At 38.5% G+C, this 245,525-nt stretch overlaps 38 protein-coding genes, 1 long non-coding RNA gene and 5 pseudogenes across 47 annotated transcripts; 25 read left to right on the plus strand and 19 right to left on the minus strand.

Moving 5' to 3' along the window:
* Nucleotides 1-2,470: 2,470 nt before the first annotated feature.
* On the plus strand, nt 2,471-4,337 carry LOC121793085 (40S ribosomal protein S5-like). Its single transcript, XM_042191287.1, has 4 exons — nt 2,471-2,653; nt 3,213-3,484; nt 3,725-3,928; nt 4,034-4,337. The coding sequence occupies exons 1-4, from the start codon at nt 2,546-2,548 to the stop codon at nt 4,086-4,088; spliced, it is 639 nt and encodes a 212-aa protein (XP_042047221.1). The 5' UTR covers nt 2,471-2,545; the 3' UTR covers nt 4,089-4,337.
* A 1,629-nt stretch (nt 4,338-5,966) lies between these two features.
* Nucleotides 5,967-16,303, plus strand: LOC121806620 (putative esterase/lipase HI_0193). Its single transcript, XM_042206739.1, has 13 exons — nt 5,967-6,297; nt 11,897-12,007; nt 12,130-12,156; nt 12,905-12,995; nt 13,225-13,268; nt 13,539-13,637; nt 14,082-14,139; nt 14,260-14,312; nt 14,590-14,691; nt 15,039-15,104; nt 15,231-15,352; nt 15,455-15,626; nt 15,922-16,303. The coding sequence occupies exons 1-13, from the start codon at nt 6,172-6,174 to the stop codon at nt 15,982-15,984; spliced, it is 1,134 nt and encodes a 377-aa protein (XP_042062673.1). The 5' UTR covers nt 5,967-6,171; the 3' UTR covers nt 15,985-16,303.
* Nucleotides 16,304-16,523: 220 nt separating this feature from the next.
* LOC121806629 lies at nt 16,524-18,611 on the plus strand. The gene is made up of 3 exons (XM_042206748.1): nt 16,524-16,995; nt 17,696-17,956; nt 18,116-18,611. The coding sequence occupies exons 1-3, from the start codon at nt 16,603-16,605 to the stop codon at nt 18,302-18,304; spliced, it is 843 nt and encodes a 280-aa protein (XP_042062682.1). The 5' UTR covers nt 16,524-16,602; the 3' UTR covers nt 18,305-18,611.
* A 1,581-nt stretch (nt 18,612-20,192) lies between these two features.
* Nucleotides 20,193-20,861, plus strand: LOC121806637 (ethylene-responsive transcription factor ERF020-like). The gene has a single exon (XM_042206758.1). It carries the CDS (start codon nt 20,218-20,220, stop codon nt 20,662-20,664), a length of 447 nt encoding a protein of 148 aa, XP_042062692.1. The 5' UTR covers nt 20,193-20,217; the 3' UTR covers nt 20,665-20,861.
* A 201-nt stretch (nt 20,862-21,062) lies between these two features.
* Nucleotides 21,063-23,207, minus strand: LOC121757274 (11-beta-hydroxysteroid dehydrogenase B-like). Its single transcript, XM_042152811.1, has 6 exons — nt 23,022-23,207; nt 22,215-22,407; nt 22,051-22,136; nt 21,848-21,979; nt 21,509-21,673; nt 21,063-21,407 (listed from the first exon to the last, which is right to left on the minus strand). Exons 1-6 carry the CDS (start codon nt 23,205-23,207, stop codon nt 21,063-21,065), a joined length of 1,107 nt encoding a protein of 368 aa, XP_042008745.1.
* Nucleotides 23,208-23,797: 590 nt separating this feature from the next.
* Nucleotides 23,798-26,847, plus strand: LOC121801816 (probable serine/threonine-protein kinase At1g09600). Its single transcript, XM_042201243.1, has 8 exons — nt 23,798-24,626; nt 24,728-25,012; nt 25,081-25,398; nt 25,470-25,697; nt 25,773-25,873; nt 25,949-26,027; nt 26,114-26,404; nt 26,487-26,847. Exons 1-8 carry the CDS (start codon nt 24,189-24,191, stop codon nt 26,652-26,654), a joined length of 1,908 nt encoding a protein of 635 aa, XP_042057177.1. The 5' UTR covers nt 23,798-24,188; the 3' UTR covers nt 26,655-26,847.
* Nucleotides 26,848-28,477: 1,630 nt separating this feature from the next.
* LOC121757283 lies at nt 28,478-31,104 on the plus strand (annotated as a pseudogene).
* A 672-nt stretch (nt 31,105-31,776) lies between these two features.
* Nucleotides 31,777-35,639, plus strand: LOC121793094. Its single transcript, XM_042191295.1, has 10 exons — nt 31,777-32,126; nt 32,675-32,713; nt 32,901-33,021; nt 33,189-33,250; nt 33,590-33,657; nt 33,771-33,820; nt 33,986-34,055; nt 34,781-34,904; nt 35,021-35,137; nt 35,307-35,639. Exons 1-10 carry the CDS (start codon nt 31,818-31,820, stop codon nt 35,421-35,423), a joined length of 1,077 nt encoding a protein of 358 aa, XP_042047229.1. The 5' UTR covers nt 31,777-31,817; the 3' UTR covers nt 35,424-35,639.
* A 2,124-nt stretch (nt 35,640-37,763) lies between these two features.
* LOC121804399 lies at nt 37,764-46,926 on the plus strand (annotated as a pseudogene).
* Nucleotides 46,927-49,284: 2,358 nt separating this feature from the next.
* Nucleotides 49,285-51,105, plus strand: LOC121803412 (dimethylnonatriene synthase-like). Its single transcript, XM_042203081.1, has 2 exons — nt 49,285-50,168; nt 50,247-51,105. The coding sequence occupies exons 1-2, from the start codon at nt 49,287-49,289 to the stop codon at nt 50,871-50,873; spliced, it is 1,509 nt and encodes a 502-aa protein (XP_042059015.1). The 5' UTR covers nt 49,285-49,286; the 3' UTR covers nt 50,874-51,105.
* A 1,643-nt stretch (nt 51,106-52,748) lies between these two features.
* LOC121806648 (dynamin-2B-like) lies at nt 52,749-60,851 on the plus strand. Of its 2 annotated transcripts, none has more exons than XM_042206768.1 (22): nt 52,749-53,124; nt 54,482-54,532; nt 54,629-54,749; nt 54,897-54,986; nt 55,185-55,246; nt 55,499-55,613; nt 55,738-56,080; nt 56,240-56,387; nt 56,652-56,753; nt 56,840-56,959; nt 57,047-57,130; nt 57,234-57,361; nt 57,446-57,530; nt 57,707-57,869; nt 58,488-58,564; nt 58,657-58,713; nt 58,975-59,125; nt 59,214-59,362; nt 59,539-59,652; nt 59,733-59,800; nt 59,995-60,167; nt 60,264-60,851. In XM_042206768.1, exons 1-22 carry the CDS (start codon nt 52,972-52,974, stop codon nt 60,488-60,490), a joined length of 2,781 nt encoding a protein of 926 aa, XP_042062702.1. In that variant the 5' UTR covers nt 52,749-52,971; the 3' UTR covers nt 60,491-60,851. The 2 variants fall into 2 exon arrangements, with proteins under 2 accessions (XP_042062702.1, XP_042062711.1); XM_042206777.1 differs by having other exon boundaries at nt 52,751-53,124; nt 60,267-60,851.
* An 892-nt stretch (nt 60,852-61,743) lies between these two features.
* LOC121806663 lies at nt 61,744-62,741 on the plus strand (annotated as a pseudogene).
* On the plus strand, nt 62,722-64,358 carry LOC121806682. The gene is made up of 3 exons (XM_042206805.1): nt 62,722-63,092; nt 63,822-63,936; nt 64,105-64,358. The coding sequence occupies exons 1-3, from the start codon at nt 62,862-62,864 to the stop codon at nt 64,176-64,178; spliced, it is 420 nt and encodes a 139-aa protein (XP_042062739.1). The 5' UTR covers nt 62,722-62,861; the 3' UTR covers nt 64,179-64,358.
* Nucleotides 64,359-64,539: 181 nt separating this feature from the next.
* LOC121806673 lies at nt 64,540-67,870 on the minus strand. Its single transcript, XM_042206795.1, has 6 exons — nt 67,733-67,870; nt 67,514-67,593; nt 66,887-67,034; nt 65,729-65,836; nt 65,123-65,335; nt 64,540-64,808 (listed from the first exon to the last, which is right to left on the minus strand). Exons 1-6 carry the CDS (start codon nt 67,820-67,822, stop codon nt 64,668-64,670), a joined length of 780 nt encoding a protein of 259 aa, XP_042062729.1. The 5' UTR covers nt 67,823-67,870; the 3' UTR covers nt 64,540-64,667.
* Nucleotides 67,871-68,523: 653 nt separating this feature from the next.
* On the plus strand, nt 68,524-70,925 carry LOC121796983 (GDSL esterase/lipase At1g33811-like). Its single transcript, XM_042195734.1, has 5 exons — nt 68,524-68,968; nt 69,064-69,188; nt 69,398-69,646; nt 69,859-70,117; nt 70,204-70,925. The coding sequence occupies exons 1-5, from the start codon at nt 68,716-68,718 to the stop codon at nt 70,425-70,427; spliced, it is 1,110 nt and encodes a 369-aa protein (XP_042051668.1). The 5' UTR covers nt 68,524-68,715; the 3' UTR covers nt 70,428-70,925.
* Nucleotides 70,926-71,122: 197 nt separating this feature from the next.
* LOC121757286 (GDSL esterase/lipase At1g71691-like) lies at nt 71,123-84,158 on the minus strand. Its single transcript, XM_042152823.1, has 6 exons — nt 83,894-84,158; nt 83,606-83,727; nt 83,195-83,322; nt 71,827-71,938; nt 71,453-71,702; nt 71,123-71,343 (listed from the first exon to the last, which is right to left on the minus strand). Exons 1-6 carry the CDS (start codon nt 84,156-84,158, stop codon nt 71,123-71,125), a joined length of 1,098 nt encoding a protein of 365 aa, XP_042008757.1.
* A 2,245-nt stretch (nt 84,159-86,403) lies between these two features.
* LOC121793104 (suppressor of mec-8 and unc-52 protein homolog 1-like) lies at nt 86,404-91,724 on the minus strand. Its single transcript, XM_042191299.1, has 16 exons — nt 91,579-91,724; nt 90,721-90,931; nt 90,439-90,591; nt 90,282-90,330; nt 89,693-89,776; nt 89,344-89,447; nt 89,091-89,177; nt 88,958-89,011; nt 88,693-88,788; nt 88,451-88,578; nt 88,196-88,322; nt 88,057-88,116; nt 87,838-87,945; nt 87,506-87,606; nt 87,062-87,113; nt 86,404-86,774 (listed from the first exon to the last, which is right to left on the minus strand). The coding sequence occupies exons 1-16, from the start codon at nt 91,608-91,610 to the stop codon at nt 86,676-86,678; spliced, it is 1,545 nt and encodes a 514-aa protein (XP_042047233.1). The 5' UTR covers nt 91,611-91,724; the 3' UTR covers nt 86,404-86,675.
* Nucleotides 91,725-93,428: 1,704 nt separating this feature from the next.
* LOC121795784 (agamous-like MADS-box protein AGL12) lies at nt 93,429-96,230 on the minus strand. Its single transcript, XM_042194391.1, has 7 exons — nt 95,784-96,230; nt 95,207-95,297; nt 94,517-94,578; nt 94,304-94,406; nt 94,017-94,058; nt 93,846-93,887; nt 93,429-93,733 (listed from the first exon to the last, which is right to left on the minus strand). Exons 1-7 carry the CDS (start codon nt 95,963-95,965, stop codon nt 93,611-93,613), a joined length of 645 nt encoding a protein of 214 aa, XP_042050325.1. The 5' UTR covers nt 95,966-96,230; the 3' UTR covers nt 93,429-93,610.
* A 6,187-nt stretch (nt 96,231-102,417) lies between these two features.
* LOC121793115 (elongation factor 1-gamma-like) lies at nt 102,418-105,253 on the minus strand. Of its 2 annotated transcripts, none has more exons than XM_042191313.1 (8): nt 105,137-105,253; nt 104,977-105,028; nt 104,186-104,332; nt 104,024-104,084; nt 103,889-103,941; nt 103,674-103,775; nt 103,063-103,561; nt 102,418-102,977 (listed from the first exon to the last, which is right to left on the minus strand). In XM_042191313.1, exons 2-8 carry the CDS (start codon nt 104,983-104,985, stop codon nt 102,598-102,600), a joined length of 1,251 nt encoding a protein of 416 aa, XP_042047247.1. In that variant the 5' UTR covers nt 104,986-105,028; nt 105,137-105,253; the 3' UTR covers nt 102,418-102,597. The 2 variants fall into 2 exon arrangements, with proteins under 2 accessions (XP_042047247.1, XP_042047239.1); XM_042191305.1 differs by having other exon boundaries at nt 105,115-105,242.
* Nucleotides 105,254-105,837: 584 nt separating this feature from the next.
* On the plus strand, nt 105,838-107,609 carry LOC121793132. The gene is made up of 2 exons (XM_042191321.1): nt 105,838-106,058; nt 107,233-107,609. The coding sequence occupies exons 1-2, from the start codon at nt 105,992-105,994 to the stop codon at nt 107,475-107,477; spliced, it is 312 nt and encodes a 103-aa protein (XP_042047255.1). The 5' UTR covers nt 105,838-105,991; the 3' UTR covers nt 107,478-107,609.
* An 8,437-nt stretch (nt 107,610-116,046) lies between these two features.
* LOC121793141 (esterase FUS5) lies at nt 116,047-117,368 on the plus strand. Its single transcript, XM_042191329.1, has 3 exons — nt 116,047-116,309; nt 116,750-116,848; nt 116,970-117,368. The coding sequence occupies exons 1-3, from the start codon at nt 116,088-116,090 to the stop codon at nt 117,039-117,041; spliced, it is 393 nt and encodes a 130-aa protein (XP_042047263.1). The 5' UTR covers nt 116,047-116,087; the 3' UTR covers nt 117,042-117,368.
* Nucleotides 117,369-117,642: 274 nt separating this feature from the next.
* On the minus strand, nt 117,643-120,328 carry LOC121793155 (putative methylesterase 12, chloroplastic). The gene is made up of 5 exons (XM_042191330.1): nt 119,828-120,328; nt 118,758-118,997; nt 118,525-118,668; nt 118,130-118,264; nt 117,643-118,044 (listed from the first exon to the last, which is right to left on the minus strand). Exons 1-5 carry the CDS (start codon nt 120,092-120,094, stop codon nt 117,772-117,774), a joined length of 1,059 nt encoding a protein of 352 aa, XP_042047264.1. The 5' UTR covers nt 120,095-120,328; the 3' UTR covers nt 117,643-117,771.
* A 1,350-nt stretch (nt 120,329-121,678) lies between these two features.
* Nucleotides 121,679-124,777, minus strand: LOC121793171 (nuclear cap-binding protein subunit 2-like). Its single transcript, XM_042191331.1, has 8 exons — nt 124,645-124,777; nt 124,172-124,395; nt 123,556-123,694; nt 123,445-123,478; nt 123,049-123,159; nt 122,626-122,676; nt 122,442-122,548; nt 121,679-121,975 (listed from the first exon to the last, which is right to left on the minus strand). The coding sequence occupies exons 1-8, from the start codon at nt 124,660-124,662 to the stop codon at nt 121,904-121,906; spliced, it is 756 nt and encodes a 251-aa protein (XP_042047265.1). The 5' UTR covers nt 124,663-124,777; the 3' UTR covers nt 121,679-121,903.
* A 1,950-nt stretch (nt 124,778-126,727) lies between these two features.
* On the plus strand, nt 126,728-129,830 carry LOC121793187 (polygalacturonase ADPG1-like). Of its 3 annotated transcripts, none has more exons than XM_042191332.1 (9): nt 126,728-127,001; nt 127,218-127,349; nt 127,461-127,631; nt 127,736-127,756; nt 128,317-128,524; nt 128,597-128,678; nt 128,741-128,849; nt 129,043-129,159; nt 129,337-129,830. In XM_042191332.1, exons 1-9 carry the CDS (start codon nt 126,798-126,800, stop codon nt 129,631-129,633), a joined length of 1,341 nt encoding a protein of 446 aa, XP_042047266.1. In that variant the 5' UTR covers nt 126,728-126,797; the 3' UTR covers nt 129,634-129,830. The 3 variants fall into 3 exon arrangements, with proteins under 3 accessions (XP_042047266.1, XP_042047268.1, XP_042047267.1); XM_042191334.1 differs by having other exon boundaries at nt 129,242-129,476; XM_042191333.1 differs by lacking the exons at nt 127,461-127,631; nt 127,736-127,756 and having other exon boundaries at nt 126,729-127,001.
* A 178-nt stretch (nt 129,831-130,008) lies between these two features.
* Nucleotides 130,009-132,384, minus strand: LOC121793223 (E3 ubiquitin-protein ligase RNF170-like). 2 transcript variants are annotated; one of them, XM_042191336.1, is made up of 6 exons: nt 132,189-132,383; nt 131,501-131,688; nt 131,123-131,224; nt 130,483-130,534; nt 130,387-130,395; nt 130,009-130,298 (listed from the first exon to the last, which is right to left on the minus strand). In XM_042191336.1, the coding sequence occupies exons 1-6, from the start codon at nt 132,277-132,279 to the stop codon at nt 130,243-130,245; spliced, it is 498 nt and encodes a 165-aa protein (XP_042047270.1). In that variant the 5' UTR covers nt 132,280-132,383; the 3' UTR covers nt 130,009-130,242. The 2 variants fall into 2 exon arrangements, with proteins under 2 accessions (XP_042047270.1, XP_042047269.1); XM_042191335.1 differs by having other exon boundaries at nt 130,009-130,395; nt 132,189-132,384.
* A 5,046-nt stretch (nt 132,385-137,430) lies between these two features.
* Nucleotides 137,431-142,124, plus strand: LOC121806692 (U3 small nucleolar RNA-associated protein 14 homolog A-like). Its single transcript, XM_042206816.1, has 11 exons — nt 137,431-137,998; nt 138,083-138,197; nt 138,671-139,146; nt 139,248-139,469; nt 139,605-139,931; nt 140,053-140,415; nt 140,552-140,629; nt 140,710-140,808; nt 140,893-141,264; nt 141,598-141,729; nt 141,848-142,124. The coding sequence occupies exons 1-11, from the start codon at nt 137,636-137,638 to the stop codon at nt 141,980-141,982; spliced, it is 2,682 nt and encodes an 893-aa protein (XP_042062750.1). The 5' UTR covers nt 137,431-137,635; the 3' UTR covers nt 141,983-142,124.
* Nucleotides 142,125-142,615: 491 nt separating this feature from the next.
* On the minus strand, nt 142,616-144,418 carry LOC121806728 (60S ribosomal protein L6-like). The gene is made up of 4 exons (XM_042206857.1): nt 144,097-144,418; nt 143,895-144,001; nt 142,997-143,178; nt 142,616-142,907 (listed from the first exon to the last, which is right to left on the minus strand). Exons 1-4 carry the CDS (start codon nt 144,339-144,341, stop codon nt 142,752-142,754), a joined length of 690 nt encoding a protein of 229 aa, XP_042062791.1. The 5' UTR covers nt 144,342-144,418; the 3' UTR covers nt 142,616-142,751.
* A 917-nt stretch (nt 144,419-145,335) lies between these two features.
* On the plus strand, nt 145,336-147,066 carry LOC121806736 (MICOS complex subunit MIC10-like). The gene is made up of 3 exons (XM_042206870.1): nt 145,336-145,633; nt 145,995-146,134; nt 146,816-147,066. Exons 1-3 carry the CDS (start codon nt 145,501-145,503, stop codon nt 146,828-146,830), a joined length of 288 nt encoding a protein of 95 aa, XP_042062804.1. The 5' UTR covers nt 145,336-145,500; the 3' UTR covers nt 146,831-147,066.
* Nucleotides 147,067-147,343: 277 nt separating this feature from the next.
* LOC121806717 lies at nt 147,344-149,816 on the plus strand (annotated as a pseudogene).
* On the minus strand, nt 149,797-152,300 carry LOC121806709 (pheophytinase, chloroplastic). Its single transcript, XM_042206837.1, has 6 exons — nt 151,815-152,300; nt 150,935-151,046; nt 150,767-150,860; nt 150,518-150,695; nt 150,361-150,430; nt 149,797-150,228 (listed from the first exon to the last, which is right to left on the minus strand). Exons 1-6 carry the CDS (start codon nt 152,180-152,182, stop codon nt 149,917-149,919), a joined length of 1,134 nt encoding a protein of 377 aa, XP_042062771.1. The 5' UTR covers nt 152,183-152,300; the 3' UTR covers nt 149,797-149,916.
* Nucleotides 152,301-155,523: 3,223 nt separating this feature from the next.
* Nucleotides 155,524-158,419, plus strand: LOC121806701 (patellin-3-like). Its single transcript, XM_042206827.1, has 4 exons — nt 155,524-156,686; nt 157,559-157,683; nt 157,757-157,907; nt 157,985-158,419. The coding sequence occupies exons 1-4, from the start codon at nt 155,682-155,684 to the stop codon at nt 158,225-158,227; spliced, it is 1,524 nt and encodes a 507-aa protein (XP_042062761.1). The 5' UTR covers nt 155,524-155,681; the 3' UTR covers nt 158,228-158,419.
* A 4,324-nt stretch (nt 158,420-162,743) lies between these two features.
* On the minus strand, nt 162,744-165,191 carry LOC121806744 (patellin-3-like). 2 transcript variants are annotated; one of them, XM_042206889.1, is made up of 5 exons: nt 163,875-165,191; nt 163,592-163,716; nt 163,353-163,494; nt 162,996-163,266; nt 162,744-162,936 (listed from the first exon to the last, which is right to left on the minus strand). In XM_042206889.1, the coding sequence occupies exons 1-4, from the start codon at nt 165,030-165,032 to the stop codon at nt 163,015-163,017; spliced, it is 1,677 nt and encodes a 558-aa protein (XP_042062823.1). In that variant the 5' UTR covers nt 165,033-165,191; the 3' UTR covers nt 162,744-162,936; nt 162,996-163,014. The 2 variants fall into 2 exon arrangements, with proteins under 2 accessions (XP_042062823.1, XP_042062815.1); XM_042206881.1 differs by having other exon boundaries at nt 162,744-163,266; nt 163,875-165,190.
* A 7,146-nt stretch (nt 165,192-172,337) lies between these two features.
* On the plus strand, nt 172,338-173,428 carry LOC121806780 (cytosolic sulfotransferase 12-like). Its single transcript, XM_042206930.1, has one exon. It carries the CDS (start codon nt 172,377-172,379, stop codon nt 173,343-173,345), a length of 969 nt encoding a protein of 322 aa, XP_042062864.1. The 5' UTR covers nt 172,338-172,376; the 3' UTR covers nt 173,346-173,428.
* Nucleotides 173,429-173,599: 171 nt separating this feature from the next.
* Nucleotides 173,600-175,828, minus strand: LOC121806761 (protein NRT1/ PTR FAMILY 5.10-like). The gene is made up of 3 exons (XM_042206896.1): nt 175,616-175,828; nt 175,303-175,520; nt 173,600-175,017 (listed from the first exon to the last, which is right to left on the minus strand). Exons 1-3 carry the CDS (start codon nt 175,746-175,748, stop codon nt 173,701-173,703), a joined length of 1,668 nt encoding a protein of 555 aa, XP_042062830.1. The 5' UTR covers nt 175,749-175,828; the 3' UTR covers nt 173,600-173,700.
* A 6,024-nt stretch (nt 175,829-181,852) lies between these two features.
* On the minus strand, nt 181,853-184,587 carry LOC121806770 (protein NRT1/ PTR FAMILY 5.10-like). 2 transcript variants are annotated; one of them, XM_042206910.1, is made up of 4 exons: nt 184,375-184,587; nt 183,841-184,017; nt 182,867-183,739; nt 181,853-182,791 (listed from the first exon to the last, which is right to left on the minus strand). In XM_042206910.1, exons 3-4 carry the CDS (start codon nt 183,358-183,360, stop codon nt 182,017-182,019), a joined length of 1,269 nt encoding a protein of 422 aa, XP_042062844.1. In that variant the 5' UTR covers nt 183,361-183,739; nt 183,841-184,017; nt 184,375-184,587; the 3' UTR covers nt 181,853-182,016. The 2 variants fall into 2 exon arrangements, with proteins under 2 accessions (XP_042062844.1, XP_042062852.1); XM_042206918.1 differs by having other exon boundaries at nt 182,650-182,791; nt 182,877-183,739.
* Nucleotides 184,588-186,143: 1,556 nt separating this feature from the next.
* Nucleotides 186,144-191,515, minus strand: LOC121806797 (annotated as a pseudogene).
* Nucleotides 191,516-191,620: 105 nt separating this feature from the next.
* On the minus strand, nt 191,621-194,368 carry LOC121806787 (protein NRT1/ PTR FAMILY 5.10-like). Its single transcript, XM_042206942.1, has 4 exons — nt 193,931-194,368; nt 193,591-193,808; nt 192,990-193,489; nt 191,621-192,522 (listed from the first exon to the last, which is right to left on the minus strand). Exons 1-4 carry the CDS (start codon nt 194,076-194,078, stop codon nt 191,718-191,720), a joined length of 1,671 nt encoding a protein of 556 aa, XP_042062876.1. The 5' UTR covers nt 194,079-194,368; the 3' UTR covers nt 191,621-191,717.
* Nucleotides 194,369-200,450: 6,082 nt separating this feature from the next.
* On the minus strand, nt 200,451-202,911 carry LOC121803314 (protein NRT1/ PTR FAMILY 5.10-like). Its single transcript, XM_042202999.1, has 4 exons — nt 202,764-202,911; nt 202,382-202,599; nt 201,669-202,198; nt 200,451-201,356 (listed from the first exon to the last, which is right to left on the minus strand). The coding sequence occupies exons 1-4, from the start codon at nt 202,909-202,911 to the stop codon at nt 200,543-200,545; spliced, it is 1,710 nt and encodes a 569-aa protein (XP_042058933.1). The 3' UTR covers nt 200,451-200,542.
* A 1,886-nt stretch (nt 202,912-204,797) lies between these two features.
* LOC121803869 lies at nt 204,798-205,665 on the plus strand. Its single transcript, XM_042203453.1, has one exon. It carries the CDS (start codon nt 205,048-205,050, stop codon nt 205,501-205,503), a length of 456 nt encoding a protein of 151 aa, XP_042059387.1. The 5' UTR covers nt 204,798-205,047; the 3' UTR covers nt 205,504-205,665.
* A 6,340-nt stretch (nt 205,666-212,005) lies between these two features.
* On the minus strand, nt 212,006-213,252 carry LOC121757293. The gene is made up of 2 exons (XM_042152834.1): nt 212,365-213,252; nt 212,006-212,269 (listed from the first exon to the last, which is right to left on the minus strand). The coding sequence occupies exons 1-2, from the start codon at nt 213,250-213,252 to the stop codon at nt 212,006-212,008; spliced, it is 1,152 nt and encodes a 383-aa protein (XP_042008768.1).
* Nucleotides 213,253-214,063: 811 nt separating this feature from the next.
* LOC121804253 lies at nt 214,064-215,843 on the plus strand. Of its 2 annotated transcripts, none has more exons than XM_042203768.1 (2): nt 214,064-214,157; nt 214,869-215,843. In XM_042203768.1, the coding sequence occupies exon 2, from the start codon at nt 214,971-214,973 to the stop codon at nt 215,673-215,675; it is 705 nt and encodes a 234-aa protein (XP_042059702.1). In that variant the 5' UTR covers nt 214,064-214,157; nt 214,869-214,970; the 3' UTR covers nt 215,676-215,843. The 2 variants fall into 2 exon arrangements, with proteins under 2 accessions (XP_042059702.1, XP_042059699.1); XM_042203765.1 differs by having other exon boundaries at nt 214,123-214,301.
* Nucleotides 215,844-216,915: 1,072 nt separating this feature from the next.
* LOC121804491 lies at nt 216,916-217,448 on the minus strand. Its single transcript, XR_006051163.1, has 3 exons — nt 217,378-217,448; nt 217,203-217,301; nt 216,916-216,948 (listed from the first exon to the last, which is right to left on the minus strand). It is a non-coding gene; the product is annotated as an uncharacterized LOC121804491 (long non-coding RNA).
* Nucleotides 217,449-220,127: 2,679 nt separating this feature from the next.
* LOC121805078 (V-type proton ATPase subunit G-like) lies at nt 220,128-221,245 on the plus strand. Its single transcript, XM_042204839.1, has 4 exons — nt 220,128-220,237; nt 220,546-220,651; nt 220,742-220,842; nt 220,970-221,245. Exons 2-4 carry the CDS (start codon nt 220,564-220,566, stop codon nt 221,111-221,113), a joined length of 333 nt encoding a protein of 110 aa, XP_042060773.1. The 5' UTR covers nt 220,128-220,237; nt 220,546-220,563; the 3' UTR covers nt 221,114-221,245.
* Nucleotides 221,246-236,530: 15,285 nt separating this feature from the next.
* LOC121757319 lies at nt 236,531-236,986 on the plus strand. Its single transcript, XM_042152867.1, has one exon. It carries the CDS (start codon nt 236,531-236,533, stop codon nt 236,984-236,986), a length of 456 nt encoding a protein of 151 aa, XP_042008801.1.
* Nucleotides 236,987-245,525: the final 8,539 nt, after the last annotated feature.

Below are 245,525 nucleotides of genomic sequence, written 5' to 3' on the forward strand. Positions count from 1 at the left end.
TCCTGGAAGACACGGCACTACTGCGGTAGTGACTTTCATGTCTGGATGAGGAGGGAGAATCCACCGTTTTCGTCTCCGGCTTTTGGCCCTTTTGCAGGAAAATTAAGAACTCTTCCTGCTTCTCGGCCAAAAACAACTTGACAGCCTCGTTCAAATCGGGCTGCTGGGAAGACTCGGTGCGATGAGTCTTTGAGCGGTTTGTTCCTTCTCCGTGAGAACTGGAAGTAGATTTCTCCCGAGGCTGTTTTCCAAACCTGCGGGCTGGACTAGCTTCCTCATGGTTATCACGGACGGAAGCACGGGTATTATGTGATCTGGTATGCATTTTTTTGGTAGAAGAGGATCAAAAACTCGCTTTATCACAAATTTGGTTCTCTGTTTCCCACAGACGGCGCCAGTGATGGTTGGGCGAATTTTTGATGGTAGTAAATGCAGGTAAAAGAAAATATAGATCACGACACAAGGAATTACGTGGTTCGATTTACTGAGGTAAATCTACATCCACGGGAAGAAAGGAGGGCAAGATTGTATTGCTTGATCTGGTTTACAGCTTACAAATACAGACTTGCTATATGATATTTGATGTCTAGAGAGCTCTCTTTTCTGCCTCCTAGTCTATCTGATCTAAGTTCTATTTATACATTGAACTAAGATCGTGGCTTGCATCACCACTAACTAGGTCGTGGCTTACATCATCACTAATTAGGTCGTGGCTTACATCATCACTAATTAGATTGTGGATGTCGTGGAGGTCATGAGATCCTGCATGGGTCCACCACTAAATAGATCGTGTAGTGGAGGTCGTGGAGGTTCTGCATGAGTCCACTATCTCCCAGTTCGGTTGAAAACTGAGACCGAACTGCTGAACTATTGCCGAGCAGCTTTTGCCGATCTGAGAGTAGAGCTTGATTGGTCGGCTTTTACCGAGCTGTAGGCTGGGGCCGAACTCTTTAGTAATGCCGAACTGATACTCTTCCTTGGGGACCGAACTGCTGAACTATTGCCGAGCAGCTTTTGCCAATCTGAGAGTAGAGCTTGATTGGTCGGCTTTTACCGAGCTGTAGGCTGGGGCCGAACTCTTTGGTAATGCCGAACTGATACTCTTCCTTGGGCTTTGGGCTGATGGGCCGTCACTGCTATTGGGCTTGTTTAGTACGTACCCCATCACCCACATAATTCTATATTCTCTCTTTTTTTTCAACCGACAAGATCAAACAAAATAAAATCTAAGAGAAATCCCCTCATTCACCGTACCTGTAAAGCTCGCACATTTTTTTTAAGCTCGCTATTATAGAAATCTCAGTTTTAGCTTTCTTCTCTTCATTATTACCAAATACACAAGCTTTTCCATACATTTAAATTTTCTTTTATTTCATTCAAAAGCAAAACTTTTTTCATTATGACATTGTATGCTGTGTTATTTAGTAATGAAGTAGTATGTTAAGTAGAGAATCATTAAATAAAGATGGTGGAGTTTCTATTTTTGAAAAAAATTCACTGTAATTGGAACTTATACAATAAAAATATGTCATTTTGAATGGGACATGAATAATACTCCCTGGATTCCCTTTTAAAAGAGTTTATAATTTTCTTTTCGAAGTGTTGGCGTATCATGAAAGTTGCATCAACCCCACATGTACGGATTATGTTTTCAAAAAAATTGTTCGAAAATGTATATTTTAAGTGATTCGGATCGTTAATGAGATTTTAGCAATTTAAAATATAAGTTTGATGGGGGCTTAAGGCCTTTTGACAATCCATTTGTGTCACTACATCCACATGCATAGTTAAAATGTTTAAGTCTCGTACGAGAGCAATGTTTGTATGGTTTTTCGGGTGGGTTGGATATGTCATACACTAGTTATACTTAGCTCTTTGAATCCATTATTGTTTTGTGTTGCTGGTTGCCTCTAGTTTTATCGTTATCTAATGTTTGATTTGTGGTTTATGTATCGAGTTAGCGTCCTTTTGTTTGTTGTCTGTTGCACATGGTAATTGATTAGTCATCTCTTGTATTTTATTTATCTTCTTATTAAGTCTCTTAGGGTAAGTTTTATTGGTTATGTGATGCAATAATAATTTTTTCTCTACTCACCATTTTTATTGAATATTTTGTGTTCTATCTAAAACAACATTCAAAACGAGACTAGAGTTTTTCTTCACTTATAAATTGACTTATGTCTTGATATTTGGCCTAACTTTGCATAATCACGAAGCAACTAAAAAATTAAAACAATATTATCAAGCCAAATTATTAAGTTCTAACGGTATGGGCTTTTTAACCCAATAAGTTTCCAACCAATTCAAGCCCAATAAGCATTTTCACAACTAGCCCATTTAACGCTATCAGAAAGCGTCCAAAGGGCCCAAGCAACATAATCTGGCCCACAGGGCATAATCGTAAATTCGGATAAAATCTAACAAAATCAGCCCTAGGGTTTTACACGCAGCTCTCATATTTATTTTCGACTTCTTCTTCGTCTCCACACACTCCACATCCACCGCAGATTTGCAGAGCTCCCCCCCCCCGTACAGAAGCTGCACAATGGAGGCCGCCGCCGTTCCCGACGTAGCTGTTGTAGTAGATGAAGTCCAGGATAAGAGCCGCAGCGAGGTCATGCTCTTCAATCGCTGGTCCTACGACGGAGTTGAGGTGACTTTTTCTCTTTTGATTTATATTTGATTCGATCCGGTTTTTTTCTAAATCTTAACCTCGATTTTATTAGTTTTATTTTGCGTTTGATTTTTTGATATTTTCTCCGATTACTTTTGAATCTTAGAATGATTTTGTATTATTTATTTGGTAGTAGTTATGGCCGATCTTTGCATTAATATACCGTATTTATTTCAAAATTGTTTTTATTTACGATGCTGATTGTATTAGGAGTAAATTTCATTGCTGCCTCTTTAGCTATGAACTAGAATTTAGGTATAATGTTTTGAGCTGAATGAGCTAAAGAAGCCTTTGATTGTTGGTGTTTGTGTTCTATAGATGTACGTCAGGTTATTGGCTGAACCTGCTAGCTGTGTGATTAATATTGCAGTGAATCTCTAGCTTACCATTATCCTTTAATTAAGTTTTCAGTTAAAAAATTTTCAGTTTGAATCTTAAGACTTTGGTGAAGATAAATAAGTCTGATGCAAGCTGGTTAGTTTAAATCCAATTAATGGGTTACACATTTATTATTTTAATGAATCTATAATATTTTTAGGTTAGCGACATTTCTGTTGAGGATTACATCACTGCAACTGCCTCAAAGCGCCCTATTTACATGCCCCACACTGCCGGGAGGTACCAAGCCAGGCGATTCAGGAAGGCTCAGTGCCCAATTGTTGAAAGGCTGACCAACTCCCTCATGATGCACGGGAGAAACAACGGCAAGAAGTTGATGGCTGTCCGCATTATCAAGCATGCTATGGAGATCATCCACCTGCTAACTGACCAGAACCCAATCCAAGTCATTGTTGATGCTGTCATTAACAGGTATTAGAAGCGCCGGTTGCTATTTGGATCATTACCGTGCATACCATTACTGTCCAGAGTCCTCCATATTCCTAGAACTATATCCTATCTATATGAATGTTGTTTTGAAGTGTATTCTTGAAACACTTCAACTTACATTGTGTGTTCATTTGACAGTGTGCTTCTGCAGCACTTATTTTTACATGTTTTAGTAACCTGTTTTGGCCTAACTTCTAACATTGAATTGATTTTTCTTTGCAGTGGACCAAGAGAAGATGCCACCAGGATTGGTTCAGCTGGTGTTGTGAGGCGTCAAGCAGTTGATATCTCACCTCTTCGCCGTGTTAACCAGGCTATATACCTCCTGACAACTGGTGCCAGAGAGAGTTCCTTCAGGAACGTCAAGACCATTGCTGAATGCCTTGCTGATGAACTTATCAACGCAGCAAAAGGGTCATCTAACAGGTAAGAAAGGAATCAATCACAGTTATCCCTATCTGTCCATCTATCTATCTATATGTACTTATATAACTTGTGTTGTTATTTATTGACCACCATTTTTTGATGCAGCTATGCCATCAAGAAGAAGGATGAAATCGAGAGGGTGGCCAAGGCCAATCGTTAAGAACAGTGTTGTTTTGGTTTCGGTTGCATCTCTTTTTAGGACGTTTGAACATTATGGGATTTTGAGCTTCGACTTCCCTATTATTGGTACTTCGTACTCTTTTTGTTAAGACCATCCAAAGTTGTTGAAAACCATTGAGTTATTTTGGTTTTGTTTTATATAGAACGTCTCAGTTTTACTATTGGTATGTATCTTGAATCCGTTGATCAGTTGCAGTCGTATTTCAATGTTGATTTGGACTTCTAGTAACATCTTAGTTGCGTTAGTTTTTTCCACGTTATCCATCTTCATATAAAATTTAGTCGTATACTTTCAATAAAATTACAACAAAATCGTGATGTTCTTTACTTGAAATAAAATTACAATATTTGAAGAGAAAATCTACTCCTTTTAGCAGAGGATGCAGCTTTAATCGTTTCGATGTGATAAATTTTCAGAGATAAATAGTGCAAGTGATATATGTGTCTAATTTTAGGCCTTGTTCGGGTGGTTTATTTTAGCCCAGACACGGTTAATTTCATATGTGTCTAATTTTAGGCCTTGTTCGGGTGGTTCATTTTAGCCCAGACACGGTTAATTTCACTTGTGAACATAAAAGCATTCACAATAGAATTCCCCAACAGTATTTTACCCGAGGGAGTCTACTCCCTGCAATGCAAGGGTCCTTCCAATAGGCCTATCCCTTTCCATTTCAGTTTCACGTCATCACTATTTTGTTTTAATTTTTTTGCACTTCTATATTTAATATGTTATCAAATTAAATAAATTTAAATGCAAAAATATTAATATGTAAATCTTTGTTGTATTACAATATTGAAAAAAAGAATGCAACGTGCAAATTTAAATAAAAATATTATGGAGTATTTATAGGGTAGAAATTATGAAATAAAAAAAAATATACATCTAAGGGCCGATGGTCAGCCCTTCTTCCGCAATGGTTGGCCGATGGGCCCGATCGGGAAATCATCTCCATTGGCCAACCATTGTGAATGCTCTAAGGCAGTTTATATTTAAAAAATCATAAGGCAGTTTAAGTTTTTTTAAAACAATACCACTTCCCTCATCAAATTCAGTTAAAAAATTGTTCATCTTTTTACGACTTGTTAAACACAATTAGAATTTAATTAGAATAGGGGCATTTCCGTCAATCAACAAGGTTGCCATTGACCAAGTGGGTTTATTTCCCTCGCGTCTAGGCCTGTAAATTCGGGTACCTGCGGGTACCCAAACTAGAAAATTCGGGTACCCGAATCCGAAATATCAAAAATATCATACCCAATACCCGACCCGAATGTGAATTCGGGTACCCTAATACCCGGTGTGGGTACCTGAACATAACTAATCGGGTACCCATAAACCCGAAATTAGTATATTTCAAATTTATTCTTTTACATAAATTATATTGTGATGAGAATAGAAATTATTAAAAATAACACAATAATACTATTTATTGACTATTATTAAAAATCTAAACTTCAATTCTAATGCTTTAGCTTTAGCTTTCTCTAGATTATGATTCTATTATATAATAGACATTAGACAAATAGACACTACTTAATTTTAAAATAAAGAAATTTTTAGCATAAATCTACATGTGATTAAATATATTTACCCTAGATTTACCCTACGGGCCATAGGCCCTATACTAGAGAAAAATATTTATCACATATACATAATTAATCGGGTTTAACCGGGTATTAGTCGGGTACCCAAATACGGGTTTCAGGTACCCTAAACCCGAAAAATCCTAACATTAACTAACAAACTCGTACCCGAACCCATAATTTTGGGTTTCGGGTACCTAAAACCCGTCGGGTATTGGGTCGAGATCGAGTATACCCGAAACCCGTGGAGTAAATTTGCAGGCCTACTCGCGCCCCTTTCCCCTCTCTCTGGCGGAGACGAATAGAGAGAAAGCGACAAACTCAAAGAGACAGTTGAAGGCAGCGAAAACACAGCTCCACCACACTCCAAGCTTCGGTCTCTCCGCCTAAATTGGGCTTTTGCGCTCCCCAATTTACCCCTCTCCCTCTCTCTCTCTAGATTCAACCGCTGCCTTTCCTGTGTCGTCGTCTCAACCGTAATGTCGGCCGTTCCGAGTTCCACGTGCCGGCATTTCGAAATCAGACCTGCATTCATCGCAGATAATCACCCCGCTTTGACGTCGTCGATCAATCACAGGCAGTTGAATCTCAGGCCTTCGCGCGAGGTAATTTCACCATAAATTCGTGACGGAATTGCGAGTGGTTGGTTGAAACTTGATTTTTTTTCTTTGCTGTAAATTGAGGGCTTTGGATGTCATTCATGCCTTTCTGTTAATTCTTCTCTAATCGTCACCAAGTAATAATGCATGCTCTGTGATGCTATCAGATACGCGACTCAATCTTGTTATCACAACGAGATCGATTCCGGAACGAGAAGAACGAATACTTGATATGAAAATGAATAAGCAAGAAAACAATTCTTGGAGAGTCAATGGAAATCTTGTGTTTTATTTGTGTGGAAGATTACAAAACTCTTGGATGAAAAAATTCTTTTTTTTTTCTTTTTCCACAGCTCGGCTCTATTTAACTAACACTTATCTAACAACTAGTTCAAACCTAACGGCTTTCATTTAAAGCTAACTAACTAGTCGCATCCGACGACGTGCATCAGTTAATAACAACTGTCAACTCCGAACTCGTTTAAGTTCGGCCAACACCGAGCACCAACACCGAGCACTGAGCACCGAGCTCAACACCGAACATTGAGCACCGAGCTCAACACCGAACATTGAGCTCGGTTAATCCCTGAGCACGACTACAAACTCGACCAATCACCGAGCATGATTGCAGTTCGTCAGATCACCGAACAGCATATCGGTCCCTAATCGCCGAACAGTATATTGGTAACCGAACTGAACTGATTGTGCAGTTTTGCCCCAATCCTCATAACAAATCTCCACCTTGGGACATAACTGGACAATCCATAGATTTCATCCATCTTCCACAATCACTCCAGCTGAATCAGATTCACCAAATCCATGCAATACTTCAACTTAAGTCCGGGCAACACCTTTGTTAGCATATCAGCTGCATTGTGCTCAGTAGCTACCTTTTCAATCTTCACTGAGCCCATTTCAACTTCATCCCTCACAAAATGAAGCTTAACATCCACATGCTTGCTCCTCTCATGGAATGTCTGATGTTTTGACAAACATATGGCACTATTTGAATCACATAATACAGTCACAGCTCCTTGATCAACTCCAAAATCCGAGCAGATTCCTTTCAGCCACATGCTCTCCTTTACGGCCTCAGCCATGGAAATATATTCTGCCTCAGTTGTTGAGAGTGCCACCACAGATTGCAAACTCGACTTCCAACTTACAGCAGCTCCATACATGCAGAAAACATAGCCGGATTGGGACTTCCTTGTGTCAATGTTAGTAGCAAAATCAGAATCACAATATCCCAATAGAGGCTGTGCATCAAAATTCTTACTTCCATCAAACAGTATGCCATAATCCTGAGTACCATTCAGATACCTTAGTATCCATTTTAAAGCATGCCAATGCTCCATACCTGGATCTGCCATGTATCTGCTCACAACACTTATGGCTTGGCTGATGTCTGGCCTTGTACACACCATGGTGTACATGATGCTTCCCACTATGTTTGCATATGGGATTTTATCCATCTCTCTTCTCTGACTATCATCTTTAGGGCACTGATTTACACTGAGCTTAAACTGCTGGCTCAGGGGCACACTCACTGGTTTGCTTTTATCCATCTGAAATTTCTTGATCACATTCCTGATGTAATCTTTCTGAGTTAGCCATATCCTTTTCTTGTCTCTATCCCTTATGATCTCCATTCCAAGGATCTTCTTTGCATCTCCAAGATCCTTCATATCAAATTCAGATTTCAGATCACCTTTCACTAACTCCACCTCTTCCTTATGCTCTGCAGAGATCAGCATATCATCTACATACAATAGTAGATATGCCACAGCAACTCCACCTCTTCTCTTGATGAAGACACAATGATCATACAAAGACTTCTCAAAACCGATCTTATGCATGAACTCATTGAACCTGAGATACCACTGTCTTGAACTTTGTTTTAGACCATACAAGCTTCTTTTCAGCAAACACACCTTTCCTTCATTTCCTGGTTGGACAAAACCAGGAGGCTGCTCCATGTAAATTTTCTCTTCGAGCTCTCCATGAAGAAAGGCTGTTTTGACATCGAGTTGCTGCAATTCCCAATTTCTCTGAGCAACAATGGCAAGTAGAATCCTGATGGAGCTATGCTTTACCACAGGGGAGAATATTTCATTATAATCTACTCCCTCCTTTTGTGTAAAGCCTTTGGCCACCAACCTGGCTTTAAATCTGATTTGATTGTTGTTGAAGGCCTCAATTTTCTTCTTAAAAATCCATTTACAACCAACTGTTTTCTGATCAGTTGGCCTCAACACCAAAATCCATGTGTGATTTTTGTACAAGCTATCAATCTCCTCCTGCATGGCTAATAGCCACTGATCCTTCTCCGGACTCCTTATTGCTTCCTTGTAATTTGAAGGCTCATGATAGTCCATCTCCTCAGCTATGGCCAGTGCATAGTGCATCATATCAAAATCCTGAAATCTGGAAGGGAGCTTGATCCTTCTTCTGGTTCTGTCTCTTGCAACCAGTCTCTGTGGAGTCTTGATGTTACTTTCATGTTCAGAGGATCCACCAACACTGGTTTCTTGTGAATTTCTCACAGTATCTGGTGGACTTCTTACAGCATCAGATGAGGATTCCCTCTGACCCTCCACCTCAAACTCAACAGTCTGAACTTGCTTCATGAAGAAAGGCATTTCAGATTCCCTGAAAATAACATCCCTACTGATGACAACCTTCTTATTCCCTTCCTCACAGCACCATAATCTGTAACCTTTAACTCCAACCTGATAGCCTATCATCACACATCTGAGAGCCCTTGGTTCCAGCTTTCCTTGTTTGATGTGAGCATATGCTCTACACCCAAATGGTCTTAATTTTGAATAGTCTCCATAAGATCCATACCATCTACTATCCGGAGTCTGATTTTCAATGGCAGCAGAGGGGCATTTGTTGATTAAAACAACAGCTGTGGAGGCTGCTTCTGCCCAAAATGGTTTTGACATTCCAGATGCTATCAACATGCATCTTACCCTTTCAAGAATGGTTCTATTTATTCTCTCGGCGACCCCATTTTGTTGTGGGTTGTGAGGCACCGTTCTATGCCTTTTAATTCCTTTTCTCTTGCAAAACTCATCAAACTCATGGGACAAAAATTCCAGCCCATTGTCAGTTCTTAGGCATCTCAAAGGCTTCCCCTTTTCTAGCTCAACTGCAGTACACCACTCCTGAAATTTCTTGAAGGTCTCTGACTTTTCTTTCATGATCATTATCCAAACCTTTCTTGAAAAATCATCAACAAATGATAAGAAATACCTGCCTCCTCCAATGCTATTTACTGGTGCAGGGCCCCATATGTCACTGTGAACATATTGGAGAAGTTGTGTTGAGTTATGTTTGCCCACTCCATATGGCAGCTTCTTGTTTTTGCCAAGAATGCATTCTTCACACGATCCAATGGCTCTTTGTATCTCTGAATCAGCCATCTGAATAATGCCTTGCTTTACCAGCTGCATCAGCCCAGTGTCCCCCACATGGCCCAGCCTAGCATGCCAATTGATGGTCTTTTGTGTGTTGTTAGCTGTTCCAGCAACTGCCTCAGCTTTCAGATAATAGAGCACATTGTTTCTGACAGCCTTCATGATCATTTGGCCATCCTTTTTGACAAGCATCTCTCCACCAAAGAGAGTCAATTCGTAGCCATTCTTCTCAAGAAGACCCAAGGATATAAGATTCCTTTTAATGGATGGGATGTATCTCACATCAGTGAGAGTTCTGAAAATTCCATTGTCCATCCTCAAACATATGCTCCCAACACCCCTTACATCACACACATGGTCATCTCCCAGCAACACCGAGCCTTCAGATTCCTTTAAATCTTGGAACCAGTCGAGATTGGAGGACATATGGAAACTGCAGCCTGAGTCCATGATCCATAGCCTTGATAATGGGCTATCCTCCACCACATTGAGAGCTCTTGCCTCTTCAATTTCCTCAGTGATAGCTGCTGTGCCATCTCCTTTGTGATTTTCAGATTGCTTTTTCTTCCAAGCAAAACAATTTTGCTTGATGTGTCCTGGTTTCTTACACCAGAAGCAGCTTCTAGATTCCTTTTGATCTCCTTCCTTAGATGATCTTGGCTTCCACTTGTCAGATGGGGGTTTCTTGAATTTGAATTGTTTCTTTGAAGTTGCCTTCACATTGAGGCTTTCAGCAGCTTGATCGATTGGCTTGCTGACACATTTCTGCATTGCCTTCAGCTTTAATGCAGAAAATACCTCCTCCAAAGTCACTTTCGAATCCCTTCCAAGAAGTATTGAGTCTTTGAATTGCTCAAAACTCTGAGGCAGAGCATTCAATAACATCAAAGCTTTATCCTCATCTTTCATGGGATCATCCACACCCTCAAGATCATCTATATACTTTCGAAAATCTTCCAGCTGATCCGCCAGATTCTTGGAGTCAGAAAATCTAAAGTTGAACAATCTTTGCTTGAGATGCAACCTATTGGAGATTGACTTCTCCATATATATTTTCTCCAATTTCTCCCACACTCCCGCGGCATCATCCTCTTTCTGAACCTCCCTCAAGACTCTATCGCTGAGGCACAAGACAATCGAGCTATACGCCTTGTATTCCAGTTCTTGACATTTCGCCGCATCCATCCCTTGAATCTCTTTCCTGTCCGTCTTGGATTTCACATAATCCCAGACGCCTTGCTGCATCAGAACAGCTCTCATCTTCAATCTCCACAGGCCGAAATCATTTTCGCCGGTGAATTTCTCAACGTCGAACTTTGCGGTAGACATTGTTGAATTCGTCGTCCTTCTTCGATTCCCACAGACGGCGCCAATTTGTGATGCTATCAGATACGCGACTCAATCTTGTTATCACAACGAGATCGATTCCGGAACGAGAAGAACGAATACTTGATATGAAAATGAATAAGCAAGAAAACAATTCTTGGAGAGTCAATGGAAATCTTGTGTTTTATTTGTGTGGAAGATTACAAAACTCTTGGATGAAAAAATTCTTTTTTTTTTTCTTTTTCCACAGCTCGGCTCTATTTAACTAACACTTATCTAACAACTAGTTCAAACCTAACGGCTTTCATTTAAAGCTAACTAACTAGTCGCATCCGACGACGTGCATCAGTTAATAACAACTGTCAACTCCGAACTCGTTTAAGTTCGGCCAACACCGAGCACCAACACCGAGCACTGAGCACCGAGCTCAACACCGAACATTGAGCACCGAGCTCAACACCGAACATTGAGCTCGGTTAATCCCTGAGCACGACTACAAACTCGACCAATCACCGAGCATGATTGCAGTTCGTCAGATCACCGAACAGCATATCGGTCCCTAATCGCCGAACAGTATATTGGTAACCGAACTGAACTGATTGTGCAGTTTTGCCCCAATCCTCATAACATGCTCATCTTCTTTCAATTATTCATTTTGAGGACTTAAATCGCATTTTTTGTCTATCAAATAAATTTAGGCTTTGATTGAACTAGAGATTTATCAGACAGTGTTTGAATTTTGTTACAGGACTTGAAATCTAAGCTTAAAACCTTATGTGTGTGCGTGTGTGTGTGTTGTGTTAATTTTCTAAACTCTTAATAGTTTTTTTCAATGTTTGAATTTACCCTCTCAGGTAGCTTTGAAGCGCTCAAAGAGGGCATCAATATGTCCGAAAATACGCATGACAACGGTAGATGAGAGGCTAGTGGATAGGAGAACTATTGTGAAGCCAGCTGACATTTTGGTAATCAGAAGCATATGAAATATAATTTCTAAACTCAAGGCTATTTTTTTAACTTGCTATTTTATTCTGATCTTTGTGTTTCTAAAGGGTTTTACTGATTAACTAATTTATATTTTGTGCAGGCATATGATCTTGTTCAAGGAGCAGAAGTGAGTCCAGTGTCTCTTTGTTAACTTGTTAGAGACATTGAGGGTCATTTTGAGGCTGTACTTCATATTCCATAGTTTCCATAAGTTCTAAGTGATAATTCATTGTTCAAAGAATATTACTCCCTCCGTCCCTGAAAATTTGTCACTTATTTTTATTTTTGTCTGTCCCCAAAAATTTGTCACATTTCACTTTTACTATTTTTGGTAATGGACCTCACATTCCACTAACTCATTCCACTCACATTTTATTATAAAACTAATATACTCCCTTTGTCCCACTCTAAGTGGAGCATTTCCTTTTCGGCCTAGGATTTTATGTAGTGTTATTATGTGAGTCAAGTGGAGATAACAAAGTAAGCGAGAGGGAAAAGGTAGAGAAAGTGAGGTTTCCATTTTCAGAAATGTGCCATTATTTAGAGTGGGACATCCCAAAATGGAAAATGTGTCACTTAGGGTGGGATGGAGGGAGTATAAAAGTAGGACTCACATTCCACTAACTTTTTCAACCCACTTTCTATTACATTTCTTAAAACCCGTGCCGGGTTAAATGGTGACAAATTATAAGGGACGGAGAGAGGAATATTTTTCTATTTGTATGTTACTTATATAAAGTTTTTATTTTTACTCCCATTTTCAAAATTGTAGGATGTCTAGAAGAATTTATGGGCATCATGCATTCAGAGAAGAGGAACTCTATGTTATAGAATGTGTGTTTGCGTGGTTATGACCGTTTTATATTGGTCCACAGGTGAGGTGGAGTTATATCTTGGACAGAACAGCACCTGAGCCTCCAACTGCTGTTCTTTTGCATGGCATTCTGGGTAGCAGAAAAAATTGGGGTGAGTATTATTGTGTTAATCCTATATTTGGAGTAAATTTGGAAGCAGATTTGTAATGAACATGGATCACTACATAAATATGTAAGAACTCTTTTTTTTTTTCTTGAAATTTTGTCTAAATGTAGACATAGCTAAAGCACAACATGACTTGGCAAACTATGTTAACATTAAGTTGCAAGAAAGTTCATGTGCATTGATCATAACATCTTGGTTTGTTTATTGCCAACAGGAACTTTTGCTAGGAGATTGGCAAAAGAATTTCCCAAATGGCAGGTAAAACCAATAATGCTTTTGGCTTTATTTTTTGTACGAGTGCCAAATGTCATCAACTGCAAGATCCCTTTCTTCATGTTTTGATTCACGTCTTCAGGGATTTTTAACAACTGTTGCTCCCTCTAATTCCATAGCCCCTTTCTTCAGATGTAAAATTATTGCTCTTAACCATAAAATTTGAGTGTGGAAAGTTGAAGATACTCGGTCCCATTAGCTTTTATATATATTCACTCTGAAGCTTACACCTTTTTCCTTCTTTCATCGACTCAGTTTCTGCTCGTAGACTTGCGTTGTCATGGTGATTCAGCATCTCTAAAGAACAGAGGACCTCATAATGTTGCTTCAGCTGCTCGTGATGTTTTAAAGCTAGTATGTAATCCTTCTACTGAACATTATCATATTGTAATTGTTTTTTTCTAGTGTTCTATACAAAGTAATTTGGACAATCATTGTTACTCTTATTACAGCTCCTTTTGTCAGTGCCCGTGTTGATACCAACAATGTCACCATTCCTTTTCTCGTTACTAGTTTCACTTGCTTATTAAAACTGCTAGATTTTATGTGAACTTTAAGCTATTCATTCATTATAATGTTTTCTATTTCCAGCCACTGTAAGTAATAGGATCATAAGGCTGACCTAGTTTCATTAGGGCCCATACTAATTGCAACAGTTTCTACATTGACTCGACAAAGATGATTTGAGTCTAGGTTACCCATGTTGGATCCACCTTCCATCTTCTTAGCATAGAGGCCATGGAATAAAGTTGCAACATTCATTCATCTCACCAGTACTTATTTACTTCTTTTCCCTAGCTTGGTGTGATGAAGCTCACTCCTCGAGTACTCGTTGGTCACAGTTTTGGGGGTAAAGGTAATTATCCATCCATGCCTGCATATATTTAGTTAGTGAATTTTTGTCACTGTGATGCATTTTCACAGTACATCACTCCTGTGATTGGGTGCAATTACTTATTTATTTAATATTGTGCAGTGTCTTTGAGCATGGTAGATCAGGTTCCAAAACCTCTTGCTCGCCCTGTTAGAGTAAGTAATGGATTTCTGTGATCTCCAGGATGTGTTATTTTTTCACATTTTAACTGACCAATACGGAAGCACGAAGTGTATGACTCTTCCATTTGTCAACTTTTCTATCTATATAATTAATTTGAAAGTGCTAAGTTGTCCTACTAGATTTCTTGTTGCTTGGGATGTCACTCTCCCTTCCATGAGCTCTGGGTCTGAAGCCCTTTCATTTTATGTAGTAGCTGTTTATATTCTAGATCGCTTATTCTCTTTGTTTCTATCTTTAATGACATCTTAGGTCTGGGTATTAGATTCTACGCCTGGAAAAGTTCGAGCTGGTGCAGATGGAGATGACCATCCCGCTGAACTTATTTCTTTCCTACGTACCTTGCCAAAAGAGGTAAGCAATGTGTTCATCAGCTGAAACAGTTTAATCTTTTCCTCTTTTCATTTTATTCTCTTGCTTCCCCAGAGCATTCTACAGTGAAATAGATACCGTAATAGACTTAGCAATTTGTGGAACATGGTTGGTTTTACTCTTTGTATTTCCGTCTCAGAACTTGGTCTAAAATCTGACTCGCCTATGCTGCTATATGTTTGATTAGTCAATTTCACCTGTTTGATTCAGTATTCAATTCTGAATGTTATTATATATGTTCAACGCAACCTCTATTCCATGAGTATTGATCAGACTAAGTTTTACTGATACCACGTTGAACTTCTTTTTCGAATTGTTTTTCAAGGAAGGTCTCTTCCAAACAGGATGTTGTGGATGCTCTTCTTAATCATGGGTTCTCAAAAGATGTGGCACAGGTACGCTTAAGACGCAAAATACCTACTGCTAGCACTATATTTCCTTTGGTTTTCTATTCTGTATTCTCAAACAGTGTTTATGCCAAAAACTTTTCTGAATCGTATCTTTTTACCACGCCATCACAGTGGGTGGTCACTAATCTTCGACAAATGAAAATTAATGGAGCATCATCACCAAGCTTGTCATGGGCGTTTGATCTCAATGGTATTTCAGAGATGTATCAATCATACGAAGACACAAATCTTTGGTAATTATACTTTTCTTACATTACAAAAGACAAATCACATTCTCAAAGAGAGAAATCCATGTAACTAGGATTGCATTTGCTGCACCTCCTTTGTGCACACAGGAAGCTCGTGGAAAACGTTCCTCGTGGCGTACACATAAATTTCCTAAAAGCAGAAAGAAGTTTGCACAGATGGGCTCTTGAAGACCTTCACAGGATCCATGTTGCTGAGGAACAAGCTGTCGAAGAGGGAGGTGGAGTTGAAATGCACCTCCTTGAAGATGCCGGCCACTGGGTATGTAGCGAGTAGATTTCTAAATTTTAACAAACATCCGTAATGAAATAGATGATCGACTTTTTAAAACTTACTCCCTCTCCCAAGTTACTTGAGGTATTTCATTTTCTAGCATTCTCTCCTCTATTTTACTCTCTATTCTTCGCTTAACCTTCTAATATCAATTTCTTAAATCTCATGCCCAAACAAATGCCTCAAGGAACTCGGGATGGAGAGAATATTCAATAAAGTTCACTTCATCTTATATTATACTATATGCAAAATCTTAGGATACTAACTGTGATAACAATTTCAGGTGCATGCAGACAACCCAGATGGGCTGTTTAGAATTCTTTCTTTCTCGTTCCAAGGATTTTAAGCAATCAGTCTGACTACTGCAACAAAACTCGATCTAAAATATCAACACTTTTATAGGTGTGAGAAGAATTTTGTTCATAGATTTTGTCGTTGCATTTTCAACCATGAAAGTAAGTAGAAAAAAAGACAGAAAAACAACGCTATAAAAGTGTCATTTGCCTGTATAATATAGGGCATCATTTTTTCACGATTGGACGAAGTATTTAGTTAGAATGATTTGTTCTTGAATTTATTACACCTTAGTATTGAACAACCCTGACTATTAAGTTCATTGTATCATTATTGAACGTGTACTTCTAATCACAACTTTTTTTTCATAATTAAATGTATTATAACCATTTAAAAAAATTATTGGGAGGCGAATTATTCTTGTAAATAATGTGAAGATTAGCCAAATTGGTTTCATTTTTCCAAGCACATTGGCCAACTTCTATCTCCAATACTAATAAATTAGAATAAAATTAACTATTTTTAAGAAAAAACAATAAAGAGAAGATAATTTGAGGAGCATATGCATAGTTGATCTACGTGTCATCATCGAAAATGTGTGGCCATGCAATACTCTACATGTCCATCATCACTCAACGCGCCTCTTCTCCACCTCCCATAACCACTGACTATGGCCACCGCGGCGCCTAAATTCACCACCACCAAAGTCTCCTCCGCCGCCCCTAAATTGTCTCTCCTCCGCCGCAATCCACCACCTCACTGCCAATTTCCGGCGGCGCTGCTCACAAAGCCCTCTCCCTCGTGCTCCTTTAGCAGAATTAGGGTAATCAAATGCAAGGCCACCGAGGTCTCTCCGCCGTCGCCGCTAGCGGCGGAGGACGGGAAGAATTGGGTGCCCGTGGTGCCCCTGGCGGCGCTGCCGAAGGGAGAGCGGCGCGTGATTATACAAGATGGGGAGACGATTTTGCTTCTGTGGTATAAAAATGACGTCTTTGCTATCGAGAATAGGTCCCCTGCTGAAGGCGCCTATTCTGAAGGCTTGCTCAATGCTAAGCTCACTCAGGTAATAGTAATGCCTAGTGTTGATTATTGAATTGTTCTGGTTTAATTAGTTATGTATTTGTGAAAATTGAAACTGATTTATTGAATGGAAATGGCGAGCCATTGATTTGATACTTGGTGATTATGGTTTTGTGTATTTATGGAGATATGTCAATGTGTATTTTAGGACTTGTTAGGCAAATAGGGCATATTTGAGTGATGGTGATGTGAAGCAGAGGAGAAGTTGTTGATAATTTATCCAAGAATGAATTACTACTACCTAGCCTAATTCGATTTCAATAGAATAGTAATGTATTAGTACTTATATGCTCGTTGCCTCGATCTAGTTATGCTCGTTCCAACATTCCATATGCAATACATTGTGTTGCAGGAAGGTTGAATTCTTCTCTGTGAGGGTCATGTATGTATACACCGTTGTATCATTTGAACTACATTCAGTCGTGGATGGATATTTCATGGTGCATTATTTCTAGGATCAAAAGTCGTGAAGCAATTTCGAGCTATGCTGGTGTTGATTAGATAAGAAATTTGAAATTTGAGCTCCCTTGATATCATTTCTTAACCTTTTCAAGAATGAGTATTCAGTGTAGAATGATTTTATGGTTCAAGCCGATCCCTTTGTCGTGGATCATGATCTGATGTTTCGATTTGTGAACGTTCCAGTGTTGATATGGAATGATGAACCATCTGTTTTCTTGCAGGATGGATGTATAATCTGCCCGACAACAGACAGCACGTTTAATCTGCAAACCGGAGAGATCAAAGAGTGGTATCCTAAGAATCCGGTTCTTCGTGCCCTCACTCCACCACTGAGGGGGCTCTTTATCTACCCCGTAAAAACTGATGAAAACAACATTTATATCAACATGGGGGGCAGTGCCCCGTTGGATGCATCAACGGAGATCGTTTTCAGTGGCAAGGCTCAGCCAGGATTCACATCAACAGATGTCAATGTTGACGAGGTAATATATAAAGCAGCATTTGTTGCTATATACATGAACTTCCACCCTATTTTTTTCGCAGACGAACCAAACATTCTGCCTCCAAGTATACGAACTTTAAGTTCTCATTTTTTTTCACACGTTTGTCAGTTTGTATATGATGCGAGATCTATTCTCCAGGTCAGGATGGTTGTAGACGAAAATCTCGAGGGCTTTGGGTTCAATAGGAAGAACGAGCTGATCAACGGGAAAGCAGCCGTGATTGGCTTCCTAGTGCTGCTAGATTTCGAGCTTTTGACCGGTAAAGGCATACTCAAAGGAACTGGTTTCTTGGACTTCATCTACTCTGTTTCGAACGCTCTGCAGTGATTCTTTCCACGAGAAAACGTTACAGATGAAATCCCCGAGTCCACAATCTGTGTTCGACTCCAGTCGACTACCGAGGTAGAAATTTTAAGTAATGGTTATGATCATATGAATGATGAGACTTGCTTTTCTAGTTTGCTTAAAGTTTCAACTCATGTATGAGATGTGCCATAGTTGAATATGGATTATTGACTAGAGGATTTAGGACTGAGATTTACTGATGGTATATAAATATTTACTTCCTTTTATTGCATTATACCTTGTAAACCGAGACACATTATTTATATATTGAAAGTATATATTGACATAATCCAATTTTTCAATAAAAAATATTTATGTTTCTCGTATGTAAATACAAACCCCCAACTAAATATAGTAGTAATTTCTACTGCCATTCATAATTTCGACCCAATTTTATACAGAGTAAAATATTGGAGTACTATTTTTCATATATTTTTAATTATATATAGAACGTATAGTTAGTTTTAATATATTGTTCATGTATTTATTCATAATTCATAATTTCACTTTCACATACTACCTACTTATTCAACGAGTAGTACTTCATATTCATAGGAACTCAATTAATTACTTTCATACATATCTATTATAATTTTCAACTCATTTACATCTTAGGATAAGGTCTTTTGCACTAGCAGCATACTTTTGACTTTTTCTTCTCCCTTTTTAAATATCGAAATTGTTGATTTTGTCAACAAATTAACAACCAAGCAATATGATCATGTCATAATCCTAAGCTAATAGTAGTATAGAATTTTTTTTTTGATTAATAGGGAGTAGTATAGATTTGTTTTGTAAGAAATTAATAGCACGGATGGCTAACATCATGACATAAATATTATGCCAACCAAAAAAAAAACCCACAAGTCCACAATCACTAATTAAAATGTTAAATTCTTTTGTTTAATTTATTGAAAATTTATTTTTCATTTCTATTTTAAAACTTTGGGATGACTATTTTGCCGATATTTATTTGAACACATCTATTGAAGTTTTTGACTCGTAAGTATCTCGATTATTTGTCTACATCTACCTATATAATTTTAGACATAAACTATGGTTATAAATAATGACCACAAATTGGTATAGTAGTAACAGTAATATTAAATCCCTACAGCATGAGACGTCACGCATGATGAAAACTACCACAAAAGAAGTAGAGGCTCCAAATCTGCATTTGACCAAGTTAATTACATCATTTATGCATTGCCAATTTGCACGTGACCCCATTAACTTAACTAAATAGTAGTAGTAATTCTCTTTTCTTTCCTTCTAATATATGTCTCACTTTAATTAGACAATATTATATATAAATAAAAAGCTGATTAAAAAAAGTAAGTGGAATATGAATTCTATATTTATAGACTATTAATTTTATGATAAAATGTGAGTGACAACGAAGTAGTGGAATAAATATGAAATGTACTATCGAAAATTTTAAAATAAAATAAATAAATAAATTAACATAAGACGACTATGAAACACATATATGTTCAATCGAGTAGTTCCATCACATGACATTATTTGATTTTATTATAGTAGTAATAAATATTACAAGTATGTCGACATTACCTATTAAAAAAAACACCGACATGCCAATTCTTATAACTACTACTAGTATATACACAAACCAAATTCTTCAATGCATTTAATTAATGATTTTCCTCAACACCTCAACACCAACTTGACAAGTGGCCTCATGATTTAATTTTAAAAAGTGAAACCATTTTACTTTGACCATTGACAATCTTGACTTCCCACCCCACACAAAATCTCACCCTTTTGAGTCTTTGACTTTACAAATCTTCAACCTATATAAAGGAGACCAACTCCCACAAATCATTATTCAAACACACAAAATCACTTAAATTAGTCCGTACAAACACATACAAAAAATGAGCACTTCATCAGACGACAACAGCCCCCGCCACGGCGGCGGCAAGAAGTACAAGGGCGTCCGCCGCCGCAAGTGGGGGAAATGGGTGTCTGAGATCAGAGTCCCCGGCACCCCAGAGCGCATGTGGCTCGGGTCCTACACCACCGCAGAAGCGGCCGCGGTGGCCCATGACGTGGCATTCTACTGCCTCAGAGGGGACTCGTCGCCGCAGAATCTCAACTTCCACCCCCTGCAGCTGCCCGCGGGGGCCGGCGCCGGAATGTCGCCCCGCTCGGTGCAGAGGGCGGCGTCGGACGCCGGATTAGCGACCGACGCGCGCTTGATCGATTCGACGCCCGCCGGAAATGCGGCGACCCCGCACGAGAGTTCGTGGCAGCAGCAGCAGACACGATCGTCGCTGAAAAGCGACGAATTTTTCGATATTTCTGTCGAAGATTATCTCTAGCTAGTATATGAATTATGATGGCAATGTTTTAAGCTTTAAATTCATACATGCACCAAGAAAATGTTTGGTTGCTGCTCTGTTTTTTCTTGACAAAAATATTGTCAGTTTCAGACAAGCTATGGCCAGAATAGTTCTTCAATCAGAAATTCAGAAGAGCATTTAAATTTATGCAATCAAATAATTTAAAGTTCGTATAATTACACACTTATGAATACTAAAGTTCAATGTGATAAATTTTCAACACATTTAAAATATGGTCTTTTTAAGTCAATTTTAGAAATCAAACCAAACAAAACAGTTCAGCCCACTAACGACTACAGTTCACGCTGCTAAGAAACACATGAAATTAAAACCAAATAAAAAAAGGTAAATAAAGAGTGAAAACATTTACTGATCACTCAATCGGAGAACGACATTCTCCGACTGTTTGATGGCTTGGAAGCCCCCTCGGGGCTTCCAAGAAATCTCCTTGGGGAGGCGGCCTCGAGGAGAGGACTTCCAATCCTCTGGGGAGAGGACGGCTCTAGAAGGGGCCGTCCGGTGCCTATGAAGGAGGTCGTCCGGGCGGCTCCACCGTCGGTCAAGAGGAACCGGAAGGTCCAGTGCAGGACTTTGGGCGCAAACACTCTGTAGAGGAAGAATACGTCGTACCAGCTCGGATACTTCACGTACGGGTCCCCTCTGCACGCTCCCGAGACGATGTGCTTCGCGAACTCCTCCACCGGACCGCCTCGTACATTGGCCTTGAAAACATTGGAATGGATCGAACAATTATACGAGATTCGTATGTTTGGTTGATTGTAGAAAAGATTTAAGCAAGTGTGGGGAAGATCGATTATCTTACTTCTCTTTCTTCCTTCCATTGCATCTCGGCACCGTCCTCCATCACGAACTTGCCCCTCCTCATCTCTGTCCCAATCCAGCCGTGCGTGGCGACGGTTATCCCCACCTCGTCCTTCAGCTCGAACCTCAGTGTCTCGTAGAAGTTCATGAGGGCCGATTTCGCAGCCTAAAAAGAGGAAGAAAATATCATATATATTAATCTTGATTAAAAAACGACTTTCGAGTACATAAATCTTGAAATAAAACAATATTTATAGTAATCACGGATAAAGAGATCCTCTATTTCAAAACGCGATCACGTTTTATATGATCGAACATTTTGAAACAGAGTTCAACTTACAGAATACAAGCTCATCCTAGGCAAAGGCAGCCAGTTCTCGACCGAGGTGTTCACTACTATACGGCCGTTACTCTCACGCAAATACGGCAGTGCCACATACGTCGGATACACATTGCCCCAAAAATTTATATCCTAAAAGAGCAGATTAATATTTTTCTCGAAGTGACAAACGAATATTGATGACATATATAAGTCGATCGTACCATTATAATGGGAAACAGATTCGAATCCGTGGCTTCCTCGAAATAGAAAGTATGTCCTAATGTGACTGTATTCACTAGATGATCCACTGCATCAAGGCTAACGATTAAACAACAGGGCATTCCTCGTAAATGTTGGTTGTGCAATCAATTGTGTCATAGATTACCTCGTCCGAAGCAGTTGATGGTCTCGTTGATGAATCTCCGACATTCGTCTTCCTTCACAACATCAGCAGCTATTGTCAAGACATGTGGTGCTCCGAATCTTCTGGCATTGTCGCTTATTGCTCGTAGCCTGTGGTCTCTTCGTGCGACTAGCACAAGATTTGCGCCTCTCTTCGCATACTCATACGCGATTTGCTGTTGATTCAATGGAAAACATTGTTATATATACTGGTTTTGTGAGTTAGATGAAAACATTGTTATACGAACCATGATCTTGTCATAGAAGAAATTCTTCGAAATTGATGGGTTTTGATGTGAAATTAATCTGAATTATATCACCATTCAATAACACAAACAATAAATCATCCAGAAAATCTAAAGTTCGGATTTGTTCTCAACTATTCCATAGTGAAAAATTCTAGTCGTCTGCTCGTATATTGTTCATATTTTTGAACCAAACAATGTCGTTTTCTATAGGATTGATTAGACAACATGATTTAATTCATCGTCTGTGAGATTCACGTATTATTTTTTCAGTTGTTATATCAGTTACAGCATGACAAAAATCTCTATAGACAAATCCAAACTTCACCCCTTTTTCTAACTGATTTTTAAAGTTGCAGAACATACCAGAATTTAACCAAATTTCATGATTTTTCCGACCATTTCACAAAACCCCAATTCCCCAAATTTTATTGAGAGTTCAAATAAAAGTAATTAGCTCATTTCCTTTATAAAAAAGAGCATCTCACATACATATAACATACTTCAATTTCATGAAAAGTGAAAGGATTGTGATATGAATTAACCTCTCCGATCCCGGAGGAAGCGCCGGTGATGACGACGACCTTATTTTCGACGGTCTGACGGTTGAAATAGGTGGTGTAAATCCACTCGCAGCAGCTGATGAAGTAGAGAGTTGGCCACGCAAATGCCATCATCATCAAACTTGCCGGCGGCACCACCAGATTCAAAGCTCTGTTCAACAACTCCATTTTGTTATGAAAGCAGATTCTTATTTTTTCTTTGTGTTGGAGAATGGAGATGGTGTGTTTTGACATTTAGTAGTGGAAAGATGAACACTATAGCTGCATGCAGAGGAATTGTGAACACGTGTTTTTCTAGGCAGGCAACCTGGTTGATTTTCAGAGATATAATATTTGCATATTTTAATTATTTAAATATGAAATTTTAAGATTTTACATTGAAATTTAGTTTGTACATTTTTTTATGGGGAGATGTTCTTTCGTTTTCGAATAAGTGTTTTCACCAATCAAAGATTATAGAAAAGAAATTTATGTTCTGATAGAAATTAGAAGTGGAAATTTAGATATAAAACTATGTTGCAAAGTATATACATTTTAGGCATGATGTAACATTAGTCTTGGAAACAAATGGTCTCTCGCAATTTTAGATGCTAACATTTCCCGTTATTCTCTCTGTTGCCATTGTTAATAATCAACAGATTTGATTACACTAATTTTTTTTTCTGTAATTAAAAAACAACAAATATAGGAAAAAAAAGAAGTATTGATAGTTTTCCAACAAAGAAAAAAAATTGTTTTCTGGAACCCAAAATCTCCAAGAACCTTGACCAGAACTCTTGCATCAAATCATCTATACATATAGTTCCAATATATATACATTCGTGTATATTTTCATATGCATTTATTCCCTAGAAAAACATATGTAAAACCTTTTTTTGATGTACTGCTAAATTCTGGTCTAGGCTTTTGAAATTCAAACCCTTTTTTCTCATTTTTGATGAAGATCATTCGTCTATTCTCATATTTATTTCCCCATTCTATTATTTTTCCATACATATTCAACAGATTTTGGGATTTATGAAAACAATTTTGGATTTTCAGGAGGTGCAAGAATTTCTTCATATATCATCAAGAATTTTCGAGCTAGGGCATCATGCATTAGGAAATTTGTTTTGTCTCAAATTTTTGGGGGAATAAGGAATATATATTATGGGATGCCTATGTTCAAAAGGAACACATGTTAACAACCATGTTGCCGAATATGAAGCGAAAAAGGAAACGGAGAGAAGCCAACGGCCAACTGAGCTAACTCCACCGGTGGAGGTCACAGTGAGAGGCAACGTCGCCTCCCGGAATTCCCGATCGTCGATGAAATCGAGCTTGCGATTGCATTCGGTTAAGGCCGAGCCAGTTGAACAAAACCCTAAGGATAAGATCATCGATAGGCCGGCAAGCGGACACCGGAGGCATTTCACGTCGGATTCGATGCAAGGAAGAGGGAGGCAAGAGCCGGTCACGAGCATTCCCCACGGCGCCAAAGGCGAGGCTTCCACCGCTGGATGGCCGCCCTGGCTCACTTCCGTTGCCGGGGAGGCCGTCAAGGGATGGGCTCCTCGGAGTGCGGACTCGTACGAGAAGTTAAAGAAAGTAGGGTTTCTCTTTTAACTCTCATCCGAGTTTGCATACCTTCTTCTCTTAGCGACGTTGCTCTGCTAATTAACACGCCTGTACTGTACTGATCTGTGCAGATCGGGCAAGGGACGTACAGTAGCGTCTACAAGGCTCGTGATCTCAAGAACGACAAGATCGTGGCGATGAAGAAAGTGAGATTTGTTCAGATGGAACCGGAGAGTGTTCGTTTCATGGCAAGGGAGATCGGGATCCTTCGCCGGCTAGACCATCCGAACGTGATGAGGCTCGAAGCCATCGTGATCTCGAGTCCGTCGGGGAGTTTGTACCTCGTGTTCGAGTACATGGAGCATGACCTAGCCGGACTTTTATCGTCTTCCAAGGTCAAATTCACCGAACCACAGGTAAAACGGCTAGTGAAATTTAAACCTTTTAGCCACCAACTACGAGGCTAACTACTTTCCGTAAACAGATCAAATGCTATATGCAGCAGATTTTACGCGGGCTCGAGCATTGCCACGGTCGGGATATTCTCCACCGCGATATCAAGGGTGCAAACATCCTTGTCGACACTAACGGATCCCTCAAGATTGCAGACTTCGGCTTGGCTACAATCCTCAACCCCAGCAAGAAGCACCCCTTAACGAGCAGGGTCGTGACTCTCTGGTACCGAGCTCCCGAGCTGTTGCTCGGAGCAACAGATTATGGAGCAGCCATTGATTTGTGGAGTGTTGGTTGCATTCTTGCTGAGCTCTTCACTGGGAAGCCTATCATGCCTGGTAGAACAGAGGTATCTTCAAGTTTCAAATACAAAACTAAATAATCATGAAAAAAAATATCAAAAACTGTTTATTTGTTCAGGTGGAACAAACACACAAGATATTCAAGCTGTGTGGCTCACCAACAGAAGCCTTCTGGAAAAAGACCAAGTTACCACTTGCTAGTAGCTTCAGAACACAGCGCGTCTACAAGCGTAGCGTTTCTCAGACATTCAAGGACTTCCCCTCGTCTACGTTGGCTCTTCTTGAAGTCCTCCTCTCCATAGATCCACAGGAACGGGGCACTGCTTCTTCCGCGCTCAAGACTGGGGTACATACATTACTTTCTCCTTACCTGTATTGAATCATTGGCTCGTGCTACAATTGGGCTGTCTCTTGGTTTCAGTTTTTCACTTCGATGCCTCTGCCCTGCGAGCCGTCTAAACTGGCAAGGTACCCTTCAAGTAAGGAGCTCGAGGCCAGGATTAGAGACGAGGAAGCAAAGAGGTAACATGTACACACAAAAGAAGCACATAAAACACACACTATTCTCTGAGAAAACTATGTTTGGTCCTAAAACAGGCGAAGAGGCGGTAAAGGAGGTAAAGAAGATGATGCAAGCAAGATTTCAAACACACAGAAAGCTATTCCAGAGGGACAGGTTCTCTATATATTTTCACATGCTTTTTATGATCCTGCAATTTCAAAAAAATCGGGATTATATATGAGCGAATTTTTCACAAACAGGGGATTCCAAATTATCAGTATAATCCAGACAGCAGTAATGTATTCCCTATTGTTCCTCCGAGAGTTAGGAATGGATGTACTCACCAGTCGAAGTCCGTGATCCACCCGAATGCAGCAGGATACTCTTGGAACAAGAAGATGAACGATGATCCCGGCCACTCAGGCCACGGCCTGCGCCACAACCATCCTGCACAGCTCATGAGACAGGGAACTGAACTACGTCAGCCTATGGTAGACTCCACCGACTTCCATCCAAAGAATGGCCGGAGGGGATTGAATAATGAGTCGAGGGTATGTTTCTCGAAAGATAGCTATATCTTCAGTGGTTTAAAACACATCTTTTAAACTCAACCCGCCCATCTCATCTATTCAGGGGCCAAGAAAAAACAAGATCAATTACTCGGGGCCGTTGATACCTCCCGGAGGAAACACGGAGGACATGCTTAAAGAGCACGAGAGGCAAATCCAAGTGGCAGTGCGCAAGGCGCTGCTCAACAAAGTCAGGTCAAATTTAAACATCGAGACAAACTGCAATGGTTAAGAATAGATCTCTACTAGGCAATGCAGCAAAAGAGAACAACTTACATAAAATGTATATGGAAGTAAATTGCCTTAAAGATTAATGTCAAAGCAGAATTTGTAGCTGGAGGAGGGAATGCTGGTTATGGTTAGTTCAGTGCTAGTCGAGCAAATTTTAAGTAAAACGTACAAGTCTATGAGGAGATTTATATTTTGGGCAGGATAATTTTCTAACATTGTAGAAAATGTAATCATCTTATTCTTAAATAAATAGCTTCTAACAATCTAACTAGAAAAAATAGACTCAACTAAAAACACATAAAGAGCCGGTTTTCTAGGTGTCTGAATAATTTTTGCCAGCAAAAAGCTCTAGTTTTTGAAAGTTTCTTAATAAGGTTATTACAACAAACGACATCACACAATAGACGTAGAAAAAAGCAACAAGGATCACCAAATTTCTCTACATAAATAACTTCAATGGAGCAACAGCTTATCATCTGCTTAAAATTCAGCTGGTCAATTGATCAAACACCTTCTAGCATCAGCATTTAAAAAATTCTCTCTGATCAAATAAATAATTAAGAATGAAAATTTATTCGAATTAGAAGAGGATGAACTTCAATTACTATTATTACTGGAATTTCCATAGCTCAATTTCGCCATAACTAGAGCTGAAACCGATCGCCGCCTTTGCTCGGGAAATTTTGGCTTCGATCAAACAGATTTTGATCGTCTACACTAGCTATAATTAATTTAATATTTTAATTGGTATACATTAATTATTAAATAATTCGATTGTCCTGTTTACTTCCGACTAGATTGTGTATATTTTTATCTCTTTTGTTTTTTCCTCAAAAATTTAAATTTTGGCAATGTACTTGGTTAGTCTTCTTAGGATTATCCATCTAACATCTACCATTGTTACTAATTTAATTTTAGACTAACTCACATATCACATATTATTATATCCACTATTATCTTACCTAACAAGTACTTATATTAGAAATGGGCCACTCACCCCTTAAAAGGCCTCATAAGGGGGAGGGTTATCCACACTTATATAGATTAGATGGGATCTTCACCAAGTCGATGTGGGACAGAATTTAGAGAATTTATCACGCCCCCTCACGTGTGGGCCGGAAAGGACATCGGTCTTCCATCACGTGGGTAGGCAATGCAAGAGAAACCATCATCGATGTGGGCCGGAAAGGACATCGGTCTTCCACTCGTGAGGTAGATAAGAGATAAAGAGAAAACCATCATCGACTTGGGCCCGCTCTGATACCATATTAGAAATGGATACTCACCCCTTAAACCTAAATTATCATTTATTATGATAGAGAGGTCCGAAAATTGTTCAATGAAGCAATTTACATGAACGTTAAGACTACCCGAAATAATCCGATTCTCAAATGGTGTAATTTTCAACTAACACCTCTAAATTAACAAATTATTTGAGTTAATTTTTGAATTTCAGCCTAAACTGAACTAGTGAAGTAGTGAGTAACATTGAAGATATGATAATAAAAAAAAATTTAAATAAATAATCCACCTTAAATATTGAACATTTGTCGTTTCATCCTATCTCTTTCTATTATAATGCAGATCCAATTTCTCAAAATAATCGGCAGTTATTTGGCCAAGACTGCTACATAACTAAATCCCATATTTTTCTCAAACGAGAACTTTTATTAATTTTGGATATAGATTTTAGGACCGATTCTTATTAGCTTTCACTAAATCGGGATCTAAGATACGACCAAAAACATATGGTTTTCACTCTCATCTTATAAATATGTCTAAAGTAATCATCAATTTCACCTCACTCAACTCCACACCACTGTATTTTTTGACTCTTCTTAATCAAGAATTGGATGGTGCGTTTTGTTCTTTGTTTTTATACATTGTATATCTATGTCGTTTTCCATAAACTATTATGTTATTGAATTTTGTTATAGGCTGAACCGAATTCGAGGCCAAATACGGAGGCGGAGTTGAATAGTTGGTTGCCTATAACCGCGTCCCGTAAAGCGAAATGGCGGTATTCCGCTTTTCATTGCGTCACTGCTATGGTTGGCGCTGGCGTGCTCGGTTTGCCACTAGTCTTGGCTCGGCTGGTAAATTTACGACTTAACATACGTCAAGTATGATGTCATTTTTCAATTTTAGATGAGAAATCATTATTGATCATTTTTTGAAAAGAAAATATAATTTACATCTTAAAATATAATAAAATCAGTTATAGATCCATCAATTTTAAACTGTACTATTGACATTATGTAATGCCCTAATTCTTGGCATAGGATTCCTGGAGTCCTGGCTATACTTGTAGCATGGTTAGTAACATGGTACACAGTTTGGCTATTGATTCAACTCCACAAATCAGAGACGGGTAAACGGTTCGACCGGTTCACTGAGCTCGGGCAACATGCCTTTGGAGAATACCTAGGATTCTGGCTGGTAATGCCGCAACAAATGATAGTCCAAGTTGGATCCGACATCGTATACATGGTCACGGGAGGGAAATCGCTCCAAAAATACTTAGCTCTCATCACACCAAAAGCCGATATTCGAAACACTTATTACATCTTGATGTTTGCTGCCGTTCAATTGGTACTTTCTCAATCTCCCAACTTCAATTCCTGAAGATCGTCTCTCTTCTCGCGGTCGTCATGTCAATAAGGTGAAAGAAAATCTTCTTAGCATTTGGTTTATCGCATACTGTATATATCATTATTGTCTTGTCTAACGAATTGAACTGTCACCTTTAGTGAATAAATTAATGATTATATGAGTATAATGTCTGATTGAATTTATTTTGTGTAGCTACTCTTTCATAGCCACGGGTGCATCTCTATGGAAAGGCTTCACGGGGCACCACGTAGTTAACTATGGTGTCCGATCATTTTTGACATCTTTTTTTTTAAATTAACTTCTATATAAGGGAGGAAATTACAAATAAACTCCTACACTATAGATATGAGGAAATTATAACTGATGTCAAGAGGGCTCGAACTCGGCACCTCATGCAATAATGTCTAAGCTCCTTGCCGTTAGGACAAACGCTCTGGACACATCATTTTTGACATCTTCAGTAGCTTAGGAGTGCTATCATTCGCCTTTGCTGGTCACAGTGTGGCATTGGAAATTCAGGCGACAATCCCTTCAACACACACAAAGCCGTCGAAAAATTCAATGACTAAGGGTGTCACCGTGGCTTATCTTATCGTGGCGTTGTGCTATTTTCCCGTTGCAATATCGGGGTACTGGGCATTCGGAAATGAAGTCGAGGATGATGTGCTTCTTTCTTTGGAGCACCCGAAATGGCTCATTAGTGCTGCTAATTTCATGGTGTTCATTCATGTTATTTGAAGCTATCAGGTAAATTTATTCAAAGATAAAAGGAGTTATCTAACATAAAATGTGTTTTTTTCATATTTTTATCTTATCTCATCTTCCTTCAGTAACAGACGAGGGGACGGAACGCTTGCAATGCGACCCTATCCCGTCTTGTCCACCCGTAACATGACAAAGGGGGTTTGCATTGTGCACGCTCTTAATATAAGAATGTAGAATTGATTAAAATTCATGATTTTATTCTATTTTATTTAGGTATTCGGTATGCCTATTTTTGACAAAATTGAATCCGCGTTAGTCACAAAGTGGCATTTCAACCCGGGAAGACCTCTTCGTCTTGTCGCATGCAGTGCATTTGTTGGTAATTATCTACATTTTTAAAAATTTTATTAGTATGATTTATTAGCCTAATTAATTTGAAATTATTCAAGCTAGATAAAGTAAATATTAATACGCCACTGAATAGAAATTTGGATCTAACAATTGACTTGTATTACAATAAGATATTATTACGTAGAATTATTTGTATATTTAAAAAGGAAGGTAATCAAATGTAGGAAATAGGAAAAACATAAAATATTACTAAGTTTTAAAATTATGGAGTACTATGTTAAACCTTGAAATTATGTTCTTTTTATTTGCTGCAGAGTGTTCACCGCATTTATGGCTATGCTCCTTCCATTTTTTGGAGGATTATTGGGATTTATTGGAGGACTAGCATTTTCAAGCACATCTTATATTGTGAGTAAATTAAACTGAAGAAATTGTGAAACTATTTTTTCAAAAATCTGATCATATTATTTCAATTGATAATTATATATATATGATGCAATTTTGATGTTTAAATTTATACCAGATTCCTTGTGCTGTTTGGCTTAAAACCCAAAAACCTAAAGCATGGAGCATCCACTGGATTTTATGTTGGGTGAGTGCACAAATATTAATTAATTCGTTTTATGCTTTTAAAAATATCAATTTTTTTACAAAATTATAACATTATATTCATTCAATTTCAGACTTCACTGCTAATTGGATTTACTATCATGACGGTGGCACCAATTGGAGGAGCTCACGAGATCATCGTTTCATGGAAGAGTTACAAACTTTTTCAATAATAATAATTTGATCATTTTATTTTTTCTACAAATGATCCATTGGCACATTTCTATTTTTCTTGAAATGCTATCCATTTTATAGCAACTTTTAGTCACTTCGAAGTGTACTTTTGTTGTTATTCGTAGAATGAAATGCTATGAGAATTTTAGTTTGTTGCCTTTCACTCTGTATTTTATGCGTTAGATATACACAAATTCAATAAACTATATCTATTGTAGAAATATGGAGACCTTTTAATATCCAAAATACTTTTTGACCATAAAATGATTATTTCGCAAGTCTAAACAAATAAATGCTTTCACTATTTTCATCTGAAATGCTCATATTCCTACTAATTCTAATAGTCAAATTGCTAAATTAACAAATTATGAAAGATGTTAAATTTTTGCCCGTCTCACACTTTTCAAAAACTAAATTGTAAATTACGAAGTTTGTAATTTTGCAATTATCTCATCCGTCCTTTTTTTCAGCGAAATATTCAGTGACGTGATAAAATAGACCGACACAATTCATCATTCCATATTTCACCAAAAAAGAAAACGGATGAAATACTGTGAAAATTACAAAATTTATAATATACTAGCATTTACAATTTAATTTTAAAAAAAATAAACCCTTCATTATTTATCTGACAATTTATCCTAAAAAAAATACTAATACACTCATTTTTTCAGAACTGAAGAGCAACGGCCATAACCACCACAATCTTCAAATGCATTCCTCACCAATTTCATCCCCAAATCCAACTCCAATCGGTGGAATAGTTCACATAAACTCCAACCCTTTTGCTAGAGCTCAATTCCCACCTTCAATCCTCGTCAAATTCAAGGTCGCAGTTTCTCGCAGAAATTGTCACAAAAATGTCGTTTTTTGCAAAAGAAACAAATTTTGTGTGAGAAATTCCTCCAATCAAGAAGCGGAAGCCCAAATTTCTCAAGAAAAAGGAGCTCGCGATAATGACGGCGGTGGCCCCTCAACTAGCTTGTTGTCTTTTCTTTGCCCCTTGCTTAAGCTCTTCGCTGTAAGTAACTATGATTCAATTGATTGAAATTGTTTGCTTGTTTAGGAAATTTGGGCGTTACATGAATTTTACGGTCTAGGGTTTATGCTGCTGAATGTTGATTACACTATTTCTTGTTTTGATTAATCTATGCTTCTAAACCTGAAAGTAAAACTATTATATTAGTGATTTTAGTCCAAGAGCTTGTTTGAGCTCGAATCCATAAACATATCAGATAGAAGTGGTTGTAATTTGTGTTTGATAAAGAATTAAGCTACACGAAGTTTAGCTAAGTTAAAGCAACCAAACAAATTGTTTTGCATGTAATTTTGTTTGAGCTCGATTCGATAAGAATATCAAATAAATTTGAGCCTAATTTTGTGTTTGATAAATTTCATAGCTCCAGACTAGCATAAAAATGTTAAGCTACACGAAGTTGCTCAATTAAAGCTTGTCCATGCTCGATTCATTGTTATCATCAGACGAACTCAGACGCAAATTCTAGTACATGTTTGAATAGCTGTATGTTTAGTTTGATTCAACTTGCTTACAGCCTGCTTGTCTTGCAGGCAGGGGATCCGTCTGCAGAGCGGAACTATCTACTAGAGGTATCTTGAGCTTTTTGGGAAGCTTATATCTCTGTATAAAGGAATATAATTTGTAGATCCATCTCTTTTGTTTGCATTGATTTCATAAGATGTGTAGTTGAATTATTTCATATGATTGACAGACAAATTCTTGGGAAGTTAGTAAGATGTTATGTATGTGTTTCAATGAATTTTTCATATGTAATAGGAGGCTACATCTTCGTTATCTACTATAGCAAGGTTTCCGTGGGGTTCTAAGTCACTATCCGATGGTTTAAACAACGAACAAAGAGCAGATCCTCCACTGCCTCTCCAACTATATGAATTTGGTATCTTCTCTTTCCCATTTCTTTCTTGTTTCGTCTAGCTTTGGTCATTCATTTCCTTGTTTAAGTCCTTGTATAGTAAAGCATATCTCGTAGACTCTATGATATTTGTACCAATCAATTATCCCTTTAACTTCTGACTAACTGAAGCTTGTAGGAATTGTCAACAGAGGCATGCCCGTTCTGTAGAAGGGTTCGTGAGGCCATGACTGAGCTAGATCTCTCCGTAGAGGTACACAATCCAAACTTTCCATTTAAAATATACTCTTGTCTCTCATGGTCTCTATCAAAGATTGTTCCACTTTGCACATTTAAATTTTCAAGAAAAAAGTAAGAGTTTGAACGGCTGGTGTACTAAACGATCATGTTGGATGTCTACGTCGTCACTTCATCAAGTTATCAATTCACTGTCAATTGAGTGAAAATTCAGAATAACTAAAAGCAAAAATTTGCTCATGAGAAAAATAAGGGTGAAAGTTCTTGTATCTAGATTCAGTAACAGTTATCCCTTTCAAAAATCTTGAGTGATTTTCAGTGGTTGAATTTGCACAGTCGATTGTCATTCATGCAGATCTTTCCATGCCCAAAAGGGTCAGTAAGACATAGGGCAACAGTCAGACGACTTGGTGGCAGGGAACAGTAAGATTGCGTTGCTTTTCACTCACACTTGGTTGATTCGTAAATACTTAGTTCAAGATTATAATGTCTTCATTTCCTTACAACTTACAAGAGCAAATTATATCCCCATTCAGGTTTCCCTTCCTCGTTGACCCGAACACCGGAATTTCTATCTATGAAAGCAGTAAGTAACAGGCTGTTTTTTCAAATATATTTTGGAGGATTTTGTATTTAGGTGCCTTAGAAAATTTTGTTGTCTCATTCCTGGGTTTAAAAGTGGATTTTGGAATCCATTTAACTTGAATGTCGCGTCTATTTACTCCATTAATGATTGTGAATTTATCTGCAGGTGACATTGTTAAATACTTATTTCAGCAATATGGAGGAAATAGGAGTCCGTCATTCGGAATCTTGGAGAGGTATTTTAGTTTAGTACTACAATTATCGTTATTTTGGAACAATGTATTAAAATTTGTCACCTGTCTATTTTTTTTCTTTTAGTACATTTTTATATTCCATTATTTCCCACATATGTGATTTGGCTACAAGAAGTTCTTCATACCTTTTATCCTTTTCCTTTCATGAAGACCTTTTGGCATTTATTCTATGCTAAAAGTATGGTTAATCTCAGTTTGTGTCCCCAACATTCAGCGTTTTTTGAAAAATGTCAGCACCTTGCCATTTCAATCTTTCATTTTTATATGAAATTGGTAAAAATTGTAGACACAAACTAACTATGATTAACTATAAAAGAACAAGTATGTTTCAATCTTTCATTTTTATATGAGGGGTTGGGCCTTTGCTCTTAGGATGTTTGCATACTTTTAGATCTACTGATCTAGTCGAACACAAGAGATTTGAAGTGTTTTATTTGGTTTGTGTATCTATACTTACGTAAAAATAGCGTTGCTTACAAAATTGACTTGTCTATGATATGTATTTAATTTAAGGGTAACAGTGTCATATTTATCTGTTGTATCTCTGTCTATTATATGACTTATAAATTTGTCATTTTAAATGAGGTTACACATGCACTGCACACACTCCTCTAGGTTTTTTGAAGGGTGAATAAGTACAAATTGCACCTTCGCCAAAATTTCAAATATGTATATAACCTTGCAATTGTATCATTTTAAAAATGCAGCACACTGCTCACAGGTTGGGTACCGACACTACTTCGAGCAGGCAGAGGAATGACATTGTGGGAAAATTCAGTAGAACAATCGCCTCCTCAAAAACTGGAGCTCTTCTCATATGAAAACAACCCTGTAAGCATTAATGTTACACGATTCCTTCTCTCTGCGTGTGTGTTTGTGCGTGCTAATCTAGTGCTTACTACCAATCACTTGAAATGGGATCAAACGATATAATACTTATTTGGCAGTATGCTCGAATTGTTCGTGAAGCACTTTGTGAACTGGAACTTCCTTATATTCTTCAGAGCGTGGGTGAAGGGTCTATACGGGAAAGAATGCTCAACGAGATGTCCGGATCAAAAGAGGTCAGCTCATGTAACGTTCATAGCGCCTAGATCCATTTGTTATAGATAAATATTTATATAATGCAAAAATGGCTTGATTCAATCCCCACACTTCTCATGCATTATTGAAGGTTTTGCTAACTTGTGACCAAAAGTTTACGTGTAAGCTCTGAAACGGAATGTAATGCAGGTACCTTACCTTGTTGATCACAACACCGGCATGGAAATCAGAGATTACAAGAAGATCATTTCGTACTTGTTTGAAACGTATAGTTCGAAGAGAGTTCCTGCATATCTCCAGCAGTGAGTTCTGCCATTGAAGGAACTTTGTGCAGCATGATTCCATTATTTATTTAGGTATGTGTCTCTTCCATTAGTAATTTGAGATGTTGTAAAGGTTCACGTTATAAGTGGTTTAGTTGAGGAACACTTCGGTGTTTGTATTCGATTTAAGGGGAGGAACATTGTGGTGTTTGTCCCTAGACCTTCTAGTTAATATATATAAAGTTGAAAGTTGTCCAAATCATGAAGCAATGATAACTACTGATTTTGCAGTTAAAAATGATGTACGGCATTTAAATTAACTACTATCACACCCCGTGATACGCACGGACTAAGGTATTTTCAGATATTGATTTGAGAGTTAATACTCACAAATTATAATGTTTCAATGTGAAATAGTAAGAATGAAATAAGAGTAAAATATATACATTCGAATCCATTTTTTTGAAATTTTTAATAAATAAGTAGAGCATTCATCCACATATAATAGTGCCAATAAACCAGTAATATCTTTTGAGTGTCCATAAAAATAAATTAAGGACAACTAAAACCCATAATCAAAAACAAAAAATAAAAAAAGAAAGAAAAAACATTATATTGAAAAGATATTACTTGTTTATTGGCATGACTTGGAATGTGGCCACAAACCAAGTCACTAGACCGGCCAACCCGTACGCAGGCACACGGTCGACCATAGGTGTACACTAATCCAAGTTGGGTTTGCGGCCCTACAAGGACCCGAATTTGATTTAAATAATAAATGGCATTTCAGATAGGCACGTTAAAACCAAAATACGGCATGATAAACATTTTCACATTTCATTCCCATCGATAAAATAATTATGACATTGTCCTTATTTAAAAGAAAGTCCACCTCGAGTGTTTAATCTGAAATCATAATCTTTCTCTTGTGATCACGATTCACTTGCAAGATATCACCTTTAGAAATTAAAATAACACATAGTTCAACACAAGGAATCAAGCAATTAAATAAGATGCATGCATCATAAGGCTTCGATGTGTGTTGCTTAGTTTAAGATTTTGAATTGGTTGAGATGAAATGACAGCCGTCGGATGGGATCAGCAAGGTGGTGTTTGGAGGTCAGGTTACTGATGAGGAAGTTTAGAGTTTGAATAAGAGGTCAGAGATCTTGCTTCGCATTTCCTTTTATTTGTTATGTACGTTACTCTATTTTTCAATTTTATTTTGCCTAATTATGGTATGTTTCTGAAGTAAGCAATAATTTTTCTATTTGTCAATAATTTGCGTGAAATTCGGAGCTGTGGTGAGTGATAATTAAGTTATGCTGAGTGGATGTCATTGTTAATTGAAGAAAGCAGCTAAAATTTGAGATCTCTGTCTTCATTTCTGGTTCGGTTGTAGTGATCGTCAAGATCGAATGACTTAAAAGGCTGAAAAGGTTGAAAATTTGAATCTTGTGCGTGTTATTAGATCAAATTTATGATGAATTCAATCGTCTCTTGTAGATCTTTTTGTAAATTAGAAATTTTCAAGTGAAAATTTATATTTATGAATTTAAATAAAATTACAATGGCATTCTTGTTAATTTTCTCAAAACTCTCCTTTTACATATGTATAGATGGATAGATACTACAAAATAGTATACTAGTATTATATCAAGATCATTTGAATGTTGGCTTCCAAATGTACTAGAATATTTCGAAAATATTGCCCACATAAATTTATTAAATCTAAATATTTCAAAGCAATTCAAAATCAAATCCACCATGTTGTGAGGAATAGCAGGAAATATAATTAGCAAATGAATTTTAATTGTATTTTGAACCGGAATACAGATTCCTCTCCGAAAGGAAAAATTTCAGAAAAAATTATTAGATTCGCGTACCTTTCAGATTTTAAGATTAAATTTACTAACCTTTCAATAAGAATTTTTCAGAATATATGAATTGACCAAAAGATTTCATTAAATAACTAAAAATGTATTCTTGGATATGAGAAGCTCTATCCTTTACAACTATTATTATTTTTTTATTTGTAATTATTAAATATGATTGCTCATTAGAAAATGAATCATAAAACTGATTAATTAGCAGAAAAACATACGATTGTGATATGTTATTTAAAATAATTAAATAATGAATTGTTTATATGTTATCTGGGAAAAAAGAGAGAGAGAGAGAAGAGAAAAATGCAAAAATCCATATTTTGAAAATATCATATCCTAAATTCTGAAAGGCGAGCCAAATTAATTCCTTCTTTTTCGAAATTGATTCCTTCTTATTTGAATTGTTGACAACAGTTCAGATTCTCATGCGGTTTGAAATATATATCTGCTGAGCCAATTGAAAAATTGTAAAATCAACAGATCTTCCATCACAAAACCTCAAAAAATGCTGTCAGCTCTAATCCTCATAACCGCATTATTAGTCTTTCTCTCACGGCTACTCTTCAACCGCCCCCCGCCGCGGAAGCTTCCACCGGGGCCGAAGCCATGGCCGATAATCGGCAACATCCACCTCCTCGGCCCTTCCCCGCACCGCACCGCTCCCAAAAACACGGCGACCTTATGCTCATCAAGCTAGGAAATTCACCATCTCTGATCGCCTCTGATGGGGTACGGACTAAACAAGCCCAACAGCAGTGACGGCCCATCAGCCCAAAGCCCAAGGAAGAGTATCAGTTCGGCATTACCAAAGAGTTCGGCCCCAGCCTACAGCTCGGTAAAAGCCGACCAGTCAAACTCTACTCTCAGATCGGCTAAAGCTGCTCGGCAATAGTTCAGCAGTTCGGTCTCAGTATTCGACCGAACTGGAAGATAGTCAACTCATGCAGGATCACATGCAGGATAGTGGACCAAGTACAGAGATAGTGGACTCATGCAGGATCTCATGCAAGATAGTGGACCCATGCAGGATCTCCATGACCTCCACGACATCCACAACCATCATTAGTGGTGATGCAAGCCACGATCTTAGTTCAATGTATAAATAGAACTTAGATCAGATAGAAAAGGGTTAAGTTCTAAAGAAGTTCTCTAGAGATCAAATATCAAATAGCAAGTCTGTATTGTAAGCTGTAGAAAACAGATCAAGCAATACAACTCTGCCCTCTTTTCTTCCCGTGGACGTAGATTTACCTCAGTAAATCGAACCACGTAAATCTCTGTGTCGTGATCTGCATTTTCCTGCATTCATCACCATCAAAAATTCGCCAAACCATCACTGGCGCCGTCTGTGGGAAACAGAGAACCAAATTTGTGATAAAGCGAATTTTTGACCCTTTTTCCACCCCAAAAAAATGCATACCAGATCACATACTACCCGTAATACCGTTCGTGAAAACCATGAGGAAGCTAGTCCAGCCCGCAGGTCCGGAAAACAGCCTCGGGAGACATCTACTTCCAGTTTTCACGATGAAGGAACAAGCCGCTCAAAAGGTCCACACACCGAGTCTTCCCAGCAGCCTGATTTGAATGAGGCTGTCAAGCTGTTCTTGGCTGAGAAGCAGGATGAGTTCTTAGCCTTCCTGCAAAAGAGCCAAGAGCCGAAGACGAAAACGGTGGATTCTCCTTCCTCATCCAGACATGAAAGTCACTACCGCAGTAGTGCCGTGTCTTCCAGGAAGAAGAATCCTCAACCCCGACATGTTCCTGTTCCTCCTCGGTACCGGAATCACAGGAGATCTCCATCTCCTCCATACCGAAGAGATGTCGGGTTCGCCATGTACGGAGCATTGAAGACTCCGTTCTCGGACGATATCACCCGAACTCCCTTGCCACAGAACTACCGAACTCCGTCGATGACTTATGACGGGTTAGTGGATCCTCATGATTTCTTGGGACGCTATCAGTATAATATGGCGAACCAGGGTCTCAATGAGGTCCATATGTGCAAGCTGTTCCCCGAGCTGCTTATCGGGAACGCGAGAAGGTGGTTCGATAGCCTCCCCCAAGGCAGCATTAGATCTTACCGAGATCTAATGGATGCTTTCCACAGGAGGTTCTTTCAGAAAGCGGAAGCCCGGATCACTTCGGCTCAGCTGCTTTCTATACGTCAAGGTCGCGACGAAAAGATCAGCGACTTCATGACGAGATTCCACAAGGAATGCCTACAAGTAGATGATCTCAACGATCTACTTGTCATTTCGGCATTCCAAAATGGAATCCTGCCCGGAGCTCTCTACAGAAAGCTCGTGGAATGCAGTCCGCAAACAGCTCAAGAGATGTGGGACATTGCGGACCAGTTCTCCCGTGCCGATGAGGCAGACCGTCGCAAACGGTCTTTAGACAGCTCATCCCGAGGAGACAGGAGGAAGCCCGATCATAGCGATCAGGGACATCCTCGCCGAACTCCTTTTGGCGATCAGGGACATCCTCGCCGAACTCCTTTTGAAAGGATTCAAAGGACTCCGGTGCAAGACCGATTGGGGCCACGTCTCAATCCTGAGAAGCCGCCCGCTCAGTTCGTACCATTGAACAAGTCAAGAGCGGAAATTTTCGAACTGCATTCCGATATGTTCGAAAAGCCAAGGCGGATGACGAAATCGGCCGCGCGCCGACCTCAGGATCAATATTGCTCCTTCCATCAAGACTACGGTCACGATACCGAGGAGTGCCGACATTTGGCTGCAGGTATTGATGCCCTTGTGAAAGCAGGGACGTTAAAAAAATACCAAAGCAAGCAGCCGAAAAAGAACAAAAAGCAGGGAGGTGCGAACTGCGCTCCTCAGGATCCGAAAAGGCAACAGGATCCCGAAGACGATAACGAGCCGCAATATGATGGAGTAATCCTAACTATTGACGCTCTCCCTGCCGGGAAGACTAAATCGTCTCTGAAGTCATAGAGCAGAGGTTTAAAAGCTCGGTCTCCCACCCACAAGCAAACGGACTGAAGCCGTGATTCCGGTTGAGATCGGCATACCCAGTCCCCGAACTCTAAATTTCTCCTCAGAAATGAATGATGACGGACTGAGAGCCGAACTAGATCTGGCCGAAGAAAGAAGAGAATTGGCCTGCATAAAAGCAGCCAAGTACAAGGAGCAAGTAGCCCGGTATTATAACCAAAGGGTGAAAAAGCTGCAATTTCAAGTGGGAGATCTCGTCTTGAGAAACAACGAAGTAAGCCGAGCAGAAAAGCTGGGCGAACTCGAACCCACATGGGAAGGTCCATATCGGGTGTCAGAAGTCCTCGGCAAAGGGTCTTACAAATTGACTCACGTGTCAGGAGCACAAGTACCCCGAACATGGTACGTTTCCAACCTCAAAAAGTTCCATTTGTAAGAGACAGTCCGGTCTGTCAGTCTTGTGTCTAGTTCGGTCCTAAGGCTATGTGCGTTTTTGTCTCTATGTGCTTTTTATTTGTCTAGGTGTGTTTTGTCTATGTGCGTGTCGTCTCTTACAAATGTTGCTGAGGTATCTTGTTCTTCGAAGGCTGATCCCCTTTTTAGAACATATATAAGCCTACGATTGTGAGTCCAAGCTTCTAAAGAGGATACAAGACCACAATTCGGCTTAAGAAACAAGCAGTTCGTCTGAAACGAACTGCAACAATAAGCCAACGATTATGAGTCCAAGCTTCTGAAGAAGATACAAGACCACAATTCGGTTTAAAAAACAAGCAATTCGTCTGAAACGAACTGCAACAAATGGATAGTCCGATCCACGCGATAAAACTCGCCGAATTAGGACAAAGGAAAGTCCGATCCAAGCGATAAAACTCGCCAAATTAAGACACAAGCTTAGTCCGGTCAAAGATGTTTATTTCATCAGACCAAAGACGAGTCCGGTCAAAGATGTTTATTTCATCAGACCAAAGACGAGTCCGGTCAAAGAAGTTTATTTCATAAGACCAAGGACCAAGTCCGGTCAAAGAAGTTTACTTCATAAGACCGAGGACAAGTACGATGAAATTTTTTCGCTAAGCTGTAAATACACAGTGTTAGAAGCGAAAACAAAATTTCATTTTTCAAATCTTGTTCGGCACACAACTCCGCTACCCTACGAGATGGCGTTACGCTATTACAAAGGACTATTCTACTGTCCAGGGTTGCTAAAGTTGAGCCATCTATTCACAAAATCCTCGTGAAGCTGAGTTCGGGCGTTCCGGGCAGCTGCAGAATAAGCAGGTCGACGAGATGCTCTAATCGACCTGCCACCTCTTCTCTGAGCCCAGGAAGCCCTAGCACCTCGGCGGCGAAGAGTCTCTTCACGAAGCATTTGCCGATCTTGCTCACTCATAACCACAGCTCCTCTGCGAACTTCAGTCCGTCCTCGACTTGACGTCTCTGGTTGTCCCTGAGTTCGTTGCTGACTTGGAGTAGGGTTTTGAGCAAGTGAATCAGAGGTTTGAGCTGGAGTACTAGCATCTGTTGGCGGGAAATGCCTGAGGAATCTCTCAATTGAGGGACGCCGGGAAAGAACTATGTCGTACCGAGAAGCCCAGCGCCGCAATGATTTCACGACTTGTTGGCAAGCCGAGCTCTCCAGCGCATTGTTCCTCCGGAGTACATGATATTCCTCCCACAGTTCGTCAACTCGTTCCTGAACTTCAGAGATGGTCATTCCCCCACGCCTGCAGATGAAATCCTCATACGCAGTCCTCTCAGCGACGGCAGTGTTCAGCTCGGCCTCCAGATCCTTCTTTTCGGACTCTAAGTCCTTATTATCGGCCTCCAGCTTCACTGAACGAGCCAAGAGTTCGTCATTCTTCACCTGGTCAGCTATGGCTCTTTTCTCAGCTTCGTCTAAAGCCGAAGAGTACAGCCGCTTCCAGTGAAGTACCTCCAGCTCCTTAAGAGTTCAGAATATAGAGCAGCTATGTCAGTTCGGCATTTCAGATTACTGAGCAGGTAGTAAACCACAACAGGAGTAAAAGAGAGTACGAAAGGCTATACGAAGACACAAGAGCAGAAAGAAGAATTTTTTCATTCATAAGAAAAAATTTTTTCTACACAAGGGCTTCAAGGCCGTTTTACAAGAAGGAAGAAACTAAACTAAGAGAAGGGAGACGAAATCATACTCCGCCAGCTTCGTCTCCGCCTTCTCGGTGAGGTTCAGCTTCCTTCTCCTTGTCTGCTTCAGCTTCAGCCTCGGCCTCCCTGCTCTCCCCAGCCTGCTCGGCGCCACCGTAGCCGATCTGCTGCGCCTCCTGCTCGGCCTGCTCATCGCCGGTCTGCCGCTCATGCTGCTCGGTCTCACCCTCTCCATGGAAAATTGGAGCGGGTGAAACTGACCCTATGGAGGCAAAGATAGCCTCCATGTTCTCATCGCGGTCAGCTCCGCAACTACGAACTTGGTCTGCAGAAAGCAGGACCGAGGACGAAGCAAGCTCCTCAAGCACCGGCAGACTCTGAAGCCGAGCTGCTATCTCTCGGCCGTACAGCGGCAGGATGACTTCGGGACCCTGCTCGGCTTTATCGGTCATCAGTTTCAGAAGATCACCGACAAAGGCCGAGAATTGGTTGCTCAGAAAGAGTTTCTCCACGAAAGCACGGAGAGCCTCTCCTTGGGCAACCACGGCGGCAGCATCCCTCCGTTTCGTCTGCTCTCGCTGGATGACGAGCTGGTTTTTGGCAAATTGAGCTTCATCCTGGGCCGAAATCCTAGCAGCTCTGGCTTTCTCAAAGTTTGCCTCAGCCTGCTCGGCCCGGTGACAAGCAGCCGCCAACTTCCTCTGCATCTCAGCATAGTCGTTGGACGCTTTGGAGAGTTCGACGGCGACGAGCTTGGAGAGCATATCGTTCCTCTGAAAATGGAAAAAGCAAAAAGTCAACAGAGGGGCTACAAAAAATACAGAGGAAAGAAGCAAAGCCAAAGAATCAAGAAGACAATTCACCTCGGCGAAGTCCGTGGGCCATGCAAAAGGCTCACAGACATTTTCCGAAGGGGGCCCCATGACGATGTCTCTCTCCGACGCTCTTGGGGGCTTCTGGGCCTTCCCCTTCCCCTTTGCCGAAGTCGACTCCGGCTTCTTCGGATCCGAAGAGGTTTTTTGCCTCTTCGGAGTCCTCTCGGCATCAGACGCCGAGCTGGTGGTTTTCGGCCTCTCCGGCTCCTTGGACTCCGAAGATTTGCGGCTCAGCTTATTCAATATGTTCACTACCGAAAAACAAGGAAACAAGGTTAGTTTTCGCCGCTAAAGCAGTAAGGCATAAAAAAGAAATCCTCACCCTCAGTCTCTTCGTCCGAAGACGAGATATTGAACACGAGGTCGCCCTTGACGAGCTCAGTTTCCGAGTATTGTTTCCTAATCATAGGAATCTTATTGAGCTCGCCCTCGAGCTCGGCCAACGGTTCTAACCGAGGATGGGGAATCACGGACTTCGGCCCTCTCCAAGGAAAGCCCGGAGCCGAAGTCCTATTATAAAAAAAGAAACGGTTTTGCCATTTCGGCCACTTGGTTTTGCAGAAGGCCCTAAAAGGCTGTAAGGGGATCAAGTAAAACCAAGATCCCTTCCTTTTAAACTGGAAAAAATTAAGGATTGCCCGCAGAGACAGATCCTTATCTAGCCTACGGAGTTCGGCAGCAAAAGCCGACAAGTGCCTCCAAGAATTCGGAGTCACCTGACCTAAAGGGAGTTGAAAAAAATCAAGAAGCTCTACAAAAGGTGGGGGAAGAGGGAAACGAAGCCCGCATTCTAAGCAGGCTTCGTAAACGGTGGCATAACCCTCCGGCGGGTCGTTAGCCCTATGATCATCGTCGGGAACCACCGCCTTCCCCCCGGGAAGAAGATATTTTTCGTGTAGAGATATCACGGTGTCCTTACTCAAGACGCTGTGAAAGTATTCTACAGTCTTCTCCCCGGACTCTTTCCGGCTAGAAGACCCCTTGCCCCCTTTCCTACCGCTACCCAACTCAGAAGAAGAAGAAGAAGACATGGTTCTTACTCTTTGCAAAATCTGAAGAAATTCTGAAGAAATTCTTGAAAGCAGAAGGAAATTTTTACGCAAAAGAGACAGAGTACAGAAGAAGCAATAGCAAAAGTATTCAAAGGATGAAGAAAGGGCGTATTTATCAGATTCGGAGAAGATTTCAAAATCATCGCACCGTTTCGAATCCCACCTTTTTAGGATTCAACGGCCGGATTTTACTGTCGCATTTAATGCAGTCACGCGCAAGGCACGTCCCCTGACGTCAGCCTCCCCCGTACCTTTATCAAAATGCCGAAGTGACTCGCTTCGCCGAAGTGATTCACTTCGTTTTTCGGGGGGGGTAGTGATGGGGTACGGACTAAACAAGCCCAACAGCAGTGACGGCCCATCAGCCCAAAGCCCAAGGAAGAGTATCAGTTCGGCATTACCAAAGAGTTCGGCCCCAGCCTACAGCTCGGTAAAAGCCGACCAGTCAAACTCTACTCTCAGATCGGCTAAAGCTGCTCGGCAATAGTTCAGCAGTTCGGTCTCAGTATTCGACCGAACTGGAAGATAGTCAACTCATGCAGGATCACATGCAGGATAGTGGACCAAGTACAGAGATAGTGGACTCATGCAGGATCTCATGCAAGATAGTGGACCCATGCAGGATCTCCATGACCTCCACGACATCCACAACCATCATTAGTGGTGATGCAAGCCACGATCTTAGTTCAATGTATAAATAGAACTTAGATCAGATAGAAAAGGGTTAAGTTCTAAAGAAGTTCTCTAGAGATCAAATATCAAATAGCAAGTCTGTATTGTAAGCTGTAGAAAACAGATCAAGCAATACAACTCTGCCCTCTTTTCTTCCCGTGGACGTAGATTTACCTCAGTAAATCGAACCACGTAAATCTCTGTGTCGTGATCTGCATTTTCCTGCATTCATCACCATCAAAAATTCGCCAAACCATCAGCCTCATCGCCCGAGATGGCCAAACAGTTCCTCAAGGTGCACGACGCCAACTTCGCCACCAGGCCCGCCCTCGCCGCCGGCAAATACACCGCCTACAACTACTCCGACATGACATGGTCCCCCTACGGCCCTTACTGGCGGCAAGCGCGTAAAATCTTCCTCTCCGAGGTCTTCCACCCAAACCGGCTCGAATTCTTCAAGCCGGTTCGGGATGAGGAAGGCCGGGCCTTCCTCTCGCGCCTGCATGCCCTCTCGGGAAAGCCGGTCCTGCTGAGGGGGCATCTGTCGAGATTTACGCTGTCGAACATAAGCAGGATGGTCGTGAGCAACAAGTATTTTGGTGATGGAGAAGGGTCGGTTTTCGAGCTTGGTGAATTGCAAGGCATGTTGGATGAGTGGTTTTTGCTGAATAGGGCGTTTAACGTTGGAGACTGGATACCGTGGCTTGGCTTCCTCGACTTGCAAGGCTATGTTGGGAGGATGAAGGAGCTGTACAAGAAACTTGATAGGTTTAATGAGCATGTGATTGATGATCATCAAGCTAGGAGATCGGACGAGAAATTCACCCCCAAAGATTTGGTGGATGTGTTGTTGGTGATGGCTGAGAAGCCTGATCTTGAGGTTAAATTTGACAAGAGATAGTGTCAAAGCATTTTTGCAGGTACTATCATTTACAAGATGTTTATTTTAAACTTTTGTGATTTATAGTATAATAGTATTGATTTGCAGTTTTTAGATTTTTATAAGTTAGTAGTATTACTTTTAACTAGTAGTATATGTTTGTGCTATCTGTTGTAATTGGATGCTAATCTGCTGTGATTTGGAATAAATATTGAATAGTTTCAATCTTTTTTGTTTTCTTTTTTAAAGAGTGTTCATATGCCTAAATTATAGTATTGGTATAGTAGTATTTTCATAAATAAATTCCACATGTGTAATTTTTATTAGTGTATTAGGAGATGTATGACTAGATTTAGGAGAGAGAATGAAGAAGAGATGGTGTTTTCATTTTAGGAAACATGCCGCTTTAAGTGAGACGAACGGCGTAGTATTTATCTTTTATTGAGTAGTTTCTTGTCAATTAGTTGTTCACTAATATAGTTTGAGTTGTGGCCTTTTTGGAGAATGGAATCTTAGTCTAGGAGGAGTGCTTATATGTTTCATTATACAACAATTTCTTCATCATTTATCATGCCTATCATATTAACAAATACTTATACTGCTTCCGCCTTCCACTCTGTATTATTGTAGGACTTGCTAACCGGTGGCACGGATACCTCGGCTAAAACAGTCGAATGGGCTATCCACGAAGTAATGAGGCACCCTCGAGTAGCTGAAAAGGTGAGAGAAGAATTAGACCGGGTAATCGGAAGGGAGAGATGGGTGGAAGAGAGCGACTACTCTCGATTACCTTACATTGATATGATGGTAAGTAACTTTTCCTTCTTGCCATTTAGCTCCGGGAGAAGGAGATGCCCCGGACACAAGCTTGGACTTAAGCTTGTTCGGACAACGCTGGCTAATTTGTTGCATGGTTTCGATTTGAGGTTGGTTGAGGGCATGAAGCCTCAAGATGTATGTCTTGAGGAACTATATGGGCTCACTGTGCATCCTAAAGAGCCTCTTCAACTTATCATGGAGCCTAGACTCCCATCCCACCTTTTCTAAGTTGTGTTCCTTGCATTTATTTAGCTATTAAACATGATTTATGTTGTTACATTCTGTTTCTTTGACCAGTACTCCGTTTTTCCCAATTTTCCCAATTGAGTTGAGTTATATATATTCCTTTTGAAATGGCCCAATTGAGTTGAGTTATATTCCTTTTTTTTTAAAAAAACAAATATTTAATCTGTCTTATTTTATAAAGTCAGAAATTTATAGCCTTCTTTCTCGTTTGTGGATAGTAGTTTCCATGAAATTCATGAAAGTGTGATTTTCTTAATTTCTTGGATAGTGATGTTTCCTAACACTTGTGTTTGGTTAATAATCTGAAAATGGATTGATAGGTTTACAAAGTCAAGCTATTTAGACAGGTGAGGAATTTCTACTTGTAATTGTTTAGCAAAGATCAATCCACTTGCCAAAAACACTTCAACCAATCAATTGTTATTAACTACTTGATTACATTTAAACCACGTCTCACACCACACTATTTTTTTATAGCATCTGATTCTCAACCACATACTTCATTTACCACGAGTAAAATGTCATGTAAACATATGAAAACTAATCGAAAAATATTGGGAAAACATTAATTAAATTCCTTCCAAAAACAAGGAAAATGCTAAAATAACAAATATTAAGGTGCTCAAATAGTGAAACAATTTTTGTATTTGCACAAACAAAAACACCAATTAATTTTGGAGATTCAAGTGATACCATAAGCATAAGGCCTAGTTTTTGTAATGAATATTGGACATTAAGTTGTGTAAAAAAAATCTAGCATGAAGTATGGATATTGAATACTAATAGATAGTGAATAGTAGGCGTTTGAACTAAATTTTAAATTAATTTATAGGTCCATAAAAAATAGACTAGTTTTATCTTTATTGGTCGTCCACCTAAATTAGACTAATTCTAAAAATAGAAAGTTTTAAAAACTAATAATGTGAACCCCACAAGCTACTAAGTACTAACACTACTTACATCACTTTTTCTCACGCTCTCTCTTAATTTACCAATTGCGCATTAAAATTCATTTATCTATCCCTTATGGACGATTATAATAATAAATATTTAAAAATACAATTATACCCCTTGCTCTAGCGTGGACAGCCACTGAATACACTACCACATATAGTAGTATTTGAAAAAACAAACTTTCAAAATGAAATAAGTGAAGAGACAAAAATAAATTTAGAATCCAATCAATCATCTAGTACTATAAATTTAGTAATGCAAAAACCATCATTCTTCACTACCAATGGAGATCTCATGGCTTCTTCTAGCCCTAATATACACCGCTGCAACATACTTCATTTCGAAAATAGCCAAAAGTAAACGAGTGCGGGAGCAAAATCTCCCGCCTGGCCCAAAACCATGGCCTATAATAGGCAACTTGAATCTCCTCTTGCCCATCCCCCACCAATCCCTCCACCATTTATCCCAAAAATAAGGAAAAATAATGCTATTTAAATTCGAAAAATTCTCAGTCCTAGATCGTCCTAGATCGCCTCGTCCCCCGAGATGGCCAAAAACACTTCAACCAATCATTTGTTATCACTCAATTCTCAACAACATACTTCACTTACCACGAGGAAAATTTTAAGTAGGCTTATGAAAACTAATTCCTGAAAAAAATCGAAAAATGCCGGGAGAAAATATTAATTAAACCCTTTCAAAAGGCTTCCTTCCAAAGAATTAAAATGCTAAAAAATCCAAATTTTAAGGTGCTGAAAAACTAAAATCTCAATATTTATGAGGCTAATATAAGTGACACAATTTTTGTATTTTTAAACAAAAACATATTAATTTCGAAGATCCAAAAGATACATAGTTATAACCCTAGCTGTAGATAAATTTTGTGTAGAAAAATAGAAATTTCGTCAAGATTTTTATATAGCAAGCCCATATATATTAATTTGGCCACAACAAAGAGATAAACAAAATATTGACATCTAATATTTGGGAATTTTGATTTTAGGTGCAACAAATAATCACATAACATGCAACAGTTAGAGCGATCCGAGTTGCGATAGACAACGCGCGGAGTGTGTAATATAATTGCCTTCCTCTCTCTCCATACTTTTTGTAATGAATATTGGACAATGATGAGTTGTGTAATATAATAGCTTATGAAGTGTAGATATAGATAATAGATCTTGAATAGTACTTCTGAACTAAATTTAGGAGTAATTTATACGAAATAGTAGTAAATAATTATATAATATTAAGGATACATTTATACCCCTTACTCTAGCGTGGATATGCCAGTGACTAACACCACCACCACCACCACCACATATATTTGATAAACAAATGTCCAAAATGAAATAATTGCACACTCAAACAATAAAATTAGAATCCGATCAATCCTCTATAAATTTACTAATGCAACAACCATAATTCTTCACAAACAATGGAGATCTCATGGCTGCATCTAGCCCTAATATACACCGCTGCAGCATACTTCATTTCCAAAATAGCCAAAACTAGACTACGACGGGAGCAGAAGCTGCTCCCGCCGGGCCCAAAACCATGGCCTATAGTAGGCAACTTGAATCTCCTCGGCCCAATCCCCCACCGATCCCTCCACCGTTTATCCCAAAAATACGGCGAAATAATGCTACTGAAATTCGGAAAATTCCCGGTCCTCGTCGCCTCATCCCCCGAGATGGCCAAACAGTTCCTCAAGGTCCACGACGCCGTCTTCGCCTCAAGACCCACTTTCGCGGCCTACAAACACGTCAGCTTCGACTACTCCGACGTCTCCTTCTCTCCCTACGGCCCCTACTGGCGAGAAGCGCGTAAAATATACATGACGAAGGTGTTGAACCCCCAAAAAGTCGAGAGCTTTGAGCCCATCCGTGTCGAGGAGAGGCGCCGGTTGTTCTCCCGTTTAATGTCGTTATCTGGAAAACCGGTTGAGCTGAGAGAGCATTTGTTGGGCTTCACTCTCTCGGTTGTTTCGAAGATGATTTTCAAGGAGAAGTATTTTGGTGATAAAGAAGATAAATCCGTTTTGGACATGGATGAGATGAGGGAGATAGTGAGGGAGTGGTTTGTGCTAAATGGAGCGTTTAATATTGGGGATTGGATTCCGTGGGTTGAGTTTCTTGATTTGCAGGGATATGGGAAGAAGATGAGGGCTTTGCGGAGGAAAATGGATGGATTTTGCGACTATGTGATTGATGATCATTTGGAGAGAAGAGGAGAAGGTGAGAATGATTTTGTGGATGTTTTGCTGCAGATTGAAGATGGAGTTCAATTCACAAGGGATTGTGTCAAGGCATTAATAATGGTACACTATCATTATATTTCAATTCCCATTATATATACTATCCAAAAACTTGTTAATTTGTCTTAAATATTGTTGCAGAATTTGTTGGTTGGCGCGACGGATACCTCAGCTGGAACGATTGAATGGGTCATGCTCGAACTCCTCAGACACCCGCGCGTTATGGAAAAGGCGAAAGCAGAGCTGAACAGCGTGACCGGAAGAAATAGATGGGTAGAAGAGCATGACATGGCTCAATTGCCATACATATATGCCGTCATCATGGAAACGTTGCGCCTACATCCAATTGCTACACTGTTAGCCCCTCATTGCGCCATCGGGGATTGCAACGTTGCAGGCTACAATGTCTCGAAGGGCACACTCGTCCTCGTTAACGCATGGAGCATAGGGAGGGACCCGGACTCGTGGGATGCTCCAGAAGAGTTCTTGCCTGAGAGATTCATAGGAAAGGATATCGAATTTATTACAGGATCTAACTTTGCAGTGTTGCCATTTGGGTCGGGCCGAAGAAGATGCCCGGGAATGAATCTTGCACTTAAGACTGTTCCAACAACGTTGGCTAATTTGTTGCATGGATTTGAGCTTAAATTGGAGGAAGGCATTAGGGTTGAAGATATAAGCATGGAGGAGCAATATGGATTAACTACTATTCCTAAACATCCTCTTTCTCTCATCATGGAGCCTACATTGCCAAGTTATCTTTATTGATTTCTTAATACTTAATCAATGAGGCTGCATTATATTGCTAACTTTTTAACTCATCAACACCTGTATTCAAAATGTCAACAAAATTATGTGTTGACATTTTTAATACACTCTATTGATGAGTTAGCAGAGTTAGCAACTTAAGAAAGTTCGCAATTGATCACACCTCTAATCAATGAATATTTTATCTATATATGAAACGTGACTTATCTTTATTGATTTTCTTAATGCTTAATCGATGAATATTGTTATCTATATATGATACCTATAGAAATAGATTGCGTGGTGAGACAAATATGATATCTTAGCGTAATGGTTGGAGATGCTCTTATATCATTTTATATGTTTACACTAACTATACTCGTATATTGCAGTACATTCTATAACACGATTTCGATGAAGACTTAAAGACCTTATGATCATTGGATATATTAATTGAGTTTCTTGAGTGGACACTGAAATCAAAACTCTATGAATTGCTTGTTTCAAAGTCTTTATTTGATTATTTATCTTATCTTAATTTAGTTGCAAAAATAAGAAAATCATGCACACAATTGATCGTCTTAATAGTTTAAGTAGTACATGTTGATTGATATTACAATACTCAGATTTGATTTACTAATTTTCGTGGATACGATATGCTTCATTGCCGAATCTGTTCTATTGTTACTATTTACTTGCCATTTTGCAACATCCTAAATAGTTTCGTCAACTTATCATGGAATCTAGACCATCACCCAACCTTAATTTACTAAGTTATGTTTCTTGCATTAATATATAAATTAATATTATATATTTCAGTATAATTTATAATCATATGATAAGTTTTCACAAGCTATTCTATCTGTGTGTAATTATAGTTTTAGGCATACTTCAGTCAAAACATATAAAGGTGGCCTACAAATTAATCAATTATTTTAAAATTAATATCAATTCATTTTCAAAACATATAAAGGTGGCCTAGAAATTAATCAATTAATTTAAAATTAATATCAATTCATTTTCAGAAGATCAATTCGATGGCCTAAAAAAATATTTGGGCTCTGACCCAGAAAATTGGCCCATCATGACAAAATGAACCTATTCATATTATAAGTGAGTAATTTATTCTACATAGTCTTTTTTCTTATTATTATAATTGTTTTTGTCACAGCATTGACCCAATAATTTAGTAATAATATTGGGACACAATTGATTACCCACTAAAAACCTTCCTTATTAAGCAAACCATTGCTAAGTAATAGTAATTCATTCTCTCTTTGACTCAATCGACCCATAATTTCCATGCAATAACCATTTACGTCGTAGACTCGTAGTAAAAGAGGAACATTCTCAAATGTCAAAGATTCTAGCAATTGCCCAATTATGAACCCTCTAAAACTTCTTTGATTATTATTTTGACTCGAATTGATAAAATAAACCTACAGGCATCTTTGTAATTTTAGAAAACAATTATTTTATGACTAGATCATTCAAAAATAACATACTCCTTCCGTCCCATTAAATATGCAACATTTGACACATCGATTTTATGTAGTGTTGTTTTGTGAGTTAATGAAGAGAGAGTAAAGTAAGAGAGATGAAAAAGTAGAAATATAGATGTTTTTATTTTAGTAAAAGTTTCATTTTTAATGGGACAAAGGAAAACGTTTCATTTCTAATGGAAAAAAAAAATATTTTGCTTTCTGAACATAATTTGACATCTACCATCAAATACTAGCTAGTATTATTGTAACGATCAATCTTATTATACATAATTTACACAATTAAAACGAATTCCCTTTAAACAAGAGAAATGCAACATTATTTTCAATTTCAACTTTACTTTCTCCATTTCAGTAAAAATGATATAGGGTAAAACATTTGGTATGAAACATAATTACCTCACCAAATTTCAATACTCAAAAACTTTTGAAAACTTCAAACGTCCAAACCCTAAATCTCCGCAATTCACTCATGAACATATAGATACAATCTACATAAACACTCGATCTCCTCCCATTCTATTGGATCTGTGGTTGTCGGCGCTTCTATCCAGTGTTTTGGTGATAATTCATTGTTTGAATTGCATATCGCAAAGTTTGGAGATCGATTTGAATCCATGGAGGCTATCGAGGAACTGGTGCAGCTCTCGGAATCGATGCGGCAGGCGTCGGCACTGCTCGCCGATGAGGATGTTGACGAGACGACGTCTTCGTCTTCTTCATCCAAGCGCTCGTCCACTTTCCTCAATGTCGTTGCTCTTGGAAACACTGTGAGTTAGCTCAATCAGAGGTTTCTTTGCAGTTCGTAGTTGAATTGGTTTATTGTTGTTGTACGGTCTAGATCTCTGGGGTTGGCCATTTTTGGGATCTGGATTTTGATTCAATTAATGGAAATTGCGGTTTATCTGATCTAAGCGGGAACTTTTGTTTGAGTAATTTAGCTGATTGCTGCGAAATTCAGCTTGTAATTCACTGGATTGGGCAAGTGAAGCAGATCATGTGGTTATGTTAATCGATTGGTTGGTGGGATTTATTCATGATTAGTGGGTTTTATTGAGCTGGGGAGTAGTATAGGAAAATGAGCATAAGAAGGGTATTTTGCATCGCTGTTGCGATTTACTTTTGCAGAATGGTGAAAAGCTAGTTGCAAAACTAAATTAATACTAGTTAGCTGGACTTATACTGCCCGATAACAGAAAAGTAAAAAAACAGTACTTTATTCTGAACTATTGATTGATCTATTTGTTTCATTTTCTCTATTTCCACCACTAGCCTATAATTTAAGTATTGCAATGAGATATTTGAGGAAAGAATTAAGATGCCGTGTGCTATTTCTGTTACGAGGTCTAGCTTTCAAGTTATTTGATTGAAGATTTTGTCGATGGACTGCATTTTGATATGCATTAGAGTTGCAGACATGCCCCTTTTTGTTGAGATATGTTCATCTTTTACTTCTCTTATTCTCTGTGGTAGTTATTTTAAACAACACGCACAAAAAAGAATAGAAAGAAAAAAGTTAACTAAACGCAATGAAGTATCCTACCAAAAAGTGTCATGTACTTTGTTTTCACTTTGCACTGAATGGGGGCTGTTGGTTAAGATGTTTGAGTGCATATGTGTGACATACAAATTCTTTATGGAGTAGTATTTATAACTGAATGACTGAAAAAAGGAAGTAAGTATTATTTCTTCAAGATCAGTGCTCATGTCTTGTCCGAGTCAGTTAGAAACTTGAAACGATGAACATGTACTATATGCATGAATTATGGCCTTCCTCTGCCAAGTAATTTACGAGATTTTTTTCAATCTGTTGTAATACTACTAGATATGTGGTAGTATGTAAGTATCTCATACCTAGTGGTCATAATTCTGCATAGCATGTTGAATGTGTGGTAAAATGGCATGTGCGAAGAGCTTTAATTAGGAGCTAACAGGTTGGTCAATGACTGTATATTGGTTCTCCCCTATATAGGTCGAAGAAAATCATCTGTTGTGTCTCTAGCTATTCTTGCATTCTCCAATTTGACATAAGTCACATAACATTTGTGGTAAATGAGATATCTGCATGTTTTACTATTCTTTGTATATAAGATAGAAATTTAATTCCCATGATACTTGTTTTTTCAGGGTGCAGGTAAGTCAGCTGTACTGAATAGTCTAATTGGGCATCCAGCATTGGTAAGTATGCTGTGTCACAAATATTGTATTTTGAGGTTGATTGGCATCTTCACGTGTAAAGTCATTTTTCCTGAAAGCTGCTGTTAATTTTTGTAGCCAACTGGTGAAGGTGGTGCAACCCGTGCTCCAATATGTGTTGACTTAACACGGGATAGTTCATTAAGCAGCAGATCTATCATGTTGCAGATTGATAGTAAATCTCAAGCAGTTTCTGCAAGTAAGTCCTCTAACTGCACACTACTCATAAAACAGATAATATGACTTCAAATCTGGTCTGTTCCTTGTTTTGTAATGAGAAAAATTCTTGTCACTTGATTTTATCATTGCATTAAATCATTCTTATTAATTTAATATTCTGCCTTAGGTGCACTTCGACATTCATTACAAGACAGGTTGAGTAAAGCATCTGGCAAGAGCCGTGATGAAATATATTTGAAGCTCCGAACAAGTACAGGTGAGTCTGCTTTTGGAAACGATATGGATTAATTAGTTTACTCATTTTTATCTTCTATCAGGTGTTCTGGCTGTGCTGCTGATATATTTTTTTCTGTTGTTTAGAAAAGCGAATCTAATAATTTTATTTCATAATAATGTTGGTATTTGCAACAAAATGAGGTTAGTTATCTAACTTTTTATCTTCATGTTATGGCAGCTCCTCCATTGAAATTGATTGATTTGCCTGGAGCAGATAAGGGAAATGTTGATGATTCATTGGTGAGTACCTTCTTAACAAAATTTGATTTCATTGTACAGGTGAAATAAGCATTGGAATTTAAAATGGAATTCAATCTGATGAAGATGGATTGCAGTTACACTTTTCTTGAATTTTTGATCATGTGCCCTACTTTGGCCTTGCTGAGTTTTGACCTTCTGACTCTGACTGAATGATACTAATAATTGTTAATCATACCCTAGGACCCAAAGTATTGATTTTCTGTTGTGTGATTGAATTTCTCTTCATTTCAGAGTCTGTATGCTGAACGCAGTGATGCAATTTTACTGGTTGTAATACCTGCTGCCCAGGCTCCTGAAGTTACATCAGCCAAAGCTATTAGAATTGCAAAGGAACTAGACGGAGAATGTTGGTTTGCTAGATCCATTTTTATCTCGATTAATATATTTAAGATGGGAAGAAAATAGAAACAAAATGTTTTTGTCAAAATCTGTTTATGTTTCTGATTAACTTATGTTCACTTCTTAATTAGGTACTAGAACCGTTGGAGTGATTAGCAAAGTAGATCAAGCATCATCAGACCCAAAAGTTCTTGCTGCAGTGCAGGCTCTTTTGCTAAATCAAGGGCCTAGAAGTACCTCTGACATCCCGTGGGTTGCTTTAATTGGTCAGTCGGTCGCTATAGCATCTGCTCAATCAGGGAGTGTTGGAGCTGATAATTCTTTAGAAAAAGCATGGCAAGCTGAGAGTGAAAGTTTGAAATCTATATTGACTGGAGCCCCTCAAAGCAAGCTCGGGAGGTTAGCATTGGTGGAGACCATTGCTCAACAGATCCGTAGTCGCATGAAAATAAGGCTGCCAAATCTTCTTTCAGGGTATTGCTGTCTTGTCAAGCTGCTTCTATTTTCTTTATGTGCATCATATGCTAGAGTATCATGTTTTCAGTTAGCATTTAGTACTTGACCTGTAAAAGGATATATTACTGGATGTGTTGATTCATTAAGTGAGTGATATTGATTGAGTCACTACTGCAGGCTCCAGGGCAAGTCCCAAGTAGTGCAGGATGAACTTTTTAGACTTGGTGAACAGATGGTTCATAGTTCTGAAGGTACAAGGGCATTGGCACTGGAGCTTTGCCGTGAATTTGAGGACAAGTTCCTCCATCATATCACAACCGGAGAGGTGATGCCCTGAACTCAGGGAAATAACAATATGTGAATCATATATACATATATTATAATATTTCCTTGTGGTGTCATGGAATGTTGTCCTATTGAACTCTTCATTAGTCAAACCTCTGATCTATCTATCTCTGGTCCTATCTTATCAGTGTTCATCTTGATAGTCATTATTCTTATGCATGGTTTATATTAAAGTTGTTTATTCCTATTTGATCTATCTATTGCCGGCATACTGTTGAGAATATGGATTACTTTACCTGTCCAGGGTTCTGGCTGGAAAGTGGTTTCTAGTTTTGAAGGCAATTTTCCAAACAGGATCAAGCAACTGCCTCTGGATCGACATTTTGACATTAATAATGTTAAAAGAGTATGTATTTTGATTACTTATGTCATTTGGAGTATGTGACTTTTGATGCCTTTTGTGTTTATATTGATGCTTCAAAACTGAACCAGATTGTGCTCGAAGCTGATGGTTATCAACCATATCTTATTTCTCCCGAGAAAGGGCTGAGGTCATTAATCAAAGGTGTTTTAGAGCTAGCGAAAGAATCATCACGCCTCTGTGTTGATGAGGTAAATAAATGTTGGTTTTGTTACCTATTTGTGTCTATTTTGCTTGTAGTTGTTTTCCATTAAACAATTTTCTTTTTCCTTTTGTAGGTGCACCGTGTGCTTGTTGATATTGTGTCAGCTTCTGCAAATGCCACACCGGGCCTCGGGAGATATCCTCCTTTTAAGCGCGAGGTTGATGGAATGCTATTATTTCATTTACTGATTTACAGATTACATTTTCCCTTGTTCATTTTGTTTAATCTTCAAGGAACATTCTTTCATGAAACTTATGTAGGTTATAGCAATCGCCACAACTGCTTTGGAAGGGTTCAAGAATGAAGCTAAAACCATGGTAGTTGCACTTGTCGACATGGAACGTGCATATGTTCCACCTCAACATTTCATACGTCTTGTGCAGAGGCGGTGAGCACTGCAACTGATTCAGTTCTACAGTCTCAGTATTCAATTATTTTTCTCTTACACTTGCTGTCTTTGATGGTTTTTCAGGATGGATAGGCAGCGACGTGAAGAGGAGTTGAAAGGCCGATCTTCCAAAAAGGGTTCCGAGGCAGAGCAATCAATATTGAATAGGGTAAACATCTTCGGAACTTTTGTTACTTTATTCAGGAATGGAATTTGTCTTCTTATTTAATGTATGTCAATTGTCAACAACCATACAAGCATTCCATGACAATGAGATGAAAAAGGGTTGATGCTATATGCTCTTCTTAGTCTTCTAAATTCTAATTGTCTTTTTCCTACTTTTAGGCGACTAGCCCACAAACTGGGGGCAGCTCAAAACCGATGAAGGATAGCAAATCTGGTCTACAAGATAAAGATAAAGATAAAGATAAAGATAAAGATAAAGACAAAGACGCCCAAGAAGGATCTGGGCTGAAGATTGCTGGACCAGATGGAGAACTAACAGCAGGTTCTTGCAAAATAGTCTCATAGAAGCTGTATTTCTGTTTGCATATTTCATTTCATGTCTTGGCATAGGTGATTTGTAGAATAATTATGGATCAGTTGTTCCTTGATGTGAGGTTTCTTTAGTATCCAGGTGAGCTTGGTTGTAAGGAAATCACAGGAGCTGTTGTTTTTTCCTTTTAAACACCCACAAGTCAAAACTACTGTCTTTGTTTTCTTTAACATGGATGCTTTTCTTTGGATTGGTTGAAAAAAAAAGGTCCTTGACTCATTGGCAATGAATACATAAACAGTAAATTGGCACTTGACACTTGAGCTGCTTGTCTCCCCTAGACAAAGTTGGACCATTATGGTTGGACTAAATGAAATTGAAAAAGAAAAGCTGATTATATATTTATTGTATGTGTTCTATTGAAGGTCCTGTTATATGTATTTTCTATGTTTAGAATGTTCTTACAGAAGACCTCTTCCATTTTCTTTGCTTTATGGTGCGTGCTGCTTCTTTAATAAGTTAATGTAAGTTTGAAAAATGTATGTCTGGTCTATAGATGATTCAAAGCTTATTTACTTGTATGTGTATACTGTCAGATTACGTATGTATTACTAACCTTTCTTTATACAGGTTTTTTGTTGAAGAAGAGTGCGAAAACTAATGGTTGGAGCCGCAGATGGTTCGTCTTAAATGGAAAAACAGGAAAAGTGAGTTCCTTAACTCCCAACCAACAACTACTGGTAGAGAAGCTAATATCTTTTCAAACTTTCATGAAATATACTTTCCATGACCTCTGCAGCTTGGTTACACGAAGAAGCAGGAAGAGAGGCATTTTCGTGGTGTCATTACATTGGAGGTACTTTATGGCTATATGATAGTACATATCTTACTCAGCCCCCTAGTTTAGTCCTGAAATATGCTTATATGCTAATGCTACAAGTGCTTAGATGCTACTAAAGATGTCGGAAAACATTTATAATTGCAAAAGAATGAGTCACACGGGGGACATGTTAATACTTAACACACAGAACTGAATTTCATTGCTGTATGCTGTGGAGCTATATGAATTTAAACATATTTAATTCAATCTTGTGATTTTTGTTATTGCGATTCCCAGGAATGTAATTTAGAAGAAGTTGCAGAAAATGAGGAAACTCCTCCAGCGAAGAGTTCTAAAGATAAAAAAGCAAACGGTCCAGATTCAGGAAAAGCACCCAGTCTAGTATTTAAGATAACAAGTAGAGTTCCATATAAGACTGTCCTAAAAGGTACTACAAATATTGCTACCTTCTCTTTCTGAAACTTGTTGCAATTTAATTTATAGACAACTAAGTAGAAGCTCCCTGCTACCTGCAGCCAATAGTGCTGTTGTTTTGAAGGCTGAAAGTGCTACTGACAAGGCAGAATGGTTAAATAAACTTAGAGATGTTATCAGTTCAAAAGGAGGTCAAGTGAAGGGTGAATCTGGCCCTCCATTGCGCCAAAGTCTTTCTGATGGTTCTCTTGTGAGTTCATGAACTTCCTAGCATTGCCAAATTTGTCCAACATTTATGTTATTACTACTGTGCATTTAAGTAGTTCGATTTATAAAGGTTCAAGTGTTTGGTTCATTTTAGCGTCTTTCTGTTTGTTAATTGTAACTTGCGTACTTATATGTTCTCACATTTGAAATTTCTTCTAGGAAACAATGACCAGAAGACCTGCCGATCCAGAAGAAGAACTTCGGTGGATGTCTCAGGAAGTGCGTGGTTACGTCGAAGCTGTTCTTAACAGTCTTGCAGCCAATGTCCCAAAGGTCATATACATGACAGTAAAAATTTCCTCTGTACATTTCAAGAGAAATCGCCTTCTCACTTATGATGTATTTGATTACAGGCAGTTGTACTTTGCCAAGTTGAAAAGTCAAAAGAAGATATGCTATTTAAGCTATACAGTTCTATAAGGTTAGTCTCCTTTCATGCATCCAATGTTGGTGATGCTTTCGAGAGCCTGTGGTTCTTAGCCCACTACCCCCGCCTTGCTAAGCTAGTTTATTTATATCTGTGGAAACATTCATCTTATTGTTAAAAAATTTGTGTAAGTGTGCTTTTGTTTTGTGTTCATGACATGACATAACTCGTCTAATTCGGAATGATAGTGCTCAAAGCATGGCAAGAATAGAAGAGCTGCTCCAAGAGGACCAGAATGTCAAGCGGAGGAGAGAGCGTATCCAGAAACAGTCCTCTATTCTTTCTAAGCTCACTAGACAACTCAGTATTCATGATAACCGGGCAGCCGCTGCATCCAGCTATTCAAATGGTGTTGGAGCAGGTGATCTATTTACTACTCCCGAAGTTGCATTTTACTATATCGATTTCATAATTGTAGTATGATGAATCCTTTTGATGTCTTCCTCTTTTACGTTAGTAGAAAGTCCAACCACTGCTGGTTCATCATCCGGGGACGACTGGAGATCTGCATTTGATGCTGCCTCCAACGGTCCAAACCTATCATACGGGGATTCTAGATCAAATGGTCACAGCCGCAGGAATAGTGATCCTTCTCAAAATGGTGATATCAACCCTGGTGGGCGACGCACGCCCACCCGTGTGCCACCAGCTCCTCCATCGTCTGGCTCTGGTTATAGATTCTAAGTTTGATGGAAATTTTGACAGTCGATTCTTGCAATTCTTGTCGGGTCGGGTGTTTGATCAGTTTCTCGAGCTCTCATCGAGCTCGAAATCTTGTTATAGTTTCCCTTGCCCTTGCCCTTGCCCTTTTTGAGGATTGATCAAAATAGACATTTGTGTATATAGATATCCGGTTTATGTTGTGGCTTCTGTCAGTTGTGTTTTGCAGCTGCTGAAGTTCACTTGTATTGGTAGAACTCCTATGGAAAAAATATTATCGTGAATGCTATATATATGTATTCTCTAAATTTTTTTGGGAAGAATTATTTTTTTGAATTGTTATTGTTCTTTTACTAGTGAAAGATGTTTATAATTTTATGGAGTATGACTGGTATATTGATACTTCCCATTTTGAATTTGAGGATGTTATTTGTTGTTTTTCATTATTATATATTGTGGGTCGGATTTATAAAAGTCGTAGGATGTTTTGAGTTTGAGATTTTGAAAGTAATTTTACCAACTTTTAAACACCATGATTTTATAAAAATAAGAGAATATGGTGGGAATTAATAATTCTTTTGATGAAAAATAGTCTCATTTTTTTATTGTTGCTTGTCCTCAAATATTTAGTTCCATTTCTTTTTGTGGAAACCTCCTCATCATTTTTTTCTCTCTTTTATACATTTTTTTTCCTTTTATACTTTAATACTATTGTGTATTAAAAAGCCTACCGTTCACTAACAATACTCCCTTCGTCCCATTTTATGTAACATATTTTTTTTGGGTACATGTTTATGGGAGTGAAAAAAAGTAGAGAGAAAAAATAAGATAGAGGATAAAGTAAGAAATATATAGTGTTACTTTTTGTTAAAAAAAGAAATGTCTCATTTCTAATGAGACGGCCTAAATCTTCACTTATATTGGGACGGATGAAATATTATTTATGTAAAATTATATAATGTGAAGATCCATCCCGTTAGAAGGACGACTATATTAGAAGTCACTTGTTAGATTAAACATAACAACCTCAATGTCATCTAATATCTCACCTAATTAACCTAACATCACCAAATCATCATAGGTTTGTTTCCCTGTCCCAACCAACACTACCACTCATTATTGCTTCAATTCCAAGACTAAATAAATCAAAACCACCATAACAATCATACCATTCTTGTGTCCCTTCTACAAAACCTTCAAATCTCCCCCTCTCCCACACCCTACCCAACATCTCAACACACTCTCAAATTTTCGATTTCGGATCGATTTAACCAGACATGAAAGGTAAACCACACAACTCTTTTAATCTCAAGACAATCTTGATATGTCTCTTCTTCCTTCTCTTCCTCTTCTTGATCCTCCGATCAACTTTCCCCTACCCCCAACACAACTCTCTCCAAACTCCGCCCATCCTCCACCCCTCGAACGCCTCGGAGGGCTGCCCCTCTCTCTCCAACTCCCCACCAACATGCACCAAAATCCCACCTTCCCTATCACACGCATTACTCCACTATGCCACCCTAAACTTCACCCCACAACAAACTTTCAAGGAAATCTCCATTTCCCTCAACATCCTCCAAAAAAAATCCCCATGCAACTTCCTAGTCTTCGGATTGGGCCACGACAGCTTGATGTGGACAGCTCTCAACCACGGAGGCCGGACCGTTTTCCTAGAAGAGGACAAGGAGTGGATCGCACAAATCAAGGCACAGATCCCTTCACTCGAGGCCTACCACGTGGCCTATGACACAAAAGTGGCCTAGGCCGACGAGCTTCTCAAGGTGGCCTCAAGGGAAGAATGCAAGGTCGTGACTGACCCTAGATTCTCCAAGTGCCAGCTGGCGCTTTCTAATTTTCCAAGTGAGATTTACGACGTGGAGTGGGACCTCATCATGGTGGACGCCCCGGCAGGGTACTTTGAGGGGGCGCCCGGGCGGATGAGCGCGATCTACACGGCCGGATTGATGGCGAGGAATAGAGAGAATGGTGAGAGTGATGTGTTTGTGCATGATGTGGATAGGGTTGTGGAGGATAGGTTTTCAAAGGCATTGTTGTGCGAGGGTTACTCGGTTGAGCAAGAAGGGAGAATTAGGCACTTCAATATCCCTAGTCATAGGACTAGTCCTAGTAGACCTTTTTGTCCATAGATGTTTTTAAAAATAATGCATGCTTCCTATATTTCATGTGTTTTTTATTTTATTATTGTAAATTTAAGGATTCATATTGATTGTACACTTTTTCGAATTGAATGAATGTAGCATGAAAATTTTTGGTACATTGCTAAACTATAATACGACGTCGTATCTTCTCCACCAGTACTCTATCTTCTTCTTCTTTCAATTCTCAACGCTGCTGCAAAAACAGAAACCGAATTAGGGACAAATTAATCGCGATTATGGCGCAAAAGAAGAAAGAGCTGCTATCATCAGCGCCATGGAGGGCGGGGCCACAAGAAGACGATAAATTCAAGGACGCGAAGATGAAGGTGACGTCACAGCCTGGTGTGACGCCCACAATGCATGTCCCGGGAAAGAAGAAGTTCGGGTCGAAAAACGACGCCGTTGGAGAGGATTCTCTCACTGAAATAGACCCCGAGCTGCGCTACAGCTTCCAGCGCAATTTCCAGGTGAATTGAATTTGAAAGCTGCCGCTGCTTATCGAATTTTTTCATTTAGTTTTTATGTGCATTTTGCAAATTGAAATCTGTGGTTTTTGGGTGTTAGTTGTTTGTTTTGGCATTAGTTTTTATGCTCTTTCACTTTGTTTCATAGTAGTAAAGTAGTTAATTTAAATACTTCCAAGCAATGCGCACAAAATGTTTGAGAAAATGTCTTTCTTGATCAGTTTTTTGTGGCTCTAAAATGGGCCAATGCTATTCCTTGATCACATTTTACTAAAATATGCTGTAGAGATGCATTGAAAGATGATAATCTAGTTTTTGATGATAATTTGTTGCAGAGATTTTTTATACTATTTAAAATGTTCTTCATTGAAAGATAAAAAGGTTTCATTTGCTTTAGTTTTTGAAGGAGTGAAAGATCAGTTGATTATGTATGCAGTATGCTTGCGATTTGCGAATCACCTAAAAAATTGAATCAAGTTCTAAAATCACTTCAAAACATTCGTAATCTTCTTCCACAAGAGATGTGCTATCTTTCTTTCTTCACTTCTTTCCATAGAGGAATGTTGTGTTGTGCTACTGTGAGTTGTATAGCTTCGCAACGAGCATTTCTTCTTAGCAATCTTTTTCTAGAAGAAATATAGGAACTCCTCCCATTGTTTGTGGATGGATTGGACACTGCCATCTTGTGATGTTCTTGGTGTGATGAAACAAAGTCCTTTCATGTTTCTGCAGTTCCTTCAAAACGTATTCAGCATTGATACGGTTGTGAAGCCCCTTCCTCCGACAATGGCATATAATGTCTCGCGCAATTTGTCCTTCTTCACAAGGATCTTTACACAGTTCTTTGGTGAGTCTGCCTCCTTCACACTTATGATTTTGCGGTGTCCTATTGCATTCGTTTTATGCACCTATCTCAATTGAAATGATTCGTGATTAATCCCATTTGACGCCTCAAACCAGAGGTGAAAATATATATTTTGACTGTTGTTATCTTTGTGTCGTTTGCTGGAGCCAGATCCCGACGGTATAGCAGATGCACAGAAATCGCTCGGACTAGGGCAGGAAGAGAAAGCTCGTAAAGTTCGTTAAGACATCGATATGTTTCTTGGTGGAAAACTCTGTAAATCTTCACCACAGAGAGAGCTTTGGTTTCCTTGTATACATCTGAAGTATTGTAAAATTGCTGCAATTTGAATAAGCTTTCTGCATCTTTATTGATTTCAGGATCATGAGGAATGAGCTTTATGCATTTCAATTTTTTGTTGGTAATATTCTTTTAATTTTTGGTTTTGATTAGGTAATCCTAAGATTTACATTATGTAATTTTACTTTATTTAATTTATGTAATTTTCAGTTTTAATATATTTTGTTACTCAAATTTTTTCAAGAAAAAAAATCCTTATAAAATGATCTTAACACTGTACATTTACCACCTCGTACCTTGTATAAATTATCTTACAAGAGCAACATTTTCCCTATATAATTTAAAGGAACAAACATTGATATAATCAAGAACTAAAATCACAAGTAAATTGAAAGAAGAAAAGTAGAAAACTGAATACAGAATTGATGGAGCCTCTACTGTGGTGAACCTCCACGCCAATAGCCATAACTGCTCATTCCACATTCTGAAAGAAATTTCTCGTAGTCACCTTCAAGCTCGTTGAAATCACGCGACGAGTCTTCGAGGTGAAGCTGCTCTTCGTCATCTAGCAACAACTGCAGCAATGTTTTGAACGAGAAAAGTCTAAGATTAGACATTCAATTTATGGTTCAAGTGAGTCCATGTATAAATAGACACCAACGAAGCATTACGAATTTTCCACCTATAGGATAATGACAAATTCATTTAGCAAGCTAAGTGATGAATCAATCGTAGATCTTCGCAATCTAATGGCTGAAAACGATTCCTATTTTATACGGGATATATCTGGACTCGTTTGAAACACTGTCCCAAGATGCTAACTTGCAGAAGCAGTGAATTTTATGAAAGAGAAAGGTATAATGAATTCACAAACGAGATTTGTACTTACCTCAGAATCTGGTGGAGATTCAGTATGCAATGAGTCTGGATCTCTCAAGTCGCTAAGAGCAGTTCTCCATCGCGCGCTGTGAGTCAATTTATTCGCAGCTTTATGCCTCGAGTTTTTAGCTAGCATGATCTGGAACACGGCCATTATGCATCCAATGCAAAAGGCCACCGCAGCAGCCATAACGGGGAATGAGCCGAAGGCCTTAGCCTTAGCCTGGTCATCAAATTTAGGTTGGAACACAAATATCCACATAAATATAAAGGGCAAATACCACTTTCTTGATCAAAATATGCTAGTGTTTTTAGACATATTAAGGAGTACAATAAATTGTTTCCGAATTTTCAAATACTAGTGACGAACATGAATTTTCTACACTTTGTTGGTGCATTTGTATGTTATACTCCATGTGAATGAAAATCATGTTTTCTAACAAGCTTGAAGCTTCATTTCCTTTTATTTTATTAAATATTATGCTTGTTGGATTGTTTTGGTGCAATATCATCTGTTATCGAAAGCATGAGACATTCTAAGAACTCCATTTGGTTTAACATAAATTCAAATGAAAATTTTGAGGTAAATGAGGAAAATGGCATGGGAAACGCTTACAATGGGAAATTGATGGAATGGCATAGTGGAGATTTGATTCTTCCATTGTCTGATTTGAAATCCCAACCTCAGAAATCCATTTGGCAATGGACGTCCCTCAGAGTTGCACTGATACAAAAGGTCGAACATAAGAAAATCGAACTGAAGAAAGATAGGAGTAAAAACATTCAAGGCTTCACAAATATCTCACACATTTGGTTCATGACATCCATTTTTTCTATGTGATAGGGTAAAAGCTAATAGACAACATCTACAAGCTCAAATTCGGTTGCATTTCTTTATCTAACACAGCAAGCCAGAAAAAGGTCATGAGGCCAAACCACAAAATGAGGGGGATTTATTGTTGAGAATCTAGAGTCGCGTTAGGCAATGTTTCATAGGTCATAAGGAAGATAAGAAAGCAAGAAATTGATGAAATTCAATAAGCATAGTATAAGAACTAAGCAACCAAAGTGATAGCATACAACGGCTACAGGATCTGAAATTCAGCATTCTAAAATTGCATTTCTTTAAGGACTTATCACATCAAGCATAATCAATCCTGAGCAATGTTGAATTCACACAAGAGTCACAAAGAATTACGGAGACGAACCACACAGCAAGAGGCAAGATTCTCAAGAATCCAGAGTCGCGCTAGCCAGTGTTCTTACATCATGATTCATGAGGAAGATAAGCAATAAAGAAATTGTTGGAATACAATAAGAATGGCATGGGAACTATGCTGCTAACGTGATTGCATTTCTTTTCAAAGCCTTAACATAGAAGCATAATTGTGTTTGATGTTAAATTTACTAATTTAAGACCCACAAAAGTTATGAAGTCGAACCACAAAGCAGAGGGTCAAGGTTATATCTAGAGCCGTGCTAGGAAATGTTCTTACATCATGAGGAAGATAAGCAATCGAGAAATTGTTGAACTTGAAATTCTATAACAATAACATAGGAACTATTGTAAGCTGCCAGTAAAGTGACGATATCCACAAGCTCCCAATCATGTTCCGTTTCCAATTTTTATCACCGCAAGCATAATTCTGGCCAACATTTATTCACATCACATATAAAGCCAAACCATACAATTTTAGAAACATTTAGGCAGATAACTATTCAAGAAAAGATGGCAATCGAGCAACTAAACAACAATGAGGATGAAAAGGCTAACCAGTTGAGCACATTCAGAAGCAGCAGAGGGGATTTTGAGATGTTGGCCTTCGAATACGACATTAACATCAACAATCTCCTTATTCGAATCAGCAATTTCAAGAACTGGCACCCCATACAGTTTTGAAATTGAAGTCAGAGTTTCACCTCTACCATGTTCAAAACCCCAAGTAAATATTAAGCATAATCAAAAACCATTAAACAACACCAAAATCCAGCACAAATTTTCAACATAAAACTTAAAAAAGCTAAAATCTTGCTTAATTGCAGCTCCAATGTTCAAACACAATAAAAAAATCCTACAAAATGAAGGCATAATAACAAAAAAAAAGTTCAAGAAAGCTAAAATCTTTATCAATGCAGCTCAAATTTTCAAACACAAAACACAGCAACCTAAGCAAATACAAAATCTAAAACAAAAGCTAAAATCTTGACCAAATGCAGCTACAGGGTGCAAAAACAATAAACAACCTCTTTAAAAAAACATGCATAATCAGGAACCTTAAAGAGAGAGAAAATATTTATGAAGTGCAGCTCATATTAAAGAGCTAAAAAAAACTCCCAAATGCACAAAAAAATACAACAATTTTGAACAAAAATTTAAAAAAATGCTCCTAGAAAATTTTACTCTTTAACTACATGAACCAAGATTTTCTTGCTCATGAAATGGCCCTTCCAAGCAATCCTCTGAATCTTAAGCTTCCATCTCTGTACCATAAAAACCCAACAACAATTAGCTCAGATTTTCACAAAAATAAACAAATTTTAATCCAAATAAAGTTCCCTAAAAAACCGCAAAATGCGTGAAATTTAAAGAAGTGAAAAATTCGTAGAGAGAGAAAAGGACCTGAGAAAGTAGAGCAAATGGCTTGGGAATGAGAGGAGATGGATTGGAGATGGGTGTTGGAAGAGAAGATTGGCTAAGCTTCAGTTCCATTGAACATTATTTCTTGCTTTTTTGGTTATGTCTGATCACAATCACAAGTCACAACACTGTTTTGTTAAAAATATAAATATTTATAGTTATATAAAAAATGAAAATGCTTTGAGGTGAAAGTGACCAAATTATTGGGCCTTTATCTTATTAGGCTGTGGGCTTTGAGCCCAATAAATTCTCAAAGGCCGATTAAAATCCAAAAATCCTAGAAAATTAATTCAGAAAATAAATTTCGTAATTTGGATATTAATTATTTTTAGCCTCTCGTTTCTTTTTCGCATTTTATTTAGTAGATTAAGATTTTTTTATAAAGGTGTATGAATTACATTTAATATAATGTAAAATGATTTTTAAAAAAGAAACAGGTTTAGAAAGTGATTTATTTAGGTGTTCAAACAACCAAGAAATGACAATTGTCATTCAATTATTCACAATTATCAGAGAGTTAACAATTAAAGATGGAGAATTTTGAATCCTTTACCATAATTAATTTGTATTTTCTATTGGTTTGCTAACAAAATTTATGTAATACTCACATCAAATAGAGTAATTAAATAAATTTACCCAATGCTCACAACCACAATGGATAAAGTGTCATTCTATACATATGATTCAACGTCTAACATTTCATGATTCACGGATAAATTAATTAAATTTCACTCACCTTTACCAACAAACAAACACAATTGCTCACGAGATTTGAGCTCTCATCACCGCTCATTTTAGCACAAAAACTATAGTAAAAACACAACCAATTTTTCATTCATGAACTACACCTAAAAGAGAATTTTCCAATCACGGATTCCAACTTCTCTCGAATCCAAGAATCTCAATATAAATAAACACCAAAACACCCCCAAAATCCCCACCACCAAAAAAAAACATTGCAAAAAATGTCTATTTTCCGGCACATATTTTTGTGGACAATTCTCATTTTCTTGCACTTAGCAAATGCTAAGGCTTGCAATAACAATGGGTGTTCACAAGTGCGAGGTTTCTTCATATTTGGAGATTCACTAGTTGACAATGGCAATAACAATGACATGTTGACTCTTGCTAGGGCGGACTATAGTCCTTACGGAATTGATTTTTCGGATGGTGCCACGGGGCGTTTCACCAACGGCCGAACCTTTGTCGACGTGTTAGGTAATTCGGTCGCTTTTTACCCTTCGCACGATCACGAATTTTACGTATTTTGCACTTTGAGATAATATTTTATGTTTATTTTATATATTTTGCAGCTCAATTGTTGGGGTTTCCTGACTATATTCCTCCCTACGCCGAGGCTCGTGGCCGAGCCTTGCTGCAGGGAGCGAATTATGCCTCGGGGGCATCTGGAATACGAGATGAAACAGGAAATAATTTGGTATGTCTTTATTTATATAGGTAATTAAGCCTAATTGAATGGGTTTAGAGTTAAAGGTTTAGGGTCACCCCATAACCAAATAAATCAATCAACTTATATAGTATTACTATATGATTTTGAAATTATTTTAATTTTAGCACCTCTCCTCAACAAAAAAATCAATTTAAATTCCCCGAAAACTAATTTCTGCATCCGCCCTTGACCCGCAGGGTGACCACTCCTCGATGAACCAACAAGTCTCGAGCTTCGCCAAGACAGTGAGGCAGCTAAGGAGATACTTCAATGAAGACAACGGCAGCCTATGCAACTACCTAAGCAAATGCATCTTCTACTCCGGTTTAGGCAGCAACGACTATCTCAACAACTACTTCATGCGCGACTACTACTCAACCGGTGACCAATACACTCCCGCAGCCTACGCAGCTTCCCTCATTCACGACTACACCAAACAATTAACGGTTCGATTTCAAGATTCTCTTCCATGTTTTTAAAAAATTCGATGATTTTACATCGAATTTACAATTTTGTGGGAATTGTGTCAACTAGTCGAAAATGACTAGTACTATTTGTCTCTAATTTATTAATTTAGTTATTTAGGTTCGTACTTTTTAAAATATAACTCTGTTCGATTTTTAAAATCCTAGCTTTGTCACTGCTTGTTGATGATTAGGACTTATACAATTTGGGGGCGAGGAAGGTGGTGGTGGCCGGAGTCGGACAAATAGGCTGCATACCGTATCAGCTAGCGCGACTCGATGGGAACAACAGCCGATGCAACGAGGAAATCAACAGTGCGATCTCCCTCTTCAACGCTGGCCTCAGAAGAGTCGTGGACCGGTTCAATGGAGGCCGGTTTCCCGGCGCTAGATTCGTGTATCTCGACTCGTTCCAGAGCAGCCAAGATTTGATTGAGAATGCAAGAACATATGGTACAAGTCTTGCAACTGCAAAATTGTACTAATGCAAGTAGATTTATAATACTTTTTAAAAAAATTTATTTATGGTTTTGGAATAGGATTTGAAGTGATTGACGAGGGGTGTTGCGGCGTGGGGAAGAACAACGGGCAGATCACGTGCCTCCCGCTTCAAATGCCTTGCGACAAGCGTGGGAAGTACGTGTTCTGGGACGCGTTTCATCCGACTGAGGCTGCGAACGTCATTCTCGCCCGAAAAGCATATGGTTCTAAGACGAGATCGCATGCGTACCCTATGAATATACAACAGTTAGCATCGCTCTAGCAACGGGAGAGCGCTTATGGCCCCAACTTTTAGCGTATTCCAAAAAATATCCTTGACTCGAGTATTCACTTTAAAACTTTAAATTTTGAGCAAATTTTGATTTCTAGTGACAGAATGATGAATCAACTCGTCGGATTATCAGATGTTTAATAGATGGACTTTATTTCCATGTAAGCATAAAAACGAATCTAATAATCCGACATGTAATTCATCATTCCGTCATTGGAATCTGTTATATGAGTTATTAATAAAAAAAAATATTTCAAAAATTGGAAGTATTTAAAGTGAAAACATGAGTTCCGAACTATTTTTGGGAAAACACTTAAGTTGGTGTCACAAACTATGGATTACCATTTTTCACTTTCAAATGTTGTAGTTCTCTGTATTTTGTTGTAACCATTTCTTTTCCTTATTACAACTGTAATTTTGATGATTTGATGAATTGTGAACTAGTGTTTGTTGCAATTGAAATCATATTTGGAATAAAAATCAAATAAATTCAAGAGCAAAAGTAGAAAGAAAAATAATCTCCCTAATTACGTAGACCAAGTTTGTTTATTCGACCACATTTGTTCAAAATTAAGATACGTAACAATCATGATTGAAATAGAAACAACATATGTTTTGTTCTTACAAAAGACACAAAATTAGCATCCACAAATATCACAACAACAACAAAACAAAAACATTAAACTTCAAAGACTAGCAAGTTGTGCTATATTGACAGGATAAACAACATCACTACTGCCATTGAAGGCCTTCCTCCCTAACAAGACATTCACGGCTTCAGTCGGGTGAAATGCGTCCCAGAAAATGAACCGGTTTCTATCAAGGCACGGCCTCTGAAACGGGAGACAAGTTATCTGTCCCCTGTTCCGCCCAATTCCGCAACACCCGCGGTTCACAACACTGAAACCTACACAATCAATCAAATTTATTGCTATAGTAGTACTATTTTACTACACACCGAATTTCGGTATCACTCTTTAAATTTAATGTTGCGACCAATTAAAGGTGTCACGTACCATATGACCTGGCATTAGCCAGGAGATCACTAAACATTTTGTTGATGTCAATGTAGGAGAATCGGATACCGGGAAGATTTCGGATTAGGTTGTTTATCATGACCTTCGTGTTCAAGTTGAACGGGGCAACGAGTTTGTTCACCTCCTCGTTGCACAACCCAGTCCTGCTCTGTGCTAGAATGCTCGGGATGCACCCCATTTGCCCTAATCCGGCTATCACCAACTTCCTAGCTCCAAGATTGTACAATCTCTGCAATCCAGAAGTCATCATTAATTATTGCAAAACAATAAGACAACTGTCTTTTCAAAATCTCAAATTTAAAATTTAATTTTGCAGGATTTTTTTTTTTTTTTTGCGTCTGCCCCTGACTTACAGTGAGTTGTTGGGAATACTGTTTGACTAGGAAATCGGCATATTGTTGACCATTGTATTGATTCTTGGTGTCGTAGTTGGGCAAGAGGTAGTTGTTGAGGTAGTCGTTTGATGGATCCGCGAATTTTTGATGTTAGCAAATGCTGGTAGAGAATGAAAATACAGACACAAAGAATTTACGTGGTTCGATTTACTGAAGTAAATCTACGTCCACGGAAAAAGGGAGGGCAAGATTGTATTGCTTGATCTGTTTTCTACAGCTTACAAATACAAACTTGCTATTTGCTATATGGTGTTTTATCTCTAGAGAGCTTAACCTTCTCATATCAGATCTAAGTTCCATTTATATCTTGGACTAAGATCGTGGCTTGCATCACCACCCTAAGTCGTGGATGTCGTGTAGGTCATGGCCTAAGATCGTGGATGTAGCGTAGGTCACGGCCTACGATCGTGGCCTGAGTTGACACCACGTGGTAGTGGGTGTGTTGGACATCCTGTATGGGTCCACTAACTCCTTGTTCGGTCGAATACCGAGACCGAACTGCTTTGGTTGCCGATCTGAGAGTAGAGCTTGATGCCGACCTGAGAGCAGAGCTAGATTGGTTGGCTTTTACCGAGCTGTAGGCTGAGGCCGAACTCTTTGGTAATGCCGAACTCATACTCCTGCTTTGGTTGCCGATCTGAGAGTAGAGCTTGATGCCGACCTGAGAGCAGAGCTTGATAGGTTGGCTTTTACCGAGCTGTAGGCTGAGGCCGAACTCTTTGGTAATGCCGAACTCATACTCTTCCTTGGGCTTTGGGCTGATGGGCCGTCATTGCTGTTGGGCTTGTTTAGTACGCACCCCATTGCTGTTGGGCTTGTTTAGTACGCACCCCATCACTACCCCCCCCGAAAAGCGAAGTGAATCACTTCGGCGAAGCGAGTCACTTCGGCATTCTGGAATACGGGGGGAGGCTGAAGTCGGGGGACGTGCCCTGCGCGTGACTGCATTAAATGCGGCATTAAATGCGACAGTAAAATCCGGCCGTCGAATCCTGAAAAGGTGGGATATGAAACGGTGCGATGATTTGAAATCTTTTCCAAATCTGATAAATACCGCCTTTCTTCATCATTTGAACACCTTTGCTATTGGCTTCTTCTGCACTCTCTATCTTTTGCGTGAAAAATTTCCTTCCGCTTTCAAAAATTTCCTCAGGATTTCTTCAAACTTTCAAAGAGTAAGAACCATGTCTGCTTCTTCTTCGTCTGAGTCTGGTAGCGGTAGAAAAGGGGGTAAGGGGTCTTCTAGCCGGAAAGAATCCGGGGAGAAGACCGTAGAGTATTTTCACAGTATCTTGAGTAAGGATACTGTGATATCCCTTTACGAAAAATACTCTTTTCCTGGGGGGAAGGCGGTGGTTCCCGACGATGATCATAGGGCTAACGATCCGCCGGAGGGTTATGCCACCGTTTACGAAGCCTGCTTAGAATGCGGGCTTCGTTTCCCTCTTCCCCCACCTTTTGTAGAGTTTCTTGATTTTTTTCAACTCCCTTTAGGTCAGGTGACTCCGAATTCTTGGAGGCACTTGTCGGCTTTTGCTGCCGAACTCCGTAGGTTAGATAAGGATCTGTCTCTGCGGGCAATCCTTAATTTTTTCCAATTTAAAAGGAAGGGATCTTGGTTTTACTTGATCCCCTTACAGCCTTTTAGGGCATTCTGCAAAACCAAGTGGCCGAAATGGCAAAACCGCTTCTTTTTTTATAATAGGACAGCGGCTCCGGGCTTCCCCTGGAGAGGGCCGAAATCCGTGATTCCTCACCCTCGGTTAGAACCATTGGCCGAGCTCGATGACGAGCTCAACAAGATTCCCATAGTTAGGAAACAATACACGGAGTCTGAGCTCGTCAAGGGCGACGTCGTGTTCGACATCTCGTCTTCGGACGAAGAGGCCGAGGGTGAGGATTTCTCTTTACCTTTATGTTCTACTGCTTTAACGAAGAAAACTAACCTTGCTTTCTTGCTTTTTGGCAGTGTACATGCTGAACAAGGCTACCCGAAAATCTTCGGAGTCCAAGGAGCCGGAGAGGCCGAAAACCGCCAGCTCGGCGTCTGATGCCGAGAGGACTCCGAAAAGGCAAAAAACCTCTTCGGATCCGAAGAAGCCGGAGTCAACTTCGGCAAAGGGGAGGGGGAAGGCCCAGAAGCCCCCGAGAGCGCCAGAGAAAGACGTGGTCTTGGCGCCTCCTTCGGAACATATCTGTGAGCCGTTTTTATGGCCCACGGACTTCGCCGAGGTGAATTCTCTTCTTGATTTTTTGGCCTTGCTTTTTTTTTTTTGTATTTTTTGTGGTCCCTTTGTTGACTTTTTTCTTTATTCATTTTCAGAGGAACGATATGCTCTCCAAGCTCGTCGCCGTCGAACTCTCCAAAGCGTCCAATGACTATGCCGAGATGCAGAGGAAGTTGGCAGCTGCTTGTCATCGGGCCGAACAGGCTGAGGCTAACTTTGAGAAGGCCAGAGCTGCTAGGATTTCGGCCCAGGATGAAGCTCAGTTTGCCAAAAACCAGCTCGTCATCCAGCGAGAGCAGGCGAAGCGGAGCGATGCTGCTGCCGTGGTTGCCCAAGGGGAGGCTCTCCGTGTTTACACGGAGAAACTCTTTTTGAGCAGCCAGTTCTCGGCCTTTGTCGGTAGCCTGGTAAGGCTAATTGCCGATAAGGGCGAGCAGGGGGCCGACGTCGTGCTGCCTCTGTACAGCCGAGAGATAGCAGCTCGGCTTCAGAATCTGCCGCTCCTTGAGGAGCTCGCTTCATCTTCGGTCCTGCTTTCTGCAGACCGAGTCCGGAGTTGTCGAGCTGATCGGGACGAGAACCTGGAGGCTATCTTTGCCTCCGTGGGACCCGTTTCACCCGCTTCGACTTACAACGGAGAGGGTGAGGCCGAGCCGCTGGAGCGGGAGGCCGAAGTCGATCAGGCCGGGCATCCGGAGAAGGAGGCCGATCAGGAGGCGGAGGCGAGGCCGGCAGGAGGCGAGGCCGAGGCTGAGGTAGCCCAGGAGAAGGAAGCTGTACCAGACCGAGGAGCCGGAGACGAAGCAGGCGGAGTATGATTTCGTCTCCCTTCTCTTAGTCTAGTTTCTTCCTTGTAAAATGGCCTTGAAGCCCTAGTGTAAAAAATTTTCCTTGTGAATGAAAAATTCTCTACATTTGTCTTCGTATAGCTTTTCGTACTCGCCTTTATTCCTGTTGTATTTTACTATCTGCTCGGTATAGCTGCCGAACTAATATAGCTGCTTTGTACCCAAGGAGATGGAGATACTTCACTGGAAACGGCTGTACTCTTCGGCTTTGGACGAAGCTGAGAGAAGAGCTATAGCCGATCAGACGAAGAATGACGAGCTTCTGGCTCGTTTAGTGAAGCTGGAGGCCGATATCAAGGACTTAGAGTCCGATAAGAAAGATCTGGAGGCCGAGCTGAATACGGCCATTGCTGAGAGGACTGCGTATGAGGATTACATCCGTGTGCGCGGGGGAATGACCATATCAGAAGTTCAGGAACGAGTTGACGAACTGTGGGAGGAGTATAATGTACTCCGGAGGAACAATGCGCTGGAGAGCTCGGCTTGCCAACAAGTCGTGAAATCATTGCGGCGCTGGGCTTCTCGGTATGACATTGTTCTTGCCCGGCGTCCCTCAATTGAGAGATTCCTCCGGCATATCGCGCCAACAGATGCTCGCACTCCAGATCAAACCTCTGGTTCCCTTGTTCAAAATCCTACTCCCAGCCAACAACGAACTCCGGAACAGCCGGAAACGTCAAGACGAGAACGGGCTCAGGAGCAACCGGAATCGTCAAGACGGGGACGGACTGAAATTCGCCGAGGAGTTGTGACTATGAGCGAGCAAGATCAGCAGATGCTTATTGCAGAGACTCTTCATCGCCGAGGTGTTAGGACTTCTCGGGCTCGGGGAAGAGGCGTTGGGTCGAGGATAGCATCTCGTCGACCTGCTTATTCTTCATCTGCTCGGAACAACCGAACTCGGCTTCCAGAGGATTTTGCAGATAGGTGGCTTAACTTCAGCAACCCTGGACAGTAGAATAGTCCTTTGTAATAGCGTAACGCCATTTTGTAGGGTAGCGGAGTTGTATGCTGAACAAGATTTGATAAATGAAATTTTGTTTTCGCTTCTAACACTGTATTTACAGCTTAGCGAAAAAATTTCATCGTACTCGTCCTCGGTCTTATGAAGTAAACTTCTTTGACCGGACTTGGTCCTTGGTCTGATGAAATAAACATCTTTGACCGGACTCGTCTTTGGTCTGATGAAATAAACATCTTTGACCGGTCTCGTCTTTGGTCTGATGAAATAAACATCTTTGACCGGACTCGTCTTTGGTCTGATGAAATAAACATCTTTGACCGGACTCGTCTTTGGTCTGATGAAATAAACATCTTTGACCGGACTCGTCTTGTGTTCTAATTTGGCGATTTTTGTCGCCGGGATTGAACTTTCCCTTGTCCTAATTCGGCGAGTTTTATCGCGTGGATCGGACTTTCCCAGTTAACCGAAGTGGTCTTATGCAGTAAACCTCTTTGACTAGACATGGTCGTCCTCGGTCTTATGAGGTAAACTTCTTTGACCGAACTTGGTCGTCCTAATTCGGCGAGGTTTATCGCGTGGATCGGACTTTCCCTTGTCCTAATTCAGGCAAGTTTTATCGCGAGAATCGGACTTTCGTTGCAGTTCGTTTCAGACGAAGTGCTTGATTTTTAAGCCGAATTGTGGTCTTGTATCCTCTTTAGAAGCTTGGACTTCACAATCGTTGGCTTATTGCAGCTCGTTTCAGACGAACTGCTTGTTTAAGCTGAATTGTGGTCTTGTATCTTCTGTAGAAGCTTTGACTCACAATCGTTGGCTTGTTGCAGCTCGTTTCAGACGAACTGCTTGTTAAGCTGAATTGTGGTCTTATATCCTCCTTAGAAGCTTGGACTCACAATAGTCTTTAATAATCGATCTAAAAAGGGGATCAGTCTTTAAAGAACGATATACCTTGGTACCATTTGTAAGAGACGACAAGCACATAGAGACAAAACACACAGAGAAAAAATGAAAAAGACGAAGGAAAAAAACTTTAAACCTTTTTTTAAAAAACGACAAGTAAAAGGTACAAGTAAAAAACAAACAAATAAAAACACATACCCCTATGACCGAACTAGACACGAGACGGACTGACCGGACTTTGTCTCTTACAAGTGGAACTTCTTGAGGTTGGAGACGTGCCATGTTCGGGGTACTTGTTCTCCTGACATGTGAGTCAATTTATAAGACCCTTTGCCGAGGACTTCGGACACCCGATATGGACCCTCCCATGTGGGTTCGAGTTTGCCCAGCTTTTCTGCTCGGCTTACTTCGTTGTTTCTCAAGACGAGATCTCCCACTTGAAATTGAAGCTTTTTCACCCTTTGGTTATAATACCGGGCTACTTGCTCCTTATACTTGGCTGCTTTTATGCACGCCAATTCTCTTCTTTCTTCGGCGAGATCTAGTTCTGCTCTCAGTCCGTCGTCATTCATTTCTGAGGAGAAATTTAGGGTTCGGGGACTGGGTACGCCGATCTCCACCGGAATTACGGCTTCAGTGCCGTACACCAGGCTATACGGAGTTTCACCGTTGGAGGTTTTGGGTGTAGTTCGGTAGGACCATAGGACTTGAGGGAGATTTTCTACCCATTGTCCTTTGGCTTGTTCTAACCGAGCTTTTAACCCTTTCACCAGAATCCGGTTCGTTACTTCCGTTTGTCCGTTTGCTTGGGGATGGGAGACCGAAGTGAACCGCTGTTGAATGTTCAGCTCTTGGCACCAATTCTTGAACGTCTTGTCGGTGAACTGAGTCCCATTATCCGAGATGAGGATGTGGGGTATGCCAAATCGGCACACTATGTTCTTCCAGACGAAGTCCAATGCCTTTGAGCTCGTTATCGTAGCTAAAGGTTCAGCCTCCACCCACTTCGTGAAGTAGTCCACGGCAACGATAAGGAATTTCATTTGCCGAGGAGCTTGAGGAAGTGGTCCCACTATGTCTATGCCCCATTGCATGAAAGGCCAAGGGCTTTGCATAGTGTATAGATCGGTCTGCGGCATCCTTGGGACATTTGCATGAATTTGGCACTTCGTACACTTCTTGACGAGCTGCACTGCCTCTTGTACCATGGTTGGCCAATAATATCCCCATCTCAGAACTTTTTTAGCTAAAGCTCTGGCTCCGATGTGGCTACCGCACGATCCTTCATGAACTTCTCTGAGGATGTAGTCCGTCTCTTCTGGTCCTACGCACCGCAATAACGGCTGGAGGTAAGACTTTCTAAAGAGGACTCCTTCATGAAGTTCGTACCGAAGAGCTCGGCACGTGATCTTCCGAGCTTCTCTCTTATCCTCGGGCAATTGTCCTTGATCCAGATACTGCAAGATCGGCGTCATCCAGTTCGGCGAGCTGGATACAGACTGTACCTCGGCTTCATCAATGCTTCGATGCATTAATTCTTCCGCCTTTGAGCTCGGATCTGAGGCCAACTTACTTAAGGTATCTGCTCGGCTATTTTCCGCTCTGGGAATGCGGATTATCCGAAAATAGGAGAAACTTCGGCTGATGCTTTGCGCTTTGTCCAAATACTTCTTCATTCTCTCGTCACGGGCTTCACTTGTACCCAACATGTGATTTACTATGACTTGTGAATCACAATGGACTTTGAGAGATTTGACGAGTAGACTTTGCGCTAACTGGAGTCCGGCCAGGAGGGCTTCGTACTCGGCTTCATTATTAGTAGTGGGGAATAGGAAACGAAGTGAGTAGGTTACCTCGTGTCCGTCGTCAGCGACAAGTAAAATACCAGCTCCACTTCCCATCTTGTTTGAAGCTCCATCTACGAATCCGCTCCAGCAGTCCGGCGGCTCTACTTCGGATTCCAAGGGCTGTGCTAGTTCGGCATTGGCAGAATTCTTCTGTTCGGCAATAATAGGAATTGCTTGATCGAACTTCGCTTCTGCAAGAAAATCTGCCAAGGCTTGTCCCTTGATGGCTTTCCGAGGTAGATATTCAATTGTGTGCTCTCCCAACTCTATAGCCCACTTGGCGATTCTGCCTGATGCTTCTGGCTTGGTCAAAACTTGCCGAAGAGGTAGATCGGTTAAGACGCATACCTTGTGAGCATAGAAGTATGGCCGCAGTCTCCTTGCTGCATTTACTAACGCCAGAGCAATTTTTTCCAGAGGTTGATACCTTGTTTCTGGACCTCTTAATGCTCGGCTTGTAAAGTAGATGGGAAACTGCTTTAGGCCTTCTTCTCGTACAAGCACCGCGCTGATGGTTTGATCCGATGCCGCTAAGTATAAGAATAGTACTTCGGCTTCGGCTGGAGCAGAGAGAATAGGAAGCTCGGCTAGATAACTTTTGAGCTCGTCAAAGGCCTTTTTCTGCTCGGCTCCCCACTCGAACTTTGGTGCCTTTTTCAACACCTTGAAGAACGGCAGTTGCTTTTCGGCTGCTTGGGAAAGGAATCGACTCAGTGCGGCTAGACATCCGGTTAGCCTTTGCACGTCATGTATGGACTTCGGCATTGCCATGTTCTGAACGACTTGAACTTTTGAGGGGTTTGCCTTGAGTCCGTCTTTTGAAACCCAACAACCCAGAAACTTTCCCGAATCTACCAAAAAGGTACACTTTTGGGGATTAAGTTTGAGGTTGGCTTTCTTGAGCACGTTGAGAGTGGACTTGAGGTTGTGCTCGTACTCCGAGGTGCTTTTGCTCTTGACGACTATATCGTCAACATATACTTCGACTTCCTTTCCAATCAGGTGCCGAAAAAGCTTGTCTACCATCCTTTGATAAGTGGCTCCGGCATTCTTTAAACCGAATGGCATCTTTTTATAAGCGAAAATGCCGAAATCAGTAATGAAGGCCGTTTTTGAAGCGTCAATCTCATCCATTAAAACCTGATGGTATCCTTTGTATAGATCAAGAAAACAAAAAATTTCAAAGCCTATCAGAGCTTCTACTTTTTTATCTATGTTCGGAAGGGGATAGCAATCTTTGGGACAGTGCTTATTTAGATCGGTGAAATCTATGCACATCCGCCATCCTCCTTCCTTTTTCTTGATCATGACAGGATTGGCCACCCACGAAGGATACTTCACTTCGAATAACACATCCGCCTTCAATAATTGACGGACTTCGTCATGGATGACTTGACTTCGTTCTGCCGCAAAGAGTCTTTGCTTCTGTTTTATCGGCCGGACCGAAGGATCAATATTTAAACGATGAGTGATTACCTCGGGGGGCACTCCGGTCATGTCCAACGGAGACCATGCAAAGACGTCTTTGTACTCCTTGAGGAGCTGGATGGTTTTTTCCCGAAGTAGAGGCGTTCCCGCGAAGCCGATCTTAACCGTTCTGGATGGATCGTCTTCGTACAGCTGAACTGTCATCGAGTTCGGCTCCGGTATGACTTCGGTCATCGCCTCTGACTCCGGCTGCTGTGATTGCTATGCTTGGTGGTGCCGATCTGACTGCTCGGCACTTCTAAGCGCAATTTGCAGGCATTCCTTTGCTCTTTTTTGGTCACCTCGGATGACCGCTATCCCTCCTTTAGTAGGGATCTTGATGGTGAGGTGATAGGTGGAGCAAACGGCCCGAACTGTGTTGAGCCAGTCTCTTCCCAGGATGACGTTGTACGGGGACCGAGCTTTTACCACGAAAAACTCAATCATCGTACTGGAGCTAGTAGGCGCTTTCCCCACCGTGATCGGAAGGCTGATAATACCTTCAGGGCGGGTGTCCTCCTGGGCGAAGCTCTTCAGGGGAAGCGGAGCCGGGCTGAGCCGAGCTGGGTCCACTTCTAGTTTGTCGAAGCACTCTTTAAAAAGAATGCTGACTGACGCTCCTGTATCCACAAACACCCTGTGGATCAGTTTGTTTGCCACTCCGGCTTGGATGACAATGGCGTCTTGGTGAGGAGAGATGGCCGGGACGGGATCAGCATCCGAGAACGTAATCACTTCGTCCTGCTTCAGCCTTTTATGCGTTGGCTCCTCTCGATTGGAGCCCCTGCGCTCCGACTTCAGGGACGACTTGGTCTTCCCGGCAGGGAGAGCGTCAATAGTCAGGATTACTCCATCATATTGCGGCTCGTCATCGTCTTCGGGATCCGGCTGCCTTTTCGGATCCTGAGGAGCGCAGTTCGCACCTCTCTGCTTCTTATTCTTCTTTGACTGCTTGCTTTGGTATTTTTTCAATGTCCCTGCCCTCACAAGAACATCGATACCTGCAGCCAAGTTTCTGCACTCCTCGGTATCGTGACCGTGGTCTTGATGGTAGGAGCAGTAGTTATCCTGGGGTCGGCGCGCGGCAGATTTCGTCATCCGCTTTGGCTTTTCGAACAGGTCGGAGTGTAGTTCGAAAATTTCCGCTCTCGGCTTGTTCAGCGGTACGAACTGAGCGGGCGGCTTCTCGGGATTGAGACGGGGTCCCAATCTGTCTTGCACCGGAGTCCTTTGAATCCTTTCAAACGGAGTTCGGCGAGGATGTCCCTGATCGCCAAAAGGAGTTCGGCGAGGATGTCCCTGATCGCTATGATCGGGCTTCCTCCTGTCTCCTCGGGACGATGAGCTGTCTAACGACCGTTTGCGACGGTCTGCCTCATCGGCCCGGGAGTACTGGTCCGCAATGTCCCACATTTCCTGAGCTGTCTGCGGACCGCACTCAACGAGCTTCCTGTAGAGAGCTCCGGGCAGGATTCCATTTTGGAATGCCGAGATGACAAGCAGATCGTTGAGATCGTCTACTTGCAGGCATTCCTTGTGGAATCTTGTCATAAAGTCGCTGATTTTTTCGTCGCGACCTTGACGAATGGAAAGCAGCTGAGCCGAAGTGATTCGGGCTTCCGCTTTCTGAAAGAACCTCCTGTGGAAGGCATCCATTAGATCTCGGTAAGATCTGATGCTGCCCTGGGGGAGGCTATCGAACCACCTTCTCGCGTTCCCGATGAGCAGCTCGGGAAACAGCTTGCACATGTGGACCTCGTTGAGACCCTGGTTCGCCATGTTATACTGATAGCGCCCCAAGAAATCGTGAGGGTCCACGAGCCCGTCGTAAGTCATCGACGGAGTTCGGTAGTTCTGCGGTAGGGGAGTTCGGGTGATGTCGTCCGAGAACGGAGTCTTCAGTGCTCCGTACACGGCGAATCCGATATCTCGTCGGTATGGAGGAGATTGAGTTCTCCTGTGATTCCGGTACCGAGGAAGAGCAGGAATATGTCGGGGTTGAGGATTCTTCTTCCTGGAAGACACGGTACTACTGCGGTAGTGACTTTCATGTCTGGATGAGGAAGGAGAATCCTCCGCTTTCGTCTTCGGCTCTTGGCTCTTTTGCAGGAAGGCTAAGAACTCATCCTGCTTCTCAGCCAAGAATAGCTTGACAGCCTCATTCAAATCAGGCTGCTGGGAAGACTCAGTGGGACGATTTTTGGAGCGGCCTGTTCCTTCGCCATGAGAACTGGTGGTGGATTTATCCCTAGGCTGTTTTCCTGACCTATGGGATGGATTGGCTTCTTCCTGGTTCTCACGGGCAGGAATACGGGTACTCTGCGATCTGGTATGCATTTTTTGGGTGGAAAAAAATGGATCAAAAATTCGCTTTATCACAAATTTTGTTCTCTGTTTCCCACAGACGGCGCCAGTGATGGATCCGCGAATTTTTGATGTTAGCAAATGCTGGTAGAGAATGAAAATACAGACACAAAGAATTTACGTGGTTCGATTTACTGAAGTAAATCTACGTCCACGGAAAAATGGAGGGCAAGATTGTATTGCTTGATCTGTTTTCTACAGCTTACAAATACAAACTTGCTATTTGCTATATGGTGTTTTATCTCTAGAGAGCTTAACCTTCTCATATCAGATCTAAGTTCCATTTATATCTTGGACTAAGATCGTGGCTTGCATCACCACCCTAAGTCGTGGATGTCGTGTAGGTCATGGCCTAAGATCGTGGATGTAGCGTAGGTCACGGCCTACGATCGTGGCCTGAGTTGACACCACGTGGTAGTGGGTGTGTTGGACATCCTGTATGGGTCCACTAACTCCTTGTTCGGTCGAATACCGAGACCGAACTGCTTTGGTTGCCGATCTGAGAGTAGAGCTTGATGCCGACCTGAGAGCAGAGCTAGATTGGTTGGCTTTTACCGAGCTGTAGGCTGAGGCCGAACTCTTTGGTAATGCCGAACTCATACTCTTCCTTGGGCTTTGGGCTGATGGGCCGTCATTGCTGTTGGGCTTGTTTAGTACGCACCCCATTGCTGTTGGGCTTGTTTAGTACGCACCCCATCATCGTTGCTACCCATTCCGATGAAGAAAATGCACCTCGACAGATGATGGACCACCTCGTTAGCTCCGAGGGTACCCGTGAGTTCGTCGAGAATGTTCTCGAAGTTTCCGATCTGTTGGTTGAATGGGATTCGCCTCATCTGCATGCCCACATCACATTACCAAATAAATTTTGATATGTATAGCATATAATTTAATTGTATTGATTTATTTAAATACTACTTTATTCTAAAAATTGTCAATATTTCATGAATATAAATAAATTAATATCATTGCCATTAAATAAAAATATAAAAGGAACAATTTCATAATAATAGATTGTTTTTTCTTATTCTACCTAATTTCGATCTAAATATTTCCGATGGTGTCACGTTTATTTGCATGGAAGAGAACACTATTTATTAAAAAAAAAAAAAAACTCACAAAATTTCTTCCTGTGATGTCAAGAATTCCAGAAGCAGCAGACGCAAAATTAACTCCATGTTTCATTTGTTTGGCCGAAGCCTCCGAGTGAGGAGGGATCAACGGAAGTCCAAGCAACTCAGCTGCACGTACCACCCATTTATGCACGGTCATACACATACATATCGACTCATTTTGTCATTTTAAGATGGTCACGATATAAAGACCTATTTTCACTAAATTTTCTTTATAAAGCTACTAATTTTAAAATAGATGTTTAAATGGGGGACGAGGAGAGTAGATATATACCGATGGTGTCGACCATGGTGTAGCCGTTGGAGAATCTTCCGGTGGGGCCGTTGTTAAAATCGATACCATAAGGAAAGTAATTGGCTTTAGCAAAAGAAGGTAAATTATTGTTGTTGCCACTGTCGATCAAAGAATCGCCAAAAACAAACATGGCCGGAGCCAAAGGTTTTCTTATTTTTCCTCCTCCATTTGCATGTTGGGCATAGCATAAACCTGCAGTGAGAGATAGGAAGAGCATGAAAAGGTTGAAGAAAGTGTTAGCCATCTCTCTTTTTTCTGTCAAGGAATATAGTGGTGAGTGGGAAAAAGGAGGGTGGCGGAGGGGTTAAATAGGCGGCGGAAGGCGGTGGTTGGGGGAGGAGTAAATATGTTGCAGTTAATATGTATCAAAAAAATTAATTACTACGTACTACTTTTTATCTAATGTTTATGTGCATTTTCTCACTCGTCACTTGTTTTATAAAATGATTTTTATTACCTTTAATATATGCATGCTTTGTGTAGTTTATTACTCTCTTCGTCCCACAATAAGAGTCACATTCCACTTTTGTCATAAATGGTAAGTAGGTCTCACATTCCACTAACTCACTCCACTCACATTCTATTATAAAATCAATATAAAAGATGGACTTCATATTCCACCAACCGACTATCTTTACATTTCTTAAAATCTGTGATCACACCGAGTGTGACTTCTATTGTGGGACGGAGCGTGTGCTACTAGTATATACTACCTATATATAATGGCATTTGCAGCATTCAATTTGAAATTTGCTAAGATTTCGATATGAGACTTTAATTTGGTTTTTGGTCTCATGCATGGATCATTGTTAGGTTAGTTGTATAACTTTTGGAGTTTTTGCTATTTTGGGGGGAAATTGAAATTTTTTTATACTCCCTCCGTCTCATTAAATATGCAACATTTGCTTTCCGGCACGAGATTTTATGTAGTGTTGTTTAGTGAGCTAATGAAGAGAGAGAGCAAAATAAGAGAGAAGAAAAAGTAGAGAGAGTATTGCTTCAATTTTTAGAAATGTTTTATTTTAAATTGGACAAACTAAAAAGGAAAACGTTTCATTTCTAATGAGACTGAGGGAGTATTTGCTATGTGTATATACATAATACTACATCGTTATATATATATGATAAAGTGTTAATGAAATTGCTAGTACCGGTGTTTAAAATCAATTTTGTTGTGTTTTACTATGGTTATTTTTAGACGATACACATAGTCACAGATTATCGAATTTAGATGCAGATTTTGGAAAATCATATTTTGGGGTAGACATTAAACTAAAGTCAACTGATCAGACATAATATGAAAACACGTAACGATTGAAAAGACATTAATATTCACCAATATTAAGGTTGCTAGCTTTTCCTAATGTCAACGAATCAAATATACTTCAAAAGAGAGAGAGAAGATAGCTTCTGTATCTAACCATTCAATGAAGCAAGAGAAGAACAAAGTGATTGGAAGCTGTCGACGGCAAACGTATTCAAATTCAACTTTTTTTTTCCAACATGTCATAGGCAATTCAAATTCGATTGACCAACTACTGCTGAGTTCGATTTTATTATTTTATTCTAGTATAAATTTTGAACGACAATTAAAAATGACACGAATTTCAAGGATTTAATTGCTTGATATAAATATTTTATGTAAATAGTCTAGAGATTTATAGACGAAGTCTGCATTATTCAATTATTTGAAATAGTAAAATCTTAATTAGGACCTTTGAATCAAATTTTGGTGAAATAAATTCGATATGGCGGGAATACCACTTCTCGTATGTACGTATTTCTATATCAAATTCAGTAGGTTACGTGAGTTTTTCAGTGTTGAAATTAAACATTTACCTCATCATCTTAATTGAAAGTTGTTGAGACATTGTGTTCCAACTAACAAAAAGTCATAAATGCCTACTATTAGAGTTGTGCATAGAGCTATTTTTCAGTTGGAAAATCTTGTATTTAGTAAAAAAGTCAACAATAAAGTTTTCCATAATTTAATTTTCTTTTCTTTTATATATCTATCTCGAATCCGATGCCAAGTAAATTTGTAGTATTATCCAATCAACAGAACCCACATCATTTTGTGGTTTGTAATTAGTTTGCAATCTTTAAAATAGTACTCCAAGAAATCTCTCTATCTACCCTTAGAGGTCTCATTTCTTGGCAGCACGAAAATAAAAAAATGTCAAAAACAAGTGAGAGCAAAAAAATTAGTGAAATAGTAGTATCACTTGCATATATGGAATATTAGTTTTAAATGAAATATGAATAGTAACAAAATGAACCAGGACTCCTACTCGTAGACAGACTAAAATGAAAAAACGAGACTCATATTCGCAGACGGAGAGAGTAGTAACTAAATGAACTTAATTTTATAATAAATCAAGAAGGAAAATGCGCCTGACTCTAATTTTTCACTAGAACTATCAAATATTGCATACAATATCGTTTTCCGTAAGTGTGACATGAGAATAAAACAGTTAAAAATTACTCCATAAGTTTAATGCCCATTTTGATTAAACTTTTTTAATAAATCCAGTCTCTACAAAGTGTGGTATCCATCTCAATACAAACAAAAGTTTAGAGATCTTTTGACGAACGCAACATCTTCAACGTTCACACGCAAGTCTATTTAAATAAAATTTTGGAAAAGATGGAATATACTTACATCATTACAAACAGCCTAGATAATCTGAAAAAATGAAAGCAAAAATGGTTGAAATTGTAGTATGGTAGAAACAAATGCAAGCTGCTACTAGAAAGTTCTTCACGGCTTCCATAATTTCATGGTGCAGTCTTCGCCGTAGGTGGCGATGAGGTTTGTGTGGGGATGGTGAGTGATGCCTATCACATCCTTCTCATGTACCTGCCATTGAACCATTACAAAATTAGGACTGGCTTGGCTTGCTTGACTTGATATGACTGTTTAGATAGATTTAGATTTTATAACTATGTATTGAGCATATAAAGATCCTATTGTACAGGAACCTTAATAAAATTAACCTCTAATGAGTGTCATATTTCATAATCCTAAAGAAAAACGGCATCAGGCTTCCCTATTTTACCCTCGCCCTCTTTAATGCCGAAAGCTGGCATAACAGAAACATATTCTAAAAGTTGGCATTAATGCTTTGAAACTCGAAAGCAACTTACCTTCATTAGATGCTCTAGTTTGCCAGATTGATAACTGAAGCAATATAAATTTCTGCATGAAATTCAGATAAATTAGTGAATCAGTTCTAGAGAAGGAAGTGAAGATGGTACGATGTATATAGAAAATAAACAAGTGGTAGCTAGAGCAACAGAGTGGTGAATCCCCACAGAAATCACAACGTGCAAGAAAGGTGTGATTTTGGGCGAAAAGAGTTTGGTTGATTGTTACCCCTAAAACTATCACTAAATGACTTGAAGATAATCATGTACAATAATTTCATGTATAGATAGCTATCCCGGCAAAAAAATTTCTACTACATAAGATTAACAATGCAGGAGAGAACCCACTAGACAAGTCAACTTTCATTGCAGGTGCTGATCAGTGTGCATATGCCAAAGAATATGTGCGGTAATTTAAAAAGATGCACTTCATTTTTAGCTTACCTGTCTTCGCCGACACAATAAATCCACTCTCCTTTGGTTGATACACAAGCTGCCATAAAATCTCCACCTTCTCTTTTACCGGATGAAAAACTTTTTACCACCTATATAGGGGAAGATTCAAATGCAAAATATAACAGAGCAAAATTAGTTTGCTCTCTCGTTTGATACTATTCCACAAGAAAAAAGGGTACAACGTAAAGTACAAAGTATGGTGTTTAACACCCCTCAGTATCAATACAGCTCACTAATGAGATGATTTAAAGCGCTATATTCTAGGAAATAGCATATTTAAGCAAGGAGAACAGAAAGAAGCAATATGTGTAATATGTTACCTGCCCTTGGAGTGTCATGATGTATATTGCCGATGTCTTGTTGCAGACAACTATGTGATCTGTATTTTTGGGGAAAAGATGAACAGAATTCACAGACGCATCACCTCCCTGTAGCATATAAGATGAAGAAGAGAATAAAAGAGTTTTTAAAATAACTTAACTAGAGAAATACGTATAGTTAGCACAATTTCAAGCTCAAACAACTAACAACACACGAACCCGTAGTGGAGGTGGTGGCTTAAATGTCTGTAGACAATCTGTAGTCTTCACATCCCAAACCTAAATATCATTGAGACATGCATTACAAACATGAAAGCGGAAAATCCCAGAAAAAAAAGTAATTATTAAGGTTACATACTTTCACAGTGCAATCACTGGATGCAGTTATGATACGAGAACCATCAGCTGTGAAGATGGCATCATTAACATATGATGAATGACCACGGAACTCTTTCAAAATCTTCCCGGATTTCATGCCATGAATTCTGCACAAAATATGAAAATCAACAAGTGTCAAAAGCAATGGATCCATGCAATGCAAAGCCTTGGTAATATTCTCGAAAATGTTTTTGAGCAGACAGAAAAGCTTAAGATGAGAGAATAAGATGCAAACCTAGCAGTGGTGTCAAATGATGCACTCAACAATTGGGTTCCGTCTCGAGAAAAGCTAACACTAGTGACACCTTCACCATGTGCACGCTCAAGTCGACGCAAGCACTGACCAGTTCGGATACGCCAAACCTATAACAAACTTAAACAAGTTTGAATCTATCCTATTCAGTAAAAACAGATCACAAGTAAAATAATGCAGCATTATGCATCTTTGGCTAACAAGAAATTCATGCGATTATTTACCTTTATTTTTCCATCTTGTGACCCGGAGGCAATCATCTCAGAGTCCCTACTAAAATCAACACATAGGACAGCATCATCATGCATCATAAATGTTTCCTGCCATGTTATCACCAGTTAGCTTATGGTGTTACAACCGTGTCTACCTAAGCGATTGGCATTCATGACCGTTATGGTTTATGCACTTGTCTCTATACACCAAAAGGAAAAAAAAACATCAAGGGAGAGAGCGCGGTGGGGGTGGGGGGAGGGGGAGTGTGCAACTCACATCAGCCTGGTACTGGAGATCCTTCTTCAGTTTCCCACTTATATGGTCCCAGACCTGGAACGCACTAGAATGAGCACTCAAAACTTAAAACTCCAACAAAATCACAAAATAAGAAACTCCAAAAACTAATTACCTCAATAAATCCATCAACTGAACAAGAAACAAGGAATTGACCATCAGGAGAAAACCGAGCACACTCTGGATGACTATTCTTCCCGAACTGCAGTCAATAAACCATTATCAAGCATCTTGAAAGCATAGTCATATAAAGGTAATAGGAGAAATAAAAGTCGAGATAAAAAAATCATTTCTAAAAAGACTAAAATACATGTATTTCATGTAACCAGTATGGCAGTATCCGTATGCAAGTTGGATATACCAAATACCTTAATAGTGTGCCCAAGGTTCGTTGGGTACATATCTTCTACGTCTTGTTTCATAGCAGCAGTACCTCGGAACAGGTCAAATTGTGTTCCAGGTGGCAGTAAACCTGAAAAGGCGAAGAGTGGTGTAACAGGACATAAAATCCATGTAGAAGGATTATATTCTTTCCTACAATGCCATAAGAAGTGTTGGACTTGGAGCCGCAAATTGAAAGAGAAAGCGAAAAATAGACTCCTCCTTATGTACCATGGTAGTAAACTGCTTGGCAATTACTATATTTTAACACAAGCACACAACATAAAATAAGACAATTAGACAATAAGATAACAGGATAAGTCCCTCTATCCGAACCTTGATGCTGCTGCCATTTTAAAGCCTGGCTGATCAAAGCCATCAACCGTGAAGGTGGAACTACTGAAACTTCAGCTGCAACAGCTGAAAATATAGTTGAACAATGTGAGTAAGAGCGTGCATCACAAGAAGAGAATCTAAGACATATGGAAATTGAAACTCATCCAGGCATAGCTGTCTAATTACGTCCAACCAATGTAGTTGTATCACATTGCTTAGTCTTCTATTGCCAAATAAGAAAATCTCTTTGGCAGTCCTAGGTATTCAACCGTCAACAGTAGGATAACTAAGACCCCCAGTTTGCAGTTTGGGTTTAATGAATGTTCAAATGAAGCATATCTTGCCAATGGATTAATTCAGATGCATAGACATCAGTAAAGTTGTTAACCTCTTAAACATACTCAAATATCTATTATCCCAACCAAATTACTCTGTAACTAGTTTGTTCATACCAGATCAGTAACTCTATAAGAATATCTTCTAGGTTATAGCTTAAGCGAAGGAGCAAATAAAAAGCAAACTTCACTTTAGGTGGCATAGCATATGAAAACGAATATGATGAAACAAAACAAAATTTAAACAACAAAACCTTGGGCTATTTGAGCACGTCTTTTCTCCTTTGTAGAGTCTTGATACACCTGTGAGTAAAATATGTTCATATGTGTAGTTCAAATTCTGATAATTCTATATGCTTAGATGAAGACCAAAGCCAAAGATAGAGGTAAGAAAGACTTGATATCACATACCTCATTCGGGTCAAAGTAAGTCCGAACCAGTAGATGTTCAAGTCGTAAGTATCTCTCTGGTTCCTCCTGTTTCATGACGCCCATCACCTGAGTTTGTCTTAAAATTGCACGGGCAGTATCAATCTCCCGAAGTTCAATCATTTCTAGAACAATCTATAAACAAGGGGAAAGAATGAGAATAATTAGTAATTACAAATTACAAATTACAAATAATGAACTGTGAAGAAAGAATCCTCAAAACACCATAGTTGGGAGATGATTTCACATATACAATATGACTACCTGCTCATATAGATCTTCTAATGTTTTCCTTGGAAGTTTAAGTTGGGCAACTTGTGGCAAGATTGCATCCCACCTCCCACTGTTAATATCAGCAACAAAAGTCTCGTGGCTGTCCACTGTATTTAGAGAAACCTGACACTCATTCTGCAGTGTTTGAAAAGTCTGATGTAGAGAATTCTCTTTGCAGAATTGTAGTACTATCTTGATAACACTACAAACAAATAAACAAAGAAAAGGGTTGCATTCATGACTCTTCATAATATTCAAACAATTAGATTAACATGTCAAAACAAGTGCCTAGCAGATATGCAAAAAAGAAGATGAATCAGTGTCCAATTAGGGCATAAAGATGTTCCATTAAAATGGTTCAAGTACAGTGGATAACGTCAAAAAAATATTCCGTCTAACTCCAATCAACAAAAAACACCATAACCATTTAAAATGCAATTTTGAAGTAACACCTCATTGCAAGGGGAGATAAAAATTGAGCACCATTAATAACATCAGCTGGTTCGAGCTGAAGCCAGCATTGCACAAATTAGCTAATGCTCTAAGTATTTGACCAAAGATCAATTTAACTGACAATTTTGTGGAAGCTTCACAAACGTGGACACAATAAAAACAGATATGTAGCTAATTCCCAAATTCTAGCTAACCTCCTAAAAATATCAGTGCAGCTCAGAATAAATAAACGATCCGTAATAAACCCTAAGCCTTTCAAAACGTTTGGATTATGTCGCGCTCTTCCAATTCAATCGAAATGCGTCAAATCAATAAATGTAAGGTTGCATGAGCTGGAGATACAAGAAGACGGGCGTGTAGAGAAGTTTAGCAATTGAATGAAAAGCGAAAGCTTACTCTCGAGCTTCGATTTCTAGCGTCGAAGACATGGCTCAGTGTTGGAGAATGTGGAAATTGCTTAAACCCTAGAGAATTTTATCCCAAAAATGTGTGTGAGAAAATGTGTGCGCGCGTGTGTGAGAGAGAGGGAAATGAATCTTCGAATAGAATAGTCCCATTTTGTAGTCCTTTTTAAACCAAATTATTTTATAGAGGGAACGTTTTTTTTAAGTACATCCACTGTCCTAACAAATTTGGCGTAATATTTCATAATATCTTTTGAGGTCCATTAACTATAAATTAATATCAATTCAAGTACTTTTTGGCTATTTCTAATATTTTTATAATCAAAGTACCCTTAAGGTCATGAAAGACAATTCAATCTATTTACCCTCTCATTTTCATTAAAATATGTAATTTATTTTTCTTTCTTTATTCATTCACTTTCTTCTTTCTGAAAATTTAAGTTAATCATAATATATAATATATACTACATTGAAATAAAAATTTAATAAAGTAGAAAAAATACGATTCACGAATAGTCAAGGGAATAGATATGAGAACTATGAACAATTTTCATGTTGTTGTTGTAAATCGCCTAATGATAATATTAAGACGCGACATTGTGATATTAAACAATTGTTAGCAAGTATTAATTTTTATTTAATTAAACAATCATAGATTTAAATTAATCATATATTAAACTAAGGAATGCCATTGTCTTTTTTATTAAATTGATTCAACTAATTTTTTTAGACTACAATTACTACATAAGAGTAGATAAAATAAAACTTAGCCCTTTGAATTATTTAAGATTTTGTGTATGTTAATGAATTTTAATTTATTTTTAATTGTCAATTTTGTATTGCACTTAAAAATAACATATTCTTCTATGTATAGCTTAAAGATTGAAAAAATTAATATTCCATCTAATAAATTGAACTACTTTTATATACAAATATAATATAAGTATAATGTTTACATATATTTATACCTAAGTTATTTCACTATTACTAATAAATATTAAATATAGTACAATGATTTAAAATATTACAAATAAGTAAAACCAAACATAAATAATTAATATTAATAGAATATTAATATCATTAAGATATTTTTATTTTGAAATTAAAATTAGATGGAATCTTTTTTTGGTACATCAATTATCCCAAACTATAACTTTAATGAAAATGAGAGGGTAAATAGATTAAATTGCCCTCATAGCCTCATGAAAATATTGGAAATAGCCAAAAAGTGCTTGAATTGATATTAACTTATAGTTGATAGACCTCAAAAGATATTATGAAATGTTATGAACAAAATTTGCTCATTTAGTATAGTTGATGTACTAAAAAAGATGTTCCCTATATTTTATATGGATTAACTTGTTACTCCTATTTTTAAATTTTAGTGCACAAATATAAAATCGACGTGGACATTCTTTATAAAAGGAATAACAAAACTAAAATTTCAGCCTTTTAAAGTATTTATAAAGTTGGAAGTTTATGTGTCGATTTTATATTAGTGTATTAGGAAAGGTTATAAACGATATTAGTAAAAGTAATCTTTATTTGAGATTTTGAGTTGTGTATGATAATTTTAGTTTAACTACAAAAGTAGTACATCGATAATTGTGCAAATTTTTTTGCTTATTTTCAACAAATTTTCTTCAAAAATATTTTTGTCCATTAACTCTATGCACTAACATGGGTCATTTAAAAGTATACATATCTTCTTTGTAATTTTGGTTTTCAGCTCAAATCATAAAAATACCTCAGAAAATAACAAAACATCACCAACACACCAAAACATAAAGTGAAAATCTCGAAACATGTAGTCGAACAGAGAGATTCACTCATAGTGAGAAATAAATAAAAACAAACACTTACAATTAACCAAAGGCAAGTTTTACATAAAATATTTCATTAATTAGGCATACACCTAATTAAATAAAGTCTCATCGCTCACAAACTACAACATTATTATTTTGTTACATCAAACCTTACAATAATATGCCCAAATAGTAACAAATATATGGGCATATGCTAAATTAAAACTGGTATATCTCTTGATTTGGTATAATTAGTGGGTACTGATTAATGTTAGTGGTTAGTGGGTATTCAATGTTAGTCAGCATTGGTGGCAGTTCAATCATCCCAAACTGCTCATCTATCTGCAAATTTAACAGCCAAAAATATAAAATTATGAAAATATATGTAGTGACAAATTCATTAATATTACAATTTAGTAGTATATGTGTATAAATGTTAGTATATTGTATATACCTTCTCTTGCAGATGCTTGTTTGCTGCTAGAAGAATTCCTTCCTGTATTAAACATGGAAATACTATTAATTTTTTAGAGTTTTACATACGGAGTATTTGCAAATTGATTAATGGCAAACTGAATTATTGTAGTACAAAAATATATGAAATGCATTTTGTAATCAAGCTAACCTTATTCTTCAGCAGCTGGATTTCTTGAGCCATGATATCCATCTGTACCAAAATGTTCATTGTTAATAACTAATAATGTTATGAAATCATGAAAAGTATGAGAATAAAATTTCATGTGTTAATTAAAACAAGTCTATGTTCGTATTTTATTTCATCAATACACGTTCACATATAGCATGATGAAATACATCCCTATATATATATATATATATACTAGTACTATAAAAGGTAATGATGAAATAAAATACGATTAAGATAAAATTCCGTTTTTGTGTATAGAAACGTACCTTGGCAGAGCGAACCTGATAAATCCATGTCTCGAGATGTTTCTCAAGAACATTCAGCTCATTCGAAGTCATTGCACCAGGAGCTCCCCCTCCAGAAATATACCTAATTAACTTATTTTTATTTGATTATTTTTGAAAGAAAATGGAAGCAAAGTATATGCATGCATTCTTGTTTTGTATGATGCAAATACTTGGCAAAAGTATATAACTTACCTTATCCCTTTCTGGAGGATCTCTATCTCATTCTTGAGCATGTTAATCTCTTCTTTCAGTTCCTACAGGGAAAATGCATCTGACTTAAAATATTTTTCAGATATTAAAAAAATATATTTCACTCCTTGTACTTTTAAAATCTTATTTCAACTATTATATCTATACTAATAGGAGTATAAAATATTATTTTTATCATGAAAAATTCAATAATAATTTTACTATGAATATATCGAGTTTAGTAAGTAATTAAAAAGAAGTACGAAATAAAAATAATATTATTAACTACTTTTACGATCAGGTCAAATAAAGCATCGTAAAAAAGGTTCAAACAGTAATTAATTAATGTAATTCGATTTAATTTGGTCTAAACAATCAATAATATTCTTTTACATATGTAGACAAATAGTTGCCCATGGAGTTTTGTCTCCAAAAAGCAGGAATAACAGAATAAGAGCTCACTTATTGACAGCCAATTATTTGCTTTTATTAAATAGTAATATCTTAATTACTGTATCTTTTGATCAACACAAGAAAAGGGACCAGATTCGGTCTAGCCTATAGTAGTATAAAATTGACAATTATTTCTCAAATTAAATAACTGTTGTTCGATTTTTTTTCACGTATATAGTTTAGCATAATAAACCGAATTATAGAATTATAATTAGGGTTTTTTCTGTTGATTTCTCATACCATATATTCGTTAGCTTGCTTCTCTTTGGGCTCTTCAGCTGAGACTTCCTTGCTATACTTTGTGTATTTGTCAATCAAACTTTTCATGTTTCTGCAATTTATTACCAAGAAAAAATAAATTAAAACATATATACAAATTAATTAATTCAAGCAAAATCGATCATGTTCATCGTTTCTGAAAAACTTGCATTTATAATATATTTGGCAAATAATTTACAAAATCAACCTCATTTATTGGAGCAGACGTATGAATTCTTTTTAATTGTTTCCCATCACTCTTCCTTTTATTGTATTGACAATTGTTTATCTAGCTAGGATAATGAGTATTTGATGGAATTAATCATCATCTAGCTTAATTTGGGTAAGATAAATTTTTAATAATTTATGAGCCAGAACTTGGGAAGCCATATAATAAGAATATATATATATGTACATGCATGTGACAAAAATTGAAGTTCATGAAAATGCCAAGATTTAATCATGGAGATTTTTTTTACGTATAAACTAAGACTATTGGACGTGGAGGGATATTATACTGTGCATAAAGAGAAATAGAAAAATAGTTAAAAATAGGTACCCATTGGTGGCAAGCTCGTAGAGCTTGCCATGGGCAGAGAAAACGAATAGTCCGATCTCTGCATCACAAAGCACCGAGAGCTCCCTAGCCTTCTTCAGCAGCCCGGCCCGTCTCTTGCAGAAGGTCACCTGGCGGTGCACCGGATTCTCGATCCTCTTCATCTGCGTCTTTCCCCGCGCCATATCTCCACACGATAACAACACGACACGATAATAATTTTTTTTAAAAAAAATAAGAAAAAACTCCCCAACCACCAAAATTAATATTACTATAAAATTAGCAAAAATTGTTTGATGAGTGCTAAAATTGCAGACAAGCAGCTCCCACTAGTTTGAACTAGCTTCGAGGCTGTTGCCTTTCTCTCTCTAAACTCCTTCGACGACTTCACCAAAAAAAAAACACACTTGCTTACTCCTTCACACTACTAAGACAACCTTAAATACACACACACGCACACACCTCTCCAACACAAATAAATTAAATTTGTAATGATAAAAGTTTTCCATCATTTTCATGGTTGGAAGCCACTTTTAATTCACACAAGACCTTTTTAGGGTTAATTATCCAATAAATCGACACTTGTTGCTACAGAAATTGCTACCTAAAGACAACACACAACTTTTGGAGTGGATAAAAGGTCGATTATGCCCTCGGGGTGTCGTGGCGAGCTGCGATTGGGGTGACGTGGCGAATGCGCACATGGAGATGGCCCCTCATACACTTCTTTTTTCTATTTTATATTAAAATATTTTGTGGTGGAATATATTTGAGACAAGATCCTTAAAATTAATGTAGTGAAGTGGGGATTATAGTATCCAAAGTGGTCATCCACAATGAAGGGGAGATGTTGTACTGTAGTTTTGGGTTAATTACTAGTCAGCATGCAACTTCTTTTTCATGTGCTTCCAAACTCTTGCATCGACCAATGAATGAGCTGCCCATGTTAAAAGCTTTGCTTTTTCTTACACCAACTTTTGTTCCACTTCATAGTCCTATACTCATCATTTTTTTTGTTTATATTGGTACATATATAGTAGTACTAAGTTTTATGGTCTTCTATAGCCTATAGGAATCGGTATGTGATAATTTTTTTAGCTATGTAGAAGCTTTAGTAGGTTTCGAAGTTAGAGATATTTGAGTCTCAAGAATACTTAACTATTTCGGCACATGCAAGAGAGGGCAATGACTCAATCGAAACAATAAAGCAGTCGCATAGACTCAATTGAAATAATAAAGTTGAGAAAGAAACATTGTACAAAGAGAAAAATAGCAGCAAATAATATTGTGTCGATGAAGTAACAAGCCTTTGTTATGTAAGAAATTGAAGAACTTTCTCAATTTTCATATTAATACTAATGTTATTAAACCTTGTGAATAGAGTACCGAGCCATGAAAGCACAGCTCCTTGGTTATTAGAATGTTCTCAGCCAAAAATGAGATGCCCAATAGTTCTGAATTCTTCTTTCCATATCACAAATCGATTATCTTCAATTTCAGACACATCAAAAGTAGTAGTACTTCATTTGTGTGCCATTAGAAGTCCCGATTTATCATTATAGTCCAGCCGTCATTAGGAGTTCCGGTTCATTTTTACTATAAATAATAGGTAGACCCCACATTCTACTAAATCATTTCATTGATATTTTATTATAAAATTAATATATAAAAATTGGTCTTATATTCCACTATTTTCTCCACTCACTTTTCTTCATTTTTGTAAAACTCAAGTCGAATTCAATTAGGACTCCTAATAGTGGACAGAGAAGTACTATTTTTTTACTACCAATCATATCTAAACTAATAGTGGACAGAGAAAGTACTATTTTTTACCATCAATCATATCTAAACTATTCAATTATCATATCATGCCGTTTAAATTAATTTGAGCTTTCTTAATTTTATTACCTAAATAAATTGAAAATGGCCAGCTCATCTCCATATACGAATAATCCCATTATATTATATTCTTAATTCTTACTTTGAAGCTAAGAATCTTGTCAAATCAATCCCAAGTTCACTGGAGTTAAATATCAAATTAAAGAACTAATATCTTAATTTAATTGCATTCCCTTTTCTTTCACTTATTTGGCATCTTGATCATTGGTTGCATGGCAAGAATTTGGCACGTTAATTTCATCATCACGTGTCAACACAACTGAGGTTCGTGACACATAATCGACCATAATTACTAAAATACCCTCAACTTATGCAAATATCATAATCCAATATAAATAAATGGGATATTGACATCTAATTCCATGAAACTTTAAAAAAATTGGATTTTTTCCATGAACTTTGAAATTAACAAATAATATCACGAACTTTACCCCGAGTTTGTTATTTCCCACCAATAAAAAAATTCCGGCAAATAATATTATGATACGGATTTTTTACGTAATTTCTCGACAACAACTTCGAGAGCTTTAAGTTTTTGAATCTTTGAAGATAGTTTTTCTTGAAGCACACCCTCCAAAATTGTTTTTCAATCTATTAAAATAACATGAATTTTTTCATTCGTAGAAAAATAAACTCAGGGTAAAGTTCGTGATATTATTTATCAATTTTAAAGTTAATGAAAAAAATCTAATTTTTTAAAAGATTCATGATATTAAGTGTCAATATCCTTAAATAAATTGATTAGCATGTACCAATATAAAGTATACTAAACACAAGACACTCCCGTAGCGAAAAACCACCCATTTTTGCAAATAAAATAATCCCAAATTCTCATGCCAGGATTAAACCTTATTTTAAAAATTGATAGGTGTTTTCAAGGAAAAAGTGCTTCTTTCCCCATCACTAAGCACGAAGGAGAAACCAAGTTGCAGCTATTTTATTGTTGGAGGAAGAAAATATTTATTGGTGCCAAAATATTCTTGGCATATGAAATAAAAATGAATAATACTATCGTATCCAAAAAGATTATTCCATTTAATTTCTTATTCGTTTTGTGCGTGTGGGGGATTGAGTCATCTTTCCTTGGCACTTTGTCAATAGAGTCAAGGCACAAAATATCATACTCTACTTATGATGAAAAAAATCGTATCCTAACAAATAAATATGTTGGTAAATTTTGATATATTCTCTAATATTCTTACTTATTTTAATTCCAATGATATCGTGTATATGAAATTCTTTTAATTTATGGAGTAACTTGTATGGGCATTGCTCGTACCTTAATTTCAGCTAGATTCTTGTTAATTTAATTATATATGAATTTTGAAGAAGGTAGAATTATGAATTAAAATGGTCTATATATGTAGATCATCAACTCTATATTGTTTAGACTTTGTTATTATCTTGGTGATCATTCATTCTAATTGGAACCCAAAATTTTATTAGAAATAGACATATTTAAGTATTTTAAAAATAAAGTTATTGCGATGCTGATGATGGGCTTTTTTGCTTGTAGAATATGTGAAAATACGAGACTACTTTAGAACAGGTCAAAAGAATCAGTAATCTAATCAGTAATCTAATCTTTTGATATGCCTATTAGCCATAACTATATACACACAAATTACTTTGTTATTTGAATATTTATATGCATTACAACATCCACCCTTTTTTTAATTTTCAATAATCATAGTCTTCTCATCACTATTGGAGCATTCACGTTAAAATACTACTCCCTCCGTCTATATAAAATAGTCTCGACGGAGTTTTAATGAGAAATTGGTAAAGTAAGAGAGGAGAAAATAAGGGAGGTAAAGAAAAAATAGGTAAAATGTGACACTATTTTTTATGAACATCTCAAAATAGCAAAATGAGACTATTTTTCATGGATCGAGGGAGTACGTGAAAATAAAACTCGATGCATACTTTTGTGAGTCAATTTGAAAGTAGAGGAGAAAATAATATCATGCGATTGTATATTTGATGAGTCGATCTCGGCAGTTATTTACGATACACTTGAATAAAAATTTACGTTAAAATTAAATAGATTAAATATCAATCGTGTCATATACTATGTCATTGTTTAAATATTGTAAATTTCAGATCATAATCTAATGTTGAACTTGAGCTATTAAACAAAATATGTGGATTAATGAACATTGAAACTATTTGAGGTCATTTGTCAGTATATTTAAGTGTCTTACAGCAAATATAGAGAATTTAATTTTTAAGAACAAAACATTTCGAATTTGATCCATATAGCTTTTGAATCTTACCTTAAGATCTAGATACGAATGAGTGAAATAGTCAAATCAACAAAATTAATAGTTTTCGTAGTACAAGATTTGTCTAGAGGAATCAGCCTCCATTAAGGATTAAGGTCGGATAAGCAAACAATGCAATTCACTATTAACTATTTAACTCATATATTTTGAGAAAAAAATCCCTAGTCTAGACATCATTTGGCATAATGAGTTGGTATGTCCAACAAAGTAGAATTCTAAAAAAATTATACTCCAACTATACATGGAAACTAATGGATGCAAATCTAGATTCAATTATTATTTATTACATTGAATTATGGAAAATTTTCCAAAATATTTTGAACCTTTTAAATACTGTCAACTACATATTGAAATCTAATGGGAGTAATATATGCGTACAAACAATTATACATGTCTTTTGCAATTTTAATTTATAATGTTAAAATTTTCTTAATTTTTTATAAGCTATTAAAAAAGTGGAAAAAAATTGAAAATAATTTGTGTATATAATATCACGTGTACGTTGAGAGTACATTCGGCATTCGACAAATCCTTTGTTCGATAAAAATGATATATGGAATTAAATTTGAAGGAACTGTTATAAAGTGTGTGTGCACTGTGTATGTGTGTGTATAGTGTGTGCAAGTGTGTGTAGAGCGTGTGCAATGTGCTTGCAGTGTGTATGTGCATTGTGTGAGTATAGTGTGTGCAATGTTTGTGTGTGTGCGATGTGTGTGTGCGCACGTGCAATGTGTGTGTGTGTGCAATGTGCGTAGTGTGTATGTGCATTGTGTGAATATAGTGTGTGCAGTGTGTGTAAAATATTTTTGTGTGTGCAGTGTGTGTAAAATATTTTTGTGTGTGCAGTGTGTTGGAACATGTATACTAAAAAGCATTTTTTGAGTTTATTATAAATTTGATAAATTGCTTGTATATTGTAACCTTTTATGAGAATAATAAATAGGGATGAAGGAGATGTGACATTCTATGGGTTATAATTTATTAGTAAAGAAGGTCCAATAGGGAAGCCCAATCCAAGACCCATAGATCGCTAACTTAACTCATCACAAACTCTTCAAATATGGATGAAGGAGGTGTGACATTCTACACTATACAAAACCCTAAACCTAGCCTGAGTTTTCGAAAATTGCAAGTGTTTGCAATTGGTTTCTCTTGTCTTATTCTTCAAGTTCCTTATAATTTCTAATAGATTCCTCCCACAAGGAAGTTAGATCTAGAGTTGGTTTAGTATTGCAATAAAGCTTCAAGGATTGTGGAATTGCGATAAAGCTTCAAGATCTACAACCATTCAAGATCTACTGGAATTGCGATAAAGCTTCAAGATCTACAACCATTCAAGATCTACACGTGGAGAAGTAGCAAGTCACTTTGATTCTTTGGAGAATCAAACTTGTAAGATTCAATATCATTAATTTAATATTAAATTATGTGATTATTTGCGTAATAACATGTTTATATGCGTTGAAGCATGAAATTGAATCGAACCACATAATCACCTAAATAGATTCTAATATGTGAATTTATTTAATTTGCAATTTCCGCTGTGCAAACCCCAACACAGGTGTGTGCATGAGCAATGTGTGTGTATAGTGTGTACAGTGTGCGTGTGCAGTGTGCGTGTAGAATGTGTGTAGTATGCGAAGGTGTCCAATTTTATAACTGTTTGAAATTCCAATTACCTACTTTTGATATGAAATTCAAATTGTGAAATTGAGAGGAATTGGAATTAATTCTAAAAAATTTTATGGTATCAAACATTGGATTTTCAATTGAAAGTTCCAATTCCACGAGGTCAATCCTATGATACCAAACGAATCAAGAAAATTTGAAATTCAAAATATAATTTAATTCAAGATAACTGTTAAATGTGACAAAGCTTAAGTAAAGAAAAAATATTATACATCGATTGGTTGACTAATTAGAATTATGTAGTTTGAAAGTAAAATAAGAAATCAAACCCATGAATTCTGCAATTTGCAACCCAAAAAACACCTAGCTGGGAAACTGGAATCACGTAGTATTAAATTAATTTACTAATATCATTATAGAATAATATGACAGTAAGAATATTGGAATTCGGTGCAATGTAGTCTAATCATAAACCAAGACCATGAGCATTAATATTATAGTATTAAGGAAATTAAAATAATTATAAGCTATTGAAGAAAGTGGGGATACCAACACCTTTATTGAATAAGTATCATAAGACAAATCAATCTCACAGTCGAGTGCGTTACTTAAATTAAATTATCTTTATAATTCAACAATACTTTAACAAAAAAAAAAGTAATCATTCTACGATTTTGATATAGTATCACTCAACACTACACAATTTTCAACATAAATCCGCTTCAATCATCAATTTGTATAAATACTTGAAAACTAACTTTCCACAATATGTATTGACATGAAAAATAATGATACCAGAAATATACAGCATACAATAAACGACATATATGAAGAGTATATTTCTATATCTTCAATTAATCCAACATTGTTTTTAAATTAGTCACATAGCAAACTGACAAAGCTACAAAACTGAAAATAAGTTGACAAAATATAATAGAACAATTCCTGAATCAAAGGATAGATAAAGACTACAATCACAAAAGTCAAGCCAGCGTATCTTTCTCTCACTTGAAGCACTTGGCATCCAACAAAGGCTCACCCTCGAATGGCTCAGCGTCTTCAATCATCTGGCTCACGCGCTCCTTCTGTGCCTCGTCACTGATGTCGACCTTCGTCCACTCATAAAGCTCCATGTCGTAGCACTCGTCCATAACGAACTTAGGAATCTCGGTCCCCCGGAACAGCCACAAACCCTTCACCTTAAATGGAGCCTCTGCACCGATGATCAACATCTTGCCAAAGGCGTACTTGCGGGCCAAGTCCATACGCTGAAGAAATCCTCCCACTTTGTTCATGGTGACAAAAGAAACCATGTTTTCATCATTGTATTTGTAATCACAGAACCAGAGGGAGTATCCTTCAGGGTCATACATATCCCAGAAACCTACAAATGCAGTGAATATGATAAGGTCTATGCAGATTTTCGAACATCATATTGAACAATAGAGAATGCCTAGGACCAATCATACCTTTGATAGCAACCTCCCGGAAGTTGGTTTTTGTGTTAGAGTAGAGCCTCTTCCAGTCATCAAGAACCATCTTACTAGGAGGTAAGAGATCCAAAGGATTCTTCGCCTTTGGTTTAGGTGCTTCTTCTTCCTCTGCAGCCTTAGGTTCCTCTTTCTTGGCCTCCTTCTTTGCCTCCTCCTTTGGTTTTGGTTTCGCAGCTTCTTTCGGCTGTCCATGTTTCAGGGTTGAAACAGGTGGAACAGATTTGGCTTGTTCAATGTCACCCAACACTTTCTTGAAGTTTGGCTGATTGACCAAGGTCCAAAAGTACCTCTCGACATGCGGGAACTCTGAGGTGAAGCTCTTTATCAGGATTGCCTTGATCCCTTGCACCAGAATACATACTGTGATGATATCAGCTAGTGTGACACTGTGTCCAACTAAGTAGGTGTTAGATGCAAGATGGGAGTTCAAAGCTTCCAAGCCTCTCTTCAGAGAAGCAATTGCAGCCTCCTCGGCCTGTACAGAAATAAAAATATACATTTATCAGTCATTTGGTAACCAGAATATCAAAGAGCTACTGCGCTGGTTTATGACTATGAGGATTACAAATAAAAGTAAGCAGTAGTACCGGAGGAAGATGTGCACGTATACCAAATCTTGGATAGAACCAGGCAGAAATATGAGCGTCAATCTCATTAGTAGAAAAATCAATCCATTGCTCAATTTGTCCCTGTGAAATAAAATAAACCAGTCAATGACATAGAATTGGAGAATATTAAACATATGAAATGAAACAAAAACAAAATTTATTCAGTGTCCAGAAGTCAAACAACAGTCCCTTACAGTTTCAATAGAGGAGGAGCCAAATAGGTTTTTGTCGGGATTTAACCGAGCCACTGTACAGCAGAAGCAAGAATCAAGAGTCATGTCAGGGCTAAAAGTTCGCTCAGTCTCAACAATTACCAAGAGGCCACTTACCGTAGCGTGCAATAGCATTGCTCTCAAATATTGGGCCATCAGGTGTTTCAAGCACAGGAATCTACACAACCCAAATTCTAAAATGAGGAAAAAAGAGAATGGCAAAGATTTTGATTATTTAGTAACTATATAATACTATTTCTGAATCGTATCTCAACATACCTTCCCAATGGGATTCATCTTGATGAATTCTGGGGTCTTATTTGTAACACCCATCTGAAAATCCTTAGCTAGCTCAACCTTTACACCATTGAACTCGGACACAATAAGTGTCTTGTTTGCATTTTTGTTTGCAGTAGAATGCAAAACCTGGACATCATGCCAAAATAATGTCAACAAGCATGACCAAGCTATTTTAGTCCACAATTTAACTAAAAACTTTTTATTTTAAATCATAGCCTTCTCAAATTAGGTACATCAGCCCCAAAATAAATAACATGACACCCATAAGTTCACATTCAAAATAAAGACATATCAGCAGTGATGCTTAATCCAGGCTACTTATTATAGTTGTATAAGTATGAAATGAAAGAGGCATACCAAAAAAATCATGCAGCATCAAGCAACACAGTATTAAACTTTAGCTAAATTACAAATATCAATCTATGTTTTTTATTAAAAATTAATCTTTAAGTAAAAAGTTTCTTTCTCTTCCAATCAAAATTTCAACTAGGGAGAGATTGCAAGTGAGCAGTGAGGAATCCATAACTAGCATATTGTTTCAATTTAATTCAATTAACTACTAATGATTTTTTCCAGTCCATATTATCTCAAGCAACAGCAAACGAAAACCATAATTATCATTTCTGATAGAAATCAACGCAATCTAAATCACGAAATCCAAAAGTAAGCAGATAAGTAGCTCAACACTTCACTCAAAGGCCAATCACAGATCTAAAAAATTCACCACATAAACCAAAGTAAAAAAACAACGAAAGCAACAATACACTCACCAGAGCCATGGCTTCGCAGGATCCTTTTACTCACTCTCTCAATTCGAAGAATCTGGAAAACAAATCAAAAGTAATAACAATCACTATAAATAAATAAAAATATCAAAATCAAGGAGCGCAAAAAGTAGCGAATTTAACTCGGAATGAAGCGTTTATTTACACAGAGTGAGAGGAATTGAATCCGAGCGCAGCAGAGGCTTTGGTGAGAGGATATGAAAGAGAAGGAAGATTTAGGGTTTCTTGGTGGATTAATTTGTTTTTTATGATAGTGATCAAGGGTACCCATTTTCGTTGAGAATATGCCGCATTTTATTTAAATTTCACGGGCATTTTAGGGATTCAGAGAAAGAAGTGAAAAATCATTTTTTTAATTTTTTTTTGAAAAATTGAAGAAAAGAATAGTAGTATAAAATTAAAAAAAATAGAATAAATATCATCTATACATAATTTCAAATATCTTAATATACATAAAAAATAAAATCCTACCAATATTTTTTTTGCATAGACCCATGTTAACAATGTAAAATTATTAATTTTATATATATTGCTGAAATTATACTTAGTACTACTATATACTATTGCTAAAATCCGTGCATATCTCGGCCGACAGATGATATTATACATCAAGATATATTTTTGATTTTTTTAAATTGATTAAATAAATATTTAAACCATATTATTACAACAATCTTATCAGTATATATTGCTGAAATTATATTTTATATATTGCTAAAATCCGTGCATATCTTGGCCGACCGATGATATTATACGTCAAGATATATTTTTTGTTTTTCTATGTAGATTAAATAAATATTTAAACCATAATAGTATTACAACAATCTTATCAAAATTAAGTACTCCTAGTAGATTAGTGGGAAGAGTGGTGGAATTGACAGTTGTTGAATGGTCTCATTCAACTCTTCCCAACTGTTATCCCAGAAAATTAATTCGGTGGTGGAAATCGCCCAACAAAGAAAAGAAGACGAAAAGGGGGATTTTCAAAAATTAAACTGCGATGATACAGATCATAGATCGGGGCTCCTTGCTGTTTCTCTTATGTTTATTGTCTTCCTTTATCCCAGGTATGCTCTTTTAAGATTCAAGATTTAAGCTTTTTTTAGGAAATGGATTATTTTTAAGGTTGAATCTCCGAGCCCTTTTGTGGGATTGAAAGAAATTGGGGATCGAGTTGATTAATTTGACAAGAACATGTATGATTGAAAAGGGGGAAATTTTGGAATTTTGAAGGCAATAGCTGAAATTCTCTTGGGATTATTGTTAATTTAGCTGTTGCTGTGTCTCTGATTCATGGTTGCTAATGTTAGGTGAGGTTTTGATTGCTTTGTGTTGAGTCAAATCTAACTAGTTGGATAGGTTGAGCATAGTATCAAGTCTTGTGCTTTTTGGGGTGGAATGTTAATCATTAGTTCAAGATTAATGCTGCAATGCCAATCTAATCATGCTCGATTTGTGTATATATCGGGTAAATGTATCGGTAATTGAGCTTATTTTTGGTGAAGATGGTGATTTATTGCTTGAATAAGGTTGTGAGGTTTAGCTCAGAATGGAGTAAAAGCCTGATTTTAGCTTGTGTGATGTAGAAGATTGTTAATTGATGTAGAAGCGCTTTAGTTCTTGAATGATGATGAGGCTTAGCTTGGACATAGTAAAAGCTGGACTAAATCACACGTTGCTTTTAGTTGGAGCTGAGCTCATAGAGAACGATTACTGCTTGAACGTTTATGACGCTACTCAGACAGTAAAAGCTAGGTATGATTGTGTGTTGGTTTTTGTTGGAGCAGAGCTCGACATTTTCTTCATAAGAGCTTGGTAAAGACCGTTAGTTCTTTTTCCTGTACAAACGCTTGTTAGGCTAGCTTCATCAACTGTGTTTTTTAGTTGGAGTTGAGTCTAACTTCATAAACGTTTGGTTAACATCGTTAGTTCTCTTATATTAGATACGATGCTGTGCTTGAACATGTAAAGGCAAAAAAAAAAAATCTTTGGTTGGGGCTATGTTTTCTAAATTTTGTAGTATAGAATTTACTTAAAGTAATTTATAAATCTCCATGTGTGTCCACCAGTACGAGGCTAAGCTCAATGCTGGTTTCATAAAGGTCGAGCCTAGGCAAGTCTTTCGTCCTATGTTACACTCATATTTCATACTCCTTTTTCGTTTTTCATCATTACTTGATTTTCTTCACCCTTAGCTGGGATTGTTGTTTCGTTTCTTGATTGTTAATGTCGTTTGTGTAGGGTTGGCGGACACCTCAGCTGCGTCAAATTCATCTGACCAGAAGGATTCGAGCAAGAAGTCGTCTGGAGGTTCCACGTTGTTGGAAGTCCTCCTTGTATGTCTCGGCCTTGTAGCCGTGGGGGCGTTTTCCGTCTTCTTATTCAAGCTGTGGCAAAGAAACAAGCGAGAGGAGCAACACGCCCGCCTCCTGAGGCTCTTTGAGCAGGACGACGAGCTTGAAGTCGAACTTGGCATCCGGGATTGAGCTTCATTTTTTTTATATCCTAGGTTTTCACACTTTGCCATGTCGTTCAACCGGAAACGAGGATGGGAGATATCATTGGACAAAATATTGAAAAACTAAATTTTAAATATTAATGATAATATTTCCATGTCATGTCATCAGTCACTTAATGTGCTTTCGCTTAATGACAATGTAAAAAAAGAAAGAAAGAATATACATGTAGGAAGAATAAATGAAATGGGTCTCTATATATGTAGAAATAGTGCTAGTGAAGAGTTTAGTCGACATTATTAATAATATATAGTTGAAATTCTAAAATTTGAAAGAATATATAGTTGAAATTCTAAAATTTGAAAGAAGATAATTTTTATGAACGGACTAAAATGAAAGTTATCATACTTTTTCAGGAACGAGAAGGAAGTAGTATTGATATCGTGTGCCCAAAGCCAATACACACTAAGACAATATAGTTGGCTATATTTAGTTAGGCTTATGGTTTGTGTGCTAAATTGGACTCCATTTTCCATGGGCACATTACTTACTACTCTCCTCATCCTATAAATTATGCCCCCCATTATTTAATAAATTATGCTCCCGATTCATAATAGATGACACACTCTCTTCATCATATTTTTCATAAATTAAGTATAACATATTTTTCATAAATTAAGAATAAAAAATATTAAAACAAATAAAAAAGATTAAGCGTATTAAATTTTATTAAAATGAAAATGAATCAACTCAATACTATTGAGACTAATGAAATGGTTTTATTTAAAATCATGTACTATTGTTTTTTCTTATGTAAATGACGTGGAATAGAGCATTAGCATTACTAATCATAATTTTTTTTATGACTATATTCGAGTCATAAAAATCCAGCTCACTGTGTGTAGTATGTTTTTCACGTGTCCATAACAGAAAGAACCTTCCCGTCCATGCCATCCGTGGCGTCTGCAGCCTCCAAATCTATCAATATATAAAGTGTCAGTTTTTTGGCCTGCCATGTGACACTATTTTTTACGGGAAAGTCACTCATCAAAAAAAAGACATATATTATTGGATAAAAAATTGGTGCAATGAAATGGTGACTTTTCTTTGATTCGATACTTATATATACATAAGTCATTAATTGAATCTGCAATTTTGAGGACTATTGTGATTTTTAATTTTGAGGACTATTGTTGTGGACTATTTTGTGATTTTTTGATTGCAGCATAGGGACAGATGAGAGAGAAAGAAGGTGAGAAGAAGAAAAATGAGAGGAAGGAGAAAGAGAGCCAGCGACGCCGGCTGTGCAGTCACTGAAATCCTCTCCGCATCGCCGTCGGTGCGATTTGAGAGAAGGAGAAAGAGAGCCAGCGGGCGGCTGATCGAGAACTGATGAGGCAGGGCGGTGGTCGTGGCGGCCGCCGATTTGAGAGAGAAGAAGAGAGAGCAGTGGACGGCGGTGGACGGAGGCGGGCGGCTGACCAAGGTCGGCAGGCTGGCGTGAAGCTCGCGGACTAGCTGGCGATGTACGGCGGGGCAGGTGTTGTGGTGGCGCCGCCGATTTGAGAGAGAAGAAGAGAGAGCTGTGGGCAGCGGTGGCGGGCGGCTGGCCGAGGTCGGCAGGTGGGCGTGAAGCTCGCGGAATAGCTGGCGATGTACGGCGGGGCGAGCATTGTGGTGGCGCCTCTGATTTGAGAGAGAAAAAGAAAGAGCAGTGGGCAGCGGAGGCGGGCAGCGGGCGGTTGGACGAGGTCAGCAGGCAGGCGGGCGAGGCACGGCGGTGGTCGTGGCGGCGCCGATTAGAGCATCTGCAACGGTGAGCACAAGCTCACCGTCCGTCCTTGCCCCTGGCAAGGACACGCTTGTTCTCCGCTGTGTCCTGCCGCTGGCACGGACGTGCTCTAGACGTGCTCTATGCATAGAGCACGTCCTTGCCAGCGAGCAGGGCGACGTGGCGTGTTTCTATTGTCCGTTGACATTTTCTTTTTTTCTTTTTTTTGAAAAGAGAAAATAATACCAAAAATAATAATAAAAAAAAGGATTCCCAAAAATATAGCCGTTTTATTACCGTTTTTTTGAAATTTAAAAAAAAATTAATCCCAAAACCATCTATAAATACACATATTCATAATCCATTTGGACGAAATTCAATCACTTATGAATTTAATTATGCCATTTTTAATTTTTAGGATTTTAATTATGTAATTTTTATTTTGTAGGATTTTAATTATGTAATTTTTATTTTGTAGGATTTTAATTATGTAATTTTTATTTTATTTCTAATTTGTAATATTATTTCGGTTTTCTAAATTGAATAATAGAATGGTGGGACCGATGTGCTCGTCTTTGCGGAAGAGCACGGCTGTGGGTGTTGTGCTCTTGCCTAAGAGCATGCAGAAAAAGTGGGGTCAGGCCCACAACCGTGCTCGCTGGCAAGAGCACGGTTGTGGGTGCTCTTTGGGAGATGAAATAGAGAGTTGGGGGCAGGTGAGAGAGATATAGATGAGAAAGAGATGGGGCGCCACTTTTAGGGTTTGAGAATTTGCGAGAGAGATAGAGATGAGAAAGAGATGTGGAGCCACTTTTAGGGTTTGAGAATTTACTAATGTTAATATTTGAGCTTTATTTAGGGCTTTAGGATTCATTTCTTTACGTACTACTATACAATATTTGGGCTTTATTGAGCTTTAAATGAACTCGTATATTTTAAAGTGTAATGGTAAATACAGTTTAATTTGGGTGTTTTGCTTTGTTATTATGTCTTAATTTATAGGTTCAATTTCAACATTTCATTTATTAGACTTTGCATATGCATTTTTAAAATGAAATTCTTTCAAATAAATAACAAAATGATATTGTTTGGGAGATGGTACTCATCGAATAATATTGTAACAAAATAATTTGTGTTGTAATTGTACTCTTTGTGTAAAATAACAAATAAAATTAAATAGATATGACAAGGTTAACAAAAATATAATGCTTTAAACATACATATTATATCACAAATTAATTATTAAAAATACTACTCTTAATGTTATGTATAAGCAAGTTTTTAAAAATTTATGAACTCCATTTCTTTTGTAATAGTTGGGTTTTACTCTTAATAACATGTGACGGTTGTCGCCGATCTATGATATTTGTGGGCGATCGTGTGTGGGCGATTGAAGAATTTGAGGTTGTGATTGTTAGAGATTAATAAAAATGGACACTATTTCATTTTATTAAAACTACCCTTGAACTAATGTAATTTAGCTGAAGAGAGAGTTAAACAAAAAAGGATTAATGTTCGTGTAAAAGCTTATTTACCATAAGATAGATAAGAAGGAAAGGAGAAAAACCCAAAAAAATATAAAAATAAAAATAAATGATATTAAGGACATGGAATTAAATGAAAGATTATTGGCTATTAACAAAAATACTAAGTAAAAAATGAAGCAAAACATGCTTCTTTTGTAAAGACATGATAAAACACATTGCAATCATACAAAATTATAATTACAAATAATTTATTATGAAGATATACGCATATTCACCGGTTAAAAGTATTTTGCATATTTCAAATATCAAATATGCATTTGACCTTTGGCCATGCATTCTTATTTATAAATATGCATTTATATATCCATATTCCTAATATGACATCTCCTCCTAGAAGTCCTACATTAGTTAATGCTTTCTAAAGACTCGACGGTGAGCCCGACGGCGGCCGACGCACGACTAGGTGTTGAAGGGGCAGAAGCTGGAGGTACTGCTGCGGCGGTGTGGAAACTGTTGTTCAGTGGGCCGGCGGACAAGAGGAGGTAAGAGAGAAGGAAATGAGGGAATGGAGGAAGACGTTGGCGTTGCTCGCCGGCGACGCGGCGAGGTGAGTGAGAAGAGATTTAGAGGCGTTATTTTAGGGTATTAGCTGTAGAAGAAAATTGTATCATTGTATGTATACGCAACATTAGTTTGGGCTTAGTGTATTAAACTCATGCATTTGGGCTTTTAATAATACAGAATTTTATAATTGAAAATATTATTATAAGATGTTTTCCAATATTCTAAAATGATATTTTAGTATTGTTACAAATCTGTAAAAGTTTTTGTTCTTATTTTTATAGTTTGAATTTAAATTGTAATAGGCACTCTGCACGAAAAGAGCTACAGTGTGAAATTATTGTGTTTCATTATTAAGTTAATGCACAAATAAAAACTGAATAGCATATGGGCTTTTAATTATATAGAATTTTATAATAGAATTTTTTTTAATTAGTTAGAACTTTTGTTGAGTTTTATATATCAGGTTATATCATGTCTTAATTTAGGACTTCTAATATGTTATATGTAGTTGTATACATTTTTTTAAATTAATTGTTTTTATTTAAGTACTACTATATAATTTAATTAAATATGTTGAAATTATTTATATTCATAATTCATAATTAAATTTTTCCTATAGATTTAATTTATAAATACAAATTTATAGAGGGGAAAGAAGTTGAAAGAGGTATAAAAAATTAATGGCATTAATGTGTGCTAGAAGATAGGACTTAGAATTTAATTAGTTATGAAATATACCAAGAGAAAGGAGTTTTCAAAATTAGAATGAGTCTCATTATTAAAGAGAAAGGAGTTTCCAAACTTAGAAAATTCATACTTTTTAGAGACAGACTAAAAAAATTATAATTCATACTTTTCAGGGACGTGAGAGTAATTAGCATAACCGTTCCAAATTTATGATATTTATATAAAATTATAATTTTAACTTTACAATTCAAAATCCAATTTATAAAATGCTTACATGACTCAGACATTCCCGAGTGCCAACTATCATAATGAGGGTTTTCAAGCTTAATAATATTTTTTTCTCATTTAGTTGATTAATTGAGAATGTTAAGTTACTAATTTAACATTAAAAATATAATAATAAATTTATTGTATTAAATTATTTAATAGTGTAATCGTATACATAACCTGTGGTGTCTTCTCTTTGTTAAGTTGGAGCACGTTAGTATCATTTTTTAGACATTACAGTTTTGAGAAAAATAAAAATGCGTATCTCAATTAAATGAATTACACATAACATTTGGCACATTCTCTTTGTTAAGTTATTTAAGAACAATATCAAGTATGGCTTTTTACGGGGATTATGTGAATTTTTCAATAAAATTTGTGAACTATATCCCCATTTTATATGCTAGTTTCTTAAAAAATTACGTAACTGAAGTGTTTGTATTAAATACCAAATTTAGGTATCAAAATTAATAGTACTAGAGATCATTTTTTAATAAAATTATATATAATGATATATTTTTAATTGTTTTACAGTTTGTATTCATTAGTTATAATTGAGTTGATTTTGATTTATTTCTACTAGATAAGATAATGTTTTTTATGACGTAATATTTCTTTTTTCTATGCTTTTCAAAATATTATGTTTATGAATATTATCATGTATTGAATTTAATTTTGATGAAAGTGAATTTATTCTTTCAAATAAATTTTTTATTTAGGAATAGATTTTCCTTTATTTGTATCTTATTCTATTTAATTTACGCCTTTCCTTTTTTGTTATTTTTATTATTTTATGTTACTACACCTATAATTGATAATTAAATTGTATAATTCAGTAGTATGCTGAATATGAAATGTTTCATTGCAGGTTGAGAGAGTTACAAGGGTATGTTTGTTGTTGTTTATAATGTTTTTAATTGTTTATAATCTTATTAATACTATTTTTAATTAATTTATATTCTTAAATCCAGTGCCGTAAAGAAATGTCTCAAGTAACGTGGGACGAAGGGAGTAATAAATTGATAGGATTGTTATCAAAGCAAATAACATTTGTTATCAAACTATTCTATATCATTCTCTATATATTCTGATTTTAAGTTCAATTAAGCATGACACAAATACTAACTAATTGAAATTTAGTTATGTAGAGATTTTTTTACATTCTCGAAGAAGAATATGTGTTTTTGAGATCCTTTCTATTTTCTTCTGGTTCACTGTTGATTCTTGCCGTTTTCGACAGTAAAATAGCTAGATTGAACTTGATAGTGTTGGTGGTGTCGATGTTTTTGATGTATTTCGTGGATTAAAAAAGTTTTCTTTGAATTATCAATTAGTATGTGCTTGGTAGATGCAGTGATTATGTTTTAGGGTTTTCAACTTTGATTTGTTTGACTTTTTTTGTATAATGTAATTTTTTTTAATAATTGTGTGAGGTAAATTCACAACTCATACAATATGTTTCATCTTTATTCTTTCTCCACTCAACTCACAAAATAAAAACGTTTATAATCTCTTTCCAAAATGCTTTATTTAGAGTGAGATGGTACAATATACATTTCTACAAAGTGTATATAATGATATTATTTCTTATTTATGTTGAACTACTTTGAATTTGTAGTATTTAATAAGTAAAATTCATATGACCCATGAGTCGAGAAGGGAGAAGTATGAATCTGTTAGATTTCCTTTTATGCAATCCAACTATTAGTTTGTTGTAATCGTTCTAAGTTTTGTTTTATTAATGAGAATGTATATTTTGTTGATCACAACTTATGAAATACTCTCTCCGTCCCAAGGAAGATAACTCATTCCTTGGGGCACAGGAATTTATGCAGTTTTATTTTGTATGTCAGATAAAGAGAATAAAGTAAGAAAATGTAATAAAGTAGAGATAAAGAGGATTCTGTTTTTAGTAAGGGGTCATCTTGGGTGAGACAAACTAAAAAGTAAAGTGGGTGGGGACGGCCGGACGGATGAAGTATTAATTTATTGAAATTGTAATTTGTTTGATGACTATTTTATATTCTTTTCATTTTAAATGTGAAAAACAGTATACTCTCCCGGTCCCAACTAAGTTGAGTCGTATTCCTTTTTGTAATGTTCAACTAAGTTGAGTCATTTTTTTTAACAAAACATCCAATCACTATTATTTTATTCCATCAACTACTATACTTTGTCTTTATCTTTTCTACTTTATTCCTCCATCTTACTTTTCAACATAATTTCTTAATCTTCGTGGCCAAAAATTATGTCTCAACTTAATTGGAATGGAGAGAGTATTAATTATCATTTATATTTTTTTATTTGTAATTACTTGAAACGTAAAGATATGTATATTTACTAAAGTGTTAATATATACTCCCTTTGTCCCACTCTAAATGACACGCTGCCAAATTCACGACAATTTGCAGGCGAAAGGAGAGAGAAAGCACAGAATCTATTAGTATTAAGGAGGAAATCGGGTTTATAGGCTACTTTGCCTTTAAAATAACGTAAATGTACCCATTTTGTTATCTATTCCATAAATGGGAAAAACGCCACTCTCGTTGGCGTGTTTTAAGTGAAAACGCCACCCGTATTGGTGTTTTACAACGTATGTGTCGTCGTATTGCATGTACGTTGAAAGACGCCGACGTGGTTGGCGTTTGAACGAAAAACGCCAATCCCACTGGCGTGTTTCAAAAAACGCCAATTCGGGTGGCGTTTTTCATGCCTTCCGCCGTGAAAAAAAGGCCAAAAATTATCCCAAGTTATACACGCCAATGGGATTGGCGTGTTTCAACCTTTCAAGGCAAACTTTCGTTCATGCATTTCATCAAACACTTGGAGGGCAAACTTTCGTTCAGGCATTTCACCAAACAGTTGGTTCAAAATAATAGCTCAGATGCAGCGCAACATGGTGATTCTTCCGTAGCAGGTTCGCCTTCTAGACTTGCTCCGGTTACGAAGATTGAATATATGGTTGGTTTACATGAAGGTTTGGTGGAAATAAAGTCACGACTCTGTGGAGAATCATCCAATTTACAAGTTATTTCAATTGTTGGAATGGGGGGCATTGGTAAAACTACTCTTGCAAAGTGTGCTTACGATGATCCACTTATGGTGCAGCATTTTGACATCCGTGCTTGGGTCACAGTATCACAGGACTACAATGCAGAGGCAATCTTTTCAAGCCTCCTAGCTTCCATGGAAGAATTCAACACAGAAAGATCTGAGCGGAGTAGTGAAAACGCCAAACAATCCCTATGCATACCTAGTGGTGCTCGATTTTAACCGGACCAGCGGTTATGAACCAGAACCGGACAGTTTAGAAACCATGAGCATCATCACTATGCATACCTGCTCTACACTATATCTAGTACAAAGATCACTTTCAAAAAGCAAAAACTGCCACCAAACACAGAGAAAGATGATCACTACCTAATTTACACATACCTGCTCTCCAAGTGTTTGATGAAATGCCTGAACGAAAGTTTGCCTTGAAAGGTTGAAACACGCCAATCCCATTGGCGTGTATAACTTGGGATAATTTTTGGCCTTTTTTTCACGGCGGAAGGCATGAAAAACGCCACTTGAATTGGCGTTTTTTGAAACACGCCAGTGGGATTGGCGTTTTTCGTTCAAACGCCAACCACGTCGGCATCTTTCAACGTACATGCAATACGACGACACATACGTTGTAAAACGCCAATGCGGGTGGCGTTTTCACTTAAAACATGCCAACGAGAGTGGCGTTTTTCCCATTTATGGAATAGATAACAAAATGGGTACATTTACGTTATTTTAAAGGCAAAGTAGCCTATAAACCCGATTTCCTCTAGTATTAAGAGGGAGAGAAAGGGGGATTTATTTTGGGCGAAGAAGATGGGGAGTGAAGGAAGTGTGAGCAAATTGAGATTGCTATGTCTCCATGGATTCCGAACCAGCGGCGAAATTATTAAGAAGCAGGTGACCGGAAAGTGGCCGGAATCTGTGCTGGAAAAATTGGATCTCGTTTTCACCGACGCCCCTTTTCCTTGCCAAGGAAAATCCGATGTTGAAGGAATCTTTGATCCGCCTTATTATGAGTGGTTCCAATTCAACAAGGTCTCTTTTTCCTTTTTTTTATTCATTATTATTATTATTATTACATATTGTAGTCCTACTAAATAAAATTTAGTCATGGTTAAAATATAAATATATTTTTAATAATCTCTTGGTCAAATTGTTTGAAAATGTTGCATATGATAGAACTAGCGAAAAATTCATATGGAACTTTAATATCAGATGAGTTAATCAGTGATGTGAATGTCCATTCATAAAAAATTATATGAGCAATATATTGTTAGTATGCGATCATAATTTTTCACATGGGATGATGGAGGGCAAATTTGAATTTTTTTTTTTTGTATAAACATGAATTGACTAAATTTCATGAATTTTTTTGGCAATTAGTCTTTTTATTATGAACATTATTATTAGTATTGTTTCTTATTTTTTGTGATTATATATTCAATATTCTTATTTTCTTGATTGGATGAATTTAGGAATTATCGGAATATGTGAACTTTGATGAGTGTCTTGCTTATATAGAAGATTTCATGATCAAGCATGGCCCTTTTGATGGCCTTCTTGGTTTTTCTCAGGTATACATTATGTGTTTGACTGTTTTCTCTTTTGTGCAATATTCGATATTGCAATTTGAATTTGTTGATGATCGTCACATGTCAAGAAAATCTAACATAATCGAACAATTAACCTAATCAGGGTGCAATTCTATCAGCTGGACTAGCTGGAATGCAAGCAAACGTAAGCTTTAGATTCGGTCTGCTTGTTTAGCTAAGCTCATTAGCATAAACATTCTAACCAATTTTTGTCGTTGAGCCATCGTTTTCTACATGCATCTACTTACATAGGTTCTATCTACTAGAGAGTAGGGCTGGGGAGTTTGCATCTCTCTCGTCGTAAATGAATCGAGCTACTCGCGAGCTATTTGCATTAATATCGCAAAAGTTGTTTGAGCTTACTCGACTATGGAAAACTCGTGTCGTGTTTATCGTGAAACAGGGGACCAAGACTTTTTAAAGGAGCATGGCACCGAGCTGCTCGACTCGTTCGTTGATCCTTTGGTGATCCGTCATCCCAAGGGTCATACCATACCCAGATTCGATACGACCTAATCCTCAATAAACGTTTTCTTGAATTCGTAACACGGTTTACTTCTTTTTAGAGCTACAAACTACACACACTTGACTCCTCTAGGTGACTCGAATCCCTAACCTACTGATTGAAGGGGACGTGAGCGATGCTTCGTCGCCATTGATTATTAAATTGATGCTTATTTTATTTTCCAGATGAGAAAGGTTTGGAGAGCATGCTTAGTTTTCTTGAGAAGTTGCAGAAGTGAAACAAGAAATTACTATAGAAAATGATGATGTGATTGAGCTTTGAAAGTCCTAATTTTTATCAATTGAAACAATTTCTACATGTATTAAACATATTTTTTTGTAGTATCATACGCTACAACTACACCAAATAATGCTCTGAAATAATATTTAGAAATAGATTTCTAGGCAATTTGAGCTATTTCAAGCAAGATCTTATGCAAAGCCTGAGGCTTTGAGAAGAAAGGGCAGTGATCACTGCCTTTGATCTTCAACACTCCTTCCGGAGGGTTTTTTCTTACCAGCTTTTCTTGGACATCAGGCGAAAGGGCATTATCGTCCAACGTTTGAACGTAGAATCGCCTGCCCGTCCCATATTTCTCGGCTGATAGAGACAGCTTCTCCATCATCGGACCAAGAGGGATAGGCCTCATGGAAACCATTGCCAAAGCAACATCCTGGAACGAGAAGATCGACGTGTTAATTAAACGACACGATATCAGTTTACATCCCCACCATTAACTAAAGAATTGTGTAGTTTACCTTTGTAGGAGAATGGTTGAAATATAGCCCTTGTAGATGTGGCTTCTCGAACATGAATCCGGTTGGGGGGTTGTCTTTCCCGTTTCCGTATATTAGAGACTTTGACTCTGATGAACAGAGCTCAGCGGAACCGAGCTGCACAAGAAGAAAACATCGTTAAGGCACGAAGCTCCGCATCATAACTACTTACCCAAAATATGCTAGTTTCTCAAAAAGTTTATGGTGTTCCAACCTTAAAAGTCGTGTTGGCAGCCAAAAATATGCGTGGAAATTGTGCCTTTCCGCAAATTTCTGGTTGCAATCACGACTTTTTGAAATTGGAAAGTTGGGCCTATACCGAGATTTGAAGACATGCTTTGGGCTAAAATGTGATATTTGGCCGTTCAAGAAAGTACCTCTTCAGCAAACACATCGAAAGGTCTCTGCCCGTCTGCTATCATCGTACCACATAAGTAGACGGCTTTCGAGATCTTGTCGGGAAGAAGCTCTAACGCGTAGGAGATGCAAGCGCCTCCACTACTGTGGCCGACCAATATCACCTGCAAAGGCGTGTCGTGTCAAAAAATTAGTCGGCTCGGGAAATTTTCATAGAGAAACTGCATTCTGAAACTTAGTTTATGAGTATTACCTTTTCGTCCTCGGGCAAATTTTGCAGAAAACCGATCAAAGGCTTGGAGTACTCTGCTAGTGTCGTGACATTTTTGGCATCTGTTGTGTCGATTCCACATCCAGCTAGATCCAAAGCGACCGGAAGCAGTCCAGATTCCTCGAGAAGAGCAATACTCTTATACCAGCACCATGCTCCGAATCCTTCGCCATGTACCAAAACAAATTTCTTCGTCTTGATATTCTCCAAAAACTCAGGCAACTGTTTAACAACATACATTTATATAAGAAGCAAAACTACTAAACAAGTGACTATAATTGCTCAACTACACATACGAATTCGAGTCCTCCTAGCTAGAAAAGAGAAACTATCAGTTATACACATCCACACAAACACACACATAATAGAGTGAACGTGAAGCTAGCAGCCTAAAACATGAAACGAGGCTTAGTGCAAATTGATGCCGTCACAAGTGAGCATGATTGTGTGTATGATAACATCTATGGATTCCCTTATCCTAAAACCAACTATCATTTGCATCAAGCATCAAAATGAGAAGACTTTCCAAGAATGAGGCGTTTGTCTAAGAGACTCGCGGCTTTTACACATTGAGTATGGTTGTACGCGCGATAGCATCTAGGCAACACTAAACCTAGACAACGAGGCTTAGCACTAGGCAATTACTCGAATCGAGTATGACTGTATGCGTGATAGCATCTACTATACCAAGAATATCCATCAACAAACTCAGATTATTGCAACTGCTCATGAAAACCCCCTTTTCTAACACAGCTTACTATCTTCATCAAGGATCAATTAAAATACTACTAGTACTAACTAAATTGGGGGAAAAATACTAACTTTCCAAACCAAAAAGTCACCTTTTCAAGAAAATCATGAGAGATTGATCACACTTTTTTCATCAATAAAGTAATCTACTAAAATCCCACCACTCAATTCAACAAATAAACAACACAACACACACACACACTAAATCAAACCCTATTTCCCCCAATTCAGATCCTAACCATACATACAATTAAAAAAAAACAAGCAAAAGTGCCAAAATCACAATAAACAGCAAAATTTACCGGCTTAGCAGCGGTGGTAGAAAAAGGGTCTGACAAAGTGGCGGCGCGGCGGCGGGAGGAGGTGGATCCGAGGCGGCGGGACATGGAGCCATTGTCAAATCGCTGAGAGAGCTGGTGCTGCTGAATCGCCATAGCTAGAGCTTGCTTATGCAAGAATTCTTCCTCCACTGAGCTCCTCCTCTTTGAAAGACGGCCCCTTTTGCTTCTTGATCCAATCCCACCATTCTTGGTATCTTTCTTGCTCATGCAAATGAATTTATTCCCCATTTCTTGGAAATAGAAGGAAAAAGATTGGATTTTTATTCACCAGAAGATTGCATTTGAGGGGCGGGGAGAAGAAATAGTAGGTGGCGGCGGCGGTGGTTTTGGGTTTAATTGCGGTGAGAACGGAGATAAAATGGGGGGAAAAGGGTGGAAATTTTTGTGGGAAAGACACAAACAGAACACCAGCTCAATGCAAAAGTCAGCAACCACCGGAATATTACAAAAAAAATTCAACGTTTGTTTGTTTGTTTTTATTTTATTTTTGTCTAAATTGCAATATAATCATGTGGTAGTTCAATTTCAATGGTACAATTTTTTTTACGAAATTTAAATATATTTTCAAAGATGAAAAATTATGAATAGCCAATCTTGTTTGATTTTTGGGTTATATGATATCTATAATTTTTCGAATGTCATATCGCAATTTTATAAAAAATTTAAACATGGGGTGATTGAGATTAAATTTCAATTTTATAATTTTTCTATCTGATTTTCAAAAATTGCCACAGAATGAGAATTTACATTTTATAGTTTTGTTTAACAAAAAAGAAGAAGAAAGAATTGCTTTAGTCTGATCTGTCTGTTTCATGACCCAATTTCATTCTTCAAGAGAGTGTGTGACCAGAATTTAGTGTCTGAGTCATTATTACAAATTTTAAAGAAAATATATAAAAGAGTGTGATTCAACATTTTAGCCCACTATTTTTGGTTGTTGCTTTTTGTATTTTGAAATTGCAGATGTTGAACTTTCATAACAAAAACTGTCGATATTAATTTTGGAAGAGGGCAGCTTGGTCCCTCTCATTGATTATACGAGTAGATCTTCAAATCTACTTTGAAAATATAATAAATTAAATCCAACTCATGAATATAGCAATGACAAACTCCAACAATTATTATTTCTATGTATTGTTGGAGTTGTAACAAATAAAAAAAGTGCATTTCTCCCTTCCTTTTAGCATTGTGGTTAATATTGTTCTAAAAAAGTTTTTTAGTAATTGTAATGATTGAAACTTAGTCAAAGAGAGTTATTATTTCGTCGCCCAATAAATGGTCTTATTACAGGTGTACTTTGATAGGATTATCAAATTTTGTGTTAGATTTATTTGGAAGAACAATAATTATTACTGTATATACTTGAATGTAGAATTATCAGTTTGAGCTTACAAATCATGAACAAAAATTGGTGGTTGTGCTAATCATCATGTTTCCTGTACATATTTAAATTAACTAACATATGATAATAAGACATTTGCAATTAGAATACTATAGTAAAAGATTTAAGAATACACGTACCTTAATAACTATAATAAATTATATAGGATTAATTGTTTTCCATTCCAAATTATATGAACAAAACAAACTAATTATAATACTATACATATATAGCATTATTTAGGCGCAATCAATATCTTTATACACAGTCGGAATATCAAAGAAAATGTAATACAATATGCGGCAATTTGACCGTAAACATTTATTAGTATATTTAATAGGTGAAAGTGAACTGGATTTATTCCAAAATTATTCGAATTCAAGATGACAGCTGCGTGTTAGGTGCATTCATAATGCAATCCCGATTCTCTGTTACAAAGAATCAAAATCATTTCAAAATAATACTGTTATTCACTAACAAGCATACACAAAAAATAAATGGCCACAATCATATTTTAAAACACAATGACAGATCGAGTTAGTAATATCAAAATTCATCCACTGCAGAATAATATTGTACCAATGGTGGGACTGGGAAGATCACATTTTGGGGCAAAGCATAGAGTTGGGCATACACTTCTATATCTAAAGTAACCACTACGACGGCCACTTCCGATCATCATCCTCCTCGTCCGAATCGCCACTCTCCCGAAATCGCGGATTTTTTTCCTTTAAGCAAAAAAAATGGTGGAGCATGAATAATCAGGATGAGTGCATCAGCTGATATGAACAAGTAAGTCAGGGCTGCATTTCCTAAAATTTCGACTTCAAGATTCCGAGAAGGCAATTTTTCTTTAGTTTGGTGATGGGGGGTTTCGCACAAAATGCCAACAATCGAAAAAATTGTTCCCCTTCCTAGATAAGCCTCGGGCAATAAGAACATAAAGATATTGAGATATTTTGATACCAACATGTCAGCCCTGTTTGGGTTTGAGCGAGCTGACGCAATCCTAAAGCTATCGACATACGTACAGAAATTGAAAACTTCAAACAAGTAAAAATGGATTCACAATTTCACATACAAATGCTTATGTATAGGGCTGTGCGGGGGAATGGGGGAGGAAATCAGAAGAGATCGATTTGAAAGGTAAGTAAACGTGAAGATATGATTTTTGTACAACCATAAGAAACTTACAGGTCTAGGTTCATTATCTGGATTCCTACGATATACGAAGTCTGACTTTCTCCTTTGAAAATCTGGCCCACGGCGGTCATCTTCTCTATGTCGCTTACGCGGGTAATCTGCTTTTCCAGAGTAAGGCATTGGTTATTGAGTTCTATGACCAGAATCGCAAGGCTAACTTAAATGAAAATAATACCTCTGCCACGGTAGGAGCCCCCTTGACCGTAGTTTCCACCTTGCCTACCATCTACAGGCATAGAAAGTCAACAACAAAAAATGAACTAACAATTATTATTTATTGAACAAACAATAATAGGAGTGCATTAATAACCCTCTTCATCTGTAATTGAAATAAAAAGGATACCAGACTGAAGAAAAACAATGCTCCAAAAATAAATTTCAAACCACATTCTGATATCTTTAAACGATATGTCAGGTTGTGTGTTGATGCATTTAGCAAGATTGTCGATCTTGGGGTATAGATATGTCATATGTGGATCAGTAATATTAATAGAGCTCAAACGTCACTCACAGAAACAGAAATTTTAGTAAGGAGCTCTAGTCTTCACAAGCAATATGCAGCAAATGCAAAAAAGAATTCAGATGTTTAGTGGCTTACAGTTCGGTTGCATAACAGGTACAAATGAATCTAGCGATCCAGCACCGTAATCAACTAGCTGCCTCTGGGCTTCCAACTCTTTCTGGACTATTTTACCATAACCACCTCTACGTGTGACAGTTAAGAAAATGGATATTCGGATAGCTTCATTTATACATAGAAACTATTAGCTTTATTCATAGGGCATTCTTACTTGAATAGAAATGCATAAGATATCCCATCACTTGTATTCAAGTAGTTATGGTATTGAGTAAGGCTTGAGTGCATTTTGTGATACATAGGCCTATATACGAGAGTCTATATCACAGTGACAAGCAGGCAACAGAAAAAATGGTAGCTTTGAACAAATTCAATTCAATTGCATAGTTCAAAAAATATTTGCTATGAGAAGGATATCTGGATCGTAGTCTGTGCGATATTCATCCCGCACCTGGCACATAGAACACAAATTCGAACAATTACTGGATTAGCAAGGGGCAAGGAGAACCAAAATTATAGATGTCTCACCTGCCCACCACTCCGTCCACGCCCCCATTGTCTGCCTTCTTGGAACCCCCAATCAAAGTCAACACGAATAGGACGGTCATCGAGGATAGTCCCGCTGATATATTTCACAGTATCTTCAGCATCTTCTCTGGAATAGTACCTGATATGTGTGAAGTTCCATAATGAGGGGATGAGTGCTAGAGAAATATTTTGCTTTCTAGAAACATACATCACTCAGTTAACAGTAAAGACGAGCTGAATATGATTCCAGATAACATTAAAGTACTCAAGACTCGAGTCAAGACAATGAAAGACACAACAGAGTCGAGCTCGTACCCAACTCAACCATACTCCCCACCCCCGTTCCTACCAACAGGAGTTAGAAACTTCGAGTAACTAAAGCACTTCAAAGCCAGTATTGCCCGTTCGCCTCAAACTGACAACACCACAAAACTAACCTACCCATCCACCTCACCTTCAATACCCCCTCAACGCCCCTACCCCGGAAAGGCATTAAGGCACAATGTAAAATTCCAATAAACACTTCGCAAAAGAGGTCACTTGAAAAACTCGGTTCACAAGCTTAAAACAGAACAATTTGCGCAATGAGTGTGCGGATCCAATCTACAACGCTTACATTACGAAGCAGAACCCGCAAGGGGTCTTGCTGTTCTTATCTAAACCCATGACCATCTTCTTTATCTCCCCCGCCCGAGAGAACAGCTCGTACACCTGCTCCTCGGTAGTGTAAAACGACATATTCCCCACGTAGACCGTGGTCGAGGTCAGCAGCGCCTCCTCATATTCTTCCTGAGTCCCAGAAAACCGTCTGTCCCTATACGCCGACAATTTCGTCGGATCCTAACCAAGAAAATAATGGCCAAAACTTCAGTAAACAAAATCCAGCAATCTGATTTCAGCAAACAACAAGCTCAAATGCAATACATCAGCTATATTTATGCAGGCAGCTCAAATTATTTTCCCATAAACCTAGATTAGCTGAAAATGGAACACGAATGCGGTAATTCAAACTGAAACTAACGCTTCGCAATTAAATCGATTAATTGAAACAGGAAATCAAGCAATTACAAAATAAAACTTCAATTTTACCTTGAAGAGCGAGGCCATTGGAGAATCCCACCAGAAAGTTTTGATTTTTCAGTGGAAAAATTTGGGGAAACAAAACAACGCCCTAATGAAGTACGGGAAATTTCCCAATAAAAAATTCCAAATCGTAAGTCGGAATAATTAATTAGATTGGGCTTTTCTTATTTGGAACGAATAAAAGTAATGTTTTGGACTGGATTGAGCAAAAATGGGCCATCTATTGAGGAATTTTACAAAATATGTCATTATTATTTTTATTTAAGTGGGAAAATATCATTATCATTATTTGCAATTATTTGTTTCTTTGTACGCCTTGAAATTTGGACATTGATTATTTCTATAAATGTATGTGAAAATATGCCTATGTTTTAATGTTGTAAATATAGTAGTAGTAGTAGTAGTAAATTGGTATAAAAATCATTAGTTTGATTAAATTTTGGTCAATTCTATAATATATTCTAAAAAACTATTTAAATCATAATTTAAAAAATTTCTCTGATCTACCATGATTTATTAATTAGAAAAAAATAGTATGGTGTGGCAGATGAAAAATATACCTAGTCGTAGACGTCTTTAATTTTATAAATTAAAAAGACGTCGTTTAATACACATAGTCAACCATGTTTTTAACTTTTTACATATGTAAAAGTTACTCTATCAATAAATTAAGACGCGTATGACACCAGAAATTTTCACAATTGGATAATTGAAAAAATTGTCAAAGTTAATATAGACAAATATTTGTTAAAGTTGAGTGATTAACCAGAAATTGGTTAATTTGTTCTGTGTCATATTATAAATTTGTACTACAATGTTGGTTCCATTTGAAAACCATTATAAGATGTATTTTAAAAATCTTTCAATTTTAGCACGCCTTATTATTGAAAGTTTTCAATTTTAGCTCTCTATAAACAATTTTTTTTTCTATGATAAATTGTGCTCCACATAACTACTCGAGTTATAAATGATTGTGTTTGAACTCTAATAATTCAATTAAGAGTTTATTCCCTCCACAACTACATCACCATGATTATGTTATGTCGTATTATAAATGATAGTGTGTGATATAGTATGATTGTAGAAAGAAGTTGAACTCTTACCTAAAGCTTTGCTTATGGAGTTGATTTTAGAAGAAGATATACTCTTTATGTTGAGTGTTGATGTTTATATTATCTTAAAATTAGGATTGATCGATTTAAAAATCATAAAATTTGATCAAATTTTGGTTTATCTTGGACCTGACAAATTACGAAATTTTTTTTAAAATGTCAATAGTCTCATTTGACCAAATTTGTTTCATATTTTATTTATTGATTGATTTTTTAGTGTCAAAACAACATTGTATAATCGTCCACATTGTTACATTAATATACAATTATATCATTATTCATTGGCGTCACAAAAATTGTACATGTGTGCATCAATTTAATATCGAATTTGCTCTAAAAGTTATTGTCGATATTTTTTAAAAACTTCATGATTTATTATTCATATTTTAAATTGTAATAAATTCATCTCTTTTAATTTTTGTAGAGTTTCGAATTATTTACGTTATTAATTTCTTGATTTAATATGACACACTTCGCATTCTTTCTGCTGGTATCTAGATTATAGATTCAATTCAAAATGCAAGATATCCATCTACCAATCATATATATCATGAAAAATAGGTAAATCATGATTTGTGTATAACGAATATTTCTTTCTTATACGTATCATTTCTAATTAAAACTGCATGTTTCTGGACTATGGTCCCATATTCAAATTACTTACAAAAAATATCAAATTGCTCATGATCAAATCCCTGAATAAGAATGCCCTAACTTAATCAACTTCAAAAGCAACGTAAAATCATGTAACTTTTTTGTTGTTATGTAATTATATTACCATTATTCCTTTCTTTGAGTAATTCTCAACTCTCTCTCTCATTATAATCATAGTTGACTAATAAAGGGGAATGTGTGTTTTATTTGAAAGTAGACCAAAGAGTGAAGCAATTAATATCATCCAAATTAATAATTTGCATATCCACCCACTCCCTTTTGAAATAAAATATTAAATGAAACCATATATATATAAATACAAAATACATCCATGCATGCACCCTATTACACACTTACTCGAATATCACTACAAAATAACATATCCTTAAAATCATGAACACACTAAACTTGCTTTGCTTTCTCCTCTTGCTTGTTCTTCCCCTTAGACTTGCAAGCAAACAATATTCAGACGGCTTTGAAGATGGCGTTTTTAAGGTGCAAGAAACAAACGATGAAGATAGTAATGGTTCGAAAAAGGCTACCTCAAACGTGGATGCATTTGGTGCCAAAGGAGATGGAGTTTCTGATGATACTAAGGTAGCTAGGGGAAAAAGTTGTAGCTTTGGATTTATTTTAATTCTTAGCTTTTTTTCTTCTTATAACATTGTTGAATTATTGGTATTTTGTATGGACTCTAGTCAGTCTAGTGCATAAGTCCTTCCTACCAATGATTTTCTCATGCCTATTCCACTAATTGGCTTATTAAGAACCTTCTCAAACTCTTAATTTATTTGCTTCTATATGTATGTTTAGGCATTTGTAAATGCATGGAAGAAAGCTTGTTCTAAACAAGGATCTTCAATTTTCTTGGTTCCGAAAGGGAAACGATACCTCGTCAGTGCTACCAAATTCAAAGGGCCTTGTGCTGGCATGTTGACGATCCAGGTAATTAAATTTTTACATATCAAAAGATAAAAAATATGTATATACATTGATATAGATAGATGTGTGTGAAGACGAAAATGAAACTCCGACTCTGTCACTGACTCTATGTAGATCGAGGGAACAATTGTAGCACCCGATGACATAGAAACATGGGATCCGGACTTCCCTAGAATGTGGCTTGGATACTACAATTTGAGCAATGTATCATTTGAAGGGAAGGGAGTCATTGATGGCTCAGGCAGCAAATGGTGGGCTGCCTCTTGCAAAAGAAACAAATCTAATGTAAAAAAAATTGAATGCAATATATAAGGTTATCTTAAAAAGTTTGATCAAGAAATCACTAAGACATGACTAACCAATTTATGCTTTTGTGCTTTTTCACTCAGCCATGCAGAGGAGCTCCTACGGTGAACTTTCTTTTCTAAATTTTACTATTTGATAATGTATTTCAAGAAATTCAATTTATTGGTGGTGTTTTTGCTTAACAATTTGATCGAAATTTGGATAAATTGATTTTATATTCATAGTAGTATGATAAATTCGATCACTTATTGTCCCAACAGTCGCCACCAACAATATATATGTCCCAACTTAACCATAATTGCAAAAGTACTTAAGGTTTCCAAAAACTCTTGTTTTTTTGATTCAACCAAAAGTTTCATATGCGACATTTCTTACATGTCCATAATTGACAGTCTCAATTCTAACATCATCGAAACCTCCGTTATTAAACATACACATAATATGGATACGCAGGTGAAATAATTTGGTTGGGACACAAAGGTGAATTTTAAGAAATATTTGGTACTTTTTGCAATTATGCTTACATGGGGACATATTGTTTGTTTATAATAGCAAGTGTTAAATATACAAAAATTGATATTGTGGTGTTCTTAATTAGCTCCATCCCAACTACATATGCTTGGAAATGACTCGGTTTATGTATGATGTATCGATTGATATGTAGGCATTGACTATAGATTCCAGCTCGTCTGTTAATGTGAAAGACTTGACTATTCGAAATGCACAGCAAATGCATTTTATCATCGGACGGTCCGACTCGGTCCGTGTGTCTGGTGTGACAATTTCAGCCCCTGGTGACAGCCCCAACACCGACGGGATCCACGTCACCGGGTCGACAAATGTAGTACTCCAAGACTGCAAGATTGGAACAGGTCCTTTCTCTAACATATGTTGATCATATTCGTAATTAAGGCGTTGTTCGTGATTGTGTCTTGATTTTATAGGTGATGATTGCATCTCGATTGTGAGTGAAAGCTCGAATATCAAGATGAAGAATATATATTGCGGACCCGGTCATGGGATAAGGTAAATATCTAAAATTGAATACTACTCCGTCGTCCCATGTTGATTGCTTCTTTGCTTCCCAGCATAGGTAGCCTCGGGAAGGACAACTCCACCGGCATGGTCGAAAAGGTTGTGCTCGATAACGCCTTCATTCGGGACACGACCAACGGCCTCAGAATCAAAACATGGCAGGTAATTTCATTCTAACCTCATCTTCATACATCAATGCATAGCAACTTTATAAAAAAAAGTTCATAAATCATAAAATTATATTGTACTTATGTAAAAGAACTTGTAAATCAATGGAAACTGACTTTTGCAAGATTTGGAATTCATACTTTAGAAAACATAGTCTCCATTATTTTCTTCTCGTGTTGCATTGCAGGGAGGCTCCGGCTACGTGAGATCCATGCGCTACCAAAACGTGAGGATGGAAAACGTGTCAAACCCCATCATCATCGACCAATTCTACTGTGATTCACCGTCAAAATGTGAAGATCAGGTTCGTTACATATGCATATTGATTTAGTAGGCAAAGTGGTTAATGTATGAAGTCAAAGGTTCTCATGTTCGGTCCATCATAGAGATGTCGCAATAAACACACACACGCGCGCGCGCGAAAGCATATGCGTGAATCTATGTCTAAGAATGTGTCTCACAATTCTTGATATGGGTCAAGGCTTCAGCTGTGGAAGTGAGTGAAATCTTCTACAAGAACATAACCGGGACTTCTGCAACGCGAATCACGATGAAATTCGCGTGCAGCGACGCAATGCCCTGCAGCAACATAATCCTCAGCAACATCAACATGCAGAGTGAAGATGACGATGAGGAGACCTACTGTAACAATGCATCTAGCTTCATTTGCGGCCGCGTTCATCCTTCTGCAGATTGCCTGTTGTCTTCTGCATTGCAGGAGAGAGAAGGTGTTGTTGAGGACAGTTTCTCTCAGCATATCATTCATACAGAACTATGAGTCAACAACAAGAAGGTGTAGCATATATGTGTGTGTATGTGTTTTTGGAGACATGTAGTTAAAACATGGTATATTCAAGAAATTATTGTACAAGGTAAAGTTTTTTTTTTTCTGATAAAAATGTAAAGTAGACAGATACTGATGTACAAACAACATTTCTATGTAATAAAGATTTTGTGGTTGAGTTTTTTTCGCAATAAAGTCAGTTTTTGAGTTCGGGTTTGAGCATTCTTTCATACCCGAACTCAAAAAAACAATTCAATTTTTGGAAACTACGCATCGGAATTGAAGCATGTGACCGAACCTAAACAAAATATTTAGTTTAGTGGCCGTGTGGATGGTGCCGGATTTCAACGATCTCATATTCGAGTCCACTGAACAAGAAACCAATGATCTTCATATAAATTAAGCACAACAAACACTACACTTATGCACATTTGCTTTCATGATCAACGCTACGTGATAAAGAAAACAGTAATTTTCTCTGGATAGAATAAATTCAGAAAACGAGCTACATCCCACGACAGAATGTGGGGAAAATCAAGAAAATGTTGATCCTTGAATCGAAGCTCAGATCTTCGATATTCCACAGAAATTGATGCTTTACCCCTATTTCTTGTACAGTATTCGTGAGGTATCCGATTCCTCCTCAAGCACCTCCATGCCTAGAAACGAGAACAGTTCGGTAAAGGGCAGCAACATACAAGAAGCACATGAATATGACAATCAGATCATCCAGCAAACCAATGATACCTAGCAGTGCTGTGAAAACAAAATCCATAATTAGCTGAGAAATTTACAGACACTGAATAAATCAAAACAAACGAAGCAGATAGTGTGTCATGGTACCTTCGGGGATGATGTCGACAGGGCTAACGACATACATAGCACTAAGAATCATCTGCTTGTTCAGAAAACAGAAACATTAAAATTCAATGATGTTTAAGCGAGTTCAAAAGTTATTTGTACGATGAAAGAGATGAACAAATCCATGAACAACCATCCAAGATAAATTCGCTGTGCATCTTCAGCTAGTAGCGATAAGAGATGTTAAGCATACACGTAAAATAATGGATCCCCAAATTGTTGACAACAACACATTTATGCAAATAAAAACTGTAATAAGCTGGTATTCTAGCAGACTTCGTTTGAACTGATATTAGTGGTATATGCCCATCTAAGTAAAATGTCACTAATGATGAGTAATGAAGTAACAAGAATTATCTTTCACACATGTCCTTCATTCCAAAAAATTTAGAAAGATAAACTTCAAATTCCCAACATACAAAAACTTTCAAGCTCAAATGAATTACACGAGAGGTAGGATCCCATGTTCTTAACCTATGAAAACCATATGAATATTATCAAGTTCAACCAATTAGAAATATCAAGTCACCAAAAGACTGAAACAGTGATGAGTTACGAACTTAAAAGTGAGAGCTAATCTACAAAAGCTATCACGGTGAATACGATGGAACGACAACTTAACTGCCAAATAAACACGTGCTCTCTCAACAAGTGGAAGCGCTCTTTGAGGATCCATTATATCCCGTGACAATCTCCTAAGAAGAAAAGGAAGGTCTTGCATTCTCTGCAAAAAAGGAAATTTATCAGCGACCGATTCAGAATGGACTTTCAGAATTCCTAAGACACCAAAATCACCACAAGCATCAAGCACATTAGGACAAGGAGATTTAGATTTCACATTTCTAGGTGCTTAACCTTATTAATTTAAGTTCCATGAATCGGCACACTTAAAGCAAAACATAAAATCCAAGGGAGAACGACAGTGCTGTAATCACCAAAGATATCATTTTTACAACAGAGTGTAAAAACAAATATGGCAAGTTATTTACAACTCCACAACCTGCATGAGACTATTGGGCTGTGCACCAAATTGACGGTTGTAATGTTCAATCCTCAGCAAAATCTCAGCTCCATCAGCCGTACGGTGTGCCTCACTAGGAACCAACAATGTAATCTCACGTCTACACAGCGGACATTTGCATGGGCGAAGAGCATGACCGAAATCCCAAACTTGTAAGATACATCTTCCTGAAAAGGGGGGAGTTCCCACTGAAGGTATTAAGGCATGGAACTGGCAATGCAATGATGAACAATGTCCTCATACTAATACTTAAATCTTCACCGAAAAATCAGAAACGCAGCGAAGAACGCAGGTCAATCCAACAAAAAACACATTGAAACAAGCAATCAATCTGAAAACCAAGGCTGAAACATACTCAATCTTACACTTAAAACTGTGATCAGCAACATCCTAATCCCATATAAATTCCCACACTAAAATGAAAAATGAAAACGAAATTCACTAAATCAATCACATTTCCAAAAAGGCGAAGGACGCAGGTCAATTCAACAACACAACTTAAAACAAGCAATTAATCCGAATATCAAACGAGCTCAATCTGACAGCTAATTCTACGCTAGAAATATCCTAATCCTGTGCTATTATTTCAATTTCCACTCTACAATGAAATGACGAAAACGAATTTCACTATATTGCGATCAATCGCGGGATCAAAATAAGAACGCACCACAGAACCAATGGCCGCAATTGGCTTGACAAGAAATTTGGAAGTTCTGCTGGCATATCGAGCATTCATCGTTCACCGGAGGCCCGTCCATTTTTCTCTCTCTCAAATCGCAGATTGTCGCTCTCGCTCTCGCTCTCTAGTTCAAATCTACGATTCTATGCTGAGAGTTGGGATTTGGCATTTTCTGAATTTTATATGAAGGGGTTTGGACACGATTGAGCGGATGACTTAGCACGTAAGATTTGATGGGCTCGTTTGTAATTTAGATATAAGTCGGGGCCTCAAAATTCTGATGCGCTGGTCCACTTGTGCAATATTTCAAAATATCAATGGCTTGTATTGCAATTATAACGAACTTCGCGATATATCATGCAGTTTGTCAACTGCTTTGTCTTAATTAAGTAAGTCAACTCTGTATTTATAATTCATTGCATAGTATTCAGCAACAATTTTAAAAATTATTACCATTTTAATTAAATAATGTATACTTAAAAAATATTTTTTATTGATATTGTATAATCATTTTGAATTATGCTCAACATCATGTAAAAAAATAGCATAAAGTTTTCATATTTTTTTATAGCTATAGAATAAATTAACATATAATAAAACTTATTTCTAGCTTTATTCAATTAAATTTAAAAATTAAAAATATTTTGTACATGTACTACATTTATCACCATTGGGTCCCATTATCTACAAATCACCCCCTTAGTGTAGAACTAGAGACTAAAATATAGCCCTTTGATCTAAGTTTTGATGGATGAGATAAGACATTGCACAAATAATTTCTGCCATTCATCCTAAGAGCAATTTACTTCATCCAAAGGGCTATTTAGTCATAATATGTTATTATAAGTTATTTTCAATTCTCGAATGAAGTTATTCCATTATAAGATGAAGCAACGTGATTATAAGATGAAGATATTATATCACAAGATGAAGTTATTTGTTTTGGACTATTCAAATTTTGTTCAATTTAATCGAAATATTTCCATTTATCGGGTGAAGTTATTTCATTGTAAGATGAACCAACGTGATTATAAAATGAAGTGGGTGCATAACTAATTTCTAATTTCGATTCATTTTTAGTGTATTTTGTGGTGAGTTCTGATTTCTCAGTGGTTTTCAAGATATGAGTTTCGATTTGTTTGATAGTTCAAATTTGGTTCATTTTAGCTATATACCGTGAATTAATTACATTATAAGATGACGTTATTTCATTAAAAGATGAATAAATTTTATCATAAGATGAAGCTATTTGTTTTGGACTATTCATAATTGGTTCATTTAACCAAAATGTTTCCATTTCTCGGGTGAAGTTATTTCATTATAAGATGAAGTACAGTGATTATGAGATAAAGTGATTGAATGACGACAGTGTAGCAGCGGCGGCGGTGGCACACGACATTGGGGTCGATTTGCTGGTGAATTTCACCTCGAGTCATTGCCCGATCTGATTTCGCGATATGGAGTTACAAAACATGTGTAATTCCTGCAATGACCTTAGAGCAAGTCCGATTTGATCAGCGATGATCTTGAGCAGGTCCGGTCTGATTTGATAAGTGATGACCTTGAATTCTCCATGGAAAATCATGGAAGTGGTATATCAACTACAAATAATTCACCAGATCGGTGTATATCACGACAAGATCCAGAATCACATTTCTCAAGCTTGATTTCAGAGTAAAATTGGCATGATTTGATGAAGGTACAGAAGAAGAAGATCGCGGAATTAGGGATTTTCCATTGATGTGGGAGGCGCTTAAATCCTCCATGGAATGACGTCGAAAATAGATTTCGAACGATGGAAACGGATTTCTGTCGATGAAAGGAGAATTAGATGATGAAAAATAATGAAAGAATTCAGACGATGAAAGCAGAATTCATAAGTAGAAAACGCAAAATTAATCGTGAATTTTAAAACAAGATACTGAAGATTTGTTCCAAATATGTGTGACATGATTTAAGGAACCACAATACAGTGGGAATTACTTAACAACCCTTCAGCTAATAAAATAATGATATTTGGTGGATTTTAATATGACCGCTAGATTACAAAAACGGATGGATGAGATTTGATCTCTAGTTCGATTTTTAAAATTGGTTCGACATTGAATACAATCCTATCACGATTCTCGCGTGAATAATTTTCAAATTAAGAATACGGACATGTAATTGATGCTATTTTTTATATCTTTTTCACCTTTTTGTATTTATTTGTAATATTATTCGTTAGATTTTAACAATTTAATATACTAATATTACTTAGATATAATTAATAATTTTAAAAATACTAGTTAGTATTGTTGAGTTGGCTTATATTAATCAGATTTTGTTAGTATAAATAGTTTTTGTAATTTTATTATATATATTTGGACAATCAATATATTAGTATTTCTTAGGGCACACGCAACGCGTCTCGCGAGCGTCCCTTATCTCGTCCCTCCGAGACGAGACGGCCGCGGGACGCGTTGCAGCGTCCCGTCTCGTCCCCAGCCCGCTGAGACGCCCGTCCCACCGAGACGGCGCGCGAGCTGTCTCGCCACGTGCTCGCGCGACGTGGCGCGCTTCGGCGCTATGCGTGACGCCCGCTCGCCGGCCCGCGAGTGGGCGTCGTCACGCTGACGCAATAAATCATTTTTTTAAAAAAATCGAATTTAATAAAAAAATAATTAAAATTTTAAAAACGGTCATATGACCGTTCAACGGTAATTTTCAAAAAAAAAATTCTCAGCGGGTGGCGGGGTTTGAACCCGTTCACCTCAAGGTCACCACAGCTCCGCGATGCCAACTACGACCCGTTGGTTGAATCTCTTTATATTTATCTTGATGTTGTAGTTGTTAGTGTGTTTGTTGAATTATTTCTATTTTAGTGTCATTTTGTGCGTATCAAGTATATTTGTTGCATTATCACTATTTATGTGCCATTTTGTGCATGCTACTAAGGGAATATATTTTTGTGCCATTTTGTGCGTACCAAGTATGTTTGTTACATTATTTATATTTCTGTGTCATTTTGTTCATGCTAGTGGGACCATGAGCGTATAAGTGCTTGTGAACTTTGAAATTTTACTTAAAGTAAAATTTAGATTCGCGTTATGTATATGCCGATTCAAGCTATGCTCGACATAAAATAAATTCATTCTATTAATTTGACATTATGAATAAGCTTAATAAAATAAAAAACATCGTATGTATGATTTAAAAATAAAAAAATGTATATACTAATAGTATATTACATAATTATAAATATAAATTTAAAAAGTTTGAAATTAAACCAACATAGAAATAATTTATAACTGCAACACTTATATAGCGCTCTAGAATAAAGAAAAATACCGTTCTTAACAACATACACAATTCAATATTAAAGCACTATCAATATGAAATCCATATAAAATATTTAACACATAACTAAAAAAAATATTAGGAGGAGATTGACATTGCCAAAAATAAAATAAAATGAAAAATTACAAATCAAATAAAACACACACATTGTAAATATTAATAAACTTGACGTTAGAACAATAAAACAGTACTCTAAGTTATGAAAAAACTTATTTGTAAATAACCTTAACAATACAATAATAAGACTAACAAAATAAAGAAAAGAAATAACCAAACACAAACACAATCAAACACACACCATAAGAGCGCCACAACTTCTTTTCCCTATTTATTTGTAAATAACGGTTGAGTCTCCCTCAAACTTATTTTCCAGCTTAATTCTCAAATTGGTGTTGTTTTCTTTGTATGAAAACTATGGAAGTGATGAAGTTGGCGACAAATATGCAAAACATTACGTAGTATATTATAGATAGTCAGCATTTGTGATTTCTTAATTTGTAAAAAAAAACTATTATAGCTATGATGAAAAAATTAAAAGAAAGCTAATAAAAAATAAAACAAACTAACATTAACAAAAAATAAAAACTTAAATATGAACTAATATCACTCAAACATAGAATGGTCCTCAAATTTCACCTTCTCTCACACAACTCTCACCCTACAGCCTCCGACTCGTGTCTTCGACTCTTCGCCTTTTACTCTCTCATAGGACTATATATCCACTGCCTCCGTCTCTATTGACTATTGCAAGAGAACTCTTGTCATCGGCCACTGGAATTGAATGGAGTAATGAATTTTATCTAATATTTAGACTGAAAAGATAATTTCACAATGAAAGATCATATATTTATATATTTATAGACCACAATTAAAATTACAATCTTAAAAGAAAAAATTAAGTGACAACAATTTTAATCGTTACTATTACTATCTTAATTTCTACAATTATTGATAGCGCCGTGTATAAGTGGAGAATCATTTCAATAATGAGGTTTGCTTCGGTCTTTGTAACATTACTGTTACAATAATTTTTTAATGCTATTAACATCTCTTAGCCACTGTGAGATTTTGTTGTCTTCATATTATTGCTATTATAATATTTTCTTAATGACATTAATATCTATCAGCTACCTAAATTGCCCTAAAAATATCTCTTTTCTATCTAAATTGCCCTCAAAACCCAGCCTTTTATAGATTGATAGATAACAATTTTATTCATTTTGTCTTCTTTGTGGGTATTAGTACGGAAATTGTTATTCATGTTCCACCTTCATAAACTTAAACTATTTTACTTGAAAATTGTCCTATAAATAAAATGAATAATATCAGATACTAAAATAAAATTATCTTGGATACATAAACTATAAAATTTACAAAATTACCCATACAATAATTTATTAGACTTACCAAATTTAATTTATACGGAAATAGATGTCAAAATTATTTAACTTGAAAATTTACAAATGACATACTATTAAATAATTAATATCTATGTGATTCTAACATGGGATCACTCAATAGTAATACATCTACGAAAAAAACAAAATAATGCGTATTTGGATTGGAATTTGATCGAAATTGCATTTTGTGAGAAAATATCAGTGTCTGTGTCACTAAATTCGCATAATTGGATAATAAAAGTTTAGGAGATGAAAACTAGAAAAGCTTAAAGCTACCACCTTAATAAATATAATATGTTTCTTGAACGTTCAATTAATTAAGTAGAGCAAAAATAATATACTAGAGATTGTAACTATTGATTTTTTTTTTCAAATAAAGAATATAAAGCATTTAATAAAGGTGAGTAGAGAATAATAAAGAAAATTAAAAATAAAAGGCCCATTTGAATAATATATGGGCCTAGGATTGCAAGGATATTTGCTGAGCCCAGACTACCTTCACCTTCTTCTTGTTTCTTTCTCTCTGCAAACACACACTTCTCTCTCCACCCTACTCCACGCCGCCGCCGACGTAAATTCGAAGATTAGAAAACTTAAACTAGCTTTTCCACACTAGCTAGCTTCAATTCGAGCTAGTTAGCTTCAATTCGCGGTTTGTGATATCTAAATTAGGGCGAATTTTTTTTATCAGTAATCATGGCGGAGAAGGGGAAGGGGAAATCTAGGGGCGAAATTACGCAACGTCGGAGGAGAGACGGAGGAGAGGTTAGGGGCAAAAAGAGGAAGAATCTGAGCTCGAGCGGTAAGCGTAAGGAGGAGGAGAAGAAGCGGCGGAGTGGACCTAGTCTGCCGAATGCTTTAAAAAGGGAGCTCGAGCGGCTCAATCCGACCGTCGATGGAGAGGTGTCGGATGGCGATGATGAGGAGATTGATTCCGATGCTGCGGTTGGCAATGACGTTTATGAATATGAAGAAGGTGTTGCGGAAGAGGAGACGATGAAGAATAAGCGGTATGATCCGGTTGAGAATTACGAGTTTGAGCTTCCTGAAGACTTTGAGGTATCTCTCTTTCTCTCTATGTGAATGAATATACGAAGTTATAAATATTTGTACCGTTTTAAAGTTGCTGCGTTTCATTTATAGGATTGGAAGGTTCCATCTGATGATGATGATGATGATGATGATGAGAATGAAGATCCAGGAAGACATGGCCGAATGTTGGAGGAGATTACTGGACTTCCTGCTGACGCTTTTGGAGGTATTTTTCTCTTGCAATTCTCCTTTTTTGGAGTAGTAATATTTAGGAATATCTGTCTGGAAATATACAAACATTCAGCTTATTTTATTTTCTAAAATCAAATTAATGATCTTTTGATTTCCCATCTGGCAATTCCAATGCAAATTCATGTAGTGTTGACAGGTTAGTGACATGTAGATAGTAATATGCTATATATAAGCCATATCATGTTTAATTTGATGGAATTAGTTGTTCAGGAAAAAAATCAGAACAACACTAACTCACTAAGTTCGTGTATATGAATTTTAAAAATCGATGTGAAAAAAAAGACACCGGAAGCTTTTGTAATTGCATGGAGCTAACTCTATAAACTCGTCGAGTTTCCTATAGCTTTAACATCATAAGATGGTGTGTGTTAAGAAGTTGGTTTAGTTCGTCTTTATAAATTTTTGGTTGATATTGGTAGTAATGTCCTTGGGTTTGGATTATCCTAGGTAAAAAGAAAAAGGATTTGATCATATCGGAGGCATATCCAGAGTCTGAGTATAATCCCACTGGTGATATTCTTGATGGGAGTGGCCGGATTAGCATTCAAGACCTTCTAGAACCGCTACATGGCAAGTCTGGCTTCAGCAAGCTCAGGAAAGACTTGCACCGGATGGGGAAGCAGACTGTTCCGACTTTGGCACCAGTGGCCAGGACTGATCAAGAGAGGATTGAGCGGAAGGCTGCCTATGAACAATCTAAGAAGGACATTACCAAGTGGGAACCCTTGGTCAAGAGGAACAGAGAGGCACCTACGTTGTTTTTTGATGAAGATAAGGAGTTGGGATATTCAACCATAGGAGCAATTGCTTCTGAATTTACACCGAGAACGGATTTTGAGAAGAAAATGGCTTCCTTGGTCAACCAAAGTGAAGTTGTTGAAGCTCACAAAAGGGATGGTGCAAGGCTTCTAGAACTAAACGAGGTAGCATGGACATATAATCCATAGAAATCATTAGTTTGCATCCATGTTCCTCTAGATATTTCTTTTCGAGACGACATAAAATTTCTTGTTTGTATGTTCAGGTATCTATTGAAGATGTAAAGGAAAGGCAGGAACGGCTTGCAAAAATGCGCGATCTTCTTTTTCGTCATGAAATGAAGGCAAAACGAGTTAAAAAGATAAAGTCCAAAACATATCACCGGCTGTTGAAGAAAGATAAGTCAAAGGCAGCAGAAGCTTCAATCCGAATGGACCCAGAAGCTGCCAAGGAACATGCAATGAAGATAGAGTTCAAAAGGGCTGAGGTAACTTTTGATATCTATTCGTAATTGGCTATGATATCTGATTTTTAGATTCCGTGGCAATTGTTTTTCCTTGATTCGAAAAACTTTTTATGTGTCGAGACTCAGAACCATTGCTTGATGCCTTGATTCCTTCAGGAACGTATGACCTTGAAGCATAAAAACAGCTCTAAATGGGCTAAGCGGATCTTAAAACGTGGTTTAGATGCCCAAGATGACGCTACTAAAGCAGCATTTAGTGAGCAACTTAGTCAACATGCCGCTTTGACTAGAAAAATAAATTCTATCAAAGAAAGCAGCGGTAGTGATGATAGCAGCGAAGGTGATGACAGTGATGACATGTCAGCTGGTTCCGACCAGGAAGCTGCAGAAAAGTTGATCAAGAAGGCTAAGGAGAAGACACTTCAAGTCCTAGAAGGGGATGATGAATTGCCTACATCGGGAGTGCTTGCTTTACCTTTCATGGTAATGTTTGGTGCATCTTTCATATCTTCACTTAAAACTCTTGAAATCTTCTGTAATATTGAGTTATTCTTACTGTTAATGAAGTTGTTGAAACGTAGTCCTTATCCTTTTTTATTCACAGGTGCGAGGGCTGAAAAAGAGAAAAGATGCTGCTGATGAGGAAGCAAAACTTGCTCTTGAAGAGTATGAGTCATCTTTGAAGCAGTTGGGTGATACAAATAAGTCTAGAAGCTCAGACAAGGAGGCCAAGGGTGCCTCGAGTGGTAGGAGGGTGTTTGGTGCTCCTGAAAAAGTGGTTAACGGAACAACAAAGAAGGAAAAAGTGAATAACTACTATGGTGATAGTGACAGTGAAAGTGATGCTGAGGCCAACGCAGATGATAATACTCTCAATGATCAAACTGGAAAATCTCTAAAAGAGATGGATATTGACCCTAGTTTACTTCGGGAAGAATTTGGTTTTAGTCACGATTCAGTATTTAAGGTGAATATATACTTTATCAATTTATGGATTATTCGTTGTTTATTTGATAGTAGAATATTAGTATGTGATGTTTGTGTTCAATTCTAGAAATGTCCCTTTTGTCTGATCAATTTTTCTCACATGCAAACTATAACAGAGCTTTGGAGATGCCGGAGATCCTGAACCTAAGACTGCTTATGAAGTTGCTTATCTATCTTCTGATACCTGGAAAAAGGTCAGCACCGTCTCTTTCTGGCTCATAACTCACGCACATATTTGTTGGAAAACTTGCTCAATGTTGTGGCTGATGAATAGGTAAGAAAATCATCGGACGCTGTGAAAGGATCTGAAGCTGACCTAAACGTTCGCAAGCTTGGAATTGTAGCACAAGCAGAAAAGGATCCGGAATCTGAGGTATTTTGTTTGAAAAACATCATCGATCGTCTTATTGTGTCAAGTAAAGGATGGCCAACTAACTGTCCTTATAAATGTGTACAGGATGATGATGAAGATTCTGGTAGTGATAGTGAAGAGGAAATGGTCGATGGAATATTATCTTCAGGCCCTAAGTCCACTTATGAACTTCCATCTCAAGCGGAACTGATACAACGGGCTTTCGCTGGTGATGATGTGGAAGAAGATTTTATAAAACAAAAAGAGGCCGTGTTGGATGAGGAAAATCCAGAGCCAGAAAAACCAGTTTTACTTCCCGGCTGGGGTCAGTGGACTGGCCTCCAAAAAAAGAGGGGTCTACCTTCATGGATGTTGAAAGAGCACGAGGCTGCAAAGCAGAAAAGGGACGAATCTCTGAAGAAGAGAAAGGATGCACATCTTAATAATGTCATCATCTCAGAGAAGCTTGGTAAAAAGGTTAGTCTATCTCTAATCATTTTCTTAATTGTTGCAATAGGATTACACGTTGTTGAGAAGCATCTGTGTGTTAAGTCAGATGACAGTAATTCACAAAATGATGATATTTTTTCATTATTGATCGAAATTTAAAAATAAGGTGGAACCATGGGAAGAAGTGTTTTTGTGTGTTTTATGATGTATTGGTTTTCGTTGCAAATATGGTTTAGGGTTTGATCTGAATAAGGTATTTAAACCTCATCAATCAAGAACTATTGCATGCCTTTTGTTTTTCATTGCTTCCTTGCAAGGAAATGCATTGATGTGTTTTTCATTACTACTTTGCCCTTGTAGGCTGAGAAACTCCATACGAAGACGCTGCCTTATCCTTACACATCTAAGGAAGTATTCGAACAAAGTATCCGGATGCCAATTGGTCCCGAATTCAACCCAGTGACTGCCATTGGAGCACTCAACCGCCCAGAGGTGCATTTCGGAAACTCTCTCCTCCTTGAGTTATTGTCTGCATTACATTCCGTCCACGCCTGAGATTTCATTCCATTTCCATGTAAAATCTCTCATTTTCTTGTGCTGTTTTTGGCAGGTGGTGAAGAAAGCCGGTGTTATAATCAAACCAATTGAATATGAGGATGTGAGTGTCCATGAGAGAGGCGAAGGCCACAAGCGTAGCGCTCCGAAACAAGGGAAAGCTAACGGTAAAAAACGTTCAAGGAAATAGATTACTGTAACAGCAAATTTTTGGTTTTATTTTATTGCTTGGGCTATAGGAGTGTTTTTGTTCGACCAAATTTTGTAGACGATCTATATATAGTGTGAGGATATTGTATCCATTTTTGGCCTAATGAAACATTATTTATTCATGTTCTAAGGAAGCAAACACTCAAATTCAAGTTGAATATCACTATACCTTTCCGTTTCTCCTATTTTTTTTAATACATATGGTTGGATTTGTAGTACCACACTTACAATGTCATTCTTGCATCTCAATAAAATGAAGTATTAGTATGCTTATAATATGAGATTTTAACAACAATGCTAATGTGATGCAATTAGTATGGCAACAATGATAACTTGCAAATTTTCACAATCAATTGACTGAAAGCTGTATTTACATTATTGAATAAACGTAAAATTAGCAAAGGGTTGGTGATTTTCGAAAGGTTATTAGTCTACAAGTCTATCTATAAAACAAAATGGGCACACAAGAAAACTGAATTTCAAAAAAACATAAATAGACTACATCTAACAATTTACACGATAAAAAAAAATCAATCTTTTAATGTGAATGCAGTACACAATCGTAGATTGGGCACCAAGAATCATACTACGAATACAAAATCATCAAAGTAAATTACATAAACCTAAACTTTCATAACGTTTATACCAGAGAGATATATCCGTTCTCAATACAACACCTAATATCATTAGGTTCAATGACACAAAAGTTGTTAAAAAGAAACAAAATAGGACAATGTCTCAAAAGACCTCTAAAACACTAACTCATGTGGTTTCATGCCAGCCTTCAATGAGAACCTTGCTCCCAAATAGGCCTTCAAATCTGGGACAGATTCCAAAGCCTTTAACAACAGGGCGTCAACGGCCTTCTGGTCATCCTTCTTCTCAGCTGGGAGTGTGTTCTTCTCCTATAATTTTCAAACCATGCACGGTTAGGAAACAAAAAAATCAACACAAGAATAAGTCATGCGTTGTGAACAGGATGGGAGAAACAAACCTGTTTGTTGGCCTCAAAGAACTCAGTCTCTCCCTTCTTCTTCTTCTTCTCGACTTGTTTGCCAAAGTACTTGTCATCAAACTTGGACACATCCACACCAGAAATGTCGACCTTGGTGGAGGTTCCAACGACGTAAGCCTGGTTGACACGTCTTAGGGGAACCCCGTTAACCTTGTAGGGACCTGCAGCAGCATTAGAATGAAATCAATGACCACATTCGAGAAATATCTGGTTCAGTGTCTAAAGAGGTACACATTATCATCAGAAAACAAACACATACATGGACTAAATCCATAAAGACTATAAAATCAACTGATGATAATCCTAATTACTACTAATTAGTTCCAAGCAAACATTTATAAGTTATTGTAATTCTCATGGCAAGTCCCAAGAGGTAATTGTGGCAACACCCAAGGCAATAGGATATGAGAGCAACCCCTCCAGAAAAAGTGAGGGGCCAACCGCATCGGACGACCAAAAGACAGAATCAACAGAAAAGGGGATTGGTGTTTGATGAGTAAACTCACTTGGGCAATACAAAAATTTAAGATATGTTGCCCCAAAATGTGAATCATCATATAAAAGCTAAACTTACAAAGACAAATCAAATTCAACACACATAAAGTTCACATCTTCTTCATTAATAGTCAATTATGGAATTAATTATAACCTTCTAAGTGGTTCCATTTCATCTACCCATAAATTGTACTCTAGTTTGTTGACTAAAATCACTTGGGCATTACAAAAATCTAGAATATCTCGCCCCAAAATGTGAACCATCAAGTGAGACCTAATCCTACATATCATTAATCAGTAAAACTTTAGCTCAAATGTCAAAAAGGCACACACAGATACTGCAATTATAAACATTTAAAAAAAAAGAAAGATAAAAACTCACCAGTGATAAGAAGCAATCCAGAAGTGAGCTGCTTCAAGAACACAACTCTCTTCCCCTTAAACCTCCCAGTCAAAATAATCAACACTGTTCCGGGCGTAACACTCGCCCTAAACAAACAAAATCACAACAAAATCAGCTCAAGCCCACAAAACCCTAAAAAATACGATCACACAGCCTAAAAATTAAAAAATAAAATAAAAACCTGAGCTTGGTAGGCTTAGGCTTGCGCTTGTTGGAAAGCGGCTTCTTGATGTCATCAGCTGGATAAAACTTAGGCTGCTTCTCCTCAACGACGGCGGCGGTCTCCTGCTTGGCGTGGACAGGGAATTTGCCGCCATTTTTGGCCTTGATAGCCCATAGGCCGCGTTTGTGGTACATCTTGGAGCGGGAAACCTTTCGAACTCCGGGAATGAGCTCCGGATTGCGGGTTTTTTGCTTGGGAGCCATTGTAGCAGCACACTACCCCCTCTACGCGTGGGAGAGATTTTGCAGGCGAGAGAGATCTGAAGTATGAGAAAAACCCTAATTTGCGTTAAACCTATTCAATTCTTCTTCTAGCGGGCTAGATTATGTGGGCTTTGTGTTTTGGGCTTGCTTATCCCAACCCCGTTTGATTATTGGATGGGCCATTTGATTAAAAATTGTCAGGGATATAATTTCTTAGCATTAATCTTAAATTTTTGATTTCGAGCCATCCTGTTCAATTATTCAAGCATATTGGTCACGAGAGAATGCTACTTCCGGGGGTAGATGGGGAACCATCGTTGATCCTCCATTAAAAAAAAGAATGCTACTTCCAACAGATGCGTGAGCGTGACAATATTGGTTGTCTAGGCATCTCGACTCTACAAAAATGCACGTTGACTATTCGACAACTTGCAATGCGCAGAGGTGTTGGGCAGTTTGATGAGCATTTAAACGTGAAAAGAGTACGAGACGAGAGTGATTGAATTGTTTATGCAAAGTGGTTCAAGATGCTTTTAGTATGAAAAATTGAGGTTCAGACTCTCCAATGATGGGTAAATAAAATTATCTGCTCTAAATGCATGAGATCGTGCTCATCTAAATTTTCGAGCGAGCGTGCATAGCTTATCGTGAATTGACCTGTGATAAAGAGCAATATAACCGACTCCAATATGATATAGTTGAAAAAATTTGAGCACGCTTTAACCACGTCAATGGACAATGATGCATATAATTCCTAATTTTAATTATGGGATTTTATTGTAATAGTTTATAATGAAATTAGTATTTTGTACTTATTTTATTTAAAATCTTACTTTTAGTATAATATGAAAAAATAAAATAAAAAAAATAAATACTACTAATGCTTAATATTTAAATAATTAGAGTGCATATGAATATTGGTAATATAAATTCAATCGTCCAATAATAATTTAAGTCTAACATTACCAAATAGGAGTAGTAAATAAATAAATCCAAAAATAAAATCGCAGAAGCAAATGGAAAAAGAAAAGGCAGAAATTATATATCAACACACTGCGCAACCCTCGGTGGAGATCGGAGAGAATTTCGTCGTTGATTGAAATTAGAGCTAGATTCCAGAGTCAAAATCCGGTAGCAATTTTGTTGAAAACAATTCAAAATGGTTGAAAACAAAGCTGAGATTCCAGAGAAATACGATTTGAATGCGAAATGGGATGCTTGTCTCGATTTAAGCGTGCGCCGCTTCGTGTACTCGTCATTCACAGGGGGATTCGCCGGACTTCTTCTCTTCCGTGAGTGTTTCCTCACACATATGTGTTTTTAGCTTTGTTAATCGACGATGTTGCGAAATTTGTGCTTTCAGTTTTTTGAGCTGGATAAATTGATATTTAGGTTTTGAATTGATGGTTTCTGTTGTAGCAAAAGAATGTATGCAAATAGGCGTAGATCGTATTGTCATGTGCTTATTATTTTTGCAAATGTTGCTAAATGATTGCTAATGTAGAATGTATGCTGATTCTGTTTCTCCAATTAAACATTTCTGTAGTGTATTCTGATTAGGAGAGTTTCTCTATTTTGCTGAGGAACCCCCCCCCCCCTTTTAGTTTATCGATCAATTTGCCCAATTAGTCAGCTATGTGAATGTTGCATCAGGAAGTCCTGTAACACGCTGGGCTTCGGTAGCATTTGGAGCCGGGCTGGGGATCGGCTCTGCATACTCTGAGTGTGCTCATAAGTTTAATACTTCTTCGCCGAAATTTACTCCTTGCGTTTCTGAGACTCCTATGCCCGAGGTAAGTCAAAATTCTACCTTTTTTGTTACTTTCTTTCCCGACAATCACTGGTTATATCACTTTCATTTGGTTGTCCCTCAAAAGAAATTATGGGCTCGTCCGTAAAGATGTGACATTGCCTTTAAATGTTGCATCCAATGTAGTAAATCATGTGGTTTTTTGTTAACAAGAGTTTGGCTGCACTCTTCGATTTCTTGGTTTTTTTGCTGGTCTGTTGGATGCCTAGCTATGCAATTAGTGTCATCAACACCTCAGCTCAATAAGTGAATACAGATTAGAGATGGTTTATGGAGATTTTATTGTGGTGTGGCGGCCGTTCTTGGTTGGAAATGAATTTAACCATGCAATAGTAGGAAGTTTTAATAGTCTTGAAGCTAGCTAAACCATGTCCTTGTAAAATTATGGATCTGTCTCTGGTTTTGAAAGTTTTTGTTGTGTGCAAACCCTTAAATGAGTCAGAAATCAGAGATTAGTGGGTAGCTGTAAGTAGATACGACGAGAATCGTTCAGCTTAGCCTTAGACAGTCGGTCTTATAAGTTTATCCGTTTCCTGGAATTTGTAATAGTGTTAAATGTTATTTCTTGCTTTGTTTTCCTTTCCCACTTGTTATTGTTATCGATTAGTCATTTCTTTATCTCCCCCCCATGCACATTTTGAATGAATGAGTTAACCAATTGCAGGCTGGAGATGAATAAAGCAACTGCAATTTCAGAGTGAGCATGTTTTCTTAGGAGTTCGACTTCCATTTCCTTGCATTTGCTTTTTTCTTCTCAGAGAATGCACTGCCAGAATTCTGCTTGGCTTTACTCAATAACACAGAAATGTATAGCATTGTTATCACGAATGCTACTATCTCTTAGTGTATTTGAATCTCTTTTTCAGAGGAAACCGAACACTTCCTAGTAATTGAAGAGAACATGTCTCCTGACTATCAGTACTCTTATTTCCCCATTGGGTACAAAAAGAGAATTATGGTTCCAATGTTGGTTCGATTGGTTTTGATTGAACCGATCAAATGCACTCGTTGTGGCTGATTGGCTTGCTGCCTATTCATGTATGTTGGCTCTTGTTTCACGTTTTGCCTTTTATGGTTTGATGTTGTCTTAGAAAAACGAACCGACTAATGAACAAGAGATTGCCTGCCTCTCTTATCTTATTTATCAATGTTTGGCTCAAATTATAAGTTTTTAAAACTGGAGCTATGAGCTATGTAAGACACTGAAAATTGGTTATGTGAAATTAGGTCAATATGTTCAAGTGAAAATGAAATCTAAGGAGTTTGGATTGGATTCAGACTATTATTCAGTCTGGTCACTCAATACAGACCTTCCGACTATATTCAACCGCAAAGAATACTAAATTGAAATTAATTAAAATAATAGTCCAATTTATGAAGATATAAAAATGTATGATTGAAAGTAAAATAGAGAAAGAAAAAGTTTTATGCATAAAAATTAGATATGAAAATGAATAAAAAGGCTGAAAACAGCCCACTAAAGAAGCCCAATCATCTACTGTTAGGGCTTCTGAGATTTCATATTTCAGCAGCGCAATCTCACAGTCACATACAGAGGAAGAGAGAAGGGAAGAAGACATACAGATTGATTGATCTGCTGCAATGGCTCCCAAGCAAAAGGCCCGCAATCCGGAGCTCATTCCGGGAGTTCGCAAGGTCTCCCGCTCCAAGATGTACCACAAACGCGGCCTATGGGCTATCAAGGCCAAAAATGGCGGCAAATTCCCCGTCCACGCCAAGCAGGAGGCCGCCGCCTCCGTCGTCGAGGAGAAGCAGCCTAAGTTTTATCCAGCTGATGACGTCAAGAAGCCGCTCTCCAACAAGCGCAAGCCTAAGCCTACCAAGCTAAGGTTTTTATATCATTTTTTTCATTTTTAGGCTTTGTATTGTTTTTTTAGGGTTTTGTGGGCTTGAGCTGATTTGGTTGTGATTTTGTTTGTTTTAGGGCCAGTGTTACTCCCGGAACAGTGCTGATTATTTTGACCGGGAGGTATAAAGGAAGAGAGTTGTGTTTTTGAAGCAGCTCGCTTCTGGATTGTTGCTTATCACTGGTGAGTCTTTTTAGCAAAATGGTTGAAATTGCTGGATTTGTGGGCCTTTTTTTTAATGTTTGAGCGCAGAGTTTTGCTTTTGGTTGGAAGATTGATTAGGTAGATGTTAGGTGCTTCATGATTTGTATGAATCTCATTTGCACATTTTCTGCTTGACTGCATTTACTGTCTCGATTAACATAGTTTTCGGATCACAGATTTTTACTCTTGTCATTCAAGCATGCTCTTAAGCTCATTTTGCGTAGTGAATTGTTTGCTAGCTTCTTGATTTATAGCAGTAATCTGTCTGCGGTATGCCTAAATAGATGCTGTAAATTGTGAAGATGTCTCTGTTGTATGTGTACAAATGTTAATTTGTGGTGATTCTCTTTTCGGGGCTAGATATTCAAGTTCTTGTGTTGCCCAAGCAATTTGAGCCCTTCTGCTGATTCTATCCACTTTGGGAGACTATTTATTTCCTGGACTGTGGTGTTCTCATATCCTATTTCCTTTGGGTGTGGGTTCTCGCAGTTACTAATTTGGAATTGTTATGAGAAATAAATTACTGTATTTGTTATTGTGCTATTTAACCTGTTTTTGTTTCAGTCTTGAGACTTGAGTTAAGTTTAATTTTCTTTAATTTGCAAACTATGCTTCCTGATCTGAAGATGAAATGGAACCACTTGGGAAGTCTTGTCTATTAATAAAGATGATGTGAACTTTATGTGTCTTGACTATTATTTGTCCGTGTAAGTTTTGGCCTTATATGGTGATTCACATTTTGGGGCGAGATATCTTGAATTCTTGTATTGCCCAAGTGATTTTTAATCATCAAACAGCGATCCCCTTTCGTTGATTCTGTGTTTTGGTCGTCCATTGTGGTTGACCTCTCACTTTTTCCGAAGGGGGTGCTCTCATATCCTATTGCCTTGGTTAGTGGGTTGCCACAATTACCTCTTGGGACTTGCCATGAGAGTTACATGTATTAATAAATGATTTTGTAGTCTTTAGGGATTTAGTCCATGTTGTTGTTTTTTTAATGAGAATATGTACCTCTTTAGATGCTGAACCAGATAGTTCTCGAATGTGGTCATTGATTTCTTTCTAATGCTGCTGCAGGTCCCTACAAGGTTAACGGTGTTCCCCTTAGACGTGTCAACCAGGCTTACGTCATTGGAACCTCCACCAAGGTTGACATTTCTGGTGTGGACGTGTCCAAGTTTGATGATAAGTACTTTGGCAAACAAGTCGAGAAGAAGAAAAAGAAAGGAGAGACTGAGTTCTTTGAGGCCGATAAACAGGTTTGTTTCTCCCATCATATTCACAGCCCATGACTGATTCTTTAGTTGATTTTTCTGTTTCCTAACTGTGCCTTGTTTGAAAAATATAGGAGAAGAACACGCTCCCAGCTGAGAAGAAGGATGACCAGAAGGCCGTTGATGCCCCGTTGTTAAAGGCTTTGGAATCCGTCCCAGATTTGAAGGCTTATTTGGGAGCAAGGTTCTCGTTGAAGGCTGGCATGAAGCCACATGAGTTGGTGTTTTAGGCACATCTTTGTTGTTTTTTTATATCAGCTTGTTTCCTTGAACAAATATTTCTCTCTGGTATAACGTAATGAAATCAAGATTCAATCAATGATTTTATAAAATGAAGCACACGAATCTGATTCTGTTCTTGATCAATCTACCAACAACAGATATTGCTTCGAGATATGCAGTTAGGCATCGTAAAAATCTTATGGAACAGGGAGACTAGCCAGCCAAGGGAGCAGCTTCTCGTGGACCAAATCTGGCCTGTCATCGTGGGGGCAATGCCCGACTCCCTCCAGCATAAATAGGCTCACGGAGGGCAGTTGTGCAGGTAGTGACGAGAAGTATTTTCCAACGGGGCCATCAATGGGCGTGAACGGATCTTGGTCTCCCCATAGAAGCAGGACTGGTAAGCTGATCTTTGGCATCAGCTGGACTGGATTCGGCCCTGGTGGGCCCGTGATGATTGAGACGAAAGCATCAAGAGCACCTTCATCGAGCGCAGGCCTCCTAATTATCTGCACATCAATTTCTTCTCCATTGCTCTTCGATTTTGAGGCCTTTTACCCTAAGCATTAACTACTCTATTGCTTGACCAACACACTTGATCACAGCTCTTTAAAACTGAACAAATCGAAAGCATTTAGTACCTCCACGAGTTCATCATCGACGTTCTCCTTATTTCCATAAACAGACAACAGCACATTTCTCAGATTCTCTCTGCACGAATATAACCAACACAAAGCTCGTTGTCTTCCTCTCTCAATGACATTATGTTAATGGAACTAAAGAGAGACGAGACGGTACCTTTGCCTGGCACGATCAAACAAATACGAAGCAATTCCTCTCTGCTTGAGCAAGAAATCGATCAACCAAAGCAAAGGCAAGAATAGCTTTATTCTCCAGTCATCCACTATGGCCTTGTTGTTCATTCCACCAGCACAGTTGAACAGCACGAGTGCTCGAACAAGGGACTGACTCGACTCTGCAAAACAAAAATTGGGATGCATGCCAAATAAAGCCCTAAAATATATTTATTTCGGGTCAAAACAATACCTGCAGCAGCGATCACACATGCGAGGCTACCAACGGAGTTCCCCAATAACACAGTCGGCCTTTGAACAACCTCGTCCAAGAAGTCGAGTATCAACTGCAGATACCATCCTCTGTCACAACCAAAGAAGAAAACGCGTAGTTTCTACAAGATACGAAAAAATAGATCACCTGAGCCCATGTTTCCATGGTGTACTGAAAGCCTGCAGGCTTATCCGAAGCACCAAAGCCAAGGAGATCGATGGTGTACACCGTGTGGCTCTGAGCAAGTGTCGGGATATTCCTAAATGACATATGTATACACAACTCAGTAACAGACACAATAAGTGCAACCAAAACACCACACACATACACTTGTCCACTATATCAAAGACAAACCATCAAACATCCTTTAGATGTCGTAAAATGATGGCAAATCGAGGTAATGAGATGCTTTTGGTAAAGTACTTTGATGCATTATTCAACCTTTTAAACTGTACAATAGCAAACCAAGCAACTCAAAGGAGGTAAACCATGCATCCTCGAAAAACCACTCAATGCAACAAGCTCAAGAATCAGTATAAACTATACAATAGCAGACCAAGCAACTTAAATACCCCAGCAAACAAGCTCAAGGATCACTTTTAACTATGCAATCGCACGCCAATCAGCGCACAATAGGTACACCGTACTACAAAAACTCGATCCAACAAGCGTCTCGTAGCAATTATCCATCCTGACATGAGTGATTTACCAGCTTCACGGTGATATTTCTAGGCAATTCTAAGGGGAAAATACATCTTGCTTCAAATAGGTCACACAGATTATGTTATAAATTGAACAAGAACACACACACACACAAAATTTCATCACTTTAACAAGAAACACACATAAATTCATCAATTGAACAAGAAGCACAGGCACACACAACTTCAAACGAGAAACACATATAATTTCATAGATTAATTGAACAAGAAACACACACAATTTCATCAAATGAACAAGAAACACACAAAATTTCATGAATTGAACAAGAATCACAACTCTCTCTCTCTCACAGAGAGAGATGAACCTTCGCCAATGAGCAATCGATGCTCCAAAACCATGAACTAGAAGGAGGGGAGGTTTGACATCAGCAGCAGCTTCACTGCTAATTTCCGGATAAACAAAGTAATTGATGGCGTAACCCCTCCACGCCCACTTCTTGCACTTCCCATCAATCTCGCTCACCTCCAACGCCGCCAAAGACTCCTCCTTTCCTGCCGTAACCGCCGCCTCCGCCTCCGCTGCGCTAGCACGAGCTACGGCGGAAATGGGAATTCTCCGAGAAGGAGGAAACCTGAGCAAATTCCCCAAATTGCAACTGGGAATCTGCTGTATTTGGCGCGGAGAGGAAAATGATTGGAAAAAACCATGGCTAGCACCAAAATTAACTGCCATAACCAACCAAAAACAATTCTTTATTCAGCGGAAATATTGCATTTAATTTATGAAGATGTGTTGTTCACACAATTTTAGTTTTGAGTGTAGAAAATTGGGAACTGACAGTTACTGAAACCTCGGCCACCGAACTCCGAGTCTGAGTTGAAGATTTTTATTTTTATTTTTATTTATTTATGATTTACAAAATTGAACTAATTAAACTATGTTGGTTAAACTATTATTTTGAAAATGTATTTAACGATCGATTTTGACAAATTGAATCCTAAACTGATAAAAAATTGTTCAATGGAGTAATTAGATTTGCATTTTCCTCCATAATGTGTTTGGATTATAATTGACTAATGGATGAAAATATATGTATCACTTTGGACTAAATTTATCCAAATTTTATAGTTTTACTAAGTATGCTAGAGTTTGACTAAGCTATATAATTTTATGATTTTTAAATTTTCATGATGGACTAGAGTTTGACTAAGCTATATAATATTTGGGATAATTTGGACTAAAAGTTATATATATCCATTCAACAAAAGTATAGTATAATAATGAAATAAAATAGGTGGGATGATATTCACATGGGCAAAGGCAGAGCGCCGAAGTATGGATAAATGATAGCATAGGATTCCATCAACCCAAATCCTCAATTCTATCTCTCTCCCTTCTTCTGTCATAAAATTCAAAAAGTAAGACATTAACTATCTCACCCTCGCTAAGGCCGTGTTTGTTAGTCCACAAGATGTGTGTCAAGCCCGTATTTTCTAAGGATAGAAAACACGGTTGATCGCGACTATGAGAGGATTAAAGAAGCGAGGAAGAAAGGAGAAAACAACACAAATCGACCATAGCTCGAAACAAATGGGAATAACTCGAATAAAATCAGAGTATCTCAACAATCAACAAGTCAAAAATGAATATTATCTCAGCGATACAATAACTTAAAAGAAGGAAAACTACTCAGCGGAAGCATTTGAGAGAAGGAATATGCCACGTGTGAAGACATGACACATTCTAGACACTTAAATTTCTTCAATGGTCTTGCTCAACACCCACCGCACCCGTCACGCTCGACCTGCACATTTTTAAAAAGAAATGCAGGGCTGAGTACTTGATGCTCTCAGTGGGCAAATGCCAAAACAATTTAATAAAAACAGTAATGTCATGACGCCATTGAGTGACCTCGGGTTTTAACTTTGAAAAGGCCCGAGACACTAAAAATATCTCAAACACAAACTTTCAACTCATCCTCAAATCCTTTTTCCTCATCATTTCAAAACACAACCATTTCTCCTTGAATTATTTAAGAAACTGCCATATCTGTTCTTTAGGGTGCTGTGTAAGGGGGTCATTTTCCACGAGCACGAAAACCGGCCAACCCGTTCGATGACTCACGGTCCTCATCGTGTACACTAGTCCGAGTAGGGACGCACCCTTGCTAGGACCCGAATTCGATTAAACTCATAGTAGGGACTCACTCCCCACTAAGCAATCATCAACATCAACATCAATCTCATCAACATCAACAATATAATGTGAAATGAGAATGTGGCCGCAAACTCAATCACTGGACCGGCCAACCCAAAAGACGACTCACGATCCCCATTGGTGTACACTAGCCTGAGTAGGGACTCACTCCCTAGTCAGACCCGAATTCGATTTCAATAGGTCTAGTAGGGACAACTCTCTTGCTAAACAAACAGATAGACATTTCTCAAAACAAAAACATGACATGACATTCCCTTTGCAAACCTTATTTTCCTTAAAAATGTATTTGAAACACAAATAACTTTTCTGTCAATGTCGAGCATCAATTCACATCACATCAACAAAGCCAAGCAATTTATACTATCACTCAATAAATCAACACATAGCACCACATAACATGTGCAACAACACTTTCACTTTGATCACATATCTCGCCTCATCATTGGAATAAATATAACAAATCAATCACACATAACATGATGCTCAAACCGATATATTAAAACGAAAGCTCTTGAAAACACTTTAATTCGAAAGCCCACCTCATTCATTAGTTTTTCTGAACTTGAATTCCTTACTTCAACTTCAAATTCGTACGCGGAGTTTCAAATAAAATGAATTGAGCTTGGAAAAGTAAATAAATTGGGGATAGAAAAAGAATAATTGTTATAGGCCCAAAATGATATATCCTTCTATCGAAACAAAGGCAAAAATTTTCAGGTGCACAAACGATGTCACTATGAGAACAAATAAAAATGGTAGAAAAAGTCGGGGTGTTATAATGTGTCACACATGTGAAGACTTATATGTATACTACTTATATTTTCCTTTGGGATATTGGCACCTAATATCATAGAACTTTCAAAAAGTTAAGTTTTTTTTTCACGAACTTTGAAATTGACAAATAATATCACGAACTTTACCCTAAGTTTGTTATCTCCCACCAATGAAAAATTCCGGCAAATAATATCATGATACATATTTTTTTTCGTTATTTATCGACAACAACTTTGAGAGTTTCAAGATTTTCAATATTTGAGAATAGTTTTCTTGAAGCACACCCTCCAAATTTGTTCTTCAATCTATTAATATAATCAGAATTTTTTCACTGATGGGAAATAACAAACTCGCGGTAAAGTTCGTGTTATTATTTACCAATTTCAAAATTCGTGAGAAAAATCCAATTTTTTTGAAAGTTTTGTGATATTAGGGGTCAATATCTTTTTTCTCTCTCTTTCTCTTGTGATTATGCATTTGGATATTAAAGAGGTTTGTTTAGGTACCACTAATTTAATGTTCACAATGTGCATTTGGATATTAAAGAGGTTTGTTTAGGTACCACTAATTTAATGTTCACAATGTAATGATGCTGAGATTTTGATAGTTATTCAAAGTAGTTTGTCTAGTACCACTAATTTAATATTCATAATGTAACGATGAATTGATGGTGGAAAATTGGAAATTATACAGTAATCTCAAATACGATTATGAATACATTAAAGTCTTCGTAAGGCAAAATTTACATCACATTGTTGAGATGATTAGTTTTCAGGTGAGTTTGAAATATTGTATTCCTTTCGCTTTATTAGTGTCACGTCGGTTTCATATTTAGGTTAAATTCAAAATTTAATTTATTTTACTTTATTCTCTCAATCTTTATTAATTTTATTCACTCATTATTTATGTATTTTATTTAAATTTCACTTAATTCACTAAATATTTACTCATTTTTTAATCTGAGTACTCAAAAGAAATGTAGGACAATACTACTATATTAACAATAGTTGATTTCTTTTTCTTCTAAAGTAAAAAGGATTTTATAGTGATGCCAAACACAGCCTATAACCGTGTATGAAGAAAGCCTGAGAAGAAAAAGAAAGAAAAAACACAATCGTTTTCACTTCTGTTTTGTCTCCATCTTCCTCATTCCTCTTCACAATCACACGATTCTCCTTCTCCTTCTCCTTCTCCTTCTCCTTCTCTCTTACTCACAAGCACACCTCAGTCTCTCTCCAAAATGGCTGAAGAACCCCAAACCCACCCAATACACCCACCGGAAGAAGCCACACCGCCGCTGCCGCCTCCCACAGCTGAGGAGATCATACCACCTCCTCCACAGCTACCCGAGTCCATCTCCGAACCCCCGCTAGCTTCACTCTCACTAGACCTTCACCAAGAACCCCTCCCACCCCCTCCCACCGCCGCCGAAGAATCCCCACTAACCATCGCCGAAAAAGACTCCCCTCTCCCCCCGCCGCCGCCGGAATCTCCTCCCTCCACCACCGCCACCGCCACCGCCACCGCATCCCAGCCCCTCGCCGCCGCGCTCTCAGTTTCCCAGGAAACCGAAGAATCAACAGAAACGGAGATGAAATCCAAACCGCCGCCGCAATCCCTAGGCTCGTTCAAAGAGGAAAGCAACAGAGCCTCAGATCTCTCTCCCTCCGAGCTTAAATCCCTCCACGAATTCAAAGCCCTCGTCCAGGAATCCCTCTCCGCCGCCCAATTCGGCTCCGAAGAGGTCTCAATTTGGGGAATCCCGCTCCTCAAGGACGACCGCAGCGACGTCGTTTTACTCAAATTCCTCCGCGCCCGCGACTTCAAAGTGAAGGAATCCCTCTCCATGCTGAAAAGCACCCTCAAGTGGAGAAAGGATTTCGGCGTGGACGAGCTGCTCAAGGAGGATTTGGGCGACGATCTTGAAAAAGTGGTCTTTATGCACGGATTCGACAAAGAGGGCCACCCCGTTTGCTACAATGTCTATGGAGAGTTTCAGAATAAGGAATTGTATGCTAAAACGTTTGGAGATGAGGAGAAGAGGCAGAGGTTTTTGAGGTGGAGGATTCAGTTCTTGGAGAGGAGTATTAGGAAGCTGGATTTCAATCCAGGGGGGATTAATACCATCTTTCAAGTGAGTGATTTGAGGAACTCGCCCGGCCCGGGGAAGAGGGAGCTTCGGATTGCCACGAAGCAGGCATTGGTAATCCTGCAGGATAACTATCCTGAGTTCGTGACGAAGCAGGTATTCGAAACACGAAATGTGATATGATAATGTGATTGTGTTTGAGGTGTATTAGGATGTTGTGATAGGTTAGGAGGGTGCATTTGTTGACGATCATTTTGGTAACTTACTAAATTATTGTCTATGCGTTGAGCTCGATGTATTAGGTTTTGAGCTGCAAAAGTGTGTTCTTGGTGGCGAAGCACGCGAGAATGTGAGAATAACACAAAAATGTGGCTGGAGATTTCATGTTTGAGGTGTATTAGGATGTTGTGATAGGAGAGTTATATTCGATTAGGTTTTCAGCTGCAAAAACGTGTTCTTGGTCTTGTGAAGTTAGAAATGGTATTTTGATCATGTCGTTGATTGTATAAGCTTATGCGGAAGTAAGATTTGGAGTTTGGGCGCTCCGTTTGGAGAGAAAAGGGCGATGAGGGTGTAATGTGAGACATAATGCAAATGCGTTCTTGGTGTGTTGAAGTTAGTAATGCTATTTAGATCATGTTGTTGATTGTGAAAACTTGTGAGAATAAGGTTTTGATGCTCATTCGAGGAAGAAAAGTGAAGAGGGTCGAGTGTGAGATGCAGTATGAATGCATTCTGATGTGGTATAGTTTGCAACATTATTTTTGAATTCAATCTAGTTGGACTCTTTTATGAGGAGATGTGGATTCGATTCAATTAGCATCTATATGTGGAGCTTGATATCTTGAATTTTGACCAGTAAAAGTGCAATCTTGGTTTAGTGAAGTTAGGCCTAATTAGAGAAATATCGTTGGTTGTCTAAACTTATGCAGAGTTATGGTTTCGCCCGCCTCTTTTGCTTTATACAGGTTGTCATGTTTCTGATTGAGAGTGTGTTTTACTACGATAACCCTTTTTCTTGCGTGTAGGTGTTCATCAATGTTCCGTGGTGGTATCTGGCTTTCTACACGATGATGGGTCCGTTCTTGACTCAACGGACTAAAAGCAAATTTGTCTTCACCGGCCCATCAAAGACCCCTGAAACCCTTTTCAAGTGCGTACAGCTTTCTATATCGTTGAAGTTTTGTAGCATTCGTTCGTTGTTTTGAGGTGATGGGTTACCACAGGTACATAACACCGGAGCAAGTTCCAACTCAATATGGTGGCCTGAGTGTAGACTTCTGCGAGTGCAACCCCGAGTTCACTGTTGAAGATCCGGCCACGGAGATCACTATCAAACCTGCAACGAAGCAGATCGTTGAGATCCTCGTGAACGAGGTTTGCTATAGGACATGTTTAGGCCATTCTTGTTCCCATTTACTCCAATGATGATTTGATATTGAAATTATCTGCAGAAATGCACTTTGTGTTGGGAGCTCCGTGTGGTCGGGTGGGAAGTGAGCTACAGTGCAGAGTACGTCCCAAATGATGAACGGGGCTACACGGTGATCGTGCACAAGACCAGGAAGATGCTCCCAACGGACGAGCCTGTTGTGTTGGGCAGCTTCAACGTGACCGAGCTGGGTAAGATATTGCTGACAGTCGACAACCCCACCACGAAGAAGAAGAGGCTCGTCTACCGGTTCAAGGTTCTCTGAGTTAAGAGACAGCTATGTCTTGTTTGTTGTGAATCTTGTTTGATGAAACATGTTTTGGGTTAAGTTAAGCTAAACTTGTGTGTTTTCTAAGTCTATATCTATGACACCTCCTACGATGATGTTCCGTTGTTATTGGTACGTTTCTTGTTTGGTACAGAATTTTATGCAGTGCTATTATTTTTGTGAGTTAAATGGATAAAGAATAAAACATTAGAAAAAAATAAAATGGAAATAGCAGTATTTTCATTTTAATGAATGTTGGTCTAAAATATTTCAAAGAAAATGCTTTTAATATGAACATGATTGAAAACGGAAATAATAAATTGCTAACAGAATTCTAACGACAAACCGCCACCAACTTGTAATAATAATTGAGTCAGTAAGGAAATATGGGTGTAGTTGAGCTTTCATTGAATCACTTGATTATCAACCAAAGTTGCACCTTCCATTTTTGTCAAACATTAAAGGCGATGATTGTTATAGTGGACATTTTTTAAAGGCTGTATCTTACGACTTGGATTTGAGACCTTTGACCTCAATTGTTAATCATTCTATTACGACTTGGATTTGAGACCTTTGACCTCAATTGTTAATCATTTTATCAATAGGCCATGTAGTATATGAAATATAACTTTTTATGTACACAGAACAGAAGGTCGTCGGGCAATGAAAAGTTGGATTTTTTGGCCTAATTGGGCCAATATATATGTCGTGTACGTCTTGCATAAAATGGGTCGATAATTAGTGTAGATTTTTTTGCCTATATAGGGCATGTTTGGTTGTCATGTTACTTGTGACTAACAGTCATATCTAATCTTATCTTTTGTTCGGTTGTATTTTTTATTTAAAAATTTGGCCCACAAGAATGTATCTTGGCACGTCTGCACGATACTGTAATTATATCATAATTGTTTATTTCATTTTCACCACTATGGTTGATTTCATCCTAGACAAATCTTATTATGACTTAATCAATAAATATTGTATCTTATTATTGAATTGTCTAATGAATCAAACAATTATCATCGAGGTTTTAAGACAGGCAAAGGTGTTATGTTTTAGGCTAAATAGGGTTTGTGATTAGGCCTTGAAAAAATGGGCCCATAATGAGTATCAGAGCTCTAAGGTGCTTGGGTTGTTGTGGGCCATTCATTTCAATTATTTTTAGGTACTAGCTAATCAAAAAATAAATATTTATAGATGAGAATTACAATATAAAAAGAAAATTTGAAAAGAGCGTTGATCTGCAATTGGCCTGGAAAAAGAGAGAAAGTTATTTTGTAAATAACAATCAACGTAAATTTAAAAAAATAAAATGACTAATTTCAGTTTTTTTTTTATGCCCAGTCGCATTACCTTATGAGCAATACATGGTAAGCACGTCGTGCTCAATTCGATCTCTAACAACATGCTTCAACGTGCACGCACCTAACGTGATGGGTTGCGTGGTTGTCCGAAGAAGACATTAGCTATTGCATGGAAATGATAGAATCATTGAGATAAGATCCTCAAGTATCGACCATTTTCGTCAACATCGAGAAACAAGAGAAATGAAAAGGGAGGCCCCAAAGATAACATGTGATCAACCCTACTCACATGCTAACTATTTAACCAAATTAATGGACATTATTGGAAAATGTTTTGGGATACATACAATTTTTTGTGAGCAGAATTCTGCAGTGTCACATGCATATTCTTCATTCATAAATATTGCGGCTACTCAATTCTAATCTGTCTGTCTTCACTTTTTTTAAAGCAATTCTTGAAATCCAAGCAGTAAAGGAAAGTGGGTGAAAAAAGAAGTGGAATGTGATGTCCATTTTTGTATATTAGTTTTATAATAGAATGCGAGTGGAATCAGTTAGTGAAAAATGAGATCTACCTACCATTTATAGTATAATTGAACTGAGACTCCTAATGGCGGACGAACTAAAATAGTAAACTGGGACTCCTAATGGCAGACGGAGGGAGTACTCTATAATTTTTTGGGACAAACTTATATAGTAATTTTTACTTTTTTGGTAATTGTCACAAAACAAAAATTCCATAGATTTACACGTCTAATTTTATTGACGTAATTTATAGTATATGTGTAAGAATTCAAGACGTAACTGTCCATAGTTATTAAACAATGTTGTTTAAGTAGTCAAACATTTTATCCACATAAAATTTTCATATATCCTATCATACATAATTTTTCTCAAATCCAAGATTATGAAAATTTGAGAAAAAAGTCAAAATTATAATAAAATCAGTCATTTTTCCAAGTTACGGTACATGATTTACCAACATACAGTATATACTTCCTTGACCAAAATATACACACTTCCTCTTCTTTTTAGTTTTTCGACATAGAGATAAGAATCAAAGCTAGATTTATACACATGTTTAATTTTTTGAAAAGAAAACAACAAGAGAAATTTCGACAAGGAAACAATGTAAGCCACTCAAAGACGAGATAGATACAAGACAACCAACCTTATAACATAAATTTAGCAAAGTTGATTTAGATTCCCTCTATATCAACACATTATAAGCCAGTTCATATATGGTATAAAAATTTCAATCGGTTGAGATCTCCAACTATAAATAAATAACTATATTTTTAGATTATTAAAACAAGGTTGAGTGTATACAAGAATGTTTGTTATGTGTGTAAATAGTAAAGATTGATGTTCTTTACTTTTTGGTGGAGAATAAGTAAATCTCAATTTTTAAGATAGTAGTATGATTTTAAATGGACTATATTTTATCATCTCACATCTAATTATGTTTCTAAATACATAAGTCACAATTGTTTGGTAAAACATCATTTTACAATAAAATTCAAAAAAATATTGGGGGTGGGGATTAGTCTAGATTCTATGATGAATGAAACAAGGGGCTATAATGAAAGAAACAAGGGGCTATATATACAAAAACTAATGACTTTAATAGGAAGAGTTTATCGAAATCAATTACTTATAGAGAAAGTCTTACTTTTAAATTACAGAATTGGTTGAATAATAAAATAAATCAAGCTTGAGATATATCCAAAAGATGATAAAAGCTCATGCGAGGGAGAAATGTCTTCCACAATTAGAGGCAAAAACAGCTCAAACTATGATTAAAAAAATTCAACCTTTGTCAACTTAATGATGTAGTATCATCCTTCACATAAACAAAACACAAATTATAAAGTAATTAAAAAAACAAACAAACTTTTGAAACATTCCTAGAGAATTGCAAATTTGATTATCTGTGAGTTATATAAAAATATGATTCAAAATTAAGCTTTACAAGTTTGAGTATGCTAGTATTATTCGGCTCCACTATTTTACCATCCTATGGAAATTAAATTTCAAGATGAATTATAAAAATAAAAATATTCATAATTAAGGAATCTTTGGGAGGAAAAGAAGATTGAAATCTAGTTGTGTGCTTGCAGAATTAGTGGTGGAATCCAATTTTGTGATTATTTAAACAAAGGGTTGGGCTACAACGTGTGTTGATAATTGATGATGAAAACACCTTTTTATTTATTTAAGTAGGTGGAAAGAATGAGTAGAATCCCAACTACACTTTAAACCAAACACTCTACAATTTAATTAGCTAAACTATGGGAATTTCAGTAAAAAAAATATTAAGGTGACTATTGTCAAAATAGAAGTTTGCTTCTGACAAACTGATTAGCAATTTAAAACTGTTAAAATGAAAACAATTTTGTCTGTAAAGTGCCTAACAAACTGTATTTGAATTTTTAACTGTTCTATTTAGATATTTACAAGAAGATATGTCTACCAATGGCCACTTTTTTTTACCTTACTTTAAAACAATGGTTCCCTTAAGTTCAGGTTGATCGAGTAGAATAAGTATATTCTAGCACTAATCTTCCATTTTCGATTTATTCACGAAAGCATCTCATATCTAAGTTACTTTAATTATACTGTATTTTATTTATATATGTCTAAAGTTATTCGAATCATTTTCCTTAATCGCAAAAATAGAACATTTTATCTCACTTATTTTATGATATATTTTACTTTACTTGCTATTCTCTTATATGGAGTAAAAAAAAATTTCTCTTCCACATTATTTTATCTAGATTTAACTTACTAATTTTCTTAAATACATGTTCAAAAAAATCGTTTCAAAGTACATAAGACAGTGAGAGTATTTGCAATGTACTAAGTTATAACAAAAAAAAGAAAATTTGAAAGATGAATTACATCCCTATTTTTATGTGTTCCAAATTAGCATATGGTCCCATATTCAGGGTATATTGGTTGTGGTACACAATAAAAATATCCACTTTTGCAATGAATGAATCACACATGCAAGAATTAGACAGATTGGCATTTTCTACTATGTACTGCAAATATTGAGATATAGAGGAAAGAGAATTTTAGGGACATCAACATCCATGAAAAGAAAAAGGGACTGTAAGAAAAGATAACAAAATCTAAGGCAAACTAACATCAAGAAAATTACCAATAATAATAAATGTTGTGTCCACATTTCCAATCTAGCAAAGAAGTAAACACTAATAAATATTTATGTTTCACATTCACCATATGTACTTGCATCCCAAATTTTGTTACACCACAATCCAACAAAAAAAAACTTCAATTTATAATACCAACCAATCAACCAACAAACAAATATAGAATCAACAACATTTTCCAAGTTTCTTCTTTTTTTAAAACACAAATCAAGTAAAAAAGAATAATGTGACTGAACAAAGGAAAGAAAACCACCCTTTTCCTCTCCTTATTCTTTTGCTGCACATTTTATGTTTCCATTTCCATTCATTCAGAGGGCTTAGTCTTGAACCTGTAAAGAAGCTTCTTCTTCTTGGATGTTTGGTTGTCAAATGTGAGCACAACTTTGCCAGTCTCACCAATCTTGAAGCTGCACCCGACGACCTGCTCGTCCCCCGGCCCAATCTTCCTCGACTTTTGCACGACCCACGTATATCCACCCTCGGCCGAGGGCACGAACTCCGCCCCATAGCAGACTTCCCACCCCACCACCCTCACCTCCCACACCAGTGTGCAAGCCTGCAAACAAAATTCAAGAATCACCATTAAAAAAAATCGAGCTTTTCGTTGATTTAGGCTCGGATCAAGCTCAAGATGAAGCCCACCTCAGTGACAGGGAGCTCAACGGTGTGCTTGCCTGCCGGCTTGATGGTTTCCTCTGTTGCAGAATCAGCAGTGGTGAATTCTGCCTCACCATCCTTGCTTAGGCCACCATATTGAACTGGGACATGCTCAGGTGCTATGTATCTAATAACAAGAAAATGAAACTTCAATTATTAAAAAACTTGATATAAATATACATCAAAGAATTCAAAAAATACCATCAAGAAAGATATAGACTTACTTAAAGAGGGTCTCAGCAGTCTTGGTAGGGCCAGCAAACACAAACTTGCTCTTGGTCCTTTGAGTCAAGAATGGACTGATCAACCTATTGTAAGCCACATACCACCATGGAACATTGATGAACACCTTCAAAAAACAAAATCAATCCATAAATCAAAACCATACAAACCCAATTCAAGAACAAACATACAAACAACAACCCATGTAAAAAAATTGAATCTTGGTGTGTGTATGTGTGTGTGTGTGAGAGAGAGAGAGAGAGAGGAAAAAAGGTTGTAGAGTACCTGTTTGGCAACAAACTCAGGGTAGTTATCCTGGAGAAGCTGAAGAGCCTCATTAGTAGCCTGTCTGAAATCTTTCTTGAAGAGAATCAAGCCAGGCAGATTCTTGAGATCAGTGATTTGAACAATGGTGCAGATGCTATCAGGGCTGAAATCAAATTTCCTAATGTTCTTCTCCAACAAGAGAATATACCACCTCAAGAATTTACCCCTTTTCTCAGCATCACCAAAGGTGTTGTTATACAGCTCCTTGTCTTGGAAAGCCCCAAAGGCATTGTAGCAAATGGGGTGGCCCTCTTTGTCAACACCATGTAAGAACACAACTTTCTCAAGCCCTTCAACAATGGCGGATTCCTCCTCCTCCAGTAAAGATTCGATCTTGAATTCCTTCCTCCACGCCACCACGCTTTTCAGCATGCTGAAAGCCTCCTTCACTTTGAAATCACGAGCCCTCAAGAATTTGAGGAGGATGACGTCGCTCCTCTCGTCGGCGAGAAGTGGGACACCCCAGATGGAAACCTCCTCCGGCGTGGGAGGAGGCGGGGCTTCTTCCTCCGCCGCAGGGGCACATGGGGGCGTCACTTCATGGACTATGGTCTCTTTGATCTCTTCCACCGCCTCTGAAGATTCGATTTTTGCTTCTTCCACCGCCGGAGTTTCAGCAGGCGGGGCATCGCAAGATTCGATTTTTACCTCTTCCACCTTCTTCTCCACCGCCGCCGGAGTTTCAGCAAGTGGGGCGTCGCAAGATTCGATTTTTAGTTCTTCCTCCTTCTTCTCTTCGGTTTTGGGCTCTTCTTCGTCTTTGGGTTTTGTCTCTGTTTCTGGTTCTTCTTCCTTCTTCGCCGGCGGAGGAGCGGTGAAGTCGTGGTTGTTGAGGGCTTCTTGAATCAGGAGCTTGAACTCATCGAGAGCTTTCTTCTCCGGATCGACGAGGTCATCGACTTTGTTGCTCTCCTCTTTGAAGGAAGCGGATTCGGCAACTTTCTCCTCCTCCGCCGCTTCTTCATCTTTCTCCTTCTCCTTTTCTCCTTCCTCCGCCGCTTTCTCCGGCTCCGGCTGCGGGGGAACCTCCTTCTCCGCCACCGGCACGTCAGACACCACCGCCGCCACCTCCTCGGCCGCCTCAGGAGCCGCCGTCTTCTTGGTTTCCTCCGCCATGTCGAAGCAGCAAAGAGATTTAGAGAGAAAAAAATGCAAATTTTGGGAAATTGGCAAAATTGATAGAGAGAGAGAGAGGAGAAGAATGGATTGAAATGGGAAATTTGGTTGAATTTGAAGAGGAGGGAGATTGAGTGTGTGTGAAATTGTAATGGAACAGTCTGTCAAGTTTTGCTTTAGGAATTTGCCAGCTCGTTACCACTCTTGAAATGGGACCCACCTCCACTCTCTATCTCTTGCTAAATCAAATTTAAAATAATTTTGGGTGATTAATTAAGTACTACTCCCTTCGTTTCCAATGAATATGCATTTTTGGTTCGACACAGATTTTAATGTAAAATTGGTAAAGTATGAGAGATATAGAGAGAAAAAGTAATTAAAGTATTGTTAATGGAGAATTGGTCCACCTCGCTAGAGATAAAAGACTTTTCAAAATTAGAAAGTACATTACATATTCTTGTGAGACGAACAAAAAATGAAATAGTGCATGCTCTGGTGTGGGATGGAGAGAATACTATTTAATTGTTATTAGCCAAATTGTAAATTGATCCTATTATTTTTAGTGATATTAAACTTATCAAAAAAATTATTTTTACCATGAACTTTGAATTTTAAATAATTGTTTGAATTTTTCCTATTAATAAAAAAATTTAATTATATTAAAATGAGATGGATAATTATGTCTGGCTTCCAAAAATTTTATATCACATATGGAGTAATTATCATTTTTCAATTGTAAGCATAACAAATGAAATGTAACTTAATTTTGTTGTGGTGAAAAAAATACAACAACTACTTGAATTTATGGTATTATACATCAAATTTAAAGTTTGCAAGAGAAACTAAATTTCGAAAATTTTCATAGTTTTAAACGGCAATAATCCTTATTTTTACAATAATTGCATATTTGAAGAGATGAACTGTTAAAGACTTGAAGTATCTTCTTTTTGAAAATGATTTATTATCTCCTTCTGAATTACACAATAATTAGATTTGAGGAATCATATAGCATAGATACAATATCTACATAATTCGTATAGATTTCTTCAAATATGTTAGACCACCCACGTCTTTTGATAAACTGTCACGTATAACATTACTAATACTCCATTTTTCATGAGACATATATTCTTTGTAATAATATTTCTATAAGTGTTATAAAAAAGCACTTACTTGAGTACGTACGGACTACTAGTATATTTTACATGTTACCTAATACTTGGAAATTATGAATTTCTTTGGAACGAATAGTTCAACCATTGAAATTGAATTTTGTCATGATATAAAAAGGGAAAAAAAACTATGGCGTAATAAGTCAATTTTTCAAGCAATCTATGTATAAAAATTTAATACTCCCTAGTCCTAGTGAACTTGCAAATAATTATTCAGGGAGTAATATTTTAGTATATACTTGGCTAATTAGATAATCATCGAAAGAAGCTGTCAGTTTCATAAATTATCAATCTTTTTATTTAATAAATCATTGAGATAGAATGACTTTGTGGGTATCGTATATGCCATAATATCTACTACTACTAGATAAAGTTTGATTTAGAAAAAAGATTACGTAACAACACGATTATAACAATACAAAAGAATTCAGACAAATCAATAACATCAATACATCACATATAATTGTGTCTAGTAGTAGTAAATTGCGATGATATTTATGAATAAAAAATCTCACCAAAATATATGTAGTGGTTAATATAGTATATGTGTCTTGGTTAATATGTGTCTTGGTTAATATATGGAGAACAATATATTGTGAAAATCACGATGTATGTATAGTTCCAAAATGATGCATAGTTTTGTTAATATACCATATATTTTGAATATTACGATAGTTCCGTTATTAGTATACCATATATTTTGAATATCATGATGGTTCCAGGTAAATCCTATTTGAATTTGAATTACAGGTTATTTGAGTCGAAATTTTATTGTATTAATTTTTTAAATTCTATTCTTAAATGTTAAAGTTTTATCAGTGTAAATTTATAATTGTTTAAAATTTTATTTACATAAAATAAGATTGATGTTCGATAGATCTTTATTTGTACTAGATTTTAACACTTCAACAATCTAGTTTGAGAATTGATAAACTAATAGTATAAAATATAGTATATAGATACATTTTGATAATATTTAAAGCACTTTTCAGAGCTCATAAATATTTGTATAACAAACTCATAAAACTTATTTCGTTTATGTAATATTATACTATTATACTATACATAAATATATCTCTTGCATGTTTCTCTGTAATCATCGTCGCCGGCTCACCAAACAACTACTTGTATCCAAATACTAATAATCTTTATTATTGCATCATTTCCACATAAAAATGATTCAAAAGGTGAGTATTAATTTTACTATTTACATCACTGGCATATTTTATTTACATCAAAATTTTAAATTAGAAACGAAACTCCGGCCAATTGTTATTTCCTACTAATTAATTGTGTTTCGGTTAATATCTTCCTCCCACTTTTTCAATGGAATAATTAATTTACACTTTATAAAAGTCAAGAGTGGAAATAAATCTACAAGTAAAATACTAAAAAAATCTCAACCAGACCGTTATAAATGTTAAAAAAACACTATAATACTTAACAAATTTTATTATCAATGCCTTGATTATTTTATTAGAAAAGCCATAGTTGATGCCTATAAATGTTTCCAAATTTCCCATTCAATATTTAAAATGCCCATTGAAAAATAATTAAAATTCTGCCGAATTTAGTGAAGATATAGTATTAGCACCCTAATTCTAGAGACAAGCATATGTTGATCAGCTGCAATTTTCCAAGCAACAGTCAGTGTGATTAAATAAGCTCTTGGAATTTAGTGCAATTAATTACTAATTTAATTTGTATTAGTGTCGTTAAAGACAATCACCGCTTTTAACGTTATCCTTTTTTTGTCACTACTATATAACGTCATTATTTGTTTTACCTTTTCTTGGAATCTTCAATATGTAACGTTAATATTGGTGAAACACATGAAAATACCCTTAACAATTATGATAAATTAGAATGTTAATTAAAACGTACACATCCTTCAATTTTGATTAAGTATCTTATTTAGCTCAAATTCGTGTTTTTAAAATTTTTGAATATATTATCCCTAATATTCCCATTACTATTCAGCACATAGTACTTTTTAAATACTGATTTTTTTTTTATCATATCCATCATGTTTTGTTGACTGCTCATAAAAGGAAAAAACGTAGTGAATTTCACATTGGTTTCTTAGCGTAGGGTACAATTTAATAAATTGACACTGTGACAATAAGTTATCACATAAATGAACTCAAACATTAGCCCAAAATTTGCTGTTTTATCACACATTTGTCCACTAACATAAGCAAGTGCCAATATAGGGAAAATTTCCATGCTTTATACTCCATATACCAACTGAATTTGTATCTAAATTTGGACAAAATGCAAGGGGCAACCTAATTGTACAATTATTGCCTACTCCCATTAAAGAATGGAGCTTGTATAAATTATTGATCTTACTTTAATTTTTTTTACCGCAATTTTCTATAAAATTTAATTTATTATTTTCGAAATTTTGGTTCAGAAATAGTTGAAAACGCCGAGTGATTTGTATGTTGATTGTATAAAAAGATGTACGAGTATTTTTGTTTTTATGTGTTGATTATAACAATTTGTTTTATAACCTAATGACTAATGTCTTGCTAAAATTAATGTGAAGTGTGACATATATATATATATATAGGGAGGTATTCATTTCCTTTTCCTATATTTCCTTCTTTTTCCTTCTTAATATCAGCCATTAGATTAGAGAAATGGACGGTCAAGATCAACATTGGGTAATTAATCCCGTGTTGCATTATTTGTCCTATTTTGTGCATTATGAGGGTACAATAGTAATCTAATAATGGCTGAAAACCGCTACGAATAATGCACCACATGGTCACGAGTAATGCATATAATTGACTATATAATGCACAATATGTGAACTGCAATGCATACGAATAAGATGTACCATGTTATGATGTTTGGACACACGTTTCTTGTTTCCCTAAGGGTTTAATAAGGTTAGGGGCTAGGGTATAGTACGTAGACACGTATGTAATCTTCACATGGTAACGAGTAATGGATATAATTGACTATATAATGCACAATTTGTGAACTGCAATGCATACGAACAAGATGTGCTGTGTTATGATGTTTGACACACGTTTCTTGTTTCCTCTAAGGGTTTAATAAGCTTAGGGGCTAGGGTATAGTACGTACGCATTAATAACAAATTATAAAACGATACGAATAATTCACCAAATTGTCACGAGTAATGGATGTTATTAACTATATAATGCACAATATGTGAACTGCAATGCATACGAATAAGATGTACCATGTTATGATGTTTGACACACGTTTCTTGTTTCCCCTAAGGGTTTAATAAGCTTAGGGGCAAGGGTATAGTACGTAGACATTACTAAATGCACGTATGTAATCTTCAATCCGTTGATTAACCCATATACACAATACCTCTAATAATGCAAAATATACTGAGATAATGACAATTAACAGCTACATAATGCACTACCTAAACCAAATAATGCACATACGTATATTCCAATAACAACAATTTGTTAGTAATGTCTACGTACTATACCCTAGCCCCTAAGCTTATTAAACCCTTAGAGGAAACAAGAAACGTGTGTTAAACATCATAACATGGTACATCTTATTCGTATGCATTGCAGTTCACATATTGTGCATTATATAGTTAATAACATCCATTACTCGTGACAATTTGGTGAATTATTCGTATCGTTTTATAATTTATTATTAATGCGTACGTACTATACCCTAGCCCCTAAGCTTATTAAACCCTTAGGGGAAACAAGAAACGTGTGTCAAACATCATAACACAACACATCTTGTTCGTATGCATTGGAGTTCACAAATTGTGCATTATATAGTCAATTATATCCATTACTCGTTACCATGTGAAGATTACATACGTGTCTACGTACTATACCCTAGCCCCTAAGCTTATTAAACCCTTAGGGGAAATTAGAAACGTGTGTCCAAACATCATACATGGTACATCTTATTCGTATGCATTGCAGTTCACATATTGTGCATTATATAGTCAATTATATGCATTACTCGTGACCATGTGGTGCATTATTCGCAGATACCAAAATGTGGCAGTTAATTTTCCGTCAAATGTCAATAATAACCCTGTAATGCATACAACCACCTTCTATAATGCAACACGGAACCAGTTTTATAGAATCAATCTGATCCGTTGATGCCTTAGATCTAACGCGTAATATTAAGAAGGAAAAATGATCTAAGATGTGAAAAGGAGAATAACGCTCCCCTATAGCGAAACTTAAATGTCATAAATTGACAAATGATAGAGACAAGGAACTGAAATGACGAGGAAATAGCATATGGCATAAATAGAGTGAATACGACCAAATATATATGAAACACAATTTCATGATGATAAATACGATTATTATAATATATTCTTAATGATATTGTTCTAGCATATTTAAATTTGAATTAACAAGAAAGATTACTTGTAAGCACGACTAGCTAAGTCTACAAAAGTTTTATTTTAATAGCTGAATGGGGCATAAATTGAAAAAACGCATCTTTAATTACATTATTCATACAAACATTTTAGTGTAATTTCATGTTATTATATAAAGTTTGCATACATAATAGTACTCCATACAAAGTTTTCTTACATTTTGACATTTTGTCATCTATGTTTAGATGACATCATCTATTTGTGAATTGGGAATGAAGCATTTTGCGATATGTAAATTAAAGTAAATTAAGTGGAAAAAACTAATAGAATATATTTTTTAACAATTTTATAATAAAGTATGAGCAACATGAATTAATAGAAAATAATGTAAAGCCTATTTACCAAAAACAACATAAACAAAAGTATGTAATTAAAATTTAAAAATCCCAATTAAAAATTAATAAGAATAAATAAAAGTTAAGAATCCAATTAGGAAGGTTTCGGTTGTTAAAATTATCATAAGAAGATGAATATTTAAGCGATAATTAAGGAGGATGCCAATGGCTGTTATTATCATATTATAGCTATGATTAGACTCTAGCCATCCCCACCAACAACTGCCAAAATTATTTGCTACAATATTTATTAAAGCATACAACGAATCAAATAATAATCTTAATTATTTATAAATCAAGTATATTGACCAAAATTTTAAAAGAGGAATCTTAAATATGTTAAATTACAGCAATAAGATAGGGCTTTTTTGGGGAGGTAAGCCTCATTAGACAAATGCATATTTTAAAAAAATTCGTCATATTTTATTGGACTCTCAATGGTTTCAAACCAAATGTAGTTTGGGCCAACAAATGGCCCTTTTTAATTTCAAGCCCTCTAAGCCCAAAGATATAAGACATATATTTGCCATAAATTACTACTACTATTCTTTCAAATTTCAAGCCCTCAAAGATTTTTATATCATAAGAAAACAAATAGTAATATCTAGGATCAATAATTTTTTCCAGGACACAATACACACAAGGGTTAATGGGCTTCTGTCAAGCCTCATTATTAGGTTTGTGTCTTTATCGAATTGATCTTTTAAAAACTCGATAATTTCAAGCCGAGTTCTAGTTGTATAAATCAGGTTTTAATCGTGTATATCATATTTGTGTGGTTACCGTGTTATGTCAACACTAATTATATCATATCATGTGCAGGTCGTGATTGAGTTTGAAGGTATTAGGTAAGTGGCCGGAACCCACATTCACTTGAATTTGAGCTATAAGCTGGGCCACGTTCATTTGGAAATGTATTTTAATATTATATCATTCGCCATCATATTGCTAAATATTTTTACAGTTTATTTTTCGAAAATTTGGTCTCCGATGACAACATTATGACATTGATATATATTGATATTTGGGTATTTAATTTAATGAATGATTAGCCTTTTGTAAATTAAATCACTCATTTTCAGTTTTAATTAATTTACGAAATGATGTGACTTTTTTACAAATTTGACTCGACGTGACATGGTTGATTTTAACTCAAAATGCATTCTTTAAATGTTGCGATGGATATAGTGGGGGACCAATGAACCAATCAAACACTAACTTCTTAGAAACTTTTGAAATTGAGAAAATTATTAGAAATTAATTAATATATTTGCTACGAATTGGACAATTTAAATAAATGTCATTTCATTTTCGGGTTAGTTTGTGAATCATTTAAAAGAAAAGGTGCCCCTATATTAGAAATACTGTAAATGCACCTAAATTCATAACCTCTTTATGATCCAAACACTAAGTTACATTCAAAATGATGAAATCTCCTAATTTCCCAACTCAAATAATTTCTCCCATCGAAGATAATGATGTGGAGAAATGGTCAATCGGGCTACCAAAAGCACGATTTTGGGATGCAATGGACATCACCCAATGGGAAGGCTATTGGTTCGGGCCGGGGCTGTTGAAGCCCGCCTTAACATTCCGGTCGAGCTTCCAAGCCCGGGATGATGATGTCATCCTTGCATCGACCATGAAAACAGGCACCACGTGGCTCAAATCACTATCCCTCTGCATCCTAAAAAATCATGACGACTGCAAACATGACATGCTGGCCACTGAAAATCCTCATTTCCACGTCCCGACAATCGAGAGCGCTCTTTTCTCTGCCAAGCCACTACACTTCGACATCTACGACGCGTCAGGCCCCCGTCTTCTCCACACACACCTACCATACGTCGTGCTACCCGACTCGGTCAAAGAGTCGGACTGCAAGGTCGTGTACTTGGCACGGAACCCTAAGGACACCCTGATCTCGATGTGGCATTTCTTCAACTCATTTCTAAGGCCCGACCAGAAACCGTTCCCGCTAGAAAAAGCGGTTGACTGTTTCTGCTCGGGCCTACATCAATACGGGCCGTTCTCCGACCACGTGGCGGAGTACTGGCTCGAGAGTCAGAGAAGGCCCGACAAAATCTTGTTTGTGAAGTACGAGGAGATGAAATCCGACCCGAAGGGGCAAGTTTCGAGGATCGCCGAGTTCTTAGGGAGGCCATTTGGAGAGGAGGGACAAGTTGATGATGTTTTGTGGAGGTGTAGTTTGGAGAGGCTCAAGAATTTGGAGGTGAACAAGAAGGGATCAATTTTATTGAATGTTCCCAATACATCTTTTTTTAGGAAAGGTGAAGTTGGAGATTGGAAGAATTATTTGACTTCGGAAATGGAAGATCGAATTAATCAAACAATTGGGCTTAAGCTTGAGGTCCTTGGGCTTATTCTATAATTATTTTCATGTGTTTTTGTGTTTGTGTATGTGTTTGCTACAATTATTTGTATGTGTTTCTTTATGAAATATTTAACTATGTACTCTCTCTGTCCCATTAGAAATGAAACGTTTTCCTTTCTAATTTGTCCCATTAAAAATGAAATGTTCCTAAAAATAAAAACAATACTCTCACTACTTTTTCTTCTCTCTTACTTTACTCTCTATTCATTAATTCACAAAATAGCACTACATAAAATCTCAGGGAGTAGTAATGAATATAAATAATTGTTCCCGGTCTATCCCAAGATAAATTGAATCCCCGTTCTATTACATCAAGAAGAAACGTCTTATCAATTGCGTTTCATCGCAAACGTTACACTTTCCTCTTATAAACATATGATTTGGCAAAGTACAAATATGCCAACATTGTAAGTGCACTAATCCCAGACAGCAGCCAATAGAAGTAGTCGAGATGCCCTCTATTCAAGTTGCTCGAGAACCAACTGTCGCCGCCGTCGCCGCCGGTCGCCCCATCGAGTAACGTTATCAGCAAGCTGCTCAAGAAGCTCCCGACGCCGAACACGCTGAGGTATAGGGCGAGGCCGACGCTCTTGAGGTCGGCCGGCACCTCTTTGTAGAAGTACTCTTGAAGCCCGATCACGGTGAACACGTCGGCCAGGCCAAACAGCACGTATTGGGGCGCCAGCCACCACGCGCTCATGGGCACCGTGGCGTCCGGCTTGTCCACCAGCCCGTGAGCTCGGGCGGTTAAGAGACGCTGCCTCTCAACAATCGCTGCGGTGACTGTGAGCATGATAGAGAAAAGCATCCCTACACCGATTCTCTGTAGCATCGTGATCCCCGCGGGTTTGTTGGTCCAAACCCGGGCCAACGGGACAAGGACGCGGTCATAGATCGGCACAAAGATAACGACGCAAATGTGGATGATGGACTGCATAGAGGCGGCCGGGATCTCAAAAGTGTCCGTGATAGCACGGTCCATGGTCGTGCCCTGCTTGGTAAACAGAGTTGCAGCCTGTGCAAACACGACCGCGTAGGCCAGGCAAGTGCACCAGATGGGCACGAGCCTGAGGATTGCCTTGGCATCCTCCACGTCGTGGGCGGTGCAGGCACGCCCTTCCGCCCCTGGCACTACAATAAGCGCCCGGTCGAGAAAATGGCGCTCGCCATCGCTCTCTTCAGCAAGAATAGGATATGATGGCGAGCGTGCTGCTCTCACGAAAACCAACCCGATCCTCACAAACGGATTCCTCTTCTCGGTGCCACTCCCGTACCGGTAGGTAGTGGATCCGAGCAAGAACAGAACCAATGCGACGCACATGAAAGCACCCGGGATCCCAAACCCGAGCTCCCAGCTCATATTTTCCTGAACGTAGCTCAGAACTAGCTGGGCTACGAAGACGCCAGCGGCCGATGAGAAGTACCACCAGTTGAAGAAGGAGCTCTTGGCTAAGCGCTCCTTCTTGTCATCCTCGTCGAACTGGTCAGCCCCGAAGGCCTGCACACACGGCTTGTGGCCGCCTTGCGCAAGCGCGACGAGGTATAACGAGAAGAAGAAGAAGACGACCTCGAGCACCGGAGGCGAACAAGCTGAGCTGTTTGTTACACTTTCACACTTGGAATTAAAGGATGCGCTAAGAGCAGCTGATAGAGTTAAGAAGCCAAGACCCTATCAATCAATCAATCACACAAAATTTTACAATTGTTAGCATCATTAGCCATTGTTTGTTTCACTTTCACACACTAATTAAGAACAAATATCCAAATTATTGACAATTCAGGTATTATCCAACTGCATTTATCCTAATTATCCCAAACATAATTATTAAATTCTAATTAGAAGTCCTAATTTGAAAACTGAAGTAATTGGAACGGATGCAATTAGCAATGTTAATCATTTTAAATTTGATTTTCTGCTATAACTATAATTTTAACGGAGTTAGTGACGACTGACCAAGATATAGACAACAGAAGCAATGATAACGGTGCGGTAACGGCCCCAATACGAATCGGCGATGAAACCGCCGAGGAGCGGCAGGAGCAACGCCGTGCCGCTCCAGGCATTGACGTTGGCCGCCGCCGCCGCGGTGGACTGCCCCAGCGGCCCCGTCATATAGCTTATCAAATTGGCACTGATTCCATAATATGCGAATCTCTCCGCAACTTCAACACCTGTATGGAGTATAAGCGAAATGAGAAGTGACTTGAAAATCCGAAAATCGGAGGTGAATAGATTTGAATTTGGTTTAGGAATTAGGATTTTATACTGATCATGAAAGAGGCGGATTTCCAGGTGCCGGATTTTGACCTAACGGCGGGGCGGCTGCTGAAGTCGACGGAGCCTGCGACGACGTCGTCTAGCAGCGGCGCTTCGACATCAGATATGTCACCGCCTGTCATTCCCTCTCTCTCTACTTAGTGGGTTGTTGGCTCTGTTTTTGGTATAGTAGTTATAACTGGGTTGTTGGCTCTGTTTTTGGTATAGTAGTTATAGTTATAAGAAATTATTGTTACTACGTCCATCTTTTATTACTTATTACGAATTTAAGAAATAAATATATTTAATTAAGTAGAGAAAAGAATTAATCTTAGTGAAAGAATTAAGTAACTAAGCTTCCTAGAACACCCCACAAAAATACGTTTCTTTTTAAGGAATAAAATATTGTAATATTGAATTCATTTAAGTCAGAAATGTGGTAGGAAGAGTTGAATGCATTATTTTGAGCCACTGACACATATTGGTAGGTGGCGAATTTGATTAGGTGAAATTTACACCTGAACTGAATATATTCATTCAGCTACCTCAACTACTAGACGTCACCAAACCGAACCGGCCCGGAACCGTCACCGGCGGTTCCGAACCGGAACCGGAACCGTCGTCGGCGGTTCGAACCGGCACCGGAACCGCCGGTTCCGACGGGCCGGTTCAGGTTCCAAATTTTGGCGAACCGTAACCGGAACCGCCGGTTCGGCGGTTTCCGACACAATTTCAGGCCTACTCCCTAGCCTTTTCAGAAACCACTCCCGCGGCCGCCGATTTTGACTAAAACCGTGGACGGAAACCGGCGGTTCCACCGATAAAACCGGCGGTTCCACCGAAAACCGGCGGTTCCGGCGACAAAACCGCCGGTTTCCCGCCGCATTTTTCAAAATTTGAAATTTCAAACGGTCCTCAAAACCGCCGGTTCCACCGAAAACCGGCGGTTCCGGCGGTAAACCGGCGGTTTCACCGTGTTTTTTGAAAATTTGATTTTTTTTTTATTTTTTTAATCACAATTTTCCCCTATAAATACCCCCCTCCTCTTCGTTTCTACTTACCCCATTCTTGTGTTAATAAGAATTTCTCTCTCAATCTCAATTTCTCTATTCTCCATCCTCATTCTCTCAAGTTGTTTACGTTATTTGCGCTCGTAATTTACTCACGTTGTTCTTGTTCACGTTATTATATTCACATAAACACTACTCTCTATTCTCTACTTCCAATTTCCATAATATCATGTCTTCATCTCGTCGTGGTGGTGATCGGGACAAGGGAATTGCCCAAGATCAAAGTAACTCTCGTCGTCGTCGTGCCCCTACTAGAGCACAAGTTGCGGAGGAGGTGGGAAGGCGAGCCGCTCTTCGAGTACAAGTAAGTTCTAAACTTCTAAGTTTTAATATGTTTTATGTTAAATATGTGTCTATGGACTATGTGTTTTACTTTTATGTTAGTATTTTTACTTAGTCGTATAATTCTCGTAGGAGGAAGAAGATCGAAATGCGGCCTTGTTACTTGCCCTCGGCGACGACGACCAACAAGGGGGGCATAGGCATTCTCATTCGGCTTCGCGGTTCGAGTACGATGTGAATCTATCGTCGGACGAAGGCGATGATGGATCGCATCAATTCCCCTCTTCTAGCACCGGCGACATAGGCGAAAATGATGATGAGGAGGCCGATGCTCCTCCTCCTTCCGCAGGACGACAAAAGAAGAAGATGCCTCCCAAGTTGAAATCCGATATCTTCACCAAACATTAAAAGAAGGTACCGGTTGTAATTTCAAATCCTAATGATCCGACCACTACCGTGGAAACAGGTGAGTTCAAAGCATATTGCAATTATTGCGATAAAGTCTATCCATTTGGAGTCGGTGGTGGATATGGTACTCTCCATCGCCATTTGAAGACAAAACACCCCGTGGAATATGGGCATACTAAGTCCCAAAGCCAAATCAACTTCCCTTCCGGCTCATCGTCTCAAACAGGTACGCCTCTATTTAAATATGACCCCAAAAATGTTACCGATACTATGGTAAGATGGGCGGCAATGAAACATTTGCCGTTCAATTTTTTTAATGACAGAAAATATGAAATGACTATGCAACAAGCTTTTAATGTTGCTGCAAAAAGAATTCCCCCCTCTACTGCTCAAAGATCTAACAACCGGCAGTATTTTGATAAAAAAATGGAAATTGCAAAGTTTCTATCCACCTTGGGGCACAAAGTTAATATTTGCTCCGATGTGTGGACGGATTCTTTCCAACGAAATTCTTACATGGGTATTTCTTGTCATTTTATAGACAATAGTTGGTCTTTAAATAAACGTTTGATTGGTTTTAGACAATTTCCTTCCCCACACACCGCACAAGCAATCACTTCTTTAATTATTCAAGTTTTGAATGAGTATGAGTTATGCAACAAGATATTTTCGGTTGGTTTTGATAATGCAACCGCCAACATCGCAAGTATATCCGATTTAATTGCGGCTTGCTCCCCGGTGATAAGTGGTAAGTATTTTCATCAACGATGTATTTGTCATATTTTAAACTTATGTGTACAAGATGCTTTGTCTTTATGGTAAAGATATATTCAACCTATTACTACAGTTGTATCCTTGATCCACTGGAAGCCTCAAATTGGCTCAAATTGGTAAGGCGTGGAAGAAGTATTGCCACTCGAAGAAAATAAGGTACACAAAGTTTACTTTAGACGTGTCTACTAGATGGAACTCTACATATGACATGTTGCAATCTACATTAGAGCATATAGAATATTTAGTTGATTTTTATAGAACTTACCCTGTTGATGATTTATATCTAACATCTTCTTGTTGGGAACAAAGCATGAGTTTATTTAAATTATTCAAAGGTTTTCGAAATGCCACTATGGAGTTATCGGGTGTGTATTATTGCACATCTGTTCGTGTTTTAGAACATTGCATGATCATATCACTTGGTTTTAAAACTGCAATGAAAAATTCCACAAACAATCTTGAGCTAATGTGTGTTTTATATTACATGGTTGAAAAATGGCTCAAGTATTTCAATGAGATCCCAACGGTTTTTTTGCTTGCCAAAGTTTTGGATCCAAAGTGGAAACTAGTTGGTACTTTCAAAATTTTAGAATTTTATTACAACAATTTAGCTTCTATTGATCTTGAACCACTCCGAGCTTTGCAAACTGACGAGGACGACGACAACTACATAAACCTTGCCCAAACATTCCAAATAAACCTCCCCCACATCCCAAGCCTCCAAAGAAATTTCGAGTTCGACTTGCGGGCTCTCTTTCACGATTACGAAGCCAAGTACAACACTACCCACCAAGTTCGACCTAGACCCCCCGTCAAACACATAACTTTGGCTTCTTCCAAGTTGATGACCCCGACGCCCAATCCCAATTGGCGGACCTATACGGCTTCAGCAGCGGAGGAAGGACGGCACATTCGGTAAGTGAGTTAGATTTATATTTTGACTCACACTTTTCATTCAATGAGGAAGAAGGAGGTTCCGTTCCCCAACAAATCGACGTCCTAGATTGGTGGGGATCACACGAGAAAGATTTTCCCATCCTTGCATCAATGGCCAAGGAGATCTTTTCGGTTCCGGCTTCCACTGTCGCCGTCGAGTCCGCCTTTAGTGTTGGAGGCAACGTCTTGGACGACAGAAGAAGTAGACTCACCGGGCAAAACATGGAAGCCACCATGTTACTTGATGATTGGTGCTCCGCCGAAATTAGAGACCAAGAACCGGATTGGGACAATCAAGTAGTACAACCCGACCAAGACTACTTCCCCGACAAAGAAGAGTATGCGTCAATTCCTCCGATCAGGCCAAATAGGTAAGCAAGGTAAGAGAACTACGTGGACTTTGATTCCAAAATGCAATTGAGCATTGAGGATACGTAGGCATCTCAACTTATATTTCAACTTAAATTTTATATTTAAGTTTAAATTTAAGTTGAGCTCAAGTCCTTTTCATTTATTTCTTTTTTCTCCCCTTTATTTCGAATATGTAATTTTGTAAATTGTAATGAAGACTTTAAGTCTTTTGTAAGTTATAATTTTGAAGTTGTAATTTCTAATTTTTATGTTGTAATTCGTAAATTTTAACTTGTAATTTGTAATTTTAAAGTTGTAATTTGTAATTTTGAAGTTGTAATTTGTATCAATAAAATTACATTTGTACATCGCTTCATTCTAATTTTATTTACGCAAGTTATTTTTTACATTTTTAACTTGAATTACAATTTACAATGTAAAAAAAAAATCGGATGAACCGCCGAACCGGCCCGGAACCGGATGACTACCGACGGTTCAGCCGGTTCAAGTGAACCGCCGGTTCACGGTTCATGAACCGGAACCGTGAGGTCTTAGCCGGGCCGGTTCAGGTTCCACCAATTCTTGAACCGGAACCGCCGGTTCCGAACCGTGAACCGGCGGTTCACGAACCGTGGTGACGTCTATCAACTACTACGTATAGATCTGATATTTGTAAAATACTCCCTCGTTTTAGTGATCCAAATGTAATGTCTACTCAAACCATACATTTCTATTCAAATAAATTCCTAATTCAAATATAATGCCAAAATTGTCATGACAAATATACCCTTTAATGCTCTAAATTCAAAAAAATAACCTTGAAAACAAAACGGGAACTACTCCACAAAAACTTATAGCAACCGGCCGAAAAACCAAAATTGCCAGAATATATCTATATAAACCTCAAAATTAATTTTCTATAATTTAAATACCATAACATATAGGTATAATAAATATTAAAAAAATAAATTTGATATTCCAAGTTTTAAATCCAAAAACTGAAATTTGTAAAAAATTTAACCGAACTAAAAATTAAAACAAAATCCAAAAACTGAACCAAATTTATTTTTCTATTTAGTTCGAATCGGATATTCAGTTTTTGAGCATTTTGTTTACCACTAAATACAGCCCAGTATTCATACATGAATATATGATCATATCCATTTCTATATTCATCTAATAATATTCCAGTTATGGTCCTCGGAGCTGACACAATATTTTCCAAACTCGAGGTATAGAAGTACTATAATGATTATAATAAAAAGTTAAAAACATTAATAGAAAATTTGAAATTTGTTAAAATTACTATCCTTTATTCCTTTCGATCACTTGGGACAGTTTATGTCCATATAAAACACTTAGAAACACATGAATTAATTGTTCAAAATTTATCCGGACAACACAAGATGATCCAAAACTAAGTTTTGTGTTTCCTCTTGTAAACATAGGAGTTTGCAAAGTATATATAGGGCACCAATGTAGCCAAAGTAATCCCTACCAACAACCAATAGAAATAATCTAGATGTGCTCGATTCAAGTTGTTACTAAAGAACTTTATTCAATTTTAAAAAAAATTAATATAAAAAATTGAAGAAGCAATTTTACTTGCATGTCACAAAATTAAGTGATAATAATTAAGGTCAAATTATATTTAGAAAATTTGTCAAAAATATATTGTAAAGATATTTATAAAAAAAATATGAGTATATGATAAATTTATTAAAAATATATACACTTTAAGGTATTGGGGGTATTTTTGTCCAAAAAAACTTGAAAATAGTAAAAAGTACTTCAAATGATATTAATCTATAGTTGGAGGACCTCAAATGATACTTTGGCAAAGTTCGTGGACAAAAAAGATGTTCCCTCTTATTTTTATAAGTATTTTAAGTTTTTAACAACTTTGCGTGATGATAATGGTGATTTATAAATTAGAAGTGGAGATTCGCTACATATTTGCACTAATTTTTTATTACTATTTCCATGGCATATTTTAAGCAAAACATATGATGATGTGATTGTTTGAATATAAAACCAGATTTTCGTGGCTTTATACAACATCAATTTTATAAGGAATCCTTAGTTTGCAAAAACTTGTGTTAGGACTTGTTAAAAATTGACGATTCAATAATCCGTGATAGTTGTCGAATGTCGATTATCATGTTTTGTCTAGAGTGGTACCTACTTTTATATCCATGAAATTTTAAGAAATTGTCTGATTTTATAAAAAAAATAGTAAAAAGTGAATCCTATTTTTATATATTTATTTTATAATAAATGTGAGCTAAATTAGTGAAATATGTGGAACACTTACCAAAAAATAATAAAAGTAATATAAGATACATATTGGCAGAAGGATAAAAATAAAAATATGATATATTCAATGACGGAGAGAATAGGAGTTTGCATAACTACAAAAAAAGTAATACCACATGACCAAGTAGTCTTATATTAATTGTTGATTTATATACACAAGACATATAGTTGCATAAATAACATCCCACTAGGCCACTACTATCAACACACCAAATCTCTTCCCTTATAAATATAGGATTTTGCAAAGAATGCATAAGCTAACGTGACAAGTGCACTAATCAAAGCTAGCAACCAATAGAAATAACGTGACAAGTGCACTAATCAAAGCTAGCAACCAATAGAAATAATCAAGATGCCCACGATTCATGTTGTTATCGAACCAACTAGCGTGGCCACCTCGGCTTGTCATCCATTCTATTAAACCTATTAAAATACTAATTAAAAATTCCCCAATTCCCAAAATACTAAGGTATAGGGCAAGCCGTATACTTTTCAAGTCACTCGGAACTTGGTCGTAGAAAAATTCCCGAAGCCCAGCGATCACAAACACATCGGCCAGACCAAACAACACGTACTGGGGCGCCAACCCCCACACGCTCATTGGGAGCGTGGGCCCAACATCATCCACCATCCCACACTCGGCCGCAATGGTCAACCGCCACATCTCAACTAGTGCGGCAATCACCATGGAGAGCAACGACATGAACAAACCGGTTCCAATACGTTGGAGCATGGATATCCCTGTCGGCCGCCCAGTCAAGGATCGGGCGGCTGGCAACATGACACGGTCATAGACTGGCACTAGGAATAATATGGTCAAATACACCAAAGACTGCAGCATGGCAGCAGGAATCTCGAGGCCGTGAAAGATTTCGCGGTCCATCGTCTGGCCCTGTTTTGTGAATAGGGTAGAGCCTTGCGATATTACGACCGCAAAGCCCAAACATGTGCCCCAAATGGGAAGGAGATCTAGGAGCGCCCTGGCGTCACCAATGTAGTCTTCACAGCACCCGCCCGAACGTACTTCCGTTCGTGCCCGATCTAGATACCTGCGAGCATGATCGAACGTAAACTATCAAAATCCGCACACATAACCTCAAAATCATTTATAACAAACTACTCACTCCATTCTACCATGCTCTGCATCAACAAATGCATAAGGGACAACGAGGTGATTCCTTGTTGGCCTCATAAAAACCCGGCTGATCCTAACGAACTGATTCTTCTTCTCATCACTGTGTAGGCGAAACCGGTAGGTTAAGAAGCCGAGCAAGTATAAAAGAAGAGCAACGAACATCACGATGCAGGGGATTCCAAACCCGAGTTCCCAACTAAGATTATCTTGAATGTAGTTCAAGATCAAGAGGGCTGGCAAAGCGCCAGCTGACATTGCGAAAACCCACCAATTGAAAGAGCTCTTTGATTTTGACTCGTTGATGTCGTTGCCATCAAATTGGTCTGCTCCAAAAGCTTGGATGCATGGCCTCATTCCGCCTTCGGCAAATGCAGCTAGATACAAAGAGAGGTAGAAGCCGACGAATTCCAATAGAGGGGGAGAGCAATCAGAGGCATTCACTTCGGTTTTACAATCGTTGTGGAGGGAAGCCGACAAGGACATGAAGCCCAGACTCTGTTTGTTTATCAGAATTCCGAAGTTAAGCACGACTAACCACAATGGACCGGTAAGGATACCGCGCCATCCTAGAGGTCACGTGTTCGACCCCTGGGAGGCGCATCTTGGGGATTTATTTCCCCTGGGGGTGATGAGTTCATTGACCTGAACCCAGGAGCAGGGGGAGATAGGTTAACTGGTCAGACCCATAATTGGGAAGATAGGTTAACTGGTCTGGACCCGTGACTGGAGGGAAGGTAGGTGGACCCGTTGGTCCCCTCCAAGACAACGAAGCGCAGCTCGGTGGTAAGACGCTTCACGTCCGACCGTTAGGCCGGGGGTCCGAGTCACTTCGGGGGTAGATGGGGAACCATCGTTGATCCTCCTTAAAAAAAAAAAAACCACAATGGACCGGTAAGCCTTATGATTAAAATATTTGACCTAACCAATATGTAGAGCACAATAGAAATAATAACGGTACGGTACCTGCCCAAAAATGAGTCAGCGACGAAAGCACCCAACAACGGAAGAAGCAATGTCGTGCCATTCCAGGCATTGACGTTCGCGGCCGCGGCCGCCGTGGATTGTCCTAACGGCCAGTTAGATACATGATGAGATTTGAACTTATTCCGCTGTTTGCAAATTTCTCGGCTATTTCCACACCTATTAAATAATTCACAACTAAACATATTACTTTCAAATATAATCTAAGTAAAGAAATTTTAACCGTGACTTTCACAAAAATCCCTAGAATATGTTTCAATAGAGTTGATATATTCATATATTTACATATAATTTGGTTATGCACAGAAATCCAAGCCATACACAACTAAAAATTGATGTCCCAACTTTTTTTATTTAAAATTAAATGCTAAAGAAAATTATAAAAACCCAGTTAGATATAATTAGCACTAAAAATGATTGTAAAAGTAGATAAATTGCAGAAAATTAAAAGGAAAAATATAGCAAACTCTTTTTTAATGGACAAATGAACAGAAATTTAAAGACCGAGACGATTACCAATGATGAAAGAAGCGGAGTTCCATCGTCCGGATTTTGATCTGACAGAGGGGCGGCCATTAAAATTGACGAAACCCGGCACGGCATCGTCTAGTAGCTGAGTTTCGGCCTCCGAAATGGCCGCTCCGATATCCATTCTCTCTCTCGGAACAATTTGAGCATCAAATTCAAAGATTTATGGTGGCAATTTGGCATGCAAATGCATTTTCTACAAAAAAGATTAAATCACACGAAAGGGCTTACACCTGAAAATATTACTTTCCATATGCATTGTTTATTTATAGAAATTCACTCTTTGTATGTATTTAGATAGTCATGTCATATAAATCACGTAACATCCCACGCACATAATTAGAAATTAGGCTACGAAATTGAAAGGCATTATATCAATTCACTTTTCAAATCGTTATCTTCCTAGTGTAATCATGAATAAATAAATTTAATACGATTCATGTTCAAATCAACATCTTCCCATTGTGGTAGTCTAATCATAAATAAATAAATCCAATACGAATCTCGAATTCAACTATCTAATGACTTGTTTTGAAGTAACACGAGAAATAATACACTTTTTCACGATGCTATAAAATTTGCCGTAAACGACGATAGTGTAATAGATGTCAAAATAATTTCTGTACAATTTAAATAGCTAGAAATATCACTTAGCTTTTTGGTCTCACTAAATAATGACAATAATATTGGTAACGCATCAATATCGGCCATATTTTCACAATTAATTTAGTGTTGAAAGTGATGGCCAATATAATAATTTCACCGCCTTATTATATTCTTGCCTAATTTCTATACTTTATAAATTGCGTGAATTGCCATGAAGCTCAAGAGTAGAATATATTTCCTTGTAATTCACAAAGTAAATTACGCTATCAATGGTTCCATACCTAAAATTCATCCCAAAAATGTAGACATGAGCCATATTTGTGAATTGTGATTCACAAGCAAGATCATGGTGATAAGTGATTTATACACATATTAGGAAATAATATAAGCATAATCAATGATACATGTAGCTCTATTTAATTTTCAATTTTAAATCCCATTGTTTTATATCACAAAATTAATTGAATTTGTAATCCAATAAAGTCTATCATTTGAAGCTAAAGTAAATATTTAAAATTTTCACACACACAACAAAAACTGCGAACACACATCATACAACATTGTGCGTGCACACAACAACGGCACACTACAAGCACACACGATACACCACGAATAGGGGTGGGTCGATACGAGATATCGTATCGAAAACGTTGTATCGTATATCGTATCGAAAATATCGATATGAAAGAATTTCATATCGTTATCGTATCGAAAGTTTCGATATATCGAACTTTCGATATGGATAATATCAATATCGTTATCGTATCGATATTTCGATATATCGTACCAAAATTCGATATATCGAATATACGATATATTCGAATATTCGATATAAAACGATATATCGAAAATATAGATATATATTGTATATTCGATATAAAACGATATATCGAAAATATCGATATATATCGTATATTCGATATTAAACGATATATCGCGATATCAGGAAATTCATATCGTTATCGTATCGAAAACTTACGATACGATATCGTTTTGTATCGAAAATCTGATAATTTTTCGATATTTTTCAATGCGATACGAGCAATATATCATTTTTCTGATATTTTTCCCCAGCCCTAACCACGAACACCTGACATATATGGCACACGTACACACCAGATATGCTAGAATATCCATAAAATTGAAATGGATTTGGAATTGAATTAGAATAATATAAATTAAACTTGAATAGTCAATACATAAATGTGCAAATATAAAAAATTCGAATTCCATTATGCCAAACCAACCCTAAACATACGACTTAGCAAAGTAGATATAGCATACTAGAGACAGTGCATTAAGCCCTGCCAACACCCAATAGAAGTAGTCAAGATGGCCCCGGTTCAAGTTATCCGACAACCAACTATCTCGGCCGTCTCCACCCGTGGCCTTGTCCACGACCGACACCAAGAAACTGCTCAAGAAACCACCAATCCCGACCACAGCAAACGACAGAGCAAGTCCCATACTTTTCAGCTCCCCGGGGACTTGATCATATAGGAATTCTTGAAGGCCAACGAAGGTCAGCACATCCGCAACCCCCATAACCAAGTACTGAGGAATCAGCCACCACGCGCTCATTGGCACAGTCTCCCCAGGCAAGTCAGCCAGCCCGTGTTCAAGAGCAGTCTCCAAGCGTTTACGCTCAGTAAAGCCTGCAACGACCATACAAACTATGCCAGAGACTAGGCCGGTTCCTATCCTTTGGAGGAGCGATATGCCGGTTGGTTTGTGGCTTATGGCTCTGGCTAGGGGGAGCAGTGCGCATTCGTAGAGTGGAACGAAGAGGATGATGGAGCCGGCTGTGAAGGCCTGAAGGGCGGCAGCTGGGACCTGGAAACTGCTGGTTATGTGTCGGTCCATCGTGACTCCTTGCTTGGTGAACAGAGTTGTGGTTTGTTGATATACCGCGGCGAAAGGAACACAGGCCAAGCATATTGGGAGAAGCTTCAGGATTGCCTTTGCATCTTCAACATCATTCATTCTGCAAACTTCCTCACCATTACTCTCTAATGATGCTTGATCAAGAAATCTACCACAAACACCACATAATTAATCATAAGAAAACAACAACATGATTTCATCTTCCAATTGTTCATAATTTACCTAAAGTGAGCTCCTTCCTCCTCAATAGCAACACCTTCCGGGGAGGCAGCACGTCGGTTTTTCAGAGCTCTCACGAAAACACGAGCGATTCGCACAAACGGATTCCTCCTATCACTCTGCACACGGAATCGGTATGTGCCAATCCCAAGCACAAATACAAAGAGGGCAAAACACATGACAATGCAGGGGATTCCAAACCCTAGCGCCCAACTCAGATTCTCCTGAATGTAGGTCAAGACCAATAAACCTACCACAGTGCTAATACACAAGCAAAAAATCCACCAATTGAAGAATGAGCTCTTCGATCGGAGCTCTTTCTCGTTCTCATCGTCAAATTGGTCAGCTCCGAACGCCTGCAAGCAAGGCTTGTGGCCGCCTACTGCAAACGCGATTAAATACAAAGCGAAGAAGAAGAAGATCACATCAATTAACGGAGGAGACGGCGAATCGGACGGATTGAGGGCTGCTGATACAGAGAGTGAACCTAATCCCTAATATGATCCACAATTTCAATCACCAGATGATAAATCAAATGTTCAATTTCAGTGATTTGATGATTTTTACCAGGATGTAGAGGAGAGAGGAGGCGATAATCGTCCAAAATCTACCGAGAAATGAATCGGCGACGAAAGCGCCGAGCAGCGGCATGAGCGCCGTCGTTCCTGCCCAGGCGTTGACGTTCGCCGCGGCGGCGGCCGTGGATTGGCGTAGCGGACCGGTTAGATAGGTAACCATATTCGAGCTGATTCCGTAGTAAGCAAATCTCTCCGCCATTTCAACGCCTGTAATCGAATTTTTAGAAACAAAATCGAAATAGATAGAATCGAAGGCATCAACGCTACCTTACCTATGATGAAGGAAGCGGATTTCCAGCAGCCGGATTTGGAGTGGAGAACGCGGCGGCCTTTGAAGTCGACGCATCCCCTGACGGCGTCGACTAGTAGCGGCGCTTGAGCTTCCATTGCGTCGCTCTCTGCGGTGGAAGCTGAATTTGCCGCCATTGCCTCTCTCTCTCTCCTTTCACGTCGGAATGTTTCAGCTCACTGTGAACAAAACATATTTTGACGACACTGTGACTGTGTGGGTCCCCCCCTTAGCATGCAATGATCACTTTATCTATAACGACAGGAAACTTTTCAAAACATTATTTATACTATTATTATTATTATTATTATTATTATTATTATTATTATTATTATTATTAATTGATATGTATATTATATCAAGAAAATATTAGTCGATCATTTATAATTTCATTAACTTTGGATTAAAAAATCGAGATTTGAGTTAGTTGAATATACCCCTAATATTTATATAGTGATTTTCTAATAGAATGTGAATATAATAATTTAGATAAATGATAGAGTTCATTTATTTAGAATGAAAAAAGATAAATGGAACTTCAAATCACGGATATCTCATACTAGCAAAATACACTAGAAAATACTTATGAAATAGTAAAGCAATATCTATGGCTGAGATGAACGTTTTATACTCCATAAATTAAATGTTTTATGATTTCATGTTTATTTTGTAAATTTTCTCAGACACATACGAAAAGCAGCTTACTTTATTGATTGATATTGAAGTTGTGGGGACATGTACGACTCGTGGACCATGTGCCAATAATTTATCTGAATGAAGGAAACCAATGATCTACATGTGCAAATATTTAATTGTACTTCATCCGTAAAAAAAATTCAGATTTGTGATAGATAAAAAGTCTTACTTAGAAATTGTTAAAGTAAAAAAATAGGTAAAATAAATGAGATAGGAAGAAAAATAAGTCTGTAAAAGAAGAAAAGAATGTGAATAAAGTATAAGAGATAAATTTTTCCATTTTTAGAAATTGAACTATTTTTGTTGGAATCCTAAAATGACAAAATAGGACCTATTTGAAGTAAAATATTTCTAAACTAAATAAAATCATAGTTGAACACAAATCATTTTTGGGCTAGACTTCACATATGAGGAACACAAAATATCTATTTTCAAACAGTGATTCTTTTGCTATACACAAGAGACTTTGCAAAATAGATATACAAAGCAACAGACACTGCATTAAGCACGGCCAACAGCCAATAGAAGTAGTCAAGATGGCCCCGATTCAAGTTATCCGACAACCAACTATCTCGGCCGTCTCCACCCGTGGCCTTATCCACGACGGACACCAAGAAACTGCTCAAGAAACCACCAATGCCGACCACAGCAAACGACAGAGCAAGTCCCATACTTTTCAGCTCACCGGGGACTTGATCATAGAAGAATTCTTGAAGGCCAACGAAGGTCAGCACATCCGCAACCCCCATAACCAAGTACTGAGGAATCAGCCACCACGCGCTCATTGGCACAGTCTCCTCAGGAAAGTCGACCAACCCGTGTTCAAGAGCAGTCTCCAGGCGTTTACGCTCAGTAAAGCCTGCAACGACCATACAAACTACGCCAAGAACTAGGCCGGTTGGAGGAGTGATATGCCAGTTGGTTTGTGGCTAATGGCTCTGGCTAAGGGGATTAGTACGCCTTCATAGAGTGGAACGAAGAGGATGATGGAGCCGGCCGTGAAGACCTGAAGGGCAGCAGCTGGTATCTGGAAATTGCTGGTTACGTGACGGTCCATCGTGACTCCTCTCTTGGTGAACAGAGTTGCGGATTGTTGATAGACAACGCCAAAAGGAAGACATGCCAAATATATTGGGAGAAGCTTTAAGATTGCCTTAGCATCTTCAACATCATTCATGCTGCAAACTTCCTCACCATTAGACTCTAGTGATGCTTGATCAAGAAATCTACCACAAACACCACATAATCATAAGAAAACAACAACATGATTTCATCTTCCAATTGTTCAAAACTGCTCACTTTGATAATTTACCTAAACTGAGCTCCCTCCTCCTCAATAGCAACACCTTCCAGGGCAGAGGCATGTCTGTTTTTCATAGCTATCATGAAAACCCGAGTGATTCGTACAAATGGATTCCTCTGATCACTCTTCACGCGGAATCTGTATGTCCCAATCCCAAACAAGAAAACAAATAGGGAAAAACACATGACAATGCAGGGGATTCCAAAGCCTAGCTCCCAACTTAGATTCTCTTGAATGTAGGTCAAGACCAATAAACCTACCACAGTGCTAACACAGAAGCAAAAATTCCACCAATTAAAGAATGAGCTCTTCGATTGGAGCTCTTTCTCATTCTTGTCATCAAATTGGTCAGCTCCGAACGCCTGCAAGCAAGGCTTGTGGCCGCCTACTGCAAATGCGATTAAATACAACGCGAAGAAGAAGAAGAAAATCACATCAATCAATGGGGGAACTGAGGAGTCGGACGGATTGAGAGCTGCTGATACACACAGTGAACCTAATCCCTATATATGATCCAAAATTTAAATATAATTTCAATCACTAAATGATAAATGTATGATAATCAAATGCGACAATCGGATGCAGGCTTGCAGCTTTAAAAAAAATCAAAATATACTAATATGATTAAAAAAAAAACTTCAACATATTTTGAATCTCACTAAATGATAAATCGATGATAATAAAATGTTCAATAACTGATTCCAGCTTACAAAATCATAAAAAGAATTTAATTTCTAAAAATCAGCAAAAATGAGTTGATTTGAGATCTGCTGACACAGTAACACAGACATTAGACTAGCCAATATACGATCCAAAATTTGAATCACTAATCGATTTGAATCAACAACCAATTTCAGCTTACAGCTCATAAAAATACATTTCAATTTAAACATCAGCATGATCCGAAATTTCAACAACTCTTCAATCACCAAATGTTAAATCGACGTTAATCAAATGTCCAACAACTGATTGAAGCTTACAAAGAAATCAAATTCATAAATCGGAAAAAAACAGATTTCAATGAGTTGATAATTACCAGAATGTAAAGGACAGAGGCAGCGATAATCGTCCAATATCTTCCGAGATATGAATCGGCGACGAAAGCGCCGAGCAACGGCGTGAGTGCCGACGTCCCTTCCCACCCGTTGACGTTCGCCGCTGCCGCGGCTGTGGATTGGCCTAGCGGACCGGTTAGATAGGTAACCATATTCGAACTGATTCCATAATAAGCAAATCTCTCCGCCATTTCAACGCCTGTAATCGAATTTTAAATCGGAATAAAACGAAAAAAATGAATAAAATCGAACGCGCATCAACACTACACTATCTATGATGAAGGAAGCGGATTTCCAGCATCCGGATTTGGAGTGGAGAACGCGGCGGCCTTTGAAGTCGACGCATCCCCTGACGGCGTTTACTAGTAGCGGAGCTTCAGCATCCATTGCGTCGCTCTCTGCTGAGGTAGCTGAACTTTCCGCCATTGCGTCTCTCTCAGCTCAATGTGAGCAAAATACTACTCCCATTTTTAAAAAATTGCAGAGTTTTATATGCAACTCATTTTGGCTACCAATAACTATACACTTTGAATTCGGGATGGGTTCCGTGTAAAATTGGTAAAATAAGAAATTGATAAAATAAGAGTGGAGTTCACATAATATATTTAGACTTCAATTTTTATGATTATGCACTTTTCAAATAAAATTACATGTACAAGAAAAATAAACAGGCCTTAGTCGAGTTTAGTAACTCTATCTAGCTAGTCTCTCCTCTTGTATGCATAACACTTGGCGGAGCAAACAAACGCCGCCAAAGTGGCGGCGTTAATCCCTCCAAGGAGCCAATAGAAGTAGTCGAGGTGGGCCCGGTTCAGGTTATTCGAGAACCAGCTTCTGGACCCAGCTCGGTCAGTGAGAAACTCGATCAACGATATTAAAAAACTACTCAAAAAGTTCCCTATACCAAAGATACTAAGGTAAAGAGCAAGCCCTGAGCTCTTAAACTCATGAAGAACTTGATCATAGAAGAATTCTTGCAAACCAATCATTGCGAAAACATCGGCGACGCCAAGCAGGATGTACTGCGGCGCCAGCCACCACACGTTCATGGGAACAGTCTCCTCTGGCTTGTCGAGCAGCCCGTGCTCGGCTGCAATGGCGAGGCGGCGCCCCTCAATTACGGCCGCAACGACCGAGGTCATCAAAGAGAGGAATATGCCGATGCCAATTCGCTGCAGCATTGATATTCCGGCCGGTTTCTTGGTTAGGGACCGAGTGGTTGGAACTATGATCCGCTCGTATATTGGGACGAAGGCGAGAATAGAGACGGAGATGAGGGATAGAAGGGAGGCGGCTGGGATTTCAAAGGCGGGAGTGAGGTGACGGTCCAGTGTGGCACCCTGTTTCGTGAACATGGTTGTGGCTTGTGACGAAACGACGGCATATCCAAGACACGTGCACCAGATCGGGACGAGACCGAGGATTCCAATGGCGGCCTCGACGTCGGCCGCGGTGCTTACGTTTCCGTCCTTGTCCGGAGGCCCTAGGGTTGCCTTGTAAAGAAATCTGTTGCAAATCCAACGGAAATGTGTGTTAAATCGAGTCTAACGAACTTTCTAAATTATACGAACAATGCATAAGGTAGTGATAAAATGCAAACTCATATATTGTACAAACTCCAAACTATGATCTTGACCGTTAAAAAATATCAACAGATAACAAAATAGTAGCAACAGAAAATGTCAACACGGTGTCAACACAATATCAACACAGCATCAACCGTTGATACTGTGTTGACATTTTCTGTTGCTACTATTTTGTCATTTGTTGACATTTTCTAATGGTCCAAATCATAATTTGAAATTTGTACAATATTTAGAGTTTGTATTTAATTACATTCCAACAAGGCATAAAGGGTTATTAGCACCTAATATTCTTCACGAACATTTAATAAAGAGTTATTATATCTAATCAAATATATACTGATATATTAAAACGAAATCATGATATATAATTCATAATTAAGAACTTACTTAAATTTGGCGCCTTCACGAGGCAATACACCGCGAGCTTCCTCTTCCACCCCGGAAAGGGAAGCTTTTCGGTTCCTCGCCGCCTGAACAAACACCCGGCCGATCTTGAGGAACGGGTTCCTCTCGTCCCCGCTCAGGCGAAAGCGGTAAGTCATGGATCCTAACAAGAACACAGCTAGCGCAAAGCACATCGAGAAACAGGGGATTCCGAAGCCAAGTTCCCAACTCAGATTCTCTTGAACATAGCTCAAAACAGAGAGAGCTGCCAAGACACCTATGTTCATGAAAAAGTACCACCAATTGAAGAAGGAGCTCTTTGCACGGAGCTCGTGCTCGTCTTCATCGTCGAACTGATCGGCTCCGAACGCTTGCACGCAGGGCTTATGCCCGCCCTGCGCGACTGCGACTAAGTACAAGGAGAAGAAGAAGAAGACGACCTCGAGCAACGAAGGAGAGTTGGACGAGTGAAATGCAGCTGACATAGACAAGAGGCCAATACTCTGTGGTCCATCACAATGCAAAATATAAGCCATGATTTCACATATTTATCAAATTAATTTAATCAAATTTGAAAAATTAACCCCCAAATTAGGGCACTAACCACTACATAAAGCACAGAGGCGATGACAATGGTGCGAAATCGGCCGAAAAACGAATCGGCGACGAAAGCTCCCAAAATCGGAAGAAGCAACGCTGTGCCATTCCACGCGTTGACGTTCTCCGCCGCCGCCGCCGTCGACTGCCCCAGCTGCCCCGTCAAATAGCTGATCAAATTCGAGCTTATTCCGTAATACGCAAATCTCTCCGCCACCTCAATACCTAAATTAACCCCCAAAAAATCAAATTACTGAATCACACAGCTAGCAAAATCACTCGATCGAGCTCGATTCGCTTTAAATTCATAAAATTAAACAGCTCAAAATCTTCAGCAGCGTTCCTACCTATGATGAAAGAGGCGGATTTCCAGCTGCCGGTTCTCGAACGGGACGCCGGTCGGCCTCTGAAGTCTTCGGCGCCGCTGACGGCGTCGTTTATCAGCGCAGCTTCTGCCTCCGATCCACCGTTTCCGGTAATCGCATTTCTTCCCATTCTATCTGATGTGAATCCGGGTGTCCCAAAGAAGGATCGAAGAACCGAATTTGAGGACAAATCCTTTCACAAAGAAGGAGAGGATGATGTGAATCCAGGTATTCACAATAATAGAATGCAACAATGTCGAGGGCCATGGGTTGATTGGGGTCCGAGAAGAGGGTGGAGACATGGCAAGGAGCCTAGCCGGATTAGGAGGTCTGATTTAAACCGGAATTTGCCTATGAAGATAAAGTCCAAATCCTCTCTTAAGACAACCATTGTCTTCTTCGTCAAAAGAGTTCCGCGTGGGTATCTTGCATGCCTCAATCGGAGCCCGGATGAGGAAGTAAGGATCGTTTTAAGAAAGCCGCGCAGTGCAGAACAAAATGCCTGGGCGGGCTTTTTCCTCATGCAAAACACCCGGTCGGGCTTTTTGTCGAGAGAGTAGTTTTTGTCCAGAAACTTCGCTCGGGCGGGCGAAATGAACCTAGGGAAACGCCCGGTCGAGCGTTTTGTCCGGGATGTGTCTTTGTGACCAAGAATTGTTTTATTTTGCTCCTTTTTCACTTCTAGTATAAATAGACATGTTAGGGTTTTTCTTTGGCAGCTTTGAACATTTTGTAAACCTACCAAAGACTCCATTGTGAGCATTCCTCTTCATCTTTGAAGATTTATCAAAATCCCTTGTGATTGCATTTTAATCTATTGTCGGGCTTAGATTGAATGTTAAGGTATGCAATTCTAGTTCTTGTGTTGCTAGTTTTGTGGAGCCATTAGATTCTTGCTTTGGTGAAAGTTGTCTTGGGTTGTCTTCATTGTTTTGTAGAAGGTCCATAGGCATCTATCTAAATCATAACACCTTCACCTTCTCCCTTTTCCATCATTTTTATTGTTTCATTTCTTGTTGGGTTTGTTTGGGTTATTGAAATATTTACAAGAGCAAGTCCGGGGCAAACATATGTGTCTTGAATCCTTAAGATTCACATTACTATCTCCTCTGTCTCTCGTTTTCTGGGTTAGCTGAGCTTAATTTTAATTGGTTGCGTAACATATAGCATTACTGAATAAGCACTGAAAATTGAAAAAATAATGAGGGATCGTCTTTTTAGGTCCACGACTTTTACCGAAGTATTATTTTAGGTTCGTGAACTTTGAAAATATCATTTTAGGTCCATCAACTATGAGTTAATATCATTGGAGGTATTTTGAACTTTTTTCGGACGAAAATGCCTTTAATGCCTTCAAAGGGCAATTTGAACAATTCTTTCGTCACTCATCTTGCGTCAAACACCTAGAGTCCAACAATTTTTTTTACTACTGTTTAATTCAATTACCATCCAAACTGAATTTAAATATAATTACAATTTATCGTAAAAATAGTACTTTTTCAATTATTAGATGATCAATTATATATGGATAGTGAATTGAGACTTAGATACTTTATTTTATTTTTTAAATATAAACTGCATTTTAATAACTTAGGTGATTTGTGAATTATATTTAGTTTATTTGTTTTGAAATTAGATAGCTATTAATTTAGATTGTCATTCGGAGTGTTATTTATATGAATTTCAGAATGAGATCAATTACCATCCAAATTAAATTTAAATATAAAAATTATTATGTCCACAAAATATGCTCTTCATATTAAACGCTACACATTTTAATGTAAAATTAGTAGTAAAATAATTGGATTTACCTAGTTAAATAGGGACATTTAAAATGTGTAAAATTAGTAGTAAAATAATTGGATTTACCTAGTTAAATAGGGACATTTATTATAAATTAAATATAGACTAATTTTGGTTGTTAGACAATAAAATGAAAAATTGAACTATTATTTATTTTGGAGGCAACGAATGTTAACGGAAGGGATTCTATCAAGTCTTTTCTAACACATCACAATCACGTTATTCAATTAACAGAAATCTAATTTCTCTAATTTCATGCATACATGTGGGAAAGTTGACGAGAAAACGAGAAATCTTGCCCCATATGTATCAGTCATAAACGGTTAGATTAATTTCCTGAATTACTTCTAATTGACTTATACGTATTACGGTAAATGTCAATTATTTTTAAAACGAATTGGTTTGAATTGGAATTAGAATTTGATTTATGGAATTGAATTTGAAGAAATTGAATTAAATTAGAATTTATTTAATTGATATATAATTTAATTTTAAATCTTTTATTCGATAAAAATAATGTAATATGAAATTGAATTTGAAGAAATTATATCGTGTGTGTGCATGCGCGCAATGTGTGTGTGCAAGTTTGTGTATTGTGTGTGCAAGTGTAGTGCGTGTGCAAGTTTGTGTAGTTTGTGTGCAAGTGTAGTGTGTGCAATCGGTGTAACATGAATCAAAAAGACTAAAAAAAATTGAATTCGAAGAAATTATATCATGTGTGTGTGCAGGTGTGTGCATTGTGTGCATGCACTGTGTGTGTACTGAATGTGTGCAAGTGTAGTGTGTGCAGTGTGTGTGCAAGTGTAGTGTGTACTGTGTGTGCTGTGCAAGTTTGTGTAGTCTGTGTAGAGGTGGGCGTAGAAAAAATTATCGATAGGGGCGGTGATTTTAAAATTAGTTGTAGACCACTAAATTTCTGAAATCCTATGGTTTTAAATTAGTTGTAGTTAGAGCATCTCCAATGGCGGACGTCCGGTCGGACGTCCGCGACGGGCGACCGGGGCGTCCGCCATTGTGGCGTCGAAGGTCGGATACGGACGTCCCGTGAGGACGTCGGGTGTCCTCGGACGTGCGGGCGACGGGCGGGCGGACGTCCGCCATTGTGGAGTGGGTCGGACGTCCGCCATTGTGGAGTGGGTCGGACGTCCGGTAATTAATTTTTTTTTAACTCTATATATACGGCTCGTTGAACTTCATTTCATTCGCACCACTTGTGTTAACAAGTTTCTCTCTTCTTTTACTACAAATTTCATTTCTACTTAATGGAGAACGATAGGAACTCCCCTGCCACGAGCGAGTCGCAGACTCCGGCGTTTCCCATCGACCTGGAGGGAAACGTTAGCGGAAATGCGACAACAGTTCCGACAATGTCGGGGATGGGTGGAATGGGTGGGATGATGTCCCCTTATATGTACAATTGGATGGGTGGTATGATGCCCAGGGCTGCGGGGATGGGGGGCATGACCCCAAATATGATGATGCCGGGGATGGGGATGGGGGGGCATGACCCCAAATATGATGATGCTGGGGCCGGGGATGGGGATGGGGGGCATGACCCCAAATATGATGGGGATGGGTGGGATGATGCCGGGGATGATGGCGGGGATGATGCCGGGGGGAGGGGGTGGCAGGGGCCCACAAGCGGACGATGTCTATCGGCCAGTTATCGATATGCTGTCTACTGATACCCCCTCCACTTATGTTCCGGAGACTCAGTTCACCAGCTTGGAAACTTTCTCTTTAGAGGAGTTGGGGCTATCTCCAGTCAGGGAGACTCCAGGCAGGGGGAAGGGACGTGGCAAGGGCAAGGGGAAAGCCCCGGGCTCTTCCTCGCGAAAGGTGGCAGAGGAGGAGGATGAGGATGAGACGGGAAAGAGGACGGTATGGAGCCCGTGGGAAAATGTCGCGCTTGCGAAGGCTTGGGTTTCAGTAGTCGAGGATCCCTATGTCGGTGCCAACCAACATATTGACAGACTGTGGTATCGCATCGCAGAAGCCTACCACACACACAAACCGGCTGGGGCGAAGCGTCGCGTTCCCGAACAGTGCCGGAAACAGTGGGAGCGGTTGAGGCCTAAGCTTAGTCGATTTGCGAGCCTCTACCAAAACAATCTCCGCCAGGCAAGCAGCGGTATGTCCGAGGAGGATGTCCGGAACCGTTCCTTTGCTCAGTACCCCGACAGAGCCTTGAAGTTCAAACAATTCGATCAGTGGGAGGCCTTTCTCGTGGTGAAGGATTCCCCAAAGTTTTGTGGGGGAGTCGAATCGGACTGGGCGAAGCGGACGAAGATCAACGCTTCTGGTGAATACAACAGCAGTGCTGGTTCGCACGAGCTCCCAGAAGCCGACGAAGTGTCCCCGCTACCTCAATCAGACTCTCGCCGCCGTCGTCGCCCGGTTGGGCAAAAGGCTGTGCAGCGGAGGGCTAGGGGAAGCAGCAGCGGGTCGTTCGAGGTCCAATCGGAGGCCCCTGCTCCCCCTGAAGATATCGACCGACTCGCCCGCCCGCAGTTAACGACTAGCTTGGTCCGGACCATGCATAGATGGCATAGCACGACATATCCGGTGTACAAGAGGATGTTGAAGGATGTCGTTGAAGGATGTCGGCGCGATTTGGGGATGCCACCCATTGGAGATGATGGCGCCGAGATTAGCGGCGGGGACGACGGGGCCGGCACGTGCTACGGGGGCGGCACGGGCGACAAGGACAGCGCGGAGTGAGCCGGGGATATTGGACTATGTATTTTTCTTTTTTGAATGACTATGTATTTTGTTTTTTTTTCTAACTATGTTTTTTTTATGTTTTATGACTATGTATTTTTGCCCGTATTTTGCTTTCCCGTATTCCGTGTCAAAATTATAATTCCGTTTTTACGTTATTACATTATTGTGATTTTTTTTATTGCGGGAAGTCCTAGTGGGAAGGGCGATAGGAAGGGCGGATTGTGCATGGGATGTCCTAGTGACGTGGCAGTGGGATGGGAAGTCCTAGTGACGTGGCAGGAGGTGTTTTTGAGATGTCCTAGTGGATGTCCGAGTGAGACATCCGCCCACTGGAGATGCTCTTAGCAATGAAGGAGGGAGTTAGGAATTGATCACACCCCTCTATATCAATATCAATATAATTGTAGAATTACAATTATATATATTCTCAAATATTAAGTGGCTTATTACATAAGTGTAATATTTTATTTTATACTTTCCATACATGATATTAAAGACACAACCTTAAATAATCTTAAACAAGTTCTCCTATAGTAGGAAAAAATATGGTTATAATCAATGACTAGCTAATTAACAATTATAAATTAAGATCCGTTCTTAACTAGTATTAGATTAGAAGATTTAATAGATTTAATAGTTGAAATAATGTCAAATGGATTATATTTAAATTTTTAAAATTATTAAATAAATTTAAAGGTATTAATGCCAATTTAAGAGGTATTAATGCCAATTCTTATATATGGTATCACTTTCTCTCTCCTCAAAATCATCTTAAAATTTTAAATTTATGTAACTCTCTCGATTTAAATTATTTTTTTTAAAAAAATATGTCAAACCAAAGGTAATTCTGTAAGGATTCTGACGATATCTCAATTGCATATATTTTAACGATGATCGGATGATGAATTTCTTAATTTTATTTCAATATTCGTATATATTGAGAATCATATTTTTTATCAACAAATGCATAAAAAAGTTTCAATACAATAGATGTACTATGTCAATAAAACTGTATTTAAGTTTTCGTATATGTACGTTGAAATATCTATATCATTGTGTTGATATTTGTAATACACTATGGAGATATTAGAAAAGCCACGAAAATTATCTTAGTATGACAAATTGACGATTTACCATTTTATTGATATTTTATCTATTATTTATTAAAATTCATAAGCTTTAATATTATCCACTCATTTTAAGATCTAATAATATAGGATTAGTTTTAGTTTTAGATTGAAGTATTATAAGCATTTTAACATGTCCCTAGAAAAAAATAGTTGATATTTAAAATAATTTATTCTTTTACTACTATTTATAGGGTAATGGTCCTGCCTTGGGAACGAAATGGCACCATATTTATTTATAAGGGACCACTCTTCTTCTTCAAAAAAAACATTATATATGGAACACTCATTATTCCATCCATGCTCATATTTTTCCATAATCTTATGCTGTAGTATACTAGTACTGGAGTGCATTATATTTTTATTTAGAAGGATGGACTAAACATGAAACTTGATGTTTAATTTAAGATAAAAGAAATTGATTGCGTTTGCTTAATAAGAAAAGAAATACTAATAATTATCGCTTGATCCACATATTTTAATTTAATATAGTAATAACTTTAAATTTATTTATCAACGTCGATGATGTATTAATCATTTCTTACCCAATGTATGCAGCAATAAAAAGAATTTACTGAAGTAGCTGACTTTATAATAAATAGAAAAATGACATACGAAAGTAAGTGCTTCCAGACGGACAACAGCAATGATGAGCTATTATGATGCAACCCAAAATTCAAAGAAAATATTAATGGAACAAACGAACAAGTAGTACATAAATATATTTCAACATTTTTTGTATGTAGACGTGGTTACATATTGTAATGCTTGTATGTTTGTAACCAGTGACAATATTTGGCTAATAAGGCATCAATAAAGAAAATGCTCGAGTTCCCCCCCGTGACATAAATTAAACAACGCTGACTTACATGTAAATTAATACAACTAGAAGCCCCTGTTTAATATTTTTCTACGTCCGTCCCTGATTGAAAAAGGCCCACTACGAGTCTACATACGACACAATGGCTCGTGTCCTATAAACATAAGATCCCGTGGAGCAAACAAACGCGGTGAATCCAGTCAGGCTGAGCCCTGCCAGCAGCCAGTAGAAGTAATCGAGGTGGGCCCGGTTAAGGTTGTCGGAAAACCACCCCTCTCGGCCATTTCCGGCAGTGACACTCTGTATCGTAGACACGAGGAAGCTACTTACAAGGTTGCCCGTGCCAAGGATGCTAATGTAGAGAGCAAGACCAACACTTCGAAAATCTAAAGGAACTTGATCGTAGAAAAACTCTTGAAGGCCAACCACTGCAAAGGCATCCGCCAACCCCGACAGCACGTACTGCGGTGCCAGCCACCACACGCTCATCGGGACCACGGCCTCTGGCTTGTTAACAAGGCCGTGGTCTCGGGCGATTCCAAGGCGCCTCCTCTCAACAGCGGCCGCGAAGACTATGGAGATGAGAGAGAGAACGAGCCCTATCCCGACCCTCTGGAGGGCCGAGATGCCCGAGGGGCATTTGGTTATGGATTTGGCGATGGGGACGAAGACGCGGTCGTAGATTGGGAGGGAGATGATGATGGAGCCGCCGATGAAGCAGTGTTGGAGAGAGGCGGCCGGGATTTGGAAGGCGGGGGTGATGTGGCGGTCGAGGGTGGCGGCTTGCTTGGTGAAGAGAGTTGATGGCTGCGCGTAGATGATCGTGTAGCCGAGGCACGAGCACCATATCGGAGCAAGTTTGAGGATCGATTTTGCATCTTCGACGTCTCCGGTGGTTAAACCATCGGGTTCGAGCAATGCTTTGTCAAGAAACCTGTTACAAATTTATGCCATCTCATTCCAGTTATGAACGACACCCGTTTTAATGCAAAATGAGATTATTTTTATAGATAAACCATCTTGGTAATTAAATATACCCGTTTTATTACAAAATGTGACTAGTTCGGTGGACAAACCAAAATGAAAAAATAAGACTGTTTTTTATTGACTGATACAATAGTACCTAAAAGTATCAAATATGTATGTAAAAGCATAATCGAACGAAACATAATTCAAAAGTCCAGTTCAATTATTTGGTTTTAGTTCGATTTTGCTCAACAAAACAGGATCAACGATTTATACATACCCGATGTGAGCACCACAGCCTGATATATTATCGGTCTCCTCCTTAGTTACACGGGCAATGCGGCAATTCTTAGCTGCTCGTGCAAAAACACGATAGATTCGCACTAACGGGTTACTACCTCCATCGCCAGTCTTGCGAAACCGATAGGTTTGGATCCCGGACAAGAACACAACCAGAGCGAAACACATGGTGGCAGCAGGGATTCCAAATCCAAGCTCCCAACTCAGATTCTCTTGAATATAGGCCAAAACCAAGAGAGGCGCTAGAATCCCTGCAGTGCTGAAACAGTTCCACCAATTGAAAAAAGAGCCCTTTACTCTGTTCTCATTCTCGTCTTCCTCGTCGAACTGATCGACCGCGAACGCTTGCACGCAGGGCAGGTACCCTGCCTGCGCGAAAGACACAGAGAAGAACGAGACGAAGAAGAAGACGAGCTCGAGCTGGTTTGAAGCACACGCGCGGCTGGTTGGTGAAGATTGCTTGCATTCGGATGAGTTGAGTGAAGCTGATAGTGTCAAGAAACCAAGCGCCTGAATTCACAGTATATCCCAATAGAATTAAAATTTCTAACCATATTTTACAAATTACAAGAAGCTCTATTGCTACCAAATTACTCTAATTACTTAATTCTCAGGCAAAATTGAAGCAATTTTTTAGAATGCTGAAGAAATGTTAATAATTACGGAAATTCAATATAAAATTTAAGAACTAACCGCAATATAGAGCACACAAGCGGCGGAAATCATCCGAAACCGGCCGGAAAACGCATCCGCCACATAGGCGCCGAGAATCGGCAAAATCGCCGACGTTCCATACCATGCGTTGAGAATCGCGGCCGCGGTGGCGGTCGGAAGCCCCAAATTTCCGGTCAAATAGCTCAGCAGATTCAAACTTATTCCGTAGTAAGCAAACCTCTCCGACACTCCAACAACTTACAAATTTGGGGAAAATGAATCACTAAACTTGAACCGGAGCTAAATCGAAACTTGAATTGATTCATACAGTGATTAATTGAGTAGTAATTAAATACATAATCGATACGAATGCGTGTATATGTGCGAAATTATCTCCGATGGTTGAATATTTCGCCGTTACCTATGAGGAAAGAAGCGGATTTCCAGCAACCGGATTTGGATCGGACTGAATGCCGGCCGTTGAAGTCGATGGAGCACGGCACGAAGTCGTCGAGCAGCGGTGCTTCCGCCTCACAGATTTCATCTTCGTCAGCGGCGCTGATCGTCATTTGCTCTGTGACTTTCTCTCTCTCTCTATATATATATGTATTGTGTGTGTGTTGATCCTCATTTGTTGCATAACGGTTGGGAATTTTATACTTGGCGGGAATTGGCGTGCTAATATTCGGTCGGTACTATATATATTTATACTTTAATTTATTGCTACTATTATTTTTTTGTAGATTATTTAGAGTACTACATTAGTTTGTATAATCGGTTAATTTGTTTTTGGTGAAACTAATAAATTAGAATTTATCTCGTGTACAAATCGTGAATATTATACTATCATGTATTTTTGTCATGTTAGTTACTTTTGCATTGAAATATGTGGAGTTCTAGACAATAATAAACAAACATTTTTTATTTAATTTCACGCTCAAAAGTAGTAGTACTAGTATATTAGTATAATTTAACTCGTGTTATTAGAAAGCGGGAACCAGTTCGTGTTTTTTTTTTCATACTTTTTCTTAAAGTATGTCAAGTTCTATACAATAACATAACTTTATTATTTGTTGAACAAACATGTTTTAATTAAGATCACGCTCAAAAGCAGCCACCTAATCTAGTGCTAGTAATTACGAAAAAGGGCACATTGCCAAAAAAATATTCATACGAATTTTAATCCAATTCTAGTAATTTTTCATAATTTTAAAAATCAATTGTAAAAATTATGAATTTTAACAATTTTCTTAACTTTTCTACAAAGTCTGGAATGTAATTTAAATGGATCACTTTCATTTTTAGTAGGATATTTCGTATAAAATGAGTTATTTCTTTTTTAATAAAAAATAAGTAAATATTCACTCTTTTACTTTATTCTCTTTTCATTCATCTATTTTTTTCTATATCATAGTTTACTCTTTCTCTACTTAACTTTTTAAGTATTAACAATTTTTAAAATCTTATGCACAAAAGAAGCGTCTCATGGCAGGACGAAGGAAGTATATGTTTGTCGTGAAGTATTAAATAATGAATAATTAATAAGTAACCTTTATCGGTTCTAGAACCAAGACACAAAAAGTACGTGGATTAATAACGAGAAGTTGTTGCGACAAGGCTTGTTGGTATTAACTTACCAATAAGCTATGCTACCTTATTGACTAACATTTAATCACTAGACAATCCAAGATTCCAAACACATTTCTTTGCTAAAACATCTCACATTTGACTAATAAATAGAGAATTTTGAATCAGTATATATTTGAATTACCCTTAATTAAGGCTTTAAATAGATTTGAAATACTCAATATATATGTCACTAGATCATAAATTAAATTACACTATATTTTCATCATTACTCAATAGTAACCTAGCACTAGTAGTTACCTAACCTTTTTCTTAGGAGTACTATTTACGACGAAAATTTAGCTAAAACATCAATATATTTCCCGATTTAAATCAGGCACACCAATTTTCCAAATATATTCACATGAGTAGTATAAATTTTTAGAAAATCATCAAAACCCCCCTTTTTTTTACTCAGCACCTAGACCATCAGCACTGGCGGACGTCACCGCGGAATTTCCATCGGCGTGCGGGAATTCCGTGGCAGACGTCCGCCATTGTGCGTGGCATGCACAGATACGGAATTTCGTCAAGGATTTCGCAGTTCCGCGGCATTCCGTGGAATTCCGCGGGGAATTCCGTGCGGACGTCCGCCATTGCGTTGACTCCCACGGACGTCCGCGCGGAATTTCTGTTTATTAAATTAAATGTTTATTTTTTAAATTTCTATAAATACATCCCGTTGAACTTCCGTTAATTGTGTCGAAATTTTAATTAAATGTTTTTTCCCTATTTAAATGTTTTTTCCCTATTTGTGTCGAAATTTTAATTCCGTTAATTGTTTAATTCCGGAAATTGTTTAATTTGTGAATTTGTGAATTTTTTTTATTGTGGAAAGTCCTTTGGGAATTCCGCGGGGAATTCCGCCACTGTGCAGTGGGAAGTCCGTATGACGTGGCCGGAGGTATTTTTCGGAATTCCGCTGGGAATTCCACCGGGAGCTCTGCGCCATTGGTGATGCTTAGCAGATTTTCTCTCTCCCTCTCTTAGTCGACACGTCAGCTCGCCTGCAAGCAACAAAATAACGCCCCAAAAAAACGAAGCAAAAAAAAAAAAGTTGAGAGAGAGAAAATCCCACGATGTGGGACTGGCTGGATTCGTGGTGCTGTTCCCTCCCAATAACACGCCAAAAACAGCCCAATCAGAGCCCCCTCCTCACCGCCGCCGACGCCGCATCGCGCCCTAACTGCATCTCCTTCTCCGCCGCCGCCGCGATGCTGATTTCATGGCTCAATCGCCGCCGCCGGAGGTACCTTCTGCTGATCCTCTGCAGCCCCTTCCTCGTGCCCCTCCTCTGCGCCACGTGCCCAATCATGTGCGCCGTGGAGCTCTGCTTCCTGATCTCGCGGCTGCGGCGGAGGAAGGAGGTGGCTTCGGGGAGGGGAAGATCCGGCGATGGCGGCGGAGGTGAGGGAGGGCTGCTGCAGAGATATTTGGAGGATCAGCTGATGCTGGTGTGGGGAAATGATGATTTGGGGGAAGGAGGAGGGGTCGATGTCGAATGTTTTGATAGAGCGGGGGCTGTTTTGCAATAGAGGGGGTTTTGATTATTGCTCCTTTAGGTTGTTTCTTTTTGCTGTTTGAGGCTCTTTTTTGTAAATATGATAGTAACGCGACAGTACTGAAAACGAAGTTTCTGAATTTGACTTTGTTTATTCCATTTCCGCTTTCGAATTTTTTCCTCTTTAATCGTAAAATACAGTTTATATTTTAAAATTTACTAGTTTCTTGATGCAGTTAATATTTTAGTAGCTTTCTTAATCATAAATTCATCGAGTGAATGTGCGCACACACATGATTTGAACTCCTGACACATTAGAATATTTTAGTCATCTTTGAATTTTACAAAATTTATACTTTTAAAGAGGTGAATCTCATTTTGCATTATGAATGATACGACATGTTTCATCCATTGCTAAGACGATTAGTAAGGCCATCCACAATATGAATAGCCCTATTGTAGCCCAGCAGTAGCCCAGCCATAGCCTAGCCACTGCCACATCATCAGCACTAAAAATCCTCCTGCCAAATCATAAATAGCCCAGCCATAGCCTAGTCACATCATAAATAGCCCAACCACATCAATAGTCACATCACTAATAACAATTATATAAAATGACATAATTAACAATCACACAATATACGGAATTTAATTTACGAGACATATACGGGAAAAGTTTAATAATACTATTAAAATTTTAAAAAGTACAATAATTTTAAAAAAGTACATTAATTTTTTAAAAAAATACATTAATAAAAAAGAGTGACAATTCACTCCTCGTCTCCGTCGTCGTCGCTGTCGCCTCCGTCGCCACCATCGCCGTCGCCTCCGCCGCCTACGCCGCTGCCGCCGCCACCGGTCTCCCTCCGTATAGCCTCTAACTCGTCCTGCAGGCTCATGAGCAAGGTTTGAAGCACGCTCTTCTCCACGGGATCCGTCGCCACCCGCCATTCGGCCATCGTCTTGATCAACTGAGCGCGCGTTTGGGCGCGAGCGAAGAATTTGAGCTCCTGGGTGGATTGGCCAAGGGGGGATGCCGACTGGACCTCCTGGGAAGCCCCGGCGTTCATTCTCGCCGCCTGCTGAGCGCGCTTGCGCCCAATGGGGCGAGGTCGGCCACCGACCGAACGCGGCGTGGGGAACTCCTGCGTCGTCTCGGGGAGGTCGTGGGAACCTCCGCTGCTGCCGCTGTAATTGCCGGTGTAGTTCAGTCGTTGCTTCTTCGGCCAGCCAGAGTCGACACCTACTCGGAACTTCTCGGACTCGCTCAGTACAAGATAACAGTTCCAGTAGGTGAAGTCCTTGTATAAACCCTTCAGTGGGAAGGCTTTCTCCGCTATTATCCTGCAGTCATCCTCCGTTTGGCCACTGCTCATCATGCGAAGTGCGTTGGTGTACAAACCCGAAAATCGGGAGACTGCCGCCCTGATTCGGTCCCAGCCCTTCCGGCAATCCTCCCCGTTGCGGGGCCTCCCCTCCGGGCAAAATCTCTGGTAGGCTGCTGCTATCTTGCCCCACATGGTGACGATCCTTTGCTCGTTCGAAACGAGAGGATCGTCGCAAACACTCACCCACGCCTTGCTGAGCGCGACGTTCTCGTCGTCCGTCCACCTCCTCCGTACCTCCTCCTCACCCGGCTGCGACGACTCGCCGACCTTCTTCTTGCCCTTCTTCTTTGGGGCGCCACGCCCCGGCACTGCCCCCCCTTGAACTAGAGTCTCCGGAGCTCCGAGAGTATCAAACCCCAACTCATCTAAGGAGAAACTATCAAACCCCAAGGGTGTTTGGGTCGATGTGTGCGAAGACCCAGTCGAAAAATCAAAACTGGGGCGATAGACATTCCCCGCCGTCGCCGGGGACCCCCCAGGAGTCCCCTGTGTAGCCGGTACGACCCCCGGAGTCCCCTGTGTAGCCGGTACTACCCCCGGAGTCCACTGTGTCGCCGGTACGACCCCCGGAGTCCACTGTGTCGCCGGTGCTCCCCCGGGCATCATCTGCATCCCGGGTACCCACCCCGGTATCGGCGGAAACCCCCCCGGCGGACTCCCCCCCATTGGGGCCCCGGGCATCATCTGCTGCCACGGGTACATGTTGTAGTACCCGGGCACCTGACCCCATCCACTTCCCACAGGGATCGTCGGAGTTTGTGACCCGCTACTCCCGGAACTAGGCTCGTTGTTGAGATCCATTTCCCGTTGTTGATCTTGAACAGAAATTAAGATAGAGAGAGTACTCGTTAAAACAAGTGGTGCGAATGAAAATGACGAGCAAAGCGCGTATATATAGTGTTTCGGAAAAAAAAATTTAATTTTCGCGCTAGGCGGTGCGCTGGGCGATCCGGGCGCTGCAATAGCGCCGAACGGACCGCCCAGCCGACCGCCCAACGCCACATAACCGCCCAGCGCTGCGCGGTTTCTCTCTCCACTCAGCCGCTGGGCGGCTGCAATAGACCGCCCAGCGAACCGCCCAGCGCCGGCGCTCGGCTGGGCGGTCGCTGGGCGCCTATTGTGGATGGTCTAATGGACATGATAGCAAATTGGAACTAGGGGGTATTTTAAAAACAATTTAATTTTAGATGTTAAAATGTTAATAGATAGTATATTAATTAAAAAAACATAAAATTTGACTTGTTTATAAGTATTACTACTAGATTATAAATAAAGTAATTTGATTAACCACACTCAATAGCCAATCCAACCAACTATATAGTACTAGTAGTCTAGTACTATATTACTAAGCATATTAGAGCATCTCTAACAAGGAAAGATAAATGAAATAGATATATCATCTATTTATTTTCTCAAAAAGTAAAATATGTCTTTTCAAAAAGTAATACATTCCAAAAAAAAGTATATAGAAAGGTATATCATTTAAAAAAAATAAAATAATAGTAAAAAAACATTAAAAAACATAAAGTGTAATACTTTCTCAAATACCTTTCCCCCTGTAGAATGATTTTTCATGAAAAGAAGACAAATATGATAGTTATAAGATTTTACCTCTCATTGATGGAGAGATAAAGATACCTCTTCAAAATGAAAAAAAAAGTATAATATATTCTCAAATACCTCTCTCCTTGGAGAATGATTTTTTATAGGAAAAAATGTAAATATGGTAATTATATGACTTTACATCTCCCATTGGAGATGCTCTTATAGAGAAAAATGAATAGATACTATCATTAATTTTTTTCCTCTATCCAAATAATAAAAGTAATTTCGTGTCTGATTTGCCCACTATTTATTGAATTTAATAGCAATATAGTAAAATTGTGTGTTTTATTAATATACTCCCTCCGTCCACGAAAAATAGGGCACTTTGTGAATGACACGAGTTTTAATGTAGAAGTGGGTGAAAACTTTCTCTTTTTTGAACATAACATATTTTTCGTGGACAATAAAAAATGACAAATGTGCCATATTTTCCGTGGACCGAGGGAGTATTTGATTAATTAGGACACATAAAATGTTTGCATCAAACACCACACACGGTCGCGCTCAGTGTGAACCATAAACCCAATATTTGCCAATTTTCTTTCTCAATCCCCAAAATTTCTGAAATTACTATCAAATAGAGTACAAATTATCAAGCTGGAGACTGGAATAACGAAGAGCTGAGGTTTTTGACTCAAATCGAATTGTCTGATACGTTTTTCTCTTGAGATCTGAAATTCCGTGAATTAGAATAAAGTGGGATTGTAAACCAAAAACTCCTTTAATTTTGCAAGTTCATATTCTCCTCCATTATCGGATCTTAGACACTTCACCTTTAGCCCGGTTTCAGTTTCAACAAGGGCTTTCCACTTCCTAAAAGCGTCAAACGCATTGGATTTACTCTTCAGAAAACAAACCATAGCTTTCCAGTAGAGTCGTCGATGAAAGTCATATAATATTCAGAGCCTCCTAGGGACTTCACAGGTGCTGGTCCCCATAGATCCGTGTGGACCATCTCCAACTTCTGTGTCTTCAATTTTCTGCCTCCTCTTGAGAAACTCACCCTTTTCTGTTTCCCAAACACGCAATCCTCGCACAGGCTAACTTCAACAGTTTTCAGGCCAGGCAGTAAACCTCTTGAGCACATTATCTTCATCCCTTTCTCGCTCATGTGGCCAAGACGACAATGCCACAAATCTGCATTATTTGCCTCACTTGCAATATCAATGCAATCTTTGGAGTTAGTTGTGGTATACAACGTACCCTCCTTCTTACCTCGAGCTACTATCATAGCTCCCTTGGTAATCTTCCAATTGTTGCAGCCAAACGTCACGGTGTACCCTTCTGCATCAAGCTGCTCAATCGAAATCAAACTTCTCTGCAATCCAGGAATGTGTCTGACTCCATTCAGTTTTATCACGGATCCATTGGACGTCACTACCTTCACGTTTCCCTTTCCCACGATATCTAAGGGCTCGTCATCAGCCAGATGTACCTTCCCAAAATCGCCAGAAACGTAGTCTTCCATTATCTCCACATTGCTGCAGGAGTGGAACGACCCTCCAGAATCCAATACCCACGATTCCATCGGACTACTGGCACTCAAGACCAACGCCTCGCCATCGTCATCAGACATGGTAGCGTTTGCTGTCTTCTTGTTCTTTTGATCCTTATTCTTATACTTCTTCGGTGCCTCACACTGATTTCTAAAATGTCCAAACTCATCACAATTCCAGCATTTAACTTTATCCAAATCCTTCTTGGATTAGCTCCTTCCTCTGAAATTTGATCTTCCACGATTTTGCTTTCCCTTCGATCTGCCTCTCTGTTCTGTATTCAGTGCTGATCCCGAAGTAGAAGATCCTGATTCTCTCCGGCGAACTTCCTCACCAATCATCAGATCTCTTACTCTGTCAACTGTTAGGTTTGTCTCTGCAGCAGTAACTGCTGTCACTGTGCCAGCCCAACTCTCAGGCAGAGATGATAGCAAAATCAGGGCACGAATTTCATCATCGAATTTTATATCAACCGAGTTCAGTTGCGAAGTAATCATGTTGAACTCGTTGAGATGTTGTTGCACCAGCTTTCCCTCTTGCATTCTAATCGTCTAATCAGATGTACCTTGTTTGCCGTTGATGGTTTCTGATACATGTCCTCCAAGATCTTCATCATCTCCTTTGTCGACTTTGCTGCAGTCATGTGATAAGCCACATCCTTGGACAACGATAGCCTAATCGCGCTCATCGCTTTTCTATCCAGCAGCTCCCACTCCTCCTGTTCCATCTTTTCGGGGTTTGGTTTTTAAAAGCTTCCAGAGATCTTTACCGTACAGGTAATCCTCAATCTGCATCTTCCAAAATCCGAAATCAGATCCGTCGAACCTCTCTACAGCAATTTTCTCGTCGATCCACATCGTGATTTCTGCCTCTTAAACCCTAGGCTCTTGATACCAGTTGTTGGGAAATAAACACAGGAAATCACGAATATGAAAGAGAATGAACACAAGAAATTGTTGACCCAGTTCGATACAATGTGTATCTACGTCTGTGGCCGATGCCAAGCCAGAGATTTCACTATATAATTTCAGAATAAGCATAATTTAACAATGAGGGAGCACCTCTATTTATAAGCAACTAGAGAGCCCTAATTCTAGTCAAACTAGGGAACATATATCATAAGGAAAAAATACTTCAAGGAAACAAATCCTAAACATGGTAGGAGATAAATTAGGCTCCATAATTAACATAAAGATACTTATCCAGTTTACCACTGGCAGGTCTACTATGTGTACGGCTTCATGTTACTCGTCTTTGTGATTCTGATCATTGTCACCGTTTGCGTAACAATTGTCGGGACATATTTCCTGCTGAACGCCGAGAACCATCACTGGCAGTGGACTTCATTCTTGTCAGCGGCATCCACTGCTCTCTACGTCTTCGTCTACTCCATATACTACTACTATGTTAAGACAAAGATGTCCGGTTTTTTCCAAACCAGCTTCTACTTTGGATACACGTTGATGTTCTGCCTCGGTCTAGGAATACTATGCGGTAAGTTCCCCTCTCCCGCACGGACAACAATGATCGTCGTTTGCTAAGCAGCTCTCGCATTGCAGGCGCTGTCGGATATCTGGGCTCGAATCTGTTTGTCAGGAGAATTTACAGAAACATCAAGTGTGACTGAACTCCAGTTATATGCTGTCGTTTTACTCGAAAATTAGTTTACCCGGAGCCGGGGATTTGCGAAAATTTAACTGTTGTGGAGGAAGGAGGAAGTTGGGAAATGTTTTGCTGCAGGGAAGGAATGGGTAGTGAGAGTTCACTACTACTACAAAATGTTTGTAGCTTGTATAATTTTTGGTGGCAATGGCATAGGCCATTTATAATACTCCCTCATTTCTATTAATATAGATTCTTGTTTAATGTTAACAAATTATGCTCGAGATCAGATGCCAATTCTAGAAAATATGGCACTATGATTCATCCAGTAGAGTTAGTACAAGAACATATGTCTACATATATTAAAGCAGAATCCCTGATCATCTATTACACTTCATCTACATAAGTATACTTAACTGTGTATTACAATGCACAGACGACCAGCTCAACACGTGGCGGCGTGCAGGCGCTGGCCGAGGTGGACGAGGTGCCAGGTCAGTGACACGAGGGTTAGAGCATTGAGGAAAGATGAATATGAGTTGAGCCTCTCAAGATTTTGGCTCAATTGGATGATCTGAGACCTTGCTGCTGCTTCACTAGCCGGAACTCTGCCAGCCGTCTCAGCGGTGGACTCCCCGGCCTTCCTGCTCGTCTCCACGGCTTGTCCGCTACCCTCTTCCTTCTCCTTCTTCATCCTTTCCACCATCAACTGCAACCATACAACCAAAATGCAACCAATATCCAATCACACAAATTGCACAAATGAGTAGATGAACATGTAACCTAAGTACCTAACCTACCGACCTTAGTCGCCTGAGGCTCGAGCCACCTCAAATTCACGAGGATCATCCCAAGCGCGGCCGCGAGGTTCAACCCTTGGAACACCGGGGCGGGGTCCCTCCGCCCCGCCAAATGCCCCAACAAGGCCATCCCCACACCACACGCCATCCCCCTGAAATAAACCGGATAGATCTTGCTCTGCACCACCGCAAACTGGCTCCGTGGCAGCGCCCCCGCCAGCACGTAGCTCGACGCGAACGTGATCCACGCCCCCATCCCGTACGCCGCCGCGAACCCCATCAAATGCACCACCCCGGCCGCCGCCGCCGCCCCCACCCTCTCCCTCGGCGCCGCGTAGTCCAACAACACATCCCCCGCCACCTCCCACGCATGCCTCAAAATCTCCCTCAGCTGCTTCCTCGCCGCCCCCGCCTTCTCCGCCACCTCTTCCTTCACCTTCTCCTTAGATTCTTGCATTGTGTCTCTGACTCTCCTTGCCTTCTCCGCCACCTCATCCTTCACCTCATTTGCGGAATCTTTCACCTTCTCCTTAGATTCTTGAATTTTGTCTTTGGCCGCGGATTCCTTCGTCTTCTCGAAGGCCGAAGCGATCTTGTGCTTGCACTTCCCATAGGCCTCGGAAACGAGCTCCCGAGGGCTGAATTTGCGATCTTCTTGGCTTTCAACTAAATTTCCCATTTCATCACCCTCCATTTTCTCGTTCAATTTATCGGGAGGTGAGATGAGAACCTTGGTGTTGCCGTCGTCTTTCTCGTACTCGACCACCACAACTCGGTGGCCGTCTCTCACTATCACATTATCATCGCTCGATTTGGGGTTTTGTGGAGTTGGGGTGAAAAACCCTGCGGTTACTAGGGAGGTTAAAACAAGACCTAATGCGAGAAAATTCATCGTTCTTTTTGTTTTTTTTTTATTCTCAGAAACGGAACTGTGGGAGGATGTATTGATCGGTTTGAATTGGTATAAATTGAGAGGAAATTTTGGGAGTTGGTTTATGAGGTGGTGGTACACGTGGCGTTGTGCATGTTGTTGCTAGAATCTACGAGTCGGTTTGTGGGTTATCCATTGCTGTCGGCGGCGGGAAAGCAGATGCATTGAGCTAGCTTTGCTTTGCACGTGGTTCACTACCTATTTGAGAATTGAGATGATAAATCTGCGAACTGAATTTACTATAGAAATTATTTTTCACGATTTTACTATAAGTAATTTAAAAGTGTGGCATAAATATGTGCATGCATGCATCTATAGTGGGTGCAAAATTAAAGTATAAATGCAATGAATGGGCAGTGCATCCGATTTGGGATTTTGACAATAAAAGCTAAAATTCTCTCTACCTCACTCTACTTATACCATTTCTTTTAGATATGGAAATTTAGAAGTTGATTTTTAAAAATTCCGTAGAAAAAATAAAATATTACTGTACTTCAAAAATGAGGAAATAGTTGATAGATAAAGTATAGCATTTGAAGAAGATGTTGAGTCTTGAGCGTCGATTTGGTGGGGGGGTGATGATGTGAAAGTCGTAGACAACATCACCTCTCACTTGGTTGATTCTTGCTGTATTACGACGATTTGATAATTCCAAGGTTTTGAGTCAATTTTGTCGTATGTCGACATCGTTTTTGCTGGGTCCCCCACACCCCTCACTGAAACTCCTGCCCACCCGACCCGACGACACACTCCTTTCGCGACCAGACAAATAAAAGATCTGGTTTTTATTTACTTGCTCCCTTTCTCTGTTTCTCTCCATATTCCCATCGCTTCAAATCTGTCTTTCTTCTTGGTGATAGTAAAAGGTTGGTTCTTTGCTCTTGGTTGGTAGGAATTTCATAGTGGAGAGACATAGAGGGAGTATTTGTGTTCTATCTGCGTTGTTCATGGTGTATTCCGCCTCTGACTGCCTTATTTTTTTAACATCACTTCATCTCCTTCTAGCTCAGGTTTGTGGGTAACCTTGATATTGTTTTATGTTGCAGAGAATGTGATTCCTGTTTAAGATTCTTAGCCTTTTGAAAAATGGGATTTTTATGTTTTATTGGATCTTGAGAGTTTTGTTGATGCTTGGAGCTGGCTTTGAATGTTTTAGGTTTTGGTTGATTTGTTCTTTATTTTCTCCTCTCAGATCTATGTTGTTCACTTTTCAAGAATCTCACATCTTGTTTGTTATGTCTTTTGTCTCCAAATTATGAAGTGGAAAATGAGGGGCTTTGATGTTGGTGTTTTCTTGTGAAATTAAGGTTCTTGTAGGAATTATACAGTTCTCATTTAAGCTAAATATGCTGTTAGAGTGCTTGTTTGAGATAGATTGAGGGATTGAAATTGATTGGTTGGTTGTGTTTTTGTATTTGCATTAACTTGAGTAATTATCCCCAACTAGTTTTGATATTAAATGAATTGTGTTTCTATTAGAAAGAAGACAGATAAATGGCCATTAAGTAACAAACCTTCTTGTTTTTATGCTGTTGGAGATGTCTTTTGCTTACATTGAAAGTGATGCACTTCTGCAGGAATGGAGCTTTTTGCTTGATTTTTTAGTTGCTGCATAGAGACATATGGCTTGCCTAAATGAGGAGACTATGGGTGCAAATGCATAGTAGTATGAAGATTATATGGTTGGGTGGGAATCATTCTTCATCGATGATCAAGCGAGAGAGCAGGGATCTCGAGGCAGCAACTCCCGAAGAAGGACAAGTTCTGAAACAGAGGGACGACATGAGATGAGTCTCTACAGAAAGAGCTTCCTCAACCTAAACTGTCCGGACAGATCAGTGCTGGTAGACTTGAACTTGGACACGGAGAGGTCCAACAACGACCACTGGCTCGACCACAAGAATGCTGAGTTCTCAAATCCAGGGTCGTGCGATTTCAATTTCAACATAAGCGTTTGTTCACCCGATTTTAGCAGTATACAACATATGGACACCACTGACCATACCCTAATGGCTTCACCGCAATATCTCCAGCAAATGGAGCTCGTACCACGACATATCCTATCATCTGGCACCATGCCCTACGACAGATATTTCCACAAACATGGCATTTTTCCCTGGAGCATAACCACCCCTCATACGGACCAGTTTGTCCATGAGCAGAGCACTAGTAGCAAGAGGGCCCCGTTTGCCCCAAAACTCGAGGCCAAGACCGAAGAGCTCTTGACAGCAAATGGGAGCAAGAGTGAGGGGCCTATGTATTTCCCCTTTCTCTCTAATGAACGTATGATGCATCAAGAAGCTTGGTATGCGGCCTCTTTGAAAAGGAAGGAGCCCGAGGGAGGGCTCAACTGCCTCCACCTCGGCTACGAACAGCTAACTTAGTTCCTTCTTTGCTCAGCTATGTTTACTAACTTTCATATTCCACAAATATTTTGCCCTTTCACACTGCTTCTCAACTTGTGTATAACTGTAGAAATTAGAATATTGAGATACCTTCAAGATTCTTGATTTTTGCCTACCAAATTCATAGCTTTGTTACATGCTTTCAAACTGGTGCACTTCTCAATGTCTCATGCCTTTAACAATTGCTTCCAAGACTTGCTGTGAGAATTGCTCCGACCTGTCTAAGATTGCTTTCTTGGGATAGTTTAGTAGTCGATTTTTCATAGTGGGCTTGTTGGTTCGTGACTAGAGAACCAGAGGCCATGTCACTATAGCCGGCTCGGATCCTACCCGTGTGAAGCTTTTGATAACTTAGATGAGAAAAGTTGAATATGCACATATTCTTGAATAGCTTAGTTTTTTTTGGCCTTTTAATTACAATGGTGAACAATCTTGAGAGATGTGGTAGAAAAAAAATAAGGTGATTAGTAGTGAACCGTAAAATTTCCATCTTTATTTAGTAGGTTGATTTTCAAGAAAATTTAATATGCAGAAAATTGTAGCAGTAAACATGTGTAGTTTTTTTGTCTTATTCTGTCTAATGAATCTGTACTTTGAAATCTGACGGAACCTGCAAAAACAGATGTCAGAAATCTTCATTTTTTTTGGTTTCTTTCTTTATTTTCTTGTGAAATGAACCCTTACTTGAAAAGGGTAGTCCAAAAGCTGGCATGAGCAGATTTTATAACTAATTAGATCAAAATACAAAGCATACATTCTTAACCTATTAAAATTACTCCATTATTTTGAGTAATATGATATTTTTAAAATCAAGGTTAACATAGTATCGATTAAAAATAGTCACACTACACTTGTATATACTCTATAGAGGATACAACAACATTACTTTCAAGTAAATACATTATTTTATTTATTCAAGAAATTCTATTTCATCTCGTATTTCAAATACAGACTACAGACATAAGTATAATTGAAGAATCTTGCTGTTAAAGATTCTCAATCACACAAGACTGGCAACCTTGATTGGGATACGAGACAAAACATCATTTTGGGCAGAACAACTCGTCCTACGATGCGGTGCAAATCAACGTCCCGTCGGCACGATAAAGTTTGCAGCCCGGTGCGGCTAAACAACAGTTGCAAACTGGGTCAAGTTTCTCAACACCAGACGATGGGCAGGTCATGTAACCAGCATCGATTATGCAATATAAAGGGCAAGCTTTTACATTTCCACATTCCACATTTGATGCCACTAACACAATATCAATGAAGTTTGTAAGAGAGTGTGACAAATTAGACTAAATAATGCAATAAAGAAAAATTCTAATAATCCGGATTAGAGAAATTGCAAACTCAAGAACCGCGGTTCACTAAAACATTTACGGTGAAATTCAGTGAAAAAAAAGTTAAAAAGAAGAAAAATAGTATACTCGTCTAATAAACAAAACAAGAAAAGAACAAAAGAGACATATTTCATGTAAAATTACTATGCAGAGTGTGTTATACCGGGCTAATAATATGTCCAAGCCTTAAAATGTGGTCTAGCCCGGTTAAGCCCCAAGCCAGAGGGCTAAAGGGTGAACTTGGACAAAGTCTGGTCCGAACCTAAACTCACAAAACAAAAATATTGCTAGGATTATTTTGACACTTTGTATGAAAGACAATGTCATATTTTTCTTACCGATCAAGAAGAGAGCCCAAAAGCAAACTTTGATGGTAGTTTTAGCAGCCATACTTCCTCAATTGGCAATTGCTGTGCATACAATTTTGCCTTAATTGCAAGTAGTTTGGGTATTTATATTCAAAAAACTAATTAAATAATTGATAGTCTAAAAAGAAAGCTACCATCATACAATAATGATGGTACTACACAATAGTAGTATTAAATTACACTATGAACTACTACTACTACTATAAGCTATATGGTGGAAATAAAATTGTGAGAGACATTGATTGCCCCAGTTATGAACTGAATAGTTGTGACCTAGTAAAAAATTATTTGTTTTCAAGATTCCAGATTTTATCTTTTGATCTAATTAGTTATAAAGTCAAGATTATACATGACCTAGTTTATAGCTTTGCAAATGGAGCTTCTATCACTCTTTGACTTAACTTAATAATAATAATAATAATAATAACAATAATAATAATAATAATAATAACAATAATTCTACGAATGCCAAAAACACGAGGTCGTCGTGTTTAGTGGTGGGAGTTGATTTTAAGTAACTGATTGTGGGGTAAATTTTAAAATTTTTAGGGATATTTTTATTGATTAAAAAAAATTATTGTTGAATTAGTTATTTTTGAGAATTTATAAAATTTTCAGAATGATTAATAAAAATAAGTTTAGCTGCTTGTAAATGTATAAATAATTTTCAAATTTTGATTTTTTTAAATAAAATCGTTATACTTATTAAAAAATGCATAAACTTTTATTTTGGAATTTGTCATTGTCTAGATTTTGATTGCTAAGACCATCCCCATCGGTGACTTTGTGATGGGGGCAAGCATATAAGACAAACTAGAGAGAAATAAAAATAAAGCAAAAATGAAATAACCCAACCCAAACCCCATTTTGTGGTCTTGTCAGCCGGCCCAACCTAAAGTGGAGGGCAAAGGACACATGTTCATTTTCTATTGGGTCAATGCATTATTATTTTTGCTTTTTTTATTTACTATTAATTATTGATTTATACTACTTTATTTAATTATGTACATGTTTGAGAATTGTATACTATAAATATGAAATGTAAATATTTTAGATAATCAAATTTTGAATATTTTGAATTTATTAATTTAATTTATTTAATAATTATTATTTTTATCTTTATATATCATTTCAAAACTCATGTGAATTATTCCTCCAAACATTCATGTGAGCCCCTCTTCTGAAAAATTCACATGAACTAGTTCATTTTATTTATGATTAATTATTATTTTTTATTATTTCTTTATTATTTGCTACTTTTTTTATTATGCTTCATTTTTTCTACATATATCCCACTAAGCATGCAAAACTCTTCACAAACAAACCAACTTTCTTTTCATTCTTGTTTTGATAAATTTGGTTTCATGGATCCAAATTATCCACACTATCGTCCTTGTTTCCCAAACCATCAAAATTTCTAAAATTATCAACAATTATCAGAATATCCAAACTCTCAATTTTCTACAAATCCAGAGTATTCACAAAACCTTGAATTTTCTCCAAATCTAAGCCAAATTCCTACATCTACTGAAATTCCCACGTTCGGAAATATCACCCGCAATTTGTTCGGAGATGCCACTGAGTTTATTCAAGATACGCATACAAGAGTACATGAAGAAAATGTTGAAGCCTTTTGCTATTCCACTCAACGGATCGGGAGCTTGTCATCATATATGACTAATCGAGCTCAACTCCGCAATAGAGAAGCTCATATTGCTCTTCGAGAAGATTTGATTGAGCACATTTGGATTAAATTTGGCACAAACAATTAAATATGTACTAATGTTTATCTTGTTTAAGCTAGCTTTTTTTTCACTCTTCATTTGTATTTTAGTTTGTTTATTTCTATTATCGCCTTGTATGTTTTAATGTGTGTAATTTATTATTATATTGTGCTTTACTTATTTGAATATCTAATATTTTCTGTTTTAAATTTGAATCATATACTTTTTTATTATAATTTTTAGACATTATTTAATATATCTAAATTAATTATAAATCAAAATATTAATATAAAATATATGGAAAAGAAAATATTTAATTGGGTTGGGTTGGGGTCACTGATGGAAGTAAAAAAAGTTGATGGGGGTTGAATTGAGGGAGGGTTGTGTATGTGGAGGATAGAGAAATGAATATTTTATTAAAAGGCTGATTGGGGTTGGGTGAATGTCACGGATGGAGATAGTCTAACAATCCGGTTCTCTGGAGTCCGATGTAAAATCTAAAGGTATCGTTGAAAAGCTATTGGCGATGAGTTTCTAAATTTCTAATGTTACCGCTAATGTTGAGTTTTGGTGACCGGAAATGGTCGAACATGGCTTGAAAGTTGTTTTCATGAAACTCTATCTTTTCATTTTAATCAAAATTCAAATTTAAATACTCCATATCACATACTATATTACAAGTGTCCAATATTTCCAGACTAATTGTATCGATGTCATTTTTTTAAAGGTGAATATTTAAGTTGGAAAAGTGTAGACTTAATAATTTTTTTATAGATTAGAAAACAATGATAATATTGGGAAGATATTAAATCGTACTAATTGTTGAAATTGGTATAAATCATCTCGATTTATGCGGTCTACAAAACTTGACTTTGTCAAATGAACATTAACAAAAATTAAAGATTTGGTCGTCTAGATCCTAAATTTCCTATCAATTTATTCAATATTGTGCTTCATTTTATTAGTGTATGTGTTATTAAACATTTAAAGAAATAAAAAAGAACAAGAAAAAAAGAATCTACACTAGACGTTCCTGAACATTTTTGTTTTCTCTTGCATTTCTTGTAAGGATAGCAACATTTCCTCTGCAAATTTCTAATATTCAGGTAATTCATCCAATCAATATATTTCCTTTAATCATCTTTTCATTCTGAATATAAATGTAAGGTTTGTTTAATCTCTTTCTTTACATCACGTGAATGAAATATATCTGATCTTCATGCAAGCATCATGATTTTATTCATTTCTTCATAAATCTAGCGGATAGAAATTGTCATAATTTTTGTAAAATTATTCATCATAAAAAAATTATCTAGGGAAAGGGACATGCAAAATCAAGAAAGAACAAATATATTCCATTTTTACCAATGCATGTCACACTTGTTGGATAATTTCGACTCTCGATATTCAACAGATTATCGAAAATTCTGCAATGGATCAAACAAGAGCACATGGAAGCATTCAGATGCTGCTTAGCGCAGAACACGAGGCTCAACGGATTGTGGCGGATGCTAGAAACTGTAAGCCTTTTTTTACTTTAAGAAAACATTTAGAGTTATAAAAAAAAATAAATCTGGCAATTGTTTGAATTCGGATTCATGATCTTTCAGTGAAATTGGCACGGTTGAGGCAGGCGAAGGAGGAAGCGGATAGAGAAGTCGCCAATTACAGGGCCCAAATGGAAGCCGAGTACAAAAAGAGTCTTTCTGAGGTAATCTATATATTGTTGAAATTGAGTTCGAATATGAACACGACTCAAATAAAAGATGTTACACATGTTTTTATACTAGTCTTTTAGGACTATATGTTACGTTCACATTACTCTCTCGTGTGTTTAGTCTTCTGGGAGCTCGGATTCGACAGTGAAAAGGCTGGAGGTGGAGACGGAGGCGAAGATTAAAAGCTTGAAGGAAACCGGAGGGAAAGTGTCCCCCGAGGTTGTGAAAATGCTCCTCAAGCATATAATTGTTGTCAAATGTTGATGTATAAGGATGAGGGGTTTCGATAAGCAAGTTCTGTGGAACTGTCTGCGATTATTTTTATTTCTTCATAAAATTATAGTTTTGTTGAACTCTAGTAGCTAAGCATAGGCTATCAAATGCTGTGTTGGAATCATATTCAACAATAAAACTGAGCTAAGTGTAGGATTTTTCAATACGATCTTCTGGTCTGCAATTCTAATTGAAATTTGTCAAATGGAGTAGTAGTGTACAGTATTTCTTATAATATCAATTCATACATTTCCCATTGAACTTCCATAAAAGGTTTCGGTTAATTATAGACTTCAAACTAAAATTACAAAGAAATAAATCAAATAAACTAATATTCTCTCTCCATTATACAGTAAGAACATTCACGACATCGATCTTCTAGCTCTCCCAAAACTTTGGTTCGTCAACTTTGGTATGAAAATGTTTGGTTTGACCTTTTATTATGATATATGACTCACACTTTTGTTTGATTTATGTGAAAGTGTGTCCATGCAAACTACTGGAGCTCGGCTTCTGAGCTCGGAAATGAAGCTCGGCTTTGAGTCCGGTTGTGATCGAGTGGTGGAGCCTCGGCAGCTCCGAGAAGAGATCAAGAAATAAAGCTCGGTTTTGAGCTAGCCGAGAAAGGCAGTTCGGTCGATAGCCGAGAAAGGCAGTTCGGTTGATAGCCGAGAAATGCAGTTCGGTTGCTAACCAAGAATGGCAGTTCGGTTTTAGCCGAGCAGCGGTTATAACTAACTTTGGGAAATAGAGTTAGTTGGATTTTATTTCTTGATTGCATCTTGTATAAATAGCTCGATAGAGCTCAGTAGTGAGAGAGCAGAATTACACCATATACACACACTCAGAGAGATTAAATCTCAAGATAGCAAGCAGTTGTGAGCGGTTGCGTGTGAGTGTGAGTTCGTTGTAATTGTAAAGAGTTCGTCAATAAGATTCCGGTCATCTTCTCCGTGGACGTAGGTGGATTATCACCGAACCACGTTATATCGTTTGCGTGCTTTATTTCCTCGTTCGTGCGTGTGTGAGATCGGCGGTATCACGACCCAACAAGTGGCGCCGTCTGTGGGAAACGTTGAAACGTTTTCTTGATTGGTTTTCTGGGCGAGTTGAAGTCCGGGAGCTCTGTTGTCTGAGCCGATCTTGGCGATTGCCCACCGTTTGTTCGAGAAATGTCCACGGCCAGGTTTGAGGTGGAGAAGTTCACCGGCAGAAACGATTTTGGGCTGTGGAGGCTGAAGATGAAGGCCATCTTGATGCAGCAAGGCCTATGGGATGTCTTGAAGGGAAATAGTGATCCTAAAGAGAATCCGGAGGCCGACGAGAAGGAGAAAGGGAGGCTTCAAGACATGCAATACAAGGCCTATAGCACCCTGATCTTAAACTTGACAGATAGGGTGCTTAGAGAGGTTTCCAAGGAGGAGACAGCCGCAGGGGTGTGGACAAAACTTGAGTCATTATATATGACCAAGTCCCTTGCAAATCGATTGCATTTGAAGCAGAAACTTCTTGCCTTCAAGTTCTCGGATGGAAGAAGCATTGCTGAGTGATGGAGTACGTACTAAACAAAGCCCAACAGCAGTAAAGCCCAAGAAAGAGTATCAGTCCGGCATGACTAAAGAGTTCAGTTCGGCACAACCAAGGAGTTCGGCCCCAGCCTACAGCTCAGTAAAAGCCAACCAATCAAACTCTGCTCTCAGGTCGGCATCAAGCTCTACTCTCAGATCGGCAAAAGCTGCTCGGCAATAATTCAGCAGTTCGGTCTCAGTATTCGACCGAACTGGGAGATAGCGGACTCATGCATGACCTCCACGACATCCACGACATAATTGCTGATGATGTAAGCCACCGCCTAGTTAGTGGCCACGCAGGATCTCATGACCTCCATGACCTCCACGACTTAGGGTGGTGACGCAAGCCACGATCTCAGTTCAATATATAAATAGAACTTAGATCTGACAGAAGGGGATTCTGACTCTTTCGTTCTCTAGAGACAAAATAGATTATATAGCAAGTGTATTGTAAGCTGTAATCCCAGATCAAGCAATACAACTCTGCCCTCTTTTCTTCCCGTGGACGTAGATTTGCGCCAGTAAATCGAACCACGTAATCCTTTGTGTCGTGATCCGTATTTTTACTTGCACTTACTAACATCAGAAATTCGCGGCCTCATCACTGGCGCCGTCTGTGGGAAACAGAGAACCAAATCTGTGATAAAGCGAATTTTTGATCCTTTTTCCACCAAAAACAAAAAAAATGCATACCAGATCACATAACACCCGTGCCTCCGTCCGTGATAACCATGAGGAAGCTAATCCAGCAGCCCATAGGCCTGGAAAGCAACCTCGTGAGAAATCTACTTCCAGTTCTCACGGAGAAGGAACAAGCCGCTCAAAGACGCATCACACCGAGTCTTCCCAGCAGCCCAATTTGAACGAGGCTGTCAAGTTGTTTTTGGCCGAGAAGCAGGAGGAGTTCTTAACCTTCCTGCAGAAAAGCCAACAGCCGGAGAAGGCAACGACGGATTCTCCCTCCTCATCTGGGCATGAAAGTCACTACCGCAGTAGTGACGTGTCTTCCAGGAGAAAGAATCCTCAACCCCGACATATTCCTGTTCCTCCTCGGTACCGGAACCACAGGAGAACTCCATCTCCTCCGTACCGAAGAGATGTCGGGTTCGCCATGTACGGAGCATTAAAGACTCCGTTCTCGAACGCTATCACCCGAACTCCTTTGCCGCGGAACTACCGAACTCCGTCGATAACCTATGACGGACTCGTGGATCCTCATGACTTCTTGGGACGCTATCAGTATAATATGGCGAACCAGGGTCTCAATGAGGTCCACATGTGCAAGCTGTTCCCCGAGCTGCTCATCGGGAACGCCAGAAGGTGGTTCGACAGCCTTCCTCAAGGCAGCATTAGATCCTACCGAGATCTAATGGATGCTTTCCACAGGAGGTTCTTTCAGAAAGCGGAAGCCCGAATTACTTCGGCTCAGCTGCTTTCTATACGTCAAGGTCGCGACGAAAAGATCAGCGACTTCCTGACGAGATTCCACAAGGAATGCCTACAAGTAGATGATCTCAACGATCTACTTGTTATTTCGGCATTCCAAAATGGAATCCAGCCCGGAGCTCTCTACAGAAAGCTCGTGGAATGCAGTCCGCAAACAGCTCAGGAGATGTGGGACATTGCGGACCAGTTTTCCCGTGCGGATGAGGCAGACCGTCGAAAACGGTCTTTAGACAGCTCATCCCGAGGAGACGAAAAGAAGCCCGATCATAGCGATCAGAGGCTTCCTCGCCGAACTCCTTTTGAAAGAATTCAAAGGGCACCGGTACAAGGCAGATTGGGACCACGTCTCAATCCTGAGAAGCCGCCCGCTCAGTTCGTACCCTTAAACAAGTCAAGAGCGGAAATTTTCGAACTACATTCCGATATGTTCGAAAAACCAAGGCGGATGACGAAATCGGCCGCGCGGCGACCTCAGGATCAATATTGCTCCTTCCATCAAGCCCACGGACACGATACCGAGGAGTGCCGAGATTTGGCTGCAGGTATTGATGTTCTTGTGAAAACAGGAACGTTAAAAAAATACCAAAGCAAGCAGCCGAAAAAGAACAAAAGGCAGAGAGGTGCGAACTGCAATCCTCAGGATCCGAAAAGGCATGAAGATCCCGAAGACGACGACGAGCCGCAATATGATGGAGTAATCCAGACTATTGATGCTCTCCCTGCCGGGAAGACTAAGTCGTCCCTAAAAGCAGAACGCAGAGGTTCCAATCAAGAGGAGCCGACACATAAAAGGCTGAAGAAAGACGAAGTGATTACATTTTCAGATGCCGATCCCGTCCCAGCCATCTCTCCTCACCAAGACGCTATTGTCATTCAAGCCGGAGTGGCAAACAAACTGATCCACAGAGTATTTGTGGATACAGGAGCGTCAGTCAGCGTTCTTTTTAAAGAATGTTTCGATAAAATGGAAGTGGATCCAGCTCGGCTCAGTCCGGCTCCACTTCCTCTGAAAAGTTTCGCCCAGGAGGACACCCGCCCTGAAGGTATTATCAGCCTTCCGATCACGGTGGGAAAAGCGCCTACAAGCTCCAATACGATGATCGAGTTCTTTGTGGTGAAAGCTCGGTCCCCGTACAACATCATCCTGGGAAGAGACTGGCTCAATACAGTTCGGGCCGTTTGCTCTACTTATCACCTCACCATCAAGATCCCCACTAAAGGTGGGATAGCGGTCATCCGAGGTGATCAAAAGAGAGCAAAAGAATGTCTGCAGATTGCGCTTAAAAGTGCCGAGCAACCAGTTCGGCACCATCAAGCATAGCAATCACAGCAACCGGAGTCAGAGGCAAGCGAGATGACCGAAGTCACTTCAGAGCCGAACTCAATGACCGTTCAGTTATACGAAGATGATCCATCCAGAGTGGCCAAGATCGGCTTCGCAGGAACGCCTCTACTCCGGGAAAAAACCATCCAGCTCCTCAAGGAGTATAAAGACGTCTTTGCATGGTCTCCGTTGGACATGACCGGAGTGCCCCCCGAGGTAATCATTCATCGGTTAAATATTGATCCTTCGGTCCGGCCGATAAAACAGAAGCAAAGACTCTTTGCGGCAGAACGAAATCAAGTCATCCATGACGAAGTCCGTCAATTATTGAAGGCGGATGTGTTATTCGAAGTGAAGTATCCTTCGTGGGTGGCCAATCCTGTGATGATCAAGAAAAAAGGAGGAGGATGGCGGATGTGCATAGATTTTACCGATCTAAACAAGCACTGTCCTAAAGATTGCTATCCCCTTCCGAATATAGATAAAAAAGTAGAAGCTTTGATCGGCTTCGAAATTTTCTGTTTTCTTGATTTATACAAAGGATATCACCAAGTATTGATGGATGAGAGTGACGCTCCGAAAACAGCTTTCATTACCGATTTCGGCATTTTCGCTTATAAAAAGATGCCATTCGGTTTAAAGAATGCCGGAGCCACTTATCAAAGGATGGTAGACAAGCTTTTTCGGCACCTGATTGGAAAGGAGGTCGAAGTGTATGTTGACGATATAGTCGTCAAAAGCAAAAGCACTTCGGAGTACGAGCACAACCTCAAGTCCACTCTCAACGTGCTCAAGAAAGCCAACCTCAAACTTAATCCCCAAAAGTGTACCTTTTTGGTAGATTCGGGAAAGTTTCTGGGTTGTTGGGTTTCAAAGGACGGACTCAAGGCAAACCCCTCAAAAGTTCAAGTCGTTCAGAACATGGCAATGCCGAAGTCCATACATGACGTGCAAAGGCTAACCGGATGTCTAGCCGCACTGAGTCGATTCCTTTCCCGATCAGCCGAAAAGCAACTGCCGTTCTTCAAGGTGTTGAAAAAGGCACCAAAGTTCGAGTGGGGAGCCGAGCAGAAAAAGGCCTTTGACGAGCTCAAAAGTTATCTAGCCGAGCTTCCTATTCTCTCTGCTCCAACCGAAGCCGAAGTAATATTCTTATACTTAGCGGCATCAGATCAAACCATCAGCGCGGTGCTTGTACGAGAAGAAGGCCTAAAGCAGTTTCCCATCTACTTTACAAGCCGAGCATTAAGAGGTCCAGAAACAAGGTATCAACCTCTGGAAAAAATTGCTCTGGCGTTAGTAAATGCAGCAAGGAGACTGCGGCCATACTTCTATGCTCACAAGGTATGCGTCTTAACCGATCTGCCTCTTCGGCAAGTTTTGACCAAGCCAGAAGCATCAGGCAGAATCGCCAAATGGGCCATAGAGCTGGGAGAACACTCAATCGAGTACCTACCTCGGAAAGCCATCAAGGGACAAGCCTTGGCAGATTTTCTTACAGAGGCCAAGTTCGATCAAGCAATCCCTGTCATTGCCGAACAGAAAAAGTCTGCCAATGCCGAACTAGCACAGCCCTTGGAATCCGAAGTAGAGCCGCCAGACTGCTGGAGCGGATTCGTAGATGGAGCTTCAAACAAGATGGGAAGTGGAGCCGGTATTTTACTCGTCGCTCCCGACGGACACGAGGTAACCTACTCACTTCGGTTCCTATTCCCCACTACTAATAATGAAGCCGAGTACGAAGCCCTCCTTGCCGGACTCCAGTTAGCGCAAAGTCTGCTTGTCAAATCTCTCAAAGTCCATTGTGATTCACAAGTCATAGTAAATCACATGTTGGGTACAAGTGAAGCTCGTGACGAGAGAATGAAGAAGTATTTGGACAAAGCGCAAAGCATCAGCCGAAGTTTCTCCTATTTTCGGATAATCCGCATTCCCAGAGCGGAAAATAGCCGAGCAGATACCTTAAGTAAGTTGGCCTCAGATCCGAGCTCAAAGGCGGAAGAATTAATGCATCGAAGCATTGATGAAGCCGAGGTACATTCAGTATCCAGCTCGCCGAACTGGATGACGCCGATCTTGCAGTATCTGGATCAAGGACAATTGCCCGAGGATAAGAGAGAAGCTCGGAAGATCACGTGCCGAGCACTTCGGTACGAACTTCATGAAGGAGTCCTCTTTAGAAAGTCTTACCTCCAGCCGTTATTGCGGTGCGTAGGACCAGAAGAGACGGACTACATCCTCAGAGAAGTTCATGAAGGATCGTGCGGCAGCCACATCGGAGCTAGAGCTTTAGCTAAAAAAGTTCTAAGATGGGGATATTATTGGCCAACCTTGGTACAAGAAGCAGTGCAGCTCGTCAAGACATGCCCGAAGTGCCAAATCCATGCAAATATCCCAAGGATGCCGCAGACCGATCTATCCACTATGCAAAGCCCTTGGCCTTTCATGCAATGGGGCATAGACATAGTGGGACCACTTCCTCAAGCTCCTCGGCAAATGAAATTCCTAATCGTTGCCGTGGACTACTTTACGAAGTGGGTGGAAGCTGAACCATCAGCTACGATAACGAGCTCGAAGGCATTGGATTTCGTCTGGAAGAACATAGTGTGCCGATTTGGCATACCCCACATCCTCATCTCGGATAACGGGACTCAGTTCACCGACAAGACGTTCAAGAATTGGTGCCAAGAGCTGAATATTCAACAGCGGTTCACTTCGGTCTCTCATCCACAAGCAAACGGACAAACGGAGGTAACAAATCGTATCCTGGTGAAAGGGTTAAAAGCTCGGTTAGAACAAGCCAAAGGACAATGGGTAGAAAATCTCCCTCAAGTCCTATGGTCCTACCGAACTACACCCACAACCTCCAACGGTGAAACTCCGTACAGTCTGGTATACGGCACTGAAGCCGTGATTCCGGTGGAGATCGGCGTACCTAGTCCCCGAACTCTAAATTTCTCCTCAGAAATGAATGACGACGGACTAAGAGCCGAGCTAGATCTTGCCGAAGAAAGAAGAGAATTGGCATGCATAAAAGCAGCCAAGTACAAGGAGCAAGTAGCCCGGTATTACAACCAAAGGGTGAAGAAGCTGCAATTCCAAGTGGGAGATCTCGTCTTGAGAAACAACGAAGTAAGCCGAGCAGAAAAGCTAGGCAAGCTCGAACCCACATGGGAAGGTCCGTATCGGGTGTCAGAAGTCCTCGGCAAAGGGTCTTACAAATTGGCTCACATGTCAGGAGAACAGGTACCCCGAACATGGCACATTTCCAACCTCAAAAAGTTCCATTTGTAAGAGACAGTCCGGTCAGTCAGTCTTGAGTCCTTTTTTGGTCAATGTGCTTTATTTGGTTTACTTGATCTTTGTTTGTCTCTGTGCGTTTTGTCTGTGTGTTTTGTCTGTCTCTGTGCGTGTCGTCTCTTACAAATGTTACTGAGGTATCTTGTTCTTCGAAGGCTGATCCCCTTCTTAGAACATATGCAAGCTAACGATTGTGAGTCAAAGCTTCTACAGAAGATACAAGACCACAATTCAGCTTAAACAAGCAGTTCGTCTGAAACGAGCTGCAATAAGCCAACGATTGTGAAGTCAAAGCTTCTAAAGAGGATACAAGACCACAATTCAGCTTAAACAAGCACTTCGTCTGAAACGAACTGCAACATAAGTCCGATTCTCGCGATAAAACTTGCCTGAATTAGGACAAGGGAAAGTCCGATCCACGCGATAAAACTCGCCGAATTAGGACAAGGGAAAGTCCGATCCCCAAATTAGGACAACGGAAAGTCCGATCCGAGCGATAACACTCGCCAAATTAGGACACAAGCTTAGTCCGGTCAAAGATGTTTATTTCATCAGACCAAAGACGAGTCCGGTCAAAGATGTTTATTTCATCAGACCAAAGACGAGTCCGGTCAAAGATGTTTATTTCATCAGACCAAAGACGAGTCCGGTCAAAGATGTTTATTTCATCAGACCAAAGACGAGTCCGGTCAAAGATGTTTATTTCATCAGACCAAAGACGAGTTCGGTCAAAGAAGAGTTCACTTCATAAGACCGAAGACAAACATCAACTTACCCCGTACCTTTATTCAGAATGCCGAACTAATTCACTTCGCTTTCCGGGGGGGGTAGTGATGGAGTACGTACTAAACAAAGCCCAACAGCAGTAAAGCCCAAGAAAGAGTATCAGTCCGGCATGACTAAAGAGTTCAGTTCGGCACAACCAAGGAGTTCGGCCCCAGCCTACAGCTCAGTAAAAGCCAACCAATCAAACTCTGCTCTCAGGTCGGCATCAAGCTCTACTCTCAGATCGGCAAAAGCTGCTCGGCAATAATTCAGCAGTTCGGTCTCAGTATTCGACCGAACTGGGAGATAGCGGACTCATGCATGACCTCCACGACATCCACGACATAATTGCTGATGATGTAAGCCACCGCCTAGTTAGTGGCCACGCAGGATCTCATGACCTCCATGACCTCCACGACTTAGGGTGGTGACGCAAGCCACGATCTCAGTTCAATATATAAATAGAACTTAGATCTGACAGAAGGGGATTCTGACTCTTTCGTTCTCTAGAGACAAAATAGATTATATAGCAAGTGTATTGTAAGCTGTAATCCCAGATCAAGCAATACAACTCTGCCCTCTTTTCTTCCCGTGGACGTAGATTTGCGCCAGTAAATCGAACCACGTAATCCTTTGTGTCGTGATCCGTATTTTTACTTGCACTTACTAACATCAGAAATTCGCGGCCTCATCACTGAGCAGCTTGAGGAGTTCGGAAAATGTATTGATGATCTTGAAAACATCGATGAGGTAATCAAGGATGAGGACAAAGCCTTGATGTTGCTGAATTCCCTTCCTAAAAGTTTCGAACATTTCAAGGATGCGGTGCTACTTGGAAGAGAGTCCAAGGTTACCTATGAGGAGATTCATTCTGCCCTAAAATTGAAAGAATCACAGAGGATTGATCATCCAACTTCTTCAAGGAAAAATGATCCAGTAGCTGAAAGTTTGTATCTGAAGAAAAGTCAGAACAAGAAAGGCTTCAAGAAAAAGAAACCAAAGAAGGAGAGGGCTGAGGGAGAGAAGGAGACCAGGAGCTGCTATTATTGCAAGAAACCGGGCCATTTAAAGAAATCTTGCAATGCTTGGAGAAGGAAGCAAGGGCAAGAGATGGCTGGCAACCTGGAGACTGCTGATCTAGCTCAAGAGGTGGAGGCCAACGAGGCCTTGAATATACACTCAGGAGCAAAGATTGAAGAGTGCTGGATTATGGACTCGGGCTGCTCCTTCCATATATGCTCTCACAAATCCTGGTTTCAAGAATTGTCAGCATGGAGAGGATCAGTGATGCTGGGGAATGATCAGACGTGTGATGTCAAGGGCATTGGGGAGATCAAGCTCAGAATGAAGGGTGGAAGTGTCAAGACTCTCACAGAGGTCAGGTTTATACCACAGATCAAGAGAAACTTGATCTCTCTTGGATTGTTAGAATCAAAGGGGTACAAGTTTGATTCCAGTAATGGGATTCTCAGAGTAACAAAGGGTTCCAGAATCATTATGGAGGCCCAAAGAAAGAATAGCTTGTACTACTTGCTGGGAGAGACAGTGGTTGATGCAGTGAATGTTGCTCAGTCAGAGAATCTTAATATTTGGCATGCTAGGCTGGGACATGTGGGTGAAAAGGGCATCAGGCAGCTGGCCAAACGTGGTGTGATGAAGTTAGGTACATCAGAGAAACTGAGTAAGTGTGAATCTTGCATTCTTGGAAAGGCGAAGAAGCTGCCATTCACTGGTGGGAAGCACACTTCAACCGCACCCTTTGTGTATGCCCACAGTGACCTTTGGGGGCCATCTCCAACTGAATCCATAGGTGGAGGTAAGTATTTCATCTCCATCATAGATGATTATTCAAGAAAAGTATGGATATATATCCTGAAAGAGAAGTCCCAAGCATTTGAGAAGTTTAGAGAATGGCATGCTAGATATGAGAATGAGAAAGGGTCAGTGCTGAAATATCTTAGGACTGATAATGGCATGGAGTTTATGTCTACTGAATTTGATAGCTTCTGTAAGGAGAAGGGAATAAGGAGACATAGGACAGTGCCAAGAAACCCCCAACAAAACGGGTTGGCAGAGAGAATGAATAGGACATTGCTAGAGAAAGTGAGATGTATGCTATTTTATTCTGGAATGCCAAAGAAGTTTTGGGCAGAGGCCGTTTCTACTGCAGCTGCTCTCATCAATAAGTGTCCTTCTTCAGCAATCTCTGATGAGACCCCAGATCAGAGATGGTATGGGAGCTTGGGAGATTATTCTGCATTGAAGATTTTTGGATGTGCAGCTTATGCACATATAAGGCAGAATAAATTAGAACCAAGAGCCAAGAAATGTGCAATGTTAGGATACCAAGATGGTGTGAAGGGATACAGATTGTGGAACTTGGATGGAGAAGGTCAGAATGTTATAGTGAGCAGAGATGTAATATTCAATGAAGAAGAAATGCCATTCAAGAAAAATGGAAGAGCCTCTGATGGTGGCAGCAGCTCTAGTATGCAGAACTTTGAGTTTGGTGAAGGATCTGGTGGGACAGATACAGATGAGGATGCTGATATTACAGAAAATCAAGAAGAAGGTGGAGTACTTAATCCTCAACCAGCTCAGGATGTGAGTGATCATGATCCACCAATGGAGCAAGCTGCTGCAAGTCAGGAAATTAGAAGGAATCCGAGGAGGAATGCAGGCTTGCCTAGTAGGTTTTCAGATTATGATATGAGCTTCTTTGCTCTATGTGTAGCAGAAGTACTCATGTTTTCAGAGCCCTCGACCTATGAAGAAGCCATGAGTTGCAAGGAAAGTCAGAAATGGATCAAGGCCATGGAAGAAGAAATTGAGTCCCTATTGAAAAATGGAACTTGGGTTTTGGTGATTGATCCAGGGATACAGAAACTGATCAGTTGCAAATGGTTGTTCAAAAAGAAGGTAGAGGTGGGGGAGGTTGAAAGCATACGTTTTAAGGCAAGGCTGGTTGCTAGGGGGTTCACACAAGTGGAGGGAATTGATTACACAGAGGTGTTCTCTCCAGTGGTGAAACATACTTCCATTCGGATCTTGTTGGCCATGACTGCTCATTTTAACTGGGAGCTGCATCAACTCGATGTGAAGACAGCCTTTTTACATGGAGATCTAGAGGAAACAATCTACATGATGCAGCCTAAAGGCTTTGAGAAACCTGGAGAGGAGAAGAAAGTTTGCTTGCTGAAAAAGAGCCTATATGGCCTCAAGCAAAGTAGTAGGCAGTGGAACAAGAAATTCCATGAGCAGATGGAGCTGATGGATTTTGAGAGATCAAACTTTGATAGCTGTGTGTATATCAAGAGAAAGGGAGATCTGATAGTTGCCTACTTATTGCTGTATGTAGATGACATCCTGTTGGCTGGATCTAGCAAGAATGAGCTGCAGATTGTCAAGAAGGAACTGAAGCAGAAGTTTGAAATGAAAGACCTTGGGGAGGCAAAGCGGATCCTAGGGATGGATATCATCAGAGACAGAGGAAAAAGGGAGCTGAGGTTGGTTCAAGCTGATTACATCAGGAAGGTGATAGAAAAGTATCAAGTGAAGGATGCAAGGTTCGTCTCCACTCCATTGGCAGGCCATTTCAAACTTAGCAAAGAACAAGAGCCAAAGACAGATGAAGCTAGAAGGGAAATGAGTCTGATACCCTATGCGAATATAGTGGGCAGTGTGATGTACTTGATGATTTGTACAAGGCCGGATGTTGCTCATGCTATAAGCGTGGCCAGTAGGTACATGGCTGACCCGGGCAGAGAGCACTGGGCCGCGCTGAAATGGATCTTGAAGTATCTAAAGGGATCTGTAATGATTGGTTTGAAGTTTGGTGGTGGAGCCTGGTCTGAAAAGGATGAAGTTCTTGAGGGATTTTGTGATTCGGATTATGCTGCCAACTTGGACAACAGAAAATCCCAAAGTGGCTACATATTCACGTTATTTGGCACAGCAGTGAGTTGGAAATCAAATCTACAGTCTGTGGTTGCATTGTCTACGACCGAGGCTGAGTATATTGCGCTAACAGAGGCTGCAAAGGAAGGAAAATGGCTGCAAGGGATACTACAAGATCTAGGAATGAAGCTGGGAGCAGTGAAGATTAACTGTGACAGCAACTCGGCTATATGTTTAGCAAAACATCAAATGTTCCATGAGAGGTCGAAGCATATAGATGTGAGGAGACACTTCATCAGAGATGAGATTCAAAGTGGAAAGATCAATGTGGTGAAAGTTCCTACCGAAGAAAATGCATCAGACATGTTGACAAAATCTCTGCCAACTTCGAAATTCAAACATTGTTTGAAGTTGGTTGAGATTGTGGAGTGTTGAAGCTTGTAACAAGGATTGAGAAGGGAATCCGGATATTGATGGAGTTTTGCAAGGACAAGGTGGAGATTTGTGAAAGTGTGTCCATGCAAACTACTGGAGCTCGGCTTCTGAGCTCGGAAATGAAGCTCGGCTTTGAGTCCGGTTGTGATCGAGTGGTGGAGCCTCGGCAGCTCCGAGAAGAGATCAAGAAATAAAGCTCGGTTTTGAGCTAGCCGAGAAAGGCAGTTCGGTCGATAGCCGAGAAAGGCAGTTCGGTTGATAGCCGAGAAATGCAGTTCGGTTGCTAACCAAGAATGGCAGTTCGGTTTTAGCCGAGCAGCGGTTATAACTAACTTTGGGAAATAGAGTTAGTTGGATTTTATTTCTTGATTGCATCTTGTATAAATAGCTCGATAGAGCTCAGTAGTGAGAGAGCAGAATTACACCATATACACACACTCAGAGAGATTAAATCTCAAGATAGCAAGCAGTTGTGAGCGGTTGCGTGTGAGTGTGAGTTCGTTGTAATTGTAAAGAGTTCGTCAATAAGATTCCGGTCATCTTCTCCGTGGACGTAGGTGGATTATCACCGAACCACGTTATATCGTTTGCGTGCTTTATTTCCTCGTTCGTGCGTGTGTGAGATCGGCGGTATCACGACCCAACAGATTTAAGTCCAACAACATCAAGTATTACCGACTAATTCTTTTATGAAATGCTAAGAAGTAATATTTTTGTATTATTTTCACTTTTATTTCGATTTTTTGTTTTCATTTTTTTTTGCTCTTTATGCATTTTTTGCCTTTAATTTTAAAATGTTAGATTCAAATTTTATAAATGTATAATTTACTTAGTTCATTAATTTAATACTAGAATTTAATTATCTTTGTGTTTAATTAAATTTAATTTTAATTAACTCAACATGTTAATTAAATAAAAAATTTGCAAGCATGTTGTTCTGAAAATTTAATTTACATCAACGTGTTTTTTGTTCTTAACGTGTTAGTGAGGAGGAGATGTATGCGTTAAGTGAGAGGAAGACTATTCGCCAGGTATAACCTGATTTATGTAATTTTTTAAATCATATCCTTGCTCTTCTGTGATAAACCGTATAAACCAAATCCCTTTACATTATGAAACCATCTATTCTAGCTTTGCTTTCATAAAAAAATTGTATCAGAAATGAGCTCGAGTTGCTGCTGTCATATGTTCAACTATCCTATGTCATATGGTGGTAGCTCGCAAAGAATCTCTTGATCCTATCTTCTATGTCGACCAAGATAGTAGCTGAATGAATTGGGGTTAGCATAATATGAGTAAATTTGTATTGTACAGGTTGAAATTCTGTTTGGTTATATTACATGAACTTCATATCCTTTCAAACCAAATGTTGTCTCATATTCCATTGAAAGGTGGTTGTTCATCATATTTGATTCCTTAATGTGTTTGAAAAAACTATATATTTTCATGATGAAATCCACTAGCAATATAAGATAAAATACACACGCACGAATCTTGAATAAATGTAATAATGTTCGTCAAACAATTTATCTTAGCCCACTTCAAATGTATGTTTTCAATTGGTGTTTGATTGAATTCTTGGAAGTGAATGGGGAAAATGATTAATAAGGCTGATCTAATTATATTTTATTGTTTTTGAATTAATACATATCATATATATCACCCTCTTAAGTTTGCAAATATTGGGATCTATGTTGGAATTAGAATGTGGTTGGATTGTAGCCAATCTTCGCAATTTGCGCTCCTTCTCTGTCTCTAAATAAAGGTATGAAATGAGTTATATATATGCAACCTGAGTTTGAAGGCTATATATATTGCTTGGTTAGTTCTGTATTTTGCACTCCACGCCCCCAACTCCCGGAGCTTCGATTTCTGGAGTTGATGGCGGTTCGTCATCATTGAAGCGAACGCCGGCCAAGTGAGTGATTAATATCCGAAGCCAAAGGCCCACTCTTGAATTCTATAATGCTTCTCCTTGTTTTTGAGAATCTTGTTTATATGATCTTTTAATCTCTCTCTCTCTCACACATATACGTTGCATGTTGTTTTTCAGAATCATGAATTCTGAATCTTTGTAAAAATCTGATTGAATTCTAATAATAATGTATGTTTTCAGATAAAAGTGGGAATTAATTTTCCATTTAAGCAAAAGCAGCAATGGAAAGCACAAGTAGCAGGGCCAAATCTAGGGAAAATGGGAAGCTCTTGCCATTTTCCCATTTCTCCTCCCACCCTGCTGCACCGATGCAACCGGGGAGGTTTCCGGTGTTGAAGATGGCAGAATGCAGCATGCATGGAGATAGCAGAGTGCAGCATGCATGAGCGTGAAGTCGATGTGCATGGATGAGAAGTTGATGTGCATGGATGTGAAGTTGATGTGAGAAAATATCTTCATCCAGCTGGCGTCCAGGTGGAGTCTATTCAGCATATGCGAATGGAAGAGGAGTTAGTTAATTGTTAGTTAAGCTTCATAACCGTGTTAGTTTAACTTAGCTTCTTTAGTATAAATAGCTCTTTTCTTAGCTTTGTAAACACATGTTTTGAGTGTGATCAATAAAGATCTTTTCTCTCTCAATTTCATTCAATGTTTCTCGATTTATCATCTTCTACATGGTATCAGTGACAAACTTTCAATTTCCGCTGTTTTCTATCTGATTTCTTACGTCTTCAATGGCTCCTCGCGGCGGCGGCGGCGGCAGTCAGATCCAGTCAGCGGAGGATTTCTCCAGCCCTTACTACCTTCATCCAAGTGATAATCCCGGCCTTCAATTGGTACCTCAGCCACTCATCGGTTCCAATTACATCAATTGGAGCCGATCTATGTCTACGGTTCTCTTAGCTAAGAATAAGTTGTTATTTGTCAATGGTGTTTTGTTGAAGCCTACTGATGATGATCTCCTATATTCCGCTTGGATCCGATGCAATAGTATGGTTGTTTCCTGGATTAGGAACTCTCTATCGCCTCAGATATGTTCTAGCATCATGTATCTCGAGGATGCGAAGGAAATCTGGTCAGATCTACGCGATCGATTTTCACAATGTGATTCTGCTCGCATTTATCAGCTAAGGCAGAGAATCATGTCTCTGACTCAGAGAGATGATGATATCAACAATTACTTCTGTTAAGAGTATTTTGAGCTGATACAAACACTCCAATGAATCAATGAGTTCAACGGAGGCACTTAGAGGTTGGCAATAGAAGGATTAATTACAACGAGCAAGAAGCCGTTGCATGGAGCAGTTGGAGATCAGTTACACCAACTGATCTTACTCTATCTTACACTCCCTATAAATATTGCCGTAATCCAAAGAGCTCATTGAGAAGAAACGAGAGAAAGAAATCAGCTGAGGGATCATAACAACAATCTATGGCTAGAGTGAGAGATACACACTATCTTTGTGAGGAACTAGCTTGTATAGTCTTCGGTGTGATATGAGTTCATATGCGAAGAGGGAGTAGCTTGTTCTTGAGTGTGTGATCTTGTTGTATGATTGTAGTTCTTGATCGTGATTGAAGTAAATCGATTCGTTATTCTCCCGTGGACGTAGGCTTACGCCGAACCACGTATATCCTCGTGTTCTTGTTGTTCCATTTCGTTTTTGCTCCGATCTCGATTTCCAACAAATGGCGCCGTCTGTGGGAAAGAGGAGAATCGTTGGAAGAAGTCAGAGATCAGTTTGAAAATGGATGGGCAGCGGTCTTGGAGAAGGAGATTGCGTTCTTGATCACGTCAGTTGAAGTGGACGAAGGTGTGGTCGGTTTTGGTTCGTGCAGCTTTGAGCGATATTGTTGAGAAGTTTTCTGCATTGGCGATTCATTGTGGAGAGAGCTCGAGGGTTCATCGATCAAGAAAGAGGGAAGTTCTTGGTGATCGTTGGTGTAGCTCGCTCAATGATCGTTGCTCATATTGATGGTCCATAATGGGATCGAGTATGGCGATATGCAACTCATTTCCGAGGCCCATGATGATGTTGATGGATATTGAAGGCCACAAGAGCCTTGATGAGATGATGATCAGAGGCGGAGCATACCTCTTGGATGATGCAATGATGGTGTTCGACGAAATGCCGGAGAATAATGTGATTACTTGGATGATAGTGATCGCTAGGCACGTCGAAAATGGGCGGTCGAGCTGGCAGAGGGCGTTGAAGGTTTACGAGTGGATGAATCTTCGCTGTTGGTAAGCGCTGAATGCTAGGATGCTGGCCACGATTCTCTCTGTGCTTGGGAAATGGTGGTTGCGCGTAAGGTGTTCGATGAAATTCGGGAGAGAAATGTGTTTTCCAATTTTCGATGATTTGGAGAGTTTGCAGGGGCTGTGATGATGTCGCTCATGAGTTCCAGCAACGACGACCAGGTGGTACCGCCGCTACAATGGGAAAGAGACACCGTCGAAGAAGATAAAATCGCCGGTTCAGCGAGTGATATTTCTTTCCCCGGAACTTTCGAATTTGGCACAGTAGTTTCGAATGTGGAAGTTGGTCGAGTTGGCGACGATGAATCAGATGACACTAGGTTTATCAGTAATGTGAGTGATTCTAGAATTGCGATTGAGAATGAAGAATTCTTGTTCCACGTTCTATCCGGATAGGCAAGCAAGAAGGCCTCGTCTTGGTGTTTTTGGGGACAGCAGCTATGGGTGGTTCGATCCGGCGGAGTTGATTCCATTTGAGGAGAATTTTGCCCAGAAGTCAATGCAAACTACATCCCGGTCAATCATTAAGACGGTGGAGGAAGCTGCGGACGAGAAGGCCAGTGGAGAAGTGTTTGAGGGATGCGAAGAAGCATAAGAGCAACGTCGACGACGTCGTGATCGTTAGCGATTCGAGGAGGATCCCGAAGGGGCAACAGCCATGTTATTTACTTCAAGATTTTTGTTTGCGTTTGTTGAATTGTCCGTGGGAGAGGTGCAACAGCCGTGTCATCTTAAGCGATGAAAGTGGTAATAATCTTGACAGAAATTCGGTTATCACTTATGAGGGATGTGTGATATCTCTAGGAATCAGCAACTCCAATTCTGAACGGGGAAGATTCAGATTAGGTGGAGGTTTTATCGTCCGGTGGAGGCGATCGTCCGGTGGGAGCATTGTGGCTGATCAAGGAAGTGATAAAGGAGGATCTGGGGATGATTCTCGGAGTCAGGATGGTGACAAGAATAGTCAAGATTGGCGCTACTCGGACATGAGATCGACAAAGAACAAGATGATCGAAAGAAGTGTTGTATCATCTCAAAAGGTGGAGGATTGTTAAGAGTATTTTGAGCTGATACAAACACTCCAATGAATCAATGAGTTCAACGGAGGCACTTAGAGGTTGGCAATAGAAGGATTAATTACAACGAGCAAGAAGCCGTTGCATGGAGCAGTTGGAGATCAGTTACACCAACTGATCTTACTCTATCTTACACTCCCTATAAATATTGCCGTAATCCAAAGAGCTCATTGAGAAGAAACGAGAGAAAGAAATCAGCTGAGGGATCATAACAACAATCTATGGCTAGAGTGAGAGATACACACTATCTTTGTGAGGAACTAGCTTGTATAGTCTTCGGTGTGATATGAGTTCATATGCGAAGAGGGAGTAGCTTGTTCTTGAGTGTGTGATCTTGTTGTATGATTGTAGTTCTTGATCGTGATTGAAGTAAATCGATTCGTTATTCTCCCGTGGACGTAGGCTTACGCCGAACCACGTATATCCTCGTGTTCTTGTTGTTCCATTTCGTTTTTGCTCCGATCTCGATTTCCAACAACTTCACTAATCTCCGAATAGTTTGGGATGAATACAAGCACACTCAGCCGATCTCATGGTATGTTTGTACGAATTGTAGGTGTCACAGTGCAACAAAGTGGCATAAACACCAGGAAGAAGAGTGTGTTATGCAGTTTCTGATTGGATTGAATGCATCTTATTCTCAGATCCGTTCTCACATATTATCTATGGTGCCTTTGACTACCTTATCTAAGGTTTTCTCTTTGGTTTTGCAAGAGGAAAGGCTGCTCTAAGTTCAGTAGTGGCATATTATGTTCTCACTGTGGAAAGACAAATCATACGGTTGACAAATGCTTCACTCTTCATTGTTTTCCACCTAGTTTTGGAAGAGGAAAGTTCAAACCAAATCCAAATTCAAAGGATTATGGTTCCTCCTAGTCTGTTAATTTTGTAGATGATTGCTTTCCAGATTCAAATTGAAGGTGCACATAACACGTTGTGTGTTTGTGTATTACGGAGTAAGCAAGTGTGCACAGAGAAAACTAATGCAAGTGCTTGGTCAAGACACCACGCTCCTTAAATCCACTGGATCACCAGGTCCAGGAACTCAAGAGAACACGGAGTATTTTTGTCGTTGGACACACTCGACTCCCCTTCAACAAAATATTAAATCCCTCAACCCGATTACTATAAATTAGTATAGGGAAGCGGGGTCGATCCCACGAAGATGGATTCGTGAAGAAGTGCTTAGAGACTGGAAACAAGCGGCTGCTGCCACGCAAAAGGGTTGAGAATTTTAACTACTTCTAGACCTAGACACAAAATGTAAATGCTAGACCTAGGACACAGAACATGTAATAGAATCAGACTTCAATACTGAGAGACACATTTTGCTTCCTGGATGGAGTAGACGATTAACTAATTAAGACTAGACAGGGAGGATAAAACAGCGGGGACCATGACTCCAATTATAGCAAGTACGGCTAAAGCTGCAAATAACAAACTCATGCTCCAACTAACAACGACATGCAATTTCCTTACCGATTCAAATACGCAAATGGGGAAAACAGAGCATATATCTAGATTCGAATAGAATATAAAGATTTGGATGCCGGAAACTTGCTATGAACTGGAAATACATCAGATCTACGTAAACTAGGCGAAATGAAATGAAAACACGTAAACTAGGCATGAAATTAAATCAATCTTGCTCAGATTCACGTTGGATGCTTAATCCACTCCGGATCTAAGTAATCCGAACCCAACAACAGACACAACCGACTCCATAACTCCGGTTTTCACAGATCTGCTCCGATCAACTCCGAATTCAAACAACCGCAAACAACTCCACAACTCCAGCGAACTCAACCCTCCGATTTATCCACAAACAGACTCCGATCACCCAGATCCAACTGCAAACCTGCATAAATTCAGAAAACAACTGCGAAAAGCATCCAACTCCAAAATTCTAAAAATCAACGTAACAGAAAATCAAACTTGCATTGAGATTAGAGAATATTCGGCAAAACAAACAAATAGAGCTCCGAGCTTCGAACAGCGAAGCTCGGCGAAATCAGGAAAGTATGAAAACAGAAATTAAATTGTTTCTTCGCCCACAGAAGGACGGTGTTACAACCCACAATAGCTTCAAAGAAAACTAAACATGAACCCCGGTGCGAACCCTGAATCTCCCCACGAAAAGAACCCAAGTGTGTGAAAAGTGAACTAAGCTACAGGTTGTTAGCGAGGCCTCCAACCGAGAAGGTCCATCCAACGTGCATGCTTCTCCCTTTTATAGATGCGGACATAGCCTTCTAGAGTCTTCGTAGAAATCTCTATTCTACCCTTCAACTCCGAGGTTTCCTCCGTCAAGCAATTTTCCGCATAATGTCCACTCATTCGCCTATTTCCTAGGCCCACGCAACTGTCCTCCTCCTTTCCTGGACCTGGCGAAAAATCTTCACACACCTGGCTTAAAACGTGCGTTAGACCCAGAAATTTCACGAATTAAAGCCCTAGACCTATGCATGAAATTAGCCTTATCACAAATTCAAATGATAAGGCTCCTACTCCATCCGTCATGCCTACATTTGATCAATACCAGCAGCTGATAACTCTATTGCAAAATCAACTTGCTACTAGCTCTCCTTCTCTTCCTGCTTCAGCCGCACAACACACTCCACCTCCTACACAATCTCCACCTTTCACAGGTACTACTCTTTATCATCCTCTCATAGCAAATATATCAATGCCATCACCTGTTTGGCTCCTAGACACAGGAGCTACTCATCATGTCTGCTGCAACATGTCCTTATTCAACTCACTCTCTCCTGTCCAAAATGCCTCTGTCAAATTACCAAATGGAGCTACAACTTCCATTACTCACATAGGAACTGTTTTCCTTACACCTTCTATCACTCTTCTCTGTCTTATATGTTCCATCTTTTTTATTCAATCTCATCTCTGTCAGTTCATTGACTAGTTCTCTATCTTGCAATGTGATATTTACTAATGACTCTATTGTAATCCAGGAAGCTTCTCAGGCAATTGTGATTGGGAAGGGTAGAAGATTGGGAAACCTATACACACTAGATGTGAATTCTGAGCATGAAGTTACTCAAGGTCATTCTGCTACTTCAGCTTTTATCCCTATTTCTTTGTCTATTTCCCATCCTCTTAATGTCAATTCTGTTATAAATATTGATATTTGGCATAAGAGGTTAGGACATTTATCGTACAAAACAGTAACATTTACCTTTACAGCCATCCGTTAATGTTGCTAAAGACCATTTTGATCTTATTCACTATGATGTGTGGGGTACTTTTTCTCCAAACACACAACAAGGATATAAATACTTCATCACCATTGTTGATGATTGTTACAGATTTGTCTGGACTTTCTTGATGCAAAACAAATCTGATGTCAACCTCATTCTAACTCAGTTTTTCAACACCATTCTTACACAATTCTCCAAAAAGATCAAAGCCATCAGATTTGATAATGCTCCAGAATTTAATATACCTTCCTTATACACTTCTTTTGGAACCATTGTTCAACATTCTTGTGTTGAAACTCCTCAACAAAATGCTCGAGTTGAGAGAAAACACAAACACCTTCTTAATGTGGCTAGAAGTCTGCTTTTTCAGTCACATCTACCTATACATTTTTGGGGGTATTGCATACTCAGTGCTTCCTATCTCATAAACAGAACTCCTTCCTCTGTCCTTCCAAATAACCTTACACCTTTTCAAATGCTCTTTCAGAGACCTCCCTCATACACTCACTTGAGAGTCATAGGCTGTCTCTGCTATGCTTCTACTTTGCACAGAGGCAGAGATAAGTTTTCTCCCCGGGCAACTAAGTGTGTTTTTCTTGGGTATCCTACTGGATACAAGGGATATAAACTTCTTGATCTAGACACCATGCAAGAAATAGTCACAAGACATGTTGTCTTTCATGAGGATACTTTTCCTCTTGCTCATCTTCCATCATCCACCTTTCCTTTCTCTCACCAACAAAACTCCACCTCAACCCCTACACCCACTCTTGATGTCTCCTCATACTGCCCAGTGATAGGCTAATTTTCGTCACTTGAATTGGATCACTTTTTGCATTCTTTAGTTGACTATTTGCATGAGAAGGTGTATGTTTTGGCAGGAAATGAATGGAGTGGTCCGACGAGCATGCTAATGGAATGGATTCTGGATTACATGCCAAAGTAGAGGAAAATTGGATGCAAATTCAGTGGTTTGAGATAGAAGGAATCCACAAGACACAAACTGCCCAGTTTGATGGATTGGCCAGTGTCCGAGCAATGTTGACAGCTCCTCAAAGTCGCATTTCAAAGCTAAGTTGACGAGTCTTTGTGCTACCAATGCCCACAAGCGACACTTTTGAAGGCAAAAGAAGCCAACTACCATCATTGGGAGTGGAGAAGACTTCCACATCAGATTGGTTGGAAGAAGTGTAACAAAATCAACAAAACTTACCTTTTGGAACAACTTGGGGGGGGGGGGGACCACTCTTTAGCTAGCTTTAGTTAGTTTTAGTTTCTCTCTCTAAGCTTAGTTTTCTCTCATCCTTGAAGCAAATTTCGAACCATAGGCAGCCATTGCCACTTTTGCTCACCATGGGGTGAAGCTTGTAGTTGTGTAGTGTTTTAATGCTTTGAATGACCTAGTTCCTTATTGTACTCATTTTCCAACATCTTAACTCTCTAGTTAAGGTTGTTGGGCTGATATTAAAAAGCTTTTGGTGCTTTTAAATCTCTAGGTATTTAGCATTTATGTTTGGTTGTTGGTGTTCTTGAGCTTTTAGTTTAAATTCCTTGCATTGATTTACTTTTTTTCGTTCCTTAGCTAGCCTTTGTCTTTGTTGATTTCTTTGTTTGTTTATTTGAAGTTTGTATGCTTTTAAAAGGGTCTTGTAGGGGCTGATTCTACTTGAAACTTTTGATGGAAGAAAAGAAGTAAAAAAATAGTGGTTGTTGCTAGTTTGGTTTTACTTGCTTAGCTTGTTTAGATTTTTCTTTTGCATCTTATTTCTTTGATCTTTCCTAAGTGTTTAGTTCAGCTAGTTAATCTCTTTTTTTTTCCATCCCTTTAATTTCGAAAATCAGTAAAAAAAGAAGAGAAAACAATGTGTTTTAAGTTGTAATTTGTATGGTGATTTCCCCTTGCTTAGTAGTTTGGTTCTTGTATGCTAGTGTGTTTTAGTTGCTGTAATTTCTTTAGTTATTTCTATCCTCCATTGTTGAATGTTCTTAAGATTTGTTTATCTTCTCCAAGTTGTTAATTTTCAGCTTTTTATTTGGTGTTTTCAAGGCATAATTAGGTAGCTAACTTGTTGATTTGGTGTTTCTCTAGCATAGTTAAGTGTGTAGCAGCCATTTAGTCATTTCTTTACTCATGTTTTCGTGCCTTAGTGTATTTAGGAACCCCAAAATCTGATTACAAAGTGTTAATCCTTTTATCCTTTGTTTAGTTTAGTTTTCTACTACTTTTGACCATTGGATAATAGCCATTAGCAAGCAACTAGTACAATTCCTTTTCACTCTTTGACATGGAGCCTTCAAAATCAGTTTTAAACTCTCTCTCTCATGCTTTTTATGTCAGCTTAGTCACTTTAGGAAGTCTCCAAATTAGCTAGTTAAGTAGGCTTTTAGATTCCACCTTTTAAGTGTCTCTTTCCTAGTAAATTAGTTTCTCTAGCTTTCAATTAGGTGTGAACACTTGGAATTTAGTTAGCAGCCTTCTACTTAGTTCCTTTTGCTTCTTTTACTTAGTATTTTTCGTGACAAAAGCTGGTTTCTCTCCCCTGTTCCTTTATTTCCCGAAAGTGCTATTTCACAAGGTGTTGTCATTATTCTGCTTTTATTTTCCTGCCAAACTGCCCAGTTTATTAGCTTGCTCAGTTTACGTTCCAGTGTATATGCTTTCTTCATATTGAATTTTATTTGCACTCTTAGTTCCCACATTAGTTTAAGTCTTGTTTATATTTCGTAGTTTAATTCCAAACCCCAAATTAAAGCGTGGCGGCATCGCCAAACTCTTAAGTGTTGAAATACATAACGGATACGACCGTTCCTCGTGGGATCGACATCCGACTTACCACATACTAATTAATAGTATTTTGGGAAGTGGGAACGTATAAGTATTGTTGAATAGGAAGGGACACGCGCCTACGACACGCGTGTGAAAATCTCGTCCTTTCAAATGGCGCCGTTGCCGGGGAACGGTGTTGTTATCTCGTTATGTTTTTCTACACTTATTGTATATAGTTTTTGACTTGTTTTCTTTTTGTTTGTTGTTTTTGTTTTTTCTTTCTTTTTATTTTTAGTTTATGAGCAGGTCCTCTTCACCAAGGCTGCTGTTCGATATTGAGATCGAGAAGACGGCGAAGAGGCTGCGCAAGGAAGCACGTTTGAGAAAACAAGTTGAAGCTGGGTTTTCTGG

Source organism: Salvia splendens, chromosome 1 (genome assembly GCF_004379255.2).
Source record: "Salvia splendens isolate huo1 chromosome 1, SspV2, whole genome shotgun sequence".
Taxonomy (NCBI): domain Eukaryota; kingdom Viridiplantae; phylum Streptophyta; class Magnoliopsida; order Lamiales; family Lamiaceae; genus Salvia; species Salvia splendens.

What these genes read in the sequence shown, in the direction of transcription:
- LOC121793085 (XM_042191287.1), top strand. Translation starts at nt 2,546, where the DNA reads ATGGAGGCCGCCGCCGTTCCCGACGTAGCTGTTGTAGTAGATGAAGTC. An exon ending in GGTCCTACGACGGAGTTGAG is followed by an intron (nt 2,654 to 3,212) that starts GTGACTTTTTCT and finishes TAATATTTTTAG; the next exon opens with GTTAGCGACATTTCTGTTGA. An exon ending in GTTGATGCTGTCATTAACAG is followed by an intron (nt 3,485 to 3,724) that starts GTATTAGAAGCG and finishes TTTTCTTTGCAG; the next exon opens with TGGACCAAGAGAAGATGCCA.
- LOC121806620 (XM_042206739.1), top strand. Translation starts at nt 6,172, where the DNA reads ATGTCGGCCGTTCCGAGTTCCACGTGCCGGCATTTCGAAATCAGACCT. An exon ending in TGAAGCCAGCTGACATTTTG is followed by an intron (nt 12,008 to 12,129) that starts GTAATCAGAAGC and finishes TATTTTGTGCAG; the next exon opens with GCATATGATCTTGTTCAAGG. An exon ending in TACGTACCTTGCCAAAAGAG is followed by an intron (nt 14,692 to 15,038) that starts GTAAGCAATGTG and finishes TTTTCAAGGAAG; the next exon opens with GTCTCTTCCAAACAGGATGT.
- LOC121806629 (XM_042206748.1), top strand. Translation starts at nt 16,603, where the DNA reads ATGGCCACCGCGGCGCCTAAATTCACCACCACCAAAGTCTCCTCCGCC. An exon ending in TCAATGCTAAGCTCACTCAG is followed by an intron (nt 16,996 to 17,695) that starts GTAATAGTAATG and finishes GTTTTCTTGCAG; the next exon opens with GATGGATGTATAATCTGCCC. An exon ending in CAGATGTCAATGTTGACGAG is followed by an intron (nt 17,957 to 18,115) that starts GTAATATATAAA and finishes TCTATTCTCCAG; the next exon opens with GTCAGGATGGTTGTAGACGA.
- LOC121806637 (XM_042206758.1), top strand. Translation starts at nt 20,218, where the DNA reads ATGAGCACTTCATCAGACGACAACAGCCCCCGCCACGGCGGCGGCAAG.
- LOC121757274 (XM_042152811.1), bottom strand. Translation starts at nt 23,207, where the DNA reads ATGGAGTTGTTGAACAGAGCTTTGAATCTGGTGGTGCCGCCGGCAAGT. An exon ending in CTAGGATGAGCTTGTATTCT is followed by an intron (nt 21,674 to 21,847) that starts GTAAGTTGAACT and finishes TCCTCTTTTTAG; the next exon opens with GCTGCGAAATCGGCCCTCAT. An exon ending in AATGGAAGGAAGAAAGAGAA is followed by an intron (nt 21,408 to 21,508) that starts GTAAGATAATCG and finishes AATGTTTTCAAG; the next exon opens with GCCAATGTACGAGGCGGTCC.
- LOC121801816 (XM_042201243.1), top strand. Translation starts at nt 24,189, where the DNA reads ATGGGATGCCTATGTTCAAAAGGAACACATGTTAACAACCATGTTGCC. An exon ending in CGTACGAGAAGTTAAAGAAA is followed by an intron (nt 24,627 to 24,727) that starts GTAGGGTTTCTC and finishes TGATCTGTGCAG; the next exon opens with ATCGGGCAAGGGACGTACAG. An exon ending in TCATGCCTGGTAGAACAGAG is followed by an intron (nt 25,399 to 25,469) that starts GTATCTTCAAGT and finishes TTATTTGTTCAG; the next exon opens with GTGGAACAAACACACAAGAT.
- LOC121793094 (XM_042191295.1), top strand. Translation starts at nt 31,818, where the DNA reads ATGCATTCCTCACCAATTTCATCCCCAAATCCAACTCCAATCGGTGGA. An exon ending in AGCTAGATCTCTCCGTAGAG is followed by an intron (nt 33,251 to 33,589) that starts GTACACAATCCA and finishes TCATTCATGCAG; the next exon opens with ATCTTTCCATGCCCAAAAGG. An exon ending in AATTTCTATCTATGAAAGCA is followed by an intron (nt 33,821 to 33,985) that starts GTAAGTAACAGG and finishes ATTTATCTGCAG; the next exon opens with GTGACATTGTTAAATACTTA.
- LOC121803412 (XM_042203081.1), top strand. Translation starts at nt 49,287, where the DNA reads ATGGAGATCTCATGGCTGCATCTAGCCCTAATATACACCGCTGCAGCA. An exon ending in GTGTCAAGGCATTAATAATG is followed by an intron (nt 50,169 to 50,246) that starts GTACACTATCAT and finishes ATATTGTTGCAG; the next exon opens with AATTTGTTGGTTGGCGCGAC.
- LOC121806648 (XM_042206768.1), top strand. Translation starts at nt 52,972, where the DNA reads ATGGAGGCTATCGAGGAACTGGTGCAGCTCTCGGAATCGATGCGGCAG. An exon ending in TCGTTGCTCTTGGAAACACT is followed by an intron (nt 53,125 to 54,481) that starts GTGAGTTAGCTC and finishes TTGTTTTTTCAG; the next exon opens with GGTGCAGGTAAGTCAGCTGT. An exon ending in CTGCCAAATCTTCTTTCAGG is followed by an intron (nt 56,081 to 56,239) that starts GTATTGCTGTCT and finishes TCACTACTGCAG; the next exon opens with GCTCCAGGGCAAGTCCCAAG.
- LOC121806682 (XM_042206805.1), top strand. Translation starts at nt 62,862, where the DNA reads ATGGCGCAAAAGAAGAAAGAGCTGCTATCATCAGCGCCATGGAGGGCG. An exon ending in GCTTCCAGCGCAATTTCCAG is followed by an intron (nt 63,093 to 63,821) that starts GTGAATTGAATT and finishes ATGTTTCTGCAG; the next exon opens with TTCCTTCAAAACGTATTCAG. An exon ending in GATCTTTACACAGTTCTTTG is followed by an intron (nt 63,937 to 64,104) that starts GTGAGTCTGCCT and finishes TGCTGGAGCCAG; the next exon opens with ATCCCGACGGTATAGCAGAT.
- LOC121806673 (XM_042206795.1), bottom strand. Translation starts at nt 67,822, where the DNA reads ATGGAACTGAAGCTTAGCCAATCTTCTCTTCCAACACCCATCTCCAAT. An exon ending in TTGGTTCATGTAGTTAAAGA is followed by an intron (nt 67,035 to 67,513) that starts GTAAAATTTTCT and finishes TGAACATGGTAG; the next exon opens with AGGTGAAACTCTGACTTCAA. An exon ending in CTTCTGAATGTGCTCAACTG is followed by an intron (nt 65,837 to 66,886) that starts GTTAGCCTTTTC and finishes CTTTTGTATCAG; the next exon opens with TGCAACTCTGAGGGACGTCC.
- LOC121796983 (XM_042195734.1), top strand. Translation starts at nt 68,716, where the DNA reads ATGTCTATTTTCCGGCACATATTTTTGTGGACAATTCTCATTTTCTTG. An exon ending in AACCTTTGTCGACGTGTTAG is followed by an intron (nt 68,969 to 69,063) that starts GTAATTCGGTCG and finishes TATATTTTGCAG; the next exon opens with CTCAATTGTTGGGGTTTCCT. An exon ending in ACTACACCAAACAATTAACG is followed by an intron (nt 69,647 to 69,858) that starts GTTCGATTTCAA and finishes GTTGATGATTAG; the next exon opens with GACTTATACAATTTGGGGGC.
- LOC121757286 (XM_042152823.1), bottom strand. Translation starts at nt 84,158, where the DNA reads ATGGCTAACACTTTCTTCAACCTTTTCATGCTCTTCCTATCTCTCACT. An exon ending in ATTTTCTTCATCGGAATGGG is followed by an intron (nt 71,939 to 83,194) that starts TAGCAACGATGA and finishes ATTCGCGGATCC; the next exon opens with ATCAAACGACTACCTCAACA. An exon ending in GGCTAATGCCAGGTCATATG is followed by an intron (nt 71,344 to 71,452) that starts GTACGTGACACC and finishes TTGATTGTGTAG; the next exon opens with GTTTCAGTGTTGTGAACCGC.
- LOC121793104 (XM_042191299.1), bottom strand. Translation starts at nt 91,610, where the DNA reads ATGTCTTCGACGCTAGAAATCGAAGCTCGAGA. An exon ending in TAGAAGATCTATATGAGCAG is followed by an intron (nt 90,592 to 90,720) that starts GTAGTCATATTG and finishes CCTTGTTTATAG; the next exon opens with ATTGTTCTAGAAATGATTGA. An exon ending in ATCTCCAGTACCAGGCTGAT is followed by an intron (nt 88,789 to 88,957) that starts GTGAGTTGCACA and finishes ATAACATGGCAG; the next exon opens with GAAACATTTATGATGCATGA.
- LOC121795784 (XM_042194391.1), bottom strand. Translation starts at nt 95,965, where the DNA reads ATGGCGCGGGGAAAGACGCAGATGAAGAGGATCGAGAATCCGGTGCAC. An exon ending in AGCAAGCTAACGAATATATG is followed by an intron (nt 94,579 to 95,206) that starts GTATGAGAAATC and finishes TTTTCCCTGTAG; the next exon opens with GAACTGAAAGAAGAGATTAA. An exon ending in TCCAGCTGCTGAAGAATAAG is followed by an intron (nt 93,888 to 94,016) that starts GTTAGCTTGATT and finishes TGTTTAATACAG; the next exon opens with GAAGGAATTCTTCTAGCAGC.
- LOC121793115 (XM_042191313.1), bottom strand. An exon ending in TACGTGCACATCTTCCTCCG is followed by an intron (nt 103,562 to 103,673) that starts GTACTACTGCTT and finishes ATTTCTGTACAG; the next exon opens with GCCGAGGAGGCTGCAATTGC. An exon ending in CCGGGAGGTTGCTATCAAAG is followed by an intron (nt 102,978 to 103,062) that starts GTATGATTGGTC and finishes CTGCATTTGTAG; the next exon opens with GTTTCTGGGATATGTATGAC.
- LOC121793132 (XM_042191321.1), top strand. Translation starts at nt 105,992, where the DNA reads ATGATACAGATCATAGATCGGGGCTCCTTGCTGTTTCTCTTATGTTTA. An exon ending in ATTGTCTTCCTTTATCCCAG is followed by an intron (nt 106,059 to 107,232) that starts GTATGCTCTTTT and finishes TCGTTTGTGTAG; the next exon opens with GGTTGGCGGACACCTCAGCT.
- LOC121793141 (XM_042191329.1), top strand. Translation starts at nt 116,088, where the DNA reads ATGGGGAGTGAAGGAAGTGTGAGCAAATTGAGATTGCTATGTCTCCAT. An exon ending in AGTGGTTCCAATTCAACAAG is followed by an intron (nt 116,310 to 116,749) that starts GTCTCTTTTTCC and finishes GGATGAATTTAG; the next exon opens with GAATTATCGGAATATGTGAA. An exon ending in GCCTTCTTGGTTTTTCTCAG is followed by an intron (nt 116,849 to 116,969) that starts GTATACATTATG and finishes TAACCTAATCAG; the next exon opens with GGTGCAATTCTATCAGCTGG.
- LOC121793155 (XM_042191330.1), bottom strand. Translation starts at nt 120,094, where the DNA reads ATGGGGAATAAATTCATTTGCATGAGCAAGAAAGATACCAAGAATGGT. An exon ending in ATTTGCCCGAGGACGAAAAG is followed by an intron (nt 118,669 to 118,757) that starts GTAATACTCATA and finishes ACGCCTTTGCAG; the next exon opens with GTGATATTGGTCGGCCACAG. An exon ending in TCAACCATTCTCCTACAAAG is followed by an intron (nt 118,045 to 118,129) that starts GTAAACTACACA and finishes TTCTCGTTCCAG; the next exon opens with GATGTTGCTTTGGCAATGGT.
- LOC121793171 (XM_042191331.1), bottom strand. An exon ending in TGCGGGTTCTGCTTCGTAAT is followed by an intron (nt 123,695 to 124,171) that starts GTAAGCGTTGTA and finishes CACACATATCAG; the next exon opens with GTACTATTCCAGAGAAGATG. An exon ending in GTGGACGGAGTGGTGGGCAG is followed by an intron (nt 123,479 to 123,555) that starts GTGAGACATCTA and finishes TCTATGTGCCAG; the next exon opens with GTGCGGGATGAATATCGCAC.
- LOC121793187 (XM_042191332.1), top strand. Translation starts at nt 126,798, where the DNA reads ATGAACACACTAAACTTGCTTTGCTTTCTCCTCTTGCTTGTTCTTCCC. An exon ending in GAGTTTCTGATGATACTAAG is followed by an intron (nt 127,002 to 127,217) that starts GTAGCTAGGGGA and finishes ATGTATGTTTAG; the next exon opens with GCATTTGTAAATGCATGGAA. An exon ending in CATGCAGAGGAGCTCCTACG is followed by an intron (nt 127,757 to 128,316) that starts GTGAACTTTCTT and finishes ATTGATATGTAG; the next exon opens with GCATTGACTATAGATTCCAG.
- LOC121793223 (XM_042191335.1), bottom strand. Translation starts at nt 132,279, where the DNA reads ATGGACGGGCCTCCGGTGAACGATGAATGCTCGATATGCCAGCAGAAC. An exon ending in TTGCGGCCATTGGTTCTGTG is followed by an intron (nt 131,689 to 132,188) that starts GTGCGTTCTTAT and finishes CCCCCTTTTCAG; the next exon opens with GAAGATGTATCTTACAAGTT. An exon ending in GAGCACGTGTTTATTTGGCA is followed by an intron (nt 130,535 to 131,122) that starts GTTAAGTTGTCG and finishes CTGAACAAGCAG; the next exon opens with ATGATTCTTAGTGCTATGTA.
- LOC121806692 (XM_042206816.1), top strand. Translation starts at nt 137,636, where the DNA reads ATGGCGGAGAAGGGGAAGGGGAAATCTAGGGGCGAAATTACGCAACGT. An exon ending in TCCTGCTGACGCTTTTGGAG is followed by an intron (nt 138,198 to 138,670) that starts GTATTTTTCTCT and finishes GGATTATCCTAG; the next exon opens with GTAAAAAGAAAAAGGATTTG. An exon ending in GGCTTCTAGAACTAAACGAG is followed by an intron (nt 139,147 to 139,247) that starts GTAGCATGGACA and finishes TTGTATGTTCAG; the next exon opens with GTATCTATTGAAGATGTAAA.
- LOC121806728 (XM_042206857.1), bottom strand. Translation starts at nt 144,341, where the DNA reads ATGGCTCCCAAGCAAAAAACCCGCAATCCGGAGCTCATTCCCGGAGTT. An exon ending in CCTAAGCCTACCAAGCTCAG is followed by an intron (nt 144,002 to 144,096) that starts GTTTTTATTTTA and finishes TTGTTTGTTTAG; the next exon opens with GGCGAGTGTTACGCCCGGAA. An exon ending in TCTTTGAGGCCAACAAACAG is followed by an intron (nt 142,908 to 142,996) that starts GTTTGTTTCTCC and finishes TGAAAATTATAG; the next exon opens with GAGAAGAACACACTCCCAGC.
- LOC121806736 (XM_042206870.1), top strand. Translation starts at nt 145,501, where the DNA reads ATGGTTGAAAACAAAGCTGAGATTCCAGAGAAATACGATTTGAATGCG. An exon ending in CGCCGGACTTCTTCTCTTCC is followed by an intron (nt 145,634 to 145,994) that starts GTGAGTGTTTCC and finishes ATGTTGCATCAG; the next exon opens with GAAGTCCTGTAACACGCTGG.
- LOC121806709 (XM_042206837.1), bottom strand. Translation starts at nt 152,182, where the DNA reads ATGGCAGTTAATTTTGGTGCTAGCCATGGTTTTTTCCAATCATTTTCC. An exon ending in ATGTGTGATCGCTGCTGCAG is followed by an intron (nt 150,696 to 150,766) that starts GTATTGTTTTGA and finishes TTTGTTTTGCAG; the next exon opens with AGTCGAGTCAGTCCCTTGTT. An exon ending in TCGATGATGAACTCGTGGAG is followed by an intron (nt 150,229 to 150,360) that starts GTACTAAATGCT and finishes ATTGATGTGCAG; the next exon opens with ATAATTAGGAGGCCTGCGCT.
- LOC121806701 (XM_042206827.1), top strand. Translation starts at nt 155,682, where the DNA reads ATGGCTGAAGAACCCCAAACCCACCCAATACACCCACCGGAAGAAGCC. An exon ending in CTGAGTTCGTGACGAAGCAG is followed by an intron (nt 156,687 to 157,558) that starts GTATTCGAAACA and finishes TCTTGCGTGTAG; the next exon opens with GTGTTCATCAATGTTCCGTG. An exon ending in ACCCCTGAAACCCTTTTCAA is followed by an intron (nt 157,684 to 157,756) that starts GTGCGTACAGCT and finishes GGGTTACCACAG; the next exon opens with GTACATAACACCGGAGCAAG.
- LOC121806744 (XM_042206889.1), bottom strand. Translation starts at nt 165,032, where the DNA reads ATGGCGGAGGAAACCAAGAAGACGGCGGCTCCTGAGGCGGCCGAGGAG. An exon ending in CTGAGTTTGTTGCCAAACAG is followed by an intron (nt 163,717 to 163,874) that starts GTACTCTACAAC and finishes TGTTTTTTGAAG; the next exon opens with GTGTTCATCAATGTTCCATG. An exon ending in ACTGCTGAGACCCTCTTTAA is followed by an intron (nt 163,495 to 163,591) that starts GTAAGTCTATAT and finishes TCTTGTTATTAG; the next exon opens with ATACATAGCACCTGAGCATG.
- LOC121806780 (XM_042206930.1), top strand. Translation starts at nt 172,377, where the DNA reads ATGATGAAATCTCCTAATTTCCCAACTCAAATAATTTCTCCCATCGAA.
- LOC121806761 (XM_042206896.1), bottom strand. Translation starts at nt 175,748, where the DNA reads ATGACAGGCGGTGACATATCTGATGTCGAAGCGCCGCTGCTAGACGAC. An exon ending in ATCCGCCTCTTTCATGATCA is followed by an intron (nt 175,521 to 175,615) that starts GTATAAAATCCT and finishes TACTCCATACAG; the next exon opens with GTGTTGAAGTTGCGGAGAGA. An exon ending in CTTCTGTTGTCTATATCTTG is followed by an intron (nt 175,018 to 175,302) that starts GTCAGTCGTCAC and finishes ATTGATTGATAG; the next exon opens with GGTCTTGGCTTCTTAACTCT.
- LOC121806770 (XM_042206910.1), bottom strand. Translation starts at nt 183,360, where the DNA reads ATGTCCTTGTCGGCTTCCCTCCACAACGATTGTAAAACCGAAGTGAAT. An exon ending in GCAGAGCATGGTAGAATGGA is followed by an intron (nt 182,792 to 182,866) that starts GTGAGTAGTTTG and finishes TCATGCTCGCAG; the next exon opens with GTATCTAGATCGGGCACGAA.
- LOC121806787 (XM_042206942.1), bottom strand. Translation starts at nt 194,078, where the DNA reads ATGGGAAGAAATGCGATTACCGGAAACGGTGGATCGGAGGCAGAAGCT. An exon ending in ATCCGCCTCTTTCATCATAG is followed by an intron (nt 193,809 to 193,930) that starts GTAGGAACGCTG and finishes GGGTTAATTTAG; the next exon opens with GTATTGAGGTGGCGGAGAGA. An exon ending in CGTGAAGGCGCCAAATTTAA is followed by an intron (nt 192,523 to 192,989) that starts GTAAGTTCTTAA and finishes GATTTGCAACAG; the next exon opens with ATTTCTTTACAAGGCAACCC.
- LOC121803314 (XM_042202999.1), bottom strand. Translation starts at nt 202,911, where the DNA reads ATGACGATCAGCGCCGCTGACGAAGATGAAATCTGTGAGGCGGAAGCA. An exon ending in ATCCGCTTCTTTCCTCATAG is followed by an intron (nt 202,600 to 202,763) that starts GTAACGGCGAAA and finishes CAAATTTGTAAG; the next exon opens with TTGTTGGAGTGTCGGAGAGG. An exon ending in GGCTGTGGTGCTCACATCGG is followed by an intron (nt 201,357 to 201,668) that starts GTATGTATAAAT and finishes AATTTGTAACAG; the next exon opens with GTTTCTTGACAAAGCATTGC.
- LOC121803869 (XM_042203453.1), top strand. Translation starts at nt 205,048, where the DNA reads ATGTGGGACTGGCTGGATTCGTGGTGCTGTTCCCTCCCAATAACACGC.
- LOC121757293 (XM_042152834.1), bottom strand. Translation starts at nt 213,252, where the DNA reads ATGAATTTTCTCGCATTAGGTCTTGTTTTAACCTCCCTAGTAACCGCA. An exon ending in TCGAGCCTCAGGCGACTAAG is followed by an intron (nt 212,270 to 212,364) that starts GTCGGTAGGTTA and finishes GTATGGTTGCAG; the next exon opens with TTGATGGTGGAAAGGATGAA.
- LOC121804253 (XM_042203768.1), top strand. Translation starts at nt 214,971, where the DNA reads ATGGTTGGGTGGGAATCATTCTTCATCGATGATCAAGCGAGAGAGCAG.
- LOC121805078 (XM_042204839.1), top strand. Translation starts at nt 220,564, where the DNA reads ATGGATCAAACAAGAGCACATGGAAGCATTCAGATGCTGCTTAGCGCA. An exon ending in TGTGGCGGATGCTAGAAACT is followed by an intron (nt 220,652 to 220,741) that starts GTAAGCCTTTTT and finishes ATGATCTTTCAG; the next exon opens with TGAAATTGGCACGGTTGAGG. An exon ending in ACAAAAAGAGTCTTTCTGAG is followed by an intron (nt 220,843 to 220,969) that starts GTAATCTATATA and finishes TCGTGTGTTTAG; the next exon opens with TCTTCTGGGAGCTCGGATTC.
- LOC121757319 (XM_042152867.1), top strand. Translation starts at nt 236,531, where the DNA reads ATGGCTCCTCGCGGCGGCGGCGGCGGCAGTCAGATCCAGTCAGCGGAG.